Raw genomic sequence first — 288,358 nt, forward strand, 5'->3', positions numbered from 1 at the left:
GGATCAGTGACGCTCACAATGCTCTTCTTTATGCTGTTGGTTGAATCCTCTTTCTCTTTATCCATAGGCGCCATGTCTGAGAATGTCACAATGAATAAACATAATTAACCAACACTAAATATTTTCCACAAAACGTATGTGGATATGATATCAATAAGACAGAAAATATGGATATAAACCCACGCTAGGTGACCCAATCAAATAAAATCCTCTCAGCATCATCACCTGACCGCTATCGTTAACTTGACTAATTAGCTACTGTAACTTTAACTAAAAAAAGGCTATATATTAATCATACTGTATTATATAATAAATATATAAGTATGTATGTTTTGATGGTTTAATTGTTGACACCTTTCATTTTTTAAAATAATTTTGCATATTCCTATTTTTCTTTTTTTAATAGTGTGGTATTACTAAAAAATATTTTATTTTGTTCAAAAATTTGATTATTTTTATACTCAAGCAACTCATCTTCCTGAAACTTTCACAACAATAAAGCCTTTGATTGTAAATTATTGTATTTTTTAATTGGCTATGAGCTTAAGCAGCCAGTTTAGTTACTTCTAAGGCTGGCCAGGTTAAAAATATAAACAAATAAATAAAACAAAACATTTGAAAAAGGGAAAAACACAGCCACGAAATTCGTGTCATACGAACAAAATTAGCCTCATGTTTCATGGTTCATTGAAAGCTGAATTTACGATTGCTTTCAGCAGCATTTGAATGCAGCAGAGCCGTCTAACAAACTAAACTAACCAAACTACATCGCAGCAGTCTGTCAGAAGAGGGAGCTAACGTTGTCAAAATATAAGCATACTACGCTAGCTTTACAGTTTTATTTTGCTAAACATTCTGTGCCACACTTACTATCTGAAACTAGTTAGCTTACGAACAATAGTCTGATACCAGACAGAATTGTTCACTTTGATTTGATTGTCAGGCTAAGCTAATAAAGCTGACAAGCTAACAAAGGAGAATAGCTAACGTCATGTTTAGGAACAAGTCTGCCTGGTTTTCAAGCAGTGTGCCTCAGAAACGTCAAAACATTTGGAGTAAGTAAGCTTTTTACGTCAAGGTTTCAAGGTTAAGTCAAGGTTTATAGGTTCACGTGAGCTAACCTACCAGCTAAATTTATCAACTGCTAAATGTTAACTGTAGTTTAACTAGTTAGCTTGTGGCTCATGAAAGAAGCTAATGCCACAACAGAGATTTTTTTCTAACCTTGTAGCTTTGGAGGGTGGGACTACTGCTGGTTGGAAAAAGGCAGATTACCTTTTCAGTGAGGATGCTACCTGTCCTGACACTCAGAGGTGAGCATGATTGAGAAAGGAGAAGCTGCACATTTCCTAATCCAGCAGATGGTTTGAAAGTCATTTTCTTTCATCCCTCTCAAAGCTATATTTCTGTTTCTTCTTCAGGATATTTGAGAGCAAGGATTACCTGTGGAATAAGGTGGTGGTTTTTCACAGCCTGTTTCTGTCGGTGTGTGAAAAGCGCCAGAGTGTGAAGTCCGTGTGCATCGGTCATTATGTGCTGCCTCCAGCCTCAGTGCAGGACGGTGAGGAGTGTGCTTGTTGGTTTGTTTTCAGACATGTTGCTTTCATCAGTGGTGACAACCCTAGAATCAGGACCCACAAGGAGGTCCTAAAGAAAATGTGGGGGTTTGCAGGATTGTCAACAAAATAGAAAATAGAAAAACATATTGCTTCCAGTAAAAAACAATTAATATTTCTGATTTTATTTTTTTTTGTTCTTGTAATTTTTAGATTGTTTTGTCCCTTCAGTCCTCTAAAAACTTTTCTTCTCTGTTTTGTTGAACCTATATGAACTCACAGACATAATCAACATGTGATAAAGGGTCAAGCCAAAAACGTTAGGAACCACTTAATGATTAATTTGTTCTGAAACAACCAGTTTCTGAAGTATAACTCACAGAATGCTTCTCTGATTATCATTTAAGAGGTGAGAAACGTGGTCGGGAGGTTGATTTGGGAGGGTGACGTTGAGCAGTCAGTAGCCCAGGTACGTCAACAGGATATAGAATTAAGCTTACAGTTATGCAGCAGATCAAGTTACTGTAATCACCTTATCTTTTATACGTTTTACAGAGCTTCCATACGAGATTCAGCTACCTGACTGATGATGAGTACAGTGAGTTCAGCAGAAGCTGGTATGTTAAGTTTTCACTGTAAATATTTGAAACTGAAACTTAGTAAACTGTAAGCTCTCCAGTAAACTCATTCACACTCTTTTATTGTTTTGCAGTTCTGAACAGTCTGACACAGACTCATCAGAAAGTGACTCCCCTTGCGGTCATAATCCTGAAAGGAAGATGCATACAGGTGAAACATTTATCAACAGTTACTGTCTGTTTTTTGACAACTGTCTGTACTTTTTGTCTAATAGAAAATTGGCCTGTATTGAAGGTGTGGTGCTATCCACATTTAGATTATAAAAGTATTTTTAACATGTGGTGGAAAAAGCGTCTTCTGTGCTGTTCAGTGTGTTAACATTACGCCTTTTTGTTGACACCACAGGGTATGTCGGCATGAACAATCTGCAGAAATATTCAGGTGATCTGCGTGATTTCCATCCCGGATGTTTCCGATGCTGCAACTGTAAAGCCCACTGCTGCTTGCGGCACACATGAGCAAACATTTACTGAATAAAAGATTGTCAACGAGCAATATTTAGGGGCTATTCAGGGGCTAGTTAGTTATTGTTTGTTTACTGTGTTGACATTTCTGACCTGCATTTACAGATTAAATAAAGGTGATCTTGTTTGATATTTTGTCCAAAATATTGCATTGTATCTTCTTACTGTTTGATCCCTCTGTGAGTAAGAAAACAGAAATCGACAAAAACATCAGCCTACATAAATTACATCCAGGCCAAAAGGTGATACATTTATATAAATCCTTTATTTAGCCAGGGGGTCCCATTGAGATGCAAGATCTCTTCAAGATGGCAGCACAAGCAGTTTCACATAAAACAAGCTAAGTTAGAACACATGCAGTACACAAAGGCAACACAAAGAAGGCATACAGGTAATAGCAGCAATATCCATAACAATTCCACATCAAGTCAAGGATTATGTACAACAGCACCTTGTTTCCTTCAGGGCAAAGACCCTACTGAAAAAGTGTTTCCAAAGTAATGATATTTTACTGCTCATTATATGACCAGGGAGTATAATAGGACAAAGCAGTTTTACGTATCTCAGAGCACCCCGGGGACATTTTAAATAATCTGAATATCAAGTGTTATAGTTACTGGTATGATAGGACAAAAGGCACGAGATACAAGTCGGTAGTTTATCTAAAATGTAAATGAGGATAAATAACAGGTATTTTTCTCCTCTGGTGTAGAGGAATCTAACCCAAAGATCTGTATGAAATACAGAGGTGAATGAGTACGCTTGTATGTGTGACAAAATGTAATGCTTTGATATCCCTTATTGATATTCTGCAATGCTACTTCATCAACAGAGGGGAACCTTGAGCATTACAGAAATACAGTCTTGGCATATGTTGAAAACTATAAATATATATCATATTTTAATCACATTACTGGTTAATATATATATTATTAATTTAGAACCAGGTGAACATTGTGAGCTGCCCTCCTGTTACTACTGTCCTCATCAAGAGACCAGATTTAAAGTATCAGCTCGGCTTCAGTGTCCAGAACGGCATTGTAAGTATCACTCTGTATTCTTTCTGTTATCCAGAGGCATCGAGGTAGGCTACATGATATGAGTTATATAAGCAAAAGGTGTCATTGTTCAAATATTACTACATTTTTTGTTGTGTTTTTCTCATTGTTATATTGTTTACCTTTATGTTTAGAGCATTTTTGTTTTGTCTTAGTTTAAGATGAATCTGCTCATTATTTTATATGCTTTTTATCAGATGCACTTAGGAAACACTATCACTGTAAATTGCTGTGTTGCCTTGAACAATATTTATACACCTTATACAAGGTGCTTGAACCCTGCTTCAAAAATCCCAATATGTGTAGAAAGGTAATGTGCAATTTATCACTTTTATTTTGAATGTGAGATTATTATTATTTATTTTGAGTGTCAGATGTCATCTTTGTGTCACTGCAGACCCTTTACCTTTTTAAATAGGATTTAATTTAATTAAATAATGTTTCCTTCTATGTGTGTGTTTTGCCTCTCAGATTTGCAGCCTGATGCGAGGAGGCATTGCAGAGCGAGGTGGCGTCAGAGTGGGTCACAGGATCATCGAGATCAATGGGCAGAGTGTGGTGGCCACAGCACATGAGAAGATCGTCCAGGCTCTCTCAAACTCTGCAAACACGCCAGCACTAGCTAGGTTGCTGTTGGATGCTAATTGTGGCTAACGAAAAAACACAAACTGCTATAAATAAACATTGCAGGTTTGGATGCATGTTTCTGTCGTCAAAGAAAGATGGATTCATCCTATTGAAACCTTGAAGTAGAAAGGATTTGTGAAGTTATTTTCTGTGTGTAGCAGGGTGTTTGAAATCATTCAGTATTTACTACTCACTATAAAGGGACCTCAGTGTAGAGGACTATATAGTGTACAAGATGGCAAATTGAAAATCTTACTGAAGTCTGCATCTAAATTCACCTGCACACCACATGAGGACAGATAAATCTTGTTGACTGACCATCGATTTTGCACTACTTTTTATGTTGCATGGTGGGATCATTTACGTCTGCTGTGTAGAAACAAGGACAACCAATGTCTGAAACATATTAAAGCAGGGCTGCTTCGAAAAAGAACAGAGACTTTTTGTGGTTTCTAGCTTTCAGATTTTACTTTTTTTTTTACTTTCAGTCCATGTGGAAACAACATGATCTTTACTAAAAAGACGTCCATCCATGGTCATAAATGTTAGAAAACCTGGTTTAAAAAGTATGGGGGCGTGGCAGATACAACTTTAATTGACTTTGCACAGACTGTGCCTCTGCACAGAGCAAAAGCATGTGTGACAATCAGCAGAGTGCAGCTCTAAACAGCGTGTTTGTATAGTCTGAGTCAGAATCAGTCACAATCATCAACTTGGGGCTACGTTCATGTGTATTTTCCAAGCCATTAACTAAATTTGCTTCTTTTTCAGACACCACATAAATGCATATCAATTATTAACAATGCATTGTAGTAAATTTAATCCTATAAACATTATGTGTGTGCATGCCTCGTAAAGCAAACTGATTGGATGACCCTATTTTTTCCATGAATGCTTGTAACTGCCTGACAAAAAAATAAACAAACAAAAATCAGATAAAAGGGTAGACAGGAAAAGATGGACTCTAAACTTGTGAGAGAGCTTAGACATTTGGAATTTAAATCTCTCGTGTCTCATATTCTTGTTTATAACTTTCCCTTAAGACTGTAACTTCCAGTAAAATTCAGAGGTCAGTGTGATAATCAGGCTATTTTGTTTTAAGAGTTTCTAGATGTTAATCAGTTTCACGCTAGAAAACTATTCTAATTATGTTTTTAACATGAGGAACAATGAGTTATGTACCCATCGGTGCAAAATATTAAAAATAATTGTAAAAGGCAACTCCAGAAAGCTCTTGGAAAACAAATCAAAGTACGACGTCTTTGACAGAACATGCTGCCTTTGTGAAGTTTAATGTGCAGTGGCACACCAAAGTAACAGTGTGACTGTCTGTCAAATACTGTTAGTTCAAATCTGTAAAATACACTATATTGTGTACAAACTGCAAAAACAGCACTCAAAGTATTCTGTGCATACTGTATAGTATTAGTATGCAGAATGGACAAACACATGATCTGTGTCCCATTTCTATTATATGTGATATTTCTAAGCAGGTTTTTACACTGAATACAGAGAAATTAAGCTGATCAATAAAAATCGAATTCATGAGGCATTTAATCAGACAGCTCCAGAAAAATGATTCAGATAAAACACTAATAAATCTTGCAGGAGCATTTTTACAACATTATACAGTTTAAAAATCATTTTAGTATATACTTGTAATATGTTGATTTCTTTTACATTAAGTGCAGAAAAAGTTTAAAGCTTAAAGATCCATATATAGTGCATATTACGTACTATTAGTCTGTAGTAAGAATTGGGACAAAAACACAACATAGTTTTTCACGTTCAGTCTCGAGCTCCCCCCAGAGCCTGCAGAAAGGTAATGCAGGTTCTATGAAAAAGAAACATGAAGAAGGAAAATGTAACATGTTTGTACTTAACTTTTTTCAATTTGAGGACTCACTACAGCAGCATGTGTAAAAGCTGCAATAGTTTCTAATCTAAATTGCATTTGATACAATAAAGAAAATTTAAATGATCAAATAATGTTGAGGACTCTCTCAGGATCAAAGTCCAGTGTGTGGACGTTCACCATCACGCCGAGTCACTCTCAGTTGGTCAGGTTTTTGTCAGTGCAGCGGGTGTGATCAGGGTTTCTGGTCATCCTTGTCACACTTCAACATGACCTTTATCCCTTGACCCTGATGCGTGGTCTCAAAGGCCTGGACTGCCTGCTCCAGAGGGAAACGGTGGGTCACGAGGGGCTTCACGTCCACTTTACCTGACGCCAACATGGCTATGGCCATCGGCCAGCTGCAACACAGCGAGACAAACAATTGGGATACATAGTAATCACTGTAGGGTATATGATCTAACTATAACTGCCTTCAGGATAGCTAATCTTTCTTAAAATTTGCTTCATAACATCTGCTTATAGAAGAAGACGTGTGATACACAGATCATTTCTTACGTGTTGCAGTAGCGGAAAACCCCTCTGATGTCCACTTCTCTAACAGCAGCATCGACAATAGGAAGAGTGGCCATCTCAGAGCCCAGACCCACCAGCACCACCACACCTCCGGAACGAGTCGCCTGAGAGCAAAACAAAAGTACATTTAACTGGGGTTATTTTTTCTACAGATTGTAAAAATAGCAATACCACATTGAAAAAAACACTGATCAGTGCAAGTATTATTGGCATTATTTACTTTAGGTTTCAAAACTAAAAGTACTCAATCTGGACAAATTGGCACTGTGCCGGTTTTATAATTACATGTTAAAATATTACTATTAATCTATAAACATTCAACATATTAAATCTGTAGAGAAACAAGTAGCTAAAGGTATAAAGTTGCATGAAATATTTATAAGCTCATCAAACTATAGGTAAGCAATAAATATACTGTTGTCAGTAGTGTATGCAGAGCTGCTTCATAATTCAGGGTGCCACTTACATAGATGGCAGTTTGAATGCAGCTCTCAACACCAGTGCATTCAATAGTGATCTGAGGCTGAGCGCCCAGCACGTCCGCTACTTTCTGGGCCATCTGCTGGGGTCCGTCTTCTTTCGTCAACGGCAGCTGGAAGTCTGCACCCAACTCTTTAGCCATCGCCAGGCGCTTTATGGACCGATCTAAGCGCAGCAGAGGTGGATTAAGAGACAAAAGGAAAAAAAAACTGAACAGTAGATGCAAGTTGTTGAGTCGTTAATTTGAATGTTAAAAAAAAAAGTGTGTTTTACTGGTGATGACGACTTGTGAGGCCCCCATTGCTTTGGCCACAACCAAACAGATCAACCCAATAGGTCCTGTGGAGAGAGAACAAGATGTGCCCAACTGTGTTGAGTGTCATACATATCTGCTAATCTAACACTGTAAAAATATATATTCTAATAATGTGACTTCAAACTTGTTTGAAGCTTAACAGGAGTAAATGTCAAAATCTTTACTTTGCAACTTTACCTGAACCTGTTTGACCTGCTGTTGCTTAACACAGCTGTTGGAAAGGTCCATCAGCTTGTTTTAATATATGAGGGATTGTTAACTATTAAGTCTCTTACATGGTAACTGGTTCAGCAGTTTTTCACTCACTAAAGTTCTGTTGAGTCACAGTCAGATTCTCACCATTGTGGTTACACCAGATTCCTGACTTGCACAGGCTTGTTACTCAAATAAAACGCAATCATGTCTGTTTATCAGACTGCAACAGGTTTTGAAATGCAATGTGTGGTATCGTGTTGATGTAAAACCTTCATATTTTAATACTTACTTTTAAAAAGAAAGTCGTTTAATTGTTTTTACCTGCTCCACAGATGAGCACGCTGCTTCCGAGCGTCACACCGGCTCTGCGACAGGCGTGGATCCCCACAGACAGAGGTTCAATAAGAGCTCCCTCTTCAAATGTCACATTATCAGGCAACCTGGGTAGTTAGGAAGAGTCACAATGTGGAAAAAAACAGAAGACAGAAAAGGACTTAAATGTTGGGCAAGGAAGTCAGTTGGCAATCAGAAATCATGCAGGTGTTGGGTAATCTGTGGTGAAATTGCATGAAATCCTGAACAAACTGTTACTTGTAACAGAAGTTGGCGTTGTGCGTGTAATAACGGCACAGGTTTCCATCATCTGGGGGTGTAGCACAGAAGAAGATGGTTGGAGACAAGTTATATCGTCCGTTTTTGAAGAACTCGTCCATGCCGCAAGGAACACCGGGCTCAATGGCGACTCTGTCACCTGTAAAACCACAATTTGAAGTTAAAGCACTGGATGGTAGCTGAGTATGAACTTGTTTAGACTAAATGACCCTTTCATTCATCTGATACACTGTTTATGACATTGCAAATTACACATACATGACATGTGATCAACTTCCCTTTTCACAGAATGGCAGATTGCCACTGTGCACACTACCTTTGGTATTTCCCAGCTCTGCCTCTGACACATACACATCCCTCGCCCACTTACCTGCTTTAAGGTGCTTGACTGCTGCTCCAACCTTCACCACCCGCCCTGACGCCTCGTGCCCCAGCACCATCGGTTTTGTAAGCACAAAGTCACCGATTCGGCCGTGTTGCCAATAGTGAACATCTGATCCACAGATTCCAACAGAGTGCATCTGGAGCAAAACATCTGGGTACAAAACAGGACAGTATAAACCGGCCTGTTTACAGTCATACAGAACATTTGCTACATTTTAATTATTTATTTTGTTCACAAATTCAGAATGAGTTAATGTTGGCTAAATACAAATCAAATGGAGAGAAAATCTGTCACAATTGTTTTTTTAAACTAGTGAACTGTAATTTTTATTTGAATGATTTTCAGAATGAATTAAATTAAATGCATTTAAAGTCATGCTAAAGTGAACTTGTGATTCTGAAATACACTTCAAATCCTCTAGAGCTATGAATCCATTCTCTGCAGTTGAAAATATTGTACTCCCAGGGAAAGTAAATGAAGGTGAAACAGAGCAAAAGGCAGCTGTAATTCATTTAAGTTAATATGAAATTATTTATTCTGAAATGCTTGTAAAAGTAGCTTGTAAATGGTTCAATATGTGTCATACTGCACCGTTAGGTCCTGGCTCCGGGACGGGGCGATTTTCCTTTGAGAAAATAAATAAAATCCAAATCAGGTTGCAGTCAGTTGAATTCATACAGGTTTTTAGTTATTGTCTCGTAGAAATGGTACAAGTTTGTGTCTGTCTCCTACCAGCCTCAGGTCTCCCTTGGAGTGCAGCACCACGGATAGATTTTCCTGCGCCATAACAGATGTACCAGTGAGAAGACAACGACAGGATGAAGATTAACCTGACAAATACTGAGTCCACGTCGAAAGACAAACAGCAGATTGTCTTCTCTTTCTGTCTGTGTCATAAGGCTCTACTCATTTCTCAATTTGTACTTCCTCGAGTCCTTACCTCCTATCCTCTGCTCGCGTCTTAGTCCCTCCCACCAGAGATGCAAGCGGAGGAGTCGAGGCAGCAGACATTTAACAACATTAGACATAACTACCTGTGTCACCAAACATCGTGCCCACAGATATTAATACATTGTCCAGTGTCTAAATACGCACACATGGACAATGCAGCCTCCAGCAGCAACAATAAGTAAATAAACATTTACAACAGAACTTTATTTGATGGTCAGCACACATAACTTTAATAAACATAAGATCCTGTCCCATCCTGACAACGGCGTGTCTGCAGATTTAAATAATTAATGAGTTACCTGCTCTGACTCATGCATAAATGTTATGTTTCTTTTCTGCTCAAACACAATCAATACGTCAGCAACAGGCTATGGAAACGTACAATAAAAAGGCCAGCCCTACAACAGTCCTCATAATGTAGGAGACAGTTTGTCGACTGTTTTTGATGAAGAAATAACAGCTGTGGGTTCGTCTAGTTCGCAATCTGTTAAATGTGAGACGCACCGCGGAGAACACCTGCTCAGGCGGAACAGAAGTCCCAAGAGCAGAGCCAGCAAAAAAGCTTCGGTTTTGTTTTTAAATTGTTTAACTGCTCGTTTATATGTATATTAAAAAAGACACATTTTTATTGAACTGTTTAACTGGTAGTATTAACCGGTTAAAATTCTTAGCGGTCGGTTAAGGGTTAACTGGTTGCAGTGCACATCCCTCCAACTCCTGAATACAAAAGCAACATTTACATTTGTGTAGTCCTGCTCCCGCCGTCGTTTTGAATATTCCAGCTGTGTTTCACGCTCTTTTCACGTCACGGGTGCTGAAGAGACTTCCGCAAAGGATACACCGGTGTATCCTCGCTCATAGCTCCTCCGGCAAGCCTCCTCGATTCTCGATCCTCTTTCCTCGAGATGCATTTTATGGCCCAATCCAAATCCCCACCCTAAAGCCTAAACGCTGAACACTAACGGACCTTACTGGCGTCAGGCATGCAGTGCGTGAGTCCGTGAGGGTTTGAGAACTGCATAAAAATGAGGAATGGGACACACGATCATGGCATCACACGTTGCCTGGAAACCAGATGGGCCATTTAATGTAATAAGTACAAAAGCTGACCTGCAGCATGTATTTGTGTATATATTACACATTTATATTTTAATATAAGATAAGCTTTATTTAATAAAATATCAAAAGTCAGAAAGGCATTCATGTTAATCATCTGCAAATATTGAATTGTTGTCACTTACTGATAAACATATTTGCGGTTCCCGTCACCGTCCATGCTCGCATTGTTTACATTTATTATTATTTTTTGGTCAAACTTTATTGAATCCTACTTCAATGTAAGAACATTTGTTTACATTTATTGGGGGGCTGGACAAGCACGTTCGTATACGTCACCAAGTTCGCTATGAACCCTGGGTAAGTCCCACAGGGATGTCTGCAGATATGCGGATTCACGGAAAGTACGTAATTTGGTGTAGTAAAGTCTGCATCAGAGCCCTCACACACTTGCTGATCTGACATTGGGACAGAACTAAGCACTCACGTACTTCCCTGGAACGCACCTCAAAGTCTGTGAGTCTGTGAGTGTGGAGATTGGGATTGGGCCTATGAACTGAGACATCCAAGATTGCACGGTGAGATCGATTTCCAGGTCACAGGCAAGAGGAGCGAGGAGACGAGGAAGCACAAAATAGAGAAATGAGAAAGGCCTAAAGTACAGGCAGTAGAGACAAAGCATGTACCAAAACAAAGCATGTGACTGGCCAAAGGCCCCTGGAACAGTCCATTTAGCATGGGGGGCGACCTCGCTGAGACATTTATCTGTACAAATAAAATTCACTTCTACTCTTCTGTATTTCATCAGTTTCAATTAATGTTACAGTTTTATTGACTATAAGTTACTACTTATAAGTTACTACCTGCATCATCAATATGCCGTGGTGTAATAAGCATAACAAAACTTTTAACTTCCGTCATCGTTGGCTCAGTCTGATACGATTGTCCAATGGAAAACAGAACTCAATTAAGTCGCGCCCACACGTGTAATAATAATAAGAATTTTTATTTATATAGCACCTTTAAAAACAACAGTTTACAAAGTGCTTTGACAAACAAGCAATCATGAACACAGTAGGGAACAAAAGAACCCAAACAACATGGATGATACAGCAAGATAATACAAGGTTAGTCCATCTGAAGGCAAAGCAAAAGGACCAAAAATATAAATATGTTAAAACATGGCAGAGAGGAAACAGAGCATCAAGGGTGAAAGGAATTAAAATCAGTAAAGGAAAATAAATTAAAAGAAATATATAAATATATAAACAAATAAACACAAACATCACATCACACATGACATTACACAAAAGCAAGTCTATAAAAGTGAGTTTTAAGAAGTGATTTAAAAGATGCCACTGAATCTGCGAGCCTTATCTCCTCAGGCAGGTCGTTCCAAGGCCGACCAAAGTAACCTGCTCCCGAGCATGTTCGAGATAAGAGATCAACCTGAACTCAGGCATCAGGTATCAGGTATCTTGATTTAGGAGCTCTGTGAGCAGATCGTGAAATGGAGGAGGGAGAAAGAGACTGGCAAAACACTTCCACTTTACTGTCTGATATTATAAATATATTCATGAAAGATATTCATCGTGCTTTACTGATATACATCTACTGCAGAGAATGATAAAAACAATGAAGCCTGAAGTACTTTTGTACTATACCATATGAAAGTCAGCATTCTTACTGCTCTAATTTGTGGTTTTATATTTATTTTTATTTGCTCCATAGTTTTTTTTTTTACTATTTGTCCTTCCTGCATTTGGCCGCTGCAGCTGAGTGGATTTTAGTTTGGATTATGTGTAATTTCTCATATCCTTCTCAAATCATAGTTTGTAAAATATGCCGATCAGCTGATGGCAGACATGCCTGTGTTTAGATTGCTCATTTGCTACAAACAACACCCCTTTAATGTGAACGCGCTCATAGAAACCCTGGGTTGACTTATCAAGTTGATAACAGCGTTGTGTGACTGCTCAGTGCGATATCCTTTGAGATCCTTAGAGCCAGATCAGGAAAAGAGACCCTGGGTATGTTGAACTCGCTTCGTAGTATAGGCCCCAGGACTGGGGTGACGCGATGTCTTCTGTTACAACCAGAAAGACGCCTTACTGCTGCATTCTGCACTAGTTGGAGGCCAGAGGAAAGGAGTGAGTCACAGTAATCTAGTCTGGACAAGATGAGTCTGTGGATTAGTTTTTCAGAGTCTGATTGGGAAAGTATTGGTTTTATTCTGGAGATAATGCGTAACTGGAGGAAGCATGACTGTACAACTTTTTTGATGTGTGTTTCAAAGGTAATATGAAGATCAAACATTACTCCTAAATTTCTGACAGCTGGCTTTATATTTGCAAAAAGGGCACAGAGGCCTGTGGCTTAGAGTTATGTGGATTGAACAGTATGCCTTGTGGAAAATGTTGTGCCATCCAACAGTTGATGTCACTGAGACAGTCTATTACAGAAGCTAGGCTTTAGAGTCCCCAGGTCTCAAAGGAAGGTATATCTGTGTGTCATCTGCATAACAATGAAAAGAGACGTTGTGAAGCTGGATTATATGGCCGAGTGGAAGCATATAAATAGAAAATAAAATTGGACCTAAAACTGAACCTTGCGGTACACCACAGGTTATTTTAGTAGAGGAGGCGTAATTACCTATGGTGACCGAGTAGGTTCATTCTAGGACGGTCAATTAAAATGCCATGATCCACTGTGTCAAAGGCTCACGCTAAAGTCTAAACGGATTAAAATGGCGCTATCCCCCCCGTCTGCTGCTAAAAGAAGGTCATTGGTTACCTTGAGGAGGTCCATTTCTGTACAATGTTGAGCTCTAAAAGCCAGATTGAAATTTCTCAAAGAGGTTGTTAAAAGACAAAAGATAAAAGTTGGGTTGAAACCACTTTCTCTAAAATGTTTGATAAAAATGGAAGTTTAGAAATGGGATATGATTTTGGATAGAGAGTGCAAGGTTACAGGCTCAAAACTGCTAAAATAACTGTGAGTTTTTCCTACTGGCATGTAAAATGCGGTCTGGCTGGGTGATTTGTTCCCTTATATGCTTGACTTTATTTGTAAATGACATTAAAAACTTTTCACACATCTCTTGCGAGGCATCAGTAAGATGACAGGGGGAGGGGGCGGTGACAGAGCTTAAAACCTTAAATAAAATTCTGGGGTTTGAGCGATTTGCTATAATCAAGTATGATCTATGATCAACTATAATTGAATAAAAAGATGCTTTTGCATCTTTAACTGCCTTTTGATAGTTCTGCATTGTGTCTTTCCAGATGTCATAAAATACTTGTTTTCCCCCATTTGCGTTCCTTTCTTCTACAGTCTCTTTTTAATACATGTGTGGACACAGTACACCATGGCTGGGGTGCTCTGTTTGACTTTGTGTCTCTGTAAGGAGCAACAGAGTCCAGGACAATTTGACAGGTGTGATTTAAACAGGAGACCAGCTCCTCTGTGGGGGGTTGCTTCAATAAGAGGACTACAGTCTCCAGGGGTCAATGTCATGTCTCACCAGATTATAAAGAAGTTATTTTTAGTTATAACATTATGGCAAGTAAAAGACTTGTTATATTTAAAAGACCAAAGTTTGACGGATTGCAGTTAAAGGCTGGGGTCGGTGGAGGTTGCAGGCAGACCTGGATTAAGTTGTTATGGTTACATGGTTGTGCAGGTGGCACAAGAAAATTACGTCTAAACAGTCTACTGGTGATATGGACAGGAATAAGAAATTCACTGCTATGGTCATACCGACATGGCGGGTCAGTGACAGCAGAGGGCGTAATAGATAGAAGAAAAGCTATGGCAGGTGTGCTGTGTGAAATGAGGGCGTGCACAGGGTGCGTGGTTCTGAGGTGAGACGAGAGAGGGAGGTTTGGCTGTGGGTGTGTGCCGAGTGCCGACTGCCGAGTTAAAAGTCATGTACATGGAGAGGACTGGACTGCGTGCTGGATGTTACCTGAGAGCATTTAGCTGCCTTTCGTGGTTTGGTTTTTTAAAGAGTGAAGCACGATTCAAGAACAAATTAAAATTGTCAATAAAGACCAAGTCCTGAGATCTGCATGCGGACTGAAGCTGGGAGTGCAGGGCAATGATATGGCTAAATCATTCAGGTCCGCGATCAAAAGTTGGAATGGGGCCTGAGATTAAAAAAACAGACTTTCCACTGTCCTTTAAAATGTTAAAAAGAAGATTAAAATCCTTTTTGGTGCTCTCAGATTGCCCACGGGAGGTGGCGTTCGTACCTACATGCAGCACAATTCTTATGATAGAGGTTGGGAGTGAGGACAGAGGGCTCAGAAGTTTCTTCAAAACGACAGGGACAGTGGCACGGGGAAGTGTTCGAAATGCCATGCTATATCAGCAGTACGTACTGATTTGGCCAAAATGTAGTATGTGGTATGCAGTATGCCAAAATTACCTGGATGTCGAACTGATTCGGAGAAATTCTCCAGCATGCATCGGACCAGTCTACCTCACCGACTGGATCCCACAATGCAAAGCGCTGGAACGTCACAGCGGCAGTTGAAATTGGCCAATCACATGCTTTGTTTTGGTACCAACCCCACTATTAGGAAGTCAGCCCGCTGCTGCTGTCTGGACTTTGACACAGACAGAAAGAGAAGACAATCTCCTGTTTGTCTTTCCACGTGGACTCAGTATTTGTCAGGTTAATCTTCATCCTGTTGTTGTCTTCTCACTGGTACATCTGTCATGGCGCAAGAAAATCTATCCGTGGTGCTGCACTCTAAGGGAGACCTGAGGCTGGTAGGAGACAGACACAAACTTGTACCATTTCTACGAGACAATAACTAAAAACCTGTATGAATTCAACGGACTGCAACCTGATTTGGATTTTTCATTTTCCAAAGGAAAATCGCCCCGTCCCGGAGCCAGGACCTAACGGTGCAGTATGACATATCGAACCATTTGAAGTGTATTTCAGAATCACATGTTCAATTTAGCATGGCTTTAAATGCATTTAATTTAATTCATTCTGAAAATCATTCAAATAAAAATTACAGTTCACCTGTGTAAAAAAACAATTGTGACATATTTTCTCTCCATTTGATTTGTATTTAGCCAACATGAACTCATTCTGAATTTCTGAACAAATACAAAAATGTAAATGTAGCAAATGATCTGTATGACTGTAAACAGGCGAGTTTATACTGTCCTGTTTTGTACCCAGATGTTTTGCTCCAGATGCACTCTGTTGGAATCTGTGGATCAGATGTTCACTATTGGCAGCACGGCCGAATCGGTGACTTTGTGCTTACAAAACCGATGGTGCTGGGGCACGAGGCGTCGGGGCGGGTGGTGAAGGTTGGAGCAGCAGTCAAGCACCTTAAAGTAGGTGAGTGGGCGAGGGATGTGTATGTGTCAGAGGCAGAGCTGTGAAATACCAAAGGCAGTGTGTAATGCAGTGTGCACAGTGGCAATCTGCCATTGTATATATTGTATAATAATAGTAAAAACTGTCATGTATGTGTAATTTGCAATGTCATAAACAGTGTATCAGATGAATGAAAGGGTCATTTAGTCTAAACAAGTTCATACTCAGCTACCATCCAGTGCTTTAACTTCAAATTGTGGTTTTATAGGTGACAGAGTCGCCATTGAGCCCGGTGTTCCTCGCGGCATGGACGAGTTCTTCAAAAACGGACGATATAACTTGTCTCCAACCATCTTCTTCTGTGCTACGCCCCCAGATGATGGAAACCTGTGCCGTTATTACACGCACAACGCCAACTTCTGTTACAAGTAACAGTTTGTTCAGGATTTTCATGCCATTTCACTCCCTTGCCCAACATTTAACGAATCCTTTTTTGTCTTCGTTATTCTTTCCACATTGTGACTCTTCCTAACTACCCAGGTTGCCTGATAATGTGACATTTGAAGAGGGAGCTCTTATTGAACCTCTGTCTGTGGGGATCCACGCCTGTCGCAGAGCCGGTGTGACGCTCGGCAGCAGCGTGCTCATCTGTGGAGCAGGTAAAAACTATGCAACTAACAAATTAAACAAGTCTTTATTTTTATTATTAAGTATAAAAGTAGTTTTACATCAAGATACTTTAGACTGCATTTCAGAGCCTGTTGCAGTCTAATAAAAATACATGATGTGTTTTATTTGAGTAACAAGCCTGTGCAACTAAGGAATCTGGTTTATTCTGTAGGCATACTAACAATGGTGAGATACTGACTCAACAGAACTTTAGTGAGTGAAAAACTGCTGAACCTTAACGCACCATGTAAGAGACTTAATAGTTAACAACCCCTTATATAGTGAAAACAAGCTGATGGGCATAAGCACCAGCAGGTCAAACAGGTTCAGGTGAAGTAGCAAGATTCAATTTGAACACTTATCGCGTATTTTGACATTTACTCCTGTTAAGCTTCAAACAAGTTTGAAGTCACATTATTAGAATACATTTTAACCCTTTTACAGTGTTAGATTAGCAGATATATATGACAGTCTCCGAAGTTGGACACATCTTGTTCTCTCTCCACAGGACCTATCGGGTTGGTCAGTTTGGTTGTGGCCAAAGCAATGGGGGCCTCACAAGTCGTCATCACTGGTAAAATACATGTTTTTTACTAACATTCATCTTAGCGACTCAACAACTTGCATCTACTGTTCAGTTTTTTTCCTTTTGTCTCTTAATCCACCTCTGCTGCGCTCAGATCTGTCCGCAGAGCGCCTGGCGATGGCTAAAGAGTTGGGTGCAGACTTCCAGCTGACAGTGACGAGAGGAGACGGACCCCAGCAGATGGCCCAGAAAGTAGCGGACATGCTGGGCGCTCAGCCTCAAATCACTATTGAATGCACTGGTGCTGAGAGCTGCATTCAAACTGCCATCTATGTAAGTGGCACCCTGAATTATGAAGCAGCTCTGCAAACACTACTGACAACAGTATATTTATTGCTTACCAATAGTTTGATGAACTTATGAGTATTTCCATTTCATGCAACTTTATACCTTTAGCTACTTGTTTCTCTACGGATTTAATATGTTGAATGTTTATAGATTAATAGTAATATTTTACCATGTAATTATAAAACCGGCACAGTGCCAATTTGTCCAGATTGAGTACTTTTAGTTTTGAAACTTGAAGTAAATAATGCCAATAATACTTGCACTGATCAGTGTTTTTTTCAATGTGGTATTGCTATTTTTACAATCTGTAGAAAAAATAACCCCAGTTAAATGTACTTTTGTTTTGCTCTCAGGCGACTCGTTCAGGAGGTGTGGTGGTGCTGGTGGGTCTGGGCTCTGAGATGGCCACTCTTCCTATTGTCAATGCTGCTGTTAGAGAAGTGGACATCAGAGGGGTTTTCCGCTACTGCAACACGTAAGAAATGATCTGTGTATCACACGTCTTCTTCTATAAGCAGATGTTTTGAGGCAAAGTTAAAGGATTTATTTTGCAGGCAGTTATAGTTACCTCATAAATCCTAAAGTCATTACTGTGTATCCCAGAGATTGATCTATTGACTCAATTGTTATTCTCGCTGTGTTGCAGCTGGCCGATGGCCATAGCCATGTTGGCGTCAGGTAAAGTGAATGTGAAGCCCCTCGTGACCCACCGTTTCCCTCTGGAGCAGGCAGTCCAGGCCTTTGAGACTACACGTCAGGGTCAAGGGATAAAGGTCATGTTAAAGTGTGACAAGGATGACCAGAAACCCTGATCACACCCGCTGCAGTGACAAACACCTGACCGACTGAGAGCGACTCGGCGTGACGGCAAATGTCCACACACTGGACTTTGATCCTTAGAAAGATAACAGACAGATGCACTAACAACAACACTGTGACAGACAGCTCACCGCTGCACCACCGCAGTTATTAGCATAGTGGTACGAGTAAATATTTAATGGTGCTCAACATTAATTAATAATTTAATTTTTTTTAATTGATTATCATTTACAATTTAGATCAGTTTTAAATTATTGCAATTTTACATGTGGCTGCTGTAGCAAAAGAGAATTAAAATAAAAAAAAGTTGAATATAAACATTACGTTACATGTTCCTTCTTTATACTGTTTTTCATCTTCAAAGAACTTGCATTACCTCGCTGCAGGCACTATGGGGAGCTAGAGCCTCAAAGTAAAACATGACCGTGTTTTTGTCCAAATCTTTACTACAGAATAGTAGTACATAATATGCGCTACATATTGATCTTTAAGTAAACTTTTTTTGCTGTAAATGTAAAAGAAATCAGCTTATTACTAGTTTATACTAAAATGATTTTTAAACTGTATAATAAAATCAAATGCCTTAATGAATTAGATTTTATTGATCAGCTTAATTTCTCTGTATTCAGTGTAAAAACCTGCTTAGAAATATCACATATAATAGAAATTGGACACAGATCATGTGTGTGTCCATACTGCATACTAATACTATACAGTATGCACAGAATACTTTGAGTGCTGTTTTTGCAGTTAGTATACAAGATAGTGTATTTTACATATTTGAACTAGCAGTATTTGAAGTATACTTCATTGGCAATGGGAAAAGAGACAATCAACATTTATTAGCGGGTCTGAAAAACCTGCGTCAATGCACTAGTTTCGGGGAACGGGTATAAGAAGCTAAATTGTTGTCAGATGAGGCTGATTATTAAAAGTACACTGATGTGTTTTTCCGGAGTTGTCTCGCCTTTTACAATTCTTTTTTTTATATTTTGGGTTGGTAACTCCTTTTTCCTCATTAAAAACATACTTAGAATTGTTTTCTAGTGTGAAACTGAGGCATATCTAGAAACTCCTAATATAAAATAGCCTGATTATTAGACTGAACTCTGAATTTTACTGGAAGTTACAGTCTTATGTTATAAACAAGAATATGGGTCATGTGATGTTAAATTTCAACATACAAAGTCAAATTTATAAGATATTAACCTCTCTCATAAGTTTAAAGTCAATATTTTTTATGTGTACCCTTTTATCTCATTGTCAGTTATACGCATTCATGGAAAAAAAGGGGAATCCAAACAGTAAAAATAATGAAAGCAAGTTTTTAGAAAAGATATCCTCCCTGCGGTGCCCAGGCTTCACTTTCACATCCAACCTTTGTCTGCAGTCAGTTTCCAAGAAAACAGCCAGGTTTAGCTCAGATTTTATTTTCTTGCCACAATGACATGAAACTACTTTACGAGGCATGCACACACATAATGTTCATATGGTTAAATTTACTACAATGCATTGTAAAAGCATTACCCGGCTGTAACGCTTGTCTCTGTCACAGTGTGAGTGATTCACAGTTCTCTCTTTCCCTCTGGAGACTGAAAGCCAACATACGAGTGGGAAGATGTTTGCAGTGACTAAACCTGTGTGTTGTTTTTTTTTAACATGAGCACAATACGAGACACGTTTCTCTTTATGTACAGACATTCTAATACTGCGTATGGCAATGGGACGGCTCACACGACACAGTTACATTCACAATCCACTCATAGTATGCATGAGTTTCAGTCAGGAACACTAACGATGAACATACAGTAGAGTAGCACGGAAAAGAAATGTTTCATACGTGTGACTTTGATATCAAAAGCAGAATTAATGCATGTTAATAGTCTTATTCGGTTGCGTGTTATTTAAATGTGTGTGAGTGTTTGTACATGAGATTTAGAAAAGACCTTTCTTGCCATTCAGAGGTTGATCTTGTGTATTGCCGTTAAATGAAGAAAATCAAACGGATATGGCGTTTTTTTCCCATAAACCCCTGCTGCAAGCATTGGTTTGATTCACATTTACATCATATCAACTTAGCATATTTAAACCCAACATTTCAAACACTTAACTCATTCCCCTTTCACTTGCAACGACTACAATATCCGGCATTTCATTGTGTTTTTGCCATCATCGAGGACTGCTTTCATTTCAACAGCAAGTAAATATTTACAATGCAGCCGTGGCCCCGCCCTCCCCACTGCCTTCAATATTAGCAAAATATGTATTTACATGAGAAATAAATAAACAGAGAAGGAAATGAAGCTATACAAGAAGTATAGTAGAAGTATCATATTGCATTACATGAATATAAAAAAATAAATTGTGATGCATTCACGCGATAAGTCCGTCCACACAATCTCACCGATGTGACACAGGAAAGCACAGACAGGACAAATAAATAACACGCACACACACACGCTCTCTTCAGCTGGTCAGATGGAAATTCTCATGTCAATAAAATGGCTGTTGCATGTTAAGCACAGACAAGGGAAGAGATGATGAAGAATTCATCAGCTCAAAGAAAAAGAAATGAATGAAGGAGGAGAAGTCCTCCTCGCCCCCCCCGTCAGCGGTCAGCTTGGATTGCCCCGAGAGATAACCAATCACAGCTGACTGACAGCTCGTCCTGTGGAGCGGTCCCTGGCCATTGTTTATATGTACATGGGTGTCTCCTGTCCTGTTAGAAGTCTGAACATGGCCGCCGGCATGGTCTTCATGTGAATCTGTCAGTGACACAGAGAGAAAAAACTTCATTAAAAGACCAAACACTCAAAGTGTTTTCTTAGAGATATTTAGGAGGAGTGTATTTGTGTGCACATGAGCATGAATGATTTTGAGATTCAAGATGCGTATTTTTGGATGATGACTTTTCTCATTAAAACTTTGAACACTTATAGCTGTTGCCAAAAATGTTCAGTATTCACTGTATTGCACTTCATAGTTCTTTCGCACTTCTGGGTATTTATTGAATCTCTAATGACAATTGCTTTGCATTCATGTGGTGTCTGAAAAAGGAGTAAAGTTTTAGTTAACAGCTTGGAAAATACGCATGAACGTAGCCCCAAGTTGATGATTGTGACTGATTCTGACTCAGACTATTCAAACACGCTGTTTAGAGCTGCACTCTGCTGATTGTCACACATGCTTTTGCTCTGTGCAGAGGCATGCAGAAGTCAATCAATATTGTATCTGCCACACCCAAACTTTTTGAACCAGGTGTTCAAACACTTAGGACCATTTCAATGCTCTGCAATAAAATACCATACGTCTTTGTAGTAAAGATCATGTTGTTTCCACATGGACTGAAAGTAAAAAAAAGTAAAACCTGAAAGCTAGAAACCACAAAATGTCTCTGTTCTTTGTCGAAGCAGCCCTGCTTTAATATGTTTCAGACATTGGTTGTCCTTGTTTCTACACAGCAGACGTAAATGATCCCACCATGCAACATAAAAAGTAGTGCAAAATCGATGGTCAGTCAACAAGATTTATCTGTCCTCATGTGGTGTGCAGGTGAATTTAGATGCAGACTTCAGTAAGATTTTCAATTTGCCATCTTGCACACTATATAGTCCTCTACACAGAGGTCCCTTTATAGTGAGTAGTAAAAATTGAATGATTTCAAACACCCTGCTACACACAGAATATAACTTCACAAATCCTTTCTACTTCAAAGTAGGATGAATCCATCTTTCCATGACGACAGAAACATGCAACCAAACCTGCAATGTTTATTTATAGCAGTCTGTTTTAAGCCTGTTTTTTCGCGAGCCACAGTTAGCATCCAACAGCAACCTAGCTAGTGCTAGCATTAGCTGATAATGTTCACAAAAAGGATACATCACAGATAATCACTACGTGTTTGCAAGTGTGTAGATGTGTGTTGTTGTCCTCTGTGTGGTTGCTCGTGTGCATCGGCTTCACCTCGCCAACAGAGTTTGAGAGAGCCTGGACGATCTTCTCATGTGCTGTGGCCACCACACTCTGCCCATTGATCTCTATGATCCTGTGACCCACTCTGACGCCACCTCGCTCTGCAATGCCTCCTCGCATCAGGCTGCAGATCTGAGAGGCAAAACACACATAGAAGGAAACATTATTTAATTAAATTAAACCCTATTTAAAAAGGTAAAGGGTCTGCTGTGATATAATGATGACATATCAGGCTGTAAGGCTACATTTAAAATAAATGAAAATGTTCAAGGCAACACAGCAATTTACAGTGATAGTGTTTCCTAAGTGCATCCGTTACAAAGCAAATACAATAATGAGCAGATTCATCTTAAATTAAGACAAAAAAATGCTGTACATCCAAACTAAACATAAAGGTAAACAATATATCGATGATCATGTCACTCATATCATGTAGCCTACCTCGACGCCTCTGGATAACAGAAAGAATACAGAGTGATACTCACAATGCCGTTCTGGACGCTGAAGCCGAGCTGATACTTTAAATCTGGTCTCTTGATGAGGACAGTGGTAACAGGAGGGCAGCTCACAATGTTCATCTTCACCTGAACCTGGTTCTTCAAGCCCTTTCACACAGAGAAAACATAAATTATGTAGTTGAAACTATGAAAGGTATTAATTCATGTCTCAGCATAACCTGCCTCTATCAGACACAATACATCTTCCGAGTCTCTGTACCTTAATGATTCCCTGACAGGTGGCGAGTGGCAGCCCCACGAGGCTGGTGTTGTTGATGGACATGATCTGGTCTCCGATGCTGAGCTTGCCAGAGCGAGCGGCTGGCCCGCCGTTCATCATGTTGGCTAAGATAACTGTGGGCAGGATGGAGCCCCAGCCGGACTCCACAATCACGACGCCCAGGATCTCCCCTTTACTCTTCTCCAGCTGCAGCTGTGGAGGACAGTGTAGTCCGTTTGCATCAGTGTGTTAAATTTGCTTTTACCCCTTTACATTTTCCTGTATGGTCTTTAGATTTATTGCCCCAGAGAGGATTTTTTTTTCACAGTCAGTACAAAACAGAAACATACAGACATAGACTACATATAAAATCTTCATGTATACATTCATGCCGTTTCCAGTATCCCTGGAAGCAGCTGGTCTTCATTTTAAAGCCCAGCATCACTGTTAGCCGTCCTGATTAACCTGAGTTAGCTACAAATCAATGGAGAATGCCCAGAGATGTTTTCAGGTTTAAGAAGGAGCTTCGCAGAGTATAAAGATAGGAGCTCATAACTGCGTAGTTGGTTACTTGGCATGCGTAACTCAGAGCGTAGTGCTGTATACAATAAACTCTTTTTACATCAGATCCTGCCAGTCTCCAAAGACTTAAACTATTTTTAAGAATCTTTTTAATTAAGTGTTGGCGAGGGGGCCAGGCTTTTTTCTGGCCCTTTGGTCCGGGCCTTTTTGACACAACAGTAGCAGCAGCAGCAGCAGCCCTGGAGCTCTGATGGTAGCTGGCTTGAAAATTTCATATACAATACAAACTGTTAAACTGATGCAGGCAATGAGCAGCACTGATGTAAATGCTGTATTTAAATATATGTTGCATTATTTTGAAGAAGTTCCTTGATAGCTTAAAAGCAGAAAAACCATCTGGATGTTTTCAATGGACTCTTGAATTTACACAAAATGCAAAACAAACAATAACAATGACTGCTGCTTTCAGAGCAGCTTATGGATATTTTCTTTTGGAACCAAGGGCATCCTGTTTAATTGTTTTATATACTGTAAATAAATGGGGAAAATATATGAAATGTAACATTTTTTTTTTTTACCATACTGCAGCTTCAAAGAGAGCATTATGAAGTCCGAAAAGTCCCTGCAGAAGCCCTGAACAGATGTTTGTATACAGTGTAGTGTAATAAAGCAAATGTATGCTCTATATATAACACTAATCATTGTACAGTATAATACCATATAAGACAATTACTTCCACATCATCTTAATAGACAGTTTTGAATCTGAACCCTGAGCTATCTGAGTTAACAATGCCACAGTGCCATTATTTATACTAACTGTACTTTACTATATTGAGTGTATGAGCATTTCATTTTACAGGCCTTTCTAGATCCAAGTATTTTGCACGTCTAAACTCTTCATGTGGAATACAATATCCTGCTCTGACTCTTTCGACCAGCAGATGGTAAAGTGAACACATAAAGCCTCGAGACGAGAGCTCGACTCTCGACACAGTTGGTTAGAAAGCTTTATTGCTTCAAGAAAGCCCAGTTTCCCCATCACAAAAAATTACCCATGTGCCTCGGAAATAGCAGCTGTGTGTTGGGGGGCCCGTGCAGCCTCTCTGCTCATACAGCAGAAACTGTTTCACGGCTTCTAGTTCTCCAAAACCCTCCAGTCATCGTTTCGGGGCAGAGTGTGAGCTAAAGAGGAAATGTTAGAGCTGAAAAAAAAAAAAGCTGGAGTTGACTCTCTGAGTAGTTTTCACTGCACCATCTGCTTAATCTGTCCAATTATTTATCAGCTACTGTATAATGCTATGTTTCTCTAATGGCCCTGCAGCATGAGTGAGATCTGTGCCAAGCATGTTAAGTGTCAGAGTGTTTATGTTTTTTCCTGCACTGACACAAACCACAAAACTTCTGAGGTATCAGGAAATCTACACCCGTACTGCACGCTTAGTATACACCAACCTCTTTGCAGTTTTCAGAGTTGGAGAAGTGAATGAGGTCGTCATTGTACATCTCCTGGGTGTTGATGATGTCACTGTACTCTTTTTGGCTCAGGTCCTCGGGGTTGATGCCATTGGCTCGCAGGAACTCCTGGTAAGCTACGCTGAACGCCTGGCCGATGGACTGAGCGATGAGCTGGGCCTGCAGACGGAAGATATCATGACACAAAAACAAGTGTTTTACTAAGTGTTGTTATCGCCACAGAAGCTCATCTTTCCTGAGATGTACATAAATAACTCTACAGCAGAAAAAAAACATTGGTTGGCACCAAACTATAGCGGCATTGAGCGTGCCAAGAATATGTTAAAGACATAATATGAATAGATTTTTGCTGTCATGAGCTATTTGTTCCCATTGAGAGAGGAGAGAAGCAAAGAAAAAATGCTGGTACTTTCCGGCTTGAGTTTCAACGAGGATGAATGAAGGTTAAAGACAACAACGGGAAGAAAAACAAATCTACACAAATCTTTTTTATAACAATGGAATAACACATAATCTCAGCCGTAGTGTCAGCCGTAAGTGAGGTATTGACTCCAGGAACGTGCTTCAGTATTACGCAGGGAGGAGAAAGATTGTGCTGAAGTTTTGCTATAAAAAAAAGTAAAAAAGTTTTCCTCGCTTATTCTGTTCAGGGTCGTGGGGGGGCTGGAGTGCAAACTCCACACAGAAAGGCCTCCTATGTCCGAACCAGGATTCGAACCAGGGACTTTCTGGCTATGAGGCGACAGAGCTAACCACTGCACCACCGTGCAGCCCCTCTACAATATGTGTTTTGGTAAAATAAGCAAAGATAGGATTAAAATCAGTCTGAGGTTTATCTTTAGTATGCTCTATCGCCACATTAACCAATCAAGTATCAATCACAGCAAGCTGACTCTACAGGACACTCCTCCTGCAGCAGCCTGAGTCTCGTAATAACACCTGGACGCCACGTGCCGCAAATGAGAACTTGCAAAAAGTAGTGAGCAAGAAAGTGTAAATTCAAAAATAAAGAACTAAAAGTAAGTTGTTGACATGTGTAGCTTCAGCCACCCAAAGAGAGCGGGGTTCTAAACATCGACACTTAAGAGGGTCATTGAATTAAAAAAAAAAAGTACAGTACAAAATCCATTTCTATTTAACAAACAGTGTTAAAAAAATGCAGCGTAAACAAACACTTTTTAAACATGACAACTGGCATGATGAAGGAGTACTGCAGCTCATCTGTTAGCTCTCAGGGTGTTGAGTACCTGCTTTGAAGCACCCTCAGTCTCGACACAAAAACATTTGCTACAGAGGAAAGTAAAAGTTGTGTAAAAGTAGTAAAACAAGAGCCTTTTAAAACTTTAAACCCAAAGACTTATCTCTGCTGCGAGAGACAAAGTAGATCAGCAGAGTTAAGAGGGTCATTTTGGAGGCTGTGTTTTCCCACTTCTCCCATTTAATTGAATTCTGTTCTTGCATATAAATCTCTTGCAGAATTTGCAGACTTTAATGTCCCAAACACTCAAAATCAATAGTTGTTGAATTAGTTTTGCAGAACAATAATAACAAAAAGTAAAAAAAAAACACAAGGCAAACAGCCAGTGGAGCCACTATAACAGAAACAGTTTATAAGTTGATGGATGAGCGGCTGAATGGTTCTATTATAACTCTGGCCGGCCTTTAAAACCTGGCAGCTAAATTAGATGAAGAGCGGACAGATTGGAGTCCAGCCTTTATACTGACTGGCACAGACACTTAGCTGCTGGCTCTTTTTCCCATCATTGTTCATGGTGCCAAGTCTTGCTGAATGTGCTTCAACAAGACAAGCAGCAGCTCTCTGTGTTAAAATAAATAAATAAAAATGCCCGGCTAATTTACATAATTTCATGTCCATGGAAAGTTGTAATCGGCTATTAAAGGTCGCACATTTTTAGAATTTCAATATTTGAGTAAGAGCATCAGAAACCACGTGGAACAAATGTGAAAAAACTATATTCAGAATAAACAAATAAAATGTTTTTTAGTGTCAAATGGAGGAAAAAAGCTAAAATAATATCCGCCAATCACACTTGAGCAACAACAAGAGTCTTTACTATCTTTAGATGCTGGAGGATTCATCCACCAGATGACTCCTCTTACATAATAACAGACTTTCCCGAGCAGCTGTCATCTGTGTCACCTCTCACCTGCTCCCAGCCGAGGGGATTCTCTCATTAACACTCTGACAGAGACAGCAGGTTTGTGAACTTAAAAAACAAAGCACTTACATCTTCCGACTCAAAGACGTGGCATATCATCTTGTACTGCTTCTTCGCCTCGGGCGCCCCTGGCGTAGTTTCGATACAGTCCTGGGATGCCGTGCGGGGCATCCTGCGCCTCGCCATCAGCACCACGATGTTCCCAATGTCAGCAATGTAGGATATAGTGCGGAGTGCGTTGTCCATCATCGTCTCCTGAGGGCATATTAATAAAAATCACACAAAAATCTTCCTTTTAACAATAACCCTGTTCTTCTTGGAATACTGAGCCGCTCAGTACAGTTACAATATGTGAATTTATAAGCTGAACAGCAAAGGGACAGACTGTAAAGATCATATTAATATAAAGCTGCTCCACAGAAAATGGACTGTAACAGTATGACAGCAGCCGTGTTTACTTTACTGGGAAATGAGGACATTCTTAATTCACAGCTGTGAGCCCTGTAATCAAATACAATCCAGCAGGAACTAAACTGTGAGACAAAAGAAGCGTATGATCACAGACACACTTTAATTATTTAGTGCCTGCGCACAAAAAGCTGGTGATGTCATCAATGTAGGTCTGTATTCGCTGCTCTCCAGCTAATGGAGGCGACTGAGTTCATTACTGTTTATATGGACCTCACAACAACAGCAATGCAATGTCAATTTTACATGGTTGTGAAAATATGGTTTATTACCAGCATGTAGGAGCGACTCAGTAAAGTAAACAACTAAAACCCCCTAATGTGAACAACAGCTTGAGCATGATATTTATGTGTATTTAAAAAATATACACGATGTGCTATAAATAAGTGATGGATAGTGAAGGCTAAAGAAAAAAAATAGACAAAACATGACATGTTTAAACCATAGACTGTATGAAAAGATGGACAACATGACAGCTCCCTAAAAGTGAAGCCAAAACATTTGGAGCGCCCCCTGCTGACTGGCTGCAGTGTAGGTCATAAAGCCCGCCTCCTCCATGTTAACAGATGGGACATGAGTCAAACTACAAAATCAAAATACACAGCAAATAAACATGGTTTCTGTCATTATAGCTAGTTCTTATCACGCTGATTTACATCCAAGTGTTAATTTTTCTGAGAAGTTTATTTTTAATTAGTTATTTGATGCTGTCAAAAGGATGATTGACAGCTCTGTTGACAAATACGGCTCCTGCAGCTGATCTGTTCCAGATTAGCAGAGTAGAGGAGGAACGGCGAGAGGAAACGTCACTAAAACAATCACTACAGTCACTGAAGTTTATATATCTGTGAGCGTCTGCTTCAGACCAACACAAGAAGCTGTTCTGCTGTTAAATAAGCCGGCGTGCGGGATCCTTGCAGTTTCTTCCAGTTAGTTAAGTGTGTGTTTTGGTTAGCGGAAGTGGCTATGGCAACTCCTATCGTCGATCTCTACTGCGCAGCTCTGACTCCAAAAGACGTCATCATCACAAGACACCAGCGCCAATCACGGGTGCTATTTTGGCTTCTTTTTTGCACAATGAGAGCAGACAGAGACGCATCTATATATACAGTCATGGATTTAAACTGACAAAGTCTAATAATTTTATAATAACAAGCCATATTTCATCACAATGAGCTTTGCATCTGTGTTTCTCTGATATCGGTAGCTTTGAGACATATTTTGCAACTGGTAATTACTGTTTCTGAAAACAGTCAGCCTCCTCTGATCAATATTGAATTTTAGTTCGTTCAAGTACGAGTGTGCAAGATACCTGTTTCCTTTTTTTGTCAAAGCTGCCCGCTCCTTTAAGGGCAGATTGGTAAAAGGAAAAAATGGGCCTACTTTGGATTGAGTTCAACCCTAGTGTAAAATCTGATTACAGCCCAATAACGCGCCGATAAATCAGATCTTGAGTACACGATCATCCGTAAAATAATAAACAGGGGCACAAAAAACAACTCAGGAAGGGTGAGGATATCAGAGTGTTTGTGTTGATGAAACAAAGTGATTTGAACTGTGTAATCCTGTTTGTTCACTCAGCCAAATAATTGTCCTGTGTCATAATGAAGATTATCTGAGGCATTGTTTCTATGGCAGCTATGGAGCTGCAATTTAGAGGTCTTACATGGGAGGAGAGTCTGTGGGTGTTACTTTCATTTCTTCATGTTTTATCATAAAACACTACATTTCTCTTCAGTTCAGTTTACTTCACTCCATTAACTGAGTCCAGTGGTTTTATTCCTTTAGCCTAATTAGTGTTGTTGTTCCAGCCCACCTTTGGAGGCGTTCTTATAATGAATCAATGCCAGAAACTCCATGCAAGCTGCAGCGAGCATTTTAATTGCAAAGTGAAGCTTTTAAATCAGAATCTCTTTCTCAAAGAGAGCCAAGATCAGTGGCAACCAGATGGAAAAGAGAGGAAGATCGACACTGCATTGCAGCACGTCAGTTTCTGCCAGGCGGCTGCCCACACACACACACACACACACACACACACACACACACACACACACACACACACACACACACACACACACACACACACACACACACACACACACACACACACACACACACACACACACGTTCTGACAGTCAGACAGCAGCTTGGACTGATATACTGCATGTGAATCATCTATCACATATACATTTAACTGCGAGCGCAAAGCTCTATTTATGATCCCCGAGAACTTCAAAGCTCTCAGAAGAACTTCTGCTTCTATCAAAGAGCCCCCTCCCTCCTGTGAACACTGCTGTTTCACACAGCTGCTCTGTGTAAAGCTAAAAGGCAAGAAAAACTTTGACAAAGCTCCTGCAAGAGTGGAGAGAACTTCTCTGACAGATGAATGTCTCACTTATAAAGACATTCAGAAGGGCAAATGTTAAACTGAATTTGATGCAGGAATGAGTCTGAAAACCCAGAAATAAGTTTGAGGTAAGTTTTAAGATTTTAATGTTTTGTTAAAAACATTAAATACAACAGTAAATACCGCAGTTTTAAGTTTTAAAGCTTTTACGTGTATTAAAAAGAATACAGAGGTTGCTGGAGGCATTAAACGTCATCACGCAGTAAGAACGGACAAGTTGGACGCTCAGTGGTGACATCAAAGTCTTGCATACTTGGTGTAGCTGGCCTACAGTCTAAGGTTGGTTGTTACTTCTTGCGGCTTTATTTAGGCCTAAAAAACATAAAAAAACATAAAAGTGGATAACTCAAGAAATTTTGCTTTACAAAATGTGTAAGCATCATTTTTGCAATTGTCTCTAGCTTGTTGTTGAGGCAAACATGGCGATGCCAACCTCCAAGTCGGCCGACAAAGATCTGCTGTCCCTGCAGCTTATTATTGTAATCTTTACAGCCTAACAAATGAGTCATTCACTACAGATGCGATAATTATTTCGATATTCGTACTGCCGTTCAAAGTATAAAGAAACTATATTGTTCTGAAAACAAGGTGGGCAGTTTGTGCTGCAGTTAAACAGCTTGCACTGCAACAAGGACAGATGTTCGTGCAACATTTTTAGGCTTTGCAGAGTTTATTCTGACGGTGACATCATGAGATCAAATAATTAACAAATCAGCAGTGAGGTTTCATAAGAAGCGGAGTGTGTCAACAGTAAAGCTGCAGTTATATCGGCCAGGACACAGAAACGCTCCCCTGATTCGTAGCCCTGTGTGTCTGACTGGGTAAACACCTTTATTCTCACAGATGAGAAAAGACACTTTGGAGAGAACTGAGATGTGTGTGCTCGCTGGTACTCACCTGGGAGTCTGCGTTGAGGACTTTGATCCTCTGGGTGGAGATGAACAGATCGACCTCAGTGAGTGTTGTAGCATCTCCGTCTGCACTCTGCAACAAGATAGACAAACAGGAGTTGGTCGGATTGTCTCCTTCGACTTTGATCGTTCAAGCTCTTTGTATGCATATTAACAGTTTCTCACAACTGCCTGAATGGTGTCTGTGATAAATGTAGCAAAGTATTAGTTTGAGAGTTTCCAAAATGCATGCATGAAAGGCTTAGGGTCCAACTAGGGAAATGCTTGTTATATGGACAGGTTGCTGAGTCTCAAGGTGAGGTGGAAAAGGCAGAAAAAGAAAGCGGTTTGGCAGTGGTGTTGCTTTACATCGACTGCCCTGGCACGAGGATGGCGAGCTGGCACAGGAACACGAAACAGCTTAACTCTAAACCCTGACCAGCTGGCTGTTTTACCAGCGAGAGCAGCGCAGCTTCAGCACAGGACGAGTCTGCACACATCTCCCTCTAATCACGACGTAGCGCAGGCTAATAAAATCGTATTTGCTTTTGCCTAATTAAAATTGCCGTATGCATGTTGAAACAAGGCAGTGGTGCTAAAAATATTAATCAAACACATACAGCTGTAATTAGTGCAGCATTTAGAAACTGTGGCTTGCAACAGTCATTAGTCCTTTTTATTCCTACCAAGTGTCTGAAGATGCCCAGACACACATTTGTGATTAGATTTTATAATTCACTTTTTGGGAGCAAATTCTTTACAGTGTCTGTTATGATTTTAGAAGTTTCCAGAAAGCCTTTGCCTTCCCCAAACAACAGGTGTGTAGTTTTAAATCAGCTTAGTAATGAGGCGCAGCGTGCTAATTTGTGAACATCAGTGAGCATTTATAAATGCAGCCATATTCCCCGTACACAATACGCTCTGTATAGTGGATTTTATGTTCTACAGAAGCTGTTGTTCTCTGTGATGTATTTTGTATGACGGATGCTTAAACCTGATGTCTACCACTGAAATAATTGATTTAGGCTAAACTGTAAAAAAACCCCAATAAAATGAAAACATAAATGAGAAAAATGTGACCACAAATGTAGAGCACACCCCAAAAAGGATTTTTTAAGGAGTGATGATTTTTAATTACATTGTTCTTTGAAGCTCTCCTAACTATTTTACAGCATGCAGCCTAAAGTACATGCAGTCATATGTAAGGTGTTTGAAGGATGATCCCTCTATTCACTGTATCTCAGGATCACTGAACTAGTAATAAGAGGAAGAATGATCTTCTGCTTTCACTAATGCCAACTGTGTGATTCAGTATGGGCCTTATTCTGTTGTAAACAGTCTCCCAACTACGCTCCGTAATATAATTACACAAGGTTAAATACAATGTAAGAAAAAATATGAAAAAGTACTATGTGAACTCAGTATTTGCAAACACAAATTACAGTTGTAGCTGATTAAACGTATGGCTTTGGCCCTGAGGTTAAATTCTGTTTGCTGTGCTTTCTCGTAACCAAACCCACCATGTCGGGAAACTGTACAAACAGTTTTTGGGGCTTTTTAGGGGGATTTTTACTCATTCAAAACCATCCATCACTCAACTAATGAATCCTCCTTAAGCTTGTGATTCTTCAGTTTAAGATAAGAAACTTAATTTGACTTTAAACGGTTATTAATAGCAGCAGGGATACTTAAATCACTTGAACATTATCCTGCAGTCAATTAGAGAGTAAAAAAGCAGGAATCAATTATTCAGCAGACACAACTAATTTACTCAAGCCTGGGTAAGTGGTTCGTGAAGAACAATAGTATGATTGTTCTCACTATGTGCCATAACGCTAACACATACTACATTTATGTTCACACTGTTAATGTACTTGTTAACACTGTAATTGTTTCCCTTAGATCATGAATGTAGTAAGACAAACATTTGGCATGCACTGAATCACAATCTTCCAACTACACTGGCGCTGTTTAAAAAAGACCCAATAAATAACACAGCCTTAAGCTTCTTCCCTTAAGCTTGAATTCATGTCAGCGTACTCTTGTGCCGTAAAAACATCATAATCTTCAATTACGATAGAAAGCCCTTTTACACAATCCTGTTATAATGTGACTGGTTAGGATCTGTCATTGACGGTGATGAGGCTCTCCCTACCAAGATGCAGAGCTGTCCACATTAAACAAAACCTGTTGGTCCTAATTTTGGAAAACCCTAATAAAGATTTGGACTAAATTAATGAACACGACAAAGGTGACAAAGACACAGATGGACACAAATGAAATAAAACAAAAGGTGAGAGTGGAGGGAAAGTGGCCAAAAGGTCTTCCTTTTGCTCTGTTTATTACACACCGCCTTTTTCTTGATTTTGGCAGCCTTCTGTACCCTCTGGCAGGCAGGAGAGGCGGGCAGGCGTTGGGACGGGACAAGGTCAGCGGGTACGGGAGCACAAAAACAGGAGGAAGAGGAGGAGGAAATAAAGAAGGTAAGTAAAGGAAGGTAAGACAATAAAGCCCCAAAGCAAACGGCAGGTGCGCTATCGCTGATCTCAGAAACAGAGAGAGAGAGACAGGGGAGAGAGAGAGAGAGAGGGAGTGTGTGTGTTTGGGAAGATAGCGGTGGCACAGCCGTGTTGGGTATCAGATACAAATCAAAACAGCAATTACAGAGGCTAATAATTGCTTTTTTTCTTTTTTAAACACAGCAAATAAAAAGCGTGCAGACATGAGCTGACACTTTCCCTGCACTCTCGACATCTTTATAATGAATGAAGAGGGTCTGGAGGGGTTTATTAAATGTTTTCTGTCAGGATATTTTAACAATTCAAGTGCCAATTTTGTGGGCAGAACATTAGGCGAAGGAAGAACACAGGTGGTAATAGTTGCCCAGTCTGTATTACCCCTGCTCGACGACTGCCCATGTTAGAGTCACAGTTAAAATGCAATTATAAGGAAAGACTTTCTGGAAAACACTAAATCACAGAGGCAAAGGGAGGGGATGAAGCCTTGAAGGATTTAAACTGTGCGCTTTCACTGGGCTGCATAAAAAAGTGAAGTCCCCATGTTCGGAATTAACCAGCTTAGATCAACATGGAGGCAGTTTTACACATCTAACAGCTTGATTGGTTCATCAGTTATTCTGGTCTTAGCGTGGGCCCTGCAGGAGTTCACCCATAAATCTTTAGCAACACTTTGTAATCTTAAAATCTACTCTTCTGTACTGTATAAAGTTCAAGCTGAGCCACTGCCCCTCTCTCCATCTGCCATCGACCAGAGGAAATAATCTTGACCTTCATTACATTACAGAGTGCGAGACTGGATGTCTGCCCGAGCCGCTGTGCCGAGCTGTTAACTGCTAAGACAGAATTAGGGAGAGAAGAAAAAAAGGAGCGGAGAAAACAGCCCAAAGGGAAGAGTCTTTTTTTTTGGTGGGGGGGTAAAGTTTGCTCCTCCGTGATCAGCTCTCACGCAAGACAGACATCTGAGGCTTTCAGCAATATCTACGGCTCTGCTGAGGAGGAGCTGAGCAGGAGAGAGCGAGAGTGGGGGGGGTGAAGCTCTATAAATATTACATCAAACAGGGAGAACATCATGCCAAAAAGATCTGCATAAATAACCTATACAGCCTCACTACACTTTACCTGCCACACTACTTTTTGTCAGTTCTGTACTACAACGTCCAGATGCTTGTATTCACGACATGTGGGCTCGTTCGGGTTAAAAACAACAAGTGTGTCTTCAGATTAATGCATGTATGGTCGAGCTCCTAAGCAGCCGACTGTGTCCGTTTCAGTGTCAAAGATTAAATGTCGTTTGCTGCACGTCTACTCATTTCTCCACGAGGGACGAATCAAGGAGATAATGGACGACTTCATGTTCAATGGACCCGTTCCAAGCAGGGGGAGGCACTAAAAGATGATAGCTAACTGTTGCCATGGTTTCATCCTGACAAGACTTTTCGCAGGGAAGGAAATTGTGCATGACAGAGTGTGAGTGAGTGAGAGGAGAACCAAACACAGACTTGATAGATGTGAAATGATGCCAGTAGACATCCTCATTGAAGTGAAGAGGCTTTTAGACTGAAACCAGCCGATGGGCCAAAAGGCTTTCAGACTCTGCTCAGTCACTTTCCCTGTCACACTTTTCCCTGTTTGAGAGAGTAGTTTGTTGTTTGATTGGGTTATGATCCTTCAGAATGGGCTTAATAAGTGTTTAGGATTCAATCTTTTACTACAAATTTAAAGTCAAAAGTTTGGTTGCATTTCCTGTGATAACAAAGAACTAACTTTGGTCCCAAGCCTGGCACAGTTAGTGACGTGCTTTCCATCACCCAGCAGTGTTTGTTCCACCAGAGCGGGTAAGTGCAGCTAATGCAACAGACTCGCTCTTCACTCACTTGTGTGTGATAAGCGGTTTATTGTTTTTGTCCCGCTACAATTGCAAGTCTCCAAATACATCCAAACAGTGTTACTGTGACTGAACAAATAAACAAAAGATCGATGATGTGGCTGACAGCTGACTGAAGACACAAAGACAACACTGTTTGGATCTCTGGCAGGTGAGGCTGAATCAGGTCCATACACAGACAGGAAGAAGTAGGGATTTTGATTCTTTAAGTCACCAATGGCAGATTATGAAAATGCAGTAAAAGACTTGAGGTTGTAGTCTTTACCATCAAATTCACAGTAACAGTGTTTACATTGCGCCAAACAATAATTACAAAAATGTTTTTATTAAAGATTCTTTTTTTTGGGCTTTTGCCTTATTTTGTATAGGACAGCTGAAGAGAGACAGGAAATGTGGGGAGAGTAGGGGTGACATGCACCAAATGATCGGCAGACCGGGAGTCAAACCTGCGATCAGTGCGCCAAGGACTGTAGCCTCTGTATACGTGGGCGCCTGCTCTGCCAACTGAGCTAAACCAGCGCCCTGATTACAAAATTGAGTCTGAGAAATTGTCGAATACAAAATACTTGGTATAAAACTCAAAGTCCGATTTGTTGTTTTGATGACCTATTCTTAAATCAGTTATTTCATGATATAAATCAACAATTAAACAACTTTTCCAGTTATAGACTTCATTGCATTCGGGAAAATGTACTTGACAACATATAACATTTAAAAAGTCTGACTCATTTGTTCTTATTTAATGTTGTAGCAAAGTTTGTATTCCTCAGATTAAGATATCAAAACAAGTAATGTCTTGGTCTCATGGCCAAAGTCTGGTATCGTGTTGGCCTAAAGTCTGCGCTCAAAGTCTAGTAACATCATTATCATTTTGCAACTATTTTACATAACATAAGTAATTGCAGGTATAAGAGGCCATTTCTAGCCCTCTTCAGCTACAACTTCATTTAAAATACAAATCTTCTGGGCCGCACAAGGACCACTAATCCTCAATTATAATAAAAAGTGGGAGAGATAATACTACACTGCAGCATGTAAATTAAACAACAGGGTTAGGTAGGGCTTTGAGGTATTAGGACAGGCTCTTCTATTTATGTGTGTCCCATAACAAATGGACCAAACTATATTTTCATTTAACTACTTTTAACAAACACAAGAAAGCTGCAAAATGTGTCTAACAGATATCATGCACCTGCAACCTGATCATAAACCGGACCTGATATATCAAAGAACAGACACATACAGAATAGTCCGTTTCTACATCTCTCTGTCTCTCCTTTCTTTTCAGCTTGCAGCTTTCTAAAAGTAGACTACTGCACGGGAGGTCATTTAATATTTAGAAATACAGCCAAGCTTGTGTTCACATGGGAGGGAGATAAAAGAGACTGGTGTCTGGGTAGCAACTCTGAGCTAAAACATCAGCACTGCATTATGTCATCATATCACGAAACAATCGGCTTTGATCACACAAGTCTGAGTCCAAGATGGAGAGTAAAGCTGAAAGTGTAGCTTTTCCTGAAAGAGGGAAATTATGAGTAAAGCTGGACACAAGCACTTTTGGACTAACAGGGACGTACAGATCAATCATGCTAGCCTAAATTAATATGGTGCACTGGAACCATCCACAGTATTTCTCTGAGAGCGCTCTGGACTATCATCATAACAGCAACATTAGTGAACAGCAGGGAGTGAGTGTCAACAAGAGAAATATAAGGTTCACATGCCAGAAGTCCCATTATCCAGGCAGCTGTGTTGAACACAGGACCTGAGGTCCAATCTGGCCAAGTTCTCCATCTGCCGTAAAAGACCACTTACTCTCAAAGAAGATTCAGATACTGTCCGACAAATAGTATCAAACACGCAGTAAAAGCTGTGAAAAGCTGCTGGACATACCGCCTGCAGGTCTTCTGTATATTTTAAAAGAGTATGTGTAACCAATGCAGCCTAAACAACAACAAGGCAGCCATAACATTATGCTGTCACCTCTGGGGAGGAGAGAGAGAACTGCCATCATATAAAAGGCTCTTTCAGAGTTGGACAGCAAATCAGCTGCACTGAAAGGATGCTGTCAACCTGGGGGTCGAACAAACACGCCTCGACAACAGCTTTAGGAGTTTGGAATAAGTTTCAGGGCAACAGTAATTTAAATTTACCTTTTGGCTCACAAAACTTGGTTAGAGTTTTATGTTGTGAAAGTACAAACACAAACCTCAAGGCTGTTGCAATGTGCATAAATCGTTTGTCCGCACAGGAAGAGATAATTAGAAAAACATATTACTGTAATATTAACATTAAAAAAAGAGAGATATTTTCACATGAATGTTTACTGATGTTTAAAACCAAGAAAATGGATTTAGAGCAGAAATAAGCCTGTGGGCGTAATGTTTGTTTTGTAATTAAACAGTTTATGTAAATTGTAACAATTATGGAGAGATAGATTCATTTAACAGGCATCAAAGTTGTGCAAAGTTAATTCTGTTGTCTGAAACAAAAACATTGTTTTATACCCATATCTGAATGCTTTTCTTCACATTCACTCAGGATAAGATAAAGTGAATAATGGTACCAAATAGTTGGAGGAATTACCCTGTGCAATCAGAGGAAAAACACTCTAACTAAAAATCCATTTTGCATGTCCACCTCGCTGAAGAGCCTTAAAGATCAGTCAAATTAGACCATGGCCACATTTAAAAAACACGGAGCTGTTACAGACACAATTTTCAATCACAAGGAAACAACAGCACCGAGCCATCCTGTGCTTTGATGTTTGAGGCAGCTCTGATGAACAAAGAGAAAGGGAAGTGAAAAACGCTGTCTGTCTGTCTACAAAGCTGACGATCTGCTGAGTGTTTTATGTTGATTTTCTTTTATTTTTCCCTGAAACTTAGTTTTGTTTGTCTTGTTCATTCTCTTTGGTCTCTCTTCCCCGCTTCCTCTCTCAATAATTTAACAGCTCTCATAAACAAGGCTTTTACTCTTCTCTCTTTATACTAGTGAGAAAGCCCTTTTTATTTCAAAGGCTACAAAAAAAACAAGAACTGTCCTCCCCACTTCCTAGTATTGACACTAGTGGTCCCAAGTAACTTCCTTATGTTTTGAATGATGCCGTAAACAAGTTGGAACAGCTTCAGTGTCCTTACTTGATCAATCATCTAAATTAGCCATCAGATAGTAATACCCCCTGAGAAACTCTTTAACACTTGGAACTACACATTAAATTGAACCAGAACTACATTTAATCCCTGGTTCCTTTGGTGAAAATGCAGGTTTAAGTTCCTTAAAGGGATAGTTCGGCTTTTCGGACACCAAGTTGCATGAAATACTTGCTAGTAGTGTAGTGGATGCAAAGCTATTAGCTTAGTCATCGAGTCCTGTGGTCGGAGTTCTGACCGCTTCCCAAAGTAGAATAAGTAGTACCTGCGCGATGCCAGGGCCATGAAACCAAAAAGTTTTACCCAACAAAAAAAACATGCAGACAATGGTGATCCATTTTCAACACAAAATTATCATCCTAGGATTTCATATACTGCGCCGTTTTTTGGCACTATTTTCTCACATGAACAATCCAGTATCACTACGCCTGCGGCAGGCTGGTTTCTTAGGTGATGCGATCCATCAGCTGTTTCACGTTGATTCTGACTGATTCGCGTCATCATTGAAGTAAACATGATGGACTATGGAAGTGATGAGGAAGATTTTGCTTTTACAACGGATCCAACGAGATATCTGTATGAACCTGAATATACTGATGCTGACCTTCGTCAGGTGGACAAAGAACGGGCAAAGAGAGAAAAGAGAGAGAGAGAAGCTGTGCGAGCAGAAGATGGGCCCGCAGCTGCTGGAAGGAGAGATAAACTGCACCAAAACTGGTGGTGCACTTGTGGGAAGTGCCAGCCAATGCCAGAGTTGGAGAGCTACTGCTGTCAGGAATGGGAGTCTGGGTTCTGAGCTGAGCTGGTTCTCTAAGGGCACGATCCGTGTCAGGAAAAGGATGAAGTATGTGTGGTGGAATATTTTAATTACTACAGCCAGGACAACAAACGCCGTCTGCCAAGTTACCAATTCCAGCGTGTTCTTTTAAGCCATGGTTACGGCACTGGTCAAAAAACCTGCTAACACCCGGCTTTTTTTGCCCGATGGGAAAGGTTACAATCGGCATTCAGACCCGGGTCAAAGGACTCTGCAGTAAACCCGGGTAATTATCGCCTCGGCTCTGATCAGCATTGATGGGAACACAAAACCCGTGTTGACACACTAATCTCCGCCCCCTTTCCGGTGCGATGTTATGCTCCGTCGGTAACTTCTGCGACTCCCTGTCATCTGAGCTACAAATTCCGCCCGTCTCCGTCCGAGCAGCGCTCGAACATCGTTCCAAATTTGTCGGTGCTGAGTTTGATAAACAGACTGAATGAGTAATAGATACAATAAAGACCTAACCACTGTAACATCTTCACTGTTTACTAACCCTGTCTCTGGCGCGGTTGTGATGTCAGATGGTGACGCAGAGAAAAGAGACCGAAATGAGTATACTTCACTGGCAATGGGAAAAGAGACAATTGGCATCTATGCACGAGTCTTCCTGGGTCTGAAAAACAGCTGGAACTGTGCTTATTTCAGCGGGAAAGAGGTATTAGAAACAGCTGATGGATTGTGTCACCTGAGAATAGTAGTGATACTGGAGAGAAAACAAAGCTAAAAAAAGGCGCAGTATATGAAATCCTAGGCTGATGATTTGTGTTAGACATGGATCACCATCGCCTGCGTGTTGTTTTTGTAGGGAAAAACATTTTTGGTTTCATGACTCTGGCATCTCACCGGAACTACTTATTCTACGTTCATAACCGGCCAGAGCTTTGCATCCACTACACTACTAGCAAGTATTTCATACAACTTGGTGCCCGAAAATCCGAACTATCACTTAAAATGGTTGTTTGGTTTTGTGGAAGTTCCTGTGGTGAAAACTTTTAGTTCCTTATATTAATTCCTGGAACTTTTTTGTTAAATAAGGCGACAAATCTGAGCGACTCGTTCAGAGAGAAAAAACAGAACAACAAAAAAGTAGCATGGATATGGATATCTTCAGGCCAAAACCCAATGTGTGTGTTTTTATCATGTGTGAGTCACAGTGCTGTGGGGTGTAAGTGGGTGTGTTTTTGAGTACCTTGACCCTGCTGACAGCCTCCTGGGCTTGCATCATGCGTATATTCTTGGAGGGGTTCCTCTCAGACAGCAGCTGGGTGGAGCCCAGGTAGTTAGCAGCAAAGATAATTCCATCAATCAGGTCTTCTGGCTCGCAGGGTCCTGGTACTGGGCCAGAGAGAAGCAGAGAGTGAGGTGATTAACACGCAGACACAGAGAAAGGCAGAGTGCAGTTAGACTGAAAGAGTCGGCTGTGCAGTGGCGAGAGTATTGTATTGGGGAGAAACGCAGCCAAACACTATTGCCTTGGAGATGGAAAGATGGAGATAACATGGCTGGGTGGGATGGAGCAGTGAGATGGCCACTGGCTGTGAGCTGATGGAGGTGCAGAGCTGGTGGGAGGCTGGTCTGAGATTAATCTGTGTCTGTGATATGGAGATGTGCACTCTCAGTCACCCACTCAGGGACACAATGTGCTGTCATGATCTGAAGGAGCATACAGACAGCTAAGCCCCTCACACATTATTAGGCCAAGCATCTGCCCAGAGGCAGGGAAGAGTTATATCAGGCCAGTGAAATGACAGACCGAAGGTAGAGGCATATCTGGATTGGTTTCATTCACTCGATGTTGACTCTTAATACGTGTGCGGGAAGATTAACTTACCGTCCACAAAGCTGGGGAATGATGCAACCTTCTTTGTTGGCTGGAAGACAAAAACAGGATATGACAGATAAATGGTCGTGAGTAGGTTCACAGTGAGTTAAGCGAGTCTCTCAAGCCTCAAATAAACCAATCAACACCTTTGGCTTTTGTTCTGTTTGTGAACGCTGTCACAATCTGCTAAGATCTGCTGCTTTCTACTGCTGCATTCAAAGAGCATGTGTCAGGAAACAAGGACAAAAAAACCTACGTATTTCATTTTCACTTCATTCTACTTACAAGCCGGCTGACTTACCGCAAGTGAAGCATTGAAAGAAAACAAGGATGAGTCAAGGTAAACAGACCTTCCTTTTAAATCATTTGTCTTTTAAATAAGCTGAAGAAAGGACTGACGACATGTTATTGCCTTTTACCTCAGAACACTGCAAAACAGTGATTGAGATTACTATCTGACCTTCCACAAACATGCAAGTCGACTCTTCTGTTGTGCAAGACATAATGCCCAAGTGCTATTTTGGCTGGTTTAACTGCTATTACAACAAATCCGGTGCAACCAGTATGAGTGAGTTGATGCTTAAAATTTAACATGTTATAAAAGGGGTGTAAGAAATCCCACTGGTACTACAATAACATCCATGACTTTTTTATCAATATTTATATACTTTTTTTAGGCAGGTAAATCACAATCACAAATAAATAACCCTCCTGTTGGCGCTTTCACATAAACAGGATCAAACATATTTGAACATTTGTGTTATTTTCGTGCCCAAGTTACATGCATTAAAATCTTGGTATCTCCATTGCTGCAGAATCTGGACATATATGCCTTACTTGAGGGCACAGCAAAAGTGGATGTGGAGAAAGTGCAAAGTGTTACTCATCCACTTCACACATCGACTTTGCTGTGGGAGGTGGAAGAGAGGGGATGAAGAGGAAGGGAGGAGGAAGCTATAGAAAGAGATGGGTGCAGAGAGAGCTCTGAATAGTGAAGTGATTCATTAGAATCAAACACTCATCCCACTGGATCTATTGGATCCTCTAACCTGCGCGCTGCACATTCAGAAAGTTTACCCCGCCCAAGGACAGGGAGGCGTGTGTCGGAGCCTACACAGGAAGCATCCACTGCAGACATTTCAGTGAAAAATGGCTCTCATAAAACCGCAAGCACACGGGCTGCTCAATTACCAGAACGCTTACACGCCGTAAGCAGAGGACATGAGCTGAGGTTGTAATTACACAATTACTAATTTACTCAGACAGTCACACACACAGTTACACACGCACACATATAAACAACAATACCCTCTATCCACAGCGTAAATGACCTTGCAATAGATCTAAAGGATGATCAAGGAAGCACTGCGACAGAACATCTTACCTCTGGTACATTGTTGTTCTCCAGGGGGACGTTGAGGTCGGAGCGCTGCTGTTTTCTGGGCTGCTCTGCACCGTTGCTCACCTGGCAGGTCAACACAGAAGAACAGGTGCGAGCCGATTAAGATTAGAATAAGGTGGAACAGAATAGCAGAGGAGAAACATTGTAGAAACACATAAATCACATTTTCTTTCCATTTCTGTTGCTTGTTCGGTTTGGCTGCAGAGGTTCAGGTTGGTAAAAGTCATGTGTTACATGTGGGTGGTTGTGAATGTGTGGGCCTGCTAAAAACAAGGTTTGTGCTGGAGTGCTGCACTGTCAAAACCCTCAGGACTAATAATAATAAAAGGTGTTGGCCTACAAATACAATCAAAGCAAATCATCCAAAGATACATGCAGTCTTTAGGTTTCAAACTGCTGTAAGCTGCCACATAGTTCTGTCTTTTACTCCGTCCTCTGTCCGGCTCTCTTTTGTCTCATCTCTTATCACGTATACGCCGTATATAGCTTACATCGAGTATAATCACACAGAGGGAGGATTACATTTATCCTCCTGGATATCCATCTTGCAGTCCACAACGGCTCATTAACATTCAGTCGTGTAACTGGATGAAATGAAATCCTCCTTGGTGTTGCAGTGAAAAAGTGAAATTCAGAGGAATAGTCTATACTGCTGTTATGCATCTGGAAATTGAAAATAATTACCACAAACATGACACTAGTGGCCTCCTTTGCTAAAAAAAGAGAGCTGAACATAAAGTCATGATTAGTATTCATAATGCGGCCCGACTCAGTTGTGCAAACAACCATTAAATAGATGAGATCCGTGTTGTTGTTTGGCGGGACATGCTAACTGTGATGTTTAACAAAGTTAGATTCATGTACAGAATCCAGAGTGACTCCAGGCAAACCTTGTACATGCGTTAGTCTGTGAGATAAAGAGGCTACATGTAGAGCTTTCTCATCCATAAATAATCACCACATCAGTTTTAATCTAATAGCTTAATTAGCATTCACAAGGCCACCACTGAGAGAGCTGGCAGCTTGTGCCAACTTATTATAAAACAGGAGTGATTTAGCAGGAGTTGACTCTGATATCACAGTCCTGTATTATTCCTATTTAGTCTTATCGTTGTGTTCGAAATAACCTTACACTACAGATAACAATGAAGCCTCAAGCTCCATCGAGCAGGGATATGTCCAACAGAAAACATATTGGGGACTTCTTCAGGAATACATTCTTTCAACAAGCTATGGGGAATATTACAACCAATTACCTAAAGTGATAATCTCGAAGATCTCAATTTCGTTCTCTTTGGCGGCACCTATGGCGATAAACGGTAATTGCAGGAGCACACTTCCCAAATATACAGAAAGTGTTGCATGTGTTACGTCCACGGTTGGCTCGGGTTGTAACTCTTGATTTTCCTCGCCAACGGTTGCTTTCCTTTTTACACTGTTTGCCTTCATCTGAGCGTCGAGTTTGTTTCTTTTTCTTTGGATTTTCACTTATTTTTGAAGTTGTATCTGTAGTCATCGATCTTTTCTGTGTTTGTTCAGCCATAGTAGATTACTGTTTACTTGCAGAGACTGGAAAAGCAGCCGCTTAGCTCTGCCTACCCTCTCTGGCAGACCAACCACTGCTGGGTGATGGAAAACAGGTCACTAACTGGGCGCCGCTTGGGATTTTTTCCATGAAAGTCGCACCAGACACCCAGTTCATAAAATTGCAAATGCAAAGGCTTTCATCAGTGGGCCATCGGCTCAATCACCATTGTGTTTCCTCATTCTGCAATAGTGACTTTTGAGTGAAGACAGACATTTATTTACATGAAAATCTTATTACTAATCTTATGAGATTATTACTTTAACTAGAATGTGTTACAGAATACCAGTAAAGGGAAAACATGTCAAATAAAAACCATTAGTTTTCATGGGCTAAGATTAATTGTACTTGAAAACGTCACGTCACCCTCAGACATTGGATAAGAGGATGATTCCTTTATAATACACATGTGACTGAAGACGTAGGGTCCAAACATTCAGCTGATCTTTGGTGATCATATAAGCAAATCATAAAAAAAAAAAAGATTCAGACACTGTAATATTCTCTGCTTTCCTCATATCAACATGTGCCTGAATGACCTCCCCCTGTTTTATACCTCTCCTTCAACATAATCTCTTGGCTTCACGCTGTGCAGCGACGCTCTTATTAAATTCTTTGTTGTCCTGGTTCATTCAGAGGTCATGTCGAAGCGGTGTACAGAGAACATTTCATTTGATAACAGAGGACAAAACATCTTAGTGTGACTGGGAGTCATCTGAATCTGCAGTGTGCTGTATATTCATCCAATTTATTCTAGCTATACTGCCTGACCCAGTTCTGTACACGGTGAATGTAGAAGCACATGTGCACACTGTGGAGCAGGTGTGATCAGCATGCTGCCCACAGGAGACCATCTCTGTTCTCCTTTTACCATCTGACTTTAGAGGATGGGGGAGCTCTGCATGTGTTTGAGTCTATCGATGTGTCTGTATTGTGAGTGTGCATTCATCCAGGTCTGAAAGAGCGACGAGGAGGGGGACATCTCAAGGTAACAGGGGGGAGGGGAAAGGCTGCAGCTTTTCTCTGGGTGGTGATGAGAAACATGTCACCTGTAACTCATCTCCTGCTCTTCAACAAGCTCCTTTATTCACACATGGTGGCAAGAGTCTCTGCCATTAAAATAGCCTGAATATGCTGAGCATGGGCTGCAAAGGCTCTGCCTATTTTAGCTATACTGTTGTTGGTATGTTCCATCTTTTCAGCTGTGTACCTTTCTCTGTAAATGTGGTACTGATTGGAAGCGTAAGAAATTGAAATCTTTCAATTTGCAGGAATTTAGTTGTTAAATTTAAAGGGACATTTCTGGGATTTTCAACATCATCTCTTTCTCTCAGAGAGGTATAAAGTGTGCAGCACCAGCAACTGTTGCTTATGTACTGTTTCTCTAGGGCGAAGCCTGGCAAAGCTGCAAAATCTGTTCTTCTTCCGGCTACAGTGTCTCATTTGATGCAGTTGGTTGCCCAGATGAACTTCATGCTATTTCAGCTTGGATTTGTACTCTCTGTCTTTGCTCGTGTTGCAGACCAGCTCAGAAACGACACTATGAATGGGAAAAATGGCATCCTAAAATAGGTGTGCAGAGGATGTTATGGGCAGGGTTGACTATGAAATTCAGCTGATATTTTTCTAGCTAGAGTATAAAGTCGAAATATATGCTGCAAAGCGAGGACGAACGCAGCTTTCTCTTTCAACATAGCACTCAAAGCTTTAATTAAAAACATTCACCATTAATACGATCGCATTTAATGTTAAAAGCAAAAAGGCTCAATTATTCTTGAATTTAAAAAACCATCAAACCATTAGTATGCATTTCTTGGTTCGGCCTTTTTGAGACATCAGAAATGTCACAGTATTGCTGCTTTAATGTGAGGGTCCTGCTATTGCACATGTTGGCTCACTGACTGTGTCACAGCTTTCAGGGACACTCATATAAAACCAAAGCTGTTGTTAATTTAATTCATTTTGTTTTGTGCTTTTCCTGAAATGACAAAGTTTCTGCTTTAAAAAAGGCTGTTTGATTCAATTCTGAGGGAAAATAGAGCAGTAATCATTCCTGAATACGTTTGTTTAATTTAAATGGCTGCCATTTAAATCAGGCTATAACAGATTGTTAAAAATGTCTTAACAAAAGGTAAATGTGTGTTTGCTCACATTCAGTTTTGCTGGGTGTCTCATCACTACAATATGGCTTATCTATTTAATGTTTGTATGTTTGTGTGTGTGTATTTCTTTATACTATATAAATGAAGAAATAACTACCACTTTGTATCTTTTCGATGTTTGGAGGGAAAGAGGTAGCTGGCTTGTGTCTGTTGTTCAAAAAGGGCTAGATTATTGTTGTACAGGATAATCTAGCTCAATCTAACTTAACCTTGTGCCATCTTATCATTTTAAAACAAATAGCTAGCACTTGTTTATAGTCACGTGACTGACAGCTAGAGGAAACTGAACATGGGAACAATGGGAGACCTTAAAAATGTATATTGTTATTTTAGGATTATCAACTTAATACTCATAAATCAGGACCTGCAAGAATCAGCACTAGCATGTGAATTATACAAGCCCGAGCATCAACATAACTAGGCCATCAACTGTATCATTAGAGGGTTGAAAAATACATACTTTTACAATTACACTGGTCAGAGAAATATTATAAATATTTTCATAAAATCATTTAACCCTCCTTTTTAACAGCCCTTGTTACATTGTGATTCTGTCACCGCACCGTAACGAAGTTTCACCGTTCTGCTGCCTTTGACATTTTACATTGAACCAAGCAATGCCAGCGTAAAGCCGTCCCGGTGTGTGTTTTTACATTGTGTCCTGGTTGCTGAAGCAAAAGGCTGGCGTGAAGCTAAACTGATGCAGCTTCACCCTCTGTTATGCCTCTGTTTCCACCTTTGATGCTTGCTCAGAGGCGGAATGACTTCACCCCACCATTCTCCCATCTCAAACTGGCAGTGTCAAAGGGGCTATCAATGGATTGCATGGACCAAATCAACAACCAAATTTGTAATTTCTTGCATTTTTTTCTTTCTTCATTTAGAATTGGGTTCGTCTATGATCTTAAAAAATACTGTAAGTAGTATGACAATCCAATCCATCAGTACAATGGAATATAATTTTAACAGGTTAAACCTCTCAAGAACAGCTCACCTGCTCCTGTTGCCACCTCTGCCTGTCTTCAGGGGAGCGTGGATGTGCCTTAATGCCCCTCTGGAGGTCGGGGTTGTTGTGGTGCATGGAGGGCAGGTTCAGGGACTTGGGCCTGCTGTCATGGCGATGGTGAGCTGGTTGGTAGGGAGCTGGCTCAGGTTTGGGGTGAGGGAAGTCACTCGGTGCAGGGTCCTGCGCCAGCTCCTCCGGGCTTTGGTCAGTGCCACTGCTGAGACTCCCCATGCTCATACTCATCTTGATCTCTGCAACTATTTGGTCAATGTCCTCCTCCGCCTCCTCCCCCGTCTCCCCCTCCACCACCAGCATCTTACGGCTACGGTACGGAGAGACCCTCACTGAGTTCCCATTGTCCTCTGGGGCATAGTAGTCTCCAGTGTAGGCCCTTCCATGTCTCTCCTCCTCATCCCCGTCCTCATCTTCTTCATCATTGGGGCAGTACTCCTCACTCTCTGCCTCATCCTCCTCCTCTCTGGTGTCTTGCAGTGGGGGTGGATGGTGGTGATGAACTTGATGATGGTGGTCCAGGATGGGTTCTGGTCTTCCATTGTAGATCTGTTCATCCAGATCTTGCTCCACCACCTCACAGCGAACCTCCCCCTCTCCCTCACCCCACTCCTCCACCCTGTGCTTGTCCTGTCCCTCCCACTGCTCCTGCCCCGCCTGGCCCTCCTCTTTCCACTCCTCCCTGGCCTCCTCATCTCCCTCTCTCCACTCCTCCCTCGCCTCTTCTTCTTCTTCTTCTTCTCTCCACTCCTCCCTCGCCTCCTCTTCTTCTCTCCACTCTTCCCTCCCCTCTTCCTCCTCTTCTCTCCACTCCTCCCTCATTTCTTCTTCCCCTTCTCTCCACTCCTCTCTCCCCACTTCTTCCTCTTCTCTCCACTCTTCCCTCACTGCCTCCTCTCCTTCCTCATCTTCTGCCCATTCCTCCTCTCTCACCCCCCCCTCGACCCCTCCCTCCTGCACCCACCCTTCTGCAGGCTCCTCGCCTTCATCAGCTTGTGCTCCGCTCGGCTGCGCGGTGCCGGTGCAGTCGCCCTGTTTGTGGATGTGGCCGTGGTTACAGTCTCCCTGGTTGCTGCAGTCCATACCTTCCATGTAGCTGTCGTCCTCGGGGCAGTAGCGGATGTAGTAAGTCGTACCTTCATCCTCCTCTGCCAGCCCTGAACGGATTTAGGATCACAAAGAGACATGTTTCTTAACACATGGAGCTTCTTTATCAAATCAGCATTGAATTGTCATTCACAGGTACTCATTAACAGAAGGAATCAATAATAAAAATCCTTGGATACATTAAGGTTTGTCGCTATTAATTAATCTTATTGATGCTTCTGTTGCAAACTGACATACAAGGTTTATTTCTCTTACTTCATCCATGCTGCAAAGAAAAGGATGTGTGAGTTTGTGGGGATATTTTGCCAAATTGCATCCTTGCTTGAATTCACACACAGAGAAAAAGAATGATTTCAAGCAACAGTGGCAGTGCAAAATTACTGCTTTCACTGATGCTGCTGCCTCTTATTTTTGTTTTGTTCTGCCTTCCTGTGTATGCTGCTTGAATGAAATCAGGTCTGCAAACACAGGTGTAGTTTCCCTTTGTCCACCTTACAACAGAAATGAATGGAGAGTACAGCAATAATGGACGGCTATTGAAAATATCGTAGTTATTATCCACATGATGAACATCATAGTCACCATCATCATAATCCTCCTCGTCATCTGAGGTGTTGTTCATGTAGTCAGAGCTGGAGTCGTCATCCAGGCTGTCAGCTCCACCGTGGAAGTCCGCCCTGTCATGCTCATCTTGCCCATGTACATGCTCCGGCGTAGGGGGTGTCGCCGGCCGCTGGTCCTCCGGTTCCGCCTCTGCTTGGCTGCTGTACCGCTTCACTTCAACCTCTGCATCCACGTCTGCTTCTGGATGGTTGCGAATCACATCCTGAGACTTTGGATTGGAATATTGTGCCTTACAGGAACGGGGGAGGGGTTTGGGATCATGTGACTCTTTGGGGTAGCGGATAGGACGCGGTCTAGGTGGGAGGACTTTGGGTTCACATGACTCTGTAGGATGAGGGGCGGGACAGGAGGCGGGGCCCGGAGCAGCCATACTGTTTCCTCCGCTGGTCCCCGGCCTCTTCCTATGAGCCATGATTGGCTGCTTACAGGCCATGCATTGTTATTGGTTTGACCCTAGGAGACAGATAAAGAAACAGGGGGCACAGAGTTAAAGCAACATCACATACACCCATAGTAGAGGAACATAATGCAAAATGAGTGCATGGATAAAATGTTCAAGGCTAAAGGCGGTAAGCTTTCGAGTTTCTTGGACAACTGCAGCTTTGTGTTTCAGGAGGCCACGACGATGGATAATAACCCTCATCAAAAAGCAAATCTGCAAACAGTACATTCCCTTTATCAAACACCCACATTCACACAGCACACTCGTTCAAAACAGTCTTCTTTTTATCTCTCTTATTCTTTTCCTGCACTTTGCATACAGCTGCAACACATTCTCAGCGGCTGACTAACCACTCTATTCCCGTTACTGAGCTGGGCAGTCTCCGGTTTACTTTTTCAAAGCTCAGAGAATCACTTTTGTGCTTATTTAGCACAACTTAGCTTCAAGTACACAACAGTGGGCCCAATAAATCACTCAAGCTCAGCTTCAGAACAACAGACACAGGAGCGGAGCCTCTTTATGGATACCGCCTCCACATGATGTACCTAATGGGACACTGCCACAGAAAGAATCCATATTTAAATCAAGGTCATTTCCACATAGGTGCTGCACTGCGCCCTGGTACCACTGGGCTTGCAGATGTCAATCAAGACTTGTATTGATCCTTCAGCAGCTCACTGGCTGAGAATGGTCAACCCGGGAGACAATAAAGTCTCTCCCAGCAGAGGACTTGGTTAAATAGTGAAGAGGCAGCAAAACGTTTCAACAAAAGAAATTATCCTCCTTTAACAGCTACAGAATCCAGTTAAATAATCAGGAAATGTATTTAGCATTGGTTATGTAACAGAGCAACAAAGGGCAGGCTAGGGCTGGGCAATATCACAATATATATCGTCAAAACGATATGAAAATATCTATCGTAAGTGTTTTTCTATATCATTTCTATCGTGATGCCACAAAACCAGCGGCTGAATTGCTTTATGGCAGTTTTTACGTCATTTTTAAACGCTTTACATTCTAATCCTTGCACGTGGGAGTGAACCTGGAGCCGTAGAGGGAGGCACTGTTTGTTAACATGGACATTAACGTGCAGAAAAGGACAAATGAAAACGTTAACTCAGTACTTTTTATTTGTCAAGTATTTAATTCACCCAGGATTTTCCAACAGGCTTTAACATGTGGTTATTTCATATAGACTAATTATTTGTTTGATTACCAGAAAACATTCTATATCGCGATATACATCATTATCGAGATATGAAAAATCCTATATCGTGATATATGATTTTGGCCATATCGCCCAGCCCTAGAGCAGGCGCATCTGCGACGAGAACAAATATAAAGAAGTGTAACTAAAGCTTTCTTTTCCTAGTAGAAAACCAGATGTTATTCAAAGGGTACCCTTTAAATCATAAAAAAATCCCTTTACAGACAAACCCAAAAACATGTAAACCAGCATCATGTACACAAACAAACCCATTCCAGGTGTGTTGCCGTCACCACTCTGTTGTGCCGTCCAGTTGCCATGAACAACTGTCCTCAGAGGGGTGTGTTGTTGCTGCTGCTTCCCCCCCCATTTTTCCTTCACCATAGTTACATTTTTCCATCACCAGTGATTACACTGGTTAATTAGCTCAGTACAACTGGGCACAAACACAATCCCTCTGAAGAACAATGGCACAAATACAGAAAGGAACAAACACACACGCACACAGCTTGTTGTTCCACAGGTAGCCAAGTCAAGATTGCACGTGCACAGACAGCTTTATGTATTGCGCTGACTGGAAATGCTCCTATTTATATTATTTCTATGCGATATGGTAGCTAGTGCCACAGAGGTAACTGCATGTAAATGCATACTCAGAGCCATGGCCTCACATGATGTGTACATCAGATTACATAAAGCATCATCTACATCTAATTAACTAATCAGTTCATCCTCTAAACCAGCTCATAAGAAGGTTTCAATACAAGCTTCTGACCTCAGCTTGTAAACATCTATGAAATATTAACTCTTTCTCCTACCTGGGGTCCTGGCCTGGGATGGTGTGTACAATAGCACTGGGCTCTGCTTTAACAACGGCCCCATCCTCCCTTCTTCCGTCCCTCTCATCCCTCATCGCTCCTCCCTTCCCCCACCAGCTGCTACACAGCACGCATCTCCCTGACTCCACCCTCCTTCTTCCTCCACAATATATATCCCAGCAACCTCCTGTAGAGACCCGGCCCCGCCTCGTTCAATGCCCCACAGCTGAGGGTAAGGATCGGTAACTATGGGTAACTGCATCCCCTGGGGACTGATACCCTTTGACCTCCTCTTTGTTACCCTTCCTCGCTTTACAAGCTCCCCCTTTTTCGACTGTGGTGTTGCCTGACTGTTGTTGTATTTGTGTTTCACATCATGTTTTGGATATTTTTCCGCACTGCTATTACAACTGTCGTGTAAATTTGGAAATCCTATAAGTCCCTAACCAGGTGGCTTTTCCCAAATCTGTTTTGTCTGGCACGCATTTCAGATTTGGCTGTTTATTGAATTTGCATGAATTTGTACATGAACGACACAGGCATTATTGAGACACACAGGGGATCCGTCACACCTGTTTTGTACCATTAGGACAGAGCAAATTATGATAACTATGATTGTATCCACAGGATGTGTTTACATGCATTGTCATCCTCTCCATAATTGAAATGCATTTCTATTAAAACATATTGTTTTTTAATTTGATCTCAGGAACATCCATAAAATTACTCTTCCTAATGCATTAATTATGACTTTGTATCTGGGCTCCACTGTATTCATAGCATACAGAATCATAATTATTATAAAGTGTTGTCAGCTGCTCAACAACATGTTAATTTAACTTAGCAAATAGATGTGGATAAAATGTGTTTTATCACAGCCACTGAAAAGGAGGAGAAGCAAAGTCTACAAACAAATCTGGTTGTACCATCAGAGGTGCTTAAAGAGCAGCTCCAGTCATGTTTTAAGACGTATAGAATTCTGCTTGAAATAATAAATATGTATGGTATGGTTTTTATGCAAAATACATTTAATTACCTTGTAAAAATCCTCCCAAGGCATCTCCTCCTTCTCCCTCATTGAAAATTCCCAACACTGCATAGTCCCCGCCCCCATTTCTCTTTGGTAAAATTACAGCCGAAAACAAAACTCGTCTCTGCCATCGTTTAATGGCAACTTGTTGAAACTTAGCTAGCTTGAGTAAGTAATTAGTAGTAGTAACATTAACGTTAGTAGTCAGTTGTGAGTTTGATAATTGAAATTACAATTACGGTTACAGCTGGCTCGCGCATTGCTAAAGTGGTTGCCATAGGTTACACATAATGATATGCATAGTGCTGCCCCTGTCCATTAACTGGATTGGTTCCTTAGGTTTGTGACGTCTCAAACCTGCCAATCTGAAAACATGTTGTTCAGCCTGTCCTTGGTACACTGCAGTTTAAAAGCAGACAGGCCCAGCCATGGAGATGACTGCTTATGTTGTCCCTGATATGTCTTGTTGCACTTGAACACCACATGGAGATGTTTACAAGGTTAAACACTTGATTTTCACTGGAGGGGGGCTTTAACGACTCATCATAAGCTAACCACCATGCTGATGAGCATTTGTGCATTTCCTGTTTTGTTGTATTTCCACCACACAGGTGGCTGGCAATTCAGCGTAAAAACAGCATAAACAAAGAAGGTTGTCACTGGGGGACCTGCCTCTGAAGATTAGTGATGCCCCCAGCTGCAGAGCAGTGTGTCCTTAGTTTTTACTTCAGTATTTGCTTTTCTTCTGACGAACAAAACACCACACAGTGACAAAGTGAGAAAAGCCAAACAACTAACTAATGACTTGTTTATTTTTCTAATGCAGACATTAAAACGGGCAACTTTAAACGATCAAATGGGACATGAAATCAACAAATGACTGGCTGTGACTAATCACATTTTTAAGAGCATAGACCAAATTAATGATGAATTCATGAGTGAATTTAAGCTGTAAGGATTCATTACTGACTAAATTTAATGTCAAACAAGTTATGGGTTTCTTCAGAGGGTTGTTTTTATAATCTCTGTTCACTTCGTGTATTTGACAACCTGCATCCATTTGATCGCTCTTCGTCAACAACTCTTTTAATGAGAAAACATTTTTGCTTTCTTATAGAGTTAGAAGAACCTTGGGCAGACTTAAACCAACAACATGTTAATGATTCATTAGCCGTTTTTTCACTGCGGTTCCGCCTCAGCGCCGTAACCAAGCTCCACCGTCCTGCAGCCTTTGCCACTTTCCATTGGACCAAGCAACACCGGCGTAAAGCCGCCCCAGTGTGTGTTTTTGTATAGCGTTCTGGCATTCTGGCGTTGTGGAAGCAAAACGTGCGAAACAAACGGCGCGTGCTTCAAATACACACACACAGATGCCGTTATGCCTCCGTTACTACCTATGATGCCGGGTCAGAGGCGGAACGACTTCACCCCACCATTCTCCGTGCGTTTTACACAGAAGACGAAACGTAACAGAGGTGTAATAATTTGTGTTGTGATGTTCGCAACGATCCAATTCTTTTGAATTTTCAGCTGTTACATGTCTCTCTGCATTTATTGTTCTGTGTGTGCTCTGTGTGCTCATTCTATGTCATCTGCTTCTCGATCTCCCTGATCACCGACAGCTGGGTGAAGCTGTGGGTGGGGTATAAAAGGGGATCTTTACTCCGCCCACATTCTCTTCTCCCTCCATGATCCAGGAACCAGCAGTTCCGTGTGTTTTGTGCCATGATGTACTTTTGGTTTCTGTGAATAAATGTTACTTTGCATTCAGACCGGTGTTGTGTTGCTCCATATGTTGCGGCCTCCGAGCCAGTCCTAACACAGCTCTTTGGTGCAAACGACGGGAATAGAGTCGTAGGTGAGAGGCGTTCTTTTTATAGTTGTGCCCAATTTTTCCTACATTATTCTGCCGTTTCCTTTTTAAAAGACAGAATGTTAAATATGCGTGTAGTGTTGTGACGTTCATGAACGAGGAAAGGAACGGAGCCATAAGATCTAGCTCCCTTCAAAGAGCCATAATTCCCAAAACTAGTAATAATCCCGCCTTGAACTGGCAGTGTATAAGGGGCTATTGTTAGCATCCTAAATCCTAGGCCGCAAGGACGCTCCGTCTTACACAACTCAAATGCGTCAAAACAAGTCCTTAGTGAACACTGTATGTTCTTTTATTGTTCTCACTTCCTGCAACAAGATCTCTAGAGACTTTAAAATCTTTGAATCCAAGTTTAAGTCTCTCCTGGACAGTCGGTTTCACTGCCTTCTGCATAATGTATGCAGGGATATGCTCCTGTCCCACGGGAACCTGAATAGAGCTAGAGCGGCTAAAGAAAACGAATCAATGATTGGTGCAAAAATAAAAAAAAACAGGATTCAGCTGGCTCCATGAGTCCTGACTTTTTCTACACCCCGCCTGCACACACACGCACAGTATCTGTCTCCCACACAAACACCCTGAAATGTAGGCAAGCTGTTATCTTCATCGCTAAAAAAGGCTTGATACACAAATGCACACACCCACACTGGTATTACTATTAGAAACACACCGGCCTGCCTGCGGTATCCTGAATGTCTGTTTTGAGCTGCAGCTGGGGACCACTTGTGCAGGGCTGCCTCCCAGGAAAGAGCCATTCATGTCTGCCACAAAACGCTTCATCTACAGTGAGATTAAGCTTTAAATTAACCTTAGACACTCCCCTTGTTTGGCAGGCACATGTCTTGAAAGTGTGTGTCTAAAAGCAGGGCTGAGGAGAGGACAGAGGGCGAGGGAAGCAGTGTGAAAGCAGCAGATGGCTCGGTCAGAGTGAGGGCCTCGGGAATACTAATGTCTGCCTGCCTTGAATCCTAAGTTATGACCTCTGTTCACACCACTGAATTAGACAGTCAGGCTTCAACAGGGAAGAGGAAAGACAGAACAGATGAGAGTCGTTTGGCCTGCAGAGTCTTAAGGAACAATGGATAGAGAAGATTATCAGCCAAACTGGAACACGGCTTTTCAAGTCGCCTTTAAATGGAAAAGGCAAAAATAAGAATCTCTTTTGATTCCATTAACTTTTGAATGAAGAATTCCTCTTAGGGTGTGGGAAAGTAATTATCAAAGTCACTGAGGTATTTAACTGAGAGCAGCAATGACCAATGTCAGGCTTTAATTTTTCCCAGCAAAACAGTGCTGTTTTCCAAGCCTGGGTGAAAATCTATTCTATAATTATTAACTTTAAAGATACAATCTAGAATACTGCAGTTTTGTGCTTTTGAGCGCCACCCACCTACGGCTGGCTCCCTTTCACGGTTCCAACTCTTGATTTTCCTCGCTTTCGTTTGTAGACTGTTTGCCTTCATCTGAGCGTCAAATTTGTTTATTTTCTTTGGATTTTCTCTTATTTTTGAACTTGTATCTGTAGTCATCGATCTTTTCTTTGTTTGTTCAGCCATAGTAGATTACCGTTTCCCCGCAATGCTTACAGAAACCGGAAGTGCAACCGCTTAGCTCCGCCTACCCTCTCTGGCAGACCAACCACTGCTGGGTGATGGAAAACGCATCACTAACTTGTAACCACTTGTGATTTTTTCTGCAAATGTCGCCACAGACACCCAGTCCATAAAAATATGATACACTGCAATTGCAAAGGCTTTCATCAGTGGACCATAGACTCAATCACCATTGTGTTGACTCATTCAGTGATAGTGACTTAACAGACATTTATTTACATGAAAAAGTTCGAGATTACTATTTTAAGTGGAATAATATTATGACTTAAAATCAAAATTATTTTGTCTAAATTAATAATTCCCAGCAGATTATAATATGAAACTATAGATGGCTAAAAGAGTATTAAAATAATAAGAAAAGGCATGTTTTGATGTTGTGAAGCAGCAAGGGATCATGGGAATTTTTGTATTCATAAAAAAAAAAATACCATTACTGGTGAAAATCTGACATTACTCAGGAGGAAGTCATGTTCATGAACAAGGTTGGGGTTCAGATGAAGTGGGCCTATCTGTGTGGAGCTTGCATGTTCTACCCGTGCATAGATGGGTTCCCTATGTGTACTCCAGCTTCCTCCCTCAGTCCAAAGACATGCTGGTTAGGTCCATCTGTGACTTTAAAAAGAGGTTGTCTGTCTCTGTGTGTCAGCCCTGTGATTGACTGGTGATCAGTCCAGGTTGTACCCCGCCTCTTGCCTCCAATGGACCCCTGGGATTGGCTCCAGCCCCGGGGGGCGGGGGGCTCTAAGCGGTTTAGATAATGGACGGATGGATATATGTTATTTAATTTCATTCTATGTATCAGCTCAGACACTTTCTTTCCACGTCTTTCCAGTGTTTTTCCATAAGACAAGCAACCAAATGAAACACTGTTTCCATGAATAAAATTAAGATTTCTCTGGGTTTGAAGATTGTTTGTTGTTGCCTATAATTTGTTGAGAACTGTATTTGCACTATCCCAAATGTTTCAAGGGTCTAGTTGTTGTTAGGCATTTTAATGCGGAAAAGTTCCAAGATGTTTAGTTATTATATTTTGGACAAGTCTTCCCTCACTTCCTGTTTTACAAGAAACATAAACATATGGTATCAATTAAACAAATAATACAACATCTGCAGTCATATACATGGCCAACTACAGCATCATACTACTTTTGTATCTTGCAGCTGTTCTGAGTCACTGAGGAATATTTATTTAAACTGCCTGCTGTTGAATTCAGGATATTTTGTGTGCTTGTTTACAAACATGGCATGGTAATCTGGTTATCACAGACATTCTTTACCAAAGGAACCAGGGAGAAGCTCGCTTTTATGTTTTCAGGGGGATCGTAAAAGAGAAATGAACATTTGCTGGCTCTGCTCTAAAAACAAACACTTGTAATAAATCTATGAGGGAAAGAATTATTCTATTTTGTGATATTAGAACATTATTTTTAATTTGAAACCTTATGTGTTGCTCTGAACAAGCACATAACAAGCACGAGCTACATGCAAAAGTGTAGATCAGTGTTAGAACAATGCTACAGTGTTATCTATTAAAAACTGTTAACATTAAATACAGACGGCTATACCTGTGTGGGCGTCTTTTTCAGCACAAATTGTGTGTTTAAATGAATAATATACTGTATTTTCATTCCGTCTTTGGGGTTCAGTCTTACCTCTGCCTGTAGCTCATTTTTCACATCCAAAGGGAAAGATGAGCGCGCTCTGCTGAATTTAAAGTTAAGAGCTGACAAACAGACGGAATATGGAGGAGTTCACGGTCAGTTTTCAGAGAGAGAGAGAGACAGAGAGACACAGAGAGAGAGAGATAATGGAGAGAAAGAATGTTCTCTATTTCATTTCTTTTAAAGATGGAGACCTGGCTTCCTGCTGATACTCAGCACAGAGGAAATTGCTGTTCCAATTGAAGTGTGCTGTCTGCTTTGTGCTCTCACCCTCTCGCTCTCTTTCTTTTTGAGCACAAAACAAACAAACAAAGCAAAATACAGACAGAATCTAGTTTTCGGTCTTTTCTTAAAAATCATATTAGAAAATACCATTCATGTACACAAATGCGCTCATAAATAAACATCGGCTTTATGAGAATATTGTAATGGAGGATAAACTCATCTACACTCAGGTACACCACATTTAATAGGTTTATAATAATTGTACTCATTCTTTAGAGCTATGAAACAATCACTGACTCCATGTCGAGCATTAAACATGATCTATGCCTGTATCACTGCTGTTTCTTACTCTGCTGGGATAGGCTTCAGCCGCTTGCAGTTGAACTTTGACAAAATGATTACATTATGAGCATGCAAGTACCTCTTAATTGACTGCAAAAGATCCTAGCAGACATCTGACATGAACTGTTACAAGAAACACTTCTGATGTGTCAGATATCTGATTAAGCCTCAAATAGTGATATTTCATAATATTTAGCTCGTCTGTGAAGGCTCTCAGTCTTCCAGGTCATGGTGGTTCTGAGCTTAATCCAAAAGGGCAACTGGACTTGGTTGAAGTTCTTGAAGACGTTTCACCTCTCCTCCGACAGGCTTCTCCAGTTCTACACTAAACTAAACTAAATACTAATGACCCACAGAGATTTATATTTCTAGCTCCGTCCCCCAGTCACTTTACTGAACTGAAGAAGCCTTTTGAATGAGAGGTGAAACGTCTTCAAGAACTTCAACCACGTCCGATTGCCTTTTGGGTTAAGCTTAGTAATATTTAGCTGCTTTGCAAACTGATTTCATTGTTCCCTGGAATACAGTGGTTGGTGATAATGATTGATGACTGAGTAAGCTAAACGTACATCCTAATGGTCATCTTGTTTACTGTGGAGAAAAAACTATTTCCTGTGAGTAGATCTTACTTTTGTTTACCGTTATTGGATGTAAAACCACAAATAGGCATCACACATTGGGCTGATGAACAAGACCACAAAAAGTAACCAAACTAAATTCAGTTCAGTGTCAGCCAGGTTTTGCAGCCTGTGGGCTTTAACTCTGAAGGCCACCTGGAATAGAAAGAAGGGTCAGCCCTTTCAACTGGGATTCAGTTATTAACCTGCAGCAATCTTCCCTTCTCTCTGCAGTTTATCTACTACATGTACCATCTTGATACTCTATTATTTGAAAAGACCAGTGGTGATAAACCAGTCGGTGTTAACCTGACCTGAAGAGTAAATTCAAGCAATATGGAGAGATACCAGAATTTCTGAGAGAATATGTCAAACTTTACATTTCTTGATGCATGAAACAATCCCAGCTACCTGTCATGCAGCTGACATCCATCATCTTTATCAGGGTCAACTCTGATCACGTGATGTTGTAAATATTTAACTGTATAACATTAAACTTCCCTTACACTTCCACACCATTAAACGTATGTTGATATATTGTGTAATAACCGGACCGTACTGAGTTATGCTGCTAGTAAATAAAGAATAAAGGCACTATCAGAGAGAGACGGAGCGAGGAAACGAGTTTCCTCTCGGCTGTCTCATTGAGATTCAGCGTTTGTTCTCCCTACAGCCTCCCACTCGCTTCAGGACGACAACAAGGGAGCGACGCGGGAGACAGGAAGAGACGGAGAGCAGAGACTTGGTGAGCAGCAGGAATGGCAAAGGACCACAGAACGCATCGCTCGCTCCCCCGCCATTCAGCCTGCCAATGTCCATCTCGCCACTTCCAAGCACGCCACCGACACACCCTCCTCCTTCACCCTTGACTGTTACCATAGCAACTCTTTGTTTTCCGGCTCCGTCTCTCAGAGGAGGACCGTCTCAGCCAATCGTCAAATAACCCTTTTTCTAGAGAGCAAACACTCACGCATGCACCCATTATTCAAGCAACGATACTGTGCTAATGTAGCCTTTTCTTTGTAGCAGTTTTGGAAACATAAGAAGCAGCTTCTCTTTTGGAGTCAGCTGTGTTGTGTTTGCCCCCTCACAGAAAATGAAGGCAGAATGAACCAACCAAAGCAACATTGTTTATACGAGTGGCCAAGCATCAATGGAGCACATTTTGTAGCTCCAAGCAACAAACCTCCATTTAGATTCACAGTGGTTTTAAGTGGCAAACATACAACTAGAAAGGGGAATACTTTTAAGGAATAAGGGAGGATTGACGCACCTTCACTGCAAATAAAGCAAACGCTATCAAATCTCTGGACAAAACTAATGTCAATATTTACATAAAGGTAGTAAGGAAAAATGTATACTCAAAATATTTCTTCTTAATTTTTAATGCTTAAGTGTTTTTAGCCACTTTAGCACCATGGCAGCGGGGATTGTGATGTTAGTCCGTCCACTAGTTTGGGTCAGACAAAAACATGTGTTGTGAATCCCCTTCATTTTTTTGATGGACCCAAGAAGTGTGCAGAACACAGTGTTGCCAGAGAACTGGTATTTTCCTGCGCAGGTTTGGTAGCTTACTCTTACTCTTGTTTCATGTCTTTAACAGACTGATGTAAAGGATGTAGTGTCACAGTGGTTGCAACAGCCACCCTCACCTTCAAAGTAGGTCCAAAATTATCCATTCTGGGCTACCGTAGAAACATGGCAGTGAAACATGGCAAACTATGTAGAAGAGACCAGCTCCCTTTCTTTAGATATAAAGCACTTATTCTAACTTACGGAAACGTAACCGTCTATTTTCGGCTGGCACAAATGCAAAATACAATTAATATAACATCTCATTACTGCCAATGATTCTGCCAACAGATCCTCCTAGTGTTTCGTTGGTCTTTCTGTGATGCTGTTTGGATCGTGAATATAGACTAGTGTGATCAGCTAGATATGAAAGACCTGATATTAACCACAATGGGGTGAATACACAGTTTGACTTTCTAATACTTGTTGCACGTGACGACAAACATTACAGAGCAAACTCCCACCAGGTTAACTAGCTGTGTGAACACACCGCTCAGTTTGTGAGCTCTGAGACTGGCCAGGTGGCACATGGGGCTGAGCTGGCCTACATTTTAAGAGGCAAAATGAAACACTCTCTAAAGTTTGCCTGGCGACAAGCCCGGCTAGCTAAACACAGCTAAATGGCCCCAGAGGGAGAAGGATACTGGGGCGATTTCACAGGGTTTAATTGAAGCTGTCAACTGGGTTTGGTTACTGATGAGAGGGAATAAATGGGAGTGTGAGACGCATAGAAAGCTTAGGTATTTTAATATGTAACATAATTAACTTTGGGGGAAAAAGTAAAAGCTGCCTTGACACCACACGAACACTCCTTTATTGTTGGGACTGCCACCACTGCTCACACATTAGCAGCAGGGAAATCCTTTTTGTTTAGGATTTAATGAGAAATCCTCCCACATCCCTCTCTCACAACCAGGCTGAAACATGATCACTAAATAAATTGGTATTAATCCTATGGCCAATATAAAGATTATGGAGATGCTGCTAATTAAAAACTTGTTTTTAGTCTGCTAAAATGTAGAGGGAAAAACAGGACGACAAAAACATCGACTCAATTTTTGTTGTAAAGGGAATCAGTCTTTTTTGAACATTCACGTCCCCTTGCAGTTTGGCGGTTAACCGCCGCCCCAGCCTGCTGCAGGAGTAGGTTTTGTTTTTTTTACTACAGCGTGTCCCTCAGATGGTAAAACATAATTGCCATGAGTGAACACAGCATGATAGGTGGAAACGCGTTTGTGTCCTTATTTGTTGAAATGAAGCCTGTGGTGACGGGCTAGTTGTTGTTGTAGCGGCTAATCTAGCATGTCATGATTGCTTTTAAAACAAGTTTGTTGTCCACAATGTTCTGTTCTGTTTGGAAAGATGAGGTGCTTCCCTGGGACGTATAGATCGTGAGTCCCTTTACATTTTAATGCGGCAGAGACGCTGGATGCGTATCGAGCAACATCACTGGGTCTATATTTAAAAATAAAAAAGCAGTGATGAAAGTCCATTACACGGTTGGCGTCACATAGCCGTGTTGTTGCGGTCATGCGGCTACCATCACAGCCCTATGACCAATACGTATTTTCAGTACATCAGCAAATAATGACACAATTATCACATCTCAAGCATTTTTCATTTGAGATCTTTGCCTTAATTAAAGAATGTAGAATTACATTAATTCCTCAAAGTAAAATATCAATATAAGTGATGGTACAGAATGTCTGGTGTCCACTACTAGCATATTTTTAACCCTAAAGTTGGCCAACATCCAGTCAGTGTTAACTGTTCAATTACAAGAGAATTTAAAAAACTTCATTCTCAGAAATCAACCTCTGGTCTAATTGGACTATTTGCAAAACTGTTAAAATAAAGGATATAAATTTGTGCTATTGTAAATATTTTGGTACTTCAGGTTTTATCTTATAGGATTTTCCACTCACCATTTCCTCCATCCCCTGAGTGAGTAAAAGCACATAAAGAAATGCAACAGGCTGAAGAGTAGTTATTTTACACTGTATGGGCCTCAGCAAACAGCCACAGAGCAGAATGGTCAATAACACTACCCTCATACTGTCCTGCCTCCTTCTGAATTGTCACTTAAAGTGTGGAGAGATGGAGGTGAGAATTGCTCCCTGGCTGACACAATGGTCCACCTGATCCCTCCGGTAGACGTCTTTCACAATCCTGCTTCTCACTGACCCTTCTCCAGAAACCGCTCACTATAATCCTCATTCTTTGCCAACCTTTAATCAACAGCACGTATTTCTCAGCGTCCTTCACTCTCTTAGCCTCGCCCAGATCCTTTCAAACCGAAACAACGGCAGCGGCTTGAAACTGCCGAGCCAGGTGACTTCTTGTTAATGACTGGCGATAATGGACGTTTGACAGCTGCCTCATAATTACGTTTGGACCGGACAATACATTGCAATATGAGAGTCTGCTCGGAGATCAGACCACGGCAAAAACAGCGTGTACTTGCTCTCCCACAGAGCTGTCTTCCACATTGACAGAATCCTCAGAGAAATGTTAATAATATTCATTGAATTCAGTGATGGTCATTGTATTCAGTGACAGCGCAGAACAGAGCACGCAATATTGGGCTGGGAAATATGCCCTTATCTTGTTGGGAGACAGACAGGCAGAGTGGTAACGGCCAGACCCGCTAATGCAGTTTGGTGGCAGGCACATGAAATAACTTCTGGGTTCGGTCAATCACGCAAGCCCTCGGGGAAAACAGGAGGAAAATATTCATCAGGTTTCACATCACACAAACACACACACACAGTATAGTAAACACTCCATCAGCCCTAGACGGCCTTTTTCCTCATCTATATATGCATGCTTAGGCTAAATGCAATTGTGACGAAAATGCCTTGAAAACATCAAACCAAAGTGTTGACTCTTATTAACTGTAAATTGAAAACAAAGCCTGTTTGGCGCTTATTCATGTGTCCAACGCTCCTATGCCCCTGAGAAATACAATCTTTGCTTTGCAGTGATGCAATTTGCAGGCCAGACCTGCACACGTCTGCACATCCTGAACCGGACCATGAGAGCGTTCACTGTGCAAAGCTTTGTGTGACTTTTTTGTTTGGTTTCAGTATCACTGCTGGCCAGCTGACAGCCTGAGGATTAATCACACAAACAGCGCCTGCCCGGCCACACAGAGGAGCAGCACCACTTCTGATGAGAACAAAAGACACAAAGAGGCTCTGGTTTGATTATCAGTCCGGTCCCATGTTGCACCGTCAACCGTACGTGCATGAATGTGTGTGTTCGTGTCTCGGACCTGTAAAGTGTGAGCCAACAGTTGACACAGTGGATCTATTTAGTTGCGTCTAACTGGAGCGTGGCATGCGCATGTGTGTGTGTGTGTGTGCATGTGTGTGAAATTGTCACATCAATCCTCCTGAAGCAGTGGCAGGTTCAGGAGGGGGTGTCACACCTCCCAGCGTCTTTGATGCTTTACTGAACCCAAGGGAAACACACCGAGTCAAGCTGGAAGATTGAAATCTGCCCACCTCCACTCTCCTCACAAACACAAAGAAAAACATGCCCTCGTGTTCGGAAAAACTCCTCTGTATGTTTTCTGCACTTATGCAATAAAACATGACAATATATTTTCATACATGTTTCAAAATCTTCAATGTTTCTTTGTTCTGTTAAAGTGCATTTACTTTTGAGAGAAGGAAAGCCATCTGAGTCTCTTCATATCAACTTTAAAGCTATGCTAATGAGGCAGGGGAATCTGTTCAGATGTGGAAGGTTGGAGAAAACAAGAAGACAATGTCTCAGAAGCGAGTGCAGTTTGACAGAGAGAAGGCAGCCCTGCTATGTAATAATGTATGATTCAAGGCTATTTTAAGATTGTGAATTGCTAAACCTAGATTTCTTTGGGGAAATCTGTCTCACAGTGCTCGGTGGAAACTGTGCCAAGCAGGAACACAGTCGCTGCTTCGGTTTGGTAATGAGGCTGGCTCAGGATTATACCTAGACAAGGTGGGAGAGCATGAACCTGTTCGGATTTGGCGTCATCACATCGCGTCTGTTCTGTTTGCCCTGGTTTGAATAGCGAATGTCAAGGCCACACAGGCAGGCATTAAAGAGGAGACTTGATCACAGTTGTCTCTACTCGGATACATCTCTATTTTCTCTCCCTTCATTCCTTTTCAGCGTGAATCCCCAATAGGTCAAAAGATAGAAACTGGATAATAAATCAAGATCGTATAAGCCGTTATGAGCGTTTACTACCAGGACTCAGCAATACCCCTTAAAAGGGCAAAGTCACAAAATGTTCAGATCAAAGATTTTAATGATTTAGGGTTTATTGTTTTGTGAATAAGAGTCAAATTAAAAGTAGAAAAGAGAACAAGCCATAAAACCAAAGTTGCAGTCGGGTTATTTTATTATCAGTTACAGGGAGACTGAGGGTCAAATCATTACTAATTTCAAATTTATCATCTGGCTGTATCACTGTCAAGAGGGCTAAAAAGCTGCCTATTGGCCAATATGATCGCTGTGAAAATGAATATAAATTAGGGGTGCTGAAAAAAATCGATTCATGTCAGAATCGCAAGTCTCTGAATCGATTTGAAACTTCCAAAAATCGATTTTTATAAACGTTTTTAGGAATTAAGTAAGTGTTCAACATCCGCCAGTTAGCGCACGACAGACCCGCTGCACGCATTGTTTGCCGTGCACCATTTCCGGCTCCCGTTCCACCAAGGAGTGTAACTTCTTAAAATGCAAGTTAAGCAAAAATACATCAGCTTTTGTCTCAGGTTTGCCTCTGTGTATTTACACTATTGTACCAAATATAAAAGCTGCATAGGCTGGAGCACATTTTTACTGTGCTTTAATGTCATATAATATTTTGCCACTGCGGTTTTCTTAGTACACAGCAGACAGGAGTAAATCCTGAAATAAGCACCCCTTTGTAACATATAGGGCATTGATTGTGAATCGGGAATCGGTTTGAATAGAGAATCGATTTTGGATCGTGACCTTAAGAATCAAAATCAAATCGAATCGTGAGAAGATTCACACCCCTAATGTAGACTAATATCTATGACTGCAAGAAATGCTAACAATTAATTAATCATTGACTCGTCTGCAGATGTAATTCTTCTTAATTTGTTGATTATTTGTTTATATATTGATAGTGACAAAGGTTCAATGGTCTATAAATGTCTCTTATTGTGTTTTGTCTGACAAACACCCCTAAACCAAATATATTAAGCCAATGTTCCCATTAAGCCGATTAAGGAAAACCACAGATGTGTATCCAGGAGATGAAAGTTTGGAAGCCAAAACACTTAAAACAAAACACACGCTACCAATTGTTCGCCTGCAGTTTTTGATTGCTCCTCAGCTTTTAGCAATCAGGTGTTAATGCTTTTATGCCACAGTTCACACTGTGAATAAAATAGTATTTAAGCTTCTTTGCATCTTTCATTTGATGAAAATAATAATTGGTTTGCAATTAAAACGGAAATTATGTGGAAGACTTTTTACTGTACGGCACAGACTGCATATCTTCCTGCACAGGATCCTTCCTCCTGGGACTGTAGCATTTTTTCCAGTTAAATCCGCCTTGTTTATGTTTGTGTGCGTGTGTGTATTTTTCCTCATCCAGAGTGAGGGTCTAATGACATGTTGTACAGACTGAAAATCCCTCTCACACACACACTTGGGATTTTGAGCTGTGCACTCAAAATTGACTTCACTTGAAAGCATACAAAAAGATAAAAATTGCCATGCATGTCTACAGTAACGATGTAATTTCATCCAAACATGTTTCTTCAACAGTTGTGGCTTTCAGTGTAAACGCAGGATTATGTTTTCACTGAAGATGTTTATGTTCCATCAGGGCGTACAAATGGCTCATTGAGAGAGCTGTCATGCTTTTATCTGTTTTATTAAAAGGTCAGATGTGAAGAGAAATAAATCAATGCCAAAGATGGCAGTTTGTAGATACATTGCCCAAGTCATTTCACTGTGAAGGCCTGAGTACTAACTTAACCGTCCCCTGGGGTGCAGCCAGGGATCATAAGAGACAGCAAGCACAGAGATGGGTCTGACGGGGCTCAGTAGGGCCGGCTGACCGAACAGAGCCAACAGCAGCACTGATCCCATGATGACAGAAATCTGGATTATTGCAGCTCTCATTTGAATCCCCTTACATCACGTCACTCTGCATCTAGTCTCTCTACCCCGCTCTAAAACTAAACCATCGCACTTTCCCCCGTCTAGTATTACAGGCCATATATATAACGGCCTTGTGTATCATAAGGCTGTCTTTCAGCTGGAAAAATACCTGACACTGGATCACCACAGGTCCTGATTCAATATATCCACGTTATCAGTATTTTGCACTCTGACCTTTTATCATCAACAAACAGAAGCGACCCAGGCGGTGGCATTATCATCACACAATTAGAAGAACTTGTGGGTACATGATTCTAGAGATGAGGTAACCTGAACAGGGCCTTTTACCGTTCTGTTCAAGTCAATGTCAATATTGATTTCGGAAGTTGGCATCATTACTCCTTCATAACTGATAATGAAGTTTGCTTTTTATCAAATTACACCAAACCACACTGCCACAGTCCATTTTATGTTTTTTCTGCACAAATGAAGCACATCTACTGGTCCCTGTTGGTGCCAAATATTCATTTTTTATGTTAACTTATTTATTTTTCCACCAAGAGGTTTTACATTTTTTTTTTTTTTAAGTTCTGCAGAACTTGCATCTTCCCACGGAGCCAGAATTTGCAGAAAAGCTCCGTCACCTTATTTAAATTTCCAAAAATGAGGACATGAAGAGGAGGTGGATCAATTTTGTGAAGAGCCAAAATAACGGAGAGCTATCACCAGCTACCACCCGTCTCTGCAAGTAACATTTTACACAGGCTAGTTTGCAAACTTTCATCACAGACAACAGGGATTCACAGACAATCTGCTAGTGATAGTGAATTGGGTGGAGACAACTATCTTTCTCTCCGGTCCCCTCCCGCCAGCGTCAATCTCCACTGTCCACACTGATGTTATGTGCCTGCCATTGAGTCTCAGTTGCCTTGTGTGCTTATTTTATAAGCAACATTGTAGTCGGTAGTGCACAGTAACTTTAGTTAATCGTTTAGAATGTGCAACACCCTGAGGTGATTTTACATTGTGTAGTCTTGACAAATATACATAGCTGCTGGAATGATAGATTTGGCAGCCCGTCTGTAAGCACGTAAATTACCACTATAGGTAACTCTTACTGCACTGTAATGTTTACATTTCTCAACTGAGTCGTTTTGTTGTCATCCGAGTGGAGTACTGATAGAACGTACAGGGCGTTCCATGAGCCGACAGCCGACTAGTCATTTAATTACAGCCAGCTACTTTAGTCTATTGTTGATTCTAACAAAACAGTTTTGACTAACGGGTTTGCAACTTGCTCCTTCTCTACTTTAGCTGCACTCGCCTCCACTTCAAATCTATACGAGCATCCCTGAGTGCGCGAGTGTGGGGAGTAGACAGAGTGGTAAATAGAAAGAGGCTGCACCTTTCTGCGATAGGGCGGGGTTTCACTCCCCTGGAAGAACACTCAGAATACTCCTCTATTTTTCACAAATTTGAACTATGATTGTATATAATAGGTGATTTCGTGCATCACTCAAATCTGGCAGGGTGCCTAGTAACATATTTTTCTGTGGTGTGACAAACTGAAAACAGCAATCTATTTTTGCTTTACCCAGTCTTTAAGTTCAGCTACACAGCTGTCATCCCACCTGAGCAGCGGGATGACAGACAATTTGCTCAGTGGAAAATATTCATTTTAAAAGTTGTTGTTCACAGCGTTCTCAGAGGACCTCATACATTTATGGCAACATCATATATTCTGTGCCGGTGGGTTGGTAACTACATTGTGTGAAGCAATTGAGTCTTCACGCTGTATTATGATGCAGACAAGGACGCACATTCATACAGTGCATATAAGCACAAGTAGTGCTGTGGGTTATTCAAAGTTCTTAGATAATTGCAATCTCTAAGTGCAGCAGAAGAAAAGCGCAGATGATTCAGTTAACGCATGTGATGACAGATGAGTCCCACTTCATAGCCTGGCATCAAATTACCCCATGACTCAGGGGTTAGTTATCAGTACGTTCACAGTGGGATATCAGTGAACCAGTGTACACATTAATTGAGCCGCTGTGGCTTTTGATGATTTATAACAAGTTACGGGACTGCCAGATTCTTTGTCCTTGCCTTCATCTTCAAAGGATTTAATCAAAATAAGTGAAGCGTAGCAGCTGGCAGACTGAGCACACACACACACACATCACTGAACTGTAATGGATGACTCAAATTTAAAATGCAGCAATCCTGAAAACTAGTCTACCGCTACAGTTCCCTGTATGAATCATAACAGCCGTGGATTTCCCCATATCAGTGACATGCAGATGGATGGAGACCTATTTTAAGGCTGTTGCAGAGTTTTAGCTGCGATGCTTGCGTCAGTGATCCTTTCAGACCACATTGTGGGTCACAGTCTGAAGCCCCGGACAAACAGCTCTGCCCTGTCTCTTTTTAAATCAGTTCGCAGAAAAGGATGAAGTCAAAATGAGCAGCGAACATGAAATGAGCAGACATGCAAAGGATGGAAGGAGTTGGTTTATGATGGATGATGTTTGAGTGACGACAGTAACAGCGGCTGTGATACTCTGTTGACTGTCAGGATGATACAGAGCTCTATTAATTTCTCTCTCTCTTGGAGGATGGAGCTGTACCAGAGAGGATGAATATTCTAGCACAATATTAATAAATGATGAACGGAGGCAGTGTTGGGAGGCTCACAACACTTTGGATTGCTCAACTGTTGTTTTTTCATCCTCTTCTCTCCACCCCTGTACAGTAAGTCTTCAGTGGGGCTCTCCCATGATGCCCTTCCTCCTCCTCCATCAGCAAACAAGCTGCTTCCTCTTTCCTCCTGACTTGTCACCCTGTGCTTCAATCAACAAATCTTTACACATGAGGTAACCCTCATTAGCAGCATGGATTGAACCAGGCACCACAGCCACTGACTTCAATAACACCACAGCGGTACAGTTACAAACATGGCATAGGTGTAGAAAGGTTTGTGATGGAGTTTGCCGTTTGTTTTTCAGCCATTGCAAAACATTAAAAATGTGCCAGCTAGGGAAGTGTGATATCAGTTAATGGGCTCTGTCTCTGAAGCGTTAAAATACTAACATAGTGTGAAGTGTGTGAGTTGCTCTGTCTGAAGTTTTTTGGCCTTGTCAACGATTGGCTTAAGCTCACAAGCCATTCAGCAGATTCAGAGAGGACTTATTAGCAGAGGAGTAATGCTTTTGCTTTGGTTACACAAAATGTAAAAAGTGCTACAGATACGAGCTGCAATGCAGTCTCAAACACCAAGAAAAATCACCAAGCCATTCTGCGAAACATACCTCCACACAAAAAAAATCTTTCAACCATACTCTCACATATTTTTCCGTACTTTGCGCCCTTATTTCTACTCCTCATCGTCTCCCTGCTGTGTTTGTTTTCACGCCAGATACACGACTCGATGGACAGTCAGGCAAGTTAAGGAGCTCCCCAGGGCCCAGAGGTTGCTATGTATGACTGGTCAGAGCCCAGCAACCATTCTGAGTGTGCTGCTGAACAGTGCTCATCCTATCATTGTTGTTGTGGACAAGTGTAAACTGTCCTTAAAATTGGGGAGAACTTGATCATGCACTTTTGAAGTGGCATTATAAGAATTCCTCTCAAACACTTCAGTATACTGTTTTTCTGTGATACCATAAACAAGACACAGGGAAGCAAACTTACTGATATCCGTAGGTAGGCAGAGCAGCTCTACTGTTTTTGCTCCAGGCGATGACCTAAAAAAACAAAAAGGAGAGAGCGCGTCAAACTGAGCATCAAACTGACAACCCACATGAAAGACACACAGTTCAGCATGAAGATTGAGCTTTTCATTACTTCTGCCTGAATGTGCAGCAGGTACAAAGGGCCACGATGAGAAAGAGAACTTGTGAAGCGATAACATGCCTCAATAAAGGTTAAATACATTTTTTAAAAGCTGGATTATTGGGTCATTGTGGTAAGAGGAGGTCTGGTGGAAATATTTTAACAAAGTGACACTATCGACATTTGTTATACTCCTTAAAGTGATAATCTCAAAGATTTTCATGTAAATAAATGTCTGTTAAGTCACTATCTATCATCGAATGAGGTAACAATGGTGATTGAGCCTGTGGCCCACTGATGAAAGCCTTTGCGATTGCAGTATATAGTATTATTATGGACTGGGTGTCTGTGGCGACCAGTTAGTGACACGTTTTCCATCACCCAGCAGTGGTTGGTCTGCCAGAGAGGGTAGGCGGAGCTAAGAAGCTTTTCTGGTTTCAGCGCGTAAACAGTAATCTACAATGGCTGAACAAAAAAAGAAAAGATCGATGACTACAGATACAACTTCAAAAGTCAGTGAAAATCCAAAGAAAAAGAAACAAATTTGACGCTCAGATGAAGGCAAACAGTCTAAAAATGAAAAGCAACCATCAGCGAGGAAAATCGAGAGTTACAACTGTAACAAAGGGAGCCAACCGTAGATGTCTGTCCGAAACTGAAATCTTCGAGATAACATCTTAAATAAGGATCCAAATTCTATATGGAGGTCTTTGCGATTGCATTAGGACAGGGATGAAAACAGGCTCTTCAAATCCTCTACAACATCCTGACACAGATCTACAATAATTATCTTCTCTACACAGAAATTATACAAAATAGTGAATATTATTATACATTACTAGTTGATAAAAGGGAAAGAAATCTAATCATCATCTCGACCCATGTCAATGAGCTGGAGCTTCTGGCAGGGCTGAAGTAAGATGTGCTTCCTGACAGGATTTAAATCATTAGTTTTCTATGGGATTTTTCCAGACTTGCATTGTTTGAGTCATAGATTTGCCTACACGAGAGAGACTGGTCCATAACAAGATTTTATGGCAGGAGCAACAGCAAACCTTGTTAAACGGCGACACTAGCTCAGCTGTATTTTCCCAAAATCTTACAGCATGGGCTTCACCATCTGCCACTGAGCCCTGGCCACATGTCACATCCTCTCTAGCACGGCCTGAGCCCCCCTGTGACAGCCTCAAGTTGCTGTCCCCTCACAGCAGTTGGATCAGATTAAACAGGTATCACACAAGCAGCATACACACTGTTGGTGTCAGTGTGATAGCTCTTTTAGAACAGCCAGTGGGGTGAAGAGCTAAAGTCAGGAGGGGGTGGAAAAGGTGGGGCAGGTGTAAGATGTGGTGAGGCACAGAATGACAATGTAGCTGTAGCTGGTGGACATAATTGAATATTGGAAACTTTAACCCTCAGATCAAACCAACAGCATTAGTAGATCTACATAAAATTCTAAGTGTATAAGGGATGAATTCTACCTGAAATGATAATAAAGCATTTTATGAATCATAAAAATGCTCCGAAAACAGTTGACCTAACACTGAAAGCATGTTACAGCATATGCAATTGGGGTGCTCAGCAGAGATGCATTGGTCTTTCTGACAAAATGTTTGAGCGGGGGACTAAAGAGAGGAGCTAAATGGTCTTTTAAACTGCGTGTGATCAACACTCGCTGACTCATTCTGCCTAGGGAATACAAAGTAAGGTAGATAGGAGAAGAAGAGACAAGCCAAACCTGAGCATAATGCAAAGAGAAAAGCAGAGCACAGACAACTGGGGGAGGAAAAAACGGCAACTTAGGTGCTTAAGTCTTGAGCCATTTGTTGTCAAACACTAAAAAAAGCAATGACCTGATTATTTCTCTTTGGAATGACACTAGTCCTTGGATGAGCAATTTGTCTGGGGAGCAGGGGGGCTAATCTCTGAGACCGCACAAAGTATTGGCGTAAACACAATTTTGTCCCCACTAGGAGAGAAATACATCACAGACAAATATTGATGAAATTAGCTACAATGACTGTTTTTCTCCCATCTAACCACTGCTGTGGCTCACCGTGGCTCCCCCCTCCTCCTCGCATACGGCCCTGAGGCTTGAATGGGTCCCACAGGTCCAACTCACACTGCAGCACACTGCAGCTATACAGTGTTTGAGACGAAACACTCAGCAGATCACACTGGCGACCATCCCAAATGAAATAAACATTTAGAAAGGGGGTACTGGAGTCAGCTGCAATCTAGGAATCACAGGCTATTATAATAGCCTCATGTATTTTAGACAATATGAAGCAAACATGGCAAAGTAACATTCGTCTAACACAGTTTCTGTATTTGCCAAAAGTCAGATAAATAATCTGCTGCTAGTATTGCTTCCTTTTCTCGACCAACGTCATAAATCATGGCTGATGATGAAACAGAATTGTTGTTGTACCTGAACCTGAAACAGAAAAGGCACTTTGATTGGAATAGTCTGCAGACATCAGTACTCTACATACATGCGTGCACACAAGCAAATACACATACAACCAAGCTGAAAGATACACAACACACTTGTATGCACACCTACACTCCTCCTGCAGGAAATCTATCCACATTGATCTCCATCCTCCCACCCTCCCCCGTCATGACAGGTGGAGGCTTACAGTGCCCGCGCAGTCTAAAACCTAACATAAGCTGTTCGCTGGCATTTTACACCCTGTCAACAATTTTACAAGGTTGCTCACTGCCATGCTGTCTTGACCTCCTGTCCCACAGCAATAACTAAGCCTTCTTTTCTGAATTACAGACCTGAGGCACCGAGAGATGGAGCAGAGGATGAAATGAGATGGCTCCGAGGCGCAGCAGAGATAAACAAGCTGCAGGCAGCAAACAGTCCAGTTTGGATGTCTTGACCTGCAGCTGTACGCTCAGTGCAGTTTAGCACTTCATGTTAAAAATACATCCAATGCAACATGTTTATTACCCTTATAATCGTTAGGTTTTATCAAGTAATAGCTACTGCAGAATACTGGCTATTTTTAAATGAACACCCTTTACAGCGGAGAAAAACTCATTGTGTTATTCTAAAATCATTGTCTATTCAGTTCAAACCTCTATTAATTCTTCATTAGTATTCCTCGACTCGCCTCAGCTCACCTGAGGCTAAGAGGTCAGCACAGACCGCTCCCATTTCAGCGTGTAGGACCAAATCAACAGACTGTTTCTGAGCTCATTGCTGAGCTGTGCAACCTCTATTCTGACCTTCCAAATGCCCCCCTGAACTGAAATCACAAGGTATGAGGAAGCTCTTTGATGCAGGGCTTCTGTAATTAGTTTAAAGCTGCGTACATTATGTTCACTGTATGTCTGTTTGTGTATCTAGAGGTGCACGCTGCCTGAATACACACTGCAAACCCCAAACTTGTGCTTTTTCTGTTGTCTTGGTAAAGATAACTCTAGTTCAAAGATATGAGAATAAGCTGATTGTTCAGAAAGTGTTCTCTTGAGTAAAACAGTGAGTTTGCTTAAACAAGTGGACTAACAATTGACAGCACTATTTACTTTTCCACATATGGACCCATCATGCAGCTTTGTTCCGACCTGATGTGTGAACTCTGAAAGTGTGTGTTCCTTTTAGGTCTGCAGTGCTGCAAGAGACACAAACACATTTATCAGCGTTTTCCACACAGAGTTTACCTTGGCACACGCCCAGGTTTATAAACGGCCACCAAAAACATTTGTGGCCTTTTTAGCATTTTTACATATTTATTCTCTTATCTGTCCATGAGAACAACACCATAGACAAATTACCTGCTGCTGCCACTGCCATTTCTGCCAGGTACATTCTGTGGGAAACACTATTTATTGCCTACTGACTTTAAAATCATACTTAGTTGTCTGCTTCAGAAAAAGTCATTCTTAAAGTTATAATCTCGAAGATCTCAGTTTCGTTCTCTTTGGCGGCACCTGTAGCGATAAGCGGTAATTGCGGGAGCACACTTCCCAGTTACCAAACAGTGTTGCATGTGTGACGTCCACGGTTGGCTCTGGTTCTAACTCTTGTTTGCCTTCATCTGAGCGTCCAATTTGTTTCTTTTTCTTTGGATTGTCACTTATTTTTGAAGTTGTATCTGTAGTCATCGATCTTTTCTTTATTTGTTCAGCCATAGAAGATCACCGTTTACTACTACTGTTGGAGAAGCAGCCGCTTAGCTCCGCCTACCCTCTCTGGCAGACCAACCACTGCTGGCTGATGGAAAACACATCACTAACTGGGCGCCGCTAACCATTCATTCCAAGCATTTAATCAGGATTTCAAATCACAGATCCACCGTGCACAAGTACATGCACGGGCTCAATAACAACATCATCAAGTCTCCAATAATGACTGGATATTGACAAACATGTGAAGACAATCATTAAGATGTTCAACACAGCCACCTACACACAGACCTATTGATGGTGGTGATTTTCATTTAAATGTACTTCAAAAACATTGCAAAGCATTATGGGAAATCATAAGAAATCAATAGGGATATTAAATAATTAACAACAATAACAGTTGATTTAAATACATACATTTGGAGTTCTCCATTAAAGCTTGAGTAGCCAACAAATGATGTGCTTCCAAAACGCACATCATTTGTTTATTTGTCTCGTTACAGCAATCAATAAAAATGCCAATGCCATGACAAGAAAAGAAAAACATCCTGTGTCTGTGGTTGTCGCAGGTCTGTAATAAGCCCCTCCAATTCTGTCATTTGCCCTGCATGAAATGGCTGGAAGGCCCACTTGCCCATCTCACTAAGGCACACACTCTCTGGTGCTCTTATTGCACGAGTATTCCACAAAGCCAGGCAGACATATGGCTAAAGCTAGTGAGCTAGCCGCACAAGAATGGCTGAGAAATGTAGTTTGATACACTAAATGGACTGTACTTACATAGCGCTTTGCTAGTCTTTCGACCACTCAAAGTGCTTTAACACTACATGTCACAATCACCCTTTCTCATTGACATTCACACACTGATGGCAAAGGCTACTATGCCAATCTCAAACCGACTGAGCCACAGCCGTCCTTGAAAAGAAGCCGCTCCTCTGGCCTCTTTTAAGGGAGGCATGAAAGAAAGGCCTGGCATTCATTTCAGTTAAATACTTTCAAAGCCTAGCTTACTGCAGCTGGTTTCTCCAAAGTTGCATACCCCAGCTAAACTTTAGTAAATGTCAGATTGTCCAAAAACAAAATGGATGGAGAAATATTTAAAAAGACTTCAGTTTAGCAGTTTATCCCCACCGAAGCTGCCCTAGAAATAAAAGGATGTATTGTTACATCATCTCTCATACCCAGAGACCAGCAAAAAACAGAACCGACTCAGAAATAGATGGTACATCCTCTAAAGCCGTGCTTAAGTGTTATATGATCTTTCCTGCTACAGTGCTGTAACCCATAAGGTGAGTGAGTAATAGTATTGGAAGATGGCCTATATACAACACTGCAGAACAAAGCAGAAAATTTGGGACAGAGATACGAAGGCACCTGCTGTGTTTGGTCTTTGATGCGATTCTGATTCTTGAGACATCACATTTTTTTTCGCAACCTTCACCAAAACACAACAGCAGACTGAACAGAGGGATGCCTGTGTCAGTCTCTGCCTGATATGCAGTCACCTCAAACAACCTTACCACCCTTGCTCCTGTCAGAAGGTTAATGCTAATGTGCTGCCCAAGGCACTGGAGAGCGTTTGCTGTGGAGGCACAGATGTCTGAGGTTACATCAAATGAAAACGGAATGACAGAGCTCTGTAACAATTTCAAAAACACATCAAAACAAACCGATACGCAACAACCAACTACTAATGATCTACATAAATAACACAATCTGACCATTTACAAGTAAACAGGATTTTTGCAGTTGTTGGTGGCAATTACAAATCTCTTGCAGCTGATCAGAACAAACCGACCAAGTTATTATAACCCGTAACACACTTAAAGCTCCTGTGAGGAACTTTCTGTTTGTGTTGATTTTGGCGCCCCCTGTGGACAAAGCCGTACCTCTTATCTCTTTGCTGATTTTGTCCTGTACATGCTTCAGTGGTGGTTTTTAACAAAAAATCTCATCCTGCTTTCTTTAACAGTCATATGTATCACTCACTTTTCATTTTTGCCCTGGAAAATGTAAACAAAGACAGCGTGCAGTTACCCGCTTCGTCTGACACCTACCCCCCGCCAGCAGTTTCAGGCATTCAAAATAAATATATAGAAATAATCAATCTAGTCACTGATGGTGGTTCGCTCTTGTAGATCATATAGAGTAATTGGAATTAATTTCATTCTGTTTCATAACCAGCTAAAAACTCCTCACAGGAGCTTTAATAGAACTGTTACACATTAAAAATCAGTGTCTTACTTTAGTTAAGCCATGGGGGAAGCAAGCTACAATGCAGCATATATTAGCTCACTAGCTGATTACAATTGACCTATCCAACTGGAGAAAAAAACGCTGATCACAAAGCACGTAAAGGGATGAAAGCCAGGAAGTCTGCGGGTCTTTGCTTGTACACCTGAAACCGCTATATATATATATATATATATAGTTTTTATTTGCAAATCTGATTGGACTGACAATATTTAGAGTCCAATTTTCTTGAAAATATTATTTTTCAATACTAACATACCCGTCCCAATTAGTTAAAGAAAATGTTATACATTTTATTGTGTCTCTCACATCTCTTGACTTTTGTCTTGTTACTTATATTTTCTTTTATGAGCTCTACCCTCTTTGCTCTTTCCTCTCTGAGCAAGTCTCACACTGTAAATTAAACAACCATCTGGTTGCTCTCTCATCAACTTTATCACACAAATGATGAGGAACAATCATCTGTGCTGTCAATCAACAGGCGTGTCTAGCTATAGAAATAATGAGTCAGAGGCTGCGGCCCCAAAGCAATTCAACATTCAGCCTGATTCATATTTGCCATGCTTCAATCATAACAGCATGCTGCATTGTATATGGAAATACATTTACCTCTGCATCTATAGATGACATTGTTACTTTGAATAGCAGCAATCTCTCACTGTTGAGAAAAGAAATTTACCAGATGTGAATCTGTCTGCGCAGCCTAACAATGACAGCAGCAGGTGAGGCTCTCTGCACATCTAAATGCTAATATCATGCTGCTCCTCATACAAATGTGGAAGCTAATGAGCTGGCTTGGTGAATGCATCTTTAGCCTGAGTAATGACACAAGTGACAGCATACTGAGGGAGGGGAGTCATCCTTTGACTCACAACGCACCAGGAGGGACGGTAAAATGTGTATATTACGGCCCTGCATACACGCACAAGCAATAACACAAAAACGAACGTGAGCTTGATACAATGCTAACTATTAGCTTAAGTTAGTTCTTCTTGAACTCCAGGTGTTCTTATTAGATCTTATATGTATTTTGAATACCTGCATATTCCTCTCTTGTCTGCATAAATCTCTCACAAAATTAAAAATCAAATCCTCAAGAAAGAAAATTAAGTACAAAGTGGCAATTGATGACTTCTACCATATGCTAAAAAATGCATGCAAACATGTACACACAATCAGTATCTTACTTGAAGTGTGCAAAAGACATGCTGATAACTCCAAGTAATGGTGCAGAGTTCAAGTAAACACATGCAGTAAAGCTTTTATGTACCAGGCAGTCAGTGCAGCTGTAGTCAACGCTCCACCTCTGTTCTGTCCTTCTCTGCGCTGAAGTCTGTGTGAGTTTGAGCAGGGGCGGAGCCTCGCCTGCGGGGAAACACCACACACCATAAAAGACAGCAAATCGAGCGTGAGACTGTTTTTTTCTTTTTCATTATTATTTCTCTCATTCATGTGTACATAAATATAATTTGCCCTGTGTGAGAGTGTTATCATCTATGGGGCATGTTTAACCACAGCAGCCACACTCACCACACCAATGCAAGTACGACAAAAGCCCTGTGAGCAAAAGGCCCAAACGTTGTACAGTGGATGAAAATAAACACCCACCGGCAAAATGACAATTTGACGTGAACATGAACATTGAGTAGGGCGGCACGGTGGTGCAGTGGCTAGTGCTGTCGTCTCACAGCTAGAAGGTTCCTGGTTCAAATAGGGGGGACATAAGCGGGCCTTTCTGTGTGGAGTATGTTCTCCCTGTGCATGCGTGGGTTCCCATTGGGTACTCTGGCTTCCTCCCACAGTCCAAAGACATGCTCAATAGGTTAACTGGTGACTCTAAATTGCCCGTAGGTGTGGATGTGGAAGGTTGTCTTTTTCTGTGCATCAGCCCTGTGATTGACTGCCGATCAGTTCAGGGTGTACCCCGCCTCTCGCCCAATGACAGCTGGGAAAGGCTCCAGCCCCTCTGTGACCCTGAACAAGATAAGCATTATAGATAATTGATGGATGAACACTACGTAAATGACTTTGTGAGTAAAAAGTTTAGTGTTTGTTATTTTCCCAAAAGGTTTAACTATCAAACTGATATAGCGACGACAAATGTTCAAAACTGAAGCTTGAGTCAGCGAGGAATTAGAAAGGATACGAGCTCGATCCGTTATTGGATTCTGATTTAATAAAATGCTATTAAACCACAAACCTAATCGTTATCATTCATGTAACTGGTTCTAAATTTTAGCTCTATTTTAATAAAGAGTAAAGTCGGGGCCCTCTGAACCATGAAGGAAATAAAAATATACTCGGTGGCAGAGAGCAGTTAAAAACTTAATGAAAACTGCGTAATCGGAACATTTATCAGAAGTTTCAATTACACTGAGAAAGATCACAGAGGACACAACTGTGAAGGGACGCAGACTGATGTCAGACAGATCCAGTTAGCGAATAAGACTGTTTCAGTGCTTCTCTCTCTCAGGGTGTCGCCTCAGAGCGATTCTTTAGTGCCACCCATGATTAATGCAGCTATGAAAGGGTTTCTCTTTCACCGCGCGCTGCGGGAGAACAGTTTCTTTCGTTCTTTCCTTCTTTCTTTTTTAGCCTTTTACTTTCCTCCCAGTGTGTCCTGATTTAGTCAGTGTGAAACTGATTCAGGTTCATTTACATGCTAATACCATAAAGAGAGGTGAAATGATGTGAATGCATCACCTCATTGATTCGAGGGGACACCAACACACTTTGAAACAATGATTAGCAGTTTAAACTACATAAAGCAGACTCATTCTTCATAACGTGAACTAGGAAATAGCATCATGCTACTTATGGTAGAAGTCAAATAGGACTTGCAATGTTGGCGGTAACAGCATGAAAATGTGTGTTGGATTCATGTTCCTTAACTTACTGAAAATTTCTGTGTAAAAGAGGCACTTTTAATAATCTTTCATCTAAAAATTGGGCTGTGTTCTATATACCGGTGCGACCAACATACCAGTATAAAATGCAGAGAGATATTTTATTGTGTTACGGTATTTTACCCAGACGATGGCGCTATCTGGTTGTTAAGTGGTGACATCACATCTCTGCATTAAACGTCTCCTATTTTACAATATGACGCAGTGCTGCATAACTAACTTGATTGTTGTTAACGCTTCATCACGGACATGCACCCTCATGATCGCCACTGCAGCTGCCACCCTCACAACAATTGATGTTACTGTAGGCTGCCAGCTACCGCTAGCTTCAGCCCCCGCTAGCTTCAGCCCCAGTAGCTAGCAGGATTGCAAACTCCACATGATGAAAATAGATGGTAGGCTGTTTGTGTGTGTTGTGAATGAGATTTAATGAAAATACATTGAAATAGTGTTGAAATAACTTAAATAAATAACTAAAGAAAACCGCGTCTTATATTCCAGTGCGACTTATATTCCAGGTTTTATGGTACATATCTGATATAGTATGTCTTCAAACTCTTTGTCTCTCTCTGTTTGTTAATTTTTGTACGACCAAGGTGCGTCACACACAAAACGTGCAGAAACATAATTCATGAAGAGACAAGACAACAGAAAGATAAACACATGAGACACAATGCACTTGGACAGAGAAACTGTTCAGCACAGCAAGTTGTATATGCAGGTATATATGTTAAATGGAGCACTATTGTGCTAATCAATGAGTTTTTATCTGACTTTAACATTTTTTTGTTCTCATACAGAAATTATTTTGGATATCATACGAGGCAGTATTTTGGAACCGTCAACCATTTAGTTTCATCAATAGATCGAGCTTACAAAGGCAAGCTCAGATGCTATTGACTTCAAAGCAATCGTCTTTTGAAGGATTACTTTAAATTTAATTCTGGCTAATAGGATAGAAAAATGAAATAGATGGGATGCGCTATTACTATGGGAAAAGAAGTGTACAAAAGAGGTTTTTCTGAGAAGAGCAGCAAGATATTTCAAAAAAAACAAACAAACAAACAATAAAAGCCTGTTGAGTTTTGATTATGTAACCACATGTGGAAGCAATGGGATATTCAAACATGCAGTGAAGAGAATATCATGTTTATCTCGTAGGAGGACTGTCATAAAGGATTAATGGTGCCTTTCCAAACAGCATGGTATAGCCTCCACTCGACTGGTAGGAACTTTACATTACATGATTTAATTAACTTCAGCAGCATATTTTTTGTTAGATGAGCTCTTAAGATATGTTTTAAAATGTAAAGCTGTGAATGTGTATTTTAGATCCTTTACTCCTTAAAAAAGTCGTCACAGACTGCTCAACAACAACCAACTGCTTAGCAGATTCAAGTGCAGGGTGTCCAGTGTCACACGAGTTATGATTCCCTTTGACCTATAAGTGGTCACTGTTTTCATGCCTGCCAGATTATCCTGGAACCAGTTTCTATCTACAACTTTTGCCGATAGAAAAAACAAAAAAAAGAACCGTTCCACTCAAGGCGAGTTGGGTCAACCTGTGCCATGTTGTGAAAATTAGCCTTGGCCTTTACACTTCTCAGAGGGCAGTGTCCTTTTGAACACTGAGGAAAGTGCAAACGTCTCTGAATGCCAGCAACCTCTAAATCTCTCACAAACCTCTTCATGTCTCAACTAGTCACAGCTTGGATATTGATTGCTTGAAGGTACAGGTCACTGATGCGTTGAAGAATGTCACAGGAGTATAGAGAAGTGTTGATGCATCCCAAGACTGACTTATAAAACTATAATGGATTTTTAAGAAAGGCCAGAGGAGCAGGACAGAGAGGTGTTATTTTCAACAAGAGGGGAATACTTAAGAAACGCATCATGCTATATTTAAAAAGGAAGCTGATGCATGCTGCAGAAGTTAGTTTGCTTTAATACCGGCACAGGGGTGTGTTTTCCTTCTTTTTGTTTGTCCTAAATATTAAACTACTATTTTAAAAGTGACTTTGCACACTGCCTATCCACCAGCTGAGAAGAGCTCCCTAGGTTCTTGTCAGCTCAGACAAAGAGACAAAAGTCAAACAACAGTTCAAACTGTCAAAAACAATGGATCAAGAAATGCCGAAACGGTGCCCCTTAACCGCAATGTGAGCAGGATTTCTGCATTGTTTTTTACCTGTTAGTTCAGAGCATTAGTAAATCGTTATACCCCCGAGCCAAAAGTCAAGACTACCGCTTGGCCTCTCAAAGACAGATCAAGCCACTTCAGATCGATTCCAGCGGATGAAAGCTATAGGCGATGGCTTTGTTTCCATATCAAAGTATTCTTGCGAGGGTTTTAAAAAACAGCATGACAGAGGCAGAAACACAGATCACACTTTCAAGGAAAAAGAGAAATCGAATAAGACAGCGCTGTCAAAACAACTTTAGCAACGCTGATATGGCTGTCATATTCATGTGTGTGATACTAGAACAATGTCAAGAGCTGGACAACGAGGGCTGACCCGACTCCTTCCAGGAAAGCCATGCACTTATCAAAGACGGCTGAGTAAAATTGTTACACAACCTGGGATTTTCTTTGGTTATGGTGCAAAAATGATATCCTGGATCTGAAATGACTTTGAGACAAAACTTTAAAAAGTCATATACATTTCAGATTGCTTAAGTAAACAAAAATATGAATCATCATTGCAGTTTTTATAATCATTTGAAACTAATTTGAATAAAAAAGGTCAACCTTGTAGATGAATGCCAAATTGAATATCTGAATATGTAATGTGAATATTTCTTAGGCGCAGCATCATCATGAGTTATGTGACGGTGAGTCAGTTATCCTCGCAACGATGACTAAGAAGCTGTAAACAAGCCCACATTTGAACCAGAAAACCATTTTGTCTTATAATGAATGATAAATTGTGATTAGTCTATAAACGCTGAGGAAGAAGGGAAAACAAAACAGCTGCTGGCAAGCTGAAAACCAGAAGATTAAAGGCCTTACTGTGCAAACAGAACTGCCAGTGCAGTGCAAGACGATGAACCAAAGGGCACGGGCCGGGTAGATATATTGGGTTACAGGGCCATTTCAAATTACCTTATGAAACACAACCAGTAAGGATAGAAAGGTTCAGCATATTTCCAATCAGTACATTTAGAGGTGAAGTGCTTCTGTCAGCTCTAAATTCATTCTGTATAGAGCTCTCTCGCTGGCCGTAACAAAGTTTATTCCAAGGTTTTATTCTAGATCAGACTTGACATGGCTGAGTTATAAAATAAAACTACATATCACTCAAAGACATCTGCCAAGACTGCACAAAACTCTAAATTTAATATTTTAAATTCATTTTCATCTGAATGTAGATCAGAGCTGAGTCAATAGAAATAGGAAGATACAATCAGGTTGATTTCTGGCAGAATTCCTAGATGGGAATATCAGGAATTGTGTTAAAAACTCATGCCAACTCAGTTAAATGAATACATGAATATGAATATAAGTGATTCATATTGTTTCTGTTGTGGTGTTGGTTTTGTGAAGCCGAGCAGCAGAGAGCCTGACTGTAGTGATGATGTCACCCGGAGATAAATCCTCCACAGACGGTGAATAATGGAACAACTCAGGGAACAATATGACAGCATCCATGTGGTGATCTAACTAGAATTTAGGCCAGAGATATTTTGTGATTCACAACAACACGCACTATATTCACACGAAAACAAATTGGATGTAATATCTTAACATATAATATCAAACATATATGAGCAGGTACATAAGAACAACTGGGAAAAAACGGATACCATCAATTTAATTCTGCACAATACTGCTCAGATGTTTCATTAGTTAGTGAAAGTCAAAAAATGATTTTAGTCATGTATCATGGACTAATTTCAAAAGGTGGGCATTGACTGCTTTTTTGTTTCTTATTTACATAAATGAGCATGCTTTAGTTTTTGAATGTTCATCAAATCCATCCATCCATCCACTTAATGGCATTAACTTCCGCTTATCCGGGGCGAGTGTTGCGTAAGTAATTCAACAATAGATCACTGGGCTTGGAGTATTGGTCATACGCCTTCTGACCATATATGTGACAAAGTAAAACAACAATGTACTGATCACAAAAAACTATCAATATTGTAACAAAAATATCTATTGGATTCGGCCCTACAACAGTTAATAATTAAGGCCAAATAATGTAACTTTTGCTTTGGGGAGAACATGCAATCGTTAAGTATCAATGTGTTAATGCCCAGTCATAGAATTATAAGCACATTTTGAGTCACTATTACAGTGTCAACAATAACTGCCATTGACGATATTACCCAAATTATTATTAATGTATGTTTACAACTTTTAATTATGAGAACATGCTATAATCACTTCACTTTACATTTGGTAATAAGCAAGTGTTAAATTAAGGACACATTTGTTTTGGGGACATCCAATTTAGTAAAAAACAAATAAACAATCTTAAATAAGGTTAATTTAAATCATAAGATCCCACTGAATAATGATTATATATAGGACTGTATTATTAATTTACTCAAGGCACAAGGCACAAATTCTATTCACCTTATTTGCATTGGTATAAATTAGCTCTACCCCCTCATCTGTAATGCCTCAGCGTGTTCTGTTAGCTAGTTAACACACAGCCACAGTGTGCTTCGCAGTTTGTCCTCTACATGCTAAATGCTGTGTTGAACAGAAATGTGTTCCCTCTAATTGCTCACACAAAGCTTTTCTACAGCCTCACACTTGTCTATAACAACACTGCAGCACCACTTATCTTACAAAAGCCTCATCATACATCGTCGTTTAAATTGCTTTTACACCTTTCAAACAAATTTATGCAAAATAAAAATGTAACACCCACCCAGCAGCCCGTTCTATGCTTCAGGTTTTGTTGTAATGGACTCTCTTGTTTTTGCCAAAGGACAAACCTCCGCCCACAAAAATGTTGTGAACAGAGTATGTTCATGTTTGATATGTTAAATCCATAGCTTATACATAGCCTAAATATTATGCATGGTATTACATAATGGATTAGTGATTTCCCTGTGGTGCTTTCATCCATGAAGCTAAGGCGGATTCATTTCTTCTAAAATCATATAATTGTACAGTAGAAAATAGTAACAAGTGTTTATATCAACTGACTTGATCAGCTAATGATTTAATCACAGGTTTCCAGATTGTTATTATCTTTCCCAATTTGTGCACCAGCGATGGAGGCTATTCTGCTTCTTCCCCTGGAGTCCAATTTAGATTCCTCTGACTGCAGCAAGAAAAAGATCCCAGCAGGCTGCAGGGAGGGTGCTTGTCCTTCAGTGCAGGTGCTACACAGCAAACTACCCAGGCTATGGAGACGGCGAGACAGAGCAGGGGAGTGAAAGACATGCACGGGAGAACACTGCAGAGGGGAAAAGTTGTGAAGAGGAGGAGGAAACGAAAACGTAGCTTCCCCTTATTTTCAGCGCTGCATCAAGGCAACATGCTTCATGCTTCCTCTGAGGCGTTATAGGTTTCTATCATGGCTCTCCAGGGGCCCTTCACTTTGTCTAATAGCCATGCATTACTCTCCTATATCTGCCCTCATCCTTTATAGCACTGGTCATCCTCAGCTGAGACACAGGCATCATTCTCCTTCTCTTTCTGTCTGCTCTCTGCCCCCAACTGTACAAGCCCCCGTCCCCCCTTTTGCCTCAGTTTTAACGTATTCGTTTGTTTCAGTTTTACAGAATTCATTGCACATTTAATTAGCTTTATTCTTGTGGACCACCGACTAGATATCTCTGTGTACTCAATATTACAAATAATTCACAGATTAGTGGATCAATTAGAGAGCCTAAGAATAGAAATGTGGTTTTTTTTTCCTGTTATATTGATCCAGCCACTAGATTAATGAAGCGATGTGTGGAATCATTTGAAATATAACCCATATATTTAATGACAGTCTTTAAAATTGATTTAAATCTTGCAGTAAAGAAAAACCTATTAAGTGTACACCCAAGTTATTGACCTCATCCAACTAATACTCTATATTCCACTGTTAGCCCGCATCGACCCAAGGGACAATATTACTCTTGTGAAAAGAAACCAACAAAACACGACTTGCACTGTAAATCAGACAGCCCACATATATCATAAAAGCTGAAGAAGGCTAATGAAATGCATTCTGCATGACTGGGTGAGGACAGACACTGAGGACATAACATTGTACGATGCAACGCAGACCCTTTGAGCCTTTTCCGTGCTCTCTCTCTGAACAATGAACAGCCAGACACAACGCCTGTCAGCAACTGCCCTCCCCTGTGGCCCGGACTGGCACAGAGTGGTACACAGCAGGCACCTAAGGATACATAAATCCTCCAACAAATACAGGCTTTAGATATCAGCAAGCATGACACAATATGTAGGTCTTAAACAACTTGAAAATATTGTTTTCTGCATTGGCTAGCATGTAGTACCTCGCTCTGTTTTCAACTTTATCCTGTCACTGGCCCTATTGATTAAAGGAAGTTCAACTGAAAATGTCACCAAAATGTTAGATAAGAATGGACTAATAGGGGATGTATTAAATAGGATGTGTATTAAAGAAAATGAGCAGAAATTTGAGTTGGATATGCAATTTTCACTAAGGCAGCCAGTAGCCTGCACATGCTGGAGGTGCCGTTTAATAAAACGATACAGGAAGGAATTGAACCATTAAGGACATCTAAAAATTAACGACCTTCCGCAACTCATAAGACACTAAAGGCCTATAGCAATATAACTACAGTCGACAATTTGAGGCGTAGACTGCGCATGGTTGAATCACCGATTACCGTAAAATTATAAATAGACTTTTAAAAAAGCTCTTAGCATTTAATCGAGTTGGAAGATAAATTAATACAGCCTCAATTAAACGCCATACCTTAAAAACAAAAGTGTTTTTTGGTCAAAGCCCACCGTCCTGTTGTTAACACGGATGCTGAGGACAAATCCACATCAGAGCTGATCAGCATCCATCCACTGCTGCTCCGGATGCTTCGAGGAAGACTACAGTAACTATCGATGTTTACCAATGATGAACTGTTTCGTTTAGGTATTTTAACATAAATATTTCTTACCTGGAGAATGTCATATGCTGATCAAGTCACCTCCTTGTGAGATTTGTGAGGGATGGTGCTTGCTGGTTGCGCATCACTCAGTGTGTGTTTCACCGACAGAAAGCGTATGGAGCACAGCGCCTGACAGCGGTGCCCCGGAACGAGCATAAAACATAACGAGCCCACTGCGGTTGTCTGGTCCGTGAATACACCGCCTGCACGAGAGCCAGCTACCCCACCCGAGCAGCGCGAGCCTGACAAAGAATGACCGTTACTCATCAGTAACCCCATTTATTATACCTTGTGAAAAATAACATTTAAAAATAGAAGTATAATTAGGCTTTACCTAAAGCTATATTAAGTGACAACACACAGCAACGACCAAACGCCTCTACACTTATTTTAAACATTGTCCTTTTTGTTTTTGCCCCACTTACTTGAAACCATAAATTAACATTTAACCCATATATGCTTATTTGGTTTGCACTGTGTTACAGGTTTCATATTTCGCCGGTTAGCATTAGCTAGATGATTAACTAGCTTACCTAAGCTAAGGCAGATAGCTAACACGTCATCTCAGAGCCCATGTATCCTAGATATAAACTTAGGAAAATCCCACAACCCTTTTTCCATAACACTGTTTTAACTTAGAAACATTGTCACGATCATCGAAGTGTGAGTGTGCTCATGTACACAATCTGACGACAGCGTGGCTGTTCAAAATAGGAGAACGTGCTCTTTCCGTATCAAATAACAAACCGCTCAACTGTCAGAAAGTGAATGAAAACTCTTCTAACGGTATGTATCATAATACCGATGTAGCTCTCTAGTCGCCATTCAGGAAGATGACAACTCTAACCCTAACCCTGAACTACACGGTGAGCGACACAACTGGACGATGCAAGATTCTTACTGGGGACTGTGAACGCACCATTTTTTAGGCGGCCGGAAGTGACTTACGTCTTAACAAATTTTCTACGGCACAAGAGGAATAATAGTAGCCTACTTTATTATCGTTATTTGAAAATGTAAACAATAGAAAATAATGTGAATAACTAAGAACAAAAATATCACGTTTCGTCCCGCTTGTTGGGGCACGTGTTTCATTCAGTGGGCTAGTTATCATTTCCCGTTTTATTTTGTAATCCTTACCTATCTTCCCGACAGGACATTTGCGTTGTGTTTTTCACCTGTGTGAATAACTGCCCTGCCCTGATTTGTTTCACCTGTGCCTAATTGACCTCACCTGACACAGGTAGTATATTTAGTCAGTGTGTCTTTATCGCCCTGTGGTAATAGGCCACTCTTCCTAACGCTTCCTCTACTTTCTACTCCTAGTCTTCTTGCGTTTTTTTGTTTACCTTGTTTTCTTGGACCTGTTTATTGGACTTTTGAACTTGTCCAGATCCCTGTCTTATTTCTTTACCTTTCTGGACTGACTATCCTGTCTTTTGGCTATTGACTGCCTCACTACAAGGTAAGCCCTTGATCATTGTTTTCGCTTTAAGAATTAAAATGCTCTAACCTGACCTTTTTTCTCTGCATTTAGGTCTAAAGGGTCAATTTGTGACACAGGTCAAAGGGTGGGATATTTTTGTTGTAGTACTGCAACACAGGCTTAATCACTTATTTGTCTGATTAGAACAGTTCTTATGACTATATGGTGTGTGAAGACTTTGCTTGACTGACATTCGAATCATTGCTGTTATTGTAGGGGCATTTTTCATCTTTTGTCAAATATTGACAGGTTGGGTTGGGTTACTTCATCTAGGCTATTTCCCAGCGTAGCTCTGCACTGAGCAGAAGTCTAATCAACTAGAATAATTGATAACACCTGTGTGGGTGTGCAAGGCCTCTGAGTCTTTGAGGAATCTGAGAATGTCTTCAGATCTGGTGCAACTTGAGTGAAATGGTCTGTGGGAATCTTTTGAAACAACGGTTCACAAAAAAATCCAGAAAATAATGTTGCCTGTTATGTTGCATATGCAGCTGAGATATCCAGTTCAAATTGACCAGTTCACCCCAATACATAAAGGTGAATGTGAACGCCATATCTTTAGTTTTTATTTCTTTAGGAGAAAGTAGTTCCAAATTCAAAGATTACCCAGAGACTATTTCTGGAAAGACGTGTTGCTGTTTTGCCTCAATTAATTGAAATCCCACAAATCATTTTATGTTTTAATCATTTATTTTAAAAACTGCATTAAAAACAAAGTCAACCTTGGGGTTTATTGACTTCTATGCTGAGATAAAAAAATTGCTTTTATTGTCACATAAATTAAACTTAACTCATAGGTCAAGTTCTATAATAAGAGATTGCCACTCAAAGTTGCAGCCTCAGATCATGTGGAGGCCAGCACTGCCACTCAGTGGCCATTTGTTGTAATTACAACTGAAGCACCAAGAGCACGATCACAGATGGACGGGGGCTAAAATCTGACAGTAAATCCACAAATGCTGCACGGAACAACAACTGATCCCTATGAGAGGCAACATGATTTCACCAGAACAGAATTAGTTCTTGGAAATCTGTTAAAATGTTCATGTACTTGAGAGGAAAGTGTATTATGTAATCTAAGTGACTAATGTGAAATGTACTTTATAATACAAGTAACCATCTGGGTTACGTACAGTTATCGCTGTAAAGTAGAAGACTTTTCTGGTTCTCTGACAACCTCATAACAGGATTTAAAGGCTGGGTGGGGCCGTGGGTGTATTTGATCTGCTAGACAAACAGTCTAAACACTGTGTGTTTAATGTATCCCAAGGTACAGACATATGGAAGAGCCTTTTGTTGTTAATAGATATGGTTTAGACAAAAGCTTAGGAACCCTGTGACTCTGTGAATAGTCATGTAACTGTCTTGTTATAACTTATTTAGTCTTTCCTATGTGTTTGGTTGAGCAATAAAGAATTATCAGAAACGAGAGACTAAAATGGATGTTGTGCCAAATCTAGAAAGCATCAGATGTTCACTCTGACAGGGTAAAAATATATAAAGCAGGAATGTGATGGCTTTATGATTCCAGAAACTGTTTAGGAACATTATACAAAAGTAAAATTGTTGTAGCTTTGGCTTTTGTTCCTTATGTGTATGTATTATTTTTATTCAAGAACACTCCACTTGCCAACATCTTGTGATAAGATGGAATTTCGTTTAGCTGTGTGACCATTTTTGCTGTGTTGTACCTCCAAAGCAATAGATGGCAGTAGTAAGCTAGTACTGATGCACTGACCTGAATATAACGGGAATGAAGGAAGTGCTTTTGCAGCTGCACCCACCAGCAGGAGAATAACAGAATATGTATGGAGAAAAACAAAACCTCAGCATTATTCCAAACAAACAAGTTAAACATTGTTTAAAAGATTGTAGATGTGTTTTTTACAGCACACTTGCATTGTGATACTATTCACATTATAAAGTCATGTTTGCATTAAAAATGTTTTAGTATTACAGTTATTAAAGAACATAATAATTCTGTCAAAGTACAATGGATATTTTACATTAAATTGATTAACTAAAATAGATACAGAAAAATGATTCTAAGCATGAGACAAGAAAGTGTTACTACACTGAGTCACCTTGAATAAGGACATCCAAGCAGCAACCTCGTGGATTTTGTAATTTTATGGCATTGGTGACTCCATGAGGAGTAGGGTTTAAGTGATATCAACACTGGCTTTAATATTTTCTATATATAGTGATGCATCAACTGTTTACTGCTTGTACTTAAGAGTTGTGTGGAAAACTCCTTTAGACAGTTAAAGCATACATATAACATTTCCATCCCATATATTTAGATGTATATGTAGCTATATGGAAACAGCACATTATATTTGGGGTTTCCTGAGCAGCCAAATCCTTTCAGGGTTTATTTCTAGAAAATGTGTAAACACTTCATTCAGCCTGTGCACTCTTTTATTCCTTTATTTAATTCTAATACACTGTTGAACTTCTCCAGCTACTCTAGTTTGTTATTCTGTCTCTGGGTGATTTTTCTTCTATTAAAAAATAACATGTTCGGGAGAAAAATGAATATTTGTAGCTTTTGGCAACCAACCAGAGAAATTATTTGTTAAGACTAGAAACTATTTTGACAATTCTGTACAAAAATCTTAATTGTGACCACCAAAATACAATTTTCTGACTCTACCTACAAATACTTATTGAACTTATAATTATTACATGTCATAATCACCATCACATAATCCATTTAAGAATATGCTCTGAGGACAAACAGATGTGCAGTATTCTTGCTGTTGTGTGTGCCAAAGATGATATACCTGAAAAACCCTCTTGCACCCACGTGTACATCTGTCGAGTCTTAAAGCCACGCAGAGCTGTTGAAATTCACAAGATATATTTATATTAATGTTAATGCCATTATACAGTATGTACCTGTCTTTCTGATATAGAAGACTTTGAGGTTTATGCCCAATTTTGCTTCCATTTTAATAATGTGTGTCTCTGCAGAGCAAACATTTGTGTCCATTATAACCGTTCACTGACCCCCTGAAACTGTAGCTTGATTGACAACACTGACCTGTCTGTACTCTGTGAACCTCTGATCACACCCTCACTGAAACAGTTGTGATGTTGATCTGGCTCCTCGAGCTTCGACATTGTTTTTTGTTTCCATCAGAGAAATCTCACGTCTGCTTCGTCTTTGCTTGATGGTGGTGGTGTTCACCATCGTTCATTGCAGGTCACATTGTGTATTTGTAGGTTCATTATACATCCCAGTTTCCCATCAGCACAACACTTCGGATCATCTGGAATGCTTTATGTTAACGATTACAAGCAAGATTTTAAACAGGTAAAACTTGTGCAGATGCTGCAACAATAAAGTATTGTAAAGCAAAGCTCTTCACTCAGACATATTTTAGATCTGTGGTTCTCAACTGGTGGATCGGGACCCAAAAGCGGAACGCAAAACTATTTTCAGTGGGTCACGGATGTGTGGTTGGAAAAAAAAAACAGTTGTGGCATAAAGTCGAGGCTGAGTTTTTAACTTGGGTTTCCTATGACATGCAAGCAGTAGAGGTGTAGTTAAGTAACACTCCATGTATTTATTGATTGGGTAATCCCAGCCACAGTTACCTTGTTGAGCACTACAGTAGTTTTAGCACATTTCTGTAGAGGGAATATTTTCCCCTTATGCACTGCCACCATGTTGGTTGACTATTATACTGTTGTCTGTTGTGATGCTGACATATTGTGGGGTTTCAAACTGCATCATTTTTCATTAAATACATTTGAGTGGTTGAAAAAATCGGGAAATTTGTGTCGCGACTTGCCATTCAGGAGGTGGTGCTGGGTGCGGAGGCGAGATCAGTTGAGAACCACTGTTTTAGATGATATACACACTGCTTGGACATTTTCCCATGAAACATGAGACTCCATGAAGACTTGCAAAGCTCGATGAGAGAACGCTCTTAAATAAAAGACTGTTTGCATGACAAAGCCCGAACACTTCACTGAAAGGGTTTCATTTCACTCAACCGACGCGTCTTTTAGCTTATTCACATTCCCCAACAATAGAAGAAAGGAAATCTCTCCACATTGTTGCTCTGATTGTTTAATTGAAAATGATGATTACATATTCTTCCCCATGCAAGTTCATTGTGCTGCATTTACACCAATATGCCAGCTGTCTTATCTTTGTCCTTTCTCCTTTCTCGTTTGGAACTCATCGGATTGGATTTCACTTTACTGTCAGATTTCTGTGGAGAGAAAAAACAACAAAACATCAAATGAGGAACAGCTTGTAATCTCAAGGTAACAGCTCCTTAGATGCATCTTTCAAAGAGGAGAAGGTTTCATAGCCCTTGGGAGATTCTGAAGATACCAATACTGCTGCTAGTGGACCTCCACAGAATACACGGGTCAAAGGTCGTGATTCACATCCTTCAGTAGTTTATTGATGGAGAAAACACAGGCCCGCTGAGAAGATTGCAGTTTAAACGAACACAGAACACCCTGGTAGACGTAATGATGCCTGGACCAAAATAGTCCTGGCACTTCAGATGTCTTCATCTAGTCTGATGATAGCAAAAGAGGAGGGACACTATGTTAAGCATCTAAGTTCAAAAAGGTACAATCACAACATAAGATACATATGTGTTGGCCCATCTGTTTGTGCCATTTGACGTGTGCGTATAAAAATATGTTCTAATAATGTACCACAATATTCCCAAGACTGCAGTGCATGAGCTGAGTTGTTGCGTTCATGCTCATAATTGCATTGACTGTGATATAATGGCTTTAGAATTACCCAGGAACTGTGAGTGCCCGTAAACTTCTCTTTATTGTCTTGAATAAAACAACATCCCGCACACTGAGCAAATCTTTGTGCTAAAAAATTACGCAACGTTACTGAAAACCCCTGGAGGATTAAAGCGTGGCTCGAGTGTTGTTGATGAATGTGTTGTTTTGAGTTCGGAGAAGACACTGTGACAGACTAATAAATATTCATGACAAAGATTGTGTGTGAGAGCGAGAGGGAGGGCGAGCGAGCGGGTGAGGAAGAGAGATGATGCAATGAGAAGTTTGGAACAGGGAAATGTGTTTTCTTCTTATGTCTCATACACACAGAGAGTATAATTCTTCAGGAATGATTGCACTGTGTGTGTAATTGAATAAACTCCACACTTGCCATAAAGCAGAGCCAGAAAGGCTGTGCGGGAAGACTATCTACTTTACACAGACCGAAAAAGTCACACGGGATGTCAGAGGTGTTATCGCAAGAGAGGCGTCAGACAGAAATCTGAGTGATAGAACAAGAAAACAAAGGTGTGACAGAGACACAACATGGCAGAGCACCGAGCTGTCGCAAAGTAGAGCGATACAAGATCAGGATGTGGCAAATTAAGAAATGTTTTCTCTCCCTGAAATCATCTTTTACTCTTTGTCAGTCACACTATTTACTATGTGATAAAGATTTATATCGGCCTCATGGACTCCCTACAGTTGTAGTAAACTATTTGTAGTATGAGGGCGTTTCCAGTTTGAATAAGGTTTAAGCTTGTGTCATTTCCCAGATGTTATATAAAGGTTTTCTTTTTACATGGGTTGATAGTGAAATCACATAAAGTAAAAGGCACATTCATTTTATTTATGCAGCATAAAATGACAAATTTTCTTTTAAAGCTTTATCTGTTCGATATGTTTTTCTATCGCCTTAGTGTTTGCTTTATTGTGTGTTTTTGTCTGTACATAGAGAGCCCTGTAGACCGGAGTCAAATTCCTTGTATGTGTACATGCTCGCCCAATAAAGCTGATATGTGACACAGTCTAGTCTTAGACCAAAGACTCAGACGAGTAAAAACTCCCCCTTTATTGGCCAAAATGCCAAAACATGTGGAGTAGCTACAGAAGATGGAGGGTTGACCTGCAACAGATGTTGTTGAGAGTAGATACTGTAGTAGGGCTGAACAATTAATCCAAATTTGATCAAAATATAATATAGATTATATATGACCCACTCCAATTATGGTGCAATATTTCAGGTAAAATGTGTCAAAATTTTATTTACATGTTTTACTGAAGAGATGCTCCGGCCTACACGTCATCAGAGATGGGGACTCAAGTCTCAGACTTGGACTCAAGTCGCACTTAAGTCGTACACAAATGAGACTTGAGACACGACTTGGACTTGCAGAAAGTGACTTGTGCCCATCTCTGCACGTCATACACAGACTATCAAATATCTTTGTTTGGTCCAGATCCCCACAAAACCCACACCATAATCATTTTAATATATCTTTTCAATGAAAATGAGAATAATGATGTGAATTCCCTTTAATATCGCAAATCATGTTGAAATTGCAATGTAAATCAAAATAATGGCAACCAGATATTTCTTCAACATCGTCCCCCGGGTAGATAGATAAAATATGTTAGGATACAATTGCCAAACATTGTATACACATATAAACACCCATCAGTCAACAGGTTGAAAAGTAATCTATCCTGTTTTATTTTGACCCTGTTCTGTCTCATCTATTTTCACAGCCTGTAATTACTGACTAATGATCTCCTCTGTCTGCGTCCGTATGACTGCCACTGATGGATGCACAACACTAGAGACCGCCAGTGAGCCGTGTTACATGCGTGTCTCCGGGCGGACGTGAATGGTGAGTAAATGTGCCTCCTTATCGACTGTACAGGCCTGCTGGCTGTAATGGCATGATGGTCATGATGAAAGCACACAGGCAGCTCATGACACTGACACTAATGGAAAGCTTGATGGGGGCTGAACACGTGAGCTGGAGGCTCCAACTTGGGCAGGTTGTGCGTAAAAAGGTGCGCAGCTGAGATTCTCACTGAAATCCCATTGATTATTGATTCCATTGTGCAACGACGGGTAATGGTGATCAGGACTTATAGTGAAAGACATTACTTTATGTAATTGAAGGTCATATTACCAGAAAGGTCTCTCTGATACTGCTCTTTTGATCTCACACAGCTGCTACATGCTTCTCTACTATAGAGATGATCAGAATCAGCTGTCTGTCATAATTATAATAGCAGGGGCTACAATAAGCCTGAAAGCTGAATTTCATGGTCATTGTCGTTCTTTTTGTGGCAAATATGAGCGATAATAGCTCATATTAAAAAAAAGAAAGAAAAAAAAAAGAATCATGCTTTTGAATCTCCCAATTTCTGTCTGTCCAGATGTCATCGTGAGCTGCACGTCAATGTGTAGTTTCCAAGTGAAGGTGTGCGTAAATTGGCAGTGTGTGTTGTGCAGTTGAAAGACGGGAACCTCTGATGAAACGGTCAACAGCACTAAGGGCGCGCGCGAATCCCTCGCCGTCTCAGCTGAGTAGACGACCTCCTACCGACTTACTTCACGTCACCCCGCCCGTCTGCCCGCCGTCTCCTCCCTGAAACCCTTCCTGCGACCATCCCTTTGAGCGAGTGTGGGCTGAGAGGGAAAGGAGAGACTGAGAGAGACAGAGGAAGAAAGTAAGAGAGAAAATCCACGCAGACTCCCAACATCATCCAGACTACCTGCTCCAGCACAACGAGGGGAGGAGGACGCACAAGTGCAGGCGCGTCCATGCGTGCCAGCCAGCCGAACAAGACAATAAGCGGGCAAAGGACCACAAATCCTGAATTGGAATAAGAGTTTATCCTGAGAACTCTGTGGAAGAAGGCGGCGCTTTGCTTCAAGAACAACAGTCTAAATGAGCACATGAAGAAGAGAAGAGTCATGCATCTCAACAGAGAAGAAGATACCAGCAAAGGTGAGCCAAAGATTTCAGCGGCCATCAGTGGATACATTATTAATCCAGAGTGTTTGTAGTTCAAAGCTCTCGCGTTGGTTGCCAGACGCCCTTGAGTGTGTCATGTTGATGTCAAGTAATGAAAGTGGGGGTCATTCCAACAAGCTCATGGTGCCCGCTGTGGTGCTTCTGTTGTTGCCTGTCTGCCTTTTCACCAAAACGCACAGAAAATCCTCGCGCGGCAGCGAGCAGGGCTGTTGCATACACCCAAGGTGGAAACGTAGTGACTGTCTGTGAGACAGACACTTGGGCACTTGTTGTGCACGATGTGGTCGCTTTTTGCAGGAGGTGACCTGAGCATACATGCACAAGGTCATCCATCCTCTGTCATATTAATGAGCAGCCCGCCGTGTTTGTGCAGCTGTGAGGTGCGTGTGTTTGTATTGTTGTCTGTGATTGAGTCGCCACTGATGTGTGTCCTCCGCTGTGGTCGGAGGGGAGAATTGGAGAGCAGACGGTGTGTAATGACACGGACCTTCCATCAGGACAAGTAATGATGATGCCCCTGCCAGAGCCACGCGGGGTATTTTTACTCCCAATCTTTGAGCTGAGGTCGAGGTCACTAACACCTGATGCTGAAGGAGATTCTCCTCTGAATGTTTGTCGTCATGACGCAGCCTGCACGTGTCTTATATTGCACGTTTGCATTGTTAAATAACCACTAATAGGACGGGTCCTCTGTCACCACACCCACATGGAGTAAGTTAAGCATGATGTTAATGACTGACATGAAGTGTGGCCACTATCAGCCCTGTTTAACCTGCAGACTTGTATTGGATTCACCTATTAATCTCATGTAACTCTCCAAGAGGTATCGGCAGATCTGACCAGAACTCTGGTGTGTCTTTAGTCAAAGTAGTATGACCACCACCACTCTGTACATTTTTCTATAAACTCTCCTTTTCTCAGGCAGCTAAGCAGCATGCTGATAATGATGTGATATTGCTGGCAAGGGAATACAGCAATTCATTTTTTATGTGCAGCTGTCAAGCTTTATGGGCGGCAAACATCTTAGTTTTTAGCAGCTGGAAAGCGTGCTGTTGACTGTGGAGTTCCCCGTGTGGTGAGTGATGCCCTGCAAGGTTCGGTCTGCACTGTCCCTCACCCAAAATGTCTTTCCACCTCATCGGCAGATATGGTTTCACCAGGGACAAAAGATGAGTCACCATCTGCAACTAAGTGATTTCATGATTACATGACAGGCATGTGTGTGTGTGTGTGTGCTTCTGAGTATATGTGTGTGTGTGTATGTGTGTGTATGCCTCCGCCTGAGAGACGGGGTGAGAGAGTGTTCATGCATCTGAAAGTGAGAGGGAATGTGTGAGAGGAAGGTGTGCAAGTCAGAAAGCATTAGTGAGAAGGTGAAATACAGCAGCTGAACGTCGTACTGAAGGATGGGACGGATGTAAAAGTTTCTTTAAATGTAAGAGTCGTATACGTGGGATGTAGCAAGGCAGATTCCTAACAGTGCAAATATGATCAATAACTTTAGTGACAACAGCACTCCCTTTGCAAATAATGAGAATTATTTAGGGTGCTTCATAAATCCCAATTAAAGAAGGCAGCATTGCTGCCACTAGCAATAATACTTATGGAGTAATATTAGAATTCCTGGAAACATTTCCTCATTAAGTCGATTCAACTCATCTCAGTTTAGCTCAATTGAATAACTTGTTTCGTCCCCTGTAGGTTAGAAAGTGAAAACATGAAGTTAATCTTAATATACAGGTCAAACTAATGGAGTAACATTAAAATGCAGAATATGAAAGTGAACAAAATGATGAAAATAAAAACAGACAGTAATAATGACAAACTTTGAGCCAACAAAAAGCAAAGATGGCCGTAACTGTGACCAACAGCTGTTTACCAGTGTAACTCTGTATTTGTGACATAATCAAGATGCCTTCAGTCCTGCGATGTTCTGTGAGGCTGTAGCCTGTTCTACCACTTAAACCCTGGACTGAAACAGATGGTTGTTTGAGTCTTATAGGCCGTCCACTGTGTCAAAATGAATCAGAGCAATTGTTCAGATACATTACCAAAAAAATTTATAGCCCAGCCTGCAGCTTTAATTGTCATGTTGCATCAGCCCGGAGGGTTTAGACAATGCAGAAATACATTTAGCACATTGTCCTGCAGAGACTCTGTGTTTCTGTTAAAGATTATTTTTAGAAAAGGATGTGTTAGCAACGTGTTTGATGCTCAGGCTTTAGTAAGCTAAAAAGAAAACATGAATCCAGCTGTTCATAAAAACTTCAGCATAAACCCATTTCAGAACCATAGACTCTAATGAGGTTGAGTTTTGAAACATTTGCAGGTGGATGTCAGTTAAACTTGATGTGATACCCAGGCCTAACTGAGAAAGCGTTTTAACAGCTGCATGAAATCATTATTTTCTTAATAAGCACCTGTTGGCTTGAGAAATTCAGAAGCTGTACTTTGAACTTCCTCACACTTGTGAAGTGATAAATTGGAAATTAAAGGTATCAATATGCCTGAGCCGTACTTACTTTGATGTCATTAGTTACCATGTGCTTTGAAACCATATTTCCGGGGTCCATGCAGCAGTATCAATTTGCTGTGGCTTCTCTGTGTACTTCATAATTGGTGGCACAATGTACATTGAAAAGCTTTAAAGCTTCACAACTTTTTATCTCCTGATTTTTTTTTGGCTTTTTGCCTTTAAATGACAGCTGAACAGAGACAGGAAATGTGGAGAGTAGAGAGTGGGGGATGACATGCACCAAATGATTGGCAGACCAGGAGCTGAGCCTGCGATCAGTGCGTCGAGGACTGTAGCCTCTGTATATGGGGCGCCTGCTCCACCACCTGAGCTAAACCAGCGCCCTAATCTCCTGATATTATTCCGTACCTTACATCAGGGCCATTAATGAGTCCAGTGCTTTTTGGCTTAAAAACTGTCTACTACATTGTTTGGAGCTCAGCTGGAGTAGGATGAGAGGGACTGCTGATTTGCCATGACAGAATCTGTAATAAGGTTGACGGAGAAATTGTGTTCAATATGGAGATTCTGAATCGGCATGTGTGAACTCAGATATAGCCCCTCTGTGTTAACTCTGTGATAGACTTAGTGAAACTTCACCGTGCTCTCACCCAGTGTGAGCTCGGAGAGGCTCCAGCTCCCTCACTGCGCCTCACATGGTAAGCAGGTTAGCTAGTAGAAGGATTGTTGGAGGATGTTTGTATTTTCAGTCTTTATTTGGTTTATACAGTTTTTGTATGTGTGACTTCAGGATTTTAAGTATAGTTTTTAAACTGTAAAGTAAATATCATGAGGATACAATAATTGCAGCTGCCACACAGTAAATCATAAAGACTGGCAGGTGTTGGCAGCTTTTCAATTGTTTGAATATGTATTAAAGAAGTGAATACAATCCTACAACAGATTAACTTTCTGTGTTAGAAATCAAATAAGTATTCTAGGACACATTCGTGTGGAAGTCAGTGAGTGGGTTTAAATTTTGTTGCCATAATGCAATGTGCAAGGTCCAGCTCATTTTCACAAATATTGATCAGACGGTGCTAGACTACTCTATGCAGGACGAATAGAAAACATCACCTGCACTCTACTGGGTGTATTTATTTAGAAGAGTACAGCTTTTCTGTGAAAGTTAGTGATGAATGACATGAATGACTGCATATTGGAGCATAAGCATGGATGCATCTTGTACTATTGTAGCATTCAGTGGCTTGCTTGTCGGTGCTTTTCTGCAGTATTGTTGTAGTCTTTCCAGCAACAGGCAGGTGTAAATGTCAGGTTAATCCAGCTGGCTCCTGGCAAGGTCCAAAAGAGACTCATTATTAATCCAGCACGTGAAAAGTTTCAGATAATTGTATATTATTAGATTCAGAAGAAAATGTTTAATTAATGTTGTGGTTCAAAACTAATGGGCTGGAATCTTATTATTGGTTTGAGATGAGCTGCAGGAGTGGAGAGACACAGAGCAGTAATTAATAGATTCAGAAACAAAAGTATTTACACTCCTAGTTTACCTCCGAGCCTCGCTGCCAGGAAGTCAGACACCTAGATTTATAGACTCAAGGGACAAGACCAAGGCGCCATGAAAGGGGAAATATTGCTCTGTTCTACTTAGCTGCACACATATTTACAACCGAGGAGGACTATGATAGAATATCACATCAAAATGATAGCTGAATAGGAAAGTCAGACAGGAGGGGGCCAGAAGAAGACACAATGTGTCACACAGAGGGACAGAGACAGGTTTGTGTGCGGTGAGCACGACCAGACAAATATATTCTTCAGTGTTTCAGAAAACAGTCACTTCGATTTCCCTCACGGTGAACAACATGAATGGAAAGAATCATATAAAAGGCCCAGTCTCTGAGGCCTTCAAGCTAAAAGTCCATTATTTGTATTTGTGTGTGTGTGTAGGATACCCAGAGGAATGAAAAGTGTGTCTGAGGTGGCCCCGAGGTCATTAGGTCAAACAGAGGCTGTTCTGCAGAGGAGAACAAGAAAACAGTCGAGTTGTTTTTGATAAAGTTACGAAGTGATTTCTGTAAGAGCAAAGGAGGAAGTCGCAGTATGACGAAGGTTTTATTGTATAATGGACCAACAAAACATAAGACTTAGAAGGAGAGACTGCTCAGGATCCAACCTGAACCTTCACCACATTTTTTACTATTGTGGTAAGGTTTCCTTACTCCTTACTCTCTGTTATAGTTTCAGCTAAAACAGTATGTCCCGTTCCCTTAAAGGAGAAGTGCTATTTTTAAACCTGGGCCCTATTTGTACAAATGGGGCCCAGGTTTAAAATGACCGAACTTCTCCTTTAACTAGCAGAGCCCTGCACAGGTTCCTAGAATGGACGGTTTGTTACAGGAGCTTCTGTCCCAATACCTCCAACATTGTTTTCATTGTTGTGATGCTCCTGTCTTCACTGCTCCCAATTTCTCCCGCCTCTTTTAAACCATAGGTTGATTTCACAGCTGTTGGAGCGGTCACTGCTGTTGCAGGAGGAGGCTGAAGGTGGTGACTCTCCTGTCTATTCTGTCTCTTATAGGTTCAACAAGCAGCTAATCAAATACTGAGCCATTGAAAAGGAAACCCTCACTTTGCTCGTGGCACGTTAGGTTTGTGTTGAGGCCTTTGCCGGTTGTAATCTACACTGATCACAACCCTGTGCCCTTTTGATCCTGCACTTACAATCACAATCAATGACTGTCTACAGTGATAACTGGTCATCTTTGACTGTGCAAGATTACAATCAGAAACAAGTTTATTTGATTATTACCAAGTAGGTCTACACATAGAAGGAGTTTGACTTGGTGTTTAGGTGCAGAATAGAAATAAGTAGCTATTTAACAGTAGTACTCCTCAGGGACCTAAAATAGAAGAAGATAAAAAACAGACAATAAGAATAAGATATAAAAAAGCAATATAATACAAAATATGTACAACAGGTGTAATTAAAGAGCTATACAGCTCTACAGGAAAAACAAGACAAAACAATGCGCACATATACACCGAGGCAGCCATCCGCGGCGCTATCGTGGATCAATCTGTATTTACATTTATTGTATCTAGAAGTCAGGACCAACTGAGAATGTTGTCACAGTGGGCTTCAGGTGTGTGTTCAAGTGTGTTTAAAGATGCCCTGTCTAGGTAGAGAGCAAATGTGTCATTCTGTGTGATTTATAAGGTCAAAACTTATCAGTTTGTATCTGAAGAAGGGAGCTGTTACAGCCTCAGCTAGCGCCACCAATCCTCCCCAATTTTTAGCTTGAATGCAAATGACAATATGTGGCCCCTGTGTGAGGTTCGTCTCAGTGCAGAGGAGCGTCTCACTTTCTGGCTGCTATCCTAAAGACCCTCATTGGAGAGGATAAGGAGGATACGGTTTCTTCAGAGAAGCTATATATTCTCTGCAAAAGTTGTCAATCGGCATGGCTGTGATTTGATGTGAGCAGCCCCCAGCTGTGCCTCTATCTGTCACTTTTCAAAGAGTGGGAAACTACTGAGTGGATTAGACTTGTTTTAATGTGGATCTGAGGCTCTCAACGAACTACTGCGTGACTGGGCCGGGTTTACTTGTTCAGTGAACGTATTCACTCACTCAAGGAGCCAATAAGGAGCAGGGCTGCAGATAGTTACACCTGTTTTTTGCAAGACAACCGCATTGCATGATCTATATTCATGTGTATATTTATATTTAGTGTGTGGTCAGTCATGCCTGTACTCTTACATAACTCCCTCACATCATCATGTCTGTACTAAAGACAGCGTCCTAATTGTTCTCTGCTTCCGCCTCTCCTCTTGCTTGACCCTGCTTTGCCATCTCGTCTCTGTTTTACTTTGTGCTCCGCAATTATTGATAAGTTGCCGCGCACGGGAGAAACAGAAGGCCGGAGATGGCGGAGAAGACTTTGGAATCTGGATGAGGTCTGGCTGAAGAAAGTAGCGTAGCGCTGTAGCAGCAGTGTGGGCTGCAAATGTTCGTGGCAGATATAGGGGGGCTGGTGGAGAAAGACAGAAATAGATAATTGGAGGCAGAGGGAGAGAGAGGGAGGCAGTCTAGATTTTGAGAGAATATCTCTGTTATGTCTCTCAGTAGTGAGTACTTTTGAAGAGGAAGCGAAACAGAGAAACAGACATACACTATGCCTTTAATCAGTGAACTCGTTGAGGCAACACTGCTCTGCTCTCCAGACACAGAACAGAGACAGAAAAGAGGAGAAAGAAAAGGAGGAAGCTGGAGCTGCCTTTGTGTGATACTGATTTGTGTGTACGGGGGAAGATGCTCTCAGGCTCTTCTGTTTGGTGAAATGCTGACAACAATAACTATACATTTATGAATTTACAAAAATAGTTTGATATAAATATAAATCCCTAATCTGAACAGTCTGTTCTTAGACTCACTGGGTGAGGCAGAAGGATGCCTTATGTTTAATAATAAACATGCATGACAGAAGTATTAATCATTGACATGGAGCGTGTGATACAGAGAGTGTTGACTCCATTCATGCACACGCCTTATTTTTGTCTTCAATGAATAAGATACACTAAGGTACCCTTCATGTGATTTACGGTCACATTAATGAGCATTTTTATTGAATCCTCAATTTGGGGCAGCCAGTTGCGAGCCAGTCCTCCCTGCTCTGAGAAGTGTATTGATCACCACGTGACACGTGACGCAAGCCCCTCATTTTAGTCACTCAGCTATGAGGTTGTACTGTGTCATATGTAACAAAGACATGTAACACAGGTGGTGGAAGGAGTTACCGAACTCCATTTGGTCCACAGAGTCCTTTTCTACCTTTCAGAAAATGATTAAGACCCAGCTCCTTCATGAACACCTCTGCAGTTAATGATATTGGTGATATTGATGATGATGATATTGAGGATGTTGTTGATGTTGATTAGGATATTCATGATGATGATGATGATGACTTTATTGACCTTGTTGATGTTGTTGATGATGTTTAAAAAATAATCTGCTTCTTTACGCCCTGTGCACTGCCTCTGTGCTGCCTCTGTGCACTGCCTGCTTGTTGGCTCTTACTGACTTTGTTCCCTCCTGTCTAGCTCCTTGCTTGTGTTGTACTAACTCTCAGGTGTACGTCGCTTTGGACAATCTCATGTTTTACATCCAGTGCTGGAATCCAAAGGTCAGTACAGAGAACAGTGAGCCCTTTATAAAGGTTGAAGGTAAGGGTCAGGGGGTCAGGATGATGGGTGGACGTCTGACTTTTATACAGGGGATCAGAGTTTTAAGCCTGTTTGCTTTATTATTGCAACCACAACCTTTCCCAAGTGTAACCAAATGTTTTAGTTTCACAACCTTCACCGAAACTCAACAAGTGTATTGCCTTGCCCAGACATTGCACAAAGAGGAACTTTAAAAACATTTTGCTTTTATGTCTTTAAGACGCTCCAGCAAAGGCTTCAGGGAGCTGCCATCATTTCTTTTCAGGGGCAGGTAAATTTGTCATTAGCATAAAGGTGGAAAGAGTGCTTTTTAAAAATCAACCCAGAGGGAAGATGGTTAAGAGAAAAAAGGACGGGACCAACAATTGAACCTTGGGAGACTCCACATGGTCGGGAGTCTAACTGAAAATCATCTCTCAGACAAATAAGACCTGAACCCCTCTGAGGCTGTCCCCTTGACACCCACACAGTGCTTCAAAATCATAATCTCGAAGGTTTTCTTGTAAATAAATGTCTGTTAATTCACTATCTATCATCGAATGAGGTCACACAATGGTGATTGAGCCTATGGTCTACTGATGAAAGCCTTTGCATTTGCAGTATATAGTATTATTATGGACTGAGTGTAGATGGTGACATTCATGGAAAAAAATCTCAAGCAGCGCCCAGTTAGTGACACATTTCCCATCACCCAGCAGTGGTTGGTCTGCCAGAAAGGGTAGGCGGAGCTACGTGGATGCATTTCCGGTTTCTGTAAATGTTTTGAGTAAACAGTAATCTACTATGGCTGAACAAACAAAGAAAAGATTGATGACTACAGAAACAACTTCAAAAATAAGTCCAAAGATAAAGAAACAAATCCGACACTCAGATGAAGGCAAACAGTCTAAAAAGGAAAGCGACCGTTAGCGAGGAAAATCAAGAGTTACAACCGGAGCAAACCGTGGACGTCTGGTTAAATTGGAAAGTGTGCTCTCACAATTACAATATATCGGCATTAGGTGGCGCCCAAGAGAACGAAACTGAAATCTTTGAGATTGTCAGTTTAAGTGAGAAATGAGAGTTGTCTAAAAGCATGAGAAGAGCAGAGTCAGTAGTTCAAAGATCATTAAAAACTTTTTCTTTGTATAGTCCTCCAATATCAGCATTCTTGTCTGGAGATAGTTTTTCCAAAGCGTGACCAGTGTACAAACCTCGTGTGCAGAACTACAAACACAAGCTTTTTGATATAAAAAGAAATGTTGTTTTGTCCTCTGTGCCACCGGGTCACCCATCATGCTTTTCTGCTCACTGCTCACCAGGGAGGTTTCTTGGAGAAGGGCCTCTCCTGTTCCAGGCCCTCTGATTGGCATTTAATGTTGAACTATCAGCGACTGATGGAGCAAAACCTGCTGTCTGCAACAACAATCTTAAAGTGGTCATTACCTTATTTCGGCCGATACGTAGGATATATTTTTTGGCAGTCCTGTCTCAGCCCACAGTGGCCTTGTGTGACTCTGAAGCGCTCTGAGGATGAGTAAGGCAGAGGGTTATTTGTGGTTTGTACTCCTGCCCAGAATGGAGGCTTGAGAGCTGTGTCGCATCATGAGTAAGAGTGCAACTTGGCTCTCCACCTATTATTGAACAGGACGCAAAAATTAATTGTTTAAGTGGAAGATTGATGGATGGACGGATAAAAAAAAAAAAACAAGACCAGGATATAATCCAGAAAGGAAGACATGTGCACCCCACCTAGAGAGAGAGGAGAACAGGATATTATAAGAACAGATATCAGCAGTCTAGCCAGGAACAGATGGTGAGACAGAGCCACGCACAGACGGGATCTTCCTGCCAATACAGGACTGACAGAGAATAGTGTCAGCATGTACGTATACACACAAAAACAAACACAGACTCACACTTGTATAAGTCTTGATGAGGGAGCGCTAATGATCTCAAAGGCTGCATTGCTGTCACTGTCACACCCCAAACCCTTCATTTCCTCTCTCCTCCTTTGTTCTCTTTCCTCTCCTTTCAGTTCTGCTACTGTACCAACTATTATTTTCTTATTCTCTCCCACCCTCCAGCTTGTCTTTATTTTATCACTTTGTTAGTATTCAAATGCCCTGTCATAACATTACAACCACAGATGCCTGACTGATACACTGCACTTTCATTTGATCCACTTTTGGACTCCCGTTCCCGGCAAAATCATTTATGTTCCACTGGTAAATAATTCATTACAGGTAGTAGAGAGGCAATATAATTAAATAAGCTAATGCAAAGAAGCTCTCAGGGACTATTAAATGTAGCACAAATGTTTAGTTCACAGTTAATTAAGTTTATACTTTGTCTGACGCACATCAGACATCCGAACTGCCGCTTCACCCAGGGGCACAGCTGGCGCCGGCTGGTGTCCAGGTAGCATGAGGAGTCCTGAGGGGCCTGTCTTACTCAGAGGTGTGGATCCTGTAGGGAGAGCTGGTGTGTGTGCGTGTGTGTCCATCAAAGTGGACCGCAGCAGGAACACGCTCACCACACTGCTGGCTGTAATCCCCTCCCAAATAAAGCCAATGTTTGAGTCTCTCCATAAAACAATGTAGTGAAAGTTTGCCAGAATAGTCGGACTCTGTCGCGGGTATTTGCTTTTAAAATGAATACTTTCAGGTGGAGTGTACAATGAATGATTGACAAGCGTTCCCCTCAGATAAAATGTCAACATTAATCTCTCCTGCACCTGGCTGGATAAATGTATCTCTCGCTGGGCAGTGGAAGGTCGGGGCTTCTGCGGGGCAGCTGTTCTTGGTACGATGTCAAATTTCTACCTTAAATAATTCAACAGAGCTGGTTTCTGTTAAATCTGGGGTAAAGAACGGGTCAAGCAGCTGCAGGAACATGCTAATTCCCTGCTTATTAAGAGTCACACCGAGTCCCCTCATAAGCTGAATTTACAAGTTGACTCTGTCCAACCACGGGGTTCAGTGCTTTCTTAGATTTATTCAGTATGTTTCTTGGGGTAAAAGCTGAAACTATCGATGAATTATTGCTAATTTCTTTGGATGAATTGATTGTTAATGTTCAGAGGATTGCATGTGTATAGTAAATGGTAAATGGACTGTACTTACGACCACTCAAAGCTGCTTTTACACTTCATGTCACATTCACCCATTCACACTTCGACATGACGACTGAGGGAGCTAGGGATCGAACCACCGACCCTCCAACCTTCCGATTGAAAGACGGCCGACGACCGCCCACAAGTCATCCACAAGACTAGTGCTTTCTCGTCTTCCGACCACTCAAAGCGCTTTCCTCTACATGTGACAATCACCCTTTCACACACGCGTAGCTACTCCAATAACGGTGCTATTACCATTCACATTCACACACTAAAGGCTATGTATGTTCCGTATCTTGCCCGAGGATACTTCCACATGTAGACTGCAGGAGCTGGCTATCGAACCGCCGACCTTTCGATTGGTGAACGACACACTTGAACTCTGAGCCACAGCCGCCCATCGCCACTTTCCAGAGTTGACATTCTGATTATTCAAGGTTTCCAACAGTGAACAATCTCAAAGATGATTAGTTTTCAATAATATATAAATAACACAAAAGCATCAAATGCATCACTGGCATTTCGGTTTATTACGATTGAGTTTTTTTTCATATATTTTTTTATTGAATACTTGCAAAATGTCAATCTCACGATCAATTTTACCCCCACTCGTGAACAAGACCCCGAGATACTTGAACTCCTTCACTTGAGGCAAAGACTCACTCCCCAGCTGGAGGGAGCAATCCACCATTTTCCGGCAGAGAACCATGGCCTCAGACTTGGAGGTGCTGACCCTCATCCCAACCGCTCCACACTCAGCTGCAAAGCGCTCTAATGCCTGCTGGAGGGTCCAGCTTTATGAAGCCAACAGAACCACATCATCTGCAAAAAGCAGAGATGAAACTCTGATGCCCCCAAACCAGAAACCCTCCTCCTGAAATTACAAACAGAATTGGTGACAAAGGACGACCCTGCTGTCGTGGTGAAGAGGGAGCTGAGCCTGGAGGCAAAGCTTTCGATTTACCAGTCGATCTATGTTCCAACCCTCACCTATGGTCATGAGCTTTGGGTGACTGAAAGAATGAGGTCGTGGATACAAGTGCTCGAAATGAGTTTCCTCTGCTGGGTGGCTAGGCTCGGCCTTAAGCCCCTTTCCCACTGGTCAAAAAACACACTAACACCAACTAACAACCGGATTTTTTTTGCTTAGTGGGGTTACAATCAGCATTCAGGCAGTAGAGATTACTAGTAAACCCGGGTAATTATTGCCTCAGCTCAGATCGGCAATGATGGGAACACAAAACCCAGGTTTAAACGCTAATCTCCGCCCTCCTTTCCGGCGCGTTGCTATGATGCGCATTGAAGTTCCGGCCGTTGTCGCATAAATACAGAAGAACAACATAGAACGGCAAATTTGTTTGTTTTTTTTCGTGCAAGATGCAGCAACACTGGCAAGACAGCGATGTGAGAGAGCTTCTTCTGATCCGAGGGGAGGAAGAAATAAGGCGATAGGTTTCTTGCGCGTTTGTGACGTCAGAAAAAACACTCCACTGGCAATGGGAAAAAAGACAATCAACATTTAGCTGGTCTCCCCCGGTCTGAAAAACCCGCATCAACGTTCTATTTTTGGTGGGGTAGGGGTATTAGAGATAGGATAAGGAGCTCAGACACCTGGAGGGAGCTCAGAGTAGAGCCGCTACTCCTTCGCATTGAAAGAAGCCAGTTTGAGGTGGTTTGGGCATCTGATTATGATGTCTCCTGGCAGCCTCCCTTTGGAGGTTTACCGGGCATGTCCACCTAGGAGTAGACCCAGGGGCAGACCCAGATCTCGCTGTCTGTCCTGGGAATGCCTTGGAATGAACCCAGGAGGTGTTTGAAAACATTGCTGGTGAGAGGGACGTCTGGGTCTCCTTGCTAAACCTGCTGCCACCACGAGGCCGGATAAGTGGAAAACAATGGATGGATGGATTGCAAAATGTTGCGTTCATCCACGTTAATGAGAACTTTAAACATTTCATGTAACTGTAACTAAAAGACAAAGACTCATCAGTATCCTAATTATGCTGCCTAATTATCATCGCTCGATAAATTACTTGAGGCAGAAGTGGCTGAAAAGTGCAAACAAACTCCTTCCCTATGTTTTACACAGAAGCAAAATGTCTGATCTGACAATTCACTCTGATATTTTGAGCCAGCTCCCCCCGGTCAACCTTCAGCTGGCAGTTTCGCTCCCGACTTTAGCTTCACTCCCACTGATGAAAGCCGTGTTGCGGGATGAAGTGGCTCGCCTTGGACAGAGCCCTCAAGGATGATGTCAGTAACAGCCTTCAGCACCTGGTCAGCGCACGGGCCGCTGTGTCCGTCTCAGGGTTACTGAGCAGCAGCCGAAGATTTGCAGCAGCATTCTCCTCCCGAGGCGGCGAGGGCACGGAGGTGACTCAGCCTCGCTCCTCAAGAACACAGTGAACAGGCTGTTGCAGAGGCAGTGAATTAATTTAAGAGTAGTCGGAGCAGGTTGCATTGAAATGTACCACTCTCACCATTTCCCATCTGTCCCTTCAGTTGTCTTGTGCATTTACATCCTGATTGCTCTCTTCCTCCTGTGTTGTATTTGTGCAGGACCCATGCATTCCTTGGGTACTGCAACTATGTCCAGCAATATAAGATAGATGGAGAGGATTCAGTAGGTTTATGATGTTGCAGCAAAGACTGCTTGTATATTGAGTTTATAATGTATACACTATATTTATAACCTGTATTATATAAGGCATATGTACAATGTAAATGGTTTTGAAAGCCTGGTAGGACCTGCACAACCTGCCGATACAAGCCACAAATATTTCCCATTACAACCAAACGCCCACCACCTGCACAGAGCATCTGATGAATGTTATTGTCATATTCTTGTTATCAGCCATCTATACAGTGTCCCCTTCACCGGGAACGAGACGGAGAAATATGAGTGTGTGTTTGTTTACAGGTTAGCATAATGGAAGGTCCCCATCCCTGTGTAAATGAGGGTGTTTCTCATGCATATGCGCGCGTCCCTGCTCGCAATGATGTGTGACAATGTCCGCATCAATTTTTGTATCAATGCCAAGCTGACGTTCTCCAGCTCCAGAGTCTTTCCGGTGCCTTTCTCCTTCAATTTCCTTCCCTCTGCTCTTAATGGATTGTTTGTATTTTCCCTGTACGTCTAAAACCATCATACTTTCAAAAAGCTTAAATTATCGTGATGGATTGTGGCCAAGAACGGGGAGAGAGGGGAGGGACAGGAGGAGGATGGAGAGCAACGATGGCACTCCTTTGAGGATTTTAGGAGAGGGTAGAGGAGAGCAGGCAGAGCTGAGGTAATTTGAAGAGTAATGAAGATAGATTGAAGAGAGGAGGAAGTTAATATTTCTGCATTCATCTAGCGCATGAAAATATTGAAAATAAGCCCAAGGCTGGGCCAGCTGAATCCCTCAATATGCAATACTTCTACTGTCATGCAAGATGATGGATCTTAATAACCAAATATTTCATGTGATTTTTATTTTTTGCAGTTCTGACTTCCTAAAATAAATCTGGATATAATCTGCATACACAAAAAGAAGGACCTGTTTCTTACTGCCAGCCCAAATCGAGAGTCAAACAGTCTACAGCCATAATGGGGACTTTGTATTGGCCTTTGCATTTGCAGTATTACAGACTGGGTGTCTGTGGCGACTTTCAAGGTAAAAATCACAAGCAGCGCCCAGTTAGTGACGCGTTTTCCTTCAGCCAGCTGTGGTTGGTCTGCCAGAGAGGGTAGGCGGAGCTAAGCGGCTGTTCTTCCAGTCTCTGCAAGTGTTGCGAGTAAACAGTAATCTACTATGGCTGAACAAACAAAGAAAAGATTGACGACTACAACTATATTTCAAAGAAAAAGAAACAGATGAAGGCAAACAGTCTAAAAAGGAAAGCGGCCGTCAGCGACGAAAACCAAGAGTTACAACCGGAGCCAACCGTGGACGTCACACATGCAACACTGTCTGGATATCTGGGAAGTGTGCTCCCGCATTAACTGTTTATCGCCCTCTGTGCAGCCAAAGAGAACAAACTGAGATCTTCGATATTACAACTTTAACCCAAGTAATGGACAAATTAACATTTGGAGTTGATCAGGTCTGGATGAAAAGTTGCTACAAATGATCCTGAGAGAGAGTGAAAGTGGGTACGATGTTTTAAGTCAATCCATCAAGGTGTTGAGACATACTACTCACAATGACAGGATTGAGTGACTTATCCATCATGAATCCGTCTCTTAGAAGCAGAAAAGTAAGCAATTCATTCAATCCATCCTGTACAGTAGTTGATGACTTTTCACTCAAAAGGACAAAAGTCATCCTCATTGTGGCACTAAAGGGAAAGTCAGAGGATCAGCACGGCCATTAGGAATCATCCTCTGGGAACCATGAATGTCTGCACTACATTTCAAGGCGATCCATCCAATAGTTGTCAAGATATTTCAGTCTGGACTTTAGTCAGGGACTGGCTGACAAAGTGAACGTCATTACCAAGCCACAAGCGTGTCTTAAAAATGTATGAGAGAATTATTGAAAAGGAAGGAGGCTGAGGTGGGGGGAGACAGATTTATGTGGACGTACAGCGAGCGGGACATAAAAAGTCGCGGGGCTGCTTGTTGTGTTCGCAGGTTGTTTGCTCGGTTTGGACGGATGGATTGGTTGCTGGAGGTTACAGAGTTGCCAGAGAGAACTCGACAGCGTGGCACAGGCCCAGTCGGTGTTTATTTATAAATAAATGCTTTGAATAATTTAGAGGAACCATCAAGAGACCACGTGGCACATTCCCAGGTTGGATAAACAGGAGATACAAAACCAAATCCTGAATTTTCAGTGTACTCTCAGGTTCATCATGTCCTCAGAATAGACGCACCTGAGGAGGACGAGCTGTGTTGGAGCTTAGTGTAAAAAATGCTTTGTCAATATCCCTGACAGACAGCAGATATCAGACATCATTAGACTACACTTTCTCTCTTCTTCTAACTTAAACATGGGGGGGGAAAAATCCTTATGTTGTAATCTCTGCATGCATCAATCTCCCCATCTCTGTGTCTGCCTCACTATCTACGTATGCCACAGCTTCTGTAGTGTCTGCTCCTCGTGATGCTGCCCTAGATTGCCGTGGCACCGAGGCCCTGAATCATAAAACAATAGTGTGCTGCAGGGATCACAGGAGCACAAATCAGACACTCAGAGGCAGAGATAAATGGCAAAAAGTAGCAAAAGAGAGTGAGCCATTGTGTGCAAGGCAAACTGTGTGTGCGGATGTGTGTGTTAGCGGAGCAGAGGTGTGTGTGTGTGCGTGCTGTATAATATAGTAGACAGGGACAGGAGGGGATCCAGAGACACTATAGAAGATAAACGGAGAGACTAAAAGGTGGAGAGGCAAAGTGAGCTGCTGTGCGGCGTTTCCTTTGCACAGCTGACAGATGGGGAGAATACACCATTCAGCTCTGTTGCAGAGGTACAATATGTAGATGTTAAAGGCTTCAAACAAGCTTAAAGCACCAGTTACAAATGTAAACACAGGTGGATGTATGAACAACAAGCAGTGAAGCAGCATCTTCGGAGTATATTGAGCTCAGTGTTTGAGTGAGACTCTCATATACGCGTCAGTAATTCTTTCTATTCCATCCTCCACATCCCAACAAGTTACAACCTGTTGCATCATCCATCCAGATATCTCTTGATAAAAAGCTTTGATTCACTTGTGTTGATGTTCGTGTTCATTTATCGAATAGTTCTGTTTCAACACTCTGACTCTCGAGACGTTGCCCGAGTTGGCTCACAGCTCACTTTACATGAGTTAACAGGGAGGAAAGAGAGGCTCGGGTATATCTGCTCTCTCTGCTTTTGATAGATGTAAAGCCAGCATACACACATATTCAGTGGTTTGTGAGATTAGCAGTGAGACTTGATGGACAGCACTTGGTTGATAAATGTTTATTCCAAAATCTTTTTGTTGTGCTTTTATGATGCTTACAAGTTTTTTATCCACATACTTAAATACACTTATCAGGCGCCGCTTTGGATTCAAGAGTCAGCTACATTTAATACAACAATATTAAATATAAGTTGCAAGTGCATAAGAGGCTGTCATTTTTAGGAGATTACATTTATATCAGATTTGGCCACGAGATCTCATATTACGAAGAACAAAATCACACAAGACGAAGAGTTATTGGGAAAGGCATACTGCTCAACATGCTGAAAATACACTCGCGGCCAAAGCCGACGCTAAGAGAGTGTAACATAAACACCAGTGCAAAACTAACTTACATATTCATGGACGCACACACAATAAAAAGAGTCCTTCGGCGATCACTGATGTCTCCTTAGTAGGTGCAGTAAACAAGTCCGGACATGTCTCCCTCACTGCCGTGTTTCAGGGGGATGCACTGAGTCGTGCTGCGTTCAGGAGCGCTCTGAAACGTGAGTAATCAGACACGTTTGCACACATATTTAACATCGATCTCGGGATTTATTAATCAATATGGGGTCATTCAAATGGAAAAAAATTATTTATTTAAGCCTGGGCCTAATGTCCATGGTACTGATGGCTTTATTTATCAGAGCCGTTTTTTAATTGATGATTTAATGCAGTTTAATGTGTGGACTAATTGAAAAACTTATTTTATTTTAAAAAGTTTCTAATGAAAAACTGAATGGTAAAAACTCCATTGAGGAAAATGAACAATATAAAGTATCTGTGAGATATAATAAAAGGCTGGAGGGAGGTGCTGCTCTCCCCTTGTTGCAGCAGTTAATCGAGCTCACCTGTGCCCATTTTCCAATCAAGGCAGGAGTATAGAGAGCAGGAGAGAGGAGGCAGCCAGGGCCAGGGGGCCATTTGGCTGCGTGAGTGTCTGACATCAACTCTCTAGTGTCTACTCCTTCTGTGGAGGGAGGGTGTTTTCCTTGGCTACTTAGTGTTCACATTATTGTTGTAATGTTAGTTAATAGTGTTAAGGTCATATAGATCAGCTTCTCTGTTTGTTTTTAAAGAAGCTCGCTTTGTCTTCTCATTTTGCTTTAGTTTGTAAGTAAGCTCCTTTGAAGGGGCCGTTTCTTTTAAATGGATATTCTCATATTTTCATGGGTTTCAAATGTTTGGGTGTTTATTGTTCACAGTGAAAAAGTGAAAACTGCGTAATTCCAGACTTACATTTTAAAAAGGTAGCCTCTGAAATGGGCCATTCAGAACAGCTGCAGGTTTCTACGTAGAACGTTGCTTTTGCTGAAATCGACCAATCGTCTTTCACCGTGACTCGCCTCAGGCTGCCGTCTTGCACTAGCTTGTAGTCAAGTCATTGTCAAGACTTCAGCTACCATTCCAGTACCTCCTGGCGATTTTGGCTTGTACATATAAAGTCGAATAACGGATCCTAGAGCAGCCATGTTTTCTACAACTTTGGAGTGACAGTGCAGTGCGGTGGCTGCTCCCCCACGTGGGGGACGGGCTATGTGGTCACTCCAAATACTGTCAGCCAAACGTGGCTAAGGTCAAACCTTTGAATGGCAAGGATGAAGCAGATGCTCAGAAAAATAATTTAATAAAAATATGTATACTATTTTTTAAACGAAACAAACTTGGCGTGATTCAAAAGCACTTTAGAATAATAGCTAAAACATGTCCACTTTAAATAAGCTTCTAATGTTTCCCTTCTTTTTCCTGTGTTTTATTTTGTTTTTGTTACTCCCCTCATCCCCAAACCTCCCTCGGGGAATGTTGCAATGTTCTGCAGAGTTTATTGTGAATCTTATTTAAATTCAGCATTTGTAAAAATACACAACAAATATATTGTGAGCCACTGAGGCCTAACATGTTGAAGGTTTTTCCCCTTATACAAAGCAGAAGGACAAATTGTGTATAGTGAAATGGGGCCCCAATCATATACACAATTTTCTTTAGCACTACAATTGGTCTAAATGTCTGTAGGGAACAAAAGGTTTGCAAATTGTCAGGTTTAATAGAGCAGACAGGTGCAATTTATTGTACCATTTATCCGTCTATAATAGTGCATTGAATAACAGGCCGGTGTGGTAGGCAGGCAGGTACATGAACAATGAAACTCCAAAGACAAGGCTAGAGAGCAGAGTGTGGTAACGAGGCACAGTTAACGAGGATTAAACAAAAGAAAGAGGTCGGTATGAATGGAGAGAGACTGATTAATCAAGCGGAGGCAGGTGAGCGGGGAAGGTCAGGACACTGATGAGCTGATTATGGCAGGGAACAGGTGTGCAGATAGGGAAATGAGTTGAGAGGTGGAGAACGGCACGGGACCTTGGGAAGTGGTGATGTGAATGAGGAGGAGCAGACCCGGACCTTTTTGTTAGGTTTATTTAGAGTACATTACAGTAGTTTTATTATACATTTTGTTAGCATTAGCTTTGTTTATACTTTTCACTCAGTGGTTTGTGAGTCCATATAGATGCATACTCTACATACAGCTACACACATGCAGGGCTGCACTAAACCTCCCCTCAGCTAACAGTTCGAGACATTACAAACTTTGAAAGATTGTTTGCTCACGTTCTCATTTCTGCAACTACTTCTAGCCCATTATTTATTTTCTCTTCCCTCATTTTTTTTTCTCCACTGGCCCATCTCTGCGTCCCGCTGTCTCTTCTCTTTACTCGCTTTCTCTTTATCTCTCGCTATCTCTCCCGGCTCTCTGGTGAGTCACCTTGCATGTCTGAGTAATTATACACACCCACAGGGGTGCACATGCACAACATTGCAGACACACACAAACTAAGTGCAAGATATATTTATTCATAGTGATGGAGAAGTATTCAAATACAGGAATAAGAATTGTACAACTATAAAAGAGAAATCTCCATGAAAAGCAGCACCCCTAAGTGGGTGTTTAAGAATAATAGCCGTCATCTGTACTGACTTATTCTGAGGAAGGATCAGATCAGTGTTAAAGTATTGAAGCATTACACGGTCACATGATTTACAGGCTTTTAGACTGAATACAGCCTTGCATGACAATGCAGCCGTGTTGTTTGTGTTATTTCAGCTACTGTTGAAGCAATACAATATCTGAGGAGGTTTGGATTGTACTTGCTTGACTCGGGAAGCTTATTAGACGCAAAAAAACACTGTAGAGTCGTTTTTAGTACTATAGAACAGGGTTTTATTACTGCACGCGTATCAGACGGACAATCATTTTATCTTCTGACGTGACCTTCCCCAGGTAGGACTACTGGAGGACTCGATTCAGAGCTTTTGAGGTGATAAGCTTTAATTGCCAGCCGTCTGTCATTTCCACAACAATTATCCAGCTACTTCATAACTGCCTATCTAGAATGAAAGAGGCGATCACCTATACCATACTGTAGAAACACTTGCAACCTTGTGTGTCTTTCTTGAATAACAAAAACACACATCCCATTGATGATTTTTTTTAATCATGCAAGATGTCTGTATTCTTTGACAGAAGCATCTTTGTTCTGGCCTGAAGAGAACGGACAACAGCGTGCAAAGAGCGGGAAAAACTATTAATAATCTGCCTCACTCACATATATTTAATTGGTCAACACACTGCTCCAGATGATGGTGTATTATGTTGCAGCAAAAGTTAAAGCAACAGTATGTAAATATTTGCCTTAAAATAACAGCTTCAAAACAATATTGTTGACCTGCTATAGGGAGAAAGGTGCCTCTTTCATTCCCACTCTGCGCCTCAAACACCTCTTCTTTTTTGTCCTATTTAACTTGTGTTGAGTGGGTATGATCTTTTTGCACAGCTTCCTGGCAGAAACCTCTGAAGGCAAACACCTCCTGTTACCGCTCTTAAAGTATTGTCAGTACAGCCATCATGGCAGAGGTGAAGAGACGCAGAGAGTGACTGAGCAAGAGGCTCGACAAGATTAAATCTCAGACTGGTTTTTTACTCTTTGGCAGGGGAGTGAAGTCCTACATAATGTAGCAATAAGAAAGGTTCAACTTGTTTGCCTGCGCACACTGCGTTGGCATCAACTGAAAGCATTAGTCTCAATAATACATTTTTGCTCATATGTCAGTGTCTGTGCCACTGTGTGTCTGGATACAACAAATACTGTGCCTGACACCCACAAAGCTCTAAAACACACGGAGCAATCATCGTTAATATCCAGCAGCTTTCTGCTCTCCATGGCGAGGTGCATTAGGTTACCCTCTTCATGCACCCTGGGTGTTACAAAGTAGAGCTCAGTGAGGAGAGGTTGACTTCTCTTATGAATTAGATATAACATATTAGAGAGTGCAGTGAATTAATCATGACAAGGTACTCCAGCTCGATTCCAATATTAAAACGGTCTACCTTTAATAATGACTAATTATTTACAGGGTGCTTCAGGGCCGAGATTTAACAGAACCAAATCCGGATGAGCCCGTCAGAATGAAACACTTCTCCGCCTCGTGCCTTCTTATTACCAGGATTCAAATTACTGAATTTTTCTGCAAGGCATTATATTAATCAGCAACTTAACCTCTAAACATATTCCCCCTTTTTTCCCTGCCTAAGTCCCTTTATGGATGGTTAAAACCCAGTTATTCCTCACAGTCTCATAGTCTTATATATATTCCGTTTCAGCTTCGTGCGGACGAGGCAAGAATGGGAAACATAAGAAAAACAGGGTGTCTAATGCAGCGATTTAATTACCTTTAAACATTTTACATATACATACCTCCCACTTAGAAATAGGGACAGACTGAGGGTAATTTAAGTGACAGTCCATCCCCACTACACCACAAATCAGAACTGCCATCTGTATGACACATCCAACATTTTATAATTACACTTCAGCAACAAATGAGGTCGTTGTGTCTGTGCTGCACACCTCCAGACAATGAGCCAATCACCACTACAGTCTATCAGGCTGCTGTCTGCACACACTTGATGCACAGCAGTCATTCTCATTTCAGTCCCACTACTACCTACTACAATATTTTCACTTCCTTCCATTGTGAGTGTGGGGCTTTTAAATGTAAATTTTATGCACCACAAACTTCCCACAATGGAATGAAAATTGTAGCTTCCTATTACAGTGTGATGGTTGAGTCAGTTATTTCCCACATGCTCAGGGGAATGAAACTGCATATATAAAACACCGCAGCTTTAAGAACAGTAAATGTGCCACTGTAAAGATTTCTAAGCATACATCTTATCATTACTAAATGTGTTTTTTTTGTGTATTTTTCAACTGTATCTGTGAGGCAGCTCACAATGTGGCATTTTAAATTGAGACACACTATTCCAATAACTGTTAATGTGGAACTCAACGTCATTGCATCTGGTCCGCTTCCGGTTTACACAGATTTCCAGTCGACCTCACCCGGGGCAGGATAAACGAAACCGCTTTATCTAATATTGGTAGTTTAATACAATAATCAACCAAGATGGCTACCGCTGTTGTGGAACGTTCTGAATCCATTATCACAACAGAATTAAACAAACTGAGTAGTAGTTTTTTAAAGGAGGGGTATTATGCTAATTTCAAGCTTCATATTTCACTCTGTGATACCTGTGGAGTAGCTTAGCATAATTTACAGTTTAAAAAACTCTTTTCACATTGGTGCTCTGTGCAGGCCCTCATACAGCCTCTACATGAAACGACTCAGTCAGCTCTGTCCCTTTAAGAAACCCTGCCCACTTTCTTCTGATTGGCCAGCTCTCCGAAGCCTGCTGAGGCTGCACTTTGTGACGTCACAAAGTGCTCTCCGAAGCCTGCTGAGGCTGCACTTTGTGACGTCACAAAGTGCAGCATGTAGGAAAAGCTGTGTGAAACCTGGCGTTCACAGCAGTCTGCAGACTGAGCTGAGAAGCCTGGGGATTACTCCAACATACTTTTACCTGCAGATTTGAAACTTCACCCACATTTAATATGGACATCCAACATTGTAAAATTCTATATATCTCTTAATATGTGAAACAGCATAATACCCCCTCTTTAACTAACAAATGCAAAGTACTCGAGGCCAGACGCACTGGATGTTGGAACTAACTAACCTAAGCGGTCTGTGGCTACGTCATTTGTTTTACTGAAGATGGAGTTTGGACAGCAACCTTTGATAACATCCCTTAAAAAACTGAAATAAAGTGTTTCCTGAATAATTCGCCTTGTGAATTGGTCTGTCAGGCTAGCGAAAACAAAGCCTCATTGTGATGTTGGGTGTGGTCACGAACTAATAGATGCGCCAATGCTTTTCCTCCATCCAAGATCAAGAGCAGAGCTTCTCTTAAACTCCAACCTGCCATCCCTTTTCAACACCTGGTTATTAGAATCCATGCTGGAGTCTACCCCCACCATGAATTAGGCAAAAGCCATTATAACACCCTGGCTCATACAGCTCACACTAATTCACAGCTATTATATTTGCAATTTTTTCCTGAGTCCAATTAAGTGACCGGGTGACAGACCAGCAGGCAGTTCAAAGATGAGTGGATAAAATCAAATCGGTTCCTTTGAAACAGATACAGTTGTCATAGTGCACGGCCGTAGGTTCACTTTTATTTGCTTCAGTAACACCTTTTTATAAATAGACCAAGTTTGGAGTTTCTTCAAGGATAAATGATAATGTTACGGCGATGTGTACTAGCCGTCTGACTCAAAGACAGTGTTTTTATAATGCAGACACAGGTGGGTGAGATTTCCTCTTTGAATAAAATCAGATGGTCTTGGCGGTTGGCAGGTTGATAATTGGCATGTACACGCTGAAGTGGATGATGCAGAGCTGGCGTGGAGGATACCAGAGCACGAAGAGAGAAGAGACACAAACATGAGAGGCACATGAAAGATCCTCACAGGAGGGACCAAAGACCAAGCACCCTCATGCTTTGAGGTGACTAACTACTGAGCCACTGCTCAGCTCACACTGCTGTTAAAACACAGAGCCACTCACACTGTATTGTCTATCTGATCTGCTGTGTTACATGTGCATGATCTTAGTGGGCAGCTCATTGAGCTTTATCACTGCAGAGATGAATGAGGTCTGTGTGTGAAGTGGGGAACGATTCACTGCAGAATAGGAAAATAAGTTATTTATTCAAATGTAGCTTCAGACTGCAAAAATATCTGTTAGTTCCATGGGAAAAACCAGGAGCAGTCATATTACAGCTGCTTGGTTGGACAAATTACATGCTGTCGACCTGATTAATCAGAGGTAACCACCCTGGTGACTTATTTCAGTCCTGTATTCAATTAATTGGGCCCCTGTAAATGCAGGCCAGTCTGGAGATGAAATGAGTACGTGCTTCAGTGCACAAGGTTAAAAAATAAATTACAGGTTTGAAATGTAGGGAATACAGTTTGCACACTCTATTGACATTAGTTTAAATGCATCTAAAAAGCTAACTACCACAGGATCATCAAAGCCACTCAATTAAATAATAATTTTAAAGAAAATAGAAACTCAGATGAGACCAATTCAAACGGCAAAATGCATTAAACATTTTGCAATGTATAAGCTACGATCTTTAGCATTTTTATAAAGTATCCATTATATAGTAGTTATTCAAGATTGATGTCTCCCCAGGGTCCCAAGTCCTCTAAATGTGGCACATTACAGAGAACTTTCACATTGTTTTGTGTTCTCAGAAACATGTTTTCCCAAGGTCAAATGTTCATTATGTTTCCCCCGAGTCACCTGCTAGAGCTTACTGATGTTATATTCTCAAAACTACACCTTCAAATTTTCATGCAAGACAATATTCTTGCCTTTGACATTAATGACTCAATAGTGGCTGAGTGGAATTTACCATTTAAACTCACGTGAAAAGTCCTTCTGTGTTGGTTCTTTTGCAAATGAAGTGCAAAGAAGCTCTGGGTGCATGGCTAGCTGCTAGCTTTTTTCTTCTTACAAGTTATGAAAAGCCTCATTTTTTAGTTCGATATATATGTTGGCATTAAGTACATATTTGAAAAACCCTTTTACAAGTTTTATTTCTGAAAAGGGTCAGCTGGGAACATAACAGTCAACCAGAGGCATTGTTTTGAACAACTCATGGAGCTACTGTAGCTTAACTAGCTTGTTAGCTACAGCTGAGAAAATCTGCACCTGGAGGTAATTCCAGCTAGCAAAAAAGGGCCAGTTGCTGGCTAGAAAGTGGAACCTTCCTTTCCCTGAAATCCGTCGCCCACTATTTATAAATTACCAATAACTTAAAGCTGAGTTTTCCCTCCATTAACATTTTAAACTGAATATGCGACATGTAACATTGGAAAACTGTCAGTCCTTAGTGATCAGGTGTACAGTCATCCTAGTGTGAGTCTATAATACAGAAAAATACACGTAATACGAATGCCTTTAACTAAAACTAGTCAAAATTCTTTGCCATCTAACATCATATTACACTGATATATCAAACATAATACAATTTCACCTCCAGTCTTAAAGTGCACCCCCAATTTAAGATCAAGCAGACATGCTGTGGTAAATCTCATCCTTATTTAGAGCCAAAAAAGAAAACAGCATTAAATCACACTTATGTCGCTTAAACGGCTCAAGCCTCTTTAGGGATTAGACAAGATTAAATAACTCAAAATAAGGCTCACAGACGCAGAGGGCAAAGTATCAGGCAACGGGAATCCAAAATACGACTAAGAGGAGAGAAGAAATCCAGCTGGCTCGGAGGAAGGAAATAAAATGGGCAAGATGAGTGGACTGAGGGTATGAAATCTTCACACATATTAGATTTGAAAAAAATCCAGTGTTCTCTTTCTGATGTCTGTGGTCTGTGAAGCCTCCAAGACTGTTAACATTTGCAGAACACCATCCTGGACTGGAAACACCTACTGATTTCTAAAAATATATTCTGCTGGCTGAAGCGCCAAGGCACCTCTCCCCCTGAACCCTTTCGGATCTTTAAAGGGGTTTCTTTTCACAACATTGCACAGCATTGATGACTTTCAGCTGATGTAATGAAACGCTATAAAAGCTGAGTACCTACATAGAGACCTGTCTCAGACTCCAGACAGAAAAATGGTCTAGAGGTGTGTTTTTGATATATCATAGCTTTATATATATTGCAGTTTGGAGAACCTTCCATCATGAATGCCCTCCAAAATAAACCGCTACACTTGTCTTGGCACTGAGAAGGTGGAATTGCTTTCACTAGACTGCGACTATAAACTTATAATTCAGTCTTAACACCATAACCAACCACTTCCTAAGTCAACAACATTGTTCTCTCTGTAACAAGATAGAAAAAGTGGCTCTGGTGTGTAATTACAATACAAGTATCCAACAAATATTCGAAAATAATCTTAAATAGTTCAGATTTCACTCTATAATTCAGATTCTTGTCACATATAACATCAGAAACTTGCTGGGCAGAAGGATAAGGACTGGATGTTAATTGGGATGTCCAACACGTCCTCGGTTTTCTTGAACAAAGTGTGCTGAAAACTCGTCCTTTGGTGTGAAATATTCCACAGATATCTAACATTTCAGAATGATGTCGACCAATTATTTTGGTGATTCGCTGAATCACTCCAGCTCGTCCACCATCAGGTCACATCATCCATCCCAACCATCTCCCTGGTCTGTGGCAACTTATTTCAGAACCTAATGACTAGAAACTCTATTTTAGTTGCTGCAGACAGTCGTCATCCACAGACGAGTAATCTTAATGTTCCAGGTGACCTGTAGCTCGACCATCAAAACACAAATCACTTCCACTTTCTGACAAATGTCAAAATCTCATGGGTAAATTGCTATAGGATTCACTGAACACATTTATACTCATGACAGGTCCAATCCTTTTCATTTGAGTGGAACCACCAAGTTTCCCCTAATGTCATTCTCTGGACCGACTTTGCATTGTTATCACTGCTCTGGGTAAGACCCCAAGAATAACACAGTGGACACAATGCTATTTATATTCTCTACACAGTGCAGTAGAATATTTTTGCTGAAGATGTATCATAACCTCTTAATTTCTGTTGCCCTGAACGATATTCTCCTTCCTGAAATCAACGATCTAAGGAAAGTAAAGCTGTGTGAGCTAAAGAAAGATCTGGGCTGTACATAAATTTGGCTTGTCTTGATAAAGCTTGGTTTGTACTCAGGATCACTAGCGTTGGGGTTTGTTGTCAGCTGCTTCCCTTTCAAATTATTTAAAGCCTTTGTAGCTTCTGTCATTCCTAGCCACACTGACTGCACCTTCACAGTGCAATGTAAAACCTGCAGAGTAAACACAATGTGTTGTCACTTTACTGAGTTTGGACTGTTGAGGCCAGTGGAGGACATGTGGTTGATCTTTGGTTGGTAAAGGTGGTGATACACGTAGCAACTTTTACATCATTATCAACAGACAACGTCAATGTTCAATGTGGACTGTACACTTTTATATTGAAAAAGGAAAATTACATCACAAATGCTCCAATCACAACCCAGATTTTGGGTCATGTGATCTCTATGGCTTGAAACATTTCTGAACAATGGTGGCCATCCAAGCACAGCGGACCGAGGAGAAGGAACGTATACTGATAAAACATGACTCTGGTGAGTGAATGTGTGTGAACATCTGTCAGTTATGAAATTATGAAATTTCAGAATATGAAATTTGTCAGTGAGCAGATTTTTATTAGATTGTTTGAGCTAGCTTAAATTGCGGTCGTACTTGGAGTTGCTATGCTAACCCCGTAGTTGTGACAGAGAGCCTCGATGCCCATAGGCCTGTTGCCCTACGTCTCATAATGTTGCTTGTTGATGTTTACGCTGTCTGTTGATGTAAAAGTTGATACATGTATCACCACCTTAAGACTTTACATGACAACAAAAGCCTTGTCCATATGTACATGGGTGTTTTTATAAATTACTGTAGTTTTTTTTTTAATGTGTTTTGGCCTTTGGTCCGCACTGCATTTAAGGCCACTGTAAGTATGTTCTTGCTACTTGCTTCTTGCTTGTCTTTGTACCAGATTTTATCTTATCTTATACCTTTTGGAAAACTTCTTATCGGGTAAAGTGTCTCACAAACTCTCTTTTCAGTGTTGACATGTAGACAGGAAAAATAGCGTTTTCAAAACCAAGATATCATCAACTCATTTCATTTGTGACCTTGATTGGTGTCGATAACAACAATGGCGGACTTCCTGGCGGATAAGTTGTCAAATTACTATGGATAAAATAATAATTAGTTTCATTTGTTTGTGCCTTTAAAAGAACAAGCTTACAACGCATGCTGATGATGTCATCGCTGGTATTTATCATGCGTATAGTTGACGTTTGGACTTTATCGCCACCTGCTGGCCCGGCATGCTTATCAGAGCGTTTCATTGCTTTTGTGTCTTTTGTGTGGGCAGAGGTAAATTATTATGATGGAATTCTCTTTTTAATTGGAGAGTAAAAAACATACGTTTTCCATATATCGATTTACATGTAGACAATACCTTAGTGATAATCGTGTCTGTGCTCTCTTTTCTGTCAAAATCTCTTTATGTACAAGCTGTATGTACAGTGTAATTTGTGTTCAAAAGAAATTACAGTTGCCATTCAAAAGTCTAACTTTGGCACTTTAAACACCACGTTCTGATAGGAAGTGTCAAAGTGTCGCTGTGTCTGAACACAGATGACATTTGGGGTCTGTATTGATTGTCATTGTGGGTCGCGGATGAGGCAGAAAATCATTAGTTATTCCTTTCTTCATATTATACAGCCCTGTCAGGCTGTTTTTTTGTCTACTATTTCAATGCTAAGCTTGATAAACAGATTTTGAACACGTTTAACAATGAACAAGCCAGTATCTAGCCTTCAGTGTAAATATGCATTAAAGCTCTTGTTGTAAAACAGTATAAAAGAGGACATGACTAGCACGGAGTACAAACACATTTTTAAATAAGATGTAGTATTCGTTTAAGTTTCACAGTGAAGATGAAAAATTGAAACAGACGCAGGACTCTTACTCTAAATGTTTTGTCCTCATTGGGGTTCATCCGTCTCAAGAAACAACACAGTCCTCTAAAAGCCTGCTGGCACGCCTCCAAGTGTCTTTTAACCTGCACATTTCCATGCAGGGGGATGCAATATAAATGCAAAACCAATATGAAATGCCAATAGGTGAGTCAACCATTAAAAAGGTTTTCTGTCTCTGGTGTCTATTTAAGGATGGCTCATAGACCTTTGCTACAGAAATAATCTGTTCTACTTTGGAGATTAAATACTGAATGTCTATGGATATGTGTAAGATCCAAAGACGGTATATATCAGTCTTAAACGAGAATCGTGTTGTTGCTGAACGTATAAAATCGCCCGTACATTTATGTCTGCTAAACTTGCATGTAAAACAGGAGGAAATAAATGAGCTTGTTGTTTTTTAGCTTCATTATTGAAACACCAGCTGTATTGATTTGTCACTGCCAATGGTAGGCAGAAAGTGAAAGTATGCGCCTCTGAAAACGTCCCCAAAATATCCCCAAATTTCACGGGATTATAAACCACAACCAAAGAAAAAGAAACAAACTCAACGCTCAGATGAAGGCAAACAGTATAAAAAAGAAAGCGACCGCCAGTGAGGAAAAACTATTTTGTGATGATACAATAAAAGTTCCTAATCTTAAACACATTTTAAATGCCTCGGGTGTTCAGGGACATTGTGCTTCTACCTAAAGTTTGGGGTTCAGTAATATGTGGAGAGTCTGATGGAGATGCTAAAGGTGCTTTGAGGTAAATCCATATTTGGAGAAAAACATCTTTTTCTGTTTGGGGATGCACATAAGGAATACTTTACCTTCCATCAGAAACAGTATTTTTTTGGCAGACAAGTGACAAGGTCGGAAATTATAGAGAGTTCATTCCTGAGTCGGCATCAATAAAAGATACTGCAGCTGAACTTTTTATGAAGCCTTCGGCAGTCTTGGTCCTCGTAACGGGAGTTGCCCATTCGAGAGTTCACTGACTACTTGATTTTAACTTTTTCACCTCTACCAAAGTTAAGTTTTTACTTACTATTCTGCCATCTTAGTATGCCACAAAATACACTTCCTGTCCCGATCTGCACAAAGAGGGAAAAGTGCCAGAGGCTATGCCCTCTTCATCTCAACATCCCATCACAGCTACAATGACACAGGGTCAGCGGGAGACAGTGGTGTGGTCCAGCTCCCGTCTCTGATTCTGTCCTTGAAGCTCTGCCATCACTTAACATTGGCATCTTGAAAAGCACTCTGTTTGATGGGTGATGAGGGCATCCTGGGTGCTTGTTAATGGGTGCAAACTAGAGCGCAGGGTGACAGCACATCTCCCCTTATGAGCAAGACTCTCTCTTGTCAAACAGAGGGGACACAAGTCTTGACTGATGATCTGACTGGACCTGAGGCTGTTTGGAGTCCGAACCACTCAGGAACACACACACACACACACACACACGGTTCTCCTTGTGTACTGACTTTGTAGATATAGCATTTCTAGAAGCCTTTTCTCACTGAGCTGCAGAGGTCACTAAAAAAAAATAGAGCCAGCAGCAGACTTAGTCACAGAGGTGGAGGTAAGATGAGCAGAGGCAGAGCTTCTCCAGTCACTTCCCCCCCAGAGACGCAGTCAGACGGAGGGGCTAAAGGAGCCGTGTGTGTCCATATGGACTTCCTTGTCAGAGCCAGTCAGCGGGGCAGTCCATCATAGCGCTGTGGGTCAGGGTTAACACTGTTCTCAGGTCTAAGTGGCAGTAATGAAGTCATAAAGCACTCTGCACATACATGGACCCTAAAGTGATGACACTGCCAGACACGGCGGCTGCCACCACCAGTTGCTCATCACTGTAGGACTGAGCTGATAAGGCCACCATGTTTTTTTTTTTTTTAGCTCCATATGTCTGCTAGTTCACATTAAGATGATGCATGTCGCAGATAACACATTGTTTCTTTTTTTCACTTTTCATTATTGGCTCATTGTAGCGTATCGCAGATACACTGATATCACCGCAGGACTTGCAGAGGTTGGGAAGGTTTTACATACAAATTCGCAATTATGTGAACAATTTGGCAGTGTCCAAGTTTGTGCATGTTTGTTTGCTGATTTATGTTTTATGGTAGTATTTAAAAAAAGGTTTTTAAACAGTGTTAAAAAGTGTATCCCAGGGCACTGGTTTCACTCAGCAGTTAAAGCGCACCATGAATTGACGCAGCGACTCCAACCCTTGGACCTTTGCTGTGTGTCATCCCCTCTCCCTCCTCCCACATTTCCAACTCTATACACTCTAATAAAGTCAAAGGCCAAAAAATGATCTTAAAACATGAAAAGAAAATGTCTTCCTGGAGAACTGGAAAAATTAATTGGTGACAAGTTTTGTCCAGTTTCTGTTTCTGCTTCAGAAAAACGGTGTTTGACGCTTCTTCTGCACAAAAAGGAGGATCACCGGCTGTCTGCTTCAAAGGGTAAAAATGATGTGACTCATCTGAAGACTAAATCTAAAATAGCTGCCAAAGTTAACCCTGGTTTTGTCACACATCAAGTTTTCCTTATGACCATTTATAAGGGTTGTAAATAATATCTTTACGACTACTTAATATGTTACTAATAGATATTTTATACATCTGTTAAGCTTTTAAAACGACCCCTTGCAGTTAAAAGTCCCTCTGACTGTCCTCCAGCTTTACTTACGAGTAATACGAGCTGTCGTCAGTCTGAAAGGAGCCTCCAATAAACCAACTGACCTTTGGAAAAGGGCTGCAAAACATCTTGACAAGATTCATTAATAAACAACTTATCTCAATTTAAAAGTGCACACCTGATGATTAGCTGTGAGAATTATTTACTAATGACTTGGCTAACTTCTCCTGCTGGCTTATTAAATACTTAGAAACCTGTGACAGTTTATTAATGATGGCATAAATGAGTTGACTTTTATAGACTCACCAGCAGAAGATTAGCTGTTTTTTAACCCATTTGACATTAAGAAAAACACGACTTAATTGATTACTAAACCCATTCAAGAGTGCCGGATTAGACTGTGGTACAGTCGATAGATTTTTAAACTTCTATATTTAGTGCGAAGAAAATGCCGTGTGTGTGTCACTATGAATACAGCACGAGTGTTTCCATCTCTGTGAAGATCCTGAAATCCTTCACAGCAGCTTGCCTTCATGTTCTGACATTAATCCGCATTCAGCTTTACATTCTTTAAATCTGTGTGTCAAAGCAAAGAAACGTGTATAACACACCATGCCCTGTCTAAAGGGCATTGGCTGGTTTACTGTGTATGATGTAAAATACACTTTATTCCTACACTTGCTGCTAGCGGGGTTTATGTGCGAGTCTGCTCTGCTCCGTTCCTGCCTTTTGTTGTGTATATGTGATTAAGGTGGCAGTCAGAGAGCGCGCTTTAAAAATGCCAGTCACTCTGCTCCAGGGCACGCCAGCGTAAGTATGCTACTGAGCTGTTGTTGCTATGTTACCGGAGAAAAAAACAGTTGGTGGGTGTCAGAAAGTTGACAGAGTTAAACTTCAGGAGGTGCATGTTTTCTTACAGCTCTTTTTTAGCTTGAATGCATTCAGCCTGACAGCTTCTTTAAGCCCAGGAGTCATGTGAGGAGTTACTGAATCATGTTGGAAAGAAGGAGGAGATGTGGTTATCTTTAGATGCTCTCAGTTTTGGGTTGTTTTGGATGAGATTTTCTGAAATTACATTGATTTAAAGGAAAAGTGAACGCTATTTCCAGACTTCAGTTAATATTAGCGTGCCATTTTTTAGCCATAGCTCGCACTATTAGCTCCAGAGATGGCAATGTCAAGTATTCAGTTTTCAGTCCAGGATGAATGACCTCCACAGCCATTGGATGGGTGTGCTGTCACTCATGTTTCCCATAAAATCAGTCCTTCTTACTTTGTTACTTTAGTGATCGCCTGACATATCAACGAGCAACACCAGTGGACATCTAGAAGGATCTATTAAGGATTGTTATAAACCTTGGTACAGACATCATGGTCCCCATGATATAACAACTTCACCGGTCCCCAGACTTTTTAATCTTGCGTCATCATATTGTCAACATTTTAATTCATCTTGAAAACTATATTTTTAATATTTTCTTTTTTTTTTAACCAATTATCCTTTAAATATTTACAATCCCATCAGCCTTAGCTGTACATTGTGTTTGGGGTTATTATGTGAGGGATATGTTTAGTGAGCAGGTTGTTATAGCGGAATGGAACCCTGACAGGGTGAGGAGGACTCGAGCATAGAAGACCTCGGAATGTTGTAGTTAACCAATCAGAGTCAAGTGTTTAAAGTTATAATCTCAAAGATCGCAGTTTCGTTCTCTTTGACGGCACCTATGGCGATAAACGGTATTTGCGGGAGCACACTTCCCAGATATCCAGACAGTGTCGCATGTTTGACGTCCACAGTTGGCTCCAGTTGTAACTCTTGATTTTCCTCGCTGACGGTCACTTTCCTTTTTAGACTGTTTGCCTTCATCTGAGCGTCGAATTTGTTTATTTTTCTTTGGATTTTCACTTATTTTTGAAGTTGTATCTGTAGTCATCGATCTTTTCTTTGTTTGTTCAGCCATAGTAGATTACTGTTTACACGCAACACTTGCAGAGAGCGGAAAAGCAGCCGCTTAGCTCCGCCTACCCTCTCTGGCAGACCAACCACTGCTGGCTGATGGAAAACGCGTCACTAACTGGGCGCCGCTTGGGATTTTTTCTTTGAATGTTGCCACAGACACCCGGTCTGTAATACTGCAAATGCAAAGGCTTTCATCAGTGGGCCATCGGCTCAATCACCATTGTGTTACCTCATATTTTAATGGTTAACATAGTAAACTGTATTGTCATTATAAACAGGTTTATTTGTTTATATAAAAAGAAATGTGCATTAATCAATCCACAGTCATGAAATGCACTAGTTTTTAGCCGTAGTCCTGCGTGTTGTTGTTCGTCATCCTAAAGTGATGAAAATAAAACAAATATGATTGTAGTTAAAAATAGCTTCAGTATATTAAAAGGCACGATGCAGTTAAGGAGCAACATGAGAGACAGTTTCCAAACTGCCGATGATAAAGATACAGTAGTGATACAGTTACTTTAAAGGGGGATAAAAATGAATTAGTTGATGGAGACTCTCTAATTGATTAAAGTACTTAATTTCATTGAAGTGACGCCCTCAAGGACACGATGGCCTGGCTCAATGCAGTTAGCATGCAGATGTTAGCACTTAGCACACTCCTGTAAAGTACAGTCTCACAGAGCTGCTCCTCATAATATAAACCCTGTTTTTCCCTTTTCTCTTTGAAACACTGAATGATGTTTTGCCTCTGAGCACTGTCTCACAGATGAGTAATCAAAAGCAGTGAACGTCAGAGAGAAATAGTTCTGTGGTTGAACTTTTGACTTCATACTGGCCTCATTTTTTGGGGCGCATTATGATTTCGATTGACTGTCTGTCTGTAGCTGTGTTTGCTAATAAAAGAGGATGTGCAGGGAGGTGCTGCTTGCTAACTTAATAACAAATCCACACCCCAGTCTATAACATTTACAGTGGATTATTTAGTTAGCCCGGAGTGCGGATGTCCACGGGTGTAGCCTGATTACTACAGTCATCATCATCGACAATTATTCCTTTTACACGAGGAGCTTAATGGACGCCCCTCTGGGGTCATATCATCACAATGCATCATATTGTGTAATATGCATGTATCTGTCTTTGTGTGTCCGAGAAGGGAAAGAAAGACGGGAAGATACAGAGAGAGACAGATCAGATAGGGACTGGACAGACGGCGGAAGAGCTGAGATGGAAGACTGATGTTATCGCCGCAGTGATGTTACACTGAGAAGATTACGATTTGAATCCTGGCCGACGTCCAAAGCTCTGAAATTAAGAGCACAGACGCTATGTTGGTTAAAGTCAATTATACAATATGTTGTGGGGAATAAAGCACAAAGGAAATGTTTCATTTTAGACACTTTAAAATAGGCCTCTTATCTGGGTTAATGGTGCTATTGTGCGGGCAAGTAGTTTATCACAGTTGTCTTTTAAGGAAGAAAAAGAAATGTATATGCAGTCCCCCGCTGGATTGCAGCAAACTGGATGCTCCGCTGTGAAGATCACCAGTAGTCTGGCTGCTCCATCTGCTCCTAGAGATGATTGACAGCACATGTGCCGGACCGTGTGCAGTTATCCTCCCCGAAAAAAACAAGGAATAAAGAACAAAATAGACCTGATTTTACATCCAGAATGTGTGAGCGCTGCAGGCAGACGGGCAGGCTGAACCTGGCTGTAAACTCTCTCTCTCTATTATGTTTCCACATTAAACTTCTGTCACCTCTGTCAATTTTCACTCTCTGAAGTATCCCACTGTTATACTCGGGAACAATTTAACCTGCATAAAAGTTTGCAACAGTAGGTATTCAGCAGGTCTGAAACTCAATTTCAAAGTTTATTTCAAAGGATCAGCTCCGAGCATTTAGTCATAATAATGTTTCATATATTCTACACCCTGCGTGGAACTGTTCTTTAGTCCATTATTCAGCAGAGGTTCGTCCCTGAGCTGTGACTTTGTGAGTGAACAGAGGGTATTTGTTGGGGGAACATGCGTGTGGATCCTCCTCACAGAGACAACAGTAGGCTCTTCCAGTTGTGCGTTTGCCCTGAAGGCGGAGCAGAGGACTCCACTAGAGACACAAACTTGGCTCCTGGAGCTGTTGCAGTGAAATGAATTCAGTCCCATCTCCTGGCACCTTTCCCACTCCGGGCATCCGCAAATGGATTTGTGTAGTAAAAATGTCTAAATTAAATTCCAGAGTTTCAGGGTCACCTTTCGTATTTGGCTCAGATGTATATGTGTGCAAATCTGCTGGAAGGAGAAAGTACAGGTGGTGCTTATGTTCAGCATTCATTGACATGTTAGAGGACATCACAGTTTGTAAATCCATGAATCCAGCTCTGGTTGGATGGTTTCTCCATTTGCGTCCCCTGCAGTTTCACAGTACGTCGCAAAATGGTGTTTTTATTCAAAGCTTGTTAATGTCTTTCTACTCCACCAATCATTAAATCTCCCCACTCAGCTCATCAGCCCCTTTAACATGTAGAAACCATTACACTGTCACGTTGACGTTTACAGCGACACTATCAAATCCTGCTGTTCCTGCAATCAGAAAAATACTCGCACGACTTTGCTATCCTGGCCAGCTGACATGCTCACACGACCTTTCCTGGTTGTACTGGTGGAAAAGTAATGGCTACGGGGATGTGTCAGACAGCTGCTTTTCTTTGCCACATTTGGAGTCTTTGAATTTCGACAGGACGTGCTGTCACGGCATATTCTGTCTAGAAATGTGGCTTTAAGACGATCCAGCTCCTCGACTGGGACAAAAGACAAAGACAAAAAGCAGCGTGTGTACTGGAGGCACAAAAGAAGGAGAGGGAACAGGAGCTGCTTTGACATTAATGCGTGCCATTGTTTTTTTTGTCATGACTCCTTTTTCAGTCTGTCCAGTTATAGTGTTACTATATACTATTATAATATAATAGTTATATTATAAAGAAATATTTTTTAAAAGTTTCACTTGACTAGTTTTCAGTAGTTTTCAGCCTCCTCTCTTCCAGAAAACACGTTGAAATGTGCTTCACTAACACATTGCAATGTGGGAATCTTACAGTTTAGTTCTCTCTGGCAGTAAAAAGGAAGTATTTTGATAATTTCACAAGGATCTGTGTGAGAAAAAAAAGAGTTAGCTTTACACTTGTGTCTTTGAAAACTCACTACTTTTGCAGCGACAATTTAGACGTTCAAAAAAAGACCTGCAACAAATATATTTGGCAATTTTACTGAAATTTGATCATAAATCAAATTAAAAGAGGCTAAGCATGGGTTAGAAAGAAGACGACAGTGGCGCTGGTTTAGCTCTGTTTGTAGAGCAGGCACCCCATGTACAGAGGCCACAGTCCTCGTCACACTGATCGCAGGCTCAACTCCCAGGCTGCCGATCATTTGGTGCAGGTCATCCCCTGCTCTCTACTCCCCACATTTCCTGTCCCTCTCCAGCTATCCTATCTAATAAAGGCAAAAGCCAAAGAAATTATGTATACCTTTTAAATGGCTGCTAAAGGCTCCCATAAAACAGACTTTTAAAAGTTGCTACCTTGTGCACCTGTGTGAGACGCAACCTGGGGCTATCACAGAGTGTCTGTATCTGAGACCTTGGGATGACAACAGCTGGTAACTGTGGGATCACAGATTAATGTATGATATCCCAAGAACCTTTGCATGAGGATACTTTGAAAGAAGAGACTGCTTGCTAACAAGTCAATGATGTGTTCACAACCTGTGCTGAGTTATTACAGGTTTAATTCAGCCAGTCAATAAGTAGCTTCTCTTGAAACACCCTCAGGCCTGAAGTGAGGAGGATCGCCATGTCCAGTGAATCCAAGGCAGCTCTAACCGTCTAAAAACAGAGAACATTTCAGAGTGAAAGTGCTTCTGTGAAAAGGGCTCCTGGGACCGCTCCCCTTCATCACAAATGATCAGCTCAAGCTCAGGCTAGCCAAGTAGGCTGCAACATGCCAGCTTACAAGTCTGAATTTGCAGGGTTGGAAGAACTGAAGGCAGTTTCTCTGTCAGGCGATGGAGCAACGGGGAATTGTACTGGGATGAACCGCAGCTGCAGCAGAGCCGGAGTGAACAAACAACGCAGAGATTCATGAAGCACCGCGGCAACATTTACCTAGTGCCACAAGTTCAGACTGACCAAACAGCAGCAGGGTGTGTGGATATTATGTGTACGCAAGAAATTTCTTTTTAAATAGGTGATACAAAAAATGACAAAAACAACAGCAGGCTTTTAGCATACGCTATTTGTTGGTGTCGCACTGCATAAAGAATGGATTTAGAAATGAAAGGGGAGGTATCAAGGTTTGTTTAATGGGATCAGGGTGCATTTTTATAACTCACAACTGTGGAAATAATGCAGCTATTACTCACATCTTCTGAATCCAAAAGGTTAATCTTATTTATTGTAAATGTAGCTGATTCCAGCTCTACATTTGCACATCACAGATTATGAGGCTCTGTTATGTAATTGTATTATTCGCTTTAGGGAAGCGCTGCTCATCTTCAAAATACTGACTGTGCTAAACCCAAAAGAAAAGCTATGACGGTGCACATTTCCCCTTAAAAATATCTATTAGCATTTTCTCACAGAGTTTATTGTAATTATGCATCAGTGTTTCTGTTAATAGTGATATAATAGTTTGTATAGTTTGTTGTTGTGTGACTTTACAGTGAACATATAATTGTTATTCCTGATAGTAATTCATCCAGTTATATTGTTGGTTCCTCCTCACTGTCCTTGCTGATCAAATGTTGATTAAAAGTGTGGTGATATTTGGACACCAGTTTAGCTCAGTGGTTAAAATGGCAGCCCATGTACAGAGCCCACAGCCCTCGCTGCGGCGGCCCCGGGCCCAACCCCCATCCTCAGCCCTTTGTCGCGTGTCTTCCCCCTTTCTCTCTCCCCCTGCTTCCAACACTCTCCACTGTCCTCTCTATAAATAAAGGCACAAAAGGCCAAAAAGAGTGTGATGACATTTGTTCAGGCACAATCAGAGTATTTTCAAGACTGAATATTAAAATGTGCTTAACATTAACAGATAAAGCTGGCTAAGAAAGCCCCCATGTGTCAGTCAGTCTGTTCTTCTGTTCTGACACCTACAACCTAGACGTGAGACACGTTGTCACAGATATAGAGTTCAGAAAGAATTCCTTACAAGCTGGATGCTGCAGGAAGCAAGTGTGAATTTGTTGGGGACTATTTTCTGCTGCGGATTTGGTGTGATAGGGAGTATTTATAGTTTACCATGTATGTGGGATTCACTCAAAATAAACAGTAGTGGTTCATCATTGTCATTAAGGAACATTTCACCTGCTGCTACTGTGTGGCTCATTAATTACTTTTAAACTGGTTTTGGGCAACAATGGAGATCTGTAGCATCAAGGAACAGGATAAATCAGCCTTTGGCTTCACAGTCGGATCAATTCTTTGATAGTTTGGGGTTTTTCATGGGATTTATTGACCATAACAAAAATATAGACAACCACCAGACTTATCCTTTATTGGACGGTACAGCGAAAATTACTTAAAGTGATAATCTCGAAGATTTTCATTTAAATAAATGTCTGTTAAGTCACTATCTATCGCCGAATGAGGTAACACAATGGTGATTGAGCCTATGGCCCACTGATGAAAGTCTTTTGCAGTCAGTAGCGACTTTCGTGGTAAAAACCACAAGTTGCCCCCAGTTAGTGATGCGTTTTCCATCACCGAGCAGTGGTTGGTCTGCCAGAGAGGGTAGGCGGAGCTAAGCGGCTGCTTTTCCGGTCTCTACAAGTGTTGCGAATAAACAGTAATCTGCTATGGCTGAACAAACAAAGAAAAGATCGATGACTACAGATACAACTTCAAAAATAAGTGAAAATCTAAAGAAAGATAAACAAAACTCGACGCTCAGATGAAGCAAACAGTCTGAAAAGGAAAGCGACCGTCAGCGAGGAAAATCAAGAGTTACAACCGGAGCCAACCGTGGACGTCACACATGCAACACTGTCTGGATATCTGGGAAGTGTAGTCCCGCAATTACCGTTTATCGCCATAGGTGCTGCCAAAGAGAACGAAACTGCGATCTTCGAGATCACTTTAAGCAATAAACTTCATCAACAGGTGAACTATAATGAACTGAAACTGTGTTAAACACGTTTCTGTCACCGTGCTTACACTGTACCTGTTTCCACTCTGCTTTGTGCATGTCTTTGTTTCTCTCACACTCCTCTACCACTTATTGACACCACTCTTTTTTTTGACTTCTTTTTAAGAACGCGTCTTTGTCTCTCTTCAGCGTCTCTGTGTGAGTCAGAATGACTCTTCCACGGCGTCCATTCGACCGTAGCCTGCCTCGTCGCACACAGCAAACCTCTGGATCCTCCTCATTACTGACGACAGATCACAGCGCTCACAGAAACACACTTTGATGGCTGTTTTGGCTGGATAAACACACCTGCCAGTCAGGAGTATTAGGTTATGAGTCTGTCATGGGTCTGTGGTGTTCGGGCCCTCTGAGACGCCGAACAGCAGCCTGTTTTTCTGCACTTCACATGTGCTGAAACAAAACACATGGCGCACTGTGTTTAGTCACTGTAGCGGTGGACAGGAAAACTTATGACTGTTTGTTTTCCCGTGGTTTCCCTCCTCGCCCAATCCCAGCAGGGCTCATACTTCCCCTCTTGATAGACACATGTCGGGTATTTAACAGAAACTATTCAAACTGGAGAATGGCCAGTGCTGTGGATGCCTGTCCCCCCCGCGGGGCTTGGCTTGGGTAAGAAAAGGCAACAGAGCGAATGCTTTTGACGTTTCAGCTGAATGAGTTGCCGGGTTACTCAGTCACACTGATGGTTTGGCAGCACTGTAATGAAGTCAGCTGGCATGCACCAGGGAGTGATGTGAAGAGGGGGATGTACTGTTTCCTGAGAGAGAGGGGAAACAAAGAGCAGGTGGGATTTAAAATCTGACCCACAGTGAACAACATGAATGCAAATGGGATTTTATCTCATTCACAAGTGTGGGGAAAATACCTCTGTGCGATCCTGTCTTTCAATTGAGTGTTTGGCACCATGTCGCTCTGTGTTCAGGTGAAGTCTGCAATGAGATTTTACAACCACACCACACTGAGACTGTCTCATGTTAGCGCTGCTCCCTTTTATGCTCTTGACCTATTTGAGTAATCATGAGGTCATTTTGACTGGCATAATTGCTCATTTATATGGTTCATCATATCATATGACAAAATGTGCAATTTGTCCGTGCCCTCTAGAACAACACACAACATTTGTACTGAGAAATAGAAACTTTTCATGATGTGACAACAGCATACGTTTTGGTTTATATTACTATTCATGACAGCTTCACACCAAATGACCTTTCAAGCACTTCTACTATCTGAAACAGTTTGGATAATGTTGGAACAAAATCCTGACAGTTTTGTTATCTTATTCTTTTGGTGTAAAGTGGTCATAACACGTTAACACTTTCGTTAAATGTTCTCAGAGGTCCGTAGTAATGTATTTTATTTTGCATTCATTTATAGGACAGCTGAAGAGAGACATGAATTGTTGGGAGTAGAGAGTGGGGGATGATATGCACCAAATGATCGGCAGACCGGGAGTCAAACCTATGATCAGATGACTGTAACTTCTGTATAAAGGGCGCCTGCTCTACCAACTGAGCTAAACCAGCGCCCCTGCAAATAGTACATTTTCAATCACATGAACTCAACTCTCAACTCAACTTTATTTACAGAGCAGCTTTCATACATACAAGCAAGCAACCCAAAGTGCCTCACAGAGGAACAAACAGACAGAAAACAGAAATTGAGCTCTCTCGCCGGTGCTTGTGTGGGACACATTTAAAAGGGAAGCATTCAAGGACCTCAGTCATCGGGCTGGAACATAAGAGGAAAGAAGATCAATGACCAACAATAAGTGCGCTATCTCGTGCACCAAACAGGAGTTTCTGTAAAATACTAAAAGCTTGAAATAAAAGAGAGCAAGGTAACGTCTGGTTAGCAGCTTGCTAGATTGAAATGCCAGCCCAGCTAATGTCACAGCCTCATGAAACGACCATGCAAAACCTCTGCACACACGCGGGCAGCTGCGGCCAAAAGCTGCTGCTGTTTTTTTCTCCATTGTTCTTGTTCTGCATCAGGAGCGGGCTGGGCAGTAATGTTAACAGGAAGGTAGATGTAGTCTTGTAAAAGAGTGAGCGTGCAAGATATTCAGTCTTTGCTAAATGTTTTGGTCTGTGACTAAGCTGATCGTTAGACTTTAGGCTTCCAAAGTTTTCTACTGTAAGGTAGGCTTTAGTGTAGGTTCGAGATGTTTGTTGCAACATTTACAATAAGAAATACTTGGGAAACGTTGTGGAACAATTGTTGTGTTGCTCAAAAAACAACCCGCCAGACAAAAACAAACAACAACCAGAGTAATGACAATCTGCCAATCTGCAAAAGACTTCCTCATTCACTGACAGTGGGCTTTGTCACAGAACATCAACACTTGCTGGAACGTCTGAAGCTGTGTTTCTTTTAGGGAGTGAAATCTCCCTCATTCATTGAATAGCTTGCAGTTCGTCATCCTGCATTGTTACTGATACAAGCAAAATCAAATGTCGCCCGGCTGACACCAATTCATTCACTAATAAAAGGTTAAAAATTTTGTATCTAAGCAGGCAAGCCTGCTGGCTGTAATCTGTCTTATTCATGGACAGTAGATCCAATCTTTAAACATCTGTAATGTAGCCTTGGTAAAGAGGGACAAATCTGCAGTTCTTGTTTTGTCTGTTAAAGTTTATCAGAAGTTTATCTCAGGCTTCAGCTCTCTGACTTAGGCTGTAACTTTGAAGGATATCCACTTAACTTGTCTCTTTTAAATCCCCTCTTTTTGTTTGCTGTCCTTTCTCCACTACTCCACAAGGAGACGTTAACCAGGGACACAAAAAAGAATTCTCCGCTAAAAACAAACTTTAAAAGAGACCCACTGGATTTTAGCTCAGCCTCGTGAAGCCAATATAAGATTCAAATAATGTTTTGATTTTTAAACTTAAGACAGACTTGAAAATTGCAAGCATATCCCTTAACGTCTCTGGTGTCACAAAGGACTCATGAAGAAATAGTTCAGTAAGAGCATAATTGTCAAGACTCTATCAGGAGTCAAATTCCTTTTTAGTCGACACATATGATTCCAAAAAAAGGAAGAATAAAAGTAGCATAGCATTTATTACTCAGGACATGCCTCCTTTTTTAAATAACCTCCAGATTACAGCAGGACACAGACACAACACATGTCTGTTTTAACACTGTTTACTTTCTGATGCCCTGTACTCAGGCATTAACATGCACACGTTACCATCGTTACCAAACTAGCTGCATGAATATGGTGCTGATACAGATTCTTTCTTGACATTTCACAATCCCCAGATAAATTCAGTGGTAGTTTGGTTCATTAAATTATGCTTAAAGCTGTACTAGGTAACATTATTAAAACTAACCCAGTGGTTCTCAAAATTTCCAGGCCCCCCCGTGGTTACTAGCCTGCGCGTGCATGATAGCCTCCTCTGCGGGTAGGGCTTTGGAGGCTGGACTGAGGGCCTAGGAGAGATAGGGAGGGGCCTGGAGGTTGCAATCTTTCAAATTCTTACCTACTGCAGCTTTAAAGTAATACATATAAACTATATAATATAAACTATTATTTAAGATGTGGTCAATTTGCTTTGTTTTCACACCTCAAACAGACACTTTAAAATGTAATTTAATAAACCAAAGCAAAGAGACGCATATGCCAGGGTCAGTTTGAACGGCGCCAATCAGGTTAGTTGTAAAATGTACCTGCTGTAATATTGCTGCACCTGCATGACCAAGAAGTGTCTCTGACATGTAGTATGAGTAAAAAGCAAAAACCTCTCTGTTATAGTCCAGTTAAAAATGAGGAGGTGATGGCTTCATTGTACTTATAGAGCCTTAAACATGTGGTTCATGTCAGCGAGCTGCTGATCTTGTGCAGAAAAGCTGAGCGATACAGTTCCTGACCGTGTAATAGCTAGTGTCTTGGCTTGCAGCAACCTGTCAATTAGTTTTAAGGTTGCTGCGGGTTTTCCTTGCAATCACCTTAAAGTGTGAAACCTAAGAATAAGTCAGTTATACAGTTAACATTTCTCATACTTCTCAATATCTACGTTTACCTGCATATCCTACAGACATTTGTGTCCTATAAAGGGCTCAGGAAGCGGGGCTCATAAAGGAGCCCTCACAGCCCAAATATGTTACCCTGACCTCAGCACTTATTTAGATTATGCAAAGAGATGTGAACATTTTTATTATAAAAATGTCCCGCTTCAGGCTGTACTTTGGGGGAAGCAGTGCAAAGAATGAAATCCCCCCCAGGCGACCAGCGTTTTTTGGACAAAGATCTGGAGCGAGAGTCGCTGGGAACAAGAAGTCCTGAGGGAGCAAAGAACAGATCCGTGTTATTAAATACATCCACGTGTGGAAAAATGGAGCCCAATAGATGATTTATTTAGCAAAGCGTAATTATAAATCAAATAGAAAAAGCAATTTCACAGATACACAGCATTCAGCAGGATAAAATGACAATAATAAATACTTATTGACTAGTGAACTCTGCACTTCTGACAGCAAGGTTCAGCTAAACTGAGCTCCAGCCAACAGGGCAGTCAGGTGCTTACACGTTACACAAACAAACTCCTGCTGGGATTCAAGATTGAGCCGGCTGTCTCCTCCACCTGCCAAACTTCCTCCCTCTTCTGCACGCCTGCCGTCACTGAATCATGAGGAGTGCGTAATGTAATCTTCAGAGTCAAAGAAAACATTTATTCTTAGCGTTTCCATGCGGAGCTATTGTACAGTCACAGAGACTTTTTACTCGTACGTTCCCCTTTGGATTCCTGTATAATTGGTTATCCGTGTTCCTCCCACTGGTCGCCACTCTTCTGGCAGTGCTTCTGTTGTGCCAGTCAAGGGTCACCTCCCGCGGTGGCGGCCTTCTCCACATTGTGCCGACCTACGGCAAGAGATGCTCCTCAGGAGGTCTCCAGTGACTAATGGAGCTTATTCTCTGTGTCGTGCCAGGCACCAACACCAGGGGCTGAGTGAACAGAGCGCAAACAGATAAGCACAGCAGGTGGAGGAGAGCAGATGCAGAGAGAGGAAGGGGCACATTTGACAGCGAGAGATACCAGTGCCCACAAGAGGAGAGAGCATGGGCTGAATTAGGAAGGACGCTGTCGGGAAGTGTTTGTGAGAGAGCCACGGAGGAATGGTGAACCTGCCGCAGCCTCACGTTAAAGGATAGAGCATTTCATTCCAGCTTTGAAAATGTTGGCCACTCTTATTACATTAATAGAGAACTTTTATATACGTGAATGGATATTTAGCATAAAGACTTGAAACAGGGTTGAGCAGAAAAGTTTGAAAGTAGGCCTAGCTGCACCTCTTAAAGCTCACTCAGGCTGGTTTCAGAACAAACAGGCAGCAGTGAATAGCTTGTGTGCACACAACTGAGAGCTGCACATTATCCTATAAAGCAGCAAACTAGGACGCTGGGCTGACTACATCTGTATGTAAATGATTTTTCTGCAATGTTTGACTTGTTTTACTCTTATAGAACGGAGCTTACCCGTATGGATTTACATAACTCCAGGAATTTACATGCAAAATATCCCCTCGACAGCATTTTTTCTTTACACAAATAATTTGGCTTCCGCAACCCATCAGTGTCAGAATCCCATTGGACATGGATTGATCAATTTAGTTTAGAAATTGCTTTCATGTGCGGAGCTATGGCTCTAATAAATACTAGAGACCGTCTACATTGGTCCTCGCTAACGACAGCTCATTGAATTTACATGTCTGTTCAGGTGACAGGATTGAACATGCTTGAACTTTGTGCAGAGCAATGCTCACTATACGTAGAAAACAGATATTTCATTGATAAATTATTATATTTTATGTTTGGGAGATCACATGATCGACTTTAGAAATATTTGACCTGTCATTATTTTTTGGCCACTAGGGAAAAATCAAGCTGACAGACAAACGGCTATGAGAGCGGTGAGAGCAAACCATACTGAGGATGTGATTAAAGAGAGGGAGTCATTTGGCTCCATGCTGATATAGAAACCTAAAGCACAAGTTAGCCACACAGGTTTTTTTTGCCAGTGATTAATCCAGGTGCAGGTCGTTAAGACTAATCGTTTTCAGCTGTGAATTGAATGTTGAAATTGTAACCTGGAGTTGAGTTCTAAGTGATTTGCAGTGTAACTTTGAAGAGAGAAATATGGAAATTCTGTCATTTTAAGTAATGAACCTGACTTTATTCCTTCCTGTCACCTAAAAGCACTTCATTGTTCATTTTAAATTGCTGCAAATTTTCTATTAACAGACGTGGGGCAGAGTTTGAGAAAAGCAACTGCGGTTTAATTCAGACTGTTTTTCTGATGAGCAGCTCTAATCAGATGTGTTCAAAATTACACAAGTACCACACGAGTGAAAATAATGTGTTGGCAGAGAGACTGATGATGGTAGGCTAGAATAACAATTATTAACAGATTATAGAGACTATAACTCTGCCTGTAATTGAATCTGAAACTGTCTTTGCATTAATGATTATTAACTTGATGATCAGACTATGTGTGCAGTTATTCCCATATACAATAGAGAGCAAACAAGAGAGAGTTTGAGTGATAGAAAGAGTCTGCTGTTTACACTTTGAGCCATAGGAGGTGCACAGTGTGATGGCAAACACAGCACAGCAGGCGCTGCATCTGGAAGTAACCCATGCTTATTGAACTTTCCATGACCTTATACTGTATTATTATATTAGCTGAGCTTGCACTCTTTAAGGGCATGATTTTACACTTGAACATTAGACAAATAGCCCCATCAAGCTATGGGCTGACCAAGAGTAAATGGATGGATCACAATGGAAAAAGTCTGGGAATGCACTTTTTATATATAAGCGTTTTTGTGTCAGGTATTTAAAAGTGATTACTTTAGAAAAGTTTCATTCTCTTCCTTAGAAACAATAGTTTGATAGAACAATCAAAGCTCAAGATCCATCAGCCTTATTCCTTTAATCACATCACTGACTCAGTTTGCTTCATGATGCGTAACTTTTAAAGCAACATGGATGAGGAAAGTTAATAAGGAATACAAGTATAATAGCTACTGAGCATGTTGGTCAACAGGACCTTCTCCATGAGCAAATTAAGATAAGATAAGATAATCCTTTATTCGTCCCACAACGGTGAAATTTACAGTGTTAGAGCAGAAAAGTGGATAATGCAACATTACAATAAAGGGCATATAAAAATAAGTAGCTAAACAAGTGTATCCTAAAAAATGTGCACAGAGCTAATAAGATAATACGCAACAGACCAAATGACAAACTAAGTCAGCAAGTGTACAGCATGAATGAATGGATGAACAAATGGACCACCTGATGTAACAATATAAGAGAAGAATTGCACATGTTGAGAAGTGAGATAGTGATACTGCACATTAATAAATACAAATAGGTATTGCACATGTAGATTATGGAGAGTTGCAGCACTCTTAATAGGAGTGTTAAATTCTGCCCACAGTTAAAAGTTATAGGCAAAGCTAGTACATGTTGTTGTCATTACTTTAGGGCAATAGGCAGTGTCCACTGTAAGAGACAATAAGTTGTGAGAATAACATCCAAAATCCGATGCAATCAAAAAGGTAAGTCTGCAAGAAATTCGTTCATGAAGAATAATCAGAGCCAGAATCCAAATCAGCCTAAAAAGATCCAAACCAAAAGCAGCCAGACTGAATGTGCAGGAAGTCAGAGGAAACCATTACCGTATGCTAGCAATTAGCTGCTTAATTAATCTAGATTACACCATATTTAGCTCCAAATTAACTGGGTAAGCCAACTAGCAGCTTCTTCCATCCAGACGGGTGATGTGGTCTCTCCTGTGGTGTAACTCCAGGCGGTTTTGGCAACTTCAACTCCAACAAGTTTTTCTTCCCAGGTGGCCATCCCTCCTCAACCAGCTCTTTACAAAGTGGAGGAGCAGTGGACACACTTGGTTCACTGAGCTCTTCACACTGTCATCGAGTGCCAACCTTTTAATATGTGTCTACTTGCTGTTTCCCCTGATGTGGCCCTCTGTCATGCATCTCTATTCATTATTTTTTAGAATATCTTTCTCAAGTAAAAATCAGATTCAAAGCTATTTTGAGAAGCAGATACAATGTGCAATATGTTAGTTGGTTTAAGGTATCATATCAGTGTCAAAATGAAGACAGAACTGGACTTTATCACCGCTCATCCAATGTTCCCAGTAGGGTATACTGGGAAAAGAATGAGCTTCCCAGCAATGATTATGCTCTAATGAGGCCAGTTCCTGCAACTGATGCTCGGGAGGTCGTTTTATAACAGAGGTCGCAATGAGAAGTGGATTTTTGAGGGTATGAGCTCATCTCCTTGGCAAAGATCTTGTTCTAAATTAAGGATAAAACAGATCTTACAGATTGCTTGTGGGGCGCAGCAGCTGAGGTAATACGAGTGTTGTTTCTGGTGAGAGCTGAGACACAAAGCAGCATTCGGCTCTCATCAGTAATCAGAATGAGACCCTATATGAGGTTTCTTTTTGGGGTATTCGGTCTAATTGGAGTAATATTTTTTTGCAAATGTGTGTGGCGGGACGGGAACTTACTTTGTGTGTGCACGCAGGAAACGTTTACCCAGATTAGCAAATGTACTGAGATTTGTGAGTTTGTAAATGCGTTCTTAGACTTGTGAATGTTTGCACTAAATGTTTGCACTCACCAGTCCTCTCTCAATTGGCTGTCTTATGACTTTTGATTTCTGTTTGGTGACATATCTGTAACTTTACGTTTTCTTCACCCTGAGCTGAGTCTGACAGGTGCACAATATGCATAATCAAATACACATGTAAAGTTTAGTTCATGCATTCAAAAAAATTTATCTACAGATTCTTGTACACAATCACAAATAAAGTACACACAACGACTGAAATACAGTCGCACAACTCTCCACACACATTTGCATATAATATTGCCTCAGTTACCCCCCAATGTATTGATATTTATTTTTTACACATGTACACGAGAAGCTGAATGATGAACGGGACACCAAACAAGCTCCAGTGGAGACGGTAGCTGTCCATGGTGCTGAATTGTAATGCTATTGAGGTCAAACTGCTCTAAAAAGATGTGTATGAGGTTTATCTGTGGTCCTGCACATAAACAACCTTGTCAGTGGTTGAGGGAGGGGATATTTGGTCGCAGTAATTTTGTTTAAGGAAGACTTTTTTTCTTCCTGTGTGATGTAATTTGTAACTTGTCATCTGCGCTATTATGTGTGGTCTCATTGTTTCAGAGACAGTTACTCTCATATCTCCTAAATAATCATTATGTACATGAGGTAGGTGGAGCGGGGCAACTTGTCAACACACAAGTCCCACGTCCAGGGAAGTGATGGTGCGGTGTGGGATGTAGTTTTTGTAAGGCGGCTTATGATGACAGGAAGAGGAGGAATTACCTGTCTACTTGTTGAAAAACAGAAAACCTGAAGGGAAATCTGAAAACAGAGTCAGAAAAGATTAAAATGCACTGCTTGAGGCACATGGCATTCAAAAACTATCATCAGGAGAGGGCTTTGGAAAGTGGAGTCTTGTTATTTTTGACATTAACTTCAAGGCTGGCTGATCCAACCTCACAATGAAAATCCTTGTGTGTCTCCTACAGGCTCATCCTGTCCACATTTATCCGGAGGTTAGCAGCCTTGATTTTCTCTTTAAGTACATGCATGCACCGTCTGGATTCATTGGACTTGTGTAAGTTATTTGAATCCAGTGCAGGACAGTTCGACCCCACCAGCAAAACATTTCACCACCAGTAGCTAAACCATAAGATTTCCTTGCATACATATTATAAATCATAATTTCCTTATTTCACTTGCTATCACATTTTTCTCTGCTGGTGTAGTTTTTTATGTCGTGACCTGTGTAGAAATTCTCTTTCCCTGTGGTTCAAACTGGATTCTTGAGGTCCCCCTGCTGGTACTCCCCACCAAGTGAAAAACTGTCAGACTTGTGTGTCCACATTCGGAGGTCTGGCAGTTGTAAAGGTCTGAAAGGAGTTATTCTTCTCTCCAGCTGGTTGTGTTCCCTCCAGCCGGAGATCATTTCTTCCTCTTTTACTTTTTCAACAGAGCTTGCGTTTGGTTTTTCTTTCTGTATACATTGCTCTAAATTGGCAGGGAAACACCAGTAAGATTGGGTGCACTTATCTGTAAAACATTGAAACACTTGAGAGCGATGTTGCCACAAAAACACCCTCTGCAGCTGACTGAACGGCTCACGGCAAGTAAAAAAAAAACCTCAACCCTGTCATCTTCACTATTCTGCCATGCCTGATAGTTCACAATTTCAAATCAGATACTTCATAAAACCAGAGAAATAACCTTAATTCTGGAGCGGCTGGTGCATAAAAAGCAGCTGATTTAACTTCAAATTGCTTTTGTTTGACTGAAGACATAATCTAACACAATGTTTGCAATAAAAACAGTATGCTGGGCTTGTTAAGTTGTTTAAGAGGCTGGATAAGGATGAATTAAAGCAGCTTAGCTAATCCACTTCCTCCCTGATTGGCTCCCAAAATGCATAAATCTCGAACGTGATCAGGCAGGTGATGAAAACTGAAGAGGTGGGGCTAAACTGAAGGGAAGAATCAGCAGTCGGATGTATTTTTCAGGTAGAGAGACACTCACAGGAAGCTGTACTGAAAAAAAGGGATGGAGCATTTATGAGCTCATTGTTTGCAGACATTGTTTTGCCAGCGTGCTGTGCATTTTCAAGCACTTGGCAGACAAGGTGGCAGACAACTGAATGAACGGCAGCATTGAGAGGCAGTAATTGAGAGAAATAGAGACGAGGAGTACAAGGCCATGGAAGAAGTTTTCATCTGTCACGAGGGGAACAAAGATGCCGTAGGATTTACAAGATTGAAGAGAGGCGAAGGAAGCTGGTAATTGCACGGCTTCCGGCCCCGTGGTGTTATTTCTTTCTGACATGTGCACATCTTCTTTTGATACATGCGGGGAACATGAGCATGGAGCAGTGCCTTTATGTGTTACCCCCTCACTCCTGCTACATTTCTCTCTTTGTGTCTTACTGTTCACAGATGACAAGGATGAATGGTGGGAGGAAGGAAAGAAAGAAGGCACATTAGAAAGCATTGCTCCTGTTTATAAGTATATGCCTTCTAAAATTGGCAGTTTTGTCACGCGTTATGCTTCTTGTCTTCTCCAACAAACAACTGCAAGCAAAGTGCAACAGGAAACTTTTACATTTTACACCTCAGGAACCTTGCTTAGCAAGTGTTATATCAAATGCACTAATACTTTCCAATGTGTGTGTCTCTCTCCTCCGTCTCTGTCTCTCCCTCAGGCTCAGTGTCCCTCAGTGTGTTCCTGGTGTCTGTTGCAGTCGTCGTGTGTGCCGTTTGGCTGGTAGCTCTATGTGGCGTCTGCACCTGGTGCCAACGCAAACTGGTAAGTTTCATATTCACATTTCCACAAGCTCAGTGAATTTATCTTAAAGGATCAGTTAGCTTGATCTATTGTGATCTATCTATTAAAGGAATATAATATTCTTTGGCATGTTTTCATTGATAAACTATATAACCTGAATTTAAGAATTGATGTGTTTTTAGTATCTTAGAATGAGCCCTTTATATTTATAGCGGGAGCAGGTCTCATCCACAGAGTACGCCATGTTTAACCGCCATGTTTCTACAGTAGCTCAGAAGGGACACACCAAACATTGACTCTATGGGCTTATTTCACAGCGGACATTTTTACATCCAACAGCAGGAAAAGCACAGGTGTTAATAATAACTTTAACAATGGGTCTGTTCTGTTCAGGTGTCTGAGAAAGCCATGACAGGCAGTCAGCATGCACACAACCAGGACCATGAAATTGAAGCAGCTAAATGGAATACAGCCATCATTAATGCGACTATAAACACCTGTGCTTTTCCTCCTATGGCATGTAAAAATGTCCGCTGTTAAAAAGTTGTTTGGCACACACCTTAAGTTATGTTAGATATCAGTTTAGAGAAAGTTATTTCAACCAAGCTGAATTTTGCGTCTTTGTAACTATACTAATTTTGGGAGTTTGTATTTATACCAAAACACAGCTAAAGCAATAAGATGGTTAGTTGATTACATGTTATACAGGCTCTGTCATAAGCTGCTCCGACGTGATTTATATCTCTGTTCACTCTTATCTTTTTGTTTTAGACTGAACAAGCAAAACTAGACATATTTCACTATTTTTTCTTAAGTAGTAATAATAATAACTGAACAATCAAGATATTCGTTCTCTGATTAATTAGTAATGACAGAAATTGTTAGTTCCATCTACCACTGATACCAATCTGTAAATGTTGGATTAACATGGATTTCTACAAGAAGACATTTTTAATTTATGAAAGAATCCAAGCTGTCAAATATGAAATTACTATATAAAGAAATGTGGTTTAATTCAGCATCTACTTTATAAATGTAACAATTAAACATTCCCTGGGAGATCTCCTTGCTTTAAAGTTTTGATGCTCAGTGCTACAGACACGGCGTCGTGTACTAAAGAAATATGGCGGTTCAGTACTCGTCCCTGTGACTGAGGGCACATGGCTCTCATGAAGACACATCTCCACTTCCATGTTCTTTCCTTCCACGTCTCTGACCAAACACCATTGTTCATGGCTGAGATGAATAGCAGTTGTGTGGGCAGTCCGGTATTCCTTTGATGACTTTGTGACCTTGAATTGAACGTATACAGTGATTGCCTGCTGAGTGTTGTGTTAGCTGAAAACTGTTTTTTTCTCTCTGTGCTCCGTGGGCACAGGAGCAGAGAGAGCCTGTATGTTTGGCCATGACAGCAAACATGATCAGAGACCTCGGTGCTCTCTGTAAACATGGCTTTGTGCGCGCTCAGCTTTGTGCATCATGGCTGCGTGCCTCTGGGCTCAAGCGCCATACTAATGATTCATATGCTAATGAGCATCACTCTGAGCTATTGGCTGCTGCTGGAGCAACTGTAATTCTCCTATACATTTTGATCTGCTGGCATTTCCTGCTCTGCGTGCTCCCTTTTGTCCCCCTCTCTCATCTGACCGTCCCTCTGGTTGAGGAGGGACTGCAGCTCAGCAGTAGATCAAACACACAAGCTGGGGGTTAACTGGCTTATTCAGAGGCGAAATAGGAAAGCTAAATAAAACAATTATGCACAGTAACATTTATAATGGCTTTAACTTGACTTATAAAGTACTCTAACTGCTGCTTAAAATCCAATAGGCGACACATGTCCGATACCATTTTTCCTCCCTAATACAGAAAACCCCTCTGATAAAATAATATTCATATTATGGATGGAAAAACAATGATGGCTAACATTTTGCTAGATTTTACTCACAATATAGTTTCCGCTAACACTTTTTTGTCATTATTATCCCACAAAAATTTACAAGAAACCATACCTAGGGATGCACGAAATTAGAAATTTTTACGATATCCAAAATGAAAGTCTGCTTTCGTCAGCGGTCCAACTCCCACTTTCGGTCGGAGTTCACAGCGTTTTAGCAGAATCCTCAGTCTCCACACCTGGCTCCAGTCCGCTTGCAAGGCTTTATAGACAATTTTAACCTGTTTTGGGAACGCCTTTCATTTTTTAAGAAACATGGAATTCGCCATAGCAAGCTTGGTAGCCACATGCTAGCAGCTAATTTATAGCACGCTATGCAAACGTCCCCATGTGACTGACTATTTACTTTTCACACACATGACTCGCTCTCTTCTTCTAAGCCGCCACCTCAGAGCACTGTTTCCCGTGACAACCCCCCCTACAGGCCCCACCTATCATTTTCACCTCAGTGCTGCCTTTGACACCATCAATCACTCTATCCTCCTCAACCGCCTAGAGTCATCCCTCAGCATCACTGGCACCACCCTCTCCTGGTTCAAATCCTACCTCTCCAACCGCCACAAGTCTATAAGTATCAATAATTCATATTCAAACACAGCCCCTCTCTCAAGGTGTCCCCCAAGGTTCGGTGCTTGGTCCCCTCCTCTTCATCCTCTACATGCTTCCCCTTGGTCACATCATCCGCCGTCATGGCCTCCATTTCCACTGCTATGCCGACGACACCCAGCTGTACATCTCCACCAAATCCATCACTGCTGCCACACACTCCACCATCACTAACTGCCTCACAGAAATTCAACAGCAACAAATCTGCAATCCTCGTCGTCGGCCCCAAATCACTCACCTCATCCTGCCCCGACTTCTCCCTCTGCATCGATGGCTTCACTGTTCCCGCTTCCACACACGTCCGTAACCTTGTTGTCATCTTTGATCAATCCCTCTCATTTCAACATCACGTCAACCACATCTCAAAAACCGCCTTTTCCCATCTCAGAAACATGTCCCATCTTCGCCCCTCCCTCTCGTTCTCAGCAGCCGAAACACTCATTCACGCATTCATCACCTCACGACTGGACTACTGCAACAGCATCCTCTACCGCACCTCCTCCAAAATCCTCAACAAACTACAATACATTCAAAACTCTGCCGCCCGTCTTCTCTCCCACAATTGCACCAGAGATCATATCACCTCAGTCCTTCTGAACCTCCACTGGCTCCCCATCCAATTTAAAATCCTCCTCATCACCTACAAGGCCCTCCACAACCTAGCCCCCCCCTACCTCACTGACCTCCTTCACCAATACACTCCCACCTGTAACCTCAGATCCGCCAACAGCAACCTCCTCACTCCTCACACCCGATCCAAGCACCTGACCTGGGTGGTAAAGTGTCTTTTTGTACCTTTTTAAAGCGCTACATAAATAAAATGTATTATTATTATTATTATATCAGTAGCAGTATAGATATCAATATAGGATCAACTCCAAGAGTAACAATAACCAACCGAACCTGACAAACAAACCTAATTCTTGTCTTTGTTTACCCTCATGTTATCTATGTCTGTGCTTTGTCTTTGTCTCACACTCCTTCCACTTTCATACCAAATGCTCTGGTTCGTACTCTTGTCTTTGTCACTTTATCTCCATGTCCTTGTCAGAATGTCACTGACTTCTTTTTCCAGGATCGTCCCTCTCTTCTCTCGTCCCTGCTGCCGCTGTAGCTTCCCCTTCAGAGTCCTTGTCTCTTGTTTATATTATTATCATTTGTTTGTTTTGTGTGTTACAACCCTAAAGGTTAAAAGGAAAAACAACTACAGGGGAAAAATAAGAAGCAATTTGCATGAAGTTAAATTATGAAAAGATATCGGTGAATCGTTCTGCCTTTGAAAAACTTCCTCAGGTGGCCTTTCACATTGCTTATTTTGTCCAACAGTCTAAAATGCATTCAAATATAAAATTTTATATTTTATTAGACAACAAAATAAAACAAAAAATTGTCACATTTAGGAATCTATGGCATAAATTTGCAATTATGTGCAGTACCAGTAATTAACAGCCATTAGCAAGTTAGAATAAAGCATTATTTTCAGTGCTGCTCAGTGGGATGCTGTGCCCGTAGTTTGCTCCTGTTTGTATCCAAATGCTCCCAGAACTGGCTCACAGTCTGTGTTTGAACAAGTTTAGTAAAACATAATGGTAGAGAGTCTCATCCAGTGCACTTTTTTTGACAAACTCAGTGAATATCTCCTCACGGTCTGCTAGCTGTCCAATCTGTGTGTGCACTGAAAAATAAATGGGGTGTTTGTACACAGCTCTGGATCCGAAAATGGGCAACAAATAAAGCTCAGAGCGAGCCACACAACACAATGCCAGCAAAACAGCAACAGGTTGTGTCTGTGCACTCCAACTTCTGACTTTGTAGACACTCCCTGTTATGCAGGAAAAGGGCTACGTAGATAGAAGTCGCTTCCTCTATTGAGACTGACTTACTATCGGACAGCAGACGCTCTGGAGCCTGTGAGAACTTTGACACGTGCTCCTGAGCTGTGGACAGCTGTTTGGCTTATCGAAGGTGGTCAGCACGATTATGAGAAGCAGGAAAAGTTCAGTGAGCATCTGTTTTTGAGCTTAACGCTAAATATTGAGGGGAAGGGCTTTTTAAAGTCATTTTAATCAGGAGAGAAAACTGAATGAAGCAAATATAATTATTTAGTTCAAGACATGATGTGATAATTAACCCGCCAGAAAGTCATTAGTTCACATGGAAATGTTGTTATCGAGGGGCGTCTGCTCTGAGCAGCAGCAAAATATATCCACAAATGGAGTCTGGACATGGTGGTGGAGGAAGAGGTGTCCCGATATCGATACCGGTTGTATAAATGCATCAGATAAGGCCTTAAATGCAGAACCTGGTTGCTGCAAGTAGCCCAGTCAACGCACTGCTCCCACACCATCATTTATTTCACTACCCAAACATTCAGCTTGTTTTTTTCTTCTCAAAAAAACAGAAGCCTACAGAGCAATAATATATTCTAGCAACCAGGAGCGGAAAAGAAGAGCTGTTATTAGTTAATTATAATGTGACAAAGTGAAAAGAGAGAGAGTGGAAAGTTAGTCAAATGTCAGCAATCAGTGTTTTCCCCCAAAGTATATGTCTATTTTTTCCAGCACTTGCATCAGCCGTAACTCAAGTCCAGGTATCAGAATCGGTATCTGGAAGGTAGAGAATTGATCGGACAATCTCTTGGTGGAGTTGTTGGCTGAAAACTTCTGCTGAGCCTCATTAAATGATGAAGCTGATGGATCTGCAAAGACTGGTCAGTGGTGGGAAGGTGCAGGGCGCATATAACCATATAAGCTGTTTCTCATTTCGGGGGCTGTGTCCTTCGAAGGACGCGGGCCATTCGTAGCCTGGTTAGACCGCTAAGGCCAAACTGAAATGAGACAGTCTGGTCTACGGAGGATTTCCTGTTTGCGTCACCAGCTGTTCCCGCCCTTAACCAAACGCAGCCTAGCAACAGGTAGCTAGCGGGTTAACTAGCTATCATAACGGTTGAGAGTCCGCCATCTCGTTTGAATTTGCACGCAATGAATCTTGAAGGATGCACCCAATGGGCCCTTCGGGGTCCGGGAAAAGGAGGACACATTTGTCGGCCGCATCTGAAGGAGCCTTCGGAATGGGACAGCCTTCGACGCGCCGCTGTGACACATTCAGCCTTCGAATACGTCCTCCAAAGGATGCAGCCTCTGAATTGGGACACAGCTATTATGAATAATCTTAAAGGTAAAGCAAGAAGCAGACTTAAAAAGACAGCAGCAAAATGATTGGCTTACAATGAGGGTGTGTCGCTATACATGTGACCATCTGGTAAGAACAATTCCAATAATCCATGCATATTTTACTGCCCTTTAACCTCTTCATAACCTCAACCAAAGAGCTTTTGTTGCCTGAATGTTTCCAGGGATCAAAATCAGGCCAGCAATTCCATTTTGTGCTAATATTGGGATAAAAAAATAGTAGTATAAGAACCTAATTTCAAGGAAAGAGGGCGGGTAAAGTCAGGTTGTGTATGTTTAAGATATTAAGGAGGTAGGTCACTTACATCACAAACATATCAATGGCACATTCTGGTCATAAAAAACAATAGATTCATATGAGAGCCTTTGCTCCGGGAAAGATGAAGCTGTCTGGAGCTGGTCTCATGCCATTGGTTGTTTCATGGGAGTGTAAGAGGGAGGAGAGTGGGAGGAGGTGGGAAGACGGAGGCAGAGGCAGAATGAGCCACAGAGGCACACAGACGGACAGGCAGGGAGAGGAGGTGATGCTGGATGCTCGCTGCTGAACATCCAGGCGTGTGACAAACAGAACCAAAGGACGATGCTCCAGAGGGAAGCAGGGCGTCCTCGAGTCTGCAATTCATCTCATGTGGCATGTTTAAGTTTCCCTACAAAGCTACAGCGCCTTTATCCTGTTTCAAAGCTCCTCTTTTCTGTCCCTTTCTGTATCTCTGGAGTCATCATACTCCTGCGTCCTCTCCATCTTTCCTTCTGCTTCTCACATCCTCCCACTCTCTCACAACACTGTACCTTCTCCACCCTCTCCTCAGCCTCCTCAAGATTTTATGATTCTCTTTAATGATAGATGAGCTGCACTTGATAGGATATTCTCCTCTGCTGGAAATCTACCCTACCCTAAGATGCTGAATCTAATCTTGTTGTGTCCTGTGTGTATACTCGGTACAGTACGTGTGTTTGCAGTGTAGTGGCTGAATAAAGGTACAATTGTGTTCAGGCCTGAAGCATCGCTCACTGTTTGAAACGTTTGTGCCGAGCTGGACACATGATATGTGACATGATAAGTAATAGGGCGTATTGTGGATGCATTAGAGATGGATACAGTAGAACACTGCAGGATGCTGAGAGCTGTATTCAGATAAACATTCAGCTCTGCGCTGCGTCTGAAAGCCTCCAGGCTGCAAGCTGCTGAAAAGCCTTTATTGACTACAAGTAATGGCATTCATCATCAAGTTTAAATCAAGCCGCAAAAAGAAAACAAATCCTCAATCAAAGTCTGCAAAGAAATTCAGTCATGTAAAAACCAACATTAGCAATAACCATTTGTTTCCTCCTTTTATGAATGCTAGGGTTTTTAAAGTGGCGACAATGAGGGGGAAATTGCAGGGAGTGAAAATAGTAGAAGTGAAAGAATCTAGAGAAACTCTCCTCAGCAGGAAAAAACAGCATTGATAATTTGTTTATCTCTACAAATGGATATCTCATCTGACAACGTTGTACAACAGCTACAATTCTGATCAGCTTTTTAACACCTTTGTATCACTCAAACATGTTCATAGAATTTAGTCCTACAGTACACATCAGCTCACTCCCATCCTCCATCCTCCTAACTCAAGTTGCAAGTTGGAACTTGTTAATAAAAAACGACTTGGGCACTATGGGTGGACATTTCAAGCAAAAATAGTATTCGATATTCACAGAGAACTATTCAGCTATTATTCGAAGAGCCCCCCAACACACCCATAAACTGCATCTGTCCTATATACTACACAGACATGGATCATTTCTCTTACAGTGAGAATCAGCCTTTCATGCTGACCGATGATGTGCTAGTTTTACCTTTCAAGAGTTTTACACTTTTTTGGACGAGTTCCACACAGAACTCTTTGATGGCTGCAGAAGTCTCAGCATTTCTTTCCGTTTCCAAACCTCACAGCGCCACACCTGCTTTGCCGCCCCCTGGTGTCAGTACCTGATCCGTTCTGCACATGCGCAGAATTGAACCTGTTATACGACACTGCCTGATTGGTTCCACGCATGCGTCGCTCAACTCGAGAGAGTTGTGTCGGTGTGTTGCTGGTCAAATTGATTAGAGAGTTAGTATTGTCTGTTTTATATGTTAATAATCTGGCGAAATGAGTCTTGATTGCTTTCAGTAAATGTGCAGCATATACCATACACTGAAAATACACCATGAAAGGTTGCTTGGTTGTCAAGAAAGTTTCTTGGTTGCCTAGAATCATTTCATGGTGTGTTTTCAGATCTAAATACACACACAGCTCCAGAGCTGTGTATATGTGGGTGACAGGGCTCTGTGACAGAGTGATAGGGCCCCAGTAAAGTCCATCACAAATGTCTGTGTTGATCATCACATCATTTTAGTAAACATCTTTTAACAATCAATGTTAATAAAAGAAGAGCAGTCGTGCAGCCCTTCTGTGCTTTTATTTTGGCTAATAACGGCCACGTACTTATTTGTTTTGTATTCTAGTGTATTTGTCTAAAAAAAACTTGCACAAATTGTGGTACAAATCGGGCAGGAATAAGTACGTGCATGTGCAGAACGGATCGGGTCCTGACGCCTGGCACTAATGCTTTCTTTTTCTTTTGTTATTTAATGGCGGTTAGCTAACAGCTTTCAGATGCACTACAGCCACCGTCTGGCAGTAGTATCACACTACAACCAGGCGGTAAAAATAATTCAAGATAAAAAGTTTTCAAGATAAGATAATGGTTAGATCTTTTAAACATTAATGACTATAAGAATATTTCCGAAATGCATGACCCATCCTTACTGCGCACCTAAGAGAAAGTTGAGGCCCGTGTATCCATTTGCGAGATTTTTGCTCCATATTGGATAAAGGGTCATCAGGTGATGGGTGATGGGGTTCAAGACGATAGTTTGTTGAAACACTGAAAACATACTGACAAGTATTTCTGCTGGAGACGGTTATAACTATCCTCTGTAAAAAGCAGAACCTTGACCTATAACCTTAATATATATGTGGTACATTAGAAAACATTTGCATGACTTGCTTCTGAAACAGTCATACAATAACAAGTGACCTGTTTTGTCTGTTTCGGTGCAGATGGACTGTCACTCTTATTTACCATCTACATGGAGCTCACTAGCTCATGGATATGACACAGTTCATGAAATGTTTGCCGTTCAAGTGGTTAAGTCCTGAATACACTGTTGCAACAAAAACATGGGCGCCAGATAAATGTTACTGTCATCATTTAAGGCTGCCTAGGCTAAGTTAGCAAGCTAGCAAGCAGGTCACATCATGCAGGAAAAACAAGATACAATGACAGAGAGAAAGGATGAGGTGGTTTGAACATTTTCCTCAGACATAACATTTTAAAGAACAGTGTGGCGTTCATATTGACTCTTCTGGATAACACAGTAAAAGGGACACCGATTGAAGGCAACAGTATTCCTATAAGTCTCATATAAAAAGTGCACAGAGACTCTTCTGTGACTCCTCTCATAAATCATTAAAGGAACACGATACAGTGAGTTCAGCAAATCATCATGTCGGTCCGTCCTCATTCTGAGACTTCATGTCATCTTCTACATGGCTGCTGCACAGATGTCAGCCCCATCACTTCCAACACGCTCAGCTGGGGCTTTTAAACGTGTACGCTCTCTCCCTGTTTGTGTGTTGCTCTCTTCATCTTCTGAAGACGTGACATGTCAGGTGAAGTGAAAACAAAAAATAGCCTGTAGGCGTGATTTTGAAACAGTTATGGCATGTGACGTGACTGTTAAAGATGTGACTGCACACCGGGGGCTCCTTAGTGTTCCTGGTGTGGGGCTAAACCCGCGGCTCTGCAGGAAAAGCGCAAGTAGTAACACGATGGATTTAGTGACTCCACTATTAAACGACCTCTTGTAACAAAAACCAGAACATAAACATCCAATAAAAGACTAATTCTCTTATTCTTCTTGTGAAATTAAATTTCCTAATTAACATGCAACAGCAGATTGCGCCGCTTTAATTTCTTCATCATCATGCCTGCTACTGATCTCCTCTTTGAGCTGTTTGCAAAGGGGTTATTTGTAGCCCGTTGATGCAGAGGGTGTTGCTTGAAAATCTCCATTTTGAGACAGAGAGAAGGAGTTAGATTGACACTTCAAAGAGGAAAGTTATGAATTATTATACCTCCATGTTTGACGCTTCTTTGGAATCAAAAGGAACAAGGTTTGACGGTGTAGGAGGGGAAAAGGAAACACCTTTATCGCCAACCAGCTCCTGAGAAAAAAAACAGGCCCCTCGAATAATGTGAGTCGCTGCAAGAAACCAATAATGTGTTACATAAAAGAGTAAATAATTCTGCTTTCATCATAAACTCCTCTGCAAGAAATTAATCTTACATAAAACATATCACAATGTGACCGAAATAGTTTAATTCTCATTCTGTGAGTCATCCTCAAGGCTCATTGTGCTCTTGTAAACGTCCTCTTGTCGTGTCTCAGCTTTAAACCTCTTTGCATCTGTTTGGCATCATGTAATATCGATAACCAATGTGGAGGAGTCGTCTGCATGTTTTCAGAAAACATGACATATGTGAGTAAAAGTCAGTCAAGCTGATGAGGTAGATAATTATCCACAGCAACAGATGGCTGTGTAGCTCGGATCTCCAAACGGGATCAAGTCCAGAATGTAGTTTCCTTAGTTATGGATAAAACTTCTCTTGGAAAGATATATATATATATATTTGACAGACCGTACGTGTGGATTTTATGGCATATGTGCTCTCCATGTCCTTGATGTGGGATTATAATGGAAACATTATGTAAGAGTAGAGGGTCTGCATGACTCAGCTGGAACAAGCTTGGTGTTATCACCCTCAAGAGTTCAGTAAATATGGAGTTCAATAAAAATGTAGAGGTCAATAGCTGTGACTACAGTATATTGCTCTGCTAAAAGCTCTGTGTATTAAGTGGTGAAAACGCAGAGAGTAAGTTAAGTAAGCTGTATGATGGATTACATCACATCAAGCTGCCATTATACATTTTCTCATCTTCCAAATTAGCCATTTTCCTCCCTAAAATAACTCGAGAGACACACATCTGCTTTGAGTAGAATGAGTTGTATCTGATTTTTTTTTTTTTTTTACCATATACAGGATGTTATTGTTTTTGTTTCTTCATGTTGCATTTATTCGTGACACCAGTTTACGGCTATAAATACCCACAGTGTTTTGACAGTTCAGCATTCAAATCCATCCCCATGAGAACAACACTGTAGTACAGGAGCAGACATTAAAAAACACTCAGTACTTGTATTTACATTCTTTATCCAGAATCAGTTTTATTGGCAAAGTATGTGGGCACATACAAGGAATGTGACTCCGGTTTCTCATTACTCTGGATGTACAGACAAATTTTCATGCTGAACTTAAAACAAGGACAAGAACAAGGACATGTTAGACAAATAATAACACAAACATTGGCGCTAAAACTAAAGCTACTATATACAAGCCTATGGATACAGTATATGTTATACACATTATTTAAAAAAACACAATAACACTTGTAGAAAGAAGACAATAAAAACACAAAAAGTACTAGAGAGCACAGTACAGAGGCGAACATCTGCGGCGCCAGCTTGGATTTGATCATCTCTGAGATGGAGAGCGATGATTGTTGTGAGCTGATGATTCGTAGTGCGGATTGCTGAGTTTGATGTGTGTTACAGAAAAGTAGTAGACTAAGATTTTCAGGCAAATGAATGTGACGTCACCATTGATCAGAATCAGGTTTATTGCCACATACAAGGAATTTGTCTTGGTGCAAAACAATGACCATAGAATAAGAATAAAAACAACTCACAGCTAGTAAACACACAGCTAGTAAACAAACTATTCCTACTGTCAAGGATCTTAATGAAATATAAAATAAACAATAAAAATAATGATGTAAAAAACAATAACATAGGGCAGCGGTTTAGCTCAGCGGTTCAATCGCCCGTCCCATGTATAGAGGCTCAGTCCTGGAGGCAGCTGCCCCGGGTTCAACTGCGACACTCTGCCCCTTGCTGCACGTCATCCCCACTATCTCTCCCCAGATTCTGCCGATCCACTGTCACATCCAATAAAGACAAAAGGCCAAAAGCATAATGGTAAAAAAACAAAACAATATTACGTAAAAAAACAAACATGTACAGTATGTATAATGAAAGAGCTGTGCAGGAAGGTGCAGGATGATGATTCAGTGCAAAAATATGAGTTAACACAGTCTTTATTGCCCACTGATGACAGCCGTTGCATTTGCTGTAAAAGCGGTGTCAGGGTGACTCTCCTGCACAAAATATCAAGCAGCACACTCTGACCCATCTCTGGCTGCCAGAGAGGACAAGTCATAGCAACAGACTCGCTCTTCAAACTCACCTGTGTGTGAAGCGATGTACACTTTCTGTTTTTTTCTTCCAGAACTGAGAGTCTCCTGATACATTCGTGGCTTAAAACCGAGTTTCCATACTGGAAATAATAAATGATTGATGATGTGACATCTGACCTACGACATACATGCCAAAAGCAGATTGGATTTCTGGTTGTAAGGTCAAAAACTCACCTGCATTTACTGCTTATTGCCATAGGTGCGACAACAAAACGAACACAGAGATCTTTGAGAATGTAACTTTAAAGTTGTCTTCACCACCTCCTCACCTGTATTAGAAATTTAAAAGAGTAAACTAAAGCTGCTTAAAGGGCCAGTTCGCTGATTTTCAACCTCAGTTCTATCATGCTATTATGGGGAGCTAATGCCGTTATGGTAGGAATAAAAATGCTATTTAGCTCTGTGCCTTTGGAGGGCGCTATCCGCTTCTCCAAACATAAAATGCGTCATCTGGCGGAGACCAGGGAGCTTGCTAAATTACACTTCCTCAATCTAGGAAGCTGCCTTGAAACACTGCCTGCTCTCCTGTTTTCCCTCTCAGACATTCCACATTTATAACTGAGTCATGTCTCATTCAAAGTCGTCAGGTTTGAAATGTAGACGGCAGACCTGAAGATTTTTTAGACGATCCACCGGTATATTCACGCTGTGTTTTGGACTCTGTACCGCTCTGAGCCGTTGCCTGCAGAGAAACAGTAGTATTTCACTCCAGCATGTCTCGCTGGGCTGTTCCTTTCAGAGGGAGGGGCGCAATGCATGCTGGGTTTTGTTGGAATGTAGAATGGGCAAAACCACGAGCTGTTTGTACCACTTTCTCCTATCGATTACAGAGCTTTGACTGACAGTGGCTTTTTTCCAGGGCGATTTGCTCCTTTAAGCTCACTAAACACTGTTCTTGTGGCCTTTAAGGGGTATCCCATGGCTGCTGTGACTTTGACATGTGGTTACAGGACATCAGCTGCAGCTTAGCCTAACAACAAGGCTACAGTCTCTCCGTGTTTTAGCTCTTTGGCTGTGCTGTAACCCCTTAACACACTTGTATTACTACAGTAGCTTGAGCCTTTAGAGGTGTTTTTAAACAATGGTAACTCCAATAGAAAGTGTTTGATACATGTCTTCCAGTTTTACATTATTATTATTATATGTACATGAAGTTCTGTGCAGATAACATCACAGGATCTTAATGGGCCGGGTCTGATTGTGTGTCTGATAAAGCTTCCCCTGTGTATTAAGCATGTCCACGTCCTTTGTGTGTGAGGACATGTTGCTGCATGTGTCATGCATATAAGAGTAAGAGTGTGTTTTGCATCTCATTGTGGTTAAGTGCTCCCTCGTCACGTTTTGATCCTCAGACGCAGGCTGTAGTCGTGGCTTCAAACCAAGTTCTCCCTCATTTGTCTTATTCTACAGCACGTCTGGAACCTGATGCCGCCCTGAAGCCTCATAATGAGCACTTGACTTGCAGGAATGCTTTTGTACACAACGATCAAGACACGGCTCTAAGATCTGTCTCCCCCTGTCGCTGTCTGTCTGTCCCTCTCTTTCTTGTCTCTCTGCAGGGGAAGAGGAATAAGCCCGGGGTGGAGGCCGCCAGCTCTCCAGAATCTGTGAGAGGTCGAGGGGAAAATAAAGCCATCAAGTAGGTGTCAGGGAGGGTGTAGACGGAGGCATGAGGAAATGAGTCATATTCAAAATCACATCTTAAACTTAATCTTGTTCATGGTCAGAAACTTCCACTGTAACATGTCTTCAAGCGTTGTTTTTTTCCCCCTCATTTATCACAGAGGCATGGGTTAATCAGCTTAACTTAAAGGGGCCATATTTTCATGGGTTTCACATGTTTGGGTGTTTACATTTTTAAAAAGGTAGCCTCTGAAATGGGCCGTTCAGAACAGCTGCAGGTTTCTACGTAGAACCTTGCTTTAGCTGAAATCGACCAATCGTCATTCACCGTCATTCACATCAGGCTGCCTTGTTGCACTAGCTTGTAGTCAAGTCATTGTCAAGATTTCACCTTACCATTCCAGTACCTCCTGGCGATTCTGGCTCGTACATGTAAGGCAGAATAACCGATCCTAGAGCAGCCATGTTTTCTACAACTTTGGAGTGATAGTGCAGTGTGGACACTCCCCCACATGGGAGAGGGGCTATACGATCACTCCAAATACTGTCAGCCAATCGTGGCTAAGGTCTAACCTTTGAATGACAAAACGGTTTATTCATTTCAGGAGGAAGGAGAGGCTCCAAAAACAATTAGATTAAAATATGTATACAATTTTAAAACAAAACAAACTTTGCCAAAATGATTCAAAAACACATTTAAATAATAGAAAAATGTATTGCATTGCTAAAATATGTCCCATTTTATATAATGACTGTATTTATGTTCAAATGAATAAATGATAAAAAATGCAAAGATGTGACTGTCTACAAAATATAAGTTTGAAATGCATAAACATTATTGCAAAACACTGAAATCCAAAAATTCTGTGAGTGTTTCTGTGAGAGTATTCACATTGTGCTTAATTACTGCGTACTTGAACTGTGCACTATATTCAATAGCGGCTGTCGTTAAATAAACATGGTCTGTTTTATATCATGACTGTAATGGCAACCTTGATTTTATTAGGTCAAAGCATGATTAAAGATTAGAGGTGTTAAGGATGACGACGTAATTTCAAAGCTTGCAATTTTTCTCTCAATGTTATTCTCTCGGCTCTTATGTGTGTTTTTCCAATAACCTGTTTTTTTTTTTCTTGCCTTCCTCCCTGCCTCCTCTGTTTTGTTTGTTTCCTCATCCCTGACAGTGGTAAAAACACAAGGTCACATCCTTTTTCTTCCTTCTGGGTGTTTTGTCAGCACCAACATTTCACCCTAGCAGTTTTTGGATGTGTAACTTACAAAAGAGTCCTCTTGAACCTCTCTTTGAAACTGTGTGATGAATGCCATGTTACAGTCACCTTGCATTTAGCATCTATGTTTAAAGAACTGCACAGAATATAGCTCTGTCTCCCTGACCTTTACCTTAATGAGACAGTATTATTACGTTATTTCCCTGCCTTGTCTTTATCTCATCCATCATGCTATTATTTATTATGACCTGTCTCACCTCTCCCTGTCTCTCTCTCTCTCTCTCTTTGGCCTCAGTGATCTAGACAGAGACTTTTGGAACAACAACGACAGCAGCAACGTGCAACAGAGGTGGAGCTCCTACCCGCCCAAGGAGTTCCTCTTAAACATGTCTCCCTATGCACCGTACGGAGACCCTCGCCTCACGCCCAAGTGAGTCTCAGTCCTGGCTGGTAAGGGACCCCTCTGTCCGGGCAGGGCTGTACTGAACAGGGGCTCGTGTGCACCTTGGAAAACTGACTTTAAGAAATTGGACATCATTAGCACTAATGAGATTTGATATGCAGGCTAAATTGGTAAATTAGAGACTGTTAAGTGTTGACTACCTAACAAATAAGATAAAATACACAGACAGAAAGGCAAAGGTTGATCAATACATCACTCCGAGTAGTCAGAAGGTCATATTTAATAGTCTGAAGGAGGGCAGAACGCCTCATTTTGTAACGCCGTCTGGCCACATATCTTCAAACAGAAGTCTCCTCTCATCCCTGGTAATCCTCATGTTTTTTGCTCTTGGGCATGTCCTCAGTGAGTCGGTGTTTAGTATGCACTGCCGGCCATGCAGCACCTGATAGAGATGTGCGCCATCCCTCAATATTACCATGATTCCTCGGACTGCCCTCACACTGACAGAAATATAACCATTTTCCACGTGATCGCTTTGAGATGGAAAGACAGTGTTTCTGTCTGCTAACAGCCGAGAGGAAAATTTAATGGATGTATCTGAAACAGACTTTAAATCATGAATGTTTATGAGAAAGAATATTCCAGACAGGATCAAATATATGTTAAAGACCTTCCTTTTTAAGTCCTGTCTGGTTTCAGTCAGAGCTCAGAACTCAGAGCATCAAATCAGGGAAATAAGGTTTTATTTAGCTTCCACACGGTGCACCGGGTGGACAAGTGAAAGGTTTGATAGCCCCTTTCCCTACAGCCCTGCTCGCCTCATCAGACCCTCTTTACCTCTCACCTGCAGCCCATGGAGTGTTACCATGGAGACGGACAACCCTCAGAGCAGCTCTCACTGTTTTACCTGAAACCTTTACCCCTTTTGTACAACCCAGCCTCTCCACTCCACATGTTCAAAGCTGAATCTCAGGATGCTGTAGCAAGCATTACTCAAATATATACTTAGCTATAGCTCAAAGTTTTCCACAGAGGGTTGACTGTTGTTAGCTTAGATTTAATGTTTTTTTTATTTTTCCTCTTTTTAGTTTAAGTTCTTGTTTTGAAAATGAGTTTGACATTTTCAGATGAATGCTTTTTGGCTTCCTGGCAGAGAGTGAGATGAGAAAATTAACACCCTTTCTGGTTCCCACTTCAATTCCTTAAATACACTCTAAGGCATAAACAAGCAGCAGGTTAGCTTAACCTAGCATAAAGACTGGAAACAGGGGAAGCTAACCTAGCTTCACAAAATACAGCTTTCATCGATACTAATACTGAAGTGTAAAAACACCAAGTCGCTGCTTGATAGGGGGTTATGTCCTGGATTAGTTTTTGGCTGGGAGTAGTTGATATGCTAGTAGCAAAGCTAGCACCTAGCCAACTAATAGTCCCTGCAATGAATTAATCTGTTTCTTTACTTTATTCTTAGTATGGATTGAATAAAAATGATTCTAGCCATTTGAACAGGTGTTATTGAACAGATATTTTGACTTTGCGTATATGCTTCCAGTCTTCATGCTAAGCTAAAGTCAGTTTGGGCTGCAGGGGCTCGGGACATGGAGGCAGTCTTCCACTGATCAGAAGACCGGTGGCTTGATCCCTTGCTCCCCCAGTCCGCATGTCCAAGTGTCCTCTGGCAAGATACTGAACCACAAATATAGCAAACAGTGTGTGAGTGTGAGCAAATTTGTTGGCAAATTGGCAGGTTGGCAGCCACTTGTAATCAGTATGTGAGCGTGTGTGTCACAGGTGAATAAGCCATGTAGTGTTAAAGCGCTTTAAGTGTTCAGAAGGCATAAAGGTGCTAAATATAGGTGCAGTCCATTTACCATAATTGTCAGCTGGCTCAAGCTCCATGTTTAACTGAGATACAGGGGAGTATTATTAACCTTCTCATCTAATTCTCTGCCAGAAAGCTTAAAAGTATGAGTCCAAAAATGTTCCTTTAATGGGGTGGTTTCTGTTCGACTTTTTCAATGTTGTGTGTTTTGTTTTGTTTTCATGTGTGTGAAGTCGTTTTGTGTTTTTACTCCTCTCACCTTTCCCTGCACTCACTCTGCTCATTTATTGTCACTACTCCCACTATCACTCAGCGTACTGTAAGTGCTGTAAGGCTGCGTGATAGCCCTCCTGAGTCTGCTCCACTGAGCCCTCCTCTAAAAATAGACCCACTGTCTCTGTCGTGTTTCGTTCAGCAATTAAGTGTTTGGATGGTAAAACGTCTGTTTCATATCAAACTCCATTTCATCATTTAGAAGCATCTCACACATCACTGAGGCATTAAGTGAACCTGTTCATTTTTATCCTCTCTAATTACAACTCACTTGACTCTTTGAGAACCACAGCGTGGTCAATTACTCTGCACTGTATCTCTGCAGCGAGGCTTGAGCTCCTGTAAAATCAGCAGTGATTGCGTTGCATTATGTCACCGAGATTATCAGTTATATTTGAGTGTCATTCAATTTGTTGATGTTGCATTTCTGAAACATGTTAGAGCAGACAAGTGAGCAATGCTTTCTTTTAAAGGTAAGGTTTTGTATGTTCGTCACCTTTAAAACCAAGATGCAACTCATTGTGGTGTACCTAAAATGAAGCAATCAATCAGTCATTCAATTTTTATTTGTATGGCACCAAACCATAACCAATAAGTTATCTCAGGACACTTTACAACATGAGCATGAGCTGTTTTTTATGTTATTAAGAGAGACCCAACATGAATCCACCATGAGCAAGTGCTTAGCAACGGTTGGCAACAGTGGCAGAAAAACGTCTTTTTAACAGGCAGACACCTCGAGCAGAACCAGGCTCACGTTGAAAGAAAATATCTCATTGTTCAGTGAGAATTCATCCATTTTACCGTCAGCCTACACTTAATGTCTAAATGTTGTTGGAGACATCATCCTGGTGTGCAGCTGTGTGTCTGGTCTGTCCTCCCTCAGTGGGAGGTCCCTGTTCTGAAGTCGACCGTCTGTCTGTGCGCATCTCTGTGAGGCGAGGTCAGCCGGGGTGGGTATCGGTGGCACGATGAGAAACGAGTTGTGGGATTTCACTGTGGAGTAAGTGTTACACCAGCTCATTAGATAAAAGTGCTTTTGTTTTCATTATGAGCTGCAGGTGAGCTGCTGTGAGATTACAGAGACATTAGTGTTCTATTATCATCACCTGCATCTGCACTGTAAGAACATGAAGGTGATGCATCTGCATCATTACTGAGCTATTATGACCAAATCATGAGGCAGCAGGTCGGTCACTGTTGTCTCCTGTGTGGCTGATATGCTGCATCTCTGACTCCTGAACCTTTGTGGCCTGCTTCTCACCTCACATGTATCTAAAAGAAAATGGTTTGCTATTGATAATGTATTCAAGTTCGTATTTTGCATTGATGAGTGAATTGGGCATTACAGATTAAACTACTTTCAGTGTGTGAAGTAACCCGCTGAGCCTGAGTTCTGTGCAGTTTTGAGCTGAACTACGTTGAAAGATGTCTTTGTCCAGACAAAAACAACAACATTGTCCTTCAATTTGCTCCCAGGGTTTTACATCTCAGTCCAGACCTCTTCACTGCTTTTTTATTGACTGTCTGGCTGACCGGCTGCAGCTGCTCCAGCTTTTTGTTTTGCACTGGACACTTGTGGCTGCACTGAGAGCTCACAAAGTGTCTAACTCACCAGTATGACTAACTTTACTGATGACTCTTTTGCTTTCCGGCTCTGTGCGTCTGTCTCTCGTCTGTCCGTCTCTCTTTCTCCTGGTCCTTTCTCTCTGTCTGTCCGTGTTTCTTTGTCTCCGATCCGTCCCACTGCTCCCTCCAGTGGGGCCGCGGATAAGGGTGGGCAGGGAGGTGCTGGGCCCTCGCCGGGGGCCAGTAGCAGCGGGGTTGGCGCGTGCTCTGGGACTGGGGCGGGGCCCAGTCGCAGTGACAGCGTTCGGAGCATGGTGACGGGGGGCAGCAAGGCCGGGCGCTGGCAGACGGTCCAGAGCCACATGCATGCCGGAGGCCTGCGGTTTAGCAAGTGAGTGGCATGGTGACAGGTGGGCACGCATGAAGGGCCACAGGGGGCACAACAAAGCATGGTGTGGATATCAAGGAAAAGTGTGAGTTTGTAAAATCATCATGAATGCCATTGTTGCATGTGCACTCAAAGAAAGACATGAACAGAAGCTGTTTTTGACACCATGCAGATGCAGATGTGAGGCAGACCTGAAGCCAGCTGCTGTGCTGAGAGAACCTGTGTGCATGAGTAACTGTTGGCTGAAGTCTCCTGACTACAGAGAGATTCATCACTCATAAACAAATACTATTTTTATGTCAGCTGCCATCCTTCCACCAGCTGATGTCAGGACAGTCTCAGACAAAGTGAATCCACTGTCATGCTGCCTCTCTGCACGCTCACATTTCTGCAGGCTGTGACAGATTTGAGAATTTCAAACGAAACAGATGCTCACAGAAAATGTTCAAAAAGTGCGTTCATGTTCAACCGTTGGTGACAGCTTTTTAAATTCAGAGAGGCTTCTTTCAGAAACAGCAGGGGAGCAGTTTTATGAGGCTAGTGACACAAACGAAAGCCTTCCCTGATACAGCTTCATATTCACTGTAGAGTTCACTGTCGATCAACCTGCGATTGAGTTGTGAAGTGTGAAGACAGACAATATCACGTGACTTACAGCTGGTACGTTTCCACAGCTTGCATAATCAAAAGAAAATATCAAGAACTGTTGGAAACATCTGGATTTCTGATAAAAAGCCAAAGGACTGATTCAAACCTTTTTGCTCCGACCAAAACATGATCTCTCAGGGACAAAGTTTAAAGGATTGCATGTAAGCAAAGTAATTGCTGAAACATAAACCTGTAGGATTGATGCATTATTTGCAAGTCCAGTGTTTCTAGGTTGAAGTGTGGTGATGATAGTGTCAGAAAAAAAGAAATAAGAGAAATACAAATAAAACTGACCACAGAGTGGGGAAGAACACTTCTGAAACCAGCAACACCTCCCACTTTGCAACTCTATAAACATCCTGTGAAATAACCATAAGAATATAAGATACTTATGTTGAACCAAAATAAGACCAGGAATCACAAAGATTAAATTATGTCAAGATCTGTGGTTAACCACAAATTTTACTACACTGTATGTATCTTAAAGCTTTATTTTCAAATATATTTTTACTAATTCAAACCAATATGTCCTTGAAATGTTAAACTGTTACTGTTAAAACTTTAGTCCAGCTGTTCCTAACCTTTTTTCTTCTTGTATCCCTTTAAAACAAAGTAATATCTACTTATGTAATGCTAGATGTATGAGTCATTGTTTGCACTCAGATTACAGAAATAACACAAATTATAATTTTGAGATCCCTAAAATGGTAAAAAAAAATAATGAATAACAATATTACTAAAGTTTGACAAAAACACATTTGGTGTTGCAGAGTTTGTTTTGTATCCTTTTCAATTCATCGTCTCGTAAACACTCCTCCAGTCTACTTGTATATTGGGGGTATAGGGGGGACTGAGGTGAGAAGCCTGGGGATTACTCCAACATACTTTTACCTACAGATTTGAAACTTCACCCACATTTAGTTTGGACATCCAACATTATATATATGTCTTAAAATGTGAAACGGCATAATACCCCCTCTTTAACTTTGTGCCACTGATTGTATCATATAGATCCTATAGTAGCATCACCTTACCACGGCAACAGTCGAAGACACAAATGAAGCAGAAGAGGGTTTATTATCATCACTTCTTGATAAGAAAACAACACATGCCCTATGTCCCCTATGTATATGATTAAATGTGAATATGCAAACTGGTGTTTGGTGCATGTTCTTGTGAAATAGCAGCAGCACATTGAAAGGACTAATGAATAATAAATATAAGATAATTTTATGTAAATTGTAACCCAGATAATCACTCAGTTGGTTTGTACAGTTTAAACAGCTGAGTGAGTAAATGTAGAGCAAAGTACAGTTGAATAGATTAATAAACAAGTGTAACATGTACAAGTACGTCATTGTAAATCTTATCATGATACAGTTTATAGCTCTTTAACAACATGCCAATTATACTTGCAGTTGAAGTTCTCCTGTCACTCTTCTGTTTAGCTCCCTGTCAGATCTCCCTGTATTTCCATTTCTCCTCTGGAATTGGTTTCTATTTTTGGGGCATTTTACCTCTCCATCGCTCTGTCTCTCACCCTCTCTGTCTCTCCTCACTGTTGCTGTTTTTTTTTCTCTCACTCTGACTCTGTCTCCGTGTTTTTCACCCTTCTCAATTTTCCTTAATTACAAAATCTTTCAAGGTTTATAGTCATCTTAATTGACTTTCAAGCAAGAAGAAATGTGAAAATAACCCTCTAAGTCCGTAATAGGATACAGCAGATAAAGAGAGCTCATTCTCACAGCATATGAATGACTGCTGCTGCTGCTGCTGCTGCGCTACAGACCCATACAAAAGACAATAAATATATACAGCACCTGACAACACAAGTAGACACAACAATCGGGGAGAGGATATGATGTGTTTCAAGTGAGTAAGTTCGCTGACACTGAACAGGCAGACTAATATTAGCACAGTGACTGGCTCCCAGATGTCTGGCCTGATGCCATCATGAATCCAACCAGATGTATTGATTCATCATGATGTCTGTTTTGATAGCACGTTTGTTGGATCCAGACATAATGTGCAATATACAACTTTCTGTTAGAGAGACATTATCTGTTGTTTCTGTTCCACCAAGAAAAACATCTTTTTTTCAGACAGGAGTGGGCCTGAGAAACATGTTGTAAATTGTTGTGCCTTCAAAGCATCACATTAATATTAGTATATAACTATAAGAGGCACCTTTGGGTATAAAAAAAAATACTGTCACTATCACATTATTTTTGCCATACCTGCTTTCTAAAACTATGCCACTGGACCTTTTCTTTTATTATGTGTGTCTACTTGCTTGCATTCTTAAATAACTATAGCCTTTATGTAATGTCTTGTCTTTTTGGCCTTTTATGCCTTTATTGACAGAGAAGACAGTGGATAGTGATAGAGACGGGGGAAGAGAGAGTTGGGACGACACGTGGCAGTGGGCCAGGTTGGGAGTCGAGCCCCGGGGCCACTATATCAAGGACTGAGCCTCTGTCCATAGGAAGCACGCTTTAACCGCTGAGCTAAACCAGCATCCCATTTTGATATGCTGTCATGCAGATCCTTTTATTTTCCTATTCCATTACATTTATTGCCTCTTCAGTCCTCATGCAGGACTCATGGACAGAGGAGCGACACATTATGAGGAGAACAAGCCTTTTCCCAGTGATCATGTCGTAATTGATAGACATATTATGAATCTAAGCTTCAAGTGTTTATTACAACGCAATAAATAAGTTCACATAGAAAGGTCTAAAAGTTGGGGCAGGAGTTGCTCGACTCTGTCCCTCGGCCCCTCGGTGCATGTCATCCCCACTCTCCCGTGTCTCCTGTCTCTCTTCAGCTGTTCTTCAAATAAAAAAAGAAAGTGTAATCAAATATAGATAATGTATCTATCATATAGAAGTCCTTAGCAGACATGCAACTTATTTTTCTTGTTATCTCGGGAAAGCAACAAAGCTGGTTTTCCCATTTTAACAGATTCATTTGGCCCTTTATCTCGAGACAACAAAGTTTGTTTTCTCGTGATAACCCGATAATTTTCCGGTGATCTAGAAAACAAAACAACAGGCTGGACACTGATATTACAGACCAGGACACACCATGCCCCCATTGCCCACACTGATGAGGAAAGTTAAGCCTGTTTGTTTTGGGCTTTTAAAACTCTGGGGATCCGAGTTATGATCATCTGACGTTACGGTGGTGCCGCGTCATTATCTTTGAGATCTCAAGAAAACGACCAGAAATGACTCGTTATCATGGGAAAACGGAGTCACTATAATGTATGGGTGCATGTCCGCTAAGGGCTTCCGTACTATCAGACTATTTCTATATTAAATTAAGTTCTTCAGTTCAAGATTTTTTGGTAGTTTGAAATGATGGCCAATCAGAGACTGTGCAGAATTTCAATTTATTTAAGCATGAAGTTGAACTGAGTCGACTCAAAATGAAAGTGCACACAGCCATCAATTATAGAGCAATAAAGCTGAACTAGATCTTTCCTATAAAAGGGAAAGATGATGGTTGAAGCACTTTAATGTAAAAAATTTAAACATTTAATTTCAATAATGCTTTAAAACTGAATCTGATGGATTCATTTCACACGAGTTATGTCTTATGTCCCAGCAGAACTTCTTTTCAAACTATCTGTCTGGGAAATAATTTCCGTCATCAGTTTCTTTATTAAATACAACCACATTTCCCATAAGCCTCAGCTCCGGAGACTATGGAGAAAACCCAGTCAGAGGCTCGAGTCAGCAACACTCATTAAGCCTGAATTGTCCAGTGCATCCAAAATAGACGAAGAGTGCTTTGTCATATCTTTAGATGTAGTAGCGTCCACTTGCTGTGAGCAGAAACATAAAACCTCTTAACTCCTTGATTGAATATTTCTTAACGACATACATCTCATGTTTTTATGTACCAGCTGCTTTTGAAGGCAGTTTCTATTTTGTTGTACTAATGATTCGATTTTCGAGTTTCATCCGAGCCTCAGAAGAGCTCTAACTAACAGTTAACTAATGATGTTCATGCAGAAAATACACAAGGCTTTTCCTTCTGGAAGCCTTAATCATCTCCTCCCTCTAAAAGCCTTTAACACTTCTGCTCAACGGAAATCCTGCAAACTTACATTTACTCACAAGTATATAAACACTCTTCAAAGCCTATGCTCGGGAAAGACCTATAGGTGGGCAATATGTAAGCGCATGTATGTGTTTGTGTGTGTGTGTGTGAGAGAGAAAGCATGCGTGAACAGGAGCTCTGTCTTGTATTTACTTGATCCAGCGTTGCTCTGCTCCTCGGGGTGCTCGTCTCCCCGCTCTCCAGCAGAGTTAGAGCCCAGTTAATACTGAGGAGCAGCGCTAACACAACTCAAGTCCAGGCAGTAAATCCTCCCTCGCAGCATTAGCCTCAGACGGAGCTGTTTAGCACGAGCTTACAGTTATCAGGCCGGCCCGTGATTGAGAGGAGGATAAGGAGGTGAAGCACTATTACATGATTGTAAGAGGAGCAGACCGGTAATTAGAGAGCCGGCTTAAAGAACAGTGATTGGAGGTGGTGTTGGGAAAGATTGATGAGAGGGCCGAGGGTGAGGAAAAGATGAATGGACACAGGAGATAGAGAGCATTTGAGCTCAGGGACACGATGGTGAAGAGGGAGAGTGGGAAGGGAAAAAAGATTGCAGGAGCAGACAGGACCTTAGAGAGGGAGCGGTGGAAGGAAAAGGCAACAAGGCAAGAAGGGAGAAGTAGGTCAAGACTTATTAGGAGGAGAGAGGTAACGTGCAGAAACAATTTAGCTCTGCAGAAGGAGAAAAACTCAAGTTAAGTGACAATTAAAGTTTAGCTTCAGCTTGATTTTAATTCCACAGAGGAAGAGGTTTTTTACTGCTGCTTGAAGAAGAACATTGAATGTTTACACTTTGCATGCCAGTCCATTCACAGACTCTCAAACTGTCATACAGCATCAGCTCAGAATGCTACACAGGTGTGTTCTTACAGTTGTAATCTAAAGCTTTTGACAACTCTATTCTTCTTTCTCTTCTTTTCTCCCTCTCTCTGTCGTTTGTACTCTCCTGATCCTCTCCCCCTTTAATATTGACTACAAACCACATTTCATCTGTGTTCAATCGATGTATGTTTTTATCCACCTTTTCACACCAACACAATCATGTACACATCTTTTCTAAATACTTCCCAACCTTTCCTCTCCCTGTATCCCTGACATCACATCTAACTCCGATGTCTTCCTTGTTGTATCCATCTCTCTCCTCTCTCCTCCCGTGTGTCCGCTCAGTTTCGGGGACGCCTCCCTCTCCTCGGCCTCCACCCTGGAGCACATCCCCTCCTCGGCCGTGGCGCGCCCTCGGCCCCTGGTCCGGCAGCAGAGCCTCCAGCAGCCCCTCACCCACCAGCCCCCTCCCGGTCCGAACGACCCGCCGGTCACCTCACAGAGCCTGGGCCAGCTGCACACGGGGCCCGGTGGCGGGGGCCATCGTGGGGGCCCTCGCGGGGTCCGGGGGAGTCCGGCTGGAGCCTCCCGGTACAGAGGAACAGGCGCGGGCAGATCGAGGTCAAACCCTGGCAGCTGGGATCACATGGTGGAGCAGATCCGCCACAGAGGGCTGGATGTCAAGTCGTTCTTGTAAGTGTCATCAAGTTTTCTGCTCTGTGAAATGTTGCATCAGGAAAGCTTGACAGAAGTTGAATATGAATGCGGCTCTTACTATCAGTGATACAATGTGCTTACTCCTCAATAGTATCTGCTACACTGTTGACATGTTTTTAGGTCATCTAACAGTGATGCAAAAAATCCTTTCTTTTGATTTTGTTTAAATCAGTTTGTGCCTGTGTTGAAAGAAGAATTCAGATACATTATATAAAGTAAATACTCCATAACAAGCAGGATTCCTCTGTGCAAAACTGTTCTTGTATAGTAAGTGTTGCCCACATACCTACATACAGCTCTGGAAAAAATCAAGAGACCGCTCCAAATGTTCCTTAAATCAGCCTGTCTCTCTACGTGTCATGGCCGGCCCAATCCGAATCTGACCCCCATTAAAAACCTCCTGAATGTGAAGAGGAAGATGGATGTTTACCAGCCATCGAACAAAGCCGAGCTGTGGCCTAACGTCACCCAACAGCAATGTGAAAGACTGGTGGAGAGCATACTGAGACGCATGAACGCTGTAACTAAAAAACAGGTTATTCCACCAAACATTGATTTGTAAACTCTTCCTAAGTTAAAACATTATTGTTCTGTTGTTTAAACATGAACATCAAATTTCTTTGCATTATTCGAGGTCTGAAAAACGTCTTTTTTGCATCTGTTGGTTCTCTTAACCAGTCGTCATTTTCTGCAAATAAAAGACCTAAATGAAGATATTTTATTTGGATGTAGTGAGACATGTTGTTTACCATAAAACAAAAGCTCATTTTAGACACAAACATACAAATAGTAGAACAAGAGTAAGACATATTTCTGAAGTGGTATTTTTTCCGGAGCTGTATATTTAGTATTAGAGTATTAAAAGTAAAAATACTCTTTTGCTGAAGTTTAAGTTTATGAGTTTTAAAAGTAAGTGTGTGCATGAGTTTGTGTTTGTTCACACTGTTAAATTAACAATATACACTCACCGGCCACTTCATTAGGTACACCTGAAAAATCTAATGTAATCCAATACACCAGCTCAGCCATAAGATTAGCTTTTATGTTGCCTGTACTGTACAGGCTTTTTTTCTAAGCTGTCGTAGAGGTGTTCATTCAATGATATTTCAGGTCATAATAGGTGCTGGGGCTGTACTGAGCTGCGTTATGTTCACAGGTGTTCCTAATACTCTGGCCCCCTCATGTATGTAAATAGGGAGGACAACTTCAGACTCTCAATAAAACAAAAGTCAATAACTTAACTTAATGAAAGCAGAATCCATGGAAGTGCTGTTGTATTGAACTGCATTAGATTTTTCAGGTGTACCTGATGAAGTGGCTGGTGTTTATATATATTAAAATAACTGCAGCACCTTTAAAGTCAGAGGTGAAGCGGTAGCATATTAATATACAGATGCAATGATTTTTCCTACCTGGACTTTTAAAAAGACTCAAAACAAGCTGCAAAATGTAACTCTCCATCGCCTGTCGCAGCAGGAACACAAGAACTCCACTGCTGCAGGAACATGTAGGTGTGGTTGTGAGATTTTTCCCCTCCAAGTTATTATTTGTTTGATTATTAATTATTAGGAAGGAGTTATAAAGGGCTCAAACATCTGGACCTCGTTGGATAGTAGTTAAACCATTTAATCCTAAACGAAGACGTGGCTGTTAGCGTACTTTTACTGACTATAGACTTGATCCATCTCCCTTGATCTTACATATTTTTCAATAAAGGCTGACAATAATTAGAAAAAACATTTTAAAACACATAAAATTGTCTAAACCTTGTTCCACGAGGGTTCAAAATAGATATTCTTTCATCTGATAGTTAGCAATTACAGTTTTCACCATGTCATTCATCCGCTCCTGAGGAGGACGGCTGCTTGTGTGTGTGAAGGCCACTGATTGTTTTAGAGATACAAGAACTCTCCTCCTCCTCCTCCTCCTCCTCCTCCTCCTCCTCCTGCTTGACTTGAATGATAGATTGCAGATGATGTGCTCCACAAAGCAGCCTCACGTTAGCCTCCCCCCTCCTCACACACACACATATCCACACACTCACACTCAGCTATGCACTCCTGTAGTTTTTGCGTGTCTTCCCATTAGCCATGTCTCCAGGCCAGTGACCTCCCTGCCTCTGTGAATCATCATTCAAATAAGGCACAGATATATAAAGGGAGGTGGTATCGCCCCATTGTCCTCGTCCTCATGAATCTCATTGGACGAAAACACATCGGTTTGTTGACCCTGGAGGGGAGACATGTTGTGGGGATTGGGAGTATCATACGTGTGTGATCTGTGGGGCATGAACCATCAAATGCGGCGGTATCACCTTCCACGTGCGCCCGTGTGGAACTGACTCACCCCGCTTATATTTCCAATCAATAGAGCCGGTGTAGGTGGTAATGATTCCAGAGCCCTCCGGTTAAAGTGCGCGTGTCTTTTTTCGGTCATCCATACAAATCCATTCACCTCGTCGATGGGCGTCATGTTGTTACTGTTTACACATCCCCAGTGGTGTGCTGTCTCTCAAGTGCTAATGTGTTCCTCTTGTTGTCGATATTGCTCCAACAAACAGCCTCTTGTTGCAGAGGGAACGCACTACAGTAAAGCACAGGAAGGCTGGGAATTATATCACAAGTGTGAGATGAAGAAGAACTGAGGAGGGACAGATGAAAAACACAAGATGCACTTTTTTTCAGTCCTTGATCCATTGATATTTCTTTGTAGGCAACTATGTCCACAATAACACGCCTGTAGTTTCAACACTGCAGGATTAAACCTCTTTTATTTTGAAAGACGTTTTGATCTCCTGATCAAAAACGCTACAGGAGCCAAGTCTGAATCAGATTTCTTTTTAATAATTATTAACGCTCTCTATGATAGAATAAAGACCCAGCTTCTCTCGTTCATAATCTCTTGAAGCCATCAGTCAATCCGAAGCAAGACGGCAACAAATCCAGGATTTAAAAAAAAGCATAAATACTCTGATTAAAACTGGCCGCCATTTGATGATGAAGGAAAGAAATCATGTTGAAAATGCCCTTTGAGAAATAAGTGTGGCAAAGAAACTACACAAAGGTCGTCCTTGGTTCGGCACACCATGTCAGAGGATGTCGAAAGAGGAAAAGAACATGGTACAGAAGTATGAGGAGCCAGAATAGCGTTCAATATGTACCTACATGTGGGCTGTTACTTCGTGACTGTGAGCTACAAGGTTAGTTGCAGGCAAATGTTCATTTGTTGAGGCCACTGTTTGCACGACCTCTTGAATCCACCGTGCAGCACACTTCAATAAGACCTCATTTAAATGACTTCAGGCATGTTTAGAGGGAGAATTACAACGTGATTTATTCCTTTGTTACAGGTTTTTAAGGCCGCCTCGATTTTCATGGATTTCTTTTTGCTTTTCCTTCTGTTTTTTTTCTTCATGATGTTTCAATTGCTGCTTTTTTTTTCTCTCTGAAACAATCCAAATCCTTTTCAGCTTTTGTGCGTCTCTATTTTTACACATTGAATTTCCAGGAAACTGATAAAAGAAGATGATGAAAAGAAGGCATGAAGGCATCAGTTATTCTCAGCCCTTCTGCTAATGATGCTCATTTCAAACACATCTCTCTGACGACAATATTACCAGTGCATTTGAAAGACAAAGATATGTAATGCCTCCCTCTGCTTGTAGGAGCACACACCGTTCACTGATGCATTATATAACCTCATGTATTGTAATGATGGACTGCAAGAAAAAGCATCTGTTTCTAACAGGTTCGATGTAAAACCTTAATGCTAAATAACGTTAAATAATAATCGTCTCTTCCTTTTTAGACGCATTATTCTGTGAAACAAAATCAAAAGTAAGAATTAAAGTTCGAATCACTTCAGCATGAATGAATCTGTTTCTCCTGTTAAACCTGCTCATGCTAATGCAGCAGAATACACTACATTAAGTTATCACAGGCACACAGCATTATCCAATCTGTGAGAATGAGACTTGTATTATTTCAAAGCCTCGATGACTTTAAAAGCAAACCTTACAGGGTCATTAAATGCTAAAACTGTCTATATCTTCACAAAGAATTTTTAATGCAGAACATTTGTAGAATAGTTGCTGAGGGCTGTGCATTAATACTTTTTGCAGGACTGAACTGATGACAACAGAGTCATAATATGAACACCTACCAGCAGACTAAGCTGGGTTACTTAAAAATGCATTTTCACACTTGCTCTTTTCACTTAACATCTTGCTATTATGCGTCTTAAAGGAAACATCAGCATGCAGAGGCCATACGTCAGCTGTAATAACTAAAAGTCGTGCTATGGGCTACAAAATGGAAATACATGCAGGAAAGCATTACTAAAGACCACAGCATCGTACACAGGGGCTTTTGTGCACCACCACGTACAGAAGCGTGTCCTAGAAATCAGTTATATACAGCTAAAAGAGAATATATTATGTCATAATGAGGAAGTGTTGTTCATAACCGTACCTTGCAAGTTGCAAATATGTGGATACTCAATGTGTCATTTAAACACCAACTGTTTGAACGGCCCGAGGGCAGACGCTTCAGGTCATTAAAAGCAAGGACAACAGACTAAAAAAAGTTTCTACCCAAATGCTATTACTGCACTAAATGCTGCCAAACCCTGAACAATTGTAATATTTAGGGAATTGTGCAATATCAATGCAACGTATACCAGAGAATGTTAAATGTGTCTGTACCTTGTGATTTGTGTTACTGATATTATTAACTACTTTGTAGTCTTTACCTCCTTTTAGAATTTCTCCTCCTCTTTTATATATATATATATATATATATATATATATACACACATACATATATATATACATATATATGTATATATATATTACTTTTACTGTTTTACCTTGGAAGCTCTTCTGCTTGCATTTCAACTTACTGACATTTGCACTGACAGGATTGCATCCAATTTCGTTGTACATGTACAATGACAATAAAGAGATTCTGAAATGTTCACTGACAATGTATTTAATTTGTTTGGCACCAAAATAGGCAATTAGGCGATAAACTATCCAGCAGCAGCGACCACAGTATTATTCAATACTGTTATTAGAGAAGACACTTTAGTAACATTGAACGAAACTCACCTGCTTAGGAACTGTGTTACTTAAATGTTGTGTAACTGGCGAAGAAGTTAAATGTTATTTCCAGTAGATAGTGTCACAATGTAAAGTCTGAACAGAGCATGTATTAATATGGAACAACCTCTCTCTCCCTCTCTTTCTCTTTGTACACGAAATGTGTGTTGTCGTTTGTGTACGTTGGCGTGTGTTATTTGTGTGTCCTTGTGCCTATTTTTCTACAAACCTGCGTGGTCTGGTGTTGTCTGTGTCTGTGTGTCCAGTGAGGGGAAGATGGTGGTTCTGTCTCTGGCGATCGGGCTGGCTGAACAGGACGACTTCGCCAACCTGCCGGATCTACAGGAAGCTCCAGCAGGCGAGAACGACACCACACCTGAAAAGAGGTAAGGGGAGGGATGATGTGAGAAATGTGACAAGTCACTGATGTAGCTGTTTTACATAGAGGAGCATGGACATAATGATGTAATGAGGTGTAATTTAAAGGGTTGCAGGACCATTTATCTCTGTTGTGTTGATGTTATTGTTCACACTGTAAGGGATCAACAGTTCATAGTCTGATATTATGAAATTATTTTGATGCACGCCTAAAAAACTGGGTAGATATTAGCTGCCTTAACGCGATTTATTTTCCTGAATGGATTATTATGAAAAGTAACACTGACCAGAGTTTAAATAAAAAGCACTTTTCAATTGGTCGAATCTTTTTGGTTGCCTGCATCAAATATTAAAGAAACTGTCCCTTTGCACAGACATTTCAAAATCATCTGTAAATAACTTAGAATATAATAAAATATTTTATTCATATGAATATTTCATTTACTCTTGGATGATTCAAAGCCTTCTCTGCACTGTTGGAAATATAATTCTGGTTGAAAAACCCATCATGTGTAACCTTCTCTTGATGTAATTATGTCTACTTCACTTCAGGCCATTAAAACAATACAAAGGACATGACCTTGTATTCTCAATGGCCGCTCCTTGATACTGTTAAAGCAGTTTTTTCTCGATGCTCTTTAATTATTAGCAAAGTAAAAACTCTTCTTCTCCTTGTTTTTTAATTTCCTTTACATTCAGCTTTGTTTTCTTATTTTCTTATGTTGCATTTAAGAACCTTTCCCTCTTGCTCCCCTTCATAATGTCCTCTTCGTTCTTGATCCAGACCTTTGTAAGTCTGCATGTCTGCAGCGCTCCACTGTTTGATCTGTGAGTCGTAGGCGCGGGAGAAGGGCACCCTCATTATTTAGAAGTAAGGTTCCCCACATGAAACACTCGTCTAAAAATATGCTAACCTCTCATCTACCACTGATCTCGGAGCGGCTGTCAGAGACGAACACGGTCTCTCAGCTGGTGAACAAAGGACTACACAGGCTGCCCTCTTATCACATCACAGTGTTTGAGGGATAAAGGGCTTAACCCACTGTTTGGAGGGAGATATAAGTTCTGTTTTTTTAGTTTTTTAAGTTTTCTCACAACCTCTCTGCAGTGCATCCAAGTGTGCTGCTCTAACTAGGTCATCTCTGAATTCACAGTCTGTCTTGGAAGAAACAAGCTTTTCTTTGGAGACATAAACTTGCCTTGTTTTTGATGTTATTACAGCCATTCTTGGCTGTTTTATTCTTTTAAAATTAAATGTCTACAGGTCAGTCAGGGGATGAGGAGCAGCTTACCTCTTGTCCCCCCCATCAGCCTCTCTCCCTCTCTCCGTCTGGAGGTCTGTCAAGCACCCATCTCTAATCACAGCCGGCCGGTGAGCCTCCACCCAGAGGGGTCGTGCGGGCTAACTCGTCTAGTGTCCTTCCACCACTAATAACAGCTCTCCATCATCATCTCTGTCCGTCTCTCTCATCTCTCTGTCTCTGTTGTTACCCCGTCAGCTGGCTCGCTCGGGGTCTTTTTCATGGAACCCAGCGGACTGAGAACGATGGAGCAGGATGATCCGGCCGAGATGTGACAAGATGCTGTCAGACAATGAAAGAGAGACAGGAAAAGTGGGAAACCTTTGCTCCTTCCGCTTTCGAGAGAAATATGCTACAAGATAAAAATATTCAGTCCCATAGAGGATTGAGATTCTCTTGGTTTATTAATGAAATCAAATACAGCTCGGAGCACAGACGGCTACAAACATCCAATCTGATAACAGAGGACTAGTAGGATAAAAGAAAAGGCTGTAAGCGCGGTGTACGAGGTCAAAGCTATATTTGTTCAAATGATCCGTCTAAATATGGACAGGGAACAAGCAGACCAGGTCTAACCCTGTCATTATACAGCAGGTTGTAGATATTAAGGCATCTATATTTTCAACTACTTGGGGGCAGCTGAACAAGTTATGATGGTTAGCGTGCATGTTAGCAGACAGCTGTGTTCTTGTTTTCAGCAGAAAGACACAACACAATGATGGTAGATGGTAAATGGACTGCACTAATATTGCACTTTTCTAGTCTTCATACCACTCAAAACGCTAGATGTCAAATTCACCCTTTCACAGGCAGAGGCTGCTGTGCAAAGTGTCAATCTGATCAGAGTATAACCATTCACGCGGATGACACACCAGACACACGGATGGCTATGCCTTCAGGCGCAATTTGGGGGTCAGTGTCTTGCCCAATGACACTTTACATGTGGACTTCAGCAGTCAGGGATCGAACCGACCTTATGATTGAAAGACAACTGACTCTACCACTGAGCCACAGCCGCCCACAATGCTAATGTTGTTCTGTGTCGGCTGGTTGTGTAAGTCTAATATCCACTCTTCTTTAACTCAGTTTTGGTCTCCACCAACCAACTATTTTTCTCTGCCTGCTGCTTGGTTTGAGGCACGTTGTGTCCAGCTTGTTAATCAGACCAAGAGTTTATCAAAGTGCTTGTCTGACTCTATGAATTTAAAGTTTGTGTACAAGCCTGCCGTTGGTGCTTATTTCGGATTTTCTTCATTTGAACATTTTCAAAATGTGAAAGAACGACTACTCAAGAGCTAGCAACCTGCACAAAAATACTAATAACAGAACGTTTTGACAAAGATTTGCACAGTGCTTTAAAGGTACAATAAGTAGGAAAAATAAAACATAGACGTTTACAAATATAATGTAATATAAATCATCACTTATGGGCCCTCTTTCTGTTGGACAGGTGCCTCATACCAGGTAGGACAAGCTAACCGGCAGTTAGCATGCTAGCGCAAAGGTAACCGTGATGCTGTCGGTGTTCACTCGGCTGGGTGGGCATGTTCTCGCGTGAGAGTGAGCTTCTGGTGACAAAGAGTTTAAACAACGAGTAATTGGTTTAAACAAATGCAAACAAACCATTAGGTTGGGGATGCAAGACTTTTTGGGCTCTTAAACAAAAAAAAAAATTGTTATGCCTTTTTTGTTCGTTTGGTGCGCTCAGTGGAGCTGCAGACTTTGTGCTATCAGTCAGTTAATCACTATGAGCGTTACCTTTCACATTACACACAGACATTTAATCCATCGTGAATGTATAGATATTTATTAATGTGTTAATCAGTGTCCATTACAGCACATCAGCTGCAAGTGAAGTTGTCATCAGGGATCATAATTGTCTCATAAAACATCGCAATTGTTTTCCTTTCCAAAGAACATTATGCTCACGTAAATAAAGATTGTGAGTAGTCTATTAGTGCGGCAGGTTTGTGAAGCAGCCCAGATACACAGGCAGATACTGTAGTGTGTGCACTCAGACGCTGAGAACTGCTCATCAAAGCTCCCAACATAACACTGAGATATGATCTATTTTTACCGCCTGTCACTCATCCAAAACCTAAAACCAAATGTGTGCAGACAGCTGATCTGAGGTGAGGCTGATCTGACAGGAAAATCATCCCTGAACAAACTTACAGAGTTGGTTATCACCGTCGTGTCGTGTGTGTGTGCGTGTGTGTGAGGAGTTCAGTGTTAATCTGTGATTTGCAGAGAAGCAGCGGCTGAGTAGCTGTTGCCTACAAAAGCTGTCTTGTACTTATTACATCTGAGAGATAACATCCCATAAGACAGCAGAGCTGCTGTGATTACAGTTAATTATATTATTGTCAAAGGACACATTTTGTTTCTCGCTGATGTGTTATCTGGAGACAAAGCCGCTGATTTCTCGCTCTGTGTTAAGCAAAAGGTCCTCTAATCTCTTCTGTGGAGCTCCTTCTTATGTAAGTCAGTTTGGGTCACTGTGGCACACCGACCAAGTCCCTGCGGAGGACTGGACATAATCACCTACCTGCAGATTACTATGATGGAAGCTCTGAAGCTGTTTGTGTTATTATCATCTCAGAAAGCTGCTGTTGCACCGAGGAGCTGCATCTTAATGAGCTCAGAGATTCACCTCACACAGAGACGCAACAGGGAAATAAATCTGAATAAACCCAGAAGAGCCCAGACATCCTCCAGTCTAAACACTGAGGCTGTAAAAGCTGCAAAATGTGCAACCGTTCATAATAAGGAGCGTTTAAAAGCCAAGAATAAGATGTACACACGATGCGACACTCAAACAGCAGGCTGAATGTTTGCTCTGGATATAATCCTCCGTCACATCTTTTGCTTTTATGTCCTTCTAATTCACTGATACTAAGGCTCTTGTTATATTTTCAATACTGCTCAAAGTGGTTTGAAATAACAAGTGCTTCCACTGTGGTTGCTCATTCATAACCTTTAAATGAGAAACATGCTCTGTGTTACCACAAAAGATGCACGCTTGAGAAGCTGGAAGCTCCAGTGGGAGAGAGAGAGAGACAAACCTCACTGACATTATCTTTGGAAAAAGAAGAAATAAGAGGAACAAAAGTCAGTCCGAATGTAAAGTACGCATTGCACACTTTTCATTCGAAATATGGATAATAATTGATGAGTGAAAATGTAATAATAGCTATAGCATAAATAAAATATAATAATAGTTTATTTTGTTCTGTTTCCACTCTTCCTTTACATGATTGATTGCTCGGTCACTGGTTAATAATCCCTTAGAAGTGTGAACACATGCAGTATCTACTCGCTGTCATCTGCTTATTGAAATGCTTGGTGAAGGTTTTTGACCAAAATGAAGCTATTTAAAGGCGCGCTGATCAATAATCTTGTATTGTCAATGGATTATATGACGATGCGTAAGGTGTAAAGGGCCACTATAGTGACAAATCCACAGATGATTATCGCCTGGCTCTGCTGTTTTAGATGAAAAGGTTCTGATAAACCCAGAATCTACTAACCGCCAATCGACAAATAGCTGAGAGACAAAGTGAGAAACTACCTGAAGAAAATATTTGAGCATTTAGCAGCTAACTTGAATTGTCTTGTTGCTGAAATGTGCTCTATAAATGATCGTGCCTTGCTTTGCCTAAAGCGGGGTACGCACTACAGGATGATCAGGCAGATTTTGGGCCTGATTCCCCTCTTATAACAAAAGTAAGCAAAGTCCCGATCTTGCCAGAGTTTCCTGCCGTGTGAGGTGTGATAAGAGTGATTTTACTTTCCCCGATCTGCTCGGAAGAACGTCGTGGAGCCGAGCACTGCCTCTGTGTATTGGCACATGGAATGAAACAATAGCCAATGTACAGCCCATGTTCACGCCGTCTCCATGACTTCATCCATCATTTTTTCTTTGTGAATTTTCGGTGAAAAGTCCAAAAACTATCATCGCCAATTCTTCTTGCTCGTTGTGCGCCATGTGTGTTTAATCTAAAGTCTCGTTTGTCTGCGAGAGATTTTGTGAGATTTCCAGATGTGAGAGTCGGACTCTGGTTGTTGGTGAACAAATCTGTTTGTGTGTGTTGAGCTGTTTGGGTCATATGGTTTGCTCTCAACACACTATAGCTATCATTATTTGGCGTCATGTGTGGGGTCTATCACATTTTAGACATCTGTTAGATTTTTAAAATCTGTTAGTGTGGGCCAGGTCTAATGAAGCTCCCGTAAGAAGGAGGGTGGAGACCAAAACATAGCTTCAAGGAGGTTATTTACTTAAACCGAGCTGCTGGCTATATTTGACATGACAACTTTATAAGATGATACTTTCATTTTGTGGCATCAGCTTGTTTCGCTGCCACCTTAAAGCCAAATGATACATAAAGCATTATCTCTTTAACAAAATTAACTGAAGTGTGGACAGTGCACAGGGACTCTGATATTTTCAGGCAAAGTTTGAGATATTTTCAGTCGATTTTAAGATTTAAAGGTCAACAGTAAATTTCACACGATAAATGCTGCAAACTGAGTGTGTGCGTAAGCTGTTGGTCTGGACGGCTTCATATGGAATCAGAGCTCTATAATCCCGACAGTGGGAAGTTGTTCTGCACTCGCTGAGTTGCACAATGCCACACCGTACAGTATTAATCAAGCAGGAAGTTGTTGCCACCCTCAATCAGCCGGCATATCTGACTTTTTCAATTGTGCGTCTGAGCCAGCAATCACAGTGAGTCAGGCCTCTTAATGACTCTCCGGGCCCGGCCCCTGGTCCCCGTGGCAGCCTCTGGAGCCGGCGGTGGCTCTGGGAGGAGAGATGATTGGAAAGAAAAAGCGATGTAGGTCAGCACAAACGAGGCATCTTTTTAAAAACGCTGTCAAATCCAAGTCTGCAGCTCATTCAACATTTCCCCTGTTGCTGCTTTTGGCTACGAGCTGGGAGCCGATTTAGGAGAGCGCGTGAAAGGAAAGTGAGGGGGACATCACGGCAGAGGTGACAGTGAGAGGTGAAGCAGTGTTTTTGAAGTCATTTAAGAAATTTTATTGACTTTTTTTTTATTGAAAAAGAGTGTTTTTGCAATCATCACCACACATGCAACTCATATATGACAGGAAAGGAAACAAACAGAGATTTGAGCAGATTCTAGTCGTATAAGAAAAGCTATGTTAATGAGATATTCAAGACCTTTCTGGTACTGGTTCTCACAGTAAAGATAATATCCCTGAGATGAAAAGCAAAGCTGGTAATTCTACTGTCTTTTATTTTGAAAAGCATATGACATCGCTACAAGTTATTAATGCATGCAGCAAAACAAAAACACCAACTCCCAGTGGATAAACCTCAGCAGAAGTCTATTCAAACAGCATCAAACCAGTCCAACCCAGTCGATGGCTCCATTAGTCGTATTATCCCGCCTGTTGCGGGGGGCGGTGTCCGGGTGATTTGTCCCTGTTGGTGGGGAGCGCTGAGTGGGCTGACATCGGAGCTTGGGCCTCATCCATCATGGGACATGGGACCTATATTGTGCTTCGTGGTCTCCTAGGGCTACTGTATGATCAGCAAGACCCACATACAGTATGTTTATGGAGACGCACTTCCTATCCAGCCCCCTGCTGCTAACCCTCATCCTTCATGTTCTCACCCGTCCATCCACTCTCCCTCCCTCGCCCTCTATTTCCCATTCCTCTCCCCGCACCCTCATCAATTTCCTCTCCACCCTCTGTAGCCCTCATTTAGTTTCTCAATAAGACTTTGTCTCCTCATCTGTGCTCTATTTTCTCTCCTACTTCTTCTTTTTCAATCAAAACTCCTCCTCGCTTTAGTTAATTGCATCTGCTGAACCTTATTTCTTCTGCTTTATGCCAGTTTGTCTCCTTCTCCTCCTTCTTCCCCATCCACTATCACCTAATTCACTCTTTCCAGGGGTTTTTTGCTGGCTTTGTGATGCGATGATGTCACGGCAGTGCCCCCCTGTCAGCGCACATGACTGTCAGCTCGGACAGACTCTGATAAATCTGCTTCATTGCTAAAAATGGGGGGAAAAGATGAGATTCCCTTGTGGATATGCTTCAGTGTACAGTCTATTTTCTCACACACATGAGCTTTCTGTCATATCCCTGTATCACCTTTAAATATCTGTACTAGTTGCAGGAAATCTAAAGGTTTACATACACTCCACACTTTTATACCCAACGAATCTCAGCTGCCTTTCTTGCTTCTTTAATTCACCTAAATGATATTATTTCATATTGTTTGCTGACTTGCATCCAGGTATAAAAATAAGCCCTATAAATCTTTGCCCCTATATAAATTAACTCATATCCTACGGCTGGTTAACTTGATTATTTTGACATAACTTAAAGAGAAAGCTTACTGAAACTGACGGAGAGTAATAAACCAACAGAAATGAGCTCTCTGATCGACTTCCTGTTAGAGTTCCTCTCCGGATGATCAGTATTTATCAGCTGGTACACAGCAGACCTCTAAAGTCTAAGCATGTTTAATAAAGTTTTTCATTAAATTTGCTCAGAGATATAAAAGTAAATAACTTAGAAATTACTTTTCTATTCTACTAATTTGTTTTTTTTCTAATTAAGTTTTGATAAGACGCATTATTGCTACCAGGAATATATTCACCGTGATTGTTTTTTCCATTGCAGGAAACGTTTGTACACCTCACCTTAAGCGTAGAGTGGGAGTCAGGGTGATGGTGTTTGTTCAAATCAAAGGGCAGTGATTCTGGTGACTGAGAGGGCAGACTAGCTGATAGACTGCAGAGAGCTATCTTAATTAATCTGCTGCACAAAGCTGCCTCGTTCGCGACTGTCGTCAATAAGACTCATTTGCAATGAATTCTGGTTACTTTTTTTTTTAAAGTTATAAATATGGCTGACCAAGCGACCGCGTCAAACTGCTCGGCTCGGTTCACTCCAGCAAAAAATAAAAGCCCTCTGGAAGAATTCAACACCTACAAGAACCGTTTACTGAATTTACAGAGTGTAACAATAATAACCAAAACTTTCCATCACCATAAATTCACAATGCAGTGCAGAGCTGTGATTCAGTGTCTTCTTAAAGGGGACATATTTTAGCAGTGCAATACATTTTTCTATTATTATAATGTGTTTTTGAATCACGTTGGTAAAGTTTATTTTGTTTAAAAATTGTATACATATTTTAATTGAATTATTTTTTGGAAGCCTCTCCTTCCTCCTGAAACGAACAAGCTGTTTTGCCATTCAAAGGTTAGACCTTGGCCACGATTGGCTGACAGTATTTGGAGTGACCGTGTAGCCCCTCCCCCCCTTTGTCACTCCAAAGTTGTAGAAAACATGGCTGCTCTAGGATCGGTTATTCGGCTTTATATGTACGAGCCAGAATCGTCAGGAGGTATCAGAATGTTAAAATCTTGACTTCAAGCAAGGCAGCCTGAGGTGAATGACGGTGAAGGTAATACTCACTTGGACAAATGAAACACCTCATTACATTACATTTTATTGCTGCTAATATTTGAAATTAATTAGGGATGCACGATATTATCTGCATGTTATCGGTATCTGCAGATAATGGCTTGAAAATAAGGGCAGATAGACTAATAAAACTCTTGTTTCTTGTCAATTTGGACTGCATGTTCCTTCATCTGCTCTGAATCTTCTCCTGTGCTCCATGCTCCCAGACCTCGGCTTGAATTTTCTCATCCAGTCTCTTCCCCTGTAATTGCTTGCGTGATACCTTTATCAGAGCCGGGTGAATGAAGCGTGAACTTCTCACTTCTTCAGTCTTTCTTAATCAAGACTAAACAGACTCTATAGCAGACAATGCACATGTGAAAGAGGGCGATAAGATGTCTTTGTACAGTCCCCAGGGATGAAAGGAGCTGCTTTGTACAATTACACAGAAGATGGCTTACAGCTCCGTCTCAGATTGAGGCCATGAGGTCAGAGGTCAGGGTTTGGACTTCAGTGCGTCAGATCGAAGTGGCCATTCTCCAGGGACATTGGCCTCGTCCTCCAGGAGGATTGCATGTCTTTATGTGAGCTCATTAGATCTCTTTTACTCGCTGCTGGTTAATTTGCATTTCCCTACCATGGAGAAGGTGAAGTGCAGAGCTTCAGTCTGATGATCATGTTTCATTAACAGAAGAAGAAGAAGTTATCTCCATGGCTGCTTATTTCTGTCACTGCTTGTTGTTTTAAGTCTCATAGCTGGAGGTTGTTCTGCACTTTTTTTGGCCTTTATGATTCAGACATTTTCAGCATGAGCTCACACACATACCCAATGGTGTGTGTGCGTGCAGTGGTGTGTTCACAGGGGTCACAAGGGGTTGGAGAAGTGTAGGTATGAGAGAAGTCAAAAGAGTGTGTGTTTCAGGAGTGTGTTTCAAAGGCTTTCTAAATGTTTGGTCCCTTTGCCCTGTGGGCTTTTTTGCTATTTTCAATACATGCCCCTCTCTCTCTCTCTCTGAGGAACTTCCTTGGATTTTATACTGCCCTCTTTTTGAAGGCTCCTGTTACCATGGTTACTGCAACCCTGAGTAAAATGCGTGATGGTAGTGAGTACAACCTCAAGTGGGAGCACACATTTCAGTAGTCATGGTTACAACAACCTCTAAAGAATGAATTATGTAACCGCTGTTGTGTTTTAGACGAGGTAGTCGCCAGCAGCTACAGACTTTTCCCGAAGTTAGTCACTGCTGCGTGATGTACAGCTGAGGACATATATTTAAATCTGTACACCTCATTTCTCACTACCAAACATTTTCCTAGTCACCATGTTTTCTTGTGTTAAGTAAATAGGGTATCTACTTAATTTCCACATCAGAGAATTTTTTGTGTATTTGTGTATTAGAGAAAGTTATCTGTGATTCAAAATGTAAATACATCATGTTACTGTCTCTTTAAACTGTATGGAAAATTTTAGAAAGTGATGTAATTACATTTGAATGCTTCTGATTGGCAAATTAAATTGGGAATGCGCCTGTGTTCTATTTAAGGCATATTTATAGAGACAGTACTTTTTTCACTTACGACAATGGAGGAAAAAAAAACACAGCAAGATCTCAGATTATGGATCAGGGCTCTCTACAAGATGGTAAAATAAATCTTGGAATATTTATTTGAACTTTTATTGACTAAAACATATTTTCTGTGAGTTTAAAGTTTAATTACGCTGTGAGTATTTGAACTGACTTTTAATAGCTTTACTTAAATCAGACTTTTAGAGTTGTCTTTCCATAAGTTTCTTGAAAAACTGTGCCAAAATGTTTGCCCATTCCTCCTGACCGAATTGGTGTTGCTCAATGACTGTATATGAAGATGGACGACACGTCTCCACCTGCGGTCATTGTACAAAATTGAAGCCAAAATACCCCTGTGATAGGCGCTGCCGTCTTGTGTTTCAGACGTCATTTGGAGCCAGAGCTGTGCAGTAGGGATCGGTGGGTGGAGCCGTAACCCCGTCCACCAAAACACACACTTAACTTACTGAAAAAAACAGCAAGGATCACGCACGTCGGCGTATTTAACAGCAGAACAGCTTCTTGTGTTGGTCTGAAGCGTTCACAGATATGTAAACTTCAATGACTGTAGTGATTGTTCTAGTTACATTTCCTCTCGCTGATCCTCCTCTACTCTGCTAATCTGGAACAGATTGGCTGCAGGAGCCGTATTTGTCAACAGAGCTGTCAATGATCCTTTTTACAGCATCAAATAACTAATTAAAAATAAACTTGTCAGAAAAATGAACTCTTGGACCTAAATCAGCATGATAAGAACTAACTATAATGACAGAAACCATGTTTGAGAAAAATGTATTTGGCCTGTGTTTTCATTTTCTAGTTTGACTCATGTCTCATCTGTCAACATGGAGGAGGCGGGCTTTATGACCGATACTGCAGCCAGTCAGCAGGGGGCACTAGAGAGGGTTTGGCTTCACTTTTAGGGAGCTGTCATGTCGTCCATCTTTTTATACAGTCTATAGAGTCTCAGGTTTGTGTGCCTCCTTACGTGGGTGTATTTAAATATATGGCCTCAACTGCACGTACTTTAATTGCTACTTTACGTCTAGTTTGTCACTGTATCAAAACAGCTGCAGTGACGATAAAATAAGTGAATAAAGTAAATGGCAATCCCCCTTTTCCCCCTCGTGTTACATGTGAGTATTCTGTAAAATGCCTCTTCACAATCTTCATTTCTCAGGTCAAAAAGCTAATTTGAGGATGTTTAAATGTCTGGATGATATATAAGGCATTACAAGTGCCCTGCAGCCGCCCATAGTAGTGTGTTTGAGTGTGTCTGAATGCAGGTGTGTGCATTTTTGACAGTGAGTAAATATGTATTTACATGCATGGATGAACTCACCTCGCCAACACACACAATCGCTCCGTGTCCCGCAGGCCGTCACTGTGTCAACAATGGGGACTTGAGGACGCTGCGTGCAGCAGCAGGTCTTTATTTGCCTTTCATGTCACCACATATTTATGTGTAGGGACGATGATGAGCAGAAACCAAAATATTACTGGTCGGATGCAAATGTACAAGAATGCCCACTTATCTCAATTATATGTGCCTGTTTCCCTAAAACATGAAGAAGGCAGCAAAGAAAGAGAGAAACAATCCTCTCCCTTTGCTCTCCTTTTGGGGAAAAAAACTGCTGACATATTTCTGCATGAAACCCTCTTCGGGGCACATGACAGCAGTGAACTCCCTTTGTATGAGACTCGCATGCAAACAACTAGAAAACAATTGCATTTCTACATCCTTAAAAATATCCACAAAACATGAGTTAAAAAATAGATGAGAAAAGGCTTGAATAGGATGTTATGGAGAGATTTCTGTCTGATTTAAGACAGGGCGTCAAACTACACTTTAATGCCTTTTCAAACCTGTTTCTTCTGATGAACGCATCAGCTCTCTTAAAATATGACACATGGAGGTCATGGCTGTCACACAGAATAAACAGGATGTACTTTCACTTTACTAACAACAAACTGGTTCAATTTAGCTTCTTTATGTTGGAGGTTTTATCCTCTGACACTTAAATCTGAAATTTGGAAGACTTAAAATGTATGAACACATGTTAATAGACAGCTGCTGTGTTATTAAAGCTGCCTTTTATCTAGTTTACAAATTAGGTGATTAACTTGCAGTCATGGTATTACTTTGCTTCCTATTACTGTAATAAAGCTCCTCTCTAGATTTAATTTTCAACTGTTTTACAGATGTTGTCTCAGATCTTTACCTGCCTAACTGCCCGTTTAACACCGTTTTTTAACCAGTTTTTATGCCTGCCAACACCTAATTATTTCTGTGTGTCTCAATTTAGATACAAAAGCAGATTTAAAGTGACACTAGTTTAGCTCAGTTGGTTGAGCAGGCGCCCCATTTACAGAGGCAAAGCCCTCCCCGCATCGGCTGCTGGATCGACTCCGACCTCAGCTCTTTGGTGCATGTCATCCCCCTTCTCTTTTCCCCACATTTCCTGCCATATCTTCACTGTACCATCACTAAAGGCAAAAGGCCCCTCAAATAATCTTAAATCTCTAAAAAGATTTAAATTATCCACTCTGTCTATTTACTCTAAACGTTCTCTCTTTTGGTTGCTCTCGCTGGTGCAACTGTACGTCTTTTACCTTACATTGAATTACACGCTGAGCATATGGAGCAGTGAAAATACGGTTAAGGAAAAACCATGCATAATATATCCAGGCATGCATTAGCTACAACAGCTTTTATATGCACTGTGTTAAAACATGCATGCGCTCTGCATGGCTCAGAGAATGAAATGCAGGTCACCATTGTAAATATAGGAGGAAATTCCCGGCTGTGTTTATGTTGATTGTTAAAGATTCATTCGCTCTCTGTCTTGTGTGTGTGTTCGGTGTTGATTTAGTGGAGTTCAGTGTGCTGTCAGTGAGACGGTTACTCCTCCGAGTAAGTGTGTGAAGACCATCTGACAGGCATATATTATGCGTTATATAGTTAAAGTGGGGAATGCCTCTGAAGGGTCATCCATGGATCTGTGCTGCAGCTGATCTGCTCAGAGGAGAGGTGGTGATAGAGGGGTACATTTAAAACAGTATACTCTTATCTTATGAGCTTTTAAAAAATTAAACTCTAAACTGATGTTAAGCTGTGAAATCTACCTATCCAATCAGGCTTAACCATTATAATGTGACTTTCCATGTGCTAAACGTGCTGCTGGGATTTAAGTGATGGCAGCTGACAGCAAAATGCCAAATTAAAACACACATTTTATGGTTTAATTGGTAACCTTTCCACATTCACAAAAGCGTTGTGATATATTCCGTTGAGTGGTTTACTTGCACTACCCCGGATATTTCCAGAGAGAATTGTAATTTTATTAAAGGTAGCAGTTTGGTGTGAATAAATTGAAATAAGAAGCTGAATTGGAATAAAAAGAAATCCTCCAGGAAACGAGCGAGGTCGGATGGTTTGACCCTGAGAAATTACTGAGTCAGTATTTCTCTTGTTTTGGTTTCAGGGAAGGAGTGGTGAATAGTTTTCAGTTTCCATACGGGAAAGAAAATCTGAGATTTTATCGGCAAAGATGGAAAAACATGAAAGAAAAAATCTAAACCTGCCTCTTTGTCTGTTCTTGGATGTGTTACACGTTATACTCAAACACCTTTATTTGTTCCACTTTTAACTGGGCGTCTTTTTTCAGGTCTTTGACCTGAGAAAATGTTTTGTATTAATGTAGACATACCAATTAAACAGAGTTGTAAATATTCCTGCAAAAAACAAAATCACTACAATAATTATTTTCACTGAATTAAACAATAATAAACATCCATCCATTTGTTTTATTTTCCGCTTATCCTGTTCAGGGTTGGTTGGGCTGGAGATAAACCAAGCTGTCATTGGGCGAGAGGCAGGGTACACCCTGGACTGGTCACCAGTCAATCACAGGGCTGACACATAGAGACAGACAACCTTTCACGCTCACACCTACAGGGAATTTAGATTCACCAATGAACCTAACGAGCATGTCTTTGGACAGTGGGAGGAAGCCGGAGTACCCGGTGGGAACCCACGCATGAATGAGGAGAACATGCGAACTCCCCACAGAAAGGCCCAACATCACCATACATCTAAAACGAGATTCGAACTAGGAACCTTTTAGCTGTGAGGCGACAGCGCTAACCACTGCACCACCAGTCAGCCCATTATAATAAACGTGACAGTTAATTATAGCAACATAATTAATTAATTTATCAAATTAATTTCTCACAGGCTGCCTGGAAGGATCTCAAATTCTCAGATCTGCTTTGTAGAAATGGTTGATTAGTTTTTTAGAGAACACGATGAGTCCTTGAACACACCACAGCACAGGTGAGGAGTTGAGTCAGTGGTCCTGTGAGACAGCCGGGTGTTACCTGTGTGGCTGCAGTGTGTTGTGTAATTATTTCCAGGCAGCACATTGTTCCCTGATGTGTTCGAGGTTGATCATAAAAGCTGTAATTGAACATTTTTACTTTTCTCTGGGCGCAGCTGTTCGACCTGTCGGAGAACCAAAGCAGCCTTATTTCAGATGTCTTTTTCGGCAGATACATAAAACACAATAATAATCTGTATTTAGCGGCTCTGTGAAATAGACACCATTATATTTGAATTAAGTGTGAGCTGCATTGTTGGAGCTCTGACCTGCAGATCACAGGAAATAAACGCAGAGTGACGAATCGATTCTTTCCTTTCCACACCATATCCTCTTCTCCTCCTCTTTGTGTTCCTCTTGTTCACCCGTGCTTGTCTCTTTGCTGTACAAACCCCGTCCATCTCTCAGCCCTCTGCTTCTCCGGCCTCCTGCTTTTTTTTTTGCTTGCTCATGTAACGTGTCAGTTTGCTTCCTTTCTCTGATTTAAAGCACCGTACTCTTTAACCCCCAAACCAAATCTGCTCTGTTTTCCTCCCAGGCTTCTCGATGTGTGTTATTGTGTGCGCCTGGAGTTGTCTCACATTAATTTGAGCCGGTAACCTCCCAGTCTTCATTCTTCTAATCCTCTGAGTCTTAACAAACACAAATCCTCTCCTTCACTTTTTCTCAACATCCGTGCACAGATGAATCAAATTTATCTTTCCATCTCGGATCATCTTTCCCACAATACGTCTGCTAATCTCACTGCTGCTCTTACCTTTGTGTTTTACAGCTCACCTGATCACTCTATCTGTGACTCATTCTGTTTTCCTCTCTCTGCAGCGATAAGTCTTATTTGTGTGGTATCACATCTTATTGTTTTCTTTTTGTTTCACTCAGATACATTTTTATGTATTTGTGAAGTCTTTTAATGTGACACAGAGCATATGAGGTGACAGGTGCTGATGAACAAAGTTTCTCAAAGGGTGTTTGTTTAGCTTCAGGGCTTGTTTGTTTAAGTATAATCAAGTATAGCAAGAAATGGTTTCAAGATGACTGTGTCTATGTCCATTTTATCCAACTTATCCAAACTTAGTGAGGCTCAAAATCACAACCTATTGCTTGTGAGACACAGAAGAAGAAGAAGAAGAAGAAGATATACTGTAGTAACATCAAATAGTATTTAAGTGATACTTTGCTCACTTTCTACCAAGAATCAGATGAGCAGATTGATACCGCCCCCATGTTTATAATAAACAGTGCCTTGCTAAGCCACAACTTGTCATTTTTACACTTTCTTTCTCTACGAATTAAACAAACCAGATGTACGGTGTAAATGAATTAACTTAAAGGCTCTGGTAGGCAGATTCTGTTTACTGTAGACAGAGCCAGGCTAATGGTTTCCCTGTTTTCCAATTATTTTCCCATGCTAAGCTAAGCTAACCAGCTGCTAGCAGGAGCTTCATCTTGGCAAGAAAGGGAACAAGCATTTTTCCCTGCAATTTCAAAGTATGCGTTTAATATGCTGCGTTATTTCTTCATTGATTAGCCTACTGTTGATGACTTGGTTGTAACAGTTGTAACTCTTGATTTTCCTCGCTGACGGTCGCTTTCCTTTTTAGACTGTTTGCTTCATCTGAGCATCCAATTTGTTTCTTTTTCTTTGGATTTTCACTTAATTTTGAAGCTGCATCTGTAGTCATCGATCTTTTCTTTGTTTGTTCAGCCATAGTAGATTACTGTTTACTCGCAATGCTTACAGAGACCAGAAAAGCAGCTGCTTAGCTCCGCCTACCCTCTCTGGCAGACCAACCACTGCTGGCTGATGGAAAACGCGTCACTAACTGGGCGCCGCTTGGGACTGGACACCCAGTCTGTAATACTGCAAATGCAAAGGCTTTCATCAGTGGGCCATAGGCTCAATCACCATTGTATTATCTCATTCGGCGATGACTTTACATTTATTTACAAGAAAATCTTTGAGATTATCACTTTAAAGTAAAACTAATGTAAAGGTTAAAGGAAGAGATAAAAGAAAGTTTTACAGATTTCTCAAGGACAGTCATTTTGTGTGCTTCTCCACTGGTAGCAGCCTAACTCCAAACAGCTATTGAAAATTAGCCAAGATGCTTTCGACTGCCTCCTGTGTCACAAAACCCTCGCCTTGCAGGCTGTTGGGATCCTTGAAGAGTCTCCCATGCTTGTATTTTTTTTGGAAAGGCTCCCACAACATTTTGGAACCAGGTTTCTTCCTTTCAGCAACAGGAGCGTTAGAGAGGTTGGTTACTGATTTTAGACCACAAGGTTTGGCTTGCAAATGGTGTTCCAGCTTTTCCAAAAAGTATGGGATCTTTTTTACCTCGCATGATTATAAAGGAGGTGTAATTCTTAAAATCACAAACCCTCAGTTTCTGTGTATTTGTGTGTGTCCCTTCAACAGGACTCCAGGTAACAAACCAGGCAGCAGCCCCAGAGGTCAGACCCCAGACGAGAGCGGACGCCGCCACGACGGAAACTCCTCCGTTTCCGACTTGGCCAACTCAGTCACCAGCGACATGCTCATGGTAACACACAGCATCATCACAGTATATCTGACACATTTTATTGAGACACCACTAACTCATCCGTGCTCTTTCTGTTTTCCGCTGTGCTGAACTCATCTATATTTAGAAGAGGAGGACTGCTGTCAGCAAAGACTTTTAAATCATAATAAATTAGATGTCTGGGAGTCTGAATGGCGTTCCAGATCATCTTTTTCTAATTTGGAGAAAAGTTATGTGAAGGCCGTGAGACAAGGAAGTAGAGGAAAAACACTGTTAGAAAAGCGGCTTGTATTATCTTCAGTGACATTTAGCCCTACATAAAGTATAAGCACATACAACAGGTACATCATAAACATTTTATATAGTTGAAGTCTCTGGTTCTCTTGTTTGAAACCGTTTGATTGACAGCTCATTGCTGACCTTGGGAACATCAGATGACAAAACGGTCTGAAATCAAGGTCCACTTAGTCGCTGTAGTTCGAAGGAATTAACTCCACGCTGCCTTTGTTTACATTTTCCAGGGTCAAAATTTTACATGAGTGATACATATGACTGTTAAAGAAAGCAGGGTGACAATTTTTTGTCATTATGGGGCGCTGGTTTGGCTCAGTTGGTAGAGCGGGCGCCCCATGTATAGAGGCTGCAGTCTTCGTCGCACTGATCGCAGGTTCGACTCCCAGTCTTCTGATCCATTTGGTGCATGTCATCCCCCACTCTCTGCTCCCCACATTTCCTGTTTCTCTTCAGCTGTCCTATGAATAAAGGCAAAAAGCCATCTTTAAAATCATCTTAAAAAAAAAAGACATGAGAGGTACGGCTTTGTCCACCGGGGGCGACAAAATCAACCGAAAGTTCCTCACAGGAGCTTTAAGGTCCACTTACTCGCTGTGCTTCTTCATCAGATAAAGTTTCTTCAATATTCTTTGAAAGGAAGCATACATTAGTTCAGGCAGAGCATGGTTTAACAGCATCAGCTGTTCATACAAGCATCACAATCACCTGGCTCATTTGCAGCTACATGGTGTGAGTAACATCCAATTATATTAATGCAGGTGTATTACCTTACACTTAGCGCTGCTCTGCTGAAATGCTCATGCTTTTTTTTTTTTCTTTCAAACGTGGCGTGATTCAGAGCTGCTTAATCTGCTGATAAAGAGCGTGTGGTATGGGCAAAAGGTCTGTTTGTGAAATGTATGTAATGTAATGTGTCGCCAGAAAAACAGACGTATCTAATCAAGTACGAGTGATACTGTAGAAATTACAAAAATACAAGTTCAGAGTTGTCAGTTCAGTGTTAAAATTCCTTTTCTAACAATGTGGGTCCTTTTTGTCTAATAACTTTGGCTCCACTTCTATTTGTAGTATTATCATTTTGTCTAATTAAATGCTGAGAGGTGGGAACATTCATACGCCTCCAGACAACCATGTAGCCAAAGTTCTTTGGAAGAGAAAAAATAGGTGTTAAAATTGTTCAGAAACTTTCGAACCATCTTGTTTTATAACTGATAAAACTGATGGCAGAAGCTAAAACAAACCAAGACCAAAGTTGTCTCATCATAACACTCATTTTGCTTGAGGTGCTTACATGTATATGTCTCCCGCCCACGGTGAATAATACACTGTTTGTTCTGGAGGAGACAGTGAGAAAAGAAAGCCTACACACTTCTGAACATTTGAGCAAAGTCTGATGAAAAGTTTTTCCTTCCTGCGTCCCTCAGAAAGCATCGTCTCCATCCCTTTCAGCTCCTCCACCTGTAGATCATTACAGTCAGTTATCGGCGTACAGTGTGGCTCAGCTCGCTGAAACATACAGCGATCATCACCCTGAAGTGAGACAGTGGGAGGGGAGGGGGATGTGCCTCTCATTCAGCGAGGTTTGGTAATTAGCTGTGAAGAACACACAGTGCTGTGGGTGCAGAGATGGGTATGAGCAGTGTGTAATTATGTGGGTCTCATGGTGCGTCTGAGGAATTCACAGTGGTGCTGGTGCCTAATGATAATACTCATTCTGGGCAATTTTGCCAAAGGCATCTATATATTACAAAACCCTCCTTTCATGCTGAAAATACCCATCCAGCACTTTTGAGCCTCTTGTGCTGCTGTAGAAAAAGCAATGGCAGATTTCAGTGTATAGATTGAATAAAAGGGATGCTGGGTAATAGCTCTGAATGTCAGAGAACATATACATCCGAACCTCTCGAGCGTCTCAGGTGATAGGGGTTGGAGGAGGATGGATGGATGTCCTGTCAGTGTCACGTGGTTCTTATCAGGATACCCTGCGCTGCTTGTATTTTGTAGCATTGTGTGATTGTGTTTTTGCCTCTGTGTCAGAGTTTATGTGCTGTATTTGGTTAAAGATAAGGCAGAGGATATACAATTTTTTCTTACAGTCAACAATCTGATGAAGAGTTATCTGTCTGTTCAGGTGTAACTCTGAATACCTCCTGATTCTCTCTTCATCTGTGGGACTCACTCGCTACAAGGTCATCCTTTCATAAGGCCGTCGTGACTCTTTAAAAATTGTCTGTGTATGTGTTCTTTAATTTTTAGATAAGGATGAATCATTTCCTAAAGCATGGGGGCACCATAGCTTTAAGCAAACATTGCATAGATAAGAGTAAATACTGCATTTGTTGGGGACTATTTTCAACTGTGGATTGATTAAAGAGGGAGTATTATGCTGTTTCACATTTTAAGACATGTATGCAGTGACAATGTTGGATGTCCAAACTAAACTAGGTGAAGTTTCAAATCTGTAGGTAAAAGTATGTTGAAGTAATCCCCAGCTGAAAACAGTCTCAGTCTGCAGGCTGCTGTGAACGCTTGCTTTCAGACAGACTCCTCCAGATGCTTCACTTTGTGATGTCACAAAGTGGAGGAACTCTATCTGCTTGAGACACAGCAGAACTTCCTGCCCTCGATACAGTTCAAGGACACACCCAGCAGCTCAGGCTGACTCAGAAACTTTTTTCACTCCACCACTCTGCCCAACAGCTCTGCTCGACAAGTTGGTTAAGAACGTCTTTGAGAAAGTGTTTCTGTGGGTGTGAAGGAAAGACATCAGTGTTTACTTTTCAAGAGCACCAGACATTCATTTCAAATCAAAAGTGAAGTTTACTCTTTGTCGACAACTCAGTAACACGGCCACAGGGTAGGAGCAATGACTGTATATATAGATGGACGACATGTCTCCCTCTGCTCTAATTGTACAAAATAGCCCCCGTGATAGGCGCTGCCATCTTGCGATGGTGATGTCATTTGGAGCCAGAGTCTGTGGAGTAGAGATCGGCGGGTGGCGCCGCCGTAGCCACTTTCGCTAACCAAAACACACACTTAACCTACCACAGAAACAGCAAAGATCCCGCACGCTGGCGTGTTTAACAGCAGAACAGCTTCTTGTGTCGGTCTGAAGCAGACGCTCACAGATATGGGAACTTCAATGACTGTAGTGATTGTTTTAGTTACGTCTCCTCTCGCCGTTCCTCCTCTACTCTGCTCATCAGGAACAGATCGGCTGCAGGAGCCATATGAGTCAACAGAGCTGTCAATCATCCTTTTGACAGCATCAAATAACTGATTAACTAATTAAAAATAAACACTTGGATGTAAATCAGCATGATGAGAACTAACTATAATGACAGAAACCATGTTTGACTCATGTCCTATCTGTTAACATGGAGGCGTGAGGCTTTAGGACCTATACTACAGAGAGTCAGCAGGGGGCACTTGAAATGTTTTGGCTTCACTTTTAGGGAGCTGTCATGTCATCCATTCATTCATCTTTTTATAAGTGCTGTGTCTGAAACCGCATACTAACGTACTGCCTACTACATACTCCAACAGTATGTACTGCATACTGCCTACTAACCTGACTATTAGGATGCCGGTGGCATCATACTCAGAGCCGTCTTCTCCGTATCACGTGACTTAATCGTTTACGTATGTCCGGTCTGATCTCCGGTCCATCTCCGCCATAGTAGAAGCTGAATAGCCGCAATGCATTTTGGGGCGGTTGAGTACAACCAGTGAGCTCCCGTCTCATACTCAAATATCCGGGCCGATCTAGTATACATCCGGGCATTTCTCGCATACACAGATGTTGTATCCTTTAGTGTTGTACAAACCTGGCAGCGCTTCTTGTGCTCCGGGAGAATCTGCATCTCCTGCACGTGGGTTGTTTTAGTTTCAGAAAAAGAAATATGAGAGGAGAGTTTAAAAATTGAAAGAGAATGGAGAACTCTGGGAAAAAGAGAGAGGGCGCCCAACGCACAAAATGGGGAAAAGCAATTAAGGCCAGCTGTTGGGTGGAGGACTGCATAATGAAAAGTGATCATATTCAGCATGGAGAATGAGCCTGAGCAGCACCATCAGAAATCTGTGGGAGAATACTGAATTGGATATTAAATTCCTGGAACTGCTCCTTGAGTAATGCCCCCAGCTCTTCCCCAATCAGATAACACTTTTTAAACTGGCTTTCTCTGCGTCCCTCAAGGCCCCGCCACCATCAGTCAGAGGGTGTGTCTACGGGCAGATAATCCCCCTCTCATCTGCACACATCTATGGACACTGTCTGCATTATCGCACAGCAGCCATGTGCTATAGCATTATGCTAGTTAACCTGTCAGAGGCTTTGTTTTTAGCGTTGATGTGTAGAAGTAGTGCCCCTTGTGGATTGGAGTCCCTGATTCATATTTACTGTGATACAACCTGTCAGCTCTTTTGTAAGTGTTTAATCTGTGTGTGAACATGCTGTAAATATTGCCAAGTGTTTGAATCATTGGTCTGATAACAGCAGTGTTATTCTCATGGTGCAACGTTTTGTATACCCTTATTAAATGCTTTGCTAGCCTCGTGCTGCCAGACAAATTGTCAAATCCAAAGGGACACGTTTGCTGTATCCACAATCACCCCCCCTTTTACTCATTCACGACTCTGTTATATAACAGACACTCAGTAGTTTACTCTATAGAGAGCAAACACAGTCTGCTGATGAGGACTTTGTGATGCAGTTAAACGCTGTTGAACAAATGAGCAAGTGATCTTGACTCGAGCACATTTTGTCAACAACTTCATGGTCATTTTGGAGGCTTCAGTTTGTGGTTCTGTTGATTTTGTTTGCTTATTTTTTCATTTTTGTTCCATCTTATTACCTTTTTCAAAGAAAGAAGACTTGGAATACGAGACACCACTTGGTATAATGCAAAATAAATCAACAGCTCAGCAAGCTACAGTAATCAATACACTGGTGACTGGGTGTTTTTCTCTTCACAGACTTCGTAATGGAAGAATAACCGTCTTCTTAAGAACAAATTAGTGCCAAGTGAAATTTGATTTGTTCTAATAATGTATCTCAAAAAATGATTTTCTCCTCCATGGACGTGTTCTTAAAACCAACAACAAATCAATGTCTTTTCAAAATGAAGTAATGAAGCAACAATAAGCCGATACAAGCTCCCTCCATAACAATAACGCTAAAATGTACCAACCACCTCGAGTTAAATAGAAGATAACAGTCGTCTCCTCTTCCTCCTCTTGTATCTCTTAGTGTTCTCCAGGCTCTGAGGAAGACGACCACGAGGGGCCCGTGTGTGAGAAGCTAGGCCGTATCCAGTTCAGCGTCGGATACAGTTTTCAGGACTCCACCCTCACTGTCAAAATCCTCAAGGGCCAGGATTTGCCTGCTAAGGACTTTTCCGGCACGTCTGATCCGTTCGTCAAACTCTACCTGCTGCCTGACAAGAAGCACAAACTGGAGACCAAAGTCAAGAGGAAGAACCTGAACCCCCACTGGAACGAGACCTTCCTCTTTGAAGGTTTTATAACACCTTAAACACCTTACTTGTTTTTTTCTGATGTGCATCCTTGTAACAAGTTGGGACTGTTTTCTTTTACTTTCTTGTCTCAGGGTTCCCCTACGAGAAGGTGGTCCAGAGGACTCTCTACCTGCAGGTCCTCGACTACGACCGCTTCAGCAGGAACGACCCCATAGGAGAGGTGTCCATCCCCCTCAACAAACTGGACCTGGCCAACATGCAGACTTTCTGGAAGGAGCTGAAACCATGTAGCGATGGCAGCGTGAGTAGAAAGGAAAAAGGGGGGGAAGGGAAGAAGGAGGTGTAGGGAAAAGGAGGGAGGAGGGGAGAGAGAAGACGGGACAGAATGTAACGGGTGATGTCATTCCTGGCTGCCGTGATGCTCCCGGGGGAGCTGTGGCAGCGTGCTGGTGGGAGAAGAGATAGAGGGGAATATGGAGAGGATGACAGGTAGACGATGAGAACACAGACAGCCAGAGGAAAAAAAACAGAAACACACAGAGTGCAACAGAGGGGAGAACAATGTGAAAAGGCAATAAAAAAGTAAACAAGCCGCTGTTGTTGTGTATAATTTGTGCAGGGGAGTCGAGGGGATCTGCTGGTGTCTCTGTGCTACAACCCCACAGCCAACACCATCACTGTGAGCATCATCAAAGCCCGCAACCTCAAAGCCATGGACATCGGAGGCACTTCGGGTATAATAAATGCTCCTTCATCTCGCGTGTCCTTTTATTTTTGCCTTCTGCATCAGTGCTGCTTCAAAAACAAAATCAGAAAATGATGTCTTTTATTCATGACTGGAGAAATGACTTTAAATCAACGAGAGCACACCAACTAACCTTGCGTTCAACAGGAATAACAAATTGTAAATTGGCACCTTCCTCTCTCCTCAGACCCCTATGTAAAAGTGTGGTTGATGCACAAGGACAAGCGCGTGGAGAAGAAGAAGACGGTGGTAATGAAGCGCTGTCTCAACCCCGTCTTCAACGAGTCCTTCCCCTTTGACGTGCCTGCCCACGTGCTGAGGGAGACCACCATAATTATCACCGTCATGGACAAGGACAGGCTCAGTCGCAATGATGTCATTGGAAAGGTATCTCCGTCCTTCCCTCTTCTTCGCCTCTTCCTTCCTTCTCTCTTCTTCTTCTTCTCTTCCTCTGTGTTTCTCTGACTCTGTGACAGACAGTCATGGGCTGATCACTGAGCCAGTCTCTACTGACCCCTGCTGGAACATGCAGACCAGTCTTCTTCATTATATATGAATAATTATAAAACACATGAAGAACAATGAAAACACCTGATGTAGACTGTCAACCAGGCGATTTCATTCAGACTTACACTAGTGTTCAATAAACAGAGTGTGCAGGCAAATACAGGTACTTATTATCAACCCTAAAATGCCCCCTTAAATGTTTTCCCAATTCCCCCAAAGAAAACTGAGTTGTCCATTTGTTGCCTGAAAAATTTCGTAATGATTCATATGTAAGTCGTCTGCAAAATATGCTGATTGCCCAGAGGAAATTGTTTTGTATGCATCCATAAACACAACAGAGCTAACAGTGGCTAATGGACCTTTAAACCTTTCATAATGCTTGAGGAACTCAGGGACAAGAGTTTAGTTAGTCATCATAAGTCAGGGCTGCTCCCCTTTTGTAAACAAATACTCATTCATTTTTCAGACATGGTTGAAAACTTAATCCTTCATATATGTTAGAAAATGTTTTAAAAAATCACATTTGTGCATGTTGGGCTGACCCGCTGACTGAACAAGAGAGATCCTTGGCTCCTTCAGCTCAACATTAATTGAATTTTCCTCATTGGAGTTGTACCAAGTAAAAACTGTCTCAGCTTTAACTTCAATTGTTGCCAAATAAAAATAGTTATTTTCAGGAAAGTTTCATGGAAATTATTCTGAATTTAATTTCTTTAAAATAAAAGTTTCATCTAATATTTCATCCACATTGATTTTTATCCCACTGAGAATTTATAATATTACTCAGCTGAACTCTAACCACAGCAGTCTTTGTTTTGTTTATTCATAACAACTCCAGACTCCTCTATATGCACAGATACAGCGCCAGAAAAAGTAAGAGACCACTGCAAAAATATGTTTTCCTCTGGTTCTCTTTATAAGTAAGATGTTTTTCAGACCTCAAATAATGCAAAGAAAACAGGTTCATATTCATTTTAAACAACAGAATACTCATGTTTAACTTAAGGAGAGTTCAGAAATCAATATTAGGTAGAATAACCTGGTTTTTAATTACAGCTTTCATGCGTCTCGGCATGCTCTCCACCAGTCTTTAATGTTGCTGTTGGGTAACATTAGGCCGCTCGTGGCTTCAGACCATCCAGCTTCCTCTTGATGACATTCAGGAGGTTTTCAATGGGGTTCAGATCTGGATTGGGCTGACTATGAGATGCTGATTTAAGGAACATTTGGAGTGGTCTCTTATTTTTTCCAGAGCTGTGTATCCCTATCTGGAAAACAGAGCTTCAACACATTTCATCAATGTATCATTTCTGTCTGAAATGCACAAAAGCTCAAATCAAATCCATGTTCCTTCAGACACTAAGAATAATCTGTAGTCTGAGCTGCAGAGATGAGCTATTGTGCTCACTGTCATTCACACACACCTGCAGTGATTGCAGGTGCTATACTTATCATCCTCACCATATAAATTATCTGCCTACACTCAGCAGATATAATACGTAGCCTATAATACCACATTCATAAATAACTTGAGTCTGATAAGACGAACAGTGTTTCTCCGTGACATGTACAGATCAGGAGTTTCTTCCTACTTAGTGTTTGATCTTCATTAGTGTCAGCATTAGCCTTTCTCAGAGAAATCTCCTCCTCTTAAGGCTTTTTTTTCTGCCCAGGATTTGAGTTAAATTCCGATTAGAGTGGCAGGCTTAGTGCAGAGAGCCGGACTCTGCTTCACACTAGCATTACATTTTTTTTAGCTTAATACCCCACAGCTTTTTTTGGGTAAGAAACTCTCCACAAATAACATCACCCCCTGTGTGACATTACAACAGATCCCACTGACTCTGTCTCTTTCTCGCAGATTTATCTTTCCTGGAAGAGCGGCCCTGCGGAGGTAAAACACTGGAAAGACATGATGGGTCGCCCTCGTACTGCCGTGTCCCAGTGGCACGCTCTCAAGGCCTGAGGAAGCCAGCGACCCACCTGCCTACAGGCCTCCTCCCCCCCCCCCCCCCCCCCCTCCTCAGAATTCAGCATCACCCTGCCCTCAGCACACATCCCCTTTACTCCCTAACTGCAGACTTGGGCTGCAGATAATGTGTGTCATCTCTTTGTTCTCAGGCCTCTTTGATATCCTCTGCCCCCAGTCCTTGTGACACCATCCTTAAATTTCACCCTTGTCAAGCTCTGATTCCCACCTGACCCCCATAAAAAATGTCTTTGATGCCCTCTTTCTATTTTTTTCTCAATATCCCCTCAGTCTTTCCTCCTTCTTGTCAAACATGCCCAGTATTTAACATCAGAGCAGCACCTCTTGCCACCCATGAATACAAACTACCAACCAAAAATGGATCAAACTGATATTCCAACCATCCTCTGTGGGGGCAAGACGGGCTGCGTTCAAACACCTGACCTTTGCAACCATCATCTGGTGTTGCAGTGAGGAGTCTCCCACTCTGCTCCTCGCCTCTTATTTCGATTCCTCCACACCCTTAAAATGCCTGAAGATTTTCAGGAAACCCAACACAGCAAAGGAAGAGTGATGCAGCCATATTAAAAATGGAATTAGACTGGAATTGGACTCTGTCACTCCGCTCATGTCGGATCGTTTCCACTTTTCACTCTCTCTGGCACCGCTGTAATAATTCTCCCCTGGCTGGACCCCTTCGTTGTCTGTGCGTGCTGTGGGTGATGTGCTGTAACCCAAAATGAAGTTGTTCTACAACAAGAAAAAAAAGGATTTGAACATGAACATTTAAAGCTGGTCCCATAGGGCAAGTGTCAAAAAAAATATAGAACGTTCCTATTCTTTTTGGAAAAGAAATCCCAATGGACAGAAAAAATGAAGTAAAATGATTAATGTTGTATTTTATTTTTTAGTTTCCAAAAGAAAATAGAAATAAACCTGTTCTTCCAGACACTGAAAATAAGCAAAAAGCCAGCTTCCTGAAGTGTGGAAGTGTGGGTCCATGGCTGTGTGTGCGTGTGTTTGTGTGTGAATGAGGGAGTATTGCACAGCTAAATTAGAGCTATTGTTAAAAACAGCATTTCCCCTGATAATGACGGTGAAAATAAGGCATTGTTGGAGTTTGTGGTGTAGTTCGCTGAAGACGTGGGGAGGTCACTAAGGTCAAAGTGCCAGTCCATCCAACGCACAGTATTTTCTAGCATATCCCTGCTGGCATCAGGCCAGGCCGATAGATTTGGATGTACATGCCGTGGGTTTGAGTCCCTGAAATCACTGCTGCTGTATGCAAATACAAAGCAGATGAAAAGGATTTCATTGTGGTGCTAACTGCATTTAAAATGGCTTTTGAAAAATTCAACAGCAGCTTGTCCTCCCAGAAACAATGCTCTGGTTAATCAGAAAATCCACAAACCCCCTCAGTGAATGGGTTTCATTGTGAATAGATGAAACAGCTGACAGCAACATCTGCCCTCACAACACCAATTATTTGATTATCACATTTCAAAGGTGGGAGAGTTTTCTGTGGTGCACTGTGCTTGCATACAAAACATGTTTTTGTTTTCATGTTTAAAAAAAAAAAAAAAATCTGAACTCAAGGTGTCCTTACGAGCTGCCCACTGCCTATGCTTATGCTTGAACCACATCTCACAGTTTTCAGCAGCGGATGGAGTTTGCTAAGCTAAAATCATGGTGGCATGGCACAGATATGCACGAAGCCCTGGACATTAGCGATGGAGCAAATAGCTAGACTAAAGTGAAAATCATTGGACAGCACAGCACTGCCCTTTAGTTTTGGTTCAGGGTTTGCATTTTGCAAGCCAGGATTCAAACAGTCTGTGAGACTGTGAGATGCATTCGAAAGAGAAGTAGAAATTAAAGAAAGTATTTTGTTAATTGGCCTATCTAAGAATGTATGGTTGCAGGCAGTAAAGGACTTTATTAGGGTTACAGATGGTATTATGTTGAGAAATCAAAGTGCATCACCATCAACGTGCACTACACCTGGAATAGGTGCTACGAAACAGCACAGACCTTTCCCTTTCCATTCTAACCAAACACGAGTCCAAGGCTGAAATAAGATCAGATTTTTGTTGTTTTGTGTCTTTGAACATCGTAGTGAGTCTTCCAGTTGTTTTCTTCACTGCCTGAATGTGACCTCCCCTGAGTCCCGTGTAGACCTGTGCTGACCGGATGAGTGGAAACAAATTAGAGTAATAATATCCGGGGGGGAAAAGTCTTTTTACATTCCACTGTTTGTTTTTGTCTGCTGGATGTGTGTGTGTGTGTGTGTGTGTGTGTGTGTGTGTGTGTGTTTTCACTGTGTGTGAGCGTCAATATTGAAACTTTACTTTGTGTGATTGTTTGTTCTGTGCGTCCGTCTGTGTGTATATATCTGCACTGAGTTCTATTTTGCCAGTTTAATACAGAACAGCATTGTTTACCGTTTTTATTCTGTATCAAACGAACCAGATGTACAAAGAAGTCTGTTTTTTTTTTTAAAGTTGTCACTTCTTTAAGATTCACTGCACTTGTTGACGCCGATGCTGGAACAAACCTCTCTTAATAGCAGGGTTATTTTCCTCATGAGTGGTTCAAAAGCATTTTAGGTTTGGGAGGCAAATCTGTTATACACGAGCTGAGAGGGAAGGTCAAAGGAAAAAATGTCACAAACAAGCTTTACAATGACCTTAGATAAAAACAAGTTTTCTTTTAGCATAATACAACAGATTTGTAGTTCAGACAGAAGCAGCTACCCACATTTTGTCCTCTCTGTCCTTCTAATCCGCTCCCATCTGATTCACCCAGACCAAAAAAAAAATGAAGGGTGGCACCTTAAAATCACAGCTGACGTAGCCCCAAAACACCCCCGTCGTGCACACATGCTTTCTGGCACAAAGTGTTCTGTGTGTGCCTTATGAACCCCAGCCACGCCTCGCTCTTCACCATATGCGCTCCCTCCCTCCAAGTGTCAGGGAGGAGGAGGGGGAGGGGAGGGGGAAGGTGAGACAGGAGATAATCATCACCTCTTTGCATCACTGTTAGCTACATCTCAGGTCAGAGCATCGGAGCGTCCCAAAATAACCAGGAACACAGTCATCTGCCGTCCTGAGGCCCTGTGTGTGAAGCAAGGCGTTACATTCCAAAGGCTCAGTGAAAGTCACTTCAATCGATGCAGGTTTAAGGTTAAATAACAGTCAGTCAGGGTTCGGTATATTTAAGTTTGAAGAAATCGAGCTGCATTTGTCTGTCCACACTCTTCACTAGCCAAATACCAAGAACTGGTAAACTTTCCTGGACGCGCTCGCATTTCTGATTTAGGGCATTCTCTTCTTTGGGGGGGGGCAGCTTGAGACAAAGAGAGGTTAACCAGCAACATTTTAATTTATATACTGTACAAATGATTGTCAAGTGTCCTGTATGGAAAAAAAGAAAACTGTCATCAGTATTTACTGGGGTTGTTGATATCTGTCTGTCGTTGGTATCACTCAGCCCCCTCTCTCACTCCCTTCTCTCTTTGTAGTTACACATCCGTGGGGTGCACAATGTGAAATATCAACCATTTATTTTTTTGAAATCTGTACAGTGTATATACAAAATATAAATGTGTATATAAAACAAAGAAACCTCTGGTATTGTTGTGAATTTTTCAGAAGCTTGTTTTTTTTATCTCTTCATAGGGGTGTATTTAATTCTACACAAAGGCGATGGCGGAAGAGTACTCAGATCTTATACTGAACCAAAGGTACCAAACATTAAATTATAAAAATACACAAGTAATAATCCAGCACTTTATGAAGCACCATTCATACATAGAATAATCCAAAGTGATTTACACAGCTAAAAACAGCTTTGAGAACATGGTGCCGCTGTGGCAGGAGTGTCAGTCGTCCCTCCTTCCGAAGGTTCGGGGTTCGATCCCTGAGCCACGTGCTGAAGTGTCCTTAGGAAAGACACTGAACCCCAAATTAGTGAATGAATGTCCATAGATCCTGATTGGAGATTGGCACTTATTACCATCAGTGTGTGTGTGTGTGTGTGTGTGTGTGTGTGTGTGCGTGTGTGTGCGTGTGTGTGTGCGTGCGTGTGTGTGTGCGTGTGCGTGTGCGTGTGCGTGTGCGTGCGTGCGTGCGTGTGTGTGAGAGAAAGGGTGAATGTCAATGTGGTAGGAAGACTCCAAAAGCTCTATATAAGTACAGTTCATTTACCATTAACAGCATTAAAGGAAACATGACATTAAGTATAAATAAAATATATTACAATATAAGATCAGGTCAGGTTATAACAATGCAACAGTATATGCTCAAGCTTAAGTATCTTTAATCATAACTCGTCACTTATAGTTTAGAAATGAATTTTAGTTATTAGTTATTTTAGTCACTCTATTTTTAAGTAGGCTGAAGAAGCTAAGAAAACTCTAATTATATTGTGTCAGCTTATCGTATATTTTTTATGTAGAATCCTTGAAAGAAATAAAAACAGCTGGTGGAGTAATAAGTATGATATATATTTCCTTCTGAAGTGCAGTGGAGTAGCAGTATATTGTGGCATAAAATGAGAAACTCAAGGAAAGTAAAACCGTACTTGAGTAAATCCAAGTCCTTCCACTGCCGCACAAAGGATGATGTAAATCAACTGGCAGCAATGCAATCTAAAGCAGCTCTGCTATCTAAAGATCTGAGTGTGAACTGCTGTAAATCTCTGCTCAGGTTTTTGGGTGTTGATACCATCAATTTCTTCTGCAGAAGTTTAATTGCAAATGCATTGACCAAGTCATTAAGCCACAATTATTACAGACACTTGTGGAAATACAGAACCACATTTGTTGTTTTTATTTTGCTCTCTCTATAGCAGTAATAGAGCTGAGATTGTAGGGGTGATTTACACAGATGTTCACAAGTGGTGCTGATCTCTAAAATTAAGGAAATTGCCTGTTCTGCCTCCTACACTCTGCCTTTCACTGCATCTTCAATACAAGATAGCATCTAACCAAAAAAAACTGTGTTTTTCATGTCATGTTGCGAAACTTACCAACTTACCTAACATACTCCAAGTTAACCCTGGCAGAAGTATCTCTCAGCGCAGAGCGCAGTTTGCACTCCTCTGCTCACGACTCTCCAGGAGACATGTGAAGACAGGATGAAGGCTGGGGATGCTGATGGTGTTGGTGGCGGAGGAGAGAAGAAACAAGAGAACATGAGATTGAAATTCCAGGGGAGCGGAGGGTGACGGCACGAATGAGGATAAAACAGAGAGCTGTCACGACACAGGAAGCAGCAGTGGAGGATGACAGGAGCGCAGGGCTACAGATAGGCACAGTGGGTGTGCGTGGGCAACTGATGAATACACTCTCTAAACAAGACTCCGAGCAAGGAAGATGGGAATATTGCTCCCCCCCTGCACGTGGGATCCACAGGTGGCTTCTGTTTTTCCAAGGCGGGGGATTGTCACATTTTGCGAGACTCACAGTCTGTTACTATCTAATTAGTCCTAGTGTGTGGTGCAGGACATTTAGCTTTAACTACTTCATGTACAGTTAAGTATTTCAGTCCAGTTTTCCTGCGTCTGTGCTGAAACCAAAAGATTTCAGGCTTCCTGAGATGATTAATGGAGGGGGAAAGAAGAAAAAAACTATACTCTAAAACATACTAAAAGTCTTTTTTTATTTTACTTGTTTTCCCTCATTTTTGCTCCTTTTTTTCCTCTAAAAGAACGGATAATTTTATCTATTCGGGCCTTAACTTCACAATCTCTACAACCTAAGAAATCTGAAATGTGAAGGATCACAAGACAGGCATGTTAGGAACCACAAGTTACGTCTTAATGCAGGGGCGTTGCACACAGTTGTGGGCCTGGTGTACAGGCATTCTCTATGGGCACCTACCTGCAATCACGGCTATTCATTATTTTATCCCTGTGGGCCCCTTTAAGAAAAAGAAAATAAGAAGACATATTTCATTACACCCAGAGGGGAAATTTTTTCACTTTGTTTTCACAAACATGCTACACACACATCGGCCCAAAATACACACATGCAGAACTCTATGGACATGCACTAATGGTTGTGTGGGTTCTCCTGTTGCCTATTGGGTATTGGGTTTTGTGCTTTGCTTGTTGTGTGATTTGCTGGTCCTGAGTGAGTTGCTGGTTTTGTGAACCGCTGGTTTTATGATCTGCTGTTCTCTGCTTTACTTTGTTTGCTTGGCTGTCAAAGCACTTTGTAAACTCTTGTTTTTGAAGGTGCTATATAAATAAAGTTATTATTATTATTATTATTATTATAATGGAGAGATTTCAGAGTGAGGGGGCTGCACATGAACGCCCCAAGGTGGGGGATTCAGTGTCTTGCTCAAGGACAGGAACTGGCCATCCACCATCCAGCTACCAGCCCAGATTCCAAGCTTGTTTTGTACTGGGACTTGAGCCGGCCACCGTCCACTTCCCTAGTCAAGTCCTTACAGACTAAGCTACCGTCTACCCCAAGGGGGCCCTCTGTACTTTGTCCCCTTTTTCCCTCAATCTGGAACAGTGCATTGTATTTTATAAGCATAACATATAATTTTCTAAGGTAAAATCTAAACCTTAAATATATGCTCACAAAATGTGTGTGAAACAATATGGAGTAAAATGTTTCAGTCTGAAATGTAGTGGAATAGAGGTAAAGTACAAGTAACACAAAATTGTATCAAGTGCATGTCTGAGGTAAATGTACCTGTTACCTGCCTCCATTGATTAGGATATATGGTGAGACAGATGGCAGAGAGCAAAGAACACACAGAGGGGAACCCGTCTTACATCACTTTGGTCTATTTTAGAACATAAAATCTGATGCCTGAGATTCTTACTCATCACATTTTCCTTTTAAAGTCATGAGAAAATAAACACACACCAACATTTGTCTCACAGCAGACGGACTGTCTCATTTGTGTAACAGCTCGGCGGTGGATCATGTGTACATTATGATTCCACGGGCGTACGCAAGCAGTCATCTGCTTTGAGATTCTGTGCACATCTCCTGGCCAGAGGGCATTTCCCTTCTGCTCTCAGTACAAGGTTCCACTGAACCGACATGACACACAGCCAGGCAGGATATTTATCCCATGGTCGACACATTGATCCAGTAGAGGAGGAGCAATAATGACCTTGTCTATATCACTTTAAGAAAAAACAAATGGTTTAATTTAAGAAATTGGCGTAACATACATTTTCCTTGGTGGTTAGCGTCCATTGAAATTAAAACATGCCATCTAATCAGTTGCGCGTATCCAGTCAATCCCTTAATGCACTAATGTAGTTGCAATAAGGTGATTTATTTTTGTTTTTTCAGGCCACTTGCAGCTTGCAGTTTGATCATCTATGATTTCCTGCATACAGGTTAAGTACTTCTAATAAATATTGCAGCTTTTGACTAATGTTTTCACACTGTATCCTGCATGAAAATTAATGTATGTGATATAAACATAAGGTTTATAGGTCACCCATTTGCCACAGAGATCAGCAGGTGCTTCAATTTGCCCGTCACTAAAGATAAGGTAATCTACCTCCACCTGGTGTTCAATCACTGCTCCTGCAGGCAGCATCAGATTCATTGTATAACATATGCAGCTCATAGTGTCAATCATGGCCCCTTCCAGTGTGTGGTTTAACCCTATGGTATGTAAAAGGAGTGATGAAAGAACTGACATGAACAGCAAATAGCAGAAGAGCACCCACGTTTATTAAATAAAGCATTAATATAGGCACAGTAAAATCACTGAACAGAGACAAACCATGACAATGCAACAAGCTACGCTAATGAGTGAGCCACTGAAGTTTCTGTTTCACTGTTTGGTATATAAACAGATAATCAGGAGCTGGCTTGTTCTGAATGCATCGCACATTGAGCAACGCATTCAGCATTCAGCACAATTGTCTTTTGCGACAGTCTTAAATCAGAAATTCACAGAACCACTCATATAAAATATTCAGAATTCCTTCCTTAAATTGTGTTGCATCAATCTTTGCTCGACCCACATAATTCCCTTATTTTCTCAGAATCCTTTTCTCCCTATGAGGACTGACTGGAGAGGAAAGACTGAACTGAGGCTATTGTATTGACAGTATTTCATGAGAGATGTAAAGCACAAGCTAATTAAGTGTTCTAAACATTTTGCAATCCACAATACTTTGTACACTTTGCTGCGTATGACCGCAGACACACAGCTGACTTTTGAAGGGTTTTCCTGGTGGGCTTTACACTGACATTTCAGCCAGTGTCCCACCGAATATCAGTCTCTGAGATGGTCTGAAGGTCCATCGACCTCATTGACATTCCTTGTCCAGGTACTCCAGGTTGGGCGCATCTAACCTCTGTTCATGGTTGCGATTCTTTGTGAACTCCTTCAGCATATCCATGACCTCTCCCTGGTAAACATCTGGGGTGGGCTGAGCTTCTGTGAGCACAAAGAGAACAGTTTCCTGTTTACCCTCTTTAAAATCAGGCTGAGAAAGCAAAGTGACATTTGAAATGTTTTGTTTTATGCAACAGGATCAATGATGAGACAGATGGCTGAAAGGCACTCAGAGGGGAGCCCTTCTGACATCACAAGAGGCTATTTTTGGAAAAGCTGAGAATGTAAAACTGAAAGGCTGACGTAGGCGGATTCAACGTGATGCTTTTCTCCTGATGATAATAGGAAAGAAAATCTACAGCAAGGTTTGAACCAGTTTATACTGTAGTAATGTGAAAAGGCAACTGTGGTCCTTCAAGGAAAAGAGACGATACAGTGTCTGGATGCTTACATCTGAGACATCCAATTTTAATGTTTTCCCTCATTTTCTTCTAACTTAATTAAATAGTTTAGGACGTAATCGTTTCCAATAACCTGTAAAGCATTTTTGTTGCAAACATTTAAAAGTTGCAACAAAATAAATGAAAATTATTGCTAATCCATCAATGTTTGGAGCTAAAAAAGAATTGATTGCAAAGGTATCAACTCTTCTTTGACAAATGCCAGAAGCACCTCTAAAGAGATGAAAACTTCTTTGCACAATATTTTTGTTCCACAGTTTATCTAACGCAGCAGTTCAAAGTGAGCTTACAAATCCAAATATGAAAACCTGACTACTGAAGTCTTCTTATTGTGAAACTATGTGTGTGACCTTGAAGATTCAGCGTTGATTGATTTCAGAATGGAACCGTCTCAATGAATAACTTAGTGATGGCAGAGTAAAGTCAGTCTGCCTGCAGCAGTTTTTGTTTTATTTTCCAGAGTTGTGCTGCCAAGCTGATGGGTAGAGGCTGTTCTAACACTGATTCTGTTATGCACAACAAAACAGATTCATGACTGACTCAAATTAGAAGGAAATAAGAATAATAAAATGGTAGGTTATAGTGGGACGATAAATGAGCACCTAGGGTGAAGTCTGAGCTAATAGAAACAGTGCAAACAAAGAAACAGAATAGCGGTACATTTGAAAGCAGAGGTGGGATTTTAATATTTCAGCATCAGCAGAGCCATGAATAATTGCCTATGAAATACACCAAGGTTCTTTATAAGTATTATACCTGCAGGAGTTGTCCACATTCTGTTGTGTTACAGACTTAGATTTTAAACTTTGTTTGGAGATGTTGACGTTTACCAACAATTCAAATATTTTTGCAAAGCTGCAGCGATTTTGTGTTAAATATTACAACATTGTGCAATGAGATTCTAAAGTAAAACCGTAATCCCTTCAGTTACAGAATTCCCCTTGACAGGAGTCTATGTTTTCCCAACTCACTGACCTAGAAGTTGCTTTAACGCATTATGTAAACTGTTCTGTATGGGATTGTACAGGCAAATCACATGTCTGAGGAGAAACTCATCAAAGGACTTGGACTGCTCTCTCACCTGTTGCCCAGTAGTAGATGTCCCAGTCATTGCTCGGTTCATTAATCAGTCTGTCGTACTGTCGCAGCTGGATCTCGCTCATCGTGTTCAGGTAACGCTTTGCAAAAAGGCTGCAAGAGAAATTAAGAATTCATTTTAATGTGAGTCTCTTTTTAATAGAAAGTCATAGTTACTAAGCGGCTGTTAAATGGACTTCTTCTGTGGCCTCCTTCACATTGAATTACTGCCCTGTTCTGCTTTTTAGTCCTCCTCATCAATATCAAGTAGTTCCAAAATGCTAAAGAGCCATCTTCTGACCTCACCGCCACCTCAATACTCTAAAATATTCTTAACACTTTTCACTCATAAGCCTCTTTACCTCTCTGTAGTTGTGTAACCATTACCCATCTTTCTACTTAATACCTCCTTCATGTTCCTACTGCCTCCTGACACTACACATAATGACCTGTGGGATGTTTCACTGTAATGAAAATTTGCGATATTGAGATAAATAATCATCCAACACTATATATACATTGGCGCCAGCTCTTTCCTGTTTGACTCCTACTTGTCACCACTCCCACATATTCTACACCACTAACTTCAATTACAGAGTGGGCAGAATGTAAAAACTCTTAAAGGGCACAAAAGAAACTTACAAATTTTGTCAGAAAAACCTATTAAATGCTTGAACCGTACCACTACTCTAAACTTTGGGAGTGTTGTACAAAAGATCACCAACACTGCTATCTACACACACAGTCAGAAAAAAAAAATCATGTTTAACAACCTGAGCAAAATGCAGTTCTCCAACATGCCCCTCTTGCGACTCTCATACACCAGACGGCGCCTCTTGATATCTATGGACTCGTCAGGCTTCTCCTCCCAAGGGGGCAAAGGGATCTCAATAAGGTCGCCCCTGGTGTCGTCTGGTGCATCTCCTCGGTAACCACGAGATGATACCAGCCCTGAGACTGCAGGTCTCAGTGCTCCCTGGCACAACCCAGTCACCAGCTGCAAGACAACAAACACACCTTTTTCAACAAACAGTAGCACTTTGTGTTATATTGTATCATCCAATACACGTAATAAGTCAAATAATTATGGTTTGGAATTTGTTTAAAATCTGTTAAAACTGCAGTGCTGCTGTAGAGCTGACAAACCCTCCTTTGTTGTCAATTCACCATATTGTCCAACACTGTTACTTTACATGTTTATATTTAGATGACCTTCAGAACTTTTAGCTAACATCAGCACTGCAATACAGACATCAGATCAACTTGAGGACTTGCCGTTGCACTTGTGTAACAAGGTGAATGTCTAAATGGGAGATGTAAGTCTTAAGTCTGAAATATCTGACTTTTATAAAGCTAGAGGCTTTGATGAATGGTAATAACAGGTTTTGAAAGATATAATTGTACAGTTTTAATTTCTTTTTTTTTTTTATTAATCTATTCTTAACTTTAAAGTTTACTATGACATAAGGGACAATAGTCAAACTATTATTCACACTGAGATAAGATATGTTTAATGTATCCCATTTGCTTTAAATTTTCATTACACTAGCAGTTTAATTTTGATATTTTTACATAATTTCCCACCATTGTCTCTTTCTAAGAAAATACAACTAATATATCCTATCCTATTATATTTGAATGGAGGTGCAGCTTTGTGTGTGTCTGTGTTGTTTCTTGCCCTCTACATCAATCTTATAGCCTATAGACTTTTTTTGTGGTTGGCATGTATTTGCCAATGGTACAGAATACACAATGGAATAAATAAATATTAAGAAAAAGTAGCTTAAGCTAATGCTAGATTTACAATTGATTAGTTTGACAGCATGCACTATAACTCTTTACTTCTTATCATTTAATGAAGGTAGCATTTTTCCAATATCATTATAAAGACAACTTTAGTTCAGTTAGTCTAGATTTAAAGTCAATACATCGATGAAGTCAAAAAAAGAGTGAAGCAGAGGGGGGTTGCATAATAATACACGCTGCCCTGTTGTACAACTGTTTACTCCTGGGTTGTACAACTGTCCTCCAGCAGGACACACATGAATATAAAACATTTCCTAACAAAATTAATAAAAGTTCCGTTTATCATAGTATTCCATCACAGTACCTTTTTATTACAATTTATTAGCGCAAGCCCTCAATGGGCTCTTACGTTCTGACGACTGCAGCATTTAAAGTTCGACAGAGACATGCAGAAATAAATAAAACGTTTACAATATAACTTACTCTTTTCGCAACAACAGAAGACAGCATTTCAACCTTCTTCCCTGTGACGCCGAGAGACTTCTAGATGAACTGCTTCCCCACCGTAGAAATGTCACTGATGCCTGAATGTCAGACACAAAACAGTAAAATTACACAACCAGGTTTCACGTAACAGTAGCAAACGGGAAACCGACCAGGGGGACTGAATACGGCGCACACATGACGCCATATTGCTAAGGTACACGTATGTTGGAATATATGTTTCTTAAGTTAAAGTAACACATAATTGGCTTCAACGTGGTATTTTAAAGGGTTGTTAAATTTTTTTTTTGGTTAGTAAAGGCATTGTAATAGCTACATGTATTTCCAACAGAAAAAAGCAGAAGGGGCTCCACCATAGGAACCAAATAGTATTTGCTGTTGTCAACCGGTAAAGTATCCCCGACGGAATTCCATGTTCACGTAGCAACATTAGCATTAGCTTATCAAAGAGCGAGCCAAAACTATTTACATGAGCACACATGCACGAAAGGCAGTGCATGCATTTTCAAATTATTTATTACAATATTATTTCTTAACGTATCTCCGCTTTTAGTATGGTGAATTTGTAATGATATTTAATTTAAGCTAACGTGTTGGTACCATTTTTTGCGGAGTCTAGCCGAACGTTTGTAAACGTTAGCTAACGTTGGAAACAAGGCGTAACATACATTTTGGAATTTTGACAGTACACCTGTTGTCGATGTGTACTGATAAGTTGCATAGTTTGCATGAACGAACTACACTGAAAACAAACTAACTGCAGCCCCATCAACTGGATCACCGTAGGCCCACGGGATGGCTGCTACAGGAGCTGCAGCAGGACCAAGTACCTCCACGAAGAGTCCTATAGATTTTTACAGCGACCTGGTTCAAAACGACGAGGTAAGTGCCGTTCACGTATTAGTCATTGCAGCTAATGCATCAGTTAGAGCAATGCGCATTGTAGACTTAAAGTTGTCAAATCTTGCTTTGGGTGAGTTAAAACTGAAAATTTCACTTGATATCCCTTTGAACTGTTCAAAGATCGTACACGCACCATGGTTCTATACAAGAACCACAGGATTTGTTTTTATTGACATAAAAAGGACTGAATATTAGTTGACTTCGTTCTTGTTGTTTTTTCTTGCAGGATTTGGACAGAATTGCTGAAGCAAATGAACTTTATGATGCTGTACTGACGGGCTCAGTCGACAAAAAAGTAACTACAAATGTGGTGTCTCCGAAGGAGGAGCCACCTCAAAAGGAGGACAAATCAGCCAAAGTAAAAAGCTCAAAAGGAGTAAACTCGCTAAGGAAACTGTCTTTATATATAGGAAATTTCCCCTGGGTGAGTAACACCCTCTCTGTGTTAATGTTGATTACGTTTGTGTTATATTGTCCAATACTATTTCTGTTGTGTCCACATGGGCAGGCAGAGCACTGTTTGGCAGAACAGAGAAATAAGCTCCCTTAGACAAGAAAATGTAAAATGGTTAGTACTTAGATGCAACATCTGCAGACTGAATAAACCAAAGGATGAAAAAATGTTTTCCTTTTTTTTCTTCTTTTTTTTAAGTAAGTGTGATAAAATGACTCAGATCTGGTTAAAGACAGCAACCTGCATTCCTCCTACAGAAAACACACGTTTTCAAGTTTGATTTTTTTTCAGTAAGTAGTCAGTTGGTATCCCTTGATTCCTGCCTAAACTCACCACAAACGGAGCAGTGTTAAGAACATTTGGCATATCATCAGAATGGCAAGTTTGCAAAACACATCTCTCATGTTATTAACAACTTTGTTGTGTGTCCTTGGGAGGCAGATATCAGTGTTAGATGTTCCCTTTAACAGTTCTGTTCACCTACAGTATTCAAGCCAAAACTCACACTTCAGGTCAAAACAATGTATTTATCATAAAGAAATAAAATACTGTTTTTTTGGGAAGTATTAACTATTAACTGAAAAATATCCCCTACTCCCCAGGGGGCAGGAATGCAAAATAGAAAGCTTTTCCCTTAAGAGTCTCTATTAACACAGCTTGTTTCAAATGCTTTTACACAAGTGAAGTTGCATATTAATGTATACCTAATCAGCCATTCAGCTAATTTCTGTGTATTCAGCAGTGTTACTATTGGTCAACATCACAAGTAACTTGCTTTCTATCAATTTTTTATCCCATCTTCCAAAACCATTTCACTTCCTCCAGTGGACATCCGATAAGGACCTCATAAACATGGCCTTAACGCTGGGTGTGAGGGACATCACAGACGTCAAATTCGCTGAGAACAGGGTTAATGGCCAGTCAAGAGGGTGAGTGGTGACAGATCTAGCGTTTGTAAAATATTTTTATGAATTCAGAATATAGAAGCATTCCTCTGAGTTTAGTTTAGATGTTTAGTGTAGGTTGTGTTTTGATTTATTAAAGATTTGGATTTCTTTTACCTAGTTTTTGCTAGCCATAAATATGTTGTTTCTTCTCCTCTATGCAGCTATGCAGAAGTGGTCGTAACCTCAGAAGAGTCATTAAAAATATTGTTGGCAAAAATCCCCCAGTGTGAACTTCACGGGTCACGGATAGACTGTCGCTTTGCCACTCGCCAGAACCTCACTGTGTTTGAGGACACTGCAAATAAACGTAAGAATAACAGGGAAATTGTTTACTTATTGTATTTCAAAATGTAAAAGTATGATCTTTTATAATAAAAAAAAACCCAATGTCTTCTCTGCAGGTATTCCCCTCCGCGTTAACTCCAAAGATCCTAAGGAATCTGATTCTTTGGATATGATTCCCTCATTGTTATCACAGGAGCCCTGTACTCCACCTATACCTCCACTTTTTCCACAGTTTGCCAACAGGTTTCCCTCATTACCCAGCCCTTTCCTTAGTCAGCCACCACCTCCCTTCCCACATATGCCACCAAACATCCCGCCACCCCCTTTGTTCCCTCCTCCTCCACTCCATGTTCCTAGCCAACCGTCTCCCAGTCTGCACATAAACCCAGCTTTCTTCAGTCCGGCACAAGATGGGCACAGCAGCAAAGCTTACAGCCAACCAAAGTACGAACTTACACTGTTTTATATGTATGGCTTTTGCAAACTATAAACTATGAAATGATCTGTATTTTCTCCAGTGAGATGAGATAAAACCTGATAATTTTGTTGTTGAAAGTAAAGCACACTCGGCATCTTAAGGATATTACAACATAGAAGATTTTGCTTATTTGTCATAGCAATAACAAACCTAAAAGCTTTTTTTGCATCAGTTACTTTTTAGCAATAACTTTTCGTTAAAGTAGTTCTGTCAGCCACTAAGACAACAATATGTTTGTCCTTTTTTCAGTAACACACCTCAAAGTCCAAATGGGGATTTTGAGGAGCTGATGAACAGAAACAGAGCTGTCGCCAGCAGTGCCATCACCAAGGCTGTGTCTGGAGCAACAGCTGGTAAGTACAACTGATCAAATTCGTTGAGATAGAAGGAAGTACACAGATTTGAATAAGCAAAGTGGAGGTGTGACTGGTTCTTTACCTGTGATTGAGGAACATAAAGAGATAAAGAGGAAATGATAAAGTGTACCCACTCCTTTACTCAAATCAGTGAGAAAAGCTCGTACAAAATACAGAAAATCTCTCTTGAATACCAACCAAATGTGATGTAACTTAAACATGAAAATATAAGCGTTTAAATTCTCTAACGCATGTATGGCACCCGTGTATATGGCACTATTTTCTCTTGGCAGATCCTCTCTGGCTCTGTCAGAGCATTGGAGCATCTGTGAGCTCTGTTTATGATGTTCACTGAGGTTCACACAGCTTTGGCTGCCGGACTCAAGAACATACTGAGATTTGTCCAAAGCCCTGCCAGCGTCGTCTTGGCTGTGTGCTTTGGCTCATTGTAATCCTGAAAGGTGAATCCTCAACCCAGCCCAGGGTTTGTGTGTTCTGGTGCAGCCCTTCTCTGTGTATTCGTTTCTGTGTTGTTGTCAGATAATGAGTAGTAGAGGTTTTCACCTGCCATAGTGCTTGGCATTTATGCACAACAGTTGGCAATGAAAGCTTTTGTCAATGTTCCAAGAGTCTGTTAATTACTTTTTTGGCAACCTCCAAGCTTGTGCCTTTTATGCAGGAGTGCTTTCCATTAAACAGATATACCATAAAGGCTTGACTGATGGACTGTTGCAGAGATGGTTTGCTGTGGACCTCTGTGTGCTCTTGGCAGCTTTCAGTGTTTTAGCAATTCTTCTAAAAACATGCCTTTCCTTGATCTGTTCTTGAACACAGTCCTCGGTGGTCAGCAGAGAGTTCTTTGGCTTTCATTTGGACAGGCTTGTAGCTCTCTGAGTCCTAGAGACATGTAAGAGACGATCCAAAGACACAGGATGGATCGAAGGGCCATGCTTTTAGTGTTACAGTAAGACATCTAGACAGATGTATACTGTAAATGAGTAATTGTACTGCTGAAGCTAATGTAGTTGAACCTTTTTGTTTTTCTGGAGGGTTGTGTTGTGAGATATACAGATGTTTGAAATGTTTAACGGAATCTTGGATTACTTACTGCTATTTTGCCATAAAAACTATTACTTGGAGTTAAACTCTAAAGGTGTAGTATAATCTAATCAAGGTAAAACATTTTGTTATTGATTGTCAAAGTTTTGTGCTCACATAACAGAATCACAACCAGATGATATTGTGAGGAGTAAATGTCATTTTTTGAGGGGAGGATGACATGCACCAAATGATTGGCAGACTGGGAGTTAAACCTTCGTTTGAGGACTGTAGCCTCTGTACATGGGACGCCTGCTCTACCAACTGAACTAAACCAGCGCCCCGTGTCATCAATTTTTAATAACTTTTTTTTATTAATTCTAAACCTGGAAGCTTTGAAGTGCTTAACTACTTAAAAGCTACTGTCTGTAATGTGTTACATTTCCAATTGTTACTGCAGGAGACTTGCGGGTGGCCATGGAGACACTACTTACTGCCATTGCCATCATTAAGCAATCCAGAGTGTACGCAGATGAACGCTGCCAAGCCCTGGTCACCTCACTCAAAGACTGCCTGGTCTCTATCCAGGGCAACTACGGCTACAGGTTTGTTTAATTATTGTCCTGGACTTGATCCATCGTGTTGATGAAGGATGAAACTAGCATAACCTTTCTCATCAGTGATATACTGTCAAGCAAATACACCTGTTTTTACAGGAGCAGCAGTCGTTCTGGGGATGAAGACAGAGACCGGGACAGGGGTCGCGACAGAGATCGGGAGCGGGATAGAGATCGCGACAGAGAGCGTGATAGGGAACGTGAAAGAGAAGATTCTTATGATTGGGAAAGTTCGGGAATGTCTCGAAGACGCAGAGAACGTTCCTGGAGCGGAGAGAGGGACAAGGAACACTCACGGGAGCGAGAAAGGCACAGAGATCACAGAGACCGATATCGCTAACTTGGTAAGTGTTTCAGTACATTGTGTCATATTAAGCTTCCTAGTTTGTGAAATACATCAAGGCCACAACAGAGAGACTTATACCTTTTATACCACAAAGTCATACAAGGGTTAGGTTAGAGTCTCTCATTGAAAATCCTTGGGTTGCTGGCTAAGTGACCCCAATAAGGCAGAAATATTGAAATATAAAATACAGTAACACTAGCTATAGATTTTGTCCAAGCTGTGGTCCTTGGGATAAACAATGCACTAGACAGCCCTGCAGCTTTCTGCGTAAAAGCAGCTTGTTGCTCACAAGCTCTTTGAGTTAAAAATACGACCTTTTTTGTTTTTAAAGGTCACCTTCTGAAGCTGCCTCAGTATATCACATCTCTCCTCACATTGAATCAAATTTTCATTAGACCAGATCCCAGGACTGACTGACTCTTGATACCTACTAATACTGAACTTGAGTGGACTGCCTTTTACGTACTTTGGAATGAATTTGAAGGACAGTAAAAATGTTACGTCTCATCTCCTCGGATGAATTTAAACTTCCAGTTTTGGTCTGTTTATTTCTCCTGTTGAATACATATTGATCTGATTGGCACTGCCTGATTAAATAAAGGTTTTTATATATCCATCTATAAAAACATTTATCTAAGTAAGTTTGAAAGGAAGAGAAATTCTATTTCAAATCACTTGAATTTGTCTGTCTCATAACAAATCTAGGTGTATAAAATAATCAATTTCTAGCTATTTTAATAATATGCACTTTTGTCAACATAGAATATATATCTCTCTCTATATTTATGTATATATTTATACTGTAAATATGGCTGTATGTTGGATAAACCTTTAAATGACTGTGGGCCTTTTGTGGTATTTTAACCCATCCAAACCCTTTTTGACAAAGGTCAGTAAATAATTATTTTTGAGACACATTTGTTTCTTTGCAATTTACTATAATAATAGACACCAAACAGCGTTCTTGTCAGTATGTCGATATTAATAGATATAGCGTGGTTGTAACTCAATGACATGTGTAGCAAGAACTTTAAGAGCAAGTGAATACAAGTATTTACACTGTTCTTTAGTCTTATACAGTATCTTGCAATAGGCATGAAATGCTAGACAAACATGCCCCTAAGTAGGAGTTACTGTATGGACAATTAACAGATAACCTCTCTGAGGCTCATTCTTTAATAAGCTGTCGATCAGTCTGTATTTTGTTTGTGTAACATGGCTTTGAAAAGTATGTTTTTTTTTCTCTCCCCAGAATGGTGGCGTGTTTAAGTGCAAAAAGCAGAGCAATGAACAGACTTTTTTTCTCCACCACGCTATATAAAACTCTGGAGGGATCTAAGGTGAGACTGAAGATGTTTTTCCAAAAGTGTACTTTTTTTGTTTGGTCTCGCCATTCATTTGTAAATACTGACTTTTAACTGCTCTAAGAAAAAGGTTGTAGTAGTTTTGTTGCTAGGTCATCAGATCCCAAGGCTTGCATGCACAGGGTTACCTGTTATTAACTTATGTAACACAGTGTAGTGTTTTCATCACTTTTTGTATTAAATCTACAAATTAAAAACATTCCTGGAAAATATGGTTCCAGTGATTTCTTTCTTGAGCTGTTTAAGTTGCATTACATCTGCTCACTGAATAACACAAAAAAGTACCTCTATTTGTATTTTCATATACTGGTAAGACATTAAACACAACAGGAAAGTTATTGAACTTCTTTTCTTCACAACAAAATAATGACTGAGAACTTTAATAGCTAATGACTGTTGTCTGTGTATGACAATTCACATGTACTGAAAAACAATGTTGGGTTTACCTAATTTTACAGGTTATCTGGGCCCCTTTTGCATGTACATTGAGAGGAATAAAAAAAATAACTAAACACGACTACTAGCAATCATTATTTCAAAAATTTCAGCTGCTTTGCTGACAGAGTGCAAGTGTGGGAACTAAGTTTAACTTTATGGTCCAGATAGAAACATTTTGGTAACTAAATAAGCCATTAATAGAGGCAGAAGTGTCATTTAATAACTTTATTTAGAAAAAAAAAAGATGAAATAGGTACACACATAAATGTCCAAACTGTAGTCCATGCCAAAGCCCCACAAAGTCCACACAGGTCATGCAAAAAAGCAGTTGCAGTTACTTCTCCAGAGGAGCATAATTCAACAATTTCTCAATAAGATCCACATGAGAAAGCAGCATCCTCCGACAACAGTATCTCTTCAGGCCCAGGGCATCAAGAGCATCACTTAAGAGGAAGAGAGGAGGTAATGTTAGTCCTAATGCATGACATACTGAATGAATAAGTAAAGTACATGGATTTTGCAGCAGACAATAGTCCATAAAAGCAGTCCAAATGGCCTCAGGTAATTGTATTTTTTATTCCATCCTAAGTGAATGTAGACAACTTGAAACCTTGAAGGATAAGAACATATCACCTGATAACCGAATAGGCTAACAGGTTTTTACTGTGTTGCACTTCTACTTGACTGCTTCTAGGAGTTTCTTCAGGCCCTACCCGATTCAAGCTGCGTGTGTAAATAGTTTTAGCTTTATCTTGAGCCATTGTCATATTTCAAGACATACCTTACGATTAAAATGTTGTACTTATGTCATCTAGAGATGTAATGCAATTAAAGTGAGCAACAGGAATCTATTTCTCACCCCTCGGTATACTCTGCTTGAAGTAGCCCAAGGTATGCCTCCCATTTGTTACCCACAATCTTCCCACACGTGAAGCACCGGACAGGGATGATCATTGTAGGACACCTAGGAACAGAGACACATATGTTTTAAGATAGCTAGCATCAGTTCAGCTAATTATGCTAACGAAACAAATTCTACCTCTGCGGTTAACACATGGATTAATTTTAGCGGTAACAACATGCATGCCAAGTTTAGTAGTAAGATATAAGTGTTTCCTTGTTTAGCACATCGTGGATGCTATAAACCACTACACAAGTGGGAACGTTGGTATTACATCGGATGAAAGCTAATGTTAACTTCAATGTTTGAGACCCTTGTTAGCTACAAAACGTTAACAGGCCTATTTATGCAGGGAAGAGTGTAGTAAAATAAGCTTTGTGCAACAGTAGTTGTTGTAGATACGTGTTAATTTTAATAAGTGTGTACAGTCATTTGATGGATTAATGTCTAACGTTACAGTTTAAGTGGTAGCTAAGTATAGCTAGCTCAGAGACTCTAGCCACGCGATTAGCACAACAATACACAGTTAGCTAACGTTAGCCGCTAGTAACATGCTGCCACGAGTTGGTGGGTTAGGAATTTGCCAGTCAAAACACTAGGTCTAAAATAATTTCAAGCTGTATTTACTCACCGTCACCAGTCCAATTGACCTTAAACTAAAATGTTATGTTATTCTCAGAGAAACTAGCTGAGAGAGTGATGGCAGCTTCCCTCGTTCTCTACAGCGGCAATACTTCCGGCCTATATCCTTCAAAGTAAAGGCGTATTTTCCACACAGGGCTTCAGATTTGTCGATTCAACTTTATTGACATTAATAGGATGGAGAAAATATTTGGAACGTATCCCAATATAACGTAATACTTTTCAAAAGCACCACAAACTACAATCCTAATAAACATAAAGTTGACCTTACCTCTCTTAAACAGTGCGAGCAAAATCCTAAGGCAACTGATGACATCTCCCTGACCCTGTGTTATGTTGCCCATGTTCTATCAAGTCTTGGCCTTTATCTTTGGGAAACTGTAGTTAATATTTCTGTATGTGATCTCAGATGTAATTATTATGTGGTTATTTCATACTGAAACCATGCCATTACAGTTTTTATGCCGAAGAAAGGTTGAATTTTGCAGTGGATATTTTCAGGTCATTATTTATTATATTACATTATATTTTTGTTAATTTTACTCCAAAGCTTGTAGAATCTTCTAGGGGCTGTTCAACTTTAGTAAAGTTTGGAACTTTGAAAAATCATCAAATGTAAGTTGTCATGAAGGATTGCCTATAAGACCCTACTCTTGTATTTCAAAAGTGGAGATGTGGAATGAAATGAAAATTAAGGCCAAAATTCCTAAAATAGTTCAGTGAAAGTAGCGTGCTTCAGCACATGCAAAAGTATATCCTTTTTATCATATATATCTTCCAGAGTAAATGAATCATGCAAACTCAAATGAAAGCTCAGTTTCATTAAAAGGCAATATTACCTATATTTACTTCATAGAGCTTAAGCTGTGTTTGCTAGATATGCTTCCTAATTCTGAATAGTTTATAAAGGTGTAATAATTATTAATGAAAAACTCAAGTTCCTTGGTTCACTGACTTTAATAAAGGTTAGATTACAACCTCTGTCTTTTTTACATTTAGGAGTTTGGGGGCAGAGGGGAGTGTGCATAAGGAAAATATGTTAGAAATATATCAAAAATATATCATAACCATCATTACCATTGTCATCATCATCATCTATAACATCACCATCATTGCCATCGCTTGCATCATACATCTCCCCCAACAATATAATTACATCATCACTTATATAGTTTAACTTGCTACAGCACGTGAGCTAAATGAGGAGTCCTATCTGAATTATTGCATTTATACGCTGTTGAAATTATGAAAATAGGATCTTTCTTTTTTTTGGTACACTGTGTCGTACAATGTAAGGTGAAGTTTGTTTTGGTGTTGGCATACTATCTTTTAGATGTGTTCGGGTTGTTGACTGTGGTACATGTGGTATGTTCATACAATATTTTTGGTGAGTAATATGTTCTAAAACTCATATTATCCTTACAACTTATACCAAGTGATGGTGTGTATCACAGCTGTCTTTCTGCTATCTATTTATGCAACAGGAACACTCCAATGAGCTTTACATGTGAGTCGACAATATTGTGTACATCTGTACAGGTGAGTGTATGCAGCAGCGAAATTAAAACACTAATGGCCGCTCAGCCTGCTATAGCTGCTTCTACTGTAAGATGTAAACAGATTGAACCTGCATGACAGTGGCTGTTGTGTAAGACATGAAAGGTTATTGATTTGTGACATCATTTGACAGTAAAAAATAAACTCTTTCTTACTCTACAGCAAGACATAACAGTACTATTGTTCTCTGCCACCTACTATGTATATTTGCCTCCGATATCCCGTCCAAAATCACTGCCTGCTCATATTTTCTCTCTCTGAAAAAGATTTTATAAATTGCACTGTGGGCTCACTTTCTGATATTTTCTTGGATAAGCAGGGATACAAAGTCTCTCTCTCTGTACTCTGAAGAAAGACAAATGAATCCCTTTACACAATGCACATCATCACAACGTCATACTCATCACACACACATCCCAATGCATATTCCCAGCTGTTTCAGTCCTATTCTTTCCATTGTCTTATACACAAGTAAACTAAAACCTAGAGCAACTTTGACAGCCAGCATTATTATCCATAGTTTCAACATTATGAATACAATTTCTGATTATCTTTAAGCAAAGTGAACCTATCCCATTTCCAGTGCAAGAATGTACAAATATTGCAAGCTTTTGTCAACATTTGTGCAAACTGTGTTAAAGAAGATAAAGCAGTTGAATAAGCTAGCTTTAGACAGTCTAGGCTTTTAAGCTCAGTACTACAGTGTGATGGTTTTTAAGAAATACATTACTACAGTTCAGATGCGGTATTGAAGTAACTTCATGCATATACTAGTTGTCATTATGCTCCATATACAGCCTTGCTGTAACTTGGATGGTTTGATTTACAACAAGTGAAAGCAGGGCTAAAAAAACAACATAAGATGCACAGTGGCTCCCCATGCCCCAGGTATCATAGTCTGTGAACCACTTAGCAATGGCGCTCTAGCTCATTAACCAATAAATACTTTAATTTGAGAAAATGATTTGGTTTTAATTTCTCCTCGCCAGTAGCAACACTCCCAGCAAGATGGCTCCTGCAGCAATAACGGCACCACCGATGAGGAAGGGCTTCAGATGTTCCAGAGAGTCTGTGCCAGAGGCCGCAGCCTCGTCACCTGCAGCTTCTGTTTCTGCGGCCCCATCCTGGGGAGGGGGCTGCTCGGGCTCAGGTGCTGCGGGCGCAGGGTCACTCTTGCGTGGGGCTGCCGGCTCTTTCTTCTCTGCTTTAGATGCTGCCTTTGGAGCTGGAGCCCCAGACTTGGCCTTGGCTTCCATGGACGCAGGGACAGAGGTGTGGTCTGGTCAGGAGGAGTCTTTATAAGGTCAGCTCGGTGCTGCTTCACTGAGGAAAAACAGCAAACAGACCACAGACAGATTATCTTCTAAATTAGGCTCACACATCCTATTATCTGCTCTGTTGAATGAAGAGACAATGACATAAGAAAGAGTCCTTAAAATCAACGAGTCACTGCTCAGCAGTGGAGCAGTAATGTGGTTGTGGGGCCTTAAAAGTGACCTTGGAAAAAGATGACATTGATGGGAACACTGCGATGCTCAGAGGACAGGAAATTGTTTATTTTGGTCACAGCAGCTGTGACATAATCTTCCTCTGGATCATAATAATGTTACGACAGCTTCCTGTGTGAAGCTTTTTCTTGGGAGAATCTGCTACTTTTGTAATGGAAGTAGAGTGAATGGCATGCAGCTGCAGAGCTTATGCATAGTCAACAGCCAAATTGCTATTTCTTTGATCCCGACACGAGCCTAATCCAGATGCAATAACGTGTGGATTCAATCTCTTCCTCTGTTTTGCTCTCTGCTTTCGCGCTGTAAAACTGCATGAGTCATATCTTCTATAAATGGAGGACAAGATGGAGGAAACACAAAAGGATCAACGTGACTGTGAGGAAATAAGTGAGAATTTAAAAAAAGAAAAAAGAGTAGGGAGGAATAAACACTGCTTAAACTGAAGGATTGGGTCATTACAGCTTGCATTTTACCGAATGTTTGCTGGACATGTCTTTACAAAAATGCTTCCTTTTAAATCCTGCAGTGATGTCATGAGAGTAAATATGGATATTACATACCTCCCAAAAAGCTCTGCAGATATAACACAGATTACAGCTGGAGGAGGAACTGCAGCAGGCTCCGGTAGTGAGAATGTCCTTAATATGAGAAAATGAGGGAAAGCGGAGAGATGGAGGACACTGGAAGCAGGAGGGAGGAGAACGAGAGAGGGAGAGGAGGAGAGATTGGGATGTACCATCTCTTACTCAAAATAGGGGGAGTTTATTCTTTGATTACATTCTGGGTCTTAAAGTCTTTTAGAAAAAAGGATTCTTAATCCACTGAGTTTGAGTGCTACTATAAAGGTTATTATACGTATAAGATGGCAAAGCTTAGTGTTTGATTTCTCTACAAAAAATGGGATATATTAAACTGCTAACATTGGTTCTTGTTAAAATAACATTGTTGGTCATTATTGAGTTACCATACAGTAAGACTGAGTAATTGGAAATACTTTTTACAAATTTGGAAATTATGTTTAAGTGCTTCTGGTTATTTCTGAGCGTGTTTATCTCCACATTGTTGACAGTCTGTATAATATTCCTAATCTTTCAAAATTATAGTTCACAAATCTTCTGGAAGACCAAGTGCTGAATAGGGATAGGGCTTCAGCTAATACATTATTAATCGACGATTGTTAACAAACCTCATTATTTAGCCTCATTGATTTATTTCAAAGACGTGCAGAGCCAACGCAGCTGACAAAATATGCTACTCATACTATATATATAAAATCCAGTCTGTATTGAATATACAACATAGAATAATTACTGAATAATTCATTTAGTTTATTTTATGGTAAATACTACACCTTTTATGTGCATATACTGTGGGTAGACAAATGAAATGATCTCTCTCTCTCTCTCTCTTTATCCATACATTATTATTCTAAAGCTGCTTTTACTGCAGGGTTGTGAAGAGGCTTTACCCTGTGCACAAATGTCAGAGGGACATTACCACTAATTGACAAAATCAAATCAGAGGGCACTCACATAGATTTAGCAGTAAGAGAGGTCAAAATGTAGTACAAGGACGGGGCATTGTTAGGAAATTGTTGGGGCAGAATAAAACTGGTATAATTGCACTTACCCCGATGACATCACTTCCCTTTCATCATCACACTTATTCAGTCTTTTTTATAAGGGGATGAGTCATGATGTTTTTCCTCCGTAGGAAGTAGAGGAATCCTGCACCGCGTTATGTGATTTTTAATTGGATTAAAATGTTAAATTGCAAATATGCAGAGTAATATCTCCTTTTCTTACATTATAGCATTTATTTCCAAAAGGATTTACTATTTCATGTTTCTTTACAAAACTTGCATTGGCACGCTAATTAGTCTACAGGCAAAGTTCAATCTATTTTCAGGGAGCAGATGTCTGGCAAATATCTCCGAGCCCTGAGGTCAGGTCAGCAGTCTTGGCAGCAGGCTGTGTGAAAGTGAGACAACCATGTGACAGGATTGGGCCAAATGTTCCAATGAGGTTTTTTTTATCCATTTAATCCCCTTTAAAGACATTTTTGGAATAACTTTTACTTGTTCGCCTGCATTTTTTACCCATGACAATACAGCTATTTTTATGTGTTGATTTTATGACGTGACGTTGATCCACGCCCAGTATACGTCGATCCAAAGAGGAACTTGGAATGTCAAGATAGTAATCGGTCGGGAGAGAGTTGTCGGTTAATGCTTGACGCAAAAGACACTGTGCCAAAGCGAGTGAGATGTAAACCCGAACTTGTCAAAATTAAATGCTCACTACATTGTTTATGTCAAAATTGTCGAGCCGCTCACAGATTTGTATTAGGCTATTCCTTTTCATTCTTTAATAGAGGGTACTGACATGATGTAGATAAGAACATATTGTATTAAAGGGGGTAAAACAAGTGGACGTAGAAGTATGGAAGATTTATCTCTACTTTAAACTTTGGGTAATAGCCTAATAACAAGGTAGGCTACCTTTACATGTAGGGTGTATGTCTTGGGTAAAATCCAGTGGAGCACATTAGTATTTTGGTATTTAAACTGAAAGGTCTGTATTCTTTTTGATACAATGCCCCTTAAAGTTCATGTTAATTTACCGTAACAAGTCAAGCTTTGCCTGCATTGCTGTTTCGTCGCTGTGGTAACGGACATTATCTGGGTAAATACTCAGCGGTGCTTGCGCTTGCGGTGCCCATCAAATATACTAATATAATATTTAACTTAAGATAGCCTAAAGCTATTTTAAAAAAAATACAGATAAAGGGAGAAAGCTCCCTCGCATTTTAGAATAATTGAACCAACTAAATAGACTAAAATCCCCCCTCAGGGGTCTTTCTGGGTGACATCACAAAGGGGAGCGGCAGCCTCTCAAAAAAACACTGCTCTCTTTGAATCTGTTGCCGATTCCTTGATATTCACAAACCACCAGTGGCGCCCTTTCTCCGCAGGATCTCCAAAGTCTGCGGTCTGCCATTTACTAAGACGAGTCAGGTGTGCGTAAACAGAACGTTATATGGAATTTACGCAGCCAAACACGGAAGGGGAAAAGCCGTTTTTTACGTATTTTGTTGGAGAAATGTCCGAGGGGATGGGCCAGATTCTCGGCAAACGCTTCCTCCGCGTAGCTGCTGTCCGTGCTGGGGTTCGGGAGTTGTCCGGCTGATGGCACACACGGGCTGCCGACTACAACGTGAGGATCGAAGGGCTCATCAAACCGGAGGGACTGTTATCTCCTGTGGATAGAAATCATCATACCGAGCTCCGACGGAGGGACATGAAAATGACCCACACTCAGAGGACTGCCACAGCCGACGACGTGTTGCAATTAAGCCGAGAAGCAAACCGTCAGGGACCGGCGGTTTAAAAACGACCGTGTGATTGATTACGCTCTTTGATGGCATGTATCTCCAGCTCTTTGATGTCTTCTATGGCTTCATTCATCCTCCCGTTGTAATGACGTCTATGGGGTTATTATCATAGATCTATTGGTGACACATTTGTGAATTCATCCCCTCCAAACCCTGAGCCGGTGCCGGGGAGAGCGAGGCTGAGGCGCGTCGGCAGTCGGAAGGATATGGGAGAGCGAGCGGAACCGATGCAGTGGGTCTTGGCAAGGCATCGTCAAAATTCAGGTGAGCAGCAGTTACCGGATGAGGAGACTGCATATCTGGACGATTACCTGCCTTTAGCTATATGCACAGGCAGGGCTGTTAGCAAGCCGCGGCACGGACACTGTGACCCGGCTTCTTTGCTCATGTTTTAGTGCTGGTAGGAGACACATTTCTTAGGCCACATCCACATTAGCTAGGCCCGCAGGATGCCACCTTAAGCAGCTGTACTGATTAAATGAGATTACACTACCGCCGCTGCTGCTAATCGACTTGTTGGAATCACACATTGGGATGCTGTTACACAAACAACCAACTAGGGCTGCAGCTAACTATAGTTTAGAGGTTGAATTATTGCATGTCTGTTATTTTACTGTCAATTTATAGAATATAAAATCAAAATAATGACAAATGGCAATCACAAGTTAGAAGAGCCCACAAGTGATGTGACAGTTGCCTAGTTAGTGTGAACTGCTAGTAACCCAAAGTGTTTATTAACAGTTTTTGTTATTTTTCTTCCTATTTAGTCGTTTAATTATCAGTCAACTGCTCTTCTCATGACTAGAAAGACTTGAGTAAGCAGAGTCAAAGCCAAGCCTACATTAAATCCAGAAGCAGTGCTGTCCTTTGCTTTAAAGGGACCTAGCGCAGCGACAGTAAGGGGAATGTCACACCTGTTTATCATTCACACTGAGAATATTCCACTGATAATTCGGGCCCTCCTTTCTCACGACTTCCACTTACTGGTTCCTCTCCATCGTCATAATGCTCACGCCAATCCAAGTGCCAAGGCCTTTACGAAGGAATGTCCCAGCCTACATGGCATAAGACAGATAAGATACTTTATCGCCATGTCCATAAATTGCCTCCTATTACAGGACCAGAGGTGTCATCTGGAGAGTGTGAAGCTGTCCTGAACACCTCTGTAAGGGCTTTGAAAATGTGACACTCCAGTCTTTTACATTCAAGCAAAATCTGAGATGAGATTAGGGAAAGGAATGAGGAGAAAGTGAGAAATGTTAGACTATATCCTGGCTTTGATTTTTTACATGAGTCCTGCAATGCGTCCTGCCTCCTACCTTAGAGTATAGAGTATAGACGAGCATATATATCATAAATATTTGATCAAATTTACGTAGAAAGAATAAATCCAAGCCCAGTCCGATAAAGCTGCATCAACCCCAGTGTTTACACTTGGTTCTCTGCTGTCTCTGTAGGCTTCAACCCTTGTGGAAACTAAGCACCTCCAGGGAGTCTTTTCAGAAGGGCATTGTGTTCAATCTGGCTTCTCTGCTTTATTCACTAATTATTTTATCTAACTTGGTTTAACAGGACCTAATGCTGATGATTTGATATTTACAGGAGGTTTAGGAATCACACTGCTTTAGGATTTAGAAGCAGCTATATTTGCTTTTGCATTTTGCAGTATTAGGTTGAATCTTCTGCAGGTAACCGGTGTTTATAATGTTACAATATATTCAAATTTTGCTTTTGTAGGGTAAAAGCAAAATTGTAGGGTCTGTAGGGCTTTTGAAATAAATAAAGGGATACAGCTCATTACAGCACATTTATGTCTTGGAAATTGGACAAGAGGAAAAAATAATCACTATGGAGCAAAAGTTATTTTAGGTAGGCTTAAGGCTGTATCGTCTCAACAGCCCATCTGTGTTGTTGTTTCATGTCATGATGATGTGTAGGTGAGTAATTGTGAGAGAAGAATGGATTCAGGGAAATTCTTTTTTTTTTTTTAAACTGACTTTAAAAAAAGAAAACCCAAATTAAATTCATGCCTCAGCTGAATTTTTACATTTAAACTCAAAGTACAAATATTCACCATAATCACTCTTCAGCTTAACATATAGCCTATATGTTAGCTTTACAACAAATATTTAGTTTACCTCTTTGTCTGAGATAATGAATCCACAAAAATCGAATACGCATGTAATGTAAGAACACATGTAAGAGACAGCGTTTAATACCTTATTATTTAAAATTCTTTATTTGTAATAGACTGGAATTGTTTACTGTCAAAATTAGTGGGAAACATATGGCAAACAAGTTACAGTAACCTCTGTGAACTCATTTGTCAGACATGGAGATTAAATTGCAAATTCATAGGCGATAATGAGGCAATTATACATTCATCTCAAAAAGAAAGATTCACCTTATTTTCCACCTGTAGTGCTTTGCAGATGAATAATTATTAAACATTATACGTCTTGTTATCATCTTCTTCTTTTTAAGTGCATCATGGGACAGGTCATCCAAATCAGCCATAGCAGTATAAAAAGGGGCATCACTCTCTCTGACTTTAACATGAGGGAGACAGTACTGATAGTCTGGCAGGTGCTTTGCAGGAGTGTATGTGTGTGTTGCGTGTGTGTCCCCTCCTGGACAGATTTGCATGTCATGCAAAATCTATCTCCTGCAGATCTGGAATCATGTGATTCTGCAGCGTAGCCATTAATAGACAGCTGCTCGATACAAGAGTGTGAAAAATGCCAAATTAAAGCCCAACATACATTCAGCCTACGGCTGAAACCTATGGCTGCCTGCTGCAGCAGCGTGTTGCGTGGACGATACCGATGCAGATATTCTCAGCACTGGACCAGATACATGACTAGCAGATCAGTACATGGTTTGTGGCAACATGCCATAGACTGGTTGGCAGAGCACATATGTTACCACCCCATCACACGAAAAACATTCATGTATACACAAACACACGCATGCAATCCGCAGTGCACATACTATCACATCAAGTGAAGAAGAGAAAATGGAGTGGGAAGAGGTGAAAGGGATTGAGTGGGTGGCAGTGGGAGAAAAAGATGGAGAAAGAGGCAGAGGGAGAGTAGGAGTGAGTGGCACATGGCTTTCAGTCTAAAAAAAGATGAGCAACACGAAACCAAAACCAGAATCTGGATTAGCCAGATAAGGAAGAGGAGGGGGACAGGGGGAAGGCTGGAGGAGAAAATGTAGGTTTCCTCTGCACCGAAAATGGTGCAGATGCACACGCTCGGTTTCATGCTCATAAATGTCCTCTAAAATATGAATACTGAATGAGTGTGTGGGTAGGAGGAGAAGAAGGAGAGAGCATGAGGATGGGAAGACAGGAGATGAGAAAGGCAGAGGGTGATGATGGAGATCGGAGGAGAGGGTGAGATTCTTTAGGATGGACAGAATAGTGTAGAAGTGTGACAGAACAGGCAGAGAGAGGATCGTTAGAGACAGCAGGAGCGGAGCCAGGATTGTGACAAATGCTGGAGAAAATCTTGATCCGAGCAGAGTGTAACACTGACCCAGGCAGAAAAAGAGAGAGACTCGAACAGATGGATGAATGACAGAAGACGGAGAGATTTCTGACTCTGCTGCAGTCGCGCCGTCATGCCAACCCGGCATAACCTCACTATTTTCTGTAGACATTCTCAGCTGATTGCTATTGATTCTGACAGCATAACAAGCAACCTGCAGGACAGGGAAGTCGCTGCATACCTGTATGCTTTTAATAGCTCAACAACTAATTGTTCAATTGTGTAATTACACACATAACCACAGGATTATACATAATCATTTGTATATCCCGTATAAAAGCAATTCTAGTGGAATCTTGCACTTAAGAATTTTATTTTATTCCCAACACACATTAATCCTACATTAACATCTTTAAACGCTGTCACAGTTAGCCAAATCTTTACATTATGTAGGTACAAAGTAGATGCTCCTGGCTATTTATAAAGATGTGCATTTTTTATTCACAAAATAGAAAGCACTTTAATATTCCCATTTCACGGTCCAGCAGGAGACGTCCATACTTCCTGCAGAAACTGAATGACAAATCAAGTGAAAGGCTGAGTGTGCTCACCTGTGTTTTGTTTGTCACACCTTAGTTTGCATACAGAAGCTACAGCACGTGCCATAAGTGCACTTTGAGTGAAAGCTGCTGTTTTCCATGCTGTCATTCAGAGTCAGACTGTGAAGAGTGGCACATGTATAACCAGGAATAAGTTCCGAATCACACCCCTACTTATTATTAAACCATGTCCATGTAGTTTGGTAACGTGTATTTATTTTTTAATGCTCTACGAGCAAAGTAGCCGGAACATGCTAGCAAGGGAATGCACTTCAGAAATGGAGGAGATGTCCTGTCAACACATTTGGATCCAAAGGGATTACTGAAGAAGAGGTGAGGTCACCCGTCCACGTGAGGATTTTTGAAGCACACTGTAGGACATGCTTGGTTTGACAACAAGGAATGATGTCAACAGAGCATACTCGGTGCACCGGAGCGGGGTATCCCGATGTTGGACGGACACCCATAACAACACAGTTTCACAATGGCATCCGGCAGTGTCACCCACTTGACAAAGCAAAAGGGGAACAATGTTTCCCCTTTGTTTAATCAAGTGCCGCAAAACACACAACACTTTGCTGCACTGGCACAGTTTTCCCGTTTCTAAGACAACTGGGCACGCTGTTCTGTTAGTGTCACGCTAAACCTGCAAATTTAGTGTCGGACTAAACCCGCGAAAAAGTTGTTTGTTGTTGGCTGTGCAATCATATCACCGTTGCTTGCAACGATGTTCTACCCAAACAGTCCATCCCTGTGGGCCTGAAAGGTGCCTGTTCATTGAATGGATTTCACTACTGACTCTTTTTCAGAAAACTTCTTTAACCATCCTTGCAGCCTGATACAATTCTCCGCTGTCAATGCATGCTCTGTATAGTGTGTAATAGCATGAATTAATGATGGCTGAATATTTCCTGTGTAGCCTCAGAGCTTTGAGGGACAGTAGCGCATCACAAAATATGCGTCTTTAGTCGGTAGTGAGAAAATTCTGAGATTCTGGATGTCCCCATGAAGGTTTACTGTATACCACGGAGCATTGAGGTTTATAACAAATCTTAAGGCCCTAACTCATCATTGCTCACTGTATGCTCAGGTTGTCTGGCCTGCATTGTCTGACCGTAGACTAAATCACTGGCATGTCCCTATTTATAAGGCGATTCTAACTTGCTTCCGTCTTACTTATGTAATTTTATGAATAAAAAAAAAAACGCTGGAAGCTACAGTCTTCTCTCTGTGACCCATTCACAAGGCTTAGTTTTGCTATCTGTCCCCAATGTGCATCTTGGTATGGGGAAAAAGGTTTCAGGTACGCTGCTCCTGCGGCTTGGAATCTGCTTCAGGTGGATTTGGGTCTGGGGGAGCTGATCTCTTTAAATCTTTTTAAAAGTAGATTGAAGGAGTTGGAGGAAGATGCATCAGGTTGTCGGTGCTTTGATTAATGAGTTTCTGCTATGTGACCCAGAATATGCGGACTTGTGATAGTTGTTTGTTGTATGTCTGAAACTTTGTTAAAATGTGCTGCTGCTGTCTTGGCCAGGCCACTCTTGTAAAGAGAGAGTTTTAATCTTAATGATGCTTTTCCTGGTTTGATAAATGTAAGTTTAGGTGGACATTTTAATGTCGAAATTATCACTGTTTGAAAACTGAAATTAAGTTGATGCTAAGGAAACAACAACCTTTTTACAATGATTCTCAAGTCTACATAGGGATATTGTTTTAGGCCCAAAATAAACAGCTGATTATGTTTTCTTTAAAAGGTAAAGTGTGATCATGTTTAGTTGGAGCTGAGTTAGTACGGAGAAGTGTAGTTTTCAGAGGTTTTATACAGTGACAGTCTTGGGGGGGAAAGGCCTGCTTATCATATATAATACAGAAAGGTAATGATTTTATAAAGGCTATGTTGCAGTAACATGAATCCACTGTAAGACGTGTTTGTTTCACTCTCCTGTGTGTTAAAGCTGAGATGTTGCTTAGATAAAGTACATGATCTTATTGAGCTGGTTACATTGATAGAGGTTTCTCAGGGAGGCGTTGAGATAGAAAATAAAGAAGCTATAATCAACAGCTTGGCTTGACGCTGCTGCTGCTGCTGCTGCTGCAGTAGACTCACTGTGAGCGAGATAGAAGAGTGGGATACTTAAACACCTGCTGCTAGTCGTACCAGAGCAACCTGCTGTCTATAAAACAGATGGGACTTTGGTTTACTGTTTGTACAGATTAGAGCTTCAGGTCCAAATTCAGCATCTTCCTCAAAGAGTGCTGTATTGATATATTGACAGAGTTCTCTGGAATTGTTTGAGCTGTAAGAACAGGTCTTAACTTTTGCCTTTTCTTAGCTGTGGTTCATTTACGTTTGTACAGACTGGATGGAGAGATAAAGCAGCCAGGCCCTGTGTACCTTTTGTAATCGTGATTTTACCAGGTTATACCACACGTAGGAGATGTATCAGACGTTTCAAAAGCAATCATTCGAAGTAAAACTTCATTGGATGCTGTTGCTGCACGCCCGTGCCCTGTTTGTTTCAAGTCCATGTCAAAGACAAAGCCGTAATGACGGACGGGGAGCCCTGTCATTGTTGTTACATCATTGTTGTTGCATCACGTGGGGATTGGCCGGGGCCTGGCACACAGTGGCACGCTGCACGGAGCACAAAAGCATTGCTCACATGCAGGAATATGTCACAGTCTTTTCACTAAACACATGTCATTCAGATTCAGACGGAGTCACTAGCTCAGGATGAGAGTCAAGGGTTTGCATGAGTCATGCCGTATGCGGAGAGCCGTATCATAGCAGAGCCAGGGACAGCAGCTCAGCCTGGAGCTGTCTGTGTAGTAGAGTCGCCCTAAAGGTCACGTTTTAGACATTTAGATTCTCTTTTGATCTCAGAAACACAGCAAGGTGTGTGGTGTGTGTCAGTGTCAGGTGATGGAATTTTACTTTTATAGGCGGTTAAAAATTCAGCTATTATCATTCAGCTCATTAGGATGTTTCTCTGCTATTCCCTCAACATCAATTTGTGATCCTGACTGTGCATCATCAACAAGAACATCATGCAGAGTATTACTTGAATTATACGAGAATATTACAGTTCCAATCAAAATCTACTGAATAATTTAAATTGTGGACAGGAAATGTCAAATAACAAATATGTTTCCATATCCTGAATTATAATAGTCATTCAGACAGTTAGGTAAAGGCTTTGCTGAGAGCATCAACATGCTTTTATATGAAGGGTCCCACTCACATCAGCTCAAAGGGATTTTACATTAGTGAGTGCAAATGTCCATTAACAGCAAATTATAACCCAAATCCAATTTGTGTCAGAGCCTAAGTGTTGTGTATTTACATCCATGACCAAGCTGGCCTTTTTAAATCAAAACTATATGAATCCACAGAATCAGCACAGAAAAATATTTCATAAAGCCATTTCACAGTTTATGGTATTCAATTTTAATCGTTGTTCCAAAGTAATGTCTGTCATTTATGTATTTCTTTTTTTAAGATGATTTTTTGGGCATTTTGCCTTTTATTAGTTATAACAGCGAGAGACAGAGAGAGAGAGATAGAGACAGGAAATATGGGGAGAAGAGAGTGGGGAATGACATGCAGCAAAGGGCCGAGGGCCGGAGTCGAACCTGCAGCGTTAAAACCATGGTATGTAACTACACTATGCCTTGTAAAGGGAAAATAGTAGTGTTGTGTAGCCTGCATTCAAACTCAACTTTGCATAATATTCAAAGTGCCATTTTAATTCTGTGTTTGGCCATTTACTTGTATTGTTATCCGAAGCTTAATTCAAAAGGCAACTGGACTTGGTTGAAGTTCTTGAAGACGTTTCACCTCTCATGTGAAAGGCTTCTTCAGTGAATAACCATGACCTGGATGACTGAGAACCTTCACAGACTACTTGTATTGTTGATAGGATTGCGAGCGTTTCATCACAGTCAAATGGAATGTCCAGGTTTGGCTTCAGGTGCTGGATGCACGCTGTGAAAGTATTATTCAGGACTGTCTGTCAAAAGTGTCTCTTTCTGCTGTATGCTGCTTTTAAAATGATCCCTTAAGTGTCATAATTCACAACAGGACAATTGAGGCTTTAACAAAGTTACATTCTTAGGTGTATGTTTTTTATATCAAATGAATTATCCCCCCAAAAAACTATATTGTGATTATTTGGATACAATTTGGCTGTCATTTTGTTTATTTTACGGAGCAATAGTAGAAGACTTGGTGGACTTGCGTTGCACAAATGGCTATCATTGTCAGAGGAATGTGGGATTTCACACTCTGAAAGTTAATTTGCTGCTTTCATGCTGCACTTATTTGGTTATGTTTGATGAAATTAGCTAACTACAGAAGCACACTTAACCATGCACCTCTGTCAGCCACCGCAGTTTAAACTTAGAAGGGATTTTTTTAGTGAAGATGTTGGAGAGATTGGAGCTGTTGAAGCCCACATACACATCAGATATATAAACCTCTTAAATGGATGAGCTTTTTCCTCTTACTGTAATTGCATTTTCCATCTTTTATTAAAAAAAAACCTAATCTGCATGTTTCTGGAAGCCACGCTGAGTCCTTGGTGCCAGTCTCTTCGATGACCTGGAATCTTTTAAACAGTCACTGTGATCACGGTCAAATGAAATGAAACCTTTTTTTCCCCTGTAATTAATCAGTCATTTTTAAAAATCTTTTTGTCAGTCCAAAAGGCTGGTGGCCCTGTGAAATACAACACGAGTATAATCTGTTAGCATTTCACTGTGGTGAAAAACCTCTAAGTGTGTCTGCTAATGCCTGCACTGGGAGCTAAACAGCAGCACTAACAGGGTAACCTCCCCCGGGTGATGGATGGGATAGCCCTTGAGGAAACAGCTGCTATTAGAGAGGAGGCTGGCTGGAGACATGTACTGATGACCAGGGCCCTCCTCCATGAAATGAGACTAGCAGGGCTGATATTGTCAATGGTCAGAGCTGATTAGTTGTACACACAACTGATTACAGCAGTAATAGATCTGAATTTGTGTATGTCACCTTGCCTATGTCACCTAATAGATTGATTACTAAGATCAATGACTGCACTGTTACTGTACGGTTTTGACTTCAAATTTGAAGATTCAAATCAGATCTTGAGGATTATTCAGAGCTGAAGTGTTTTGCAGCTGAAGTGAGATAGTACACTGATAGCTAAGGGGAGTTTTCTGTGGTGTTCTTAGCACATTGATCTCCCCAGATCCTCGGCAGTGATCAATCGGAAATATTGATTGGCCCCAGAATCTGTGGTTACTCTTGGTGCGACACTGATGCCTGAAGAGTGAGAATGCAACCTGAATACAGATTGAATAAAAATAACAGCACACAGCCTATTTCTTTTTAAAGACAAAAAGGACAATCATAGGGACTGCACTGCTCCAAAGACAACTGATACTTAAATGGTGCTAATAATAAAGATGCTTGTCTTAAGTGGTCAGAACTGCTGGAAATGATTTAATCGATGCATCTATTAATCAATGGAAATGTAATCCACAGCTGTTTATAAAGTTAATATGCAAAACTTTGTAAATGGTAAATGGACTTTACTTATATAGCGCTTTTCTTCCGACCACTCAAAGCTGCTTTTACACTACATGCCACATTAACACATTCACACACTGATGTTAAAGGCCTAAGTGCCAATCTCCAAACAGATACATTCATACCTGATGGCTATGCCACCAAGAGCAAAGTGTCTTGCCCAAGGTCACTTCGACATGTGACTGTAGCAGTCAGGGATCGAACCCCCAACCTTCTGATTGAGTGACGACCGACTCTACAACTGAGCCACAGCTGCCCCTTGTTTCCTTATAGTGTCTCCTAAGAGAGTGAGGATTTCCTGCCTTTGTCTACATCACTGTAGACAGTATATTTATCTTGAGACTGTTTAAATGCCCCAACAAGAGCTCTGGGTAGTTGAGATTCATGGTTTTGTAACATTTTAAAGGTTTTCCTCTGTGTAAGAGAAACAATCATGGCTGTGACATAGCTAGAGAGAATCCAACATGAGAGCTGTTTATTCTGCAGTTGAACTATGTGAGGGTGGAGGTCAGGGCAGTGACGTCACAGACAGCAGGGTGCAGTTGTTACCTAGGTGTGGACGTTTGTTTGTGTATATCTATATCTATTTGTTACATGACAAAGTGAGTATGATAAATGCAGTTCAGCATCTGTGAAATTATTTTTTTTAATGCTATTCGTCTTTCTGTTGGAATGTTGTCAGAGACATTATTTATGTCTTTCTGGTATAGTAGAAATGTCTTTTACCAATTGTCCCACCCCTCCCTGGTTACTGTTGCTAAGCCAGACAAGCCTTCCCTCAGGCATGTAAATATTATGGCGTTTTCAACTATAACAGTGAGAGATGTTCAGAGGAAAACACTAGCAAATAGTTCCCAGACACTAGAGAGAAGTAGACAGAAAGGACAACAATGTGCATTTGAAAGCTACATCCAGAATATAATTTATCAGCGGAGTATTGAGAATGAAGAGGACAAGAAAATCAAGGCAAAAGCTCACCGGTAACTATGCAAGCGTCAGACACACATCTTGACAATTCATGTTAAGGACTATCACATACAGGAACAACAATGTTCTTGCACAGCAGGTTAAGTCAGTACATTGTTTTATTTTAAGCTAAGGTTTAGTTATGACTTCCTTTAACTTGCATACCGTTACAGCATCTGAAAGCTTGACAGGCCTCCCGTGCCTAGTTACGGTTGCTAACGTAGGATTGGACAGTGGCTGTTCAAGGGAGGTGCTTAGCGAAGGGTCAGTTGTGAAGCCTAGAATGCATTGTGGCTATTGAACTGCTAAAAGATACAGAGGGAGAAATGTGTATGCTGCAAAGGATGGCTAAGGAAATAGCCATGTGATGTTTATCCAGAGTGTTTGAATGGGCGAGCAGAGCAAGGATGCATGAAGGTAATCATCTGTACTGTTTAATGTGCAGTGTGTGCACGTTGTTCCTGTGAGTCCTGTTTAGTTAAGTTTAGTGAGGTGAACTTTATGCAGGATTTTGCATTGAATCAGTTGTAGTTTTGAGCAATTGTGCATTAAGAAAAACAGCTAGCCCCAAGCTAACTGTGCAGTGCCACAAAAAATATATATATATAATTTGGGAACCATAAATCATCCAATGCCAGCAGGTATAGGCTTTATCTGCTGTGACCCTGAACAGGATGGATGCATGATAGGTGGAGGAAACTGGCGCTAGATAATGGACTTTAACTTCTAAAAGCTTTGATGAGTAGATCTACATTTTACTCTCCAACAAGGTCGCTCTGTTTCTCCCATTTAACTTATAATTATGTCATAATATTTTTCCGCTGTTGAGGTCTCTGCGGGGACTAAAAGTCCTAACAACAGGCCTGTAGGGTTGTGCTGATAACAGTGTCCCTCGCGGTCTAGTGTGCATTTAAAAGATCTGCTTGATTTCATCGGCCTGATTGTTTGACTTAATGAGATTTCAGGGGGGTTTCAGATGCTCGCTTTCTTCTTTCCCCCTCTTTCTTTCCTCCCTCCCTTTTTCCACTGTCCTCTTTAATGCCACTCCAACCCAGATTGAGTTTTACAAGTAGCTGTGAGCCGACATGAATCACTTGAGCTCATTCACTTGTCCTTGTTTGTGTACCTCAAAGTTTAGGCCATACAAGGAGGAATACTAAGAACTGGATTCAGCAGCTTTAGAGTATCGGGGTGTCCAGCCATTTGCTGAGCAGGGCTTAGAGTAAACAGGTTTGTCTTCCAACCAGACACCACTGATTACACCGTGTCGTCCGTCCTACTTGGTTGAAGGTCTGCCAATCAGAGAAACCACCTGCTGTGGTGCTTTGATTGGAAGGAAACGCTTCCTACTGTCACTGCACTGCTCGTAGTTTAACCTCTCTGCTTTTGAGACAGTTGGCCGGTCGTCATCACCTGCCAACTCAGCTTGGGCTAAGTTGCTGTGAAAACAATTTTTGTGTCACTAAAACATTGAAGGAATTAGCCTTTTCTGGGCACAAATTGTCCTGTAATGTTTGTGCCAAGGCATGAATTCACAGTTTCTTGATGTGCTTTAAGACTTGTGCGGTGGATTATTCAAGGAAATTGAGGAGTGTCATCAGTTGATATTACTCTTGAGTTTTTACCATCTGAATGTGGCAGCCACGGCACTGCACATATTCTCTTTTAACACCTGTTTACACCCTAAAAACCCCATAATAAAGCTCTTGTGAGATGGGACCAGAATGTGTCTCCGCCTGTGTCTCAGATTTCCAGCTCTGATTGGATCTCACTTCCCTTATCTAAATTCAAATAAACATGACATGTACATTTTTCTCTTTGCAAAGACCAAATGTGTTGTTTGTAAGTAGTGGGAGGCAGAAATGCACCCACACTAAACTTATAAAGAGGACATCTTCTTCATCTTTGATTTCACTGGCAGACTACTACGGCAGAGGACGTTAGTTGAGATGGCCACCCTTTAAAGCAGCCAAACACACATTTTCGCACACAGTGCTAAGAGAATGTAGTCGTATGTTGCCCAGACCACCTCTGCATGTGGACTTAGCAATCAGATTTCTATGCATTCTCGATGCATCTTGGATCTTGACACTTGCACGTAGGGCTGTGCGCTTGGGATCAGACAATCCTGATGCATGTAAATGCCAGGTGTAAACAGGGTCACGCTGTCCATCTGTAAAGCCCCTTTCCCACTGGTCAAAAAATGTACTGCTAACACCCGGCTTTTTTGCTTCGTGGGAAAGGCTGCAATCGGCATTCAGACCCGGGTCAAATGACTCTGCAGTAGACCCGAGTAATTATCGCCTCGGCTCCTGTCAGCAATGATGGGAACACAAAACCTGTGTTGACACGCTAATCTCCGCCCACTTTCCGGCGCGATGCTATGCTCTGTCTGTAACTTCTGCGACTCCTTGTCATCTCAGCTTCAAATTCCGCCCGTCTCCGTCCAAGCAGCGCTCGAACATCGTTCCAAAGTTGGCGGCGCAGAGTTTGATACACAGACTGAATGAGTAATAGATACAATAAAGACTGTAACATCTTCGCTGTTTACTAACCTTGTTTCGGGCACGTTTGTGACGTCAGATGTGACACAGCACACGGAAAGGTGTATACTCCACTGGCAATGGGAAAAGAGACAATCGGCATTTATTAGCGGGTCTTCCCGGGCCTGAAAAACCTGCGTCAACGCGCTAATCTTGGTGGGAAAGGGGTATCTGTGGTAAGAGTCCATTCAGGCACATATCAGGGTTTGAAGGCTTGAATGCTTGAGATAAAAGAGTTAAATTACAATAAAACCAAGAAGCCTTACAGTGATTTCCATTGGTTTGAAGCTAAAAGACTGTTATGTGTGTAGATTCGACTTTATAGCCGAGCTTTGAGCCTTTACTTTATTGTGTTTTTCTCCAGACATAGCATTAAGTGTCTCCCAGCCTGAGTCGATTAGGGACTATTTGTGGTCTTACTGGGAGTTGGGCAGTTAAAATATAATCAATTGTACAAAAGTAAATTAGTAGACCTCTTTGCTGCTTATTGTGCATTGTTAAGTATTCAGAGCAGGCTTTTCACAACCAGTGAATGGCGGGCGTCTGCTTGATTAAGGCCATTCAGAAGGCAAAACGAGTTCCACCAGTCATTTCTTCCTCTCAATAGAAGGGAGAAGTTATTAAGGCCGTGTCCTGCCAGCCTATTGTATGTGATTCACCTTTAACTGAGCACTGTGCTTGTTATTTTGTCACAACACCCATCCAGGCCCGTAATTCATGTGTGTAGTCCATCGCTCATTTCAAGCTCAACACTACACAACCACAGCAGAGCCGGGTAATATGATAAATAAAGGAGGGCACTGAGAATCCACTCTGACAACAAGGTCTCCAGTGTTTTTATGTGTAATAGGAAAGAGAGGAGTTTGTAAAAAAGGTACTTCTGCACCAGAACTGCACAGAGGAAATGCCAGTGTTTCTCTGTAATACTCTACTCATCCCTACTGAGAGCTATGTAGGTGGTAGCACAAATGCCTCAATGAATGTTTTTCTTCTTTGCCTGATTTCTTCCACTAGAGGTAATTAGGTTCACTTGTTGTTGAAGTATAAACCAGGAACAGTTTACTATCTTTGCAGCGATTGTTTGTGTATCTTTTAAGGCTATTTCTCAAGATGATCATGGTTCAATGATGTCTTAGTCTTGCTCTTAGATGTCTTCAATTCATGGCAAGATGTAGAGCTAGTGTGTTGAATACATGTAATGGATGGCTTGTTATAGTGTTAGATTGATTAAGTCAGAGGCAAGTCTTCTGCAGATGTCTGGAGGGGAAGCTCCTCAAACTCCTACTCCTAATTAGCCCACCAGTTTGTGATCAGTATCTCTGCTTTTGCTTTTTACCAAACAACATAAACACAACTGTTACACATATTTCCTTATTGCACAGTAAAAGGGATGCACCGGACATTGTGAAACACAAAGCTCAAGCACAACAGGTGCTGTAAGTTATTATTCTGCAGGCCTTTTTCCTACAGTGCAGGCTGGAGTTATATTGTCAGCTTGCACCATCACTTTCTAAAAGTGTCACCGGCCATACTCGGACTGGGGATGGAACGGCAGGCATGTCCTTTTGGCGCCACCTGACATACTTAAGAAAAAAACACATTACTATTTGTTCCACTGCAGTTCATTTCCATATACTGGTGTCGGACTGTAAACAAGTTACAAAACACAAGTGTGAACAAACTTTAAAAATCAAACTAAGGGCTGCCAAATAAGGAATTTTGCTGCTCCACTAAGTAATTGTGCCATTACTTGACTATCTTGGAGTTCACGTAAACACACAGTTGCACATCACTGTGTCACAACAGCTGCTCTTTGCAATCCCAGCAAACAGCCTCTGCAGTCTCACTCACTGTGTATAGGCTATGTAGTATCACTGCATCTTTGCTGCTGTATCAAACCATGCACATTTACCTTTGACTAAAGAGTGATGTAACCATCCCTTGTGATTTTTTTTTTGTGGAGGCATGTTGCAAAGTGAGACTTTAACAAATGTGATGACTGTGGTATTTAAGGGTGAAATGAGGAGGGTGCTGCCAGGTTCTTGATAGCTAAAAAAAAGTGAAAAAAATGTTCTGAAAGCAAACTAAAAAGCAGAGGAGTGCTGGAGAGTGACCAACAAGAACTCTTGAAACAAAGTCGTGCTACTTTCTCTGTTGCTGAGTCCATCTCTGCAGCGTGGCTTGATGTTTTATATGTGCATATATAGGCAAGTGTTTTGGCGTGATGGATGGTTTTCCTGAAAAAGCTGTCCTTTAGCTTTCAGAGAATATGCAGGAATAGCAGACGATTAAGGCTGTTTCAGCCTGTATGTGCACCATAAGGCCTGCATCAGCCTCTCTGTGGCTCCCTCTCTCCCTTCTCTTTCCTTCCTACCAGACCTTTTACAGTTCATTTCAGTTTGGCCCACAGGCAACTTGAGTAAACCTTCAATGCTCTTTCCACAGAGAATGGACAGAGTGACATAAAAGAAGCTTTTTTCACGTGGCTACAACCAGCGTGGTGCCATCATATATCAAAGCTACTACTCCTTCCTTTGTTCATTAAGTGGTGCTTTTTCTCTGCGTCCATTCACCCGCTTAGACTCATCTTCCCCACTTTCCATTATCCTTCACTCTTCTCCTCATTGCAATTCTATTTTGGTTGTAATCCCTGCAGCCCTCTCTCAGCTTTGACACAGAGAGTTTCAGAAACAGGAAGTAAATCCCTGCCCTAGTCATGCTGATGATGCTGAGCTTTGTGGAAGATCTGACCTGCTGAGACATCCACGACTGTGCATTGAGTTCTTTCGTAATTGATTTAAAGCTTGACGCCATGTGATAGAATATAATGTATGTAGGACGAAAGGTTGAATCTTTTTTAGAACTACCTGGGGGGATAAAGGTATAATGAGTTTTCAAACAGAGTGGAAAGGTTAAAAACGATGTCCCTAAAGTTGTCTCTGTCTGCTGTCTCCCCACAGGGCAGTGATGCCTGGCATGGTGATGTTTCGGCGGCGCTGGTCAGTTGGCAGTGATGACCTGGTGCTGCCCGCCCTCTTCCTCTTTCTACTGCATTGCATCTGGTGAGCAAATGTTTCCTACACTGAGTTAATTTTTTGATAGTAAATTTTAATTATGTGCATTTCACAACACTTCCTTATCCGTGGCTTTCAGGTTGGTGGTTCTGTCCGTGGTCCTCTTCGGCCTCCCCTATGGTTCAGACCAGTCCTGTTCTATCACGCTGGTGGACCATGGCCGAGGGTACCTGGGCATCCTGGTCAGCTGCCTTATCTGTGAGAGCGCCATCATGTGGCTGAGCATGAGAGGCAGCATTCTGTACACGCAGCCCAGGGAAGCTGTGCAGTACGTGCTCTATATACGGCTCGGTAAGCCACGCAGACGAGCTTTAAACAGGGAAACCACTCTTCGTTGTGAGACCTGGAGAAGGTGGTTGTGGGGATTACAAGTTCAGATTCTAACACTGTTTGTATCGATTGGACACATATTGATCATTATCCTCCTCACTGCCTCTCCCTCTGTCTGTCTCCAGCTATTCTGTTGGTCGAGCTTGTATATGCAGTCGTGGGAATCGCCTGGCTTGTCCAGTATTATCAGCCCTGCTCTGATGTCACTGCCAAAAACCTGGCTTTGGGTGAGTCAAAGTAAATGGAGAGGAGAGTGGGGATGGATTTTTAAGTTAGGTGTTTGTTACGGTTGAATTTGAATCATGTTTTAATATTCTCTGCAGGAATTGTTGCATGCAACTGGCTAGTGATATTCAGCGTTTGCATCACCCTCATGTGCACCTTTGACCCAACGGGTCGAACGTTTGTCAAACTGAAAGCCACCCGTCGGCGTCAGCGCAACCTCACTACGTACACACTCAGGTAACAGCAGGTCTTTCTCATCTCTGATTTAGCTCTGTCGCTTATTTTGTCTTCACACAACTCAACATCCTGGTATGCACATCTGACCTGTTTTTCATGCAAATGTGGTCTTGACTTGACTTGCCTATTTCTCTCCACTAGACACAGGCTAGAGGAAGGCCAAGCCAGCAGCTGGAGCAGGAGGCTAAAATTCTTTATGTGCTGCACAAGAGCCCAGGACACACAATCAGTGAGTCACAGCGCACACTCACCGTTTCCTCTCTGAGCTTTAAGTAGAAGTGAAAGGAATCGAACCAGAAATATGTCAGGCATGACTTCCAGTTAGAAAGTAATGAATCATGACACAAAGGAGCTTTCTGACCACATTAAGAAGTTTATATAAATTGTCAAAACGAAAAGGCGCTGGAGTTTTAATTCCCAATCACTGGACTTATTAATGCAGAACTCAACTAATTAAATTTTAAAAGTCTGAAAATGTTCAAAATAGTCAGGCAGTTATCCCAGACTGCCTCACATGGTAAAAAAAGAATGTGTATTTTGATGTCCAAGTGTGCTTTAACAGTGATCCACAAGTCAGGTTTTTGTAAAGAATATTCCCAGTGAGTTTGAGAAGCCAAAGTTTGATAATCATAATTGAATTTGGGACGGAGACAAATACATTTTTTTGAATTTGCTATGGTTTATTATTCGCTTACAGACAGAGCTCTGCAAGCAGACAGTCTGGCAGTTTAAAGGTTGCATGATTATGAAACCTGTTTGTTGCAAACTTCCTGCAGTTCAATCCTCTTTTTTTTTTTTTTACTATACTTTGCCACCATTACCTTAAATCTGCTGTTCTCCTGTCCAGGATGCATATTCAGAAGTGGCCAGCCTTTTTGCAGAGTTCTTCAGAGACCTGGACATAGTGCCTAGTGATATCATTGCTGGCCTGGTACTTCTCCGCCAGAGACAGAGGTCGAAGAGATCTTCTATCCTGGACCAGGTATCACCAGCTGTAAAAATGACTGTATTTTTTTTTTTACATCTTTATGGATGTTATATATTTAAAAATATATTTTCTGTTGTGTTTTTTCTCTCCCAGGCCAACAATGACATTTTAGCCTTCTTATCTGGAATGCCTGTCACTCGTAATACTCGGTACCTGGACCTTAAGAACTCGGTGAGTTTCTATTTGTGTCACAAACTGACAATCAAAAGAATTCAAGTAACCAGATAAAGACTGGATAACAAAAAAAACAAAATGCATCATGAATTCATTTAAAGGGAAACCTGCAGATTTGAGTATGTAAGGATTTCTGAATGTCTTGTTATTCTTACCCTCTGTTGTTTGTGTCCACCTTTATTCTCAGACCGAGATGGGCATGTACAAAGATGTGTGTTATTACATGCTCTTTGCCCTGGCTGCATATGGTTGGCCCATGTACCTAATGAGGAAGCCTGCCTGTGGGCTGTGCCGCCTCGCCAGCTCCTGCCCGTGAGCCCTCAACCACACACCCGCACACTTTTGATCTATTTGGCTTCCATGTCTCTCGAGCCTCTCCAGTGCAGATAATTTTTCACATGCGTCAACACTTGCCAAGTGGTAATCCACAGAGACAATACCACTTTTAGTGAGACACACTCACCGACAAAAACAATGTTGAATTAATCACACACTGGTGTCCACATTGCCTGCACTGGGATATTAGATAATGAATAATTTCTCTGCAGTCTTACCTGTTTGCTGTATTTCTCTTGTTTTTGTCCCACCTACTGTTTTGCAAAGAAATCAGACATTAATCTGTTTTTTTTTCTCTATCTGTGTGTCTGTTGTATCTTCCTCTCTCACCCCAGCTGTACGTCAGTGTCTGGCTCTCGGTTGTCTCAGTCCGTGACAGTGGAGGAGGACAATTGCTGCGGCTGTAATGTCATTGCCATACGCAGACACTTCCTGGACAGGGACCTCAAGCAGGTTCACATTGTCTACACTTCCTGCCACGATGCTGTGAGTAATCCAGACAACCGGCTAACGAGCAGTCAGAGGTGTTTGAGCTTGACTTCCTGAATAAAACAAAGGATGGGTTGTCTGGAGAAGTTGGCAAAACAGCATCAGGAAAAAGTTTTAATTTGTGCATCCTTTTGTTTGAATGTTGGAGCATTTTAAAAAGAGCGCCAGAGCCCCGCAATGGATGTTGTGCTTGTAAACCAGACTGTAATCTTGTCAAGCAAACACCTGTAAACACAGGGCTTTGGTACAGTGCTGCACATCCAAAAACAAGGAGCCAGGCTGATCATTCAGTAGCCTTACTTTTTTAGTTTTGTCTGTTTTGGCCATCATCTGTATCAGTTATGAGAACACTTTCCTCACCAGCTTAGTTGCTGAAATATGGGGTGCTGAGATACTGTGTCCACATCCATTAGTAGGTGTCTGACTCCATTAAAGCTGTTTTTGATTGGCAGCTCTGGACGTAAATAATATAGTAACTTAATTGCGCTGGATATTTTGTGAAACAGATTTATTTTTATATAGTTTCCATAATATTCTCATGGGCACTCGAGCCTCATGATGTTGATGATCTGTAAAACAGAACTGAGGTTAGCGCTGAGTTTCCATCTGTAATAGACTTCTCGCATGAAATGACTTATTTGGCTCTGTGCTGTGCCAAGTGGGAAAAAGTTTTATGACATAGGCTCTGTACCACAGTGCAAACTTCCTCAGTCTAAGTATTTGTCACCTCCTCTCTCCTGTTCCTCTCACTTGGTCACTACATTTACCCTCCTCTTTGCATCCTCCATATAGGTTTACGAGACTCCGTTCTTTGTGGCAGTGGATCATGCCAAAAAGAAGGTTGTCATCAGTATCAGAGGGACCCTATCGCCAAAGGTGAACCTCAGCTTTCCTGTCTTGTTTTCACAACAGCATTTTCTCAACTGTCTCTAAATACAAGTGGAGTAGTAGCTGTAGCTGGTAGGTGTAGTTCTCATGGTTTCATACATTGTTCCTTAAAGTCCCACACCCTTCAGGCACATGCATATAGCAGAAACACGATTGGCAACTTGTAAAAATAGCTGCTCTGTGCATGTTTTTACTGAAGCATTACTTAAGCATTTGAAGTTCCTGTAATGTTTCAGGTCTGAATTGGAGATTTAAGACTTGTGTTTATGCATTTATTTACAAGGCCTTAATACAAAGGTAAAATGTCTTTTTGAAAGCAAAATAACTTTCTGGCTGTTTGGCCAGGACTCCCTTGTAAAAGAGATTTAGTATCTCAATAGGGTTATTCCTGGTAAAATAAAGGTAAAATAAAAATATATAAAATTCCTATGGATGGGGCGCTGGTTTAGCTCAGTTGGTAGAGCAGGCGCCTCGTGTATAGAGGCTACAGTCCCGGACGCACTGATCGCAGGTTTGACTCCCCACATTTCCTGTCTCTTTTCAACTGTCCTATAAATAAAGGCAAAGCCCAAAAAATTATAATAAAAAAAAAAATCCTATTGATCTCTGATGCTTTGCTCTCAACCTGCCAAATGCAGTTTATTAATGCAGCAAATCAGAATGCAGCAATTGTACAGGCACTATGGGACATTACAAATAAAGTACATAGATTAAAGGAGCATTTCCAAGGCGTTTGTGAATATATAAATCTAAGTCACTGCCTCATGAGGTAGTTTGTTATTGGATTTCTTGTATAAAGTTAAAGTGGGACTGAGTCAGGCTTCTAGTGTCTAGTCTTTATAGCTCTACATACCGCCCTTCAGAACAGTAAACACAATAAAACCTAATCCAGTTTCCAAATGAGATCGTAAATGGTGCTTTTTACATTACTTTGCCTTTTTCTAATAAAATAAAAGATGCTCTTTCTACTACCTTCTTTACTATATTCTTGTGTCCTCTGCTTTATGCTGTCTTTTGTTGAATTAATGAATTTGCCTCTTGTGTATCAGGACGCCTTGACTGATCTAACGGGAGACTCCGAGCGTCTGCCTGTAGAGGAGCAGCACGGGACCTGGCTCGGCCACAAGGTCAGGGATTACTGTTTTAAACGACTTGCATACATTACACGCACAGGACACTGCGCTGTCCAATCTCCTTCATACTGTTTTAACAAGTAACATTAATATCCCAAAGGTCACTTCAGCTAATAGTAGAATAATTGTGTCATTAATCTCGTATTAAAATAACCATAGCAGACTTCCTGTCTATATTTCTTTCTGTCTCTCCGTCCTCTCCTCCGCTGACTTCTCTTTCTTTCCACTCTCAGGGGATGGTTTACTCAGCAGAATACATTAAGAAGAAGCTGGAGCAGGAAATGATCTTGTCACAAGCTTTCGGAAGAGACTTGGTAAAGAATGAACGGCTCTAAAATTTGCATTGTGAATTTGTATCAACACGACTGTGGTACTTCATTCAAGGCTAAACTAGCTGTGCATCATTACACCAGCCCTAGTTTATACAAGATTTCTACAAGCAGCATCAGAGGACATTTGTTGGAGTCTTTAGATCCACTGTGGTGATAAAAAGTGTTTGTGTTGTTAGCGTAATGACTCTGCCTGTCTCTCACAGAGCAAAGGCACCATGCACTACGGGCTGGTGATAGTCGGGCATTCTCTCGGTGCAGGCACTGCTGCTATCCTCTCCTTCCTGCTGAGGCCTCAGTACCCCACCCTTCACTGCTACTCTTACTCCCCACCTGGTGGCCTTCTTAGGTGAGTCACTCAAAGACTAGACAAGGGAACATTATTCACTGTGTTTGAGTTCATTGTGCAGGAAGTTAAATATTTTTGCTCAGTAGATCTGGAGATCATCAGTTCTCCACAAAGGTTCCTGCAGTGTTGACTCTGGAGATTAAACATGACAGTGTGAGAAATGAGGTGTACAATTTACTGTAGCGGTCAGGACAGGATGTGAGGTGAGTAAGAGGGTATGAACTGCAAGAAAAGGAGCCCTGGAATCAAACTGTGACCTTAACCAACTGGCTCTCAGGACAGGTGTGTTTAGTCTTAAATGATATGTTTTCCTTTATTAGGTCACCTCATTGAAAAGCAGAATTCAATGATGAGAAATCAGACACTGGCACCAAAATGTAGAATAATAGTTATCCTCAAATAATTTCATTGAAACTGAATTATAATGCTGTAGTTATTAAAGAAATATGTTTACATCCGTGAATCAAGCAGTGACAGAACTGCCTGAACGGAGAATATCCTCAAGTGTATTACGGAGTTGGCTTTCAAAAACCAGGGTTATTTAAAGTGGAAGAAACCCAGTAAAGCGTTTCAGACATTTATCCCCCAGCTTCAGTTTAAACTTTCATTTGCACAATGAAGTTGTGCACAGTATAGTTTCGTCCCTGTGGTTCAGCGTTTATCAGCATTTTGTCTGTCTCCACTTGAGTGCAGCTGGCTGCAGCGTCAACTGTGTTTGTTATGCAAATCATGCCGGAGGAGAGTCTGAACCGCGAGATTACTAAATGCTGCAGAGCCCATTTGGTGTTTCACTGTAGTCAAGACACGCTAGTTTGTGAGTGAATACACTATAGGTGACAAAGTGAAGGAATGAGGGGAGTCCCCAGACCTCAGAACATTTGAACACCCAAGGGAGGTTTTGGACTGATGTCAATCAGCGCTCTGTACAACCATTATCTAACTCCATATGAGGGAATATATTATATATATATTTTCAAAGAATAATTGCTACGCCTTCATTTCAGAGATCATACAATCTATGCCTGTATCGAGGGCCACTTTTCTATTCTGGTGGCTCATAGTAACACCACATAATGTTTGTCTTTCCTTTAATTTGTCACCCATCTATATAGGTAGAGATATGCAAATGTTTAATGCTCTCCACATAAAGTACACTAAAGTTTATCCCAAAGGTGTTTTATGTCTCTGATTGATATCAGAGGATATGGGCTGACAAGTAACATCCATTCACCCTGAATGTTCCTACAAATCCTAAAAGATGCAAAGCACTAATCTAGTGAAACCTGCCCATTCTCTTGTGGGTTACACATTAGCTACATTAGTTCAACATGTTATGATGATGTTCAGCCCCTAGTTAGCCATTATGTTTCCCCACCAGAGCGGAGAGTTGTAACCGTGCATGATGGATCCTGGGCGTGTTGTTTGTGCCACATACCGAGTCTACAATTGCAACCTTGATTAAATCAAACCTGGAAGTCGTTTTTAGAAATCCATTCACATCGGAAACAAATTTGAAAATGAAGGTGCTTCTCTGCACCTGTGACACATGAGCAAATGGGAAGGGAGGTTCCACTTCTTGTGCAGGGACAGGGTTAATTTTCAGTGATTTCTGGTCTTGTTTGCATAATTTCCTCTTGCTTATTTTTCTGTCTACCACTTCCACTGCTGTATCACTTCTTGTGGATAAAGTTGGATAAGTGTATTTGCTAAATATTTGATGTAGAATAGTATACAGTCCGTTATACCAATTGATGGTTTCAGATAGCCTCAAAACAAATGTTTGAATTGAGTTGAAAATGTGTGCAGAGAACTTTTTCCCTTCTCTGTTCACACCCTATACTCTCTGCTCATATCCTGTTTACATAGTTTAACTGTCCTTTTCTTTTGTTTACCCAGTGAGGATGCCATGGAGTACTCCAAAGAGTTTGTCTCATCTGTGGTATTAGGAAAAGACCTGGTGCCGAGGTATCCCTTCTACTTTATCCACTGTACTCTGGTTAACGTCACTTTGCTGCAGTCTTACAGTAAATATAACTGCTGCTGGTCTCTTATAGGCTTGGCCTGTCACAACTGGAGGGTTTCCGACGCCACCTTCTGGAAGTCTTACAGAAAAGTAACAAGCCAAAGGTGACTATATCTCTTAACACTGTGGAAGATGAGAGTCAGATTGAGTTGTAGAGCCTTTGTAGTGTTCAAATATCAAAGAGAGAGACTTAAGAAACTGACGCAGTGTGCTATCAGCTGGTCTTGCCAAGAACATCGTGTGCCCTCTCGCAATCACTCTGAGGAAGGCTTTTTGGACTTAAAACACAAACATATCTCTAGTGTACAGATACTAATGAATGATTAAATAGTAATCATATGTGCCACATTTTTGCATGTTGACCTAACTAAATCCACCACATAAACCCGGAGGCATCACACATCTGCTGCATCTTGCAAGTTGTGCAGGGGCTGATTTAGAACACACTGCAGGCTTCAACACAACCTCTTATAACACTGCAGTAATAGTGCCTCTGCTGTAATTAAAGCATCTTTATTTAACCCTTGGCTGCTGCAGAAGAACATACAATCTACAAAAGATAAATTTAGACTCAAATGTTTCGTTACATAATCCATTTTTCTTTGTAACAGTGGAGGATCATTGCGGGAGGCACCAAATGCATCCCCAAATCCGAGCTTCCAGTAGAGGACGAGGATCCTCAGTCTCAGCCGGCTGCACCCCCCAGCAGTCGCCTGTGGCTCCACCCCAGTGACCTCAGCATTGCCCTTTCAGCCTCCACCCCCCTCTACCCCCCTGGCAGGATCATCCATGTGGTGCACAACCATCCTCCAGAGACATGGTGAGAAAATTGATTTTGGAAGCTGTCAGTGGATTTTAGATTAAATCCCCCCCCCCGTACTGTTCTTTAATGTTTTACTTTATGTTTAAAGAAGTCACATCTGTCATTTGTTCAGTGCTTAAGACATGTCCATTTGTGAGCTGGAGTTGTTTGTTAAAGATGTAACGAGTGGTTGCATAACTGATTCACAGTTACCTCGACGCAATTCTTATATTTGTTCACACCTGTGACATGGCAGCACAGTAGGAGAAGGCATTCACTGCATACTTGCGACAACGTGGGTTTACAGTGTGGCACGCGGCACTCTGTCTAATCTCACATTTTATTTTATAGTCTATGTATAGTTAAAAGGGGAATAGAAATCTTTAGCAGTAATTTCTAGTCTGAAAAAGGTGGAGGACACTAATAACACCTTAATAAACATATTTATACTGCAGCTGCTGGGCTGTAATCCAAGGCAAAATACATTTCTATAAGCTTATGAATAACAGGTGGATGTCATTCTATATCTTAGATGATGGCTCGGTCAGTTTTCAAACTTCTGGTTTAATGATCCTTTCTTTATTAATTTGTCAAGTTAGGAAACACCGTCAAGTTGTGTTTAAGTTTTGTAGCTTTTATATCTCAATAAGATGATAAAGGACTTAAGTAACTGATGGTTACATTGCAGGTCACCACTGGAAGCAAAATAAATCACAGGAACACCACGTGGGCACAACAATCTGGTCTCTGATCTGGATCACTTCATCTTTCACTATGATTGACAGCCTCTCTGTGTGTCTCTCTCTCTCTCTCTCTCTCTCTCTCTCTCTATCTCTCTCTCTTTCTATAGCTGCGGCCAGGAAGATCCGACCTACTCAGCCCTGTGGGGGGACAACAAGGCCTTTGATGAGGTCATCATATCACCGGCCATGCTTAATGAGCACATGCCCCACATGGTGATGGAGGGCCTAAACAAGGTCTGTTTAAATATTTGTGTGCATGCAGATGAGTTCGGTGGGTGGGGTTTTTGGACACGCTGGTGAAATTTGCTTTTAAATCTTGATTTCCAGCACTGAATTGGTGGTTGATGCATATGAGTGTGGATTGCCTCTAACTATAAAGACTCGGATGCATTTTTTAACAATTGCTCATAAAGGGGAATACCACTTAAATTACATTAATAACATGACGTGGCAGTTTTTTTAGGCAAATTCATGCAACTAAGTTTAAATCCCTTCCAAAATACATCTTTTTGGTGTTCAGTGACCCTCTTTTTAGTGGTATCCTCCTTAAATGTTCAGTTGACATTTATTTTTGGGTGATTTGGAAGATTGAATCTGAGTACTGTATCTACCGAGTACTGTCGATTCATGCATGTGATTCATCATTAACCTACAACTTACTACACCTTTTGTTTTCTTCACAATGCTCCAGTTTCAAAGCATGGGAACTGTTCACTCCTGGTTGGGTCCTCTGGTCTTTATGAATGTGTTATTCACAAGCATTGGACACCTCTGAAGGGTTTTAACGTGGATGTTTGCATGTGATGGATCCTCTTCAGGGACTGCACTTACTTGTGGCTGAAGAGCTGAAGTTTGTTCCTCTCTGTGTTTGTGTTTTGTACGTGGTTGTTTTTGTGGCTCAGCCCCGTGTCAGTGTGTAGGTGGATGGGTGTTTAAAAGTTATGTTGTACGAATGTGTGAAGTGTGTGTGTGTTTGTCTGCTGATGCTCTTCTGTAGTATGATACCTCTGGTGTTTCTGCAGGTACTGGAACCATTTTGTCCCATGTCTGAGCAGGAAAAAGTGGAACCAGACGAACTGGAAGTCATTCAACCTCCCTGCAGTACTGATGTGGTCATAACCTCACAAACTGAACTAAACTCTCACTCCCTTCCCTCTGATCCCTCTTCTCACACCCACAAAGACTTGCCTTGCCCCGCCTCCCCCACTCAGACGGAGCCTGTCTCCGTCCCTTTGACTGTCGTACCATCTCTTCCTATTTTAGATGCTGAGAATGTCTTTCTTCCTCCTTCTCCTCCTGTGTCAGTCTGCACTTCTCCCTCTGAGCCGGGCTCAGAGTCTGTCCCCCCTCTTTCTAACAATCCTTCAGACCCTCAGGCAGCACTTTCAGTGGCAGATGATTCATGCATTCCAACACAAACCCAGTCAGACCCACCCAGCTCTGACACTTGTGTAGATGTGATTGCTGCTCCTCTTCCTGAAATCCCTTCTGATAAGTCTGACTGTGCTCAGATAGAGAATGCTCATGTAAAGATAGTAACATCACACGGCTCCTCGCAAAACAATGAGGCTTGTAGTTTACAAGTGCCAAACTGTTCGGATTCAGTTGCATAAACTGTATGACACTCAGTATTATAGTGTTGGCCTTCATGCTTTGTGCAGAACACAATCATCAAATCTGAATAGTTGTCTGTTTAGAATAATCCACAGAGGAAGACTTAAAAACTGTTATTATTTCTAGTAAACAGCCAGACTTGGATGACTTAATGTCCTGCCTATAAACTTCAATAGGAGAAACAGTTTGCCTGATGTAAAGCTCAGGATTCAGTGTAAGCCCTTGGACAAAGGCCTTTCTAATAGCCTGAAAATAACATTTAAAAAGTAATCATAAGAAGTGGCAGAAAGCGTGCCATGTCCTCCACTAAAGTACACCACAAAAAAGGAGTGGGTATCAAAGCAGCTCAACTGTTATAGCAGAGGAAAAGTGAAAAACCTTTCCCTCCAGCAATATTTCTCTTTCCACTTGCACATAAAACCAGTCGCTGGATGCAGCAAGTCCAGACAAGTCCGCTGGATACTCTCGGAAGGCGTTCAGGAAAAGTAGGAAAAAGGGACTTTAAAAGAATGTGAACACTTGACAAAGCAAGTCGAGGCAACAGATGTGTGTTTACAAGAGCAAGGTTATGTGGTCATTAAATAGGCTCCTGGACTGCATCAACTGTTAATGGTGTATTTAACAATACAATAATATTTAATCCCTTTGAACCTTAGCGTAAAAACAACCCTGCATGATGAGTCCAAACTCACCTTCTCTCTTTCTCCTGTTAATTACCTTCATCACCCAGCTTCCCTCAAATCAACCCTTCATTCTTCTCCGTTTCCCTCACAGCGACGGTACATTTGGTCAAGTGCTGTGGCATGAACCCGCTCACCCCCGTTCCTCGAGCTAACAAGTTTTCTTTTGTATTTGCAAAGTTTCCATGGTAACCTAATTTCTGCCACATTAACTGCTCTTTCTTCCTCCTTGGCTGGGGTTTTTCAGTGGGTGCAGCTCTTCAGTCTCGATATCATTTCCCTTTTTTGCCCGCCTGAAAGCACATTCAGCTCTTTCCTCAATCGTTATCCCTTCAAGGAACTGTCAATTACTCATCAGGAGCAGATGGAGTATCAAGGGGGACCAAATGTGTAAATATGGAGTACTCTGCTCTGCTGAAAAATCGCTGCTAACACAGTCCAATATATATCTAATTTCCTCTTATTACTGACTGTACAGCGGAGGGTTTTTATTAACTCTGAAAACTGGAATTATTTTATGCTCTCACAATGTTGTGTTATAACGTACTGTCATAAATTATATATGTTGTGAATCTATGGCTTTAGGGATTGCAGTACATTATTGAATAATGCAAAACTCCAAGTATATATTTCTCTCTCTGAGTACAGAGTGTGCCGTCTTGTTCTTTGTTTTTACGTTCATGTTTGACCGGTTTGTGCCAAATATTTGCTGTCGTTTTTTTAATTGCAGCGTTCTTGTTCTCATGTATCATTTACCAAACTCATCCATGTAACAGCCATTTTTTTCATTTGTTATCCATTACCATGTGCTTAACCATGTCATACCTAACATGTGTGTTTAATGCCATTTTAACTGAAGATTTTCAGTCTTTGTTTACACTAATTTTATGCTCTATTGTCACATTAATTTTATTTTTGTTGTCTGTTCCAGTTGTTTTTACGCCATATTGTGCTTCCACCATGTGCTTTAACTCCATTAAAGTTGACCAAATATATGTAATTGTGTGTTGATGTGATTTGCCGTAAGTGTTTTCTTCTACTCACATTTTAACTATTAACAAAGCAGAGATAACATTTAGTGGGATGGGGTTTTTCTGAAGGTTTTCTGAAGTTGCATATCCAGCTGTCTTATGGTTTACTATTCCTCATCATGCTGTAGGTCTGCCGTAGTTCTTTCCCATGCATCATGACTCCGTTGTGGGTGTTTAATGTCAGATAGAGTAGGTGTAAGCTCACCTTTAGATTGCACTTACATTTATCTGAACTGCACTTTGCTTTTTTAACACTTTAATAATAGATGTAGTGGATCCTTGGATAATGTCATTGAACACTATTATGCACTCACTAAGGGTGATCCAGATATGTGTGATGTTGTAGTTATTGTGTCTATGGATAAAAAAAATGACAGTTAATGTATTTATCTAAACGTTGTGTTTTCTTCATCACACATGCAAAGTAAAAGAGTATTTTTTTTAAAGTAGAGAATTTTATTAGTTTAGTGCGTTCATTTTTTTGAACAGAGGAAAAATATTGAAATTAAAGGAGTCATCTTGGTTACATATTCCTGCGTCTGTAAAAATAACCAATTAAAAGCAAAGTCAATCATTTAGTGCTGCTGCAATTTTTGTCTGTATCTGTGCCTTTAACTGTCAAATCATGTGTCTGTGTATACCTCTGTGCTTGTGACAGGTGCTGGAGAACTACAATAAAGGGAAAACCGCGTTGCTGTCAGCAGCCAAGATCATGGTGAGCCCCACAGAAGTGGACCTGAACCCAGAGACCATTTTCATGGATGCATCAACAACTTCTCAGCAGCCGACGCCTACAACCCACCACCGCAGGAACAGTAGTGTTCGGTTAGTACACCAGGCACCACTGTGGGTGTGTTGGAGCCTAAAAGAATATTTGCAACATTTTGGTTGATCCTCTGTATAGTCAGTTTCCCCTCTTACTTGATATACAATGCAGCATACCGCTTTCTGAACTGTAGGGCTAATCATGGGGACATGTCTCACTAAAGTTGAACTATCTGGCCACTACTTAACAATACTACTGCTACTAACTGCTACTTTATTGTTCTCTCAAAATCATCGTTTCTGTCTGTTCCGTTTGGTTTTTAAAACAAGACAAAAAACATTGTTACGGTAAGCAAAGCATGCTAATACTAATTTTGCATAATGTGCTCCCTTCTCTCAATGCACGCATGCACGCTGTCTGACCACAGACCAGTTACAACGTATGGTAGTATTCAGTTCCCCCCTCGCCCTCTCTGGTTTAGCCCCTGTCCAAAGTCAGTGTGAACTCCTGATAGTGATGTTACTTCTCCTGTAGATGTAATACAGGAGCATATATGCACTAGTACACCCCCGACCTCCTAGTGTCTCCTTGTTACGTTACTGTCTTTGTTCTTTTTAATGTTTTGCTGGTGTTAACCTAGTTTATAGAATCTAGATGTGGTTTAATTACTAACACTTTCCCCGTTTTTCCCTTTATTAACCCTGTGTAAGTCGTTTTGACCCACTTTTTATGTCTTGTCTTGTGTTTTGGATCCCCTCTCCCTTCCTTTCCCTGTCGCTACTCTCCAACCCGTTCTTCTCCTCTCCTCTAGTTCATGTGCCCAGTCTGAAATATCCCTGGATGGTTTCTCTGAGTGCCCTCCTCCCCCAGTGCCTGTTGTGCTGCGTGGAGCACGGGAGCGCCTGGCAGTGGAGCTTAGGGACCGCAAAGCACCGCTTGCTGTCATGGAGAGTCTCTCAGATGCTGAATCCCTCTATAGTCTGGATTCCCGGCGCTCCTCAGCTGCGCTAAGGGGTTCGCCAATGCTGAGCAGCCTCCCTTTCCCTTTGGATGCCCCAATCCCAGAGGAGAACCCGTCTCTCAGCTCTCGCACTGAACTACTAGCTGCCGACTGCCTCTGCCAGGCGACGCCAGAGCACCTGGGTGAGGTCGGGCCTTTCTTTACCCCAATGGAATCCAGATCCACCCCCGATTACTCCATGCGGCTGTCTCCCGCCACCCCTCGCTACAGTGGACACCATTCCCCAGCTCTGTTGAACCAGAGCGTCTCGGCTCAGCCTTTCAAGCCGGACATTAACGCCAACTCAAAAATGCTTCCTGATGGAGAAAACCAAGAGATGCCTGGTGTCTACAGCCCGGGGAGCACTCCTAACGCTCCCCTCAGCCCACAGATTAGTTCTAGACCGACGGATGGAGAAAAGGAAGACTGGGAGATGGACACAGCAGAGAAACAGTTAGGTGCGGAGACAGGACCTGCGTCTTCAACTCCTCCACCACAACTATCAAACGGGAACCCCAGCCAGGCCGTGCTGGAGTTCGCCCAGTACTTAGACTCTTTATTTAAATTGGACGGCAGCAGCTCACCGCCTCTGGAGCTGTCTGACGGGGAGTCGGAGTCAGGCCGGGGCTCCTTCGGGCATGGGGAGAGTCTGGGAGATGGACAGCAGCTGGATGACAAACAACTTCTGGCCAGAGCAACACTGGAGCCTAACCTCGTCCCCAAGCCCCCACGCACTTTTGCTGGATCTGCTGACCCTTCTTCGGGCATCTCTTTGTCCCCCTCCTTCCCTCTCTCGTCGTCCGAGGAGCTCAATGACCTCTCGCCCGGTGAGGGTGCCCTGCCAGCCATAAACTCCCTACGAACATCTCCCCCATGCCACTGTCCTGAGGAGAACACGCTATCATCTATGGTGTAGTGTGCTCGCAGGACTCCGGTGTCCTTTGCTCTGAATTGAGAGGTGCAGTCATCCAAATTTTAAAAACATATCACAGTATATGCATGCGATGGAATGCAGTCACTCATCAGAGATCCGACAACTGACCAACTCACAAACTATTTCCATCCTTCAGGTCTCTCCTCTGAACGCTGTTGATAGCATTTTCACACTATTGCAATGACTAAGAAAAAGAAAAAGATACCTCTCTCTGCATGCCAGGGGGCTGTACTGCTTTTGGGTGAATATAAATACCTGTAGCTTCACATTGCCATTCCAAAACGACGTCGTCCCGCCAACGTTGGGACGCGTCAGCAGCATTACATCGAATCCCTGACGTCACAAAATCAAAGGGGAGAATAGTTAAGTGAGCAGGGATTTTAAACAACACTTTAGAAGAGGTTAGCATTGGCACATCATATGGGTTGATGTACTGAACAACTTCCTGCACCCTCAGCAGCTCCAGCTTTTATTTGATTTGATTTTTTTTTAAATCAGGAATGTGAAGATCGACATACTCGTCAATCCTAAGAATGAGAAGATGTTATGAAATGTTCCTCAGGTCTATAAAGAATTGACTTTGAGAAAGAGAGTAAGTGTGTTACATTGGTGAGAATTCATGTGTCTTAAAAATGTAGTGATTGTGACAAAGTTATTTCAGACGCCTATGGATGTTTTTGAGTCTTTTGGTTACTCTTTATAGTGCATGAAAGTTTTTTTCCCTTTATTTTGAAAGAGAAGCCACTTAGACTGACATTTGGATACTCTTGCACACATCATTTTGCTCAATTAACCCCCCTTTGCCAAAAAAAATTAATTACATTGTATTGCCAAATGTATTTATGAGATGTAATTTTGTATATGTATATGGATATTGCTTTATATAAACACAAGCTAAGTTCATTATCTCCTTCCCTAGCCATTCTGTTGGTTCACATATAGACTGTTACACAGCAACACCACAGAAAAGATGCCATCCGGACCTTTAAGCACTGCCATGGCTTTCATTCCCACACACACAACCTCTGTACCTTGGGTTTAAACCAATAATGAACTTGCTAATAGTTGTTCTTGTCTCATAACTACTGTACCTTTCTCTTTAGGGAGCTCTTAGCAATGTACCCAGGTCAGGGTCTGCATGCTTTATGCATTTCAGAGTAGCATGGCCGGTATCGAACAAGTCATCACGTCACAGTAAATAAGCTCTAAACTTTGTCCAGAATTGAAAATATATGTGAACTTTTCAGAGGCTCATTGAATGCTCATGTCAGCAGACAGGACCAAACTGTGTCCCAGGATATCATTTCTCTTGTTCTCAAGGTGCTCTCAGTCATCATGGACGTCAAGGTGTTTGCTTCCCTTTAATGTGGTTCATCTCAAACATCACTGAGGTTGAACTGAATGAATAAACGGGCTGGAACATCACGTATGCCAACTCTAAATGCTACACGTGGCAGAAACAATCTTCCATATCACACCGGGTGTAACAGGTGGCTCACAATTTGCATTATTTATTACCGTTAATGTTGTTATCACTTTTCTTGCTATATTTGATGGTATTATTATCCTTATTGCTCTTGCAACAGATTGGTTTGATGTCAGTGGTTTTTATCTGAGTTTTTGGGACAGTGTGGAGAACTTTTTAGACTTTCCCAAATGTAAGGAGTTATATATTTCAGCTTTTTTTCTGTCCGAGTGGATAAGTATTTGACATTCTTCCATGGCATGGTGACAATATGTTCTTTTTACAAATGTTTCATATTGGTAAGACAGGCTGCAGAGTGACAGCCTGCTCACAGCGACCTTTGGTGCAGCGCCACCGTCAAGCCCGGAGTCACCATAGTGATCTGCATGGTCTCTGTACTTGGAATAGGATTTGCTGTGGTTACTCACAGCAGACCGCTCCAGCCAGTTTACAGTCTGACACTACTCGAATCATTCTGCCAGTCCTAGTAGACTCACACAAGATAAACCAAGGTTTGGCCAGCAATTTCCTACGTTTCCAGTAGCTTTTATTGCAGCGGGTCATACACTAAACACTGCTGAAAGAAGCACTGTTATACTTTCCACCATAATGTGTACAGCACCATCTTCTATGTGTAATTATTTATGCAGGTGTCAAAAAAGATGAATTCCAATAGAGTCATGTAGAACTATATAACAATAAGGAGATAATGACTATAATATAATATATCAGTATTGACATATAGAGAAAAAAAATCCATCTGAAGATTATTTATTCAAACTATCGGCAGATTTATAAATTGGTCTATATTGAAAGAGGAATAATTCAATGATGTCTTGTCCATGTTTACCTGGTTTGCTTCCCCTCCTCTCCTGCCCCACAATGAGAATGTATTTAATCCCTCCCCCACACTGCCCTGCCTGTAATTGAATAAACTGCAAACTATGAAAATGACTAATAACTTCTGTGTTTTTTCCTTCAGCTTGTTCTACTAGCAGCCTTCTGTTTAAGTCAAAAGCTGTTCGTGTTCCAGGTTTTCTGGCTCTGTTTGTTTTCCTCCAAAGCTACAAATATTTAAGATAAAGTTTAGCTTGAGTTTTAAATAATAGTACTCCATATTAAATGAACTGCCCTGGTAACTTGTTAGAGCAAATCGTTTGAATCTAACGACCTTTGTTGCCAAGTACCATGAATACATGAAGGCTCATACTTTAGGAGTAGATTTTGAATCCCACCTGAACAAGTTTGTGTCGTTTTACATTTGCTGTAAAGAATGTGTCATCGCTTTTACGGCTGCTGAGTGCAGAGGGATTTTGAGTAAAGATGGTATGAGTTGTTCGGAGCTATATATAAGCCAAAGTGTAGGTGCAGTGTGTTACGAGTGTGCAGTAGGACTAACAAGAGACTGAAATCTACTGCTAAGTTTTATGGAGGTGTTATGGGTCAAATGATGTAGTTTGGATGGGAGGTGTCTGTTTGATAACATGGTGCACCTTGGATCTGTCTCACGGTATATTAAGATAACCGCGCTGATTTTTTTTTTACAAGCACTATAAGCACATATTCAACAATAACTCACATTTGTATTTGTTCATGTGATTATCTTTATGTCCTTATTTATTTATATATTAAGGTTGCATTCCATTACTCTGACCCAATGTAGGCTATTTTTAAAGTATTTGAGTGGTGCTGAGCTCAACAGAGCAGGTCATTCAAATCTCGACTGCAGTACTAAGTTTTATTGCAGGTTATTAATACCATCATTTAAGCCATTTGTACTTAGTTATTCCTGACTATTGAAAGAAATATGTTAATCTTAAATATCTTAAAATCAATTGGAACACTGAGGTGTTGCTGAAAGTGGACCTTGAATTCATTTTTTTGTGAAAGAACTAACAGGGTTTACTGTTTCCTCATGGCTTTGACAGCAGCATTGGTATTAGAAGTAATGCATCTGCCTCCCGACAGGCTGCTTCACCACCTGGTACGGCAGCTGCACCAGCATGGACCTTAAGGTGCTGGAGAGGGTGGTGCGCACGGCCCGGCACATCACAGGGTGTGAGCTGCCCAGCCTGCAGGAGCTGTACGCCCAGCCATGCCTCAGGAAGTCCCTGAGGGTCATCAAAGACCCAACAAACCCTCGTAACAGCCTGCTGTCCCTGCTGGCCTCAGGTCGGAGGCACAGGTCCCTCAAAGCACACGCCAGAGGACAGCTTCTTCCACCAGGCCATACAAACATTAGTGCAATTAAACATCCTTTGTGCAATGACCCTTGAATTAATATTTTGTATATATTTTTAATGTATTTCCGCCTTCTGCCTTAACTGTATATATTTTGGTATTATATATATTTTAGTACTGCTTCCTGATTTTTTGTTATATATTTTATTATTATACTTTTCTGTGAAATGTCTTTCATATTTATTACCCTTTTAAATTGAGCACCCAAGCTAAAATTTCACAGGATTGTACCTGTACAACCGGAGTGACAATAAATTTCTTCAATCTTCAATCTTGGTATAACATGTTAGTGTACCTCCATTACCACTAGAGGGAAGCAGAGCACCTCTACCTAGTGAAAATACATGCCGGAAGCGAAGCATAATGACTTCCGAGTATCACTGAATTATTTCTCGGAGCTATATGTTAGCTTGATGGTAAGTTAGCATTTACACTGTACTAAGAAGTGTAGCTCTGTTTTCTAACCGCTGCCATGAATTAAGCCTGAACTGTCGAACCCCATTCCGATAAACGTCTCGGTAAGTAGCTCAAACCTGTTCGTATAACGTTAGAAGATGATGATTTGTAACCGTTAATCGGACGTTAATCAAATCATAATAACCTCGCATGAATGTTTACACAGCTGGTTTAGCTAACTATTACGTTAGCTTCTGTTAGCTAAGTTAGCTTCCTAGTTCATTTAAGAGAAATAGCAACTCATAGCTTTTCTGGCGTTGCACCTTGATAATGCACCTTCAGCTGAACAGTTTTTGAGACCTATACGTCGCGTTATGATTAATATTTGGACTGTTTGTCGGTTGGTTTTGGTTCAGTAACCGTTATGACGTCAATTGGAAGTTGTCTTTTTAACAGCCATTCATTGTCACTGTCTACGCTCTGCCTTCCCGACATATAAACATTCAGAGCTCTTTCGGGGACCGATGACCGGATTTCCCCCTCTGGTTTAACATAACATGCAACCATTGTATTAACGTTACTTGTTTTTCATAGTGAAACTACACAGTACTACCCCAGGCTGTCAGTGATCAGAAGTTTGTCTTCACAGTGGCTGGTTGCAGAGAGAGAGAGAGAGGTGTCAGGCATGTACGCCTCTGGGAAATACAGCTCGCGGGGCCCTGCTCTTATCCCGCGGATGAAAACCAAGCACCGCATCTACTACATCACCCTCTTTTCCGTGGTGCTGCTTGGACTAATTGCCACCGGGATGTTTCAGTTTTGGCCCCACTCCATTGAATCTGCAGCCGACTGGACACTCGATAAACGCAGTGTTCATGATGCCCCTCTGGTCCATCTGCCTGTTTCCAGTCCCATTCCTGAGAGGGGTGACCTCAGCTGTCGCATGCACACCTGTTTTGATGTGTACAGATGTGGCTACAATCCTAAAAACAGAATAAAGGTAATTATATATCCTAATAACTGTAAAATCACCGACCTTGCACAAACTGAGCACACCGTTTCATTATTGTGCTGTTTTCCTTGTTAAAAGTATGACCCATTGTTTTTGTAGGTCTACATCTACCCTCTGCAGAAGTTTGTGGATGAATTAGGGGTTCCCATCAGCAGTACTGGACTGTCTCGCGAATACAATGACCTGCTAAGTGCCATCTCTGACAGTGACTTTTACACTGATGATGTCACCAGGGCTTGCCTTTTTATCCCATCTATTGATGTGCTGAATCAGAACTCCCTTCGGATCAGAGAGACTGCTCAGGCTCTGGCAATGCTACCCAGGTAAACATTTACACAAGGCATAGACATGAAAATAACATTAGCCGTTTTAATGCTTGTCTCTTTGCTGTCTACACTTTTCTTCTCTCTTGATGAACATTATTACACTGAACCCCTAATTGCTCCCAAAGGCTATGTCATAGGTGTATGAATACCTATATCTCTTAATTGGAGATTGACACTCAGGGCATCAGTGTGTGAAAGGGTGAATGTGGCATGTAGTGTGAAAGTGCTTTGAATGGTCGAAAGACTAGAAAAGCCCTAAATATGTATAGTCCATTTACCATTTGTTGTCAAAATAATCTTTATCTTCCAGCACTTATCTTTTGTATGTTTTGGTAGATGGGACAAAGGGATGAATCACCTTCTGTTCAACATGTTACCTGGAGGCCCTCCAGACTACAACACTGCCTTGGATGTTCCCAGAGACAGGTAGCTGCAGTACATCTTAAAAGCAAATTAATATATAAGAGTGGGTTCTTTATGGTAATAATCATTCTGACACCTAGAATATCTGATGATAGCTCACTTCTAAAATATCCTGTATGATCAACTGATACAGTGGAGTAAAACGCGTAGGTGATTTATTGTAATAAATTTGAAACTGATTTGACAGGCTGGAACTATGTAGATTAAAAACACTCTTATTTGCATCAATGTTAAAGGTCACTACTATAGTCATTGTGCATGAGTTTTAATAGCCACATGTCAAACATGTCATCAGCTTAAGAACTACTACAGTAAAGACATTTATACCCTAAAAGTTATCTAGAATGTCATACAGGATGGAAGCATGTTGTAAATATTTATGTTTTTAGGATTCCAGTCTGCAACTTCCCACTTATAGGTTCAATACAAAAAACTGTTGTTTATGTATATTGTGTTTCCTGGAAAGAGGAAGGTCATTTTCAAGCTACAGTAGATTATGCAAAGCAGAAACTTTAGTTGCATTTATCATAACTGCAGTCGCTCACGTGTGTAAAGAATGAGCGATGAAATCGAAAGATATATTTTCAGGCAATTGGGAGATAACATCTTTTTGTAGAGAGATTTCATATCTGGTTGTATACACAAGCAAGGAGCCTGTGTGTCTCAATATGTCCTTTAAGCTCAAGGGATGGTTGAGGAAGGAAGAGGTTCGGTTTATGAACATTCAGCAGCCTTGAGACAATGAACACTATCTGTTAGCTGCAAGGAATTTCCTGGGCTCATCCAGCTGGAGTCCATTTTACATTGGGCAAAAGGCCTTATGAACCAGGTGTGCGTGACTGTTGGTGTGTTTCCACTTTATATACACATCGTCTGAGAGGGCAGCAGAATCTAAAATACATTTCATCACCTGGTGGACAATATGGGGTCTATAAACCTGGGAACTAAACCTGGCTTGAAGTCACTTCATGTCTCGCATTAGCAGTGTTGCTAGCTAGAGTCCTAATAGGAAGCAAATTATTGACTTCATGTGTATTAAAATGTGTTCTTGCAGTTTATGTCAATCCCTAGTCTGTTGAAGCATTGTTACATTCTGGGTCCATTTGTTTCAGAGCGCTACTGGCTGGAGGCGGTTTCTCAACGTGGACCTACAGACAAGGTTATGATGTCAGCATCCCAGTTTACAGCCCCCTTTCTGCAGATGTTGAGCTGCCTGAGCGACAGCCTGGGTTAGCACATCTTATCATTATATTGTTTGAGTGACAAATCATAACCAAATTATACAAATGTTACCATCAACAACTTGAAGAACTTATCTTTATTCAACATTTTATATTATGACTTGTTAACTGGTTGTTTCCTGTCTCCATTCCCCCAGTCCAAGGCGCTACTTTATTCTGTCTTCTCAAACTGCTATCCATCGAGAGTACCGTGCTGAACTTGAGCGCTTGAAGGAAGAAAACGGAGAAGCATTGCTCCTCCTGGACAAGTGTAGCAACCTCTCCCAGGGGGCCGCCTCTGCACGAAAACGCTGCTACAAGGGACAGGTGTATGACTACCCTCAGATCCTGCAGGTGGGTCACACAAATGTATTGGACATAATATAAAAGTATCAGGAATGTAATAATATTACATGCGCTACTTTTGTTGATTTGGCAACCAAAAATACAATCCTGGGTCTAGGTTTTGTTTGTTTGTAAAATGCAAAATCACATATCATCATTAACATCTTTCCCCCCCAATATGTCTTTGCAGGAGTCTTCATTCTGTGTGGTTTTGCGAGGGGCACGTTTGGGTCAGGCTGCACTCAGTGATGTGCTGCAGGCTGGCTGTGTCCCTGTTGTCCTCGCTGACTCCTACATTCTGCCGTTCTCTGAAGTACTAGACTGGAAGAGGTCTGTCTATGTCCCTGAATAGCTGGATAAAATCATATGGTTTGGCAGTTTGCCATTTTCAGGTCACTTATTCAATGTTTCTGTTTCCGCAAAGGGCATCTGTGGTTATTCCAGAGGAGAAACTATCAGAGATGTACACCATCCTCAAGAGTATTCCTCACAGACAAGTTGAAGAGATGCAGAGACAGGTAAGAGCCAAAATGTCTAACTGAAGAGAAATCATCTGTCACAATAACTGATTGAAAGTGCTTTACATTTAGTTTTAGTTTCAGATGACATCAAGGTCAGGGATGCTGTCATTGAGTTTAGACCGCTTGTATTTCATGCTTGAGATGTGCGTGTACCTTTAAACAACCATTCTAGTCTTTGGAAGCCAAAACAAATTTTATCTGATGTGCCAAAGACAGAAATCTGGATACCACCTCCACTTTTTGTGAGTTGAAGTTTCCTCCTTTGCTCAGTCTGGATTTTAAAAAGCTTTCAGAAGACTCAACTGTGTTGATTTAAGCTTCAGTGAAAAGCAAGGAAGACTGCTCACTCTCTCTTTCCATTTGATATCTTCATTGAGCCACAATAAACAAAGGTGAAAGCATCTATGAGAGAAGTGCACCAGCTCAGCTGCTCCTCATTCCCTTGTATCAACTCTAGTCCATTTACTAATTATACTAGCCAAACAGTCCTCTCTGGCCAAAGGCTCAGAGACTGGTTTGGGATTGGATTTCACCAGACAAGCTTAAAAACATGACTTGAGGACGGGTTGGATGGGGGTATTTTGCTCTGTATAGCTCACAGCTAACTTGGTAGCATAGATTTTATATTGTATATGCTGGTCACGGTACTCCTCTGCCTGCTCTGCCCTCACGCTCTACATATGGTTTGAATTGTTGTGAGTCTATTCATGTCTCAGTCATTTCTCTACTAAAGTAATTTTATCATGAATTCAGTTAAACTTTGAGTGTATAGTTATATCAGATTTTTTCATGCAGCTGGTCAAAGGTCAGTCTCTAACCCCTACACTAAAAGCATCAAAGTGTCCATACCTGTATTTTATTCATTTAATAAGCTGAGACAGCAAGTTGCCTACTTTATATCCTAAATATTTGGCTTCTTTAAATACCTGAATGTATTAAGAAATCTGAGGTACTTTTGAGGTCGAGTCAGTTATTATACAGACTAAGTCAGGTTCACTCACTATTGAAGCATGTTATATTAAAAGTTATTGTCACTCGTACAAATATCAATAATATAATAATATTATGATAATATTAATAAACATGACTTAATATAGCTCAAATGATTTGTTGTAAAAAAAAATAGATAGGACCCATCATTCATTAGATGACAAATATGTGGGATGGCAGATACTCTTCACCGTCCCAGGTGTAAGAGAAGGGGTAATTTAGATTATAGTCTTTGCAAGAAAATGTTTTTGATGTGGGCTGAGATCCTAACTTCTTCAAGTAGATATTCTAGAAAATCCTAAACATTTTGAGGAGATGATGCATGTAATCAGTTTCACCAGCAGAGGGCTCAGCAGCCTTTGCTTTCATACTTTGTTTATATATTGTGCTGTGTGCTCAACCCAATTCAACCTACTAACCAAGTGAATGCACATAAACAGATCAGGTTGGTTTTTATTTCACACAAATATTGATACATTTTTCTTGGTGACTAATTTGCAGTTCACTTAAGAAGTGAGTCCTATTAGCGACCAGGTCAAATTGTGACAGAGTACTGCAGAGCTTCCACAGTACTGTGGTGCTATCAACCAAGGTCTTCCCACCAGATTTTTCACTTTTCTGTTTCCTTGCCTTTTACAAATACAGGAATTAGTAGACCATCACAGCCCAAAGTTGAAAATGAAATCTAAAATGTAAACGTGGACACAGTTCAGTCTCATGGTGTGCATCTGTGTTTGCAGAATGTTCATAAGCACAAAGACTTTGTTATTCCTGCCAAAGCAGTTGTCTTCTGTAATTGGTCCTCTAGACCCAAAATTCCTGTTTGTTTTTCACTTTGCCGTTCTAGTAAGGACTGGTTTACACCCTAAGAGACTAGGTAATTATCATTAACAACTTTTGTTTGTTTATGTATTTGTGGAAATGTTTTGATCACAGTTAAAAGTAAAGTGCTGATAAATCCTCAGCAAAACAATATTCCCAGTGAGCAGCTCACACGACTGAAACAAACCCCTGTGTCACTGCTGCTTCTGATTATGTCAGAAACTCTTAATGATTGCCTGGTTCTGTCCACAGTTCACTGGCTGCCAATTCTGGTCTATAGATGAAATCATCTGTCAGGCACTTGACAACTTTCTACGAGTTAAGCAAAGTGATGCTGACCACTGTTTCTGATCATGTTTCTGGTCTTTGAGCTTGTGTTTTAATGATTTTAAACAACACAAGAGCGGAGCAGTGGGAGGGGGCTCTCTAAACTAGGAAATAAGTAGAAAAATCTGCATCGGACGACTGTAACTTTTCAGTTACAATATATTTTTGGACCAGAATTTCTTGAGATTATTTGTAGCAGGGTTATAGTTACAGTTGCATCACACAAATGTTTATGTTTATTGTTGTAAGAGAATTGGGCAACTCATGGACTAAGTATCCCAACGTTGCTAAATTTATACCTCTACATGTTGTTGTTCATCAGTAATACAAACAGAAACAATGTGGCGATCTTAACTCCAGATGCTGCTATTGGAAGATGGAGTCAGGGTTTCTCTTCCTGTCTTGAAAAGCTGTCTCCTCTTCTCTGCTCATAAAAATTCCTGCAAGCGCTGGGAGGGGGTGGAGCAGGGTGGGACAGGCCCTCGGGCCAGCACAGTTTGCTTTTTGCCTCCTCCCGTTCAGAAAAGAAACTTTCATCACTGGCTGATTTATGGGCCGTTGGGATTCCCCCCTGAGATTAGAAAGTCCTTTTGGATTCTCCTCACCCGCTCTATAAAAATAAAGGCTGTTTTTGTGTTGTTATACATCTCCTCTGTTTCGTCCCATACTTAGGCATGGACAATTTTGGCAGTGGTTATATTCATGTGAAACTCAGGCCTGTCTTTGTTTAACATGCACAATGCTGCGATGCAAAATGAGGTCAAGATAGAATTATAGTTCAATCCTTTCCTCACACACGCTGAAATAGTCACATCCTCTGCCCTAGAACTGTGGGCCACTGAGGATCTGGTGGGCTGGTGTCGGGTCAGTGTAAGATGTGCCTCCAGGAGATGGTGTTGTTTGAAGCTTCATTAACTCTTATATGGTCCTCTTGCCTCTAAACTGTCCCTTGAAGTTGCTTAATAGAAAGGGAGCCAGCAGGAGGCAAGGAGGCTGGGTCAGAAGCAATACTATTGGCTGATCAATTGCTTATAACTTTCATATTTTACAGTCTAAAATTTGCTGCATATGCATTCCTTTTACTCCTTTAAAGGGGGCCGTTTCAGTTGATATTCCTGCAGCTAGTGTGATAACATTTAGATATGGGTTAAGAGTTCAGTTATCATTAAAGTCTGCTTTTCACATCTGAGATCTGTTGAAGTGAAACAGGCGCAGTCAGAGGAGATTTTAGAGAGCTTCAGAAGAAGAGACTTTGAAGGTCAAGAGGGTGCAGAGGGCTGCAAAATTGTCTTTTAAGACTTATACTGGATGGGAAAATCTATGACTTCGCACTGATGTTATCTTCTCTCATCTTCTCACATGTAACAGCCATACTCCATAGCATAAAATGAAAATATAGATAACGTCTTATAAGAAATAACAAGTTAAACAATAATTGAACTTGATTAATATAGTTTTTATTTAACATAAACATAGTCATAATCTCAAGTACAGACACATACAAGCCAAGGAACATCCAGTCAGTGCTACTTTTTCATTGACATTTTCATCATAGTGGCTAATTTCAAACCAGTAAATGGGTTTTGAAACCTTTATGCAACATATTCAAATGTCTTTGTTACATATGTTTTTACGACTGCCAATTCTGCCCATGTGTATATTCTACATGTATCCAGTAAACACATCTGAATTGGAAGAGTAGAGTTTATTTGTCAAATGTGATATGCAATGTTGATCTTCTCGGCATGCTTTGTTTTGGCTGTTTAGTTTCCTTCTTTATTTTTCTTAATGCATTCTAAGAAGTCTTTTCCATTTGTCCACAGGCACGCTGGTTCTGGGAGGCCTACTTCAGCTCCATGAAGGCTATTGGCTTGACAACGCTCCAGATCATCAATGACCGCATTTACCCATATGCAGCACGCACCTACGAGCAGTGGAACAATCCTCCTGTGGTGGTACGTAGCATTACTTTTAGCCATTTGCAAGATAATTTTATTATTGAATCCTAACATTCCAATATTTGTTGATTACTATAATATGCTTTATCTATACCATGAGGTCTGCTCTCTTCCAACGTACAGTTAAAAAATCTACACCGTCTGAATGCTCTACTCTACTGAGCTGCTTTGAAGTAGTAATACAAGTCTTTGCATTGAGGACATCTAAATGACGGCCATCCAGAATAGAGCTTTGACCGTACAGATGCTCATAGAGCAGCATAAGCTTCCACACCCTCCTCTCCTCCTGTAAATCAGAGCCTCTGTGGCGTAGTGACAGTAGATGCCTTCAACTCTTTCTGAAGCGCCACACATGCAGAGCTTCACAGTTTGGTATACACCCAGTTAGCTCTGAAGCCGCCAGTTTGTGTCAGCAGTTCTGCACAAGGAGGATGCCTCCGTTGTGGTGAAAAATAAGTTCCTGCATGTCTGAGTCATTGTGTTTGTAGCGAGTACGCTGGATGTGAAGAATGGTGTGTGTGTTTTAGTATCCCTGTGGTTGTGGGAGTTTGTGGCTGCAGACAGCTTGGCTGGGCGACCATCTCTCAGGAGCTGTTAATCAGCCCAGTCTGATCTACAGTGTTCTCCATGCTCAGTCTGTGGGCTGCAGGCGTGTGCATGTGAGCATGTGTGTGGATTCATAACGGCGACTATGCCTTTGTCAGATGTCTACAAGTTTGTCAGTATAAGTACATCAGAGAGATGGCACTCACATCAGTTTGCATTAGTGTACACAAGCAGCACTCTGAGCAGTGATTTCTGATATTTGTAATTTCAGTATTGCACCACAGTTCTTCAGTCATTCAGGGTTTATACGTTTACAGTCAAGCAGCTGCTCACTCTTGACCAAGGTTTTTTTTCTCTGATCAGGTAGCTCATTAATCAGCACTTACACTTGACATTGCCCACTTGTGTCAAAATGTTTTGCCAGAGCGTCCAACCCCCAATCCCATCTATCAGTATCACTCAAGTTTTGTCCAGACCCAGAGGAGGTTAATTGTGTCAGGGTTCAGACCTTTGCCAATTCCTGCCTGAGATGGGAGATGAAGTGTTTTCTAGATGGATTCAGTGAATGGATGGTGAAAAGGACTTGCACAGAGGACTAAATAAATCAGGCAGACATTTCCACCCCCCCTCTCCTCCTGTAGTCTTTAGGCTGGTAATTGAAAGCACATTTCCCAGGATTGCTGGTGCCTTTTGGAGGGGGGTTTCAGAATAAGGGACAAGCTGCTTTTTGTTTGGGAGTTGTAGGTAGTGGGTATACTTGTAAGGATGATATTCATCTCAGTCTGTCACATTTCAGTTTAACACAGTTTTGTGGTGATTGACACTTAGGCATATGAAAGTTTTATTTGATCACTATCTTGTTTGAAAGTTACAGTACAGTCTGTGAATATTTAGACATTGATCTGCCTGTTTTTGGAAGTCTGCACTTAAACCCCAGAGTCATTTCCTTTTAAAATCTAGTTTAGAGTCAAAATAATAAAAAACTGTCTTAAATACTTATTGATCATACTCTATCTTTCTATCGTTAAGCAATAAAGTGAAATATAACATTAAATCTACCACAGCTGTGCTGCTGCATCAGTTTCCATTAGTAATAATGTAATATAAGTAGTACTTATATATGTTGTTTTAGTGGAATGTTAAAGTGTTTCTACAGATGTGTGAAGGCGATATATTCTGAATACCTGGCTGGCGCTTCTTCATATAAATATGCCCCCAGGCTATGTCTCTATTGAGGGGGCTCTAGTGTCTAAGATTAATGAAGTGCAACTCAAGCAGTTTAAAAAGGATTAAGATAAGATCATTTTTTGTTAGTTAATTTAGAGTTTTAAAAAACCCATTAACTTCTTTTAGATCTGTTGGTGATTTAAAGAGCTGCGGCTTTCTTTTCATCAAATGTATTCACTTTGACAAATGACTTAAGTGGTCTTTGCCTCTTTTATTCTGTTTTTAATGCAGCTCTGCTGCTGCGTCAATGTGTTAGTTTAATTATTTCCCCTCCGCTTGTTTGACAATGTGAGAATGACCACAAGGAAGTTTCCACTTGCCAATAAAGTGACTTTTTATTGGTGGCAGGGTGACTGATGTTGTGTAAAAGGCAGTGGCTGTGTCTCTGTTGACAGACTTGTGTTGATCCTTTGGAAGAGCCACATAATCACTGTGTGGCCACCTTGGACCAGAGAAGAAACAGGGTTTATATGTACTTCAAGAAGCCCACAGATTTACTGTTAGATATGCTCTATGTGCCGTTCACAGACTGATTGTCACTGTAACCAGGGTGGAACATTTTTGAAGCCTTTGATGAAGTTTATCAAGAGTGAACCCTGCTGTATTAGCAACTTTTATAGCAGCACATGCTTAAAAAAAAAAGATATGGTTTGTCTTTTTATTTATCTTCAGAGAAACTACCATAGTAAATACAAAACTAATACTTGGCTCATAGACTTAAACTTAAAAGTTTAAAATTTAGTACACACTTACCATCAGAAGACTCTCCTGTGGCTTCCTGTATTTAACAGTGTCACTTGATCTAAGCAGGAGTCAGTGGGGCTCCCAAGGTTTACAAGCAGTTTTAAAGGGGAGCAATGACAGAAAAGCTGAGTTCCAATTTCTGCACCCCAGAGGACCCGTCATCATGAGATCAGTAGGTAGCCGAGTAGAGGGTAGCCAAGTTGTCTTGTTTGCAAACTCCTCCCTGGTCTTTCTCGTACTTCTTCTCTGCTGCTTGTGTAGGCTTTACTTGGCTTCTGACTGGAAGCTTTTGGTGTTCTGTGCCTCTGTTAGCCCCCGAGAGCCTATTATAGGATGATTCTTGCTCCATAATAAAATCTATCATCTGGAAATTACAGCAGTTGACCTCACTGTCCAGTAAAGCACTACGACAGTGTATTAAACCATGGAAAAAATGACAGTCAGGGTTGACTCAGAAGACACGAGGCTCTACTTTCATGAAAATGAAATAGAACTGATGAAAAAGGATGATTTAACATGTTTGCTTTGCCTTACTTAACAGTCAGTGTTTTTGTTTGTTTTCTGTCTTGTGCAGAAGTGGTCCAGTGTGAACAGCCCTCTGTTCTTGCCGCTCATCCCACCGAGGGCACCTGGGTTCACTGCAGTGGTGCTGACCTACGATCGCGTTGAGAGTCTTTTCCGAGTCATCACTGAAATCTCCAAGGTGCCTAGCTTGGCTAAGCTCCTGGTTGTTTGGAATAACCAGAACAAGAGTCCTCCTGAGGGTGAGTATAAAAGATTCCCATTAAAATTAGAAAGTTCAAAAAGCTTGAAGAAAGATATCATTACATGATTTGCATGGTTAAACCAACTTAATTCACGATCTAAAACGCCTCCTAGCTTTTCCTGTTCTTTGCTCGTCCATGATAATTGTGTCGACGCAAATGTATTAAATGCTGCAACAACATGCTGAATGGTAGCGCCACAACAGAACAATTGAGATGATAATGATGATAAGAAATAGGCACACATACACACACAAGCCTTCCATCAAAGATGTGTCGTGGTAAGTTATTGGTCGTTATTTATTGCACCTTGCCCTCTTGTTATTAATCTAAATATGGCAATTAAGTACACAACAGTTCTCTTACCCTTTGACGGCTTAACTCAGACAAAGATTGTTCTGGACCAGGACTTCCATTGGTCCTGCTGCTGTAGGAGTTAGCTAATATAATGAGGTAATGAGAAGACTTTGAAGTGCTCCCTCGTGGCTGTGAGTTGCCTTTTCATTAGAGGCATCAGCGGCGCCTGGCTGGAGCTTTGTGACCCATTAGAATTAACAAGAGGCCATTGACGGGTCAGACTTATGGGGCTCAGTCCAATATGGAGGCAGATTTCTTCCCTATTCACACCAAGCCTTGAGCTGATGTGTTTACTGGCTCCCAATTCGGCTTCCATCCTCCTGTTTTTTAAAAAGAAACCTCTACAGGTTGTGAGTCTAAATAACAATGTGTAAACCAAGTTGTCTTTTATCTGTTTTATAAATGCTATCTTGTAGCTATAAAGCAGCTGAGTTGAGTTGCCACACAGCTGCAATAAATGCAGATGGCATGTATGAAAGCTATAAGATATTCTTCAGAACACGGACTCTTAAAAAGTCACAGAAGAATCAATAGTTGGTTCATTTTGGCCCATGCCCTTGGTTGAAGTTTTAAAATTCAGATAATATCCTATCATTCCCTCACTCCAACTGTCTCTGTCCAACCTTGTAAAATAAGGGATGACAGCAACTTAGACGGAGTGAAAGAAGAAACCCTTGGTGTTTAACTTAGCGTTTTTCCTGACAATAGCTTTTGACAGAAGACTTCAGACGTGGTTTGACGGACCAGAAGCTTCTCTTATTGCCTGCCAGGCCCCAGTTACCCCATTAATGAGTGGACACATTCTGTGTGATCTGTCTGTGCCATAGTCCGTGCCATGGACACTACCCAACAACTTTGAAAGGCTCCTCTGAAAACAACACTTTGTGGATCTGCCTCATGAAGAACAGTAGTGTGGTTAGATTTGCACGTGCTTGAGGTTAGCGTAGCGATACGAGTCAGTAAGTGAAGTTAAACTCCAATAGCATTTTTTCCAGTGCTGGGACACACTTCAAATATCTCTGTCAGTGGTGAATGACATCATAATTCCTTACCCATCTATAGGCACTGATAGTAGCCATATTTGTAATCTTGTTCAATCCCTTTACAATGGTATTTATGAAAATAATGTTATACAATGTATATTTACTGTTTTTATTTCGGCTGTAAATAACAATCATTTCCTATTAATACATTTGCAGATTTCTTTCTCAATTAGAAATGTTTTGGTTAATGTCAGAAAATATTGAAAAATGACCAGCACAATTGTCCTGAGCCAAGAGTGGCATCTTCAATTAGCTTATTTAGTCTGACCAATAGTCCAAAATTTCAACGATGTCCAACTTTAATATAAAAAAGGACAGATTTAAGCAGCAAAAATGTTTACAAACTGCAAATTTTTCATTGAAAATGGTTTAAACCACTGCAGTTGTTGGTTGCTGTATTATTTAAATAGTTGCAAATTAATCAACTGAATTGTTCCAGCTTGTTATTTACAAGTACAAAATTATAATTGTGGCTACTATTGTTGTGTTGTTTTCCTCCCGGCAGAGTCTCTTTGGCCAAAGATCGGTGTTCCTCTCAAAGTCGTGCGGACCAAAGAGAACAAGCTGAGTAACCGCTTCTTCCCCTATGACGAGATTGAGACAGAAGCCGTGCTTGCAATCGATGACGACATCATCATGCTGACATCTGATGAACTACAGTTTGGCTATGAGGTGAGAAGAAAAAAGACTCTTACCTTGACATACTTTCCCATCCTTTGGCAGGCAACAATTTCGAGTTGATCCCAGAGTTTAAAGTCATTCAGGGAGATTACAGTCTCATTTTCTGCTAGTTGGGTATTTGAAGGCCTGCTGAATGTGTTTGATGTGTGAAGAATGATGACAGGTTTATAGCTGATGCTTTCCATGCCCACATACCTGCCCAGCCCCACTTAGCCCAGCACACTCACCTGAATCCATTTAGAAGCTATTTAATAAATTGTTCTGAGTTTAAGGATAATTACATGGAATTGCAGCCAGGATAGAGGAGCTGTCTGTCTGTAAAGATGACTGCTTTCTTCCAGCAGAAGGATCAGACAAGCTGCTGGTGTCAGGCCTTGGATATTCTGTCAATTATAAAGCCACGTCAATCTGAAAATATTATAGTTTGACTCTCAGTTGTGATTGTGCAACTTAAGACACAATATTGAATACTCCCGTAGCATTTGTCTTATAGTGGCAGCCACCAGTTCTAACATTAGTTCACTTCCCTGACAAATGCCTGACAATCTCTCTTCTGTCCTGCTCCAGGTATGGAGGGAGTTCCCAGACAGGCTGGTGGGCTATCCAGGCCGGCTGCACCTCTGGGACCATGAAATGGGGAAGTGGAAGTATGAGTCGGAGTGGACCAACGAGGTGTCCATGGTTCTAACAGGAGCCGCCTTCTACCACAAGGTGACGAGGGAAAGCATTTGTAGAAAGGATTAGAACATTTCCAGTAGAGCTCTGCTTTTGGGTTTTTGTAAGATTCAAGGCAATAAGATTACAGTGATGGACTTACCTCTACTTCAAAGCTTACACACTGACTTATGAGTCTGCAGTTTATCTTTAAGACACCTGTTGATCTTGTTGTTATGAATCTGTTTCCATTCCAGTACTTCAACTATTTGTACACATACAAGATGCCAGGAGACATCAAGAACTGGGTGGACGCTCACATGAACTGTGAAGATATTGCCATGAACTTTCTGGTGGCTAACATCACAGGCAAAGCCCCCATAAAGGTACGCTCATAGCTCTGACTGGTCTCTGTTTAAGTTTGCAGGGGGAGGCTGAAGCCTGACAGAGCAGTCCAGCATCTCTGGGTTTGATCAGCTCTCACCCTTCATTCACTGCCTCCCTCACTCCTCCTCATCTCAATGACTGTGCCCAGGTGCAGGCTAAAGCCCAGCCTTAACCTCCCTTATCTGGGTGTCACTCACTGGCACTCCCCCTCTGAGTATGTTTTCCTAAGCTCACGGGGGCTCACACACACCCTGCCATCAAATCATAAGCTCCACACTTCCCTACCCCTGCACAAGGACTCTACCTCCCACAATATCTCCTTCAGAAAACACTCACTCTTCCTCTCTCTCTCACTTTCTCATTTTCTTCTGCACACACATTCACATTTTCAGAGCATTTGTTGCTGGCATGTGTCTGCGGTCATCATCTCTCCCAAGAATTCAGACACTTTTCCCCCCCCACCCTGTGCACAACAAAGGCCCTCGTAGCATGTCACTGACTTTTTTTTTTAACACACTGGACAGTTTATTAGCTTCTGGAGGGGCTACTGAGGTTTAACAAACAGTTTAAGTGAGCAGACATTACTGATGTGACTTTGTTCTGCTTCTATCTAGGTGACCCCCAGGAAAAAGTTCAAGTGCCCTGAGTGTACCGCCATTGATGGACTGTCTCTGGATCAGACGCACATGGTGGAGAGGTATGGCGCTTTGTTTTGGATGTTCAGTTCATGTTCATGTTGTGTTTGGGTAAAAATCGCCACTTGAAATCTCTCGTTCTTCTGTTTTCGTCTCTAACTAAAGGATTTTTTTTAGGTGTTACACCTACATCATTAATTTAGCTTCAGTTCAGCATTACAATATTTTTAGATACTTATTTTTGGATTTAAACTTAGGGGGAAATAACAGTACAAATTTCAATTTCTAACCATCAAACTGCATATGTTTTAAGGGGTTTTCATTCACCTGCTCAGGTGTGTAAAATAAGCAACAGTGTATCAGCATTGTCTCCCACGTAGTGCTCAGTTTGCAAGGATGCTTTGTTCACAGTAAACTGCATTCAACAGTGGTTAATGGTAAATAGACTGCACTTATGTGGTGCCTTTCTACCCTCCGTGGACTACAATTATTACCACTGCATGCCATTTACCCCTTTCCCACAAACATTCATATATAGAAAACAGAGGCTTCTGTGCAAGGTGTCAACCTGCTCATCAGTATCTATTGGAAAATTCATTCACATACACGCACATCAAAGTGTCGGAAGCAATTTTGGGGTTCGGTATTTTTCACAAGGACTCTTCAACATGCCAATCTTGTGCTAAATTGGCAGGCCCCGCTCTACTTCCTGAGCTGCAGTGGCCTCAACAGTGTCTTGTTGCAGCAGGAAGTACAACAACTTTTGCTCAGTGACGTAAAATTTGGGTGGAATTTTTTATCATGTTATTATTTTTAGTTTTTCCAGTTACACCTCTAATATCAGATGCAATCTTTTTTTTTTTTTTCAAGCCATACAAATCTTGTAAACAGGAAGGCTCCATGCTGCGCATAAATAAACACACAACATCAATAACTAGTTAAACACTGATAAAAACTTCTGGCTTAGATATTAAATGAGAAAGAAAAGGTAAAGACCTCCTCCACATCCACGTATATAATTAGCAAACTTTACTGATCAAAAGCTGATAAATAAGTGCATGGTTTTAGCCTGCTTTTTGATAAACAAGTTGTGTATCTGTCCCTAGATCTGAGTGCATCAACAAGTTTGCATCGGTTTTCGGTACAATGCCCCTGAAGGTGGTGGAACACCGTGCCGACCCGGTGCTCTACAAGGACGACTTCCCAGAGAAGCTGAAGAGCTTCCCCAACATCGGCAGCCTCTGACCAGCTGGTAACACATGTTGGGACCTCAGCACAGCCTCAACACTAAATCATTTGTCAACATTATCTTTTATGTCATGACATCAGCTCTCCAGCTAAAGTAGTTCTTGCCCCTTTCACTTTTCACAAGACACTTTTACTTTTTAAACTGAGATTAAAAAGAGGGCGATTAAGTTTATATCTTGAATGACAGAGATCACTGAATGTGGGGATGAAGATAAGTGTGATGAGAATAGATGGATGGAATGGTTTATTGAGTTAATAGTAAAAGATATATCAGACATTTGCATAGACATTTAAAGATACTAATGTATAGACTAATGTTACATAATCTGCTATTAGAGGGTCACCCTGAGTGTGATGATTGACAGAATATGCTTTCTGACTGGAGGCTTGTGGTCCCTCACTGTTACTCTTTTGGAGCTGCAAACTTCAGGCTCCAGCTGCTCTGGAATCAGCTTATACAGTGTACATATTTGTGTTATGCAGCAGTGCTGTATAATAGTCCTAATTATGATGCTCCAACTAGTGTTTCTTTCCCCTTCTTTTTCTTTCTTAAAGCTGACATGGACCTGAGTCTTTTATCTGTACTGTATGAAAGTAATAAATGTTTAATTTACATGATATATAGTAAATGATCCAATGACATACTTGTGTATGTAGGATCAATCTAACAGTTAACTGAATGTGACAGCACACAGCATGGTGGCTCACAGATGATGTACAGTAAATGTTTCACAGATGTTTTGTTTTACACAATCAGATCGGGCCGTTAGACAAAGCTGGTACTACAAATCTAATATATTTAGAGTGAGTAACTGCTGATTTTAAAATGCTGATGTTGAGCTACTGGAACATCTTGAATTGTAATTTTATACAGCCTGAGCAATCTTTCATTATATTTATATATAATATATATCATGCTGTATAGTGAATATTAGACAGTTCCCAAACCCACACTTCTCAAAACAGATGTGTATAAACTGTTGATGCAATGCTTTATTTTTTATGTTTTACATTATACTTTTGTGTGTTTTTATACGTTGGTGCTTTTCATCACTACATGTCCCAGTCCCAGTATTTAGGCTACAACATGCAGGGCAGTGCAGTCTTTAAGATGTTAACATTGCCTTGTGATTTTTTTTAAAAATTTGCCTTTTTTATTATTTCCTCAAGGTTGTTTTAAAATTTTGGACTGAGTTTATGTATCTAAATGTATATATGACTTTGATAAGTAAAGACCACACTAATGTGTCACAGTATTGATGTTCTTTTTTACATGTTCACATGATGTCTGTTTTACTCAAAATCTGTGACCGTCCAGTGCAGAGCCTCTGTGAGGTGGATGATCCACTGTTCCTTCCAGCCCGTCACCTGTTGTTAATATACGCCGCCTAATCCACCCTGTTCAATGTCAGCAGTTCAAAAGGGCGCAGTTCGTATTTTTGTCAACTTCAATTAGTGTGATACTCTTGCGGGCTGTGCGATCTCATTTCAGCACTCGAGTCCCTTCAAAGGGACTGAAATGCGTAGGGATTTCAGAGTGTGACTGCAGCGATGACACAATATTTTGGCAATGCAGTAAGACACTGAAAATTCATTGCTTTTTTAGCAACAGCAGACAACTTATTCACAAGTTGTGGCCAACCGTTGCGCAGCGATGACTTGGAAAGCTGTCCTTTAAAAGTTGGAGTGACTTAAGTGATCCCAAAATATTAGTAGGAGAATATTTGTCATGATTTTTCTCTGTACTTTGTGGCAACAGTCTGCATAAGAGCTAAAGGCAACCACCATTATATTGCAGGAAAATCATGTTTTTTTCCCTCTATTCATGCAAAGTATTATATTTCACAACACATTAGATGACAAAAAGGGATTCTAATAGAAGTGCAATAACTTATTGTACTTTAATCACACGAAACATAACACAGGCTTGAGCAAATTCATACACTCATTTCAAAAGACAGCTTAAAGCCAAAAGAATTCATAAGAATTACATATCAAGAGGAAAAACAATGTTCAAACACAACTCTTGAAATACAATTTTAACACCAAATGATGAGAAGTCATAAACTCAAAATAAAACGTAACATCTAAATAGTAACATTTCCAAGAGCCTTATAACACTTCAATCCATTTTGCATGCCCGAAAATGTACATGCACACAACAGCACACTTATTTATCATATATTTACTCCTGTACTGCTTGCCTGACTTCAGTAGTATTAGAAAATGAGAAAAGTGGAAGATGACATCATCACTCGGGGATGAAGTTACGCAGCAAACAGGAGAAAACTTATTTTGCATGATCAGTTTTTATATGACTGAAGGATAAGAAATGTAAGAACTGTCTCCTGATTATAGTGAACCAAGAAATCAATGGAGATGTTTAAACACAATAAAAATGGCACTTAAAGAGAGAAAACGGAGAGCTGTATTGGGTAAACCTGAGCTATTGAGGGGCAGTTTGTCTGTGCGCACTGTGCAGAGGAATAGGCACCATTAGGGCAAGCAGAAGACAGACGGGCCTGTCTGTCCTGACACACAATCCTGCAGTCCTCAGCCTCCACATGGCTCAGTGTTAATTAAAAAGCCTTCCTGGGTTGGCCGTGCGGCTGTGCCTTGGACCCTGCACTGGGGGGGCTGCAGCTTTGAGCCAGTGGACATAGTGGAAGTGAGCAAAGGGAGAGGCACAGTGCAGTGTGTATGTGAGTGTAGAGAGGTGGGTTATGAGAAGGAGGAGGGGATTGGATCTTTGAAAGCAGAGCCATGACAGCTGAGGGGGAAGCATGTGTGAGGCATGTTTGTTTTGCATTTACCCCCTGAGCGCAGCTGTGTGCACTGTCCTTTTCCCAGAACACCGGAACACAGCAGACGCCCTCACGGCTCGCCCTCCGTCCAACCCCTTAGCTACAGCACAGGGGGCCCCATGTCCACATTAGCAAGGAGACCCTCTAAGTTTTTAGATATGTACTTTACAGTCAGGATCATACACATGCCTTGTATTTGACCCGGAGAGAAAAACTGGATGTAATTTTGAGGACTCTGGGGTGATCTGCTCTGCTGACAGGTTATGGCCTGCTCCCTGCTTCTCTTACCTGCCCAGAAGGACAGTGAATGTGGTTCAGTTTAGAGAATTCGAAATGGTTGCTCTGCCTGAAGGTGTACTAAAAGTATCAGGTTTGCTTTACACACAATCATGAAAGCCTTTGTTATGCTTGAGGCCTAAATCAGGCCTTTCAAAACAAAGGATGAAGATGCATAACCTCACCTCTAAACCTTGTGCTATTTCTGGCCATGGAGGAGGCCGCTACCAAAGAAAACAAGTTTACTATTTGAACTTTTGAATGATATGAGGGTATGAATATCAGGATATTATTTGGGCGCAGAAAGAAGGAGCTCATCTCTGGCTTGCTCCAGCTCAGTTTAACCTCTACATTTCCCTCCTCTTCACGTTTTACAAACAGAGATATTATTCTAAGCATTATAGGAAGTAAACTGAGAGTAGATGGGCCTACAACAAGAGTGTAGACAGGTCACAGGATTCCTTATGATGCTTTATCCTGCCATGTTAGTGGTTTTACTAAAACATATCATGCCAAAAAAGTCATGAGGCTATGCACACTTACTCTACACCTGAACACTAAAACTTTGGGCTGGTACCTGCATTTAGTTTTTTGCTATTCTGTAAAATAACTATAACCTTGGCAGGATTAACCGGCAGCATGTTCTAATTTACTGTTGGGCCCATGTTTACTTTAAGATTAGTGTACAGAGCACAAAGCTCTCTGTGGAGCACATTCCCTATATTTTGCAGAGAACCCTATACCAGCCAGTAGATTCGAACACCTGATCCCACGTTTCCTGTCTGTCCCTTACTTTTGTATATAGTTCTTTTGGATTTTATACCATGTGGACATGATATAAAAAATAATAATAATTTCGGTTTTAATGCTTTTTAATTTTTTTTAATGCTAAGACAATGAGGCAGGAGAGGCGGGCTAGCCGGGTCATGTAGCATGTGCAACTGACAAATGACATGAAGTCCTTGAACGCTAACCGTTTGCTATACCGGATGCATTTAAAAGTTTGCCGACGTCCGGAACGGTTTTTTTTCCATTATTGACGTGTTGGAGACGTTGTGTTGCCACCCTTTCACGATACTGAGGACGATGAGGAGAACAGTGACGAAGAGGCCCATTGAAACATGCTGCGTCAATACTGAAAGTTGGCAAAGTTAGCTGAAGGTAAGCTACTTCTTGCATGTGCTGTTTGCCTCGGGCTAACATTAGCTACAGCTAGCAGGCTGCTGCTAGCTAGCTGGAGTTGTGTATTGCTGTTTCCAGTGTTATGAGAGATGTATCTGATTTATTACATCGTTTTTAGAGCCACATTTGGATTGTGATTGTTTGTGGTTGTTGTGGTATACTTTCTGGATACAATTGTGCTTGAATTGTACTTAAATTTTATACCTAGTATGTGTGAATCTCGTTTTTCTGTAGACATGTTTATGTCGTGTTTGTTGCCTTCAAAATCATTTGCACCTGCTATAAAAATCAAGCCCCCCCATAGCTCCCCCTCAGTTCCCTGGCACGGCTACTGCTACAAGATAAGTCCCCATGATTACACAATAATGATAACCAAGTTGATATTGCACTTCAGTGGTGTTATTCCACAAACAGATATGCAAGTAGGTTAATCAAATTAGGAGAAAAAAACTACTGACACACAGTAAGTCTGGGAGTAAAGGTCAGCTGCTTGGCTGTGCTTGGGTGATAGTAAGGTTTTGCTAGTACCTCAGCTGTAACTAACTCTTCTTGTTT

General features: G+C 41.2%; 10 protein-coding genes and 1 long non-coding RNA gene across 18 annotated transcripts; 6 read left to right on the plus strand and 5 right to left on the minus strand.

The window, feature by feature from the left end:
• Positions 1-991: 991 nt before the first annotated feature.
• terb2 (telomere repeat binding bouquet formation protein 2) lies at positions 992-2,653 on the plus strand. The gene is made up of 7 exons (XM_069659761.1): positions 992-1,055; positions 1,232-1,313; positions 1,422-1,561; positions 1,964-2,025; positions 2,112-2,173; positions 2,269-2,345; positions 2,541-2,653. The coding sequence occupies exons 1-7, from the start codon at positions 992-994 to the stop codon at positions 2,651-2,653; spliced, it is 600 nt and encodes a 199-aa protein (XP_069515862.1).
• Positions 2,654-4,736: 2,083 nt separating this feature from the next.
• On the minus strand, positions 4,737-9,663 carry LOC138585082 (sorbitol dehydrogenase-like). The gene is made up of 9 exons (XM_069657320.1): positions 9,496-9,663; positions 9,355-9,388; positions 8,749-8,913; positions 8,358-8,517; positions 8,088-8,206; positions 7,529-7,594; positions 7,242-7,420; positions 6,758-6,879; positions 4,737-6,600 (listed from the first exon to the last, which is right to left on the minus strand). Exons 1-9 carry the CDS (start codon positions 9,547-9,549, stop codon positions 6,435-6,437), a joined length of 1,065 nt encoding a protein of 354 aa, XP_069513421.1. The 5' UTR covers positions 9,550-9,663; the 3' UTR covers positions 4,737-6,434.
• A 5,720-nt stretch (positions 9,664-15,383) lies between these two features.
• sord (sorbitol dehydrogenase) lies at positions 15,384-18,870 on the plus strand. The gene is made up of 9 exons (XM_069666890.1): positions 15,384-15,546; positions 15,651-15,684; positions 15,971-16,135; positions 16,383-16,542; positions 16,655-16,773; positions 17,292-17,357; positions 17,464-17,642; positions 18,011-18,132; positions 18,304-18,870. Exons 1-9 carry the CDS (start codon positions 15,493-15,495, stop codon positions 18,467-18,469), a joined length of 1,065 nt encoding a protein of 354 aa, XP_069522991.1. The 5' UTR covers positions 15,384-15,492; the 3' UTR covers positions 18,470-18,870.
• A 1,016-nt stretch (positions 18,871-19,886) lies between these two features.
• apba2b (amyloid beta (A4) precursor protein-binding, family A, member 2b) lies at positions 19,887-87,102 on the minus strand. 6 transcript variants are annotated; one of them, XM_069666624.1, is made up of 17 exons: positions 86,983-87,102; positions 78,234-78,328; positions 77,573-77,621; positions 70,430-70,482; positions 49,163-49,657; positions 47,450-48,630; positions 42,691-42,771; positions 41,316-41,355; positions 40,674-40,819; positions 33,459-33,494; positions 31,116-31,202; positions 27,412-27,597; positions 25,142-25,321; positions 23,166-23,378; positions 22,934-23,053; positions 22,440-22,580; positions 19,887-21,241 (listed from the first exon to the last, which is right to left on the minus strand). In XM_069666624.1, the coding sequence occupies exons 5-17, from the start codon at positions 49,635-49,637 to the stop codon at positions 21,170-21,172; spliced, it is 2,958 nt and encodes a 985-aa protein (XP_069522725.1). In that variant the 5' UTR covers positions 49,638-49,657; positions 70,430-70,482; positions 77,573-77,621; positions 78,234-78,328; positions 86,983-87,102; the 3' UTR covers positions 19,887-21,169. The 6 variants fall into 6 exon arrangements, with proteins under 6 accessions (XP_069522725.1, XP_069522649.1, XP_069522880.1 ...); XM_069666548.1 differs by lacking the exon at positions 77,573-77,621; XM_069666779.1 differs by lacking the exons at positions 77,573-77,621; positions 78,234-78,328 and having other exon boundaries at positions 40,674-40,813.
• An 8,807-nt stretch (positions 87,103-95,909) lies between these two features.
• syt7b (synaptotagmin VIIb) lies at positions 95,910-208,184 on the plus strand. Its single transcript, XM_069657540.1, has 13 exons — positions 95,910-96,213; positions 147,018-147,121; positions 160,814-160,893; positions 162,402-162,536; positions 166,364-166,564; positions 172,490-172,837; positions 178,226-178,345; positions 195,457-195,580; positions 201,105-201,372; positions 201,465-201,634; positions 201,953-202,067; positions 202,266-202,465; positions 204,447-208,184. Exons 1-13 carry the CDS (start codon positions 96,162-96,164, stop codon positions 204,549-204,551), a joined length of 2,022 nt encoding a protein of 673 aa, XP_069513641.1. The 5' UTR covers positions 95,910-96,161; the 3' UTR covers positions 204,552-208,184.
• A 4,078-nt stretch (positions 208,185-212,262) lies between these two features.
• sdhaf2 (succinate dehydrogenase complex assembly factor 2) lies at positions 212,263-216,786 on the minus strand. Its single transcript, XM_069660933.1, has 4 exons — positions 216,649-216,786; positions 215,193-215,416; positions 214,424-214,533; positions 212,263-212,983 (listed from the first exon to the last, which is right to left on the minus strand). Exons 1-4 carry the CDS (start codon positions 216,673-216,675, stop codon positions 212,853-212,855), a joined length of 492 nt encoding a protein of 163 aa, XP_069517034.1. The 5' UTR covers positions 216,676-216,786; the 3' UTR covers positions 212,263-212,852.
• Positions 216,787-217,085: 299 nt separating this feature from the next.
• On the plus strand, positions 217,086-223,962 carry LOC138590307 (cleavage and polyadenylation specificity factor subunit 7-like). The gene is made up of 9 exons (XM_069660921.1): positions 217,086-217,551; positions 217,799-217,996; positions 218,852-218,955; positions 219,135-219,280; positions 219,375-219,702; positions 219,986-220,089; positions 221,591-221,735; positions 221,847-222,091; positions 223,346-223,962. Exons 1-8 carry the CDS (start codon positions 217,465-217,467, stop codon positions 222,085-222,087), a joined length of 1,353 nt encoding a protein of 450 aa, XP_069517022.1. The 5' UTR covers positions 217,086-217,464; the 3' UTR covers positions 222,088-222,091; positions 223,346-223,962.
• Positions 223,963-224,105: 143 nt separating this feature from the next.
• polr2l (RNA polymerase II, I and III subunit L) lies at positions 224,106-225,531 on the minus strand. The gene is made up of 3 exons (XM_069660943.1): positions 225,428-225,531; positions 224,755-224,859; positions 224,106-224,338 (listed from the first exon to the last, which is right to left on the minus strand). The coding sequence occupies exons 2-3, from the start codon at positions 224,847-224,849 to the stop codon at positions 224,230-224,232; spliced, it is 204 nt and encodes a 67-aa protein (XP_069517044.1). The 5' UTR covers positions 224,850-224,859; positions 225,428-225,531; the 3' UTR covers positions 224,106-224,229.
• Positions 225,532-225,577: 46 nt separating this feature from the next.
• On the minus strand, positions 225,578-229,188 carry LOC138593660 (uncharacterized). The gene is made up of 2 exons (XR_011308326.1): positions 229,064-229,188; positions 225,578-228,318 (listed from the first exon to the last, which is right to left on the minus strand). It is a non-coding gene; the product is annotated as an uncharacterized lncRNA (long non-coding RNA).
• Positions 229,189-231,507: 2,319 nt separating this feature from the next.
• Positions 231,508-265,625, plus strand: dagla (diacylglycerol lipase, alpha). Of its 2 annotated transcripts, XM_069685197.1 has the most exons (21): positions 231,508-232,160; positions 248,025-248,126; positions 248,218-248,429; positions 248,594-248,695; positions 248,792-248,930; positions 249,072-249,159; positions 249,778-249,912; positions 250,012-250,089; positions 250,280-250,404; positions 250,764-250,914; positions 251,710-251,793; positions 252,855-252,932; positions 253,172-253,252; positions 253,474-253,616; positions 255,513-255,581; positions 255,671-255,743; positions 256,251-256,459; positions 257,292-257,418; positions 261,168-261,334; positions 261,605-261,622; positions 262,087-265,625. In XM_069685197.1, the coding sequence occupies exons 2-21, from the start codon at positions 248,032-248,034 to the stop codon at positions 263,189-263,191; spliced, it is 3,279 nt and encodes a 1,092-aa protein (XP_069541298.1). In that variant the 5' UTR covers positions 231,508-232,160; positions 248,025-248,031; the 3' UTR covers positions 263,192-265,625. The 2 variants fall into 2 exon arrangements, with proteins under 2 accessions (XP_069541298.1, XP_069541375.1); XM_069685274.1 differs by lacking the exon at positions 261,605-261,622.
• Positions 265,626-267,337: 1,712 nt separating this feature from the next.
• On the plus strand, positions 267,338-283,815 carry ext2 (exostosin glycosyltransferase 2). Of its 2 annotated transcripts, none has more exons than XM_069657439.1 (15): positions 267,338-267,433; positions 267,961-268,311; positions 268,423-268,646; positions 268,986-269,075; positions 270,185-270,301; positions 270,451-270,646; positions 270,828-270,967; positions 271,062-271,155; positions 275,121-275,252; positions 278,347-278,536; positions 280,442-280,608; positions 281,185-281,328; positions 281,529-281,657; positions 282,273-282,355; positions 283,400-283,815. In XM_069657439.1, exons 2-15 carry the CDS (start codon positions 267,997-267,999, stop codon positions 283,536-283,538), a joined length of 2,160 nt encoding a protein of 719 aa, XP_069513540.1. In that variant the 5' UTR covers positions 267,338-267,433; positions 267,961-267,996; the 3' UTR covers positions 283,539-283,815. The 2 variants fall into 2 exon arrangements, with proteins under 2 accessions (XP_069513540.1, XP_069513548.1); XM_069657447.1 differs by having other exon boundaries at positions 278,350-278,536.
• Positions 283,816-288,358: the final 4,543 nt, after the last annotated feature.

This window comes from Semicossyphus pulcher, unplaced genomic scaffold (assembly GCF_022749685.1).
Source record: "Semicossyphus pulcher isolate SPU_LCO1_2020_fin unplaced genomic scaffold, fSemPul1.0.p SCAF_1, whole genome shotgun sequence".
Taxonomy (NCBI): Eukaryota; Metazoa; Chordata; class Actinopteri; order Labriformes; family Labridae; genus Semicossyphus; species Semicossyphus pulcher.

Bases quoted from the DNA above. Each gene is read 5' to 3' on its own strand.
- ext2 (XM_069657439.1), top strand. From the start codon at position 267,997: ATGTACGCCTCTGGGAAATACAGCTCGCGGGGCCCTGCTCTTATCCCG. The intron at 270,302-270,450 runs GTTAGCACATCT...CCATTCCCCCAG, and splicing joins CTGCCTGAGCGACAGCCTGG to TCCAAGGCGCTACTTTATTC. The intron at 275,253-278,346 runs GTACGTAGCATT...TGTCTTGTGCAG, and splicing joins GGAACAATCCTCCTGTGGTG to AAGTGGTCCAGTGTGAACAG.
- sord (XM_069666890.1), top strand. From the start codon at position 15,493: ATGGCGCAAGAAAATCTATCCGTGGTGCTGCACTCTAAGGGAGACCTG. The intron at 15,547-15,650 runs GTAGGAGACAGA...CATTTTCCAAAG, and splicing joins CTAAGGGAGACCTGAGGCTG to GAAAATCGCCCCGTCCCGGA. The intron at 18,133-18,303 runs GTAAGAAATGAT...GCTGTGTTGCAG, and splicing joins GTTTTCCGCTACTGCAACAC to CTGGCCGATGGCCATAGCCA.
- polr2l (XM_069660943.1), bottom strand. From the start codon at position 224,849: ATGATCATCCCTGTCCGGTGCTTCACGTGTGGGAAGATTGTGGGTAAC. The intron at 224,339-224,754 runs GTGAGAAATAGA...CTTCCTCTTAAG, and splicing joins CAAGCAGAGTATACCGAGGG to TGATGCTCTTGATGCCCTGG.
- terb2 (XM_069659761.1), top strand. From the start codon at position 992: ATGTTTAGGAACAAGTCTGCCTGGTTTTCAAGCAGTGTGCCTCAGAAA. The intron at 1,056-1,231 runs GTAAGTAAGCTT...CTAACCTTGTAG, and splicing joins GAAACGTCAAAACATTTGGA to CTTTGGAGGGTGGGACTACT. The intron at 2,174-2,268 runs GTATGTTAAGTT...ATTGTTTTGCAG, and splicing joins AGTGAGTTCAGCAGAAGCTG to TTCTGAACAGTCTGACACAG.
- syt7b (XM_069657540.1), top strand. From the start codon at position 96,162: ATGAAGAAGAGAAGAGTCATGCATCTCAACAGAGAAGAAGATACCAGC. The intron at 96,214-147,017 runs GTGAGCCAAAGA...TCTCTCCCTCAG, and splicing joins AGAAGAAGATACCAGCAAAG to GCTCAGTGTCCCTCAGTGTG. The intron at 202,068-202,265 runs GTATAATAAATG...CTCTCTCCTCAG, and splicing joins GGACATCGGAGGCACTTCGG to ACCCCTATGTAAAAGTGTGG.
- LOC138590307 (XM_069660921.1), top strand. From the start codon at position 217,465: ATGGCTGCTACAGGAGCTGCAGCAGGACCAAGTACCTCCACGAAGAGT. The intron at 217,552-217,798 runs GTAAGTGCCGTT...TTTTTCTTGCAG, and splicing joins ACCTGGTTCAAAACGACGAG to GATTTGGACAGAATTGCTGA. The intron at 218,956-219,134 runs GTGAGTGGTGAC...TCCTCTATGCAG, and splicing joins GTTAATGGCCAGTCAAGAGG to CTATGCAGAAGTGGTCGTAA.
- dagla (XM_069685197.1), top strand. From the start codon at position 248,032: ATGCCTGGCATGGTGATGTTTCGGCGGCGCTGGTCAGTTGGCAGTGAT. The intron at 248,931-249,071 runs GTAACAGCAGGT...TCTCTCCACTAG, and splicing joins CTCACTACGTACACACTCAG to ACACAGGCTAGAGGAAGGCC. The intron at 252,933-253,171 runs GTCAGGGATTAC...TTCCACTCTCAG, and splicing joins GGACCTGGCTCGGCCACAAG to GGGATGGTTTACTCAGCAGA.
- sdhaf2 (XM_069660933.1), bottom strand. From the start codon at position 216,675: ATGCTGTCTTCTGTTGTTGCGAAAAGA. The intron at 215,417-216,648 runs GTAAGTTATATT...GTTGTCTTGCAG, and splicing joins CTTCTGTTGTTGCGAAAAGA to CTGGTGACTGGGTTGTGCCA. The intron at 214,534-215,192 runs GTTGTTAAACAT...TTTCTCTTGCAG, and splicing joins GAGAACTGCATTTTGCTCAG to CCTTTTTGCAAAGCGTTACC.
- apba2b (XM_069666472.1), bottom strand. From the start codon at position 49,637: ATGGCCTGTAAGCAGCCAATCATGGCTCATAGGAAGAGGCCGGGGACC. The intron at 42,772-47,449 runs GTGAGCTGTTCT...TTGACCTGCCAG, and splicing joins AGAGGTGGCAACAGGAGCAG to GTGAGCAACGGTGCAGAGCA. The intron at 23,379-25,141 runs GTTGGTGTATAC...TGTCCTCCACAG, and splicing joins ACTCTGAAAACTGCAAAGAG to CTGCAGCTGGAGAAGAGTAA.
- LOC138585082 (XM_069657320.1), bottom strand. From the start codon at position 9,549: ATGGCGCAGGAAAATCTATCCGTGGTGCTGCACTCCAAGGGAGACCTG. The intron at 7,595-8,087 runs GTAAAAACAATT...CTCTCTCCACAG, and splicing joins CGTGCTCATCTGTGGAGCAG to GACCTATTGGGTTGATCTGT. The intron at 6,880-7,241 runs GTAAGTGGCACC...TTTTGCTCTCAG, and splicing joins GCATTCAAACTGCCATCTAT to GCGACTCGTTCCGGAGGTGT.